A 288358-nucleotide genomic window follows, 5' to 3' on the forward strand; every position below is an offset into this window, starting at 1 on the left:
GCCAATATTCTGTATTTCGAATCTTTCGTTATCACCCATGTCTCACATCTGTACAACATGCTCCTGAATACACGTTTTCAAGATGCCCAGCTTCATTCTTAAGCTAATTGCTTTGCTTTTCCGGATATTATCCATCGCCTTCAAACTCACTCTTGCTTTCGCTATTCTAGTCACCATTTCCTTCTTACAGTCTAGATCATGTTATGTTGCTCCCCAGATATGTGAACTTCTCTACATTTTCTAGTTCAATACCATCCACACTGATTTTCCTTCTTATTTCCTTATCTCCAAATACCATTGTTTTTGTTTTATCAATATTCATAATCAGTCCGTACCACTTCCCTTCTTCGTTTAACACCCGCACCATTTTCGCTAGCTTGTCCTCATCTTCCTCAATGATAACTATATCATCTGCGAACTTCAGATTGTTAATTCTTTTCCCGTGCACAGATATCCCTTCTACCTCTTCCTTGATCTTGTCCATCGCTCTGTCCAGATGTGCGATGAAGATACTTGGCAATATTGGATCTCCTTGTCTCGTACCTCTACTTGTTTTAAACCAGCTTCCCAGCTCCCCGCATGTTCTCACCACTGCCTCCGTATTATCATTGATATCTTTCAACAACTGTATTAGTCTGCTATCCACACCGTATGACTCCAACACGGCCCAAGTCACTTTCTGATCTATGCTGACAAATGCCTTTTGAAAATCGATGAAGCAAGTGTATACGTTTTTGTTCTTTTGTCAAGCTTTCTCCGCTATCAGTCTTAGTGCCAATATCTGCTGTATGGTACTTCTATCTTTTCTGAACCTTGCTTGCTCATCTGCTATATGTTCTTCTATCTGCAATCTTAGTCTCTCAGTCAGTATCATCATCAGCACCTTACCTAGATGACTCGTTAGGGCAATCGTTCTGTAGTTCTTGCACTCCAATGTACTTCCTTTCTTGGGTATTGTCACTAGCACAGATCTTGTCCATTCCTTAGGTGCCTTCCCTTCTTTCCATTCTCTGTTACATAGTCGGTGTATTTCCTGAATCATGCTTTCTCTGCCATATTTGATCATCTCTCCGGTGATCTTATCATTTCCAGGGCTCTAGTTGTTCTTTAGTTGTTTCATTGCTTTTTCTACTTCCTCCTTTGAAATATCGGTCTCACTCTTGGTGCTCGGGGGAGATATCTCTTTCAATTCTTCAATCAGTCTCTCTGAGACACCAGCTGTGCTTCGTATAGATCAGTGCAATATCTCGTCCATCACTGCTCAATCTTCTCCTGTTCATGAGCACTTCTTTCTTCTCATCTTTGATCGAGAGTCATGGGAAGGTTTGGATATGGAGAAAGAAATGAACAAGGTGAGAAACTGTTAGAGTTTGCTACAGAGCATGGGATGATGATTTGCAACATGAGATTCCAACAAAAGGACTGTAGGAAGTGGACTTGTCGATCAAATGACGGGAAGTCCAAGAACATGATAGGTATGATTTTCATAAGAAGATGGATAACATCTGTACAGCAGTGCAGAACTTTCCAAGGAGTGGCTATAGACTCACACCACTGTCTAGTGATCGCAAAGAGCCATTTTTTTTAAATTCAGTAAAAAACTCAATAATTCAAGAGCCACACAAAAGCATATGAATACAAGACAGTCCTTAATAAATAACATCAAACCATACTTTTTGTAACCCTATTTTAAGAAGAGCACACACAATGGTTTGTTTACTGCAGGATGTTCACAAACTTTTTACATATTCTCTCAAGGTTGCATTTTTTTGTTGTTGGCAAATTTGTCGTTGCAAAGGAGACATAAAGTGAGCCCAGACAAACTCAATCTAAATGTGAATTGAGTCCCTTCAGTTTTTGAAATTCTCTTTTCAGCTTTCAAAACAAAAAAGCAATCAAGTAGCACTTTAAAGACTAACAAATAATTTACTTGGTGAGCTTTTGTGGGACAGACCCACTTCTTCAGACCATAGCCATTCCAGAACAGACTCAATATTTAAGGCACAGAGAACCAAAAACAATAATCAAGGTGGACAAATCAGAAAAAAAAAAATCATCACGGTGAGCAAATCAGAGAGTAGGGGGCAGAAGGGTGGGGGGAGTCAAGAATTATATTAAAGCAAGTATGCAAATGATACTTGACTGCTTTTTTGTTTTGATAGTATATAGACTAGCACAGCTTTCTCTCTGTTACTTTTCAGCTTTGATTTCCTTCTCTTCTGAAGCCATTCCACCCCCACATTAATTATGCCAACTTTATTTCATGTTTAATTTCAGATTTCTTTCTTAAAATGCATGGTGCCCTTCACAGCAGGAACGCTGTGAGCATTCTTTTCCTTTTCAAAATCAAGACTTTATTAGCAACATGATCAAAACACAGATATATTATCATATCCCACAATGCATTGCACATATTAAAGGGGGATTTATCTAACATTTTGAGATCATATATTGTTTGCTATTTAGATATGAGTTGTTCATTTTTGGCTTATACAATTTCACTATTTATCAAAAATAATCAGAAGTTTTTTTTCTTTTTCACTTTGCAGTTATAGCACAGGGACCACGAAGAAGTCCTTAAAGAGACACATGTGGCTCCAGAGCCACAGGTTGCAGACCCCTGTCCTATAATGATAATTTAGTAAAATGATGGAGCAGCCTCATCTGAAACCCACCGCTGTTTATGACCACAAACTTCCATCTAAGGCTACATTTACACTATGATATAAATTAGACTTATAATAAATTCAATTTTTTAACCTTGTTTATGAATTTGAATTTGTGTCCTCAAACTTTCTGGAAATTTGACCCACTGTTTCTCTGTGTTGAGTTACTGCATCCTCATTGCCTTAGCCAAGTTTGACTGCTTGAGCAATGTATTGTGGGTACCTATCCCACAATGCCTTAGCCCTGTTGCTTTCTAGGGGTTTTTTATCAGCGAGTTGTGGAGGGAAAAAATTGCTGCACTTGCTTGTGGGTGTTTGATGTCACTATCCCAGAATGCAAAGCACTGTCCCAGAATTCAGAGCATTCACTAACCATATGAAAATGAATGGGAGATTGTGCCATTTTCTCTGGCACAGTGGTAACTCAAGCATGGATCCTCAAATGCTTCAAGTCATTGCACAGACTGTTATGACAATTTCCTGGACGGTTGCACACTTTTTCTTTCAACTACAAAGGGACATGATGGTTGAGGATGATGATGATGAAAATTTGGAAGAGGAAATCACTCAACTGCGGTCCAAGAACTCACAAATCCTGGCTACCCTGCATGCATTGCGGACAGCGGAGCAGCATTTTTGGACTCATGGGACCAGCACAGAGTGGTGGGACCACATCATTTTGGAGTCCTGAGATAACCAAGTTGGAGCTCTCTTGCAACCCTGAGAATTACTAGGCAGATCACTACCCTGAGTGCTCATGATTGCAAGAGAAGGCTACTCATGCAATGGCTACCAATGCAGTGCAATGGCTACCAATTAGGTGCAATGTGATAGGTTAAAGAAGTTTTAGCTTCTGTGAACACCTTATATTTCCAGGGGTTGCTGGTGATGAATTCAAATTTGTGGGTATCCTGTGACCTATTTCCTATGCACCTGGGGAGCAGTAGAGATGGAAGTGTCTGCACCTGGTGGGTCACCACGTATCTTTGTGGGATAGATATAGGACACTTCTGGAGGCTAATAAATTTGAATTTAAGACTTGGTGCTTCCACACTGGCCTTTATTTTTAAATTTGAACTTTTAAATTCAAACTTGACACTACACGCAGCCACTTTCAACAATGTTATGGTATTGACAGTGAAGACAGTCACTTGATACAATCGAGCTAACTGTCTTAAATTTGAAATTATCTCGTAGTGTAGATGTAGCCTTAAATGCACACTGCATTATGATCATGAAGTGATAGCTCCCGGGATCCTAAATGCTTCTGCGATCCTCAGTTCTTCTGATGTCCATTTCTATCTTTACAGTTATTCTAATTCTCTGTGTTCTAAGAACGTTAGTCTAGGATGAGTAAGTATCTTTTTCCAAAGAACATAAACAAATCTACACCTACTTTGCTCCACAGAATCCTTTTTTCTCCTGTGCCTTCAACATGTGCTCTTTTGCTTGTTTTAGTCTGTGTTTGTGGTATACATGACAATATTTTCCTCAGCGTTACTGTGCATTTGAGACCAGTGTCATCATCCCTAGGTCCTTCTTGTAGATTTTTTATCTCTAGTTACAATCACGTATTGTCTTTAGCATATTTTTCCTTAACCTTTAGAGATGATCATCTAGTGTCTCTAAACAAAATCCCCCAAAACCTGAGAGCTCCCCCTTGAACTGGTGACAGGGACTGAGAACATGCTGTTCTTTCTATTCTGTGATAATGGTCTTACACCCTTTCTGAAGGTCTCATCCTGAGTTGTTACTGTGGTAGTCACAGACTGCATTTTGTCTGAGAGTGGACAGTTTTTTTAATCAAATTGATATGTTCATTGTTTAACTCTGAACGTTGCCCTACTACCCTTTTGTCAGATATTTTTGAGCGTTTGTTTGCAGCCAACAAGTCTCTCCCAGGTTTGCATCAATTTTCAATCTTAAATTAGTAACTGAAAAAAATCTATATTCACAGAGAAGTGTTTGTCAAGTCCTTTGACAATAAGTGTTTTATGCAGTGGTCCATGGGCTGGACCTGGCCCACAGGATCATTCTGTTTGACTTCCATGGAAAGTGCCATTTTTGTTGGGAAAAAATGGTGTCCGCCCTGCAGCATGGTCATACTTCACAGAGAACAACATTTTGAACCACCAAAGATATTCAAGTGAATTGTTTCATGCCTTTTTAAAATTGTCCTGGCATGCCACTGGGCTTATGATTAGAGCACTGTCCGTGCTCCATAAGTTTCATTCTGAACTCAGTGACATGTGAACTGTGAAAATTTAAATAAATAAAAATAGAAAAAATCCTTAAAATAAACATTAATATTATCAGTCAATTTTTTAAAAACCAAACTGGAACTCTGCTGGATTATTTCAGCCTCTCTGCCTCCAATAAATAAATAATTAAATAAATAAAAATTGGTTTTTAAACCTGAAATGGGGAAGAAGCTCTTAGAATCTCCCTTTCCTTTTTGTACCTTCAGATTAAAAAGAAACTCCAATACATTTTCATTTTACCTGTGCAGTGGTACTCCTCATATCTTTATAATGAAGCTTCCTCTGCCTGAGTTAAATGAAAATTGTTTAACCATCTGTCTTTATGTTGGCACCCATCATTTGCATTATTTGCAATGAAGCGCTGTTTTAAATCTCTTCCAGTTATGTTTATTTTATTGCTGGAGAGTTTCAACTCTGAAGCTTTTACATGCTTCCTTCTTTCACTTTAGGTTTTTTTTCTTTAAATCCTGTTTACTCTTAATAGCATGTGGTGTTTAGTAATCACATGGTGATCAAGGTGCTTAAAAGAGAACCTCTGTATTGTTTGATGCAGTTTCCCAACTGCCTCTGCATTGCAGAATGCAGGCTTTTGTAATGCACTCCCGCAGACTTCCTGTCTGAGAAGCTAAACTATTTTCAGAAATAGTTCCCAATATCACAAGAGATTGAGGAGAAAAGTAAGAAACTGGGTGACAGCAAGAGGTAGGAGAGCTCAGATGATGAAAAGGGATGGGGTCATCTGCAGAACCCTGCATATCCACAGATATCCACAGGTATCTGCTGCTCATTTTTCCAGATATGGATGTGGATGCAGATAAAAATTTTGTATCCACCCAGGGCTCTAGGAAACAAATACTCGATAGGAATTCTCAGTCAGTGAAAGGGTAGAAGGAAGGGCATGTACTAAGAAAATAGGAGGGGGAAAAGTGAGGGTGGCAGTTATATTGGATTTTATTATTTTTTTCTAGATTAAATCATCAGGATCCTTTGCAGAAAGGGAGGAGGGAATACAATGTGGGTAGGGTTTGAGGGGAAAGTCAAACATGCAAAGAGGTGGCTGGGGCTGTAGGTGTGTGATTCTGTAAGGAAGATGTAGAACATTTTGCCTAAGGAGATGGCAGAATTAAGGGGTAATGAGTGTAATTTTAGTGGAGAAAGTTTCCCAGTTTGATTTTGGGGTCAAATGAACATATCAATATTTTTTGCAGAGTCCTTTTAATTCTATATATTGTTATTTCTCAGTAAGAACCTTTCCTTCTGTGTGGCTTTTGCACAAGCATTCACTCTTTGTGAAGTGTTTTTTCATTCTTACCCCAAGTGAGAATCATTCAGTCAAAAATATCAGGAATCCTGATTTTTATAGGCACTCAAGTTATTCATCAGGTGGGGTGACTGTGCTTATTGATAGTGCAGGGGGTGGAACAGAGGGAGGCCAGCTAGCTTCAGTAGTGTTACTGAGCATGCTCAGTATAAGCCAAGCAGCAAATCTGTCACCCTACTCCAACATCTCCCAACCCAATAGGTGTCACCTCTGAATTGGGTATGATTCACATTAGAGGAAACCCATTGCTGTTCTGGAAACTAGGAGGGCGATTTAGAAACAGATTCAAATGCAAATAAGAAGCCAATTGATACCTTAGAGTATGCAGAGATACCAAGTGTAATGCATCTTGCATGACACTCACCAATACATTACTTGGCTGCTTTTTTGTTTTGATACAATAAGTTACCATTCAGTTGCGCTGTTAGTATGTGGAAGGGGCAGGTCTGTAATTTATCCTAGCTGACACAGGGGTTCTTTGGTTCCTGAAGAGCCCACAGCCAGATGTATCTCTCTGTCTGTTCCCCACTTTTTCTGCTTGTTCATAAGATTCAATATGCTCATCCTATGCACAGATATCCCTTCCACCTCTTCCTTGATCTTGTCCATTGCTTTCTGTAGGTGCATGATGAAGATACTCAGTGATATCGGAACTCCTTGTCTCGTACCGCTACTCATTCTAAACCAGCTTCCTAACTCCCCTCATGTTCTCACCGCTGCCTTGGCATTGTCACTGATATCCTTCAACAACCGGATCAGTCTGCCGTCTACTCTGAATGACTCCAACACCGCTCAAGTCACTTTCTGATCTATACTGCCAAATGCCTTCTGCAAAACTGATGAAGCAATTGTAGATGTTCTTGCTCTTTCATCAGGCTTTCTCTGCTATCAATCTTAGTGCCAATATCTGCTGTATCCCACTGAACATTTCCTGAATCCTGCTTGCTCATCTACTAGATGTTATAGAATCATAGAATTATAGAATCACAGAGTTGGAAGGGACCTCAAGAGGTCAGCGAGTCCAGCCCCCTGCCCCAAGCAGGATCAGCCCCAACTAAGTCATCCCAGCCATGACTATGTCAAGCAGGGACTTAAAAACCTCTAGGGATGGAGATTCCACCACCTCCCTTGGCAATGCATTCCAGTGCTCCATCACCATCTTGGTGAAGTAATTTTTCCTAATATCCAACCTACTCATCTCCTTCTGTAACGTCAGACCATTACCCCTTGTTCTGCTGTCTATCACTACTGCGAACAGTTTCTCTCATTAAAAGTCTGTGGATCAGCGTGTTGTGGTCTGGATTCCCCGCTGACCCGCACAGCAGACCGTGCTGCTGCGACCAGGACCCCTGGGCTGGGATGTGGTGGAGCGGATGGGCCCACATAGCCCCTGTGACCCACTTGCTGGGTGGCAGTCTCCCCCCATCTTTGCCAGCACAGGCAGAGTGTCTGTGCCTCAGTTAGGGCCTGGGCCGCTGCGAGACTGTTGTGTTGGCCTGCCTTGAACCAGGGTCTCGGCCAGCCCCGCCTTGAACCAGGGCTTGGGCTCCTTTGTGTTTGTTTGCTGCCCTGCACTGAACTAGGACCTGGGCCACCGTGAGACTGTTGGTTTGTTGCCCTCCCTGAGCAGGGGTCTGGGCCTTCTAAGACTTGAGCTAATGTCCCCAGCTGAACTGTGTGTGTTGCCCCACCCTGAGCTAGGGCTTGGGCTGGTTGACTGGTGGTTTGCTGCACCGCCCTGAGCTAGGGCCTGGGCACATTGGGAGTGTTGGTGTGCTGCCCTGACTTGAGCTAATTTTCCCCAACACCTGCCTGAAGTAAGGCCGGAGGCTTTCAACTGTTGCCTCTCACCCACCTGAGGCAAGGTGAGAACCCCCCCGAACTGGTGACTTGGGGGTTGTTTGTTATTCGTGGCAGTGGGGCACAATGGCCACTCATTGTCCGGGTGGGGGAGGAGCCCTTCTGGGAGCCTGAACAGGCTACACTGAGGTACTAGATTGGTGTGAAGCTAGTCTACAGAAACTAAGCCACTCCGCCCTGGACAAGGGAAGATGGAAAGAAATTATGAGGGAGGCATCAGACACCAATGGGCGCTAAGCCCATGATTGTTGATGGTGAAAGTTACAAATGTTCAGCGCTCAGCAACTCTCTGCAGCACCCAGGACCAGGTTGTAAAAAAGCTAGGCCTTGGTTAGTTGCTTTGTTAGCATTTCAATATGCTCTAGGTCAGTCCCAGAAAAGGTTCTGTGATCACTGCATTAAAGGTCTGTAAGCTCTCACTCCCTGCCCCTATCTCTGCCTCGCTCCCTTTTATTGGACTACAGATGATACTGTTTTAAAATACCCAGTTTGTTAAAGAATTAAATATTTAGCTCCTTTTTAAAAAAGAACTAACAAAACCCAGAGAATCTCTGAAGGCAAACCTATGAAGAACTGGAATCTGCCCATGTACATTTGTGTACAATCAAAAATCAAACAAAATGTGCACATTCAGGATGCTGTCCTTGATGTAAAAGAACCACATGAGTGGATGTCTTGGGGTGAAATACACACTGAAGAGAACAGTTTTGCGCTAACCTTCTTCCTAATAAATATCCCTTGCATTTAGTTGTGAAATACCTTCAGAACATTTGTGCTAGTCATTTTTAAATCATTATAAGCAGATTTTTTCCCTCAGGATGCTGTATGAAAGATCCCGCCTGTGTTTGAAATGGAATCTTCCACTATTTAGCAAGCCTTTGTTGAATGAGTCATCCAAGCTGTTTCTTATTGGCTGGGATGGTTAGCACCCAAGGGATTGCCTGGCAGAGGCTGCAAGGCCTTGCTTCATTCACAGAAATGTTGGTATGCTAGCCAGTCCTTTCATTCACATACACAGAATTTCATTCACATTTTGCAGGTTTTCTTTTGATCTGCTTCTAATGACGAGAACCATTTGGGAGTGGCAGGGTTTTCTGTGCGTTAGAAAGCAGTAGAAATAATCTATGATGTGTATATTTGCTGTTGCTATGCTAGCAGGATGGAGAAAAAAATGAATGCTGTGTGGATACTGGAGCAGGTTTGCAGTGTGCTGATGAAAGGCTATTCCGTAGATCACTAGAAATCTGTTTTTACCTTGAATAGGACATTTCCATTATTCGTTACTGCTGGGATAAGAGGTGCTGACTTAACTTAATGTGTCATAAATTATACTAATTAGATACCTGTATTAATGCTGTTTTAATGTGATTGTACTTCATGTACTGTTGCCTTACTCATGAGTAAAGGGAGGGAATGACTCAAAATAATTTCTTCAAAAATCAGTTATAGACTCAGTCTTTTTAAGAGAGCTAGCACCATTAAACTTCTTTTGTCTGAATTCGCTGTCTTGCAGTGAAGTATAATGTCCAATATCCATAATTTGCAAAGCAGGGAAAAAGACAAAAAAGAGCCATATGGTTCATAATCTGCATTGTAATTTTATTATGCTGTGCTTTCATTGGACATTTTGTTTTTTCCAACAAAAGAGAAAATAGATGCAAATTTCAGTATTTCTACCTGTTCTCCTATTCCTCACAGGCATTTTTGATTGGCATTTATGCTTCGCAGGAGCTAGTGCATTTTATATTCTTTATGGAAGGGCATTAGTATGCTGTTATAAGGACTTTTGAATACTCCTCTGATATGCCTTAATTTTTCAGAGCTAAGTTAAATATTCAACTCTACTGAAGAACCATTTCACAGTTTTTTGCTTTAAAGTGAAGGAAGGCATATTTCTTAAGCCTGCTGTTGTGCATCAGAAAAATAGTTTTCTTCAAACATGGGTACTTCATGTATCTCTACATTGAAAAACAAAGAATATATAGCTTGCTCTTGAATAATACGGCAGAAGGATTTGTTCCTATACAAAAACTGATGTAACACTTTTTGTGAGAAAACGGTATTGGCACAGAGGCATTTGTTAAGGCTGTTAAGTTGCTTTTGTGAGAGAAAACGAGTGTATTCTTGAGTGTAGTATGTCCACCCAGTGTTTTGAATGCTGTTATATATTAAGGTTTTCTGAAAGCTTTCAGTACATACGAACTCTGTTTTTTTCTGTATGTTTAAGTGTTGTTATAATATCTGATGTCTAACTGACTTTTTAACAGATTGACAAATATGTGATATGAAGAACATTTCTAACAGACGAATAGAGTGGAGTATTTTTTTAAAAAAAGTACACATATTTAGAAATATCTGTGTTTGGTAACAAAAGGGGAAAAAATTAAAGATTGGAAGGAGCTATCTGTTTGAGAAGACAGGAAAAGGAAATTTGAGAATTGATTGGTGCTAGTGTGCTGTAAGTGGGTGGATTTTTTTTTTTTTTTTGCTACAGGAAGTGATTTGCAGTGCTCACTGAGCCTTTTGTTGAAAAGGGTCCTTCTCATTTGTGTGAGTCATGCTTTTGCTGTGAGCGACTTGGCAGCTCTAAGCAGGACTGGGATCTCTGTCATAGAAAACTATTACTTCACTGAACCTTAACGTGGAACCATATATATATATATTTTTTTGCGATTCCTTATCCTCTTTATTCTTTTTAAACCAAAATTTACTCTCTGTCCTCCTTATTATGAATCGCCTGTTATGTTAGCACAGGCATCTCCTGTATTGGCATCAGATTTGCCAGAACATATGCAGGAAACCAGATAGAAGGGCATGCTTCAGCGTACCAAGTATAACCGCTTCAGGAATGATTCAGTGACATCAGTTGATGATCTTATTCATAATTTGTCCATGAATAGCAAAGTCTCAGCAATTGCTACGACCTCAACAGCACCTTCATACCTGGTCTCGCCTGAAGTTCTCCACAAAGATCAAGAAGATGGACCCACCACCTTTTGTACCCTCATCCATAAGGTGTCCCACTTGAAACTCTCCAACACAGGCAGCCTTTTGGGCATTAAAAATCTCTCCTCTGCAGTGAAGGACCTTGCTGTCTCCAAATTACAGGGAAGCTCGAGTGCTTCTAGCTCAGCAGCAGGGACTTCAGACAACATATGTAACCTTGTCTCAGCCACTCCGTGTTCGCAGCCGGACATGAGTAAGATGAGTACAGGGAAAAGAACACGGTCAGAGGAAATGCACCTGGGAGGTGAAGACTGGAATCAAAGTAGCAGCTTTGTCAATAAACCCTCCCGAGGGTGGCTGCACTCAAATGAGAAGATCCTGGGACCTGGTGTGACGTACATTGTGAAGGTTGGTCGGCTTTCCTTCCATTCTCCTTTTTTTATCAATGAAAATTTCTCTGCAGGTTTTGATGGCAGACTGGTGAAGCTGAAAGGAGCTGTATTTGTATGTTCTTATTTATGTGGAATGCATGGAATGTAAATTTAGAAAGGCAGGGTTAGAATAGCAGTGTTAATTTGTTATATTGGAGAAGAAAAAACAGGAGCTTGGAGTCTATCGGCGTGTTTAACAGGTATGTTAGAAGATTTTTTTTTCCTCAAGGTTAAAAAAAGCTGTTTTTCTTACATTCTGTGTTTTTCTTAATTCGGGTTTTTGGTTTTAGCTGGCATATTATGTATATCTCCAATACATAGATTTTCAATATGTCTGGTGCAATCTGTAATACAGGAGGAAAGAGGAACACCTTTACGTGAGAAGACTTTATTATGCACCATATTTCAAACTCCAATTACTTCAAAGAAAAGTGTGCATTTTTAGGTGCACTTGTATTTGCAATCTCATGGTGAGAAAACAATAGATACCTGTTTTGTCTCATTCCATAAATAGAAATATTGTTTATCTCAGAAGTGCAGGCAAAATGCAGACTTGTTTTACATAGAGGGAATTGGCTACCTTAAATATTATTTTCTTTCCATTTCATTGGTGCTTTGTGTCCAGAGCAGTGAACCTTAAATTTCCACGCTAATACTGTTTTATTTTAAATGTACTGTAAAAAGAGGGTGCATGCAGTTTGTCTTGAAAGATTCCAGTTGATGTTTTCAAATATATAGCAGGTATAAAATGAGTGTACTGTTCACAATTTCCTCTTAAATCATAAATTTGTACATATGGAAAAGCCCTGATGCTTGACAGTTAAATTAGTATGTAACAAAGTGCTAAGCAGCATGTAGACCTATTTTTATCTCAGTTTATTCAGTATGTAAAATTACAGCATTAAGTGTAACCCACAAAGTTTTAAATGAGTTAAAGCCACGCTGAATTTAGAGAGATTGATGTGAAATAAGCAATGTTAAAAATAGAACATATTTTTAACAACTGGAGTTTTTGAGAAGTAGGTTTTAGTTGATGGAATTTAACAAGAGGTACAATTCAAAACTCCTTTTAAAAAGTACTGTCATTCTTTGTCAGTCTCAAACTTACATCAGACATACAGGAAAATGACTTATTATCACCTTTCTGAATGTACACTGTTTTTCTTATACTCTGCAAGTCTCTCAGTAGAATTGATATCTTGATGTTGGATGTTAAAATAGTTAGTCTCTATTCTCTTGCATTACAGTATTCTGGTTAATAAAAGGTCATATACTATTCTCACTTTAGCTCATAAAATTCAATTCATTTTTTTTCTGCTTAAGACACGATCATAAACGTAGTTACTGGCTTTTGAAATTCACTGTAACGTGCAATCAAAAGTAATAATTGTGAAGCAGCACAAATATAGATCTCATTTCCTTGAACTAATGTGTTGATTGACCACAAGCATGCTAGGAGAAGCTGAAAAGTTTGAGTGAAAAGAAGTAACAGAAATTTTTTTAAATGAAAGGGAACTCTCAAAACCTAACCAATATTTAATGTTAGAACAGTACAAAGATTTCTCTCTATGCATCTAAACAATGTGTTGAGACTTTTAAAAACAATAAGCGTTAGCATTAAACATCCTATATTTCAGCTGAGTTTTACATGTAATCCAAATGTACAGAAGTATGATATTTAGCATTTCTATTAATATTGGATGATGATATCTTTACCTTTTTGCTATTTGTAATACTCAAAGATAAAAATGTAATGAAATGTCAAAGCAGATATTAAAAATAGTTTTAAAACCAAAGGATAATATATGAATGACATTAAAACCCATCATAGTTAGTTAATAATTTGCCTGTTTATTAAGTCTCTGTCTGAATTTTTTTCTCGGCAATTGCAGCTTTCAGATAGATAAGAACAGAAGTGCAGTTCCCACATCATTAAACACTGGTAGTTCCCAGGGCTTTTGTGCATTCAAAACATCAAATCAATACATAGATAATGTACATTGATGGGAAGCAGTCCTTGGATACCTCTTGGCTATATTGAATATCTGGGGGACTTGTACAGAGTTTAATTAGTACCATATGCCTTGCTGAGCATTCCATATGTCATTAGTTAAATGAAACAAATTAGATTTGTTGTTAACCAGCAAAGCTTTTATTATTTTATGTGTTTACTGGCTAAGGGGTTAGTATTTTTCATTAACTCATATCAGAAATGTGGAAGTTATTCAAGGAGGAGGACAAAATGTCACCAGTGGACAGTTTGATGTAAACCATCTTGGAACATAGTCAAGGAGGGGTAGCCGTGTTAGTCTGTATCTTTACAAAACAAAAAATCAGTCATGTAGCACGTCAAAGACTAACAAAATAATTTATTAGGTGATGAGCTTATGTGGGACAGACCCACTTCTTCAGATCTGGAAATAGTGCTGAAAATGAACATTTTGCATGAAATGTTCATTTTCAGCACTATTTCCAGATCTGAAGAAGTGGGTCTGTCCCACATAAGCTCATCACCTAATAAATTATTTTGTTAGTCTTTGACGTGCTACACGACTGATTTTTTTATCTTGGCACGTCTCCAAGTAGTAGTAGTAATATGCCTATATTGAGTTAAACTACGTGTACACTATATACAAATATATATATATTATATATATATAATATATATATATATATACCCTTTCTTAAATTTCCTTTTTTTCCCAAGTCCACAATTATTAACAATATATAATTTGCAAAAGAAAAATGGGTAGTTTTTTTGCAGTGATGAATGGCCAAGTTTTTTTGCTGAACTTTATTTCTAGCCCAGGTTTTTAAGCTTGTGCATATTGTTCATTTTTACATGGAAAATATAAATTAAATATTTAAAAATGGGTAGAATTTATATTGCTTAGGAGCCACGATACAGTCCTTTGTTGTGGTGGAATTTGTTTAGAAATAAAACTACAGGTATCTTTTTCCTGTGTATTTCATGCAAATGATGGATTTGTATGGTAAAATTTCGTCACAAACATGGTGAAAAGGTTGTATAGCAGATTATAGTTGTTCTAAGTATATTTGACATTTTAGGTCATTTTCTTGGCATCAGACGTATGGAGACAAAATACTGAAGGGTGCTCGTATTCTACTTACATCTTTGGTGATCAATTTGACAACTTGTGGATTAATAAAAAAAAATTACACGGAAAATGTCTCGTAGTAGTGGATGTCCTTGAAGAGCTCTGTGGTTTCAGTTATTGACCCCACATTTAATACAGAGTGATTATAAATATTCATGTTGTTAGAAAAATAATTCTATGTAATAAAACAGTGTAAAACTATGTAATCTAACAACTAACAGCAAAGTGTTTCAATGTAACTCATTTGTTTCTAATTATAGAAGCCTACTGATTATCTTAACTATTATAATAGCGTAAATGTTTTGTTTATTTCTTAATTTAACTGACAGCACAGTCAACAATCATGGTAGAAAGAAAATAGACTTTGGCCTTCAGATAACCTGTGGCTTAGTCTTGTGATAAGTACCGATGAGATTAAAACAGAGGCCTTTGGTAGTTCTAGAGTAAAACAAAACAAAAATAATATAATATAATATTGCAATGTAGTCCATTCTGGTATTCAAACAATTCATGCTGGACATCCAATAGTGTTTTACTAAGCATAAAAAACAAGCCAGTTACTGTGGCTACACCGCAGAAGGAACATATGTAAACTAGGTCTTTAAAAAACAAATATACGATCAGTCTTTCCGATCAAATAATGGACAAAATTTCCAGATATAAGGAGCCTGATACCAGAAACAAAAATATGAATGATAAATTGTTTTAAAATATATAACAATCATATTGCAAAATATGTAAGTGCAATGGCTAATTGACAATAAAGTCTAATAAATGGGGCTGCTGCACTCACACTTCAGTCTTGAGTAGGAGGGTATTTTTAAATCTGACAAGGAAGCAGGTGGATGCCTTTTGTATAGCCATTTGAGAGTGTAACTAAATTTATGTCTCAGTCCTATAAACACAATTGTATATATGCTTATTCTACTTACAGGAGTGGACTCGGTGAAATCAATGTGATTACTCTCATTGTCAAAGCTATGTGCATGTGTTTACGGGAGAGGCATTGCATATGCATCATCATCTATTTAGATTTTTTGGAGCATCCATGTCTATGTGCAAACTGGTTAAATGAGATTTTAACAGCATTTTGCAGGCAACTGTGTAATTTAGGGACTTTTTTCCATTTTGCGGACTAAATTGTACCTTTAAGAACAGCTCTGAAAAGGGAATGATGTGTAAGCTGCACCACCCATTGCATTTCCCTGGTGGTGTAGTATATAAGGGCTACGCTTCAGAGGCACTATTCCCTTTTTTCTTCCCCAGTGCTATAGTGGGCAGCAGAGGTGGAAGAAGTACCACAAAAGTTACTTGAGTAAAACTACAGCTGCCTTTGGGGGTAAGGAGGAGAATGCATGTAAATATAAGTTGCCACTGTTCCGCTGGAAAACTACTTGAGTAAAAGTACACATGTCACATCTTGATTGTACTCATGTATCCAGACATGAAAGCAGCTGCAGTTTTACTCAAGTAACTGCATGGGTACCTTTTCCATCTATGATGGGCAGTAATTTGCTGCCATTCCATCCCAGCAGCAGTAGATCCTAACAGCCTCTGTACTCGTTTAGTTGTTCTGGTGAGTTTGTGTCCATCTTTTCTTAAGAAGCTCAAGGAACAAGGGAAAAGGTATTCTTACTCTCCCTTACTGCCTTGCAGGGGTGTATAACCCCTGTTAAAGTGCAGCCCTGAGTTTTTATTAGTGGAGTAGTAAGATTAAATTGAGACTTTTGGCTTTGCTTTCTTTTGTCATAGCCCACTGTATTTGCTTCATAGTAAATATGTTTTCTGCCTTTATAATAGTATTGTGCTGAGCGTTTTCCTTTATCAGCTTTGCATTACTTACACACATTAAGATACACCTATACTAACTGCACAACAGGTGATAGTAAACATGTTAAACATAGATCAATTTTTCAGTGACATCCTCTAAAGTATCACAAACCAGATTTGTGTATTTGTGTGTGCAAAGGGTATTTGTTCACTTAATTCACGTGTGAACAATTTTCAAATATCCAATTTGCAATCCCAAATGTGAGGTTTGTGTGCGTGATTACAGGCCAAGTTTTAAATTTGGCCTTATGATAATAACAGACATGTATGTGATTTCTTATGTTTAAACTGTGCTATTGATGCCCTGTAAACGTTCAGAAAGTTGAGTCAGGACTCAAAAAATCATGTGATTGGCATTAAAATCATGACATTAAAACATATTTTGGGTACTGTATGTCTTCAGGTTTGTATTTAGGACTCATTTTCAAGTTTTTCCTCTGCAACCATGAGAACTATAAACTTAGTTGACAATCTCAGCTTTGATTTAAAGGAAAGCATAATCACATGACTGAGCTTTACGAAAAACATCAGATGGTTGGCAACTTCGTTTATTTTTTGAGTTAAAAACTTGGATAGGGGATAGAGCAGAAATAATGAAGAACTACTTGGATCTCAGAGCTTAATTCTTTTAATATTCTATAACCCTTCTGTGGTCAGTCTGTAGCCTTCACTTTTGCTTGAATGTTAAGACTGCCCATAGTTGAGTAACCTCTGTGTTTCTTGCTCAGTCGAAATTCCCATTGAGTTTATTGGCTCTGATCTAGTGACCTGATATAAAGACTACTAAAGTCAATAGAAAGATTGCCTCTGAGGTTGGAGTGGGCCTATGGGAAGGAATAAGAGATGACAGCCCATAGTGGTAATGTAGTTTTACTTCCTCAGTCAGATATTATTATACGCTAGGGACCTTTGATAGCAGTCATTTAGCTCAAAAGCAAAGCATGGATAGATTTCAGGTATGAAGGATCAGGCCCTCAGTGAGAACTTTTGATCTTCTGTAGAGTCAAAAAATGCTGTAAAAGGTTCAGCATATTTCTTCTTGTTTGTATGATTCTTTTGTACAGGTGCTGTTAAAATACATTTGATTAGTGAACTCTCAATTGCATATGTTTAAAGAAAGTATAGCATGAAGTCTTGCCAATTATTTACAGTATAAACTTCCTAAGTAAAACTGGCTAAGTAGTTCAGGTGGCAAATCTGCACTCAGAATTAGATTTGCAGCAGAAAATGACCTGGGGATTACAGTGAATGAGAGGCTGGATATGAGTCAACAATGTGCCCTTATATCCAAGAAGATGAACTGCATAGTGGGGTGCATTAGGAAGAGCATTTTCAGCAGATCTAGAGAAGTTGTTATTCCCCTCTACTCAGCACTGGTGAGGCCACATCTGGAGGACTGTGTCCAGTTCTGGGCTCCACAGTTTAAAAAGGATGTGGATGCATTGAAGCAGGTTCAGCAGAGGGAAACAAAAATGATTAAGAGGCTGGAGCACATGACCTAAGAGGAGAGGCTGAGAGATCTGGGCTTGTTTAGTTTGCAGAAGAGAAAACTGAAGGGTGATTTGATAGCAGCCTTCAACTTCCTGAAAGGGGACTCTAAAGAGAATGGGGAGAGACTGTTCTTAATGGTGGCAGATGACAGAAAAAGGAGCAATGGTTTGAAGCTACAGAGGGAGAGGTGTAGGTTGGATATTAGGAAAAACTATTTCAGCAAGAGGGTGGTGAAGGACTGGAATTTGTTACCAAGAGAGGTGGTGGCACCTCCATCCCTAGAGGTTTTAAAATCCATGCTTGACGTAATCATGGCTGGAACGATTTAGTTGGAGTTATCAGAGAGGTAGCCGTGTTAGTTTGTAGCTTCGAGAACAACAAGAAGTCTGATGGCACCTTATAGACTAACAGATATTTTGGAGCATAAGCTTTTGCGGGCAAAGACCCGCTTCATCAGATGCATGGGTGGGGGGGCGATTTCAGAGGGGTATTTAAAGACTGGAGTCCCAGAAAAAGGGAGGGCCAGAGCTGACAAGGTCTATTCATCAAGATGGAAATGGCCCATTATCAATAGTAGGTATCAAAAGAATTAAAAACAAGTAAGATTAGATTGGGGGATACTGCTTTGGGTGAAGGGGGGCTGGAGGGGGCTGGACTAGATGACCTCCTAAGGTCCCTTCCATCCCTAGAATTCTATGATTCTATGATTTTTTTATTACTTTTACTGTATTCAGATGATATCATAGTCAAAATAGCAATTGTGTGCAGGTTATTTAATTATCTCATCTAAAGATGAAAAGAGGCACAGCTTTCCACTTATGTGGATGAATCAAGATCTTTAGGGGTATGTAACTTGGAGCTTTCATGCAAAATCCCTTCCTTTTCTCAGTAGTGCTGAAGGACTCATGCTCTTGTCCCTAGACAACATCACCCACTGAGGAAGCCACTTTGAGTAGCAAACTACCTCTACCTTATTCTCCATCTAAAGGCATAGAGCAGAAGTTTGAAAATGGCAGTGTTGAACCCTGCTGACGTTTCCAGTGGAAACACCTACATAATGTAGTATCATACAGGGCAAATATCTCCCCAACTCTTTCTTTCTCCCAAACTTGACATGAGAATCAACTTCATGATGTTACCAGGGAATGAATTCCACTAGTTTGAAGGAGAGTAGGTTGGCACTGCTCCTACCCAGAGCCATTGCAGCCAGATCTACTATAGATTCCATTCATTCTCTGATGTGGAAGGTCTGATCTGGCCCAGTATAACCACATGCTGACTGATCATCCTAATTTACAAGGGATAGAAATGTTTCTTTGAAATAATTTTCTTACATCTATATACCCACCTTTTTATTTCCACTCTATTCCATCAGAAGCAGTGGGTGTTACCCACAGAAAGTGTATGCCCTAATAAATCCATTAATCTCTAAAGGGCCACAGGACTCCTTCTGTTTTTTACAGATGCAGCCTAACATGGCTATCCCGCTGAGACTTTTCACATTGCCCTTGTCATTTGCTGTGGTTTAATATCTGACCACACTATTTGAAAAGTTTGCTTTATAAGAGACCTAAAGGAGTTAGGTCCCCAAATCCCACAAAAAGTCAGTGGGAGTTAGACCCCTAACTTCATCAGCCCACTGAAATGTGCACAGTGAAATCAATGTAAAGATTTAAAGATTTTGTTACATACACAACAAACAAGATACATTAAGATAAGGGATAGAAAAAGATAAGGAGTAGCTCCAAAGATGGTAATGTAAAAGATGATAAGAAAATCATTTAAAATCTTTTCCCTTAGACACTATAACATTCATTTTGCTTTTCATTTCAAATCAAATCTGGAAAATACATTAAAGTATACAAATCTAGGAAGTAAGAAAAGCAAGAACAAAAGAGAAAAGAAATCATATCTGTTCCCTGAAGGACTTCTAAATGCCATGCTCTATATAGTATGCATGTTGTATGCATCTCAGTGCTTATCTGGTTTGATTTTCCTTTTCTGTGCTAGCACAGAATATTATACCAAGAAATGTCTTTATTGTTTGTAAAGTTTAATGTCTTCACTAGCTCTAAAACCATCTCCAAGCTCTTTTTGTTGATTTGCACAGGAACCTTTTAAGCTGCACAGTCATTGCAGTCCGAGAATTTTAAATAGATCCTTTTCTCTTCACCTATTCAGTAACCTGAATGATTCACAAACACCTGTTATGATACTAAGAGCAGGTGCCATCTTTTGGAGTAAAAGAAGATGTAAGCCATTTTAATGTAATACTATCTAAAATCTAGGCTTCAGTCAAGAGAAAAGATCAAATAATTAAACTGCATGTCTGCGAGCCTCCTTCTAAAAATATGTCAAATGAGGAGTTGTATTGCAAGCACTGTACAATGTAGTTATAAAAACAGCCATACCTTGGTGTTGTATTCAGTACCAGAACCCAGGTTTCCTGGCATTTAATTCAGTGGGCTAGCTATTAGGCCACATTGCTCTCTAAAGTTGCTTGTGCTGCCAGAGCCATCTAGAATGGTCTCATTGTAAACAAGACAGGCTCAAGGATATTTTCATAGCAGACAAGGCAAAGCTAAATATTTCTAGAGTCTGAAATCTGAATTAGATTTTCATAGAATCATAGAACACTAGGACTGGAAGGGAGCTCGAGAGGCCATCGAGTCCAGCCCCCTGCCCCAATGGCAGGACCAAGTACTATCTAAACCATCCCTGACAGACATCTATCTAACCTGTTCTTAAATATCTCCAGCGATGGAGATTCCACAACCTCCCTTGGCAATTTATTTCACTGTTTGACCGCCCTGACAGTTAGGAACTTTTTCCTAATGTCCAACCTAAACCTCCCTTGCTGCAGTTTAAGCCCGTTGCCTCTTGTTCTATCCTCAGAGGCCAAGAAGAACAAATTTTCTCCGTCCTCCTTATGACTCCCTTTTAGATACCGCTATCATGTCTCCCCTCAATCTTCTCTTTTCCAAACTAAACAAGCCCAATTCTTTCAACCTTTTTTCATAGGTCACATTCTGTAGACCTTTAATCATTCTTGTTGCTGTTCTCTGGGCCCTCTCTAGTTTCTCCACATCTTTTTTGAACTGCGGTGCCCAGAACTGGACACAATACTCCAGCTGAGGCCTAACCAGTGCAGAGTAGAGTGGAAGAATGACTTCTCGTGTCTTGTTCACAACACACCTATTAATGCATCCCAGAATCATGTTTGCTTTTTTTGCAACAGCATCACACTGTTGACTCATATTTAGCTTGTGGTCCACTATAATCCCTAGATCCCTTTCTGCTGTAGTCGTTCCTAGACAGTCTCTCCCCATTCTGTATGTGTGAAACTGATTGTTCCTTCCTATGTGGAGCACTTTGCATTTGTCCTTATTAAACTTCATCCTGTTTACCTCAGACCATTTCTCCAATTTATCCCAGGATAAATATTTGGCCCAGGATAGATAATGTCTCCTAAATGTTACTTATTTCATTTATTTAATTCATGTTAAAATCAGTTTAATTTATATCTGTATGTGCATGCTCATGTATGTACTGAAAGCACTTGATTGTGAGCATAACATACTTACGTTAGCCCAGGAGCAGGTGACTGATTCTAAAACATTGAAAAGACAAGGAGGCAAGTTCACCTTAGCATAAACTGATTTTATGCCTTTGAATTTAATAGGGTATCAGTAGCCTACACTAACGGAGAATTTGACACAACTTGTTGTGATGTGGCACCACAATTTTGACTAGCCTACAGGAATAATGTATTAAAAAGGGGTGTGCTCTAACAAGTTTTGGTTTTTGCCAAATTAAGAGAAGAGCCTAAATCCAAGCTTCTAATTCTGAACATCAGCAGCTAATACAGTGGCAAAAAATGTGAGTCCTGTCTGTGCTACCGCCTTTCCCACTTTTACATTCAGTGTAGTTTCAGAGGTCATAATGAATTTTGGATCCTGAAAGTGCCAGTACAGATGCAGCTCAAATATAGATATGTAAATCTGACCTCTACTGATATTTCAGATGATTTGCAAAATTGCTGTCTGTGCTCATGAAGGTGAAAAGACAGCGTAAGGGCCACTGATGGCCTAATGTAGTATTCAAAACCTTTTGATAGGCAAAATTGAAAAAAAAATTCCAGCTTCACTCTAAAATTCCAGGCTGAGTTAGCGTAGGGGGCAAATAGGAAAAAAACTAACAAACCTTTTACATGTACTCTGGGCAGATTGACCATGGAAGTTGAAACAGAACATATAGCCCCTTGTGTGCATAAATAATGCACACTAGTAGCATAGATAAATATATTTTGAAATACACCTATTTTTCATACCCTAATGGTGTAATAAAATCTCTCAAATTTTGCTCCTGCTTTAATTTGCTGTCAGTATTCTTTCAGTCTGGTAGGACAACATGGGGCTCCTTTAGGTAAGCCAAACAATTTCATCCTGGGACAAAACAAAAAAGCACTCATGTAGCACTTTAAAGACTAACAAAATAAAAGTTAAAGTGCTACATGACTGCTTTTTTGTTTTGATAGAAAACAGACTGACATGGCTATCTCTCTGTCACTATTCAACATCCTGGGACAGAATGGGAGACTCTTAACTCCTGTGGTGATGGGTATTATAGGAAAATCATGATCACTCTGTTTTTAATGATCAGACTCTTGCAAATTGATAGTGATTTCATATAACTGTACAACAAAATGATGCCAATAAATGTTTTAAATATTTGAATTTATTGTTGATTGTGTCCCTCTTAAAGCATGTATTCAAATGTATGTTACCAGCGTATATGCTCTGGTATAGCACTCTAGGTTGCTAATGTAGACTTGCATTCTGGTTGGTTGAAGACAAACGATCACCCATTAGACCAAATACCATTTTTGTGTTTTGTCTTTGTATAATGCTGACCATGATGGAGTCCAGGTCCATGAAGAGGTGTCCCCACTATTATGGCAATAGTAATACTACATATATCTAGATACACTGTACAATATTTCTGATTTAATGTATGTCATTAAATTTTTCTATTGTAGCAAAATGTTCTGGTTGCAGAAACTTTTGCATGTTCATATTAAAGGAATTCAGATGCATAACCCAAGCTGCTAGAACTAATCTGCACAGAGCTTTTAAGAAAATGTATCTTGTTGGAGATGGTTGGTCAGCAACAAAATGCTCTGGCGACAGTGGCAGAGTAGTTAATCTTATTTAAGTATGCATTAGTGAAAAATAAACAATGCATTATGGACACAGTATTACATAATGCAAATATTTACATTCACTCCTGTTAATGATCAGAGTGATTTGAAAACTGCATCAGAAATTTGGTACACTAAAGTTTTTTTTCATGTGGGCTGTGTCTACACGGGCACAAATCTTTGAAATAGCCATCAGTGATCGGGATAAGGAGATTTCAAAAGTTGTGGGGTCCTTTCGAAAAGGACCCCCTTGTAGCCATGCTGAGCTGCGCTTTCGAAAGCGGGACTTTCGAAGCGCCACGGCCAGAAGCTTCCTAATGCTAATGAGGTTCTGAATATTCAATTCAGCGCCTCATTAGTAATCTTGGAAATGGCCATTAGCATAGCTATTTTGAAGATTTGTGCCCGTGTAGACACACCCATGCAGTTTTCCACAGGTAATATTTGTGTGTAGAAAAGCTTGACTGCATGGTGCAAAATGCATTTGCTTACACACAACAAAATAGGAAGATGTATTGCTATCCAATCTGTGTGTCTAAATCTACGTTAAGTTTTTATATGCAAACATGGGTGAAAAATGTACAAAAGCTTGCACGTGCCAAATTGTGAATGCAGTTATGGAGGCAGCTGGTGAAATTTTGACCTATTGACTTTTTTGTACTGCATGAGGTATAGGGCTAGTGATATTAATTCATTACAGATGCATACAAAATAGAAAAAAGATTAGAGTTGGGCTCTGAAGTGCTCATGCCAAATTTATTTTGAACATGTATTTATCCACACTAATGAATATTAGAAATTTTTCAGAACTATGAGTTGAAATTTGCTTCTCAGTGCTACTTCATCTCAAACACGCCAGAAATGAAACCTTAGTGTGACATAACGGAATTGCCCTTTAGGGATAAGACAAAGGCTGCATCTACATGGGCAGCCTCTGTTGACGGAGGTCATTGTTGACAGAGAAACCTTGGGAATACCTCTGCTGACACACAAAAAAGCAGATCAAAAAAGCAAGATGGTCGGTCGACAGAGCGCAGTCAGGCTGCCCTGCCCTCTCTTGATAGCATGGCTGACTGGAACCTCTGCAAACAGGGCTTCCTGGGGAACAGACGCTGTACCTGTCAATGTAAGTGTCTACAGGGGCACTCTGTCAACAAAATACTGTCAACAGAGGCATTATAGCTAATTGGGAACAGGGATAATGCCGCCGACTGAACAGCTGAGTTTAGTTGACAAACTCTTGACAGAGTGCGGATATGTAATACTTAAAGACTAGCAATGATTTTTTTCAGTGATGAGCTTTCTTGGCTCAGACCCACTTCTTCAGATCAATTTCATTTCCAATTCAGACTGACATTTATAAGTAGAGAGGACCAAAAAGAAAAAAAATTGCAATAAAAACTAACAAATCAAATAGGATGGAAGGAAGGGGGTGAGAGTTGGGGGGATGTTAATTATCCTGTCTGAGATAATTACGAGCATCAAAGGAAGGGAAGCAGTCCTTGTAATGCATGAGGCAGTTGATGTCTCTGTTCATACCACATGTTAATATGTTGAATTTGAATATGTACTCTACTTCAGAAATTTCACGCTCTAATTTGTTGTTAAATTCTCTGTGTTGCAGGCCACAAATTCTCAGGTCTTTAACAGGATGGCCCACTCCATTGAAATGTTCGCTGACAGGCTTATGTGTATTGAGGTTCTTGATGTCTGCTCTGTGTCCATTTATTCTTTGGCAAAGGTTTTGCCCAGTCTGTCCAATGTACATAGTGTCAGGACATTGTTGGCACATAATAGCATATATAACGTTGCTGGAAGTGCACGAGAACGTGCCTTTGATCTTGTAACTAACATGATTAGGTCCAGTGATGGTATTCCCAGAATAAATATGTGGACAAAGTTGGCAGCAGGGTTTGTTGCAAGGAAAAGTTCCAGGATTCATATTACTGTGATGTAGCCTGTGATTGCTTCTGAGAATCTTTCTCAGGCTAGGAGATTGTCTATAGGACCTGACCGAGTGTTTTAGCTGTGTAGACGCTTGGTGAGTTTTGCTGACAAAAGCCCAGTTTTGTCAACAGAAGCTTCCTGTGTAGATGCAGCCAGAAAGTATTCCCTATCCATCAACTGTCTCCATGGCCTCTTTTTTTTTAAGTGGTACTACATTATCATTATATGTGTTGTTTTTAAGATGGTGCTTGAACTTTCACTGGGACAACACTAAAGCTACTAACCCGTCATCTTAAAGACCTGAGGTTTCAGTTAGAGCTGCCAGTTGGTAAAGGGGCTCTGCTGTTCTCATTGAGGTTTACTGGGTAGCCTTTTTGTTCCTTTTTCACGTTGGTATGATGCCTTGGCCTCAGCTCCTGTGCTATGTAGTGACTTTGCTCATCAGTCTATTATCCTCTGCATCTGCGGACACAAGAGATGAAGGACAGAATTTAAACTCCAGCAGTTAAGAGCGCAGCCAGGTACAGAAGAAATAGGTAAAAGACTGACAACACGGGGGAAAATTAATTCAAATTATGGTGAAAATATTCTACATACCTGCATAACAATTCTTCTGGGACTTCTTTGCCCAGTAAATGAAAAGGCTGTACTGCTGATTATTCATGAACCATGTTATTAGACATGAAAATTAGAATTTATCAAGCCTCCAAAACTTCCACTGGCACCTCCTGTTGACATCGTACTATGTGCTGTGCCTACTCCTTTACTATTCAGGGCTCAGTTCTGTGAGGTGTGATCTGTTTCCTTTTACGGGCTGTACACTCGTTTTTCCCAGTGAAGTCAGTGAGAGCTGGAGTCACACAGTACCAGTATGTGTTCACTTTTTCCATTGTATGCAATTTTGCATGAATTACTGCCTACAGCAGAGGGACTGTACAGATTAATAAATTCCATGAAAAAACAGAGCAATTTTGTTTGTTTTAAACTTGCTGTCTGTTAATTTCATTTGGTGACCCCTGGTTCTTGTGTCATGAGGAGTATATAGTATTTCTTTACTTACTTTCTCCACACAAGTATTAGTTCTGCCATATTGCTGTTTAGTCATCTCTTTTCCAAGCCGATGTGTCCCAGTCTTATTAATCTCTCCTTATATGGAAGCTGTTCAATACCCCCAAATTGTTTTTGCTGGCTTTTTCTGAATCTTTTCCAATTCCAGTATATGTTTTTTGAGATGGGTCAACCAGCTCAGCATACAATATTCAAGATGTAGGCATAGCATGGATTTACATAGAGGCAATATGATATTGTCAGTCTTACTTATTCCTTTCCAGATGATTCCCAACATTGTTAGATTTTTTGGCTGCCACTTCCCATTGAGTGAATGTTTTCAGACAACAATACACAATAATTCCAAAATCTTTCTCTTGAGTGGTATCAGCTAATTTAGAACCCCCATCATTTTATATGCATAGCTGGAATTAAGTTTTCCAACATTTATTACTTTGCATTTATCAACATTGAATTTCATCTGCTGTTTTGTTGCCCGCTCACCCAGTTTTGTGAGATCCCTTTGTAACTCTTTGCCGTCTGCTTTGGACGTAAATCTCTTTGAGTAGTTTGGTATCATCTGCAAGTTTTGCCACTCACTGCTTCCCCATTTTTCCAGATTATTCATGAATATGTTGAACCATACTGTTCCCTGGACATATCCTTGGGGACATCATTATTTACCTTGCTCCATTCAGAAAATTGACCATTTATTCTTATCCTTTGTTTCCTATCTTTTAGTCAGTTACAGATCCATGAGAGGACCTTCCTTCTTAGCTCATGGCAGTTTACTTGGATTATTTTAATTCTCTTTAGGGTTTTAGTAAATCTTGATTTCTTCTTCTTAGTAAGTGGATATGTCACTTATTGGTACCAAGACTGAGTTATCTGGTAAACTATAAGATAGCTATATATCTATATCTATCTATCTATCTATATATCTATATCTATATCTATATCTGTATCTATATATATATATATTCATGCCTATATTTTAGAAGAAGAAAAATAGTTCTGTTATTCACCAAATTGTTCTGAATAAGCTTTTTGTAAGGTTCTTGCCCCCATACATTTTTGGTGTGTCTCTGAAAAGTCCATATATTACTTAATGGAACATATGGTTTTTTATAACAGCTTTTTGCATTTTCATTGGAGGCTGAATCCTTTTTGTCATTTAAACAACTGAATGTATGAGTTTTGTGTGTAATATAGTATAAAAATGGTTATCATTCTTTGATCAGAAGCTAATGCAGTAGACTAGCCATAAGGTAGATTTAGCTAGAAAAAACATTGTGTAATTACTTACCATCTATTATTATTGATGTTATTCTTATTGAATATTATATTCAATAAGAATATTATATTGAATATTATAGGTAAAGCCCTGAGATCCAAGTCAGGATCAGAACCCTGTGGTACGTGGTGCTGAACAAATGCATATGAAGACAAGATTCCTCTCCAAACAGTTCACAGGAAATTAATTGTAAAAGCTTTTAAGCTATTTAAAGCACAGCCTCAAATAATATGCAGTGACTCATAGTCATGCAGTGAAAATTTTAAAGCTGTCCCTGAATTTATTTTAACTTTAGGAATTTGCACACTGGGTATTAAAAATACTAAAGTTCCTGTTGCTGCTACCTATATTCACTGTTTTATGAAGTAAGTTTAAAAAAATCTTGGACTGATTCATTGAAAAATCTGGAATCTCTCATTTTCCCTATTATGAAGAAGTTGTATATTTCTACATCCAAATTAAATCAACATCTTATGAAGGATACCTCTTTCAATAATGATTTTAATAATATAATTTTAGCAATGTTGCCACTATCAGAAAACCAACCACCTGGTTCAGAAAACAGACTAGAGAAAGTGCTGAAATGTGGACTCCACAAAATGCTCAAATGAAAGTAATAAGGAACCTGGAAAAAATAAAAATAAAAATTAAAATAAAAAATGCATACGTATACTGTGGAATGTTTCAGCAATTGATTTTTTAAAATTGATTTCTGTGAGGTATTGAACTCATCCACAGAAAATGTGTCTTTGTCCCCTAAATCCATTTGCTATTACAAAGCTACCCTGGCATTCAAATGGAATGTGACAGTCAAACAGTAGACTCATATTCATTAATTAAGGATTAATAAAGCATGTTCAGATAGATTATGTTCTTTCTATGTGCAAATAGTAAAAGCTAGTAATAATTGTATTACATACAACATAAAGCAAGTTAATAGTCAAAAACTAATTAACTAGTTCCCTTTTCCCAGAGATGCGTTATCTGTTTACTGACTGCATTTGTGATTGTTTTCTCAATGTACGAGGAATGAAAAAGTATTCACCATAAAATTTAATGGTAGTTTTAAGTAGTGTGGAAGTAGTGTACATGTTGCATCTCTCAAACACTCTTGTCCAGAAACATCCATGGTCCTGCTGGATCATGCATATTCTAAGACCAGAGAATCTGAGGGCTGGGGCCAAGAGTGGCATCCATGCGCTGGTAGTCTGGCTGGAGCCAGTGTCTGTGGGGCTGGGCTGAGGGTAGAGCAGCAGCCAGAAACCTAGCCATGGCTGGATCCTCTTTGCCTACCCTCTGCAAGCATGAGGGATGGTGCTGGAGTCTCCCACTCACCCCATGACAGCATTGGGGTCAGAGCTGGAGCCCTCGCTTGCCCCATGGTAATGTGGAGGCTGGATCCGGATTCTCCTGCGGCAGTGTGGGATGGGCCAGAGCCCGTTGGCAGCAAATGGTAGCCCCAGGGAGCCCAGGCTTGGGCCAGAGTCCCCAGGAGTGTGAAGCTGGGGCTATGGGAGTCCTCAGGAGCCTCGCGGTGGTAGAAGCCCAGGATCTCCGCTGGTTTGGCAAATTCATCAGGTACAGCCCAGGCCAGGGAGGTACAAACTCTATTGCAATATTGCATTATTTGTTTGGACTATATACAGGTCAAGTCTTATTTGTTGTTGAGTTCTAAAGAAAAATTGCTTTCAGATTTTCAGTTCCATTTCAGTTCATTCAATCTTTACTTAGAGTTCTCTGTCTGGGCTAGAACATACTTCCTGTAGAGCCCATAATAAGAAAAAAGAAAATCAGAAAGTGACTGACTATAAAGTGTTGTGTATGATTACATATTGATGTAAAATTTATTAGTACTATTGATTAACTAACACAATTAATTCAGTATAAATTATTACTCGAGTAAGGATAGCAGACCTGGCCATGTAAGAACTCAAAGCAATTGCACTTCAGCCTGGAGAGTAACAGAAATGTAGCTGTGTTAGTCTGTAGCCTAGCAATAAAAAAAGCAGTCATGTAGCACTTTAAAGGCTAACAAAATAGTTTATTAGGTGTGGAGCTTCTCCAGATCTGAAGTAGTGGGTCAGCCCCATGAAAGCTCATCACCTAATAAATTATTTTATTAGTTTTTAAAGTGCTACATGACTGCTTTTTTGATTCATCCTGGAGACAATGGTATACTCCCAAAGCTCTTTCAATCTACAGTAAAGGAGGTATTTATTTTTGCAAGTAGGGCAGAATACCCTGCAGGGAACAACAAAACAGGTAATCTCTTTGCCAATTATTTCAAATCCTAGAAGTCCATTCCCAATATTATTGCCATCAAAACTGTCAAAGGATCTATTATTACTGACTTTTAGACAAACACAGCTTAGTGACTTGTTTCCATGTCTTTGAAAGTTCAGTCTTCTGAGGTCCACAACAAACTGTCACCCACAGCGTTCCCTGTATGCTGTTCATTTATGTGTCCGCTCAGGGGAGATTCAGCTGCTGCCCATCTGATTATCAGAGCTGCACAGGTATTTTTGTTTCTATTGGTGGCGTACACTCGCATGTCTCAGTGCACATAAAAAGTTTATTCTGCACATGGATGGAAAAGATCATAGGGAACATTGGTCACCAGGTCTAGGACTAACGTGCATTGGCATAGATTGTATAATCCAAAGATTGTTTCAAAATGCAAAAATCAGTGGTTTCCCCTTAATTCTCCATAAGAGTTTAATAACAATTGCTTTCGATGGGTTATGTTATTAAGCCCTCATTAGTTTTACAAATATATTGAAGGTTTACTAGAAAGTTATACTATGAAGTATCACAAACATTTGAAACTAAACTTGTGCCGTAAATGACAAAATGTATTTTGTGATGCATTACCTCTACTTTTTTATGATCTGTTCTTATTAATTGGCCAGACTCAGTCACATGCAATGGCTTTTCCCAGTACTATCAGTACAAATTAGTGAAATAATACATGTTCAGTTAAAACAACAATTTACAAACATTAAGTACCAAAATAGCTTTGTGGCTGGAGTACTAAAATGGTAGCAACAAACCTGTTGATTATTCTTCCAGAGTGGTGGAGTGAGTGCAGTTACACTGTGGAAAGAGATTATAATACTGGAATTACAATGCACTAGGCTTATTGTTTCTCAGTGACATCAGGTATAATATGCTCAGTCATTATATAAAATGTTTGTAAGGGCCAACTCTGTAAACTAAGCCTGGGGCCTGAGAATCAGTCTGTGTACTTTTATTCTGAGGCATCAACACCATGTGTGGTTGTAGCATATCTATAGCCCAAATTAGGCTCATAATTTCACTTGATCAACCCTTAAATTATACCCTGAGTCACATGTGTGTAATCCTGTTGTTGTCAGATTATGCACTGCTCCTTGGTGACATTTTCTCAACCCCATTGGTTTTTAGTTGTTAATGATGGTCACTGCTGCTAGAATGTAGTGAATTTGCTTGTTGATACACAAAAAGGAACTGAATCCTTTTCATTGACTGTTAGTCATTTCGGCTGTTTAGGGCTAATAAGAGGCAAAGGCAGCAGAAGCTCCATTTGGTAATGAAAGTAAAGTGATATCACTTTGACTACACACAGGGAACAGATGTGGTGAGTAAGTATGTGCCATTTTTACATAGTTACTTTCCAAAATAGAAATATACTTTAAGCCTGAGCATCAAGAACTTGTGCTTCTAATGTACTGATTACAGAATGTATTCCAATATATTTTAAAACACCTTCTTTAAATAGTTAGATTTATTTCAACAAGAACCCAGGAACAGTGAAGCTACTTCTTGTCACTTCAGAACTTTCATCAATAGTTACACAAAACCTACAGGATAGTCACCTTTACATGTGCTAGATTCTAAAGGCACCAGGTATTTAAAGACTATATGTAGCAGTTGTACGTCTTATCACTGACACAATCGTGCTAGACTTGACAGAGTTTGTACATAGCTCTGTGTACTCTTGGTACAAACTGTAATGTCAGTAGGTGTGGCACTTCACTGATGATGCTCCTCATGTTAAGTAAATGTTGCTAGTCGATCTGAGCTCATTAGGAAGACGTGTGCAATGCTGATGAGTGAGGTATTTATGTCCCAGTAGTTCAGCAGCAGAGATTGGAAGTTCTCATCCTCTTTTGGACTGGTAGAAGGGGTTGTTTAACTGACTGGACTATTGCGACCCTCTCTATGTGGAGCTACGTCTTTGTGTACTTTTATTAACAATGTTGATATTTTGAATGCCAGATTCTGACTCATCAGTAACATATGCATATTTCTTCCAGTAATGTAGTGTAATGAATATGCCTATTATGAAACACTGAACAAGCATTTTTTTTACATTCACTTTGTGGAAAAATTGGCTGATAGTACTTGCACTCTTTGACTCTTCTCTTCACTCCAAACACTTGATCACACTGAACATTCATTCCATGGAACCATTTATTCCCCTCAAACGCAGTGAAGACTCTAGCATGCGTAACAATGTCTTGACTGAACTTTTGCATTTATTTAAAAAAAAAGTTGATGTAAAAAAGGGATACATCAGATGGCCTGAAAGTAATTCTCAGCGACATATGGCCGCTGTCTAAAATGTTGTCAGAAATGGCTTCCTTAGAGGTCAGCAGTTTACTTGCTAATGGATACATCTTTCCAGAAACATGAGATGCCCTGTTTTGGCATTGGTACTGGCTACCTTCTAGGTGCTGAGTAGAATTTAAGGTGTTAATCTGATTTACAAAATCTAAGTGGGCTGGGACTAAGGATATAAAATCCCATTTAATTAGGTAACCAGATTAAAAATATCTCTCAGAATCTGGTTCTAAATAATTGTAGACCCACCTTAATATACTGCACCAAATACACTGCATTGCATTCAGTTGGTTACATGAATGGGCTCTAGGTTTTTGATCTCTAGGAAAATCAAGTAATCCCCAGAGGAACCTAAATATATATTTAGCATCTTCACTTTGAAGTCTAAAGTCTGAAAATGTTGTTGTAGGTGCCAGAATTGTACATGCAAAATATGTGGACACACACAGGTACTGGCATCTGCAGAAATGCACGGTTGGTCTCTCATATATTCTGCATTTGTAATTGTAAGTGCTTAGACCAGATCCTCAGTTTGTATAAATCAGTGTAACTCCACTGGCTTTGGTAGTGCCGTGCTCATTTAAAATAGTAGAGATTCTGACTTTTTAAAGTTTGGCTTCATCTGTGCTGATGTTTGTTGCATCAAGATTTTTCAAACTTCAAAAACCGGAAGGTGAGAGATGGGGAGGCCGCGTCTACACTACAGTGTGCTTTCGGAAGGTAAGCTTCTGGAAGACACCTTTCGAAAGACTGGTCTTTGAAAGAACACGTATGCACCCCAAAGTGGATCGATCCACCGATCTGGTCTTTCAAAAGGGTGAGGCACTCTTTTGAAAGGAAGCATCCACACAGCCACGGGAATCCTTTTGAAAGAACAAGCCAGGAAATGCCACAGACAGGGTTGCATGGTGGAGAAGCCCTTCCGGGCCCTGCAGCCAGTTGCTCCCTTAAAGAGGCCCTCCCAAACACCCCTGGCCTGCACATGCTGAGGGCTGCTTTGGCAGACACAGCCTCTTGGACCTTGTGCCCGGAGCTATGCCAGGATCCCACCGGCACCCATGGATCTCATCCAGCTCCCCAACGTGGATGCCATTGATGATGTGGTCAGGCTGCTGACCATGATCATCCTCGCAGCCCTCCACCTTGTCTGGAGGCCAACCTGCCCCCCACCCCAGTCCTGCAGGCCTCACCAAGGGGCACCACCTGCGCCCCATCCCCCGTGCCATCTGACGCTTGTGGGGCTACCCAACCAGCATTGAGTAGGTGGGACCAGGTAGTGATGCAGGAGTGGGACAATGAGCAATGGCTCCAGAACCTCCACATGAGGAAGGAGATCTTCCTGGAGCTGTGCCACTGGCTGGCCCCTCCCTTTGGCACCAGGATACGCAGGTGATGCCCGCGCTTCTTCAGGAGAAACAAGTGGTGATCACCATATGGAAGCTGGCCATCCCAGACAGCCACTGCTCAGTTGGTCACCAGTTTAGGGTGGGCAAGGCCACCGTTGGGGTCATCCTACTGGAGGTAAGTGATGCTTGGGTCACACACTCACCTGGTGGGGGTGGGGGTCCTGGGCAAGGGGGACTGTAAGGGATGGGAGAGGAGCAGGGAAGGGGCCTGGAGAGGGAACAGAGGATGGGCCCAGGAGGGTGTGGGCTGGGGATCAGGGGCTCTGAGGCACCCCAACACACACTCACAGTGCACATGCCCTCCACCCCATGCAAGTCATCCAAGTAATCAGTGCCATCCTCCTGTGGAGGGTCATCCATGTCAGGTACCTCGACACCGCCATGGAGGGATTCTTTGGCCTGGGCTTTCCCAACTGCTTCGGGGCCCTGGATGGGACCCATATTCCCATCCAGACTCTGGACCACAGTTTGAGGCGTTACCTTAATAGAAAGGGGTACCACTCGATGGTCCTCTAGGACCTGGTGGATACCCAGGCCCACTTCCTGGACATCTGTGTGGGATGGTCCGGGCAGGCCCATGTTGCCCAAATAGTCCGTAATTCCTGGCTGGGTCACAGACTGCAGGAGGGGACCTATGTGTCCCTGCAGGACCTCCCTGTTGGGGACACGACCATGCCCCCATGCATTGTGTCCGATGCTGCATCGCATGGCTCATGCGTCCCTACTTGGGACAAACCGACCCCACTCAGGAGCATTTTAACAAGCACCTGAACCAGGCCCAGGACATGGTGGAGTGGGCCTTTGGGCAGCTGAAGGGGCACTTCTGCTGCCTCCTCACAAGCTGGAGGTCAGCCTGAGGAACATGCCCACGATGGTGGGTGTGTGCTGAGGTCTCCACAATATTGTGGAGAGCAAGGAGGGGTGGTTTCTATGGGGGTGGGTTGCTGAGGCTGTGGCTGTGTATGAGCAGCCACCCCATGCCCCATGCCGCCAGGCGAACCGGGATGGGGTGAGGGTGAGGGAGGCCCTCAGTGGGGCCTTTGCTGAGGGGCCCCAATGACCCTCCCCCAAGCACACTCCACCACACAACCCCTAAATGTCCCTTCACTACACCCTATATGCGTGCACCTCACCACTGCCCCCCACATGCACGCATCCTCCCTCCTCCACCTACCACATGGTGGTGTATGCAAATAAACTTGTTGAAACTTAAAACAATCTGTCTTGAAACAATAATACAGACTGGGGGGCTATATACAGGGTGAATGGGAGAAACTATCTATAGAGTGTGGGAGGGGGGTGGGCCTTAGTCTTCTGTGGGGGCGAGGGGCTGTGACCTACGACAGCTGTGGGGGAACCCTACCACCCTGGGTCGGGGGGCTCTGGCAGGGCTGGGACGGAGCTGGGATCACAGGGAGGTTGGGGCATGGCAGGGGTGCGGTGGCCACAGCTTTGGTGCCCGGGGTGGGAGGAGTGAGGAAGCCGTTGTGACATGGCCGGCCCTGACCAGGAGCAGCTGCGCCAGCTCTAGCAGGGCAGCTGGAGAGGCATCAGGTGGGAGCAGGGTGGCAAGGCAGAGGGTGGCAAGGGTGCTGGCACAGGAGGCAGCACGAGAGGCAGCATGGGAGGTGCCAGGGGGGTGGCGAGGGAGGCGGCAGGTGTTAGGGATGGGCGCAGGGTGACAGCTCGGCTGATGGCCTGTAGGGCCCTGGAGACTTCACCCCAGGCCTCACGCCACCACCCCATGTGCGCCTCCTCACGCTCCATCCACCGCCGGAGCATAGCAGTCTGCTCCGGGATGGCTGCTGTCTGGGAGGCAGCCTCCTCCTCATCCTTCCCATGGTGGTGGTGTGACCTCTGGGCACAGGTCCACATGGTTGGTGGGCGTCCTGACAACCTGGCCCCCATGGCACTCGGGCTTTCCTGGCCCTGCAGAGGGCACACCTCGCCCTTGGACGGTGGTACTGTGGAAGTAAAAGGGGAGAGGGGGCAACCCACCAGCCCTGTGCTCTGGCCCCGGGAGTCATACCGCCCCCCGGCCAGCCCTCCTGATGGTCAGTGAGCCCTGGGGGATCCTGGGCACTCGGGGGACCCTTGCATGGGTGGGCTGTACACTGGGTGGGGTCTGTCCCCCTCCCAGTCCCCCTCCTCGGCTTGTGGGTTCTGATGCTGTCCACAGCAGAGGGTGTTGAGTGCTGTGCATGAGCTGCTCTGTGGCTTGGGGGCCATGGCTGGCTGGATTGTGTAAGGACTGGCCTGGTGGCTGTGTGGCCAGCCCACTGCTGGCAGTGTCACGTGGCCCCCAACTAGCCCAGGGTATCTGAATTCTGGTCACCTATCTAACGGTCCCTCAAGGGTTTTGGGGGTGGGCCAGGTGGAGGGGGTCCTGCTGGAGGAGCTAGAGGAGATCTTGATCACCAATGCCCTCTCCTCGTCTGTTGATGACTCCGACTCCTGGCCATGGACCTTGGTCATAGGTCCCACCTGCTTGCCCAGCCCAAGCTGGGCCTCCACCTTGGACACTGCTGTGTCCACCATAGCCTCTGGCTTGGCAGCGTTCCTCAGCCCCAGCAGCTGGTCCAATGCCTTGTAATGGGAGCAGCTGGTGGGTGCTGCCCCCAGGTGGCCAGCCACATCCTGGGCCCAGGTGTATGCCTGGCACAGCTCTTTATCTTTTGATCTGACCTGGTTGGCTGAGCAGGGGCGGGAAGGTGGCCTCAGGTCTTCAGCCCTGCAGACAGCTGGACAAAGGCTGCAGTGTTCTGGCACCAGTTGGTGGTGTGGAGGAGCAGCTCATACTTCCCTCTACCCCAGCCCCAACAAGTCCTTGACCTCCCCCTTGCTCCAGGAGGGGCACCTCTTTTTTGGCCCCTGGCTGCCCTTCTGGGATCCCTCTGTTGGTTCGGAGGGAGATTCCAGGGGTGAGGGGGGCATGGAGATGTTGGGAGGTGGCCATGGGGCTGGTGGGGTGCCTTGCTCTGCTCTCACATTGTTGGGAGGGCTTGTTGCTGCAGGATTGTGCAGTTCCTGCCGCCGACATGCTCTCAGCTTTCTGCACAGGGCTTCTGAGTCGCTGGGTCTTTCAATGCAGCCGGACACGCCGACCACAGAACCCTGCATGTACTGAGAGGAGCATCTCCATATGCCAGCTGGCTGGCGCCATGGAGGACTGCTCTTTTGAAAGAGCAGCCTGAGGAGCATCTCCATTTGCCCTTTTCCAAAAGAGGATTTCAAAAGGAGAGGCTCTTCCTGACATGGGAAGGGAAGAGTGATTTTGGCACGCTGCAGTCTTTCAAAATTATTTTCGAAAGAGCACTTTTTGTGTGTGAACGTTCCACGGGATATTTTGAAAGAGGCCCTCCTTTTGATTTCTAGTTTGCAGCCAGAAAATATAAAGATGCAAGAAATAAATACTGAACAAATCTATCTCCAAAACTGTAATGTTGAATACTGCAACAATAGAAAATTAACTAACTCACAGTAGCCACTCAATCTTTTATTTTACTCCAAGCTATGATGACTTCAATAATATTTATAGAGAAAAATTAAAAGACATTCTGTGGTGGACATATGAAAACAAACAAGACACTTTTATAAAGCTATGCACCTTTGTATGATATATTCTTGCTAATGTAAATAGGCACAGAACATTTACTGATAAGACTTTGGGATGATCACCTGTATGTGATCCCAAAGAAAGTGGATCTGATTCTCTACTTTGTTATGCCACTTTACCATCTGCAGACCTCAACTGGTCTCAATGGAATAACACTGCCGTAAAAACTCTCTTTAACGATGTATTCTATGTGACTTTATTTTCTGAAAGTTTTGTTGATAATTAGCACTTTAAAGACTAACAAAATAATTTATTAGGTGATGAGCTTTCGTGGGACAGACCCACTTTTTCAGACCATAGCCAGACCAGAACAGACTCAATATTTAAGGGACAGAGAACCAAAAACAGTAGTAAAGGAGGACAAATCAGAAAAAAATGATCAAGGTGAGCAAATCAGAGAGTAGAGGGTTATAAGCCAGGGGGAGGAAGGTCAAGTATTAGATTAAGCCAAGTATGCAAACGAGCCCCTACAGTGACTCAGAACATTCCCATCCCAGTTCAAACCACGTGTTAATGTGCCGAATTTGAATATAAAAGACAGCTCAGCTGTCTCCCTTTGAATAGTGGTGTGAAAATTTTTCTTCAGTAACACGCAAACTTTTAAGTCATTAACAGAATGGCCTACTCCATTAAAATGTTGACTAACCGGTTTGTGGATCTGGAGTGCTTTTATGTCTGTTTTGTGCCCATTAACTCTTTGTCTAAGGGAGTTAGAAGTCTGTCCGATGTACAAAGCATCTTGGCATTGTTAGCACATGATGGCATATATGTTGTTAATTGAGGAACATGAGAATGTGCCCTCAGCTAACATCATATATGTCATCATGTGCCAACAATGCCCAGATGCTTTGTACATTGGACAGACTTCTAACTCCCTTAGACAAAGAGTTAATGGGCACAAAAGAGACATAAAAACAGATCCACAAACCGGTTAGTCAACATTTTAATGGAGTAGGCCATTCTGTTAATGACTTAAGAGTCTGCGTGTTACTGAAGAAAAATTTTCACACCACTATTCAAAGGGAGACAGCTGAGCTGTCTTTTATATTCAAATTCGGCACATTAACACGTGGTTTGAACTGGGATGGGAATGTTCTGAGTCACTGTAGGGGCTCGTTTGCATACTTGGCTTAATCTAATTCTTGACCTCCCCTCCTCCATACTCCTCTACTCTCTGATTTGCTACCTTGATAATTTTTTTCTGATTTATCAACTTTGATTACTGTTTTTGGTTCTCTATGCCTTAAATATTGAGTCTCTTCTGGTATGGCTATGGTCTGAAGAAGTGGGCCTGTCCCACGAAAGCTCATCATCTAATAAATTATTTTGTTTGTCTTTAAAGTGCTACTTGACTGCTTTTTTGTTTTGATCGTATATAGACTAGCACGGCTCCCTCTCTGTTACTGTAGATAATTGTGCATGTAATGTCTTTGTGCTGATCAGGTGTTTGCTCACCTGCACTGGGGGGATTTTTAGCCACCTTCCACCCTTGCTCCCTTTGCACTCCTACCATAAAAGTAGAGGTAGAAAGTAACTGAGTAGAAATACTTAGTTACACTACTCAAGTATTTTCAATATCTGTACTTTACTCAGTTAAATTTTTTGGTGCTTCAACTTTTACTTAAGTTGTTTTAAAAGAAAATATTGTCCTTTTTACACCACTACTGTCCCCAGAAGTGCTTAGTTACTTGCTACTTTCATCATGCCACTGACACTTGCACAAGCCAGCTTTCTGATTGGCTATAGAACAGCTGCATAAGCAAAGCATCCAATCATCATGCAGTGAGACTTTTTTTTTTAGAAAATAACCAATCACCAAGCACAATGGCCCTGCCAATGATATAGCTTTCTTTCAAAACCAGTATCTACGAACGGGTGAGGGGCTGGATCCAGCGTGCAGGGGAGAAAAGCATGGCCCTGCGCACTGACGCTAACCATCCTGCTGGCCGGGGGAATGTGGTGCTGGAAACTGCTCATGGGAGGATTTCCCCACTCCTCCTATTGGACAGACTTTGACCAGTGGGAGCAGCAGAGGGTGGTACCTGGAAGTGTCAGGGAGCCTGGAGCCAGGGTAAGCACCAGCTCCTGCATCCCTATCCCTCTCCCGCTCCCGCAACTCCCCTAACCCCAGTCAGCTCCTGCCTTCCCCTCCCACCCAGCTCTCCCACTCCAAGTCTTCTGCCGAACTCTCCCTTGCTTCTATGCCTTTCCACTGGCCAGATGCCCCTCCCCTAGCTCACTCTTGCACCCCCCCAGACACCCCACTCCCATCTGGCTCCAGCACCCTGCCTCCCTCCTGGACCAGGGATGGAAAATCCTATTCACTGGGCCAATGTGTTAAATGTTAAGTTTAACCAGTTAACTGATTAAATGGGTGCTGGGGGTGCAGCTGTGGTGCCCCTACTCATGGCATGCTGAGGACCAGGACTGCTCTGGTCTGGCTGGAGCATCCTTGCTCAGAGCACTGCTGTGGGTGGAGGGCACTCCAATGCAGCCAGAGGAACCCTTATCCACAGCAGCCCGGCCTGGGAGTGCTCCCACCTGGCTGGAGCAGCGCACATCCACAGTGGCCAGGTTGTGCCATGGGGTGGGGCATTCCAGCTGGGCCAGAGCAGTCCCTGTCCTTGGTGACCCTGGGCACACTGTGAATAGGGATGTTCTAGCCAGGCTGAAGCAGCCTTGGTTCCAGCACATTCCCCGGTAATTTGAAATTTCTGTAATTGGACGCCTGTTTGGTCATTCTTAAGCTTTATAAATGAACACCGTGACTATATTTAAATTCCAGATTTGAAATGTAAATGTATAGTGTATGAGTGTGTATATGGTATATAATACACACATGTCTGTGGGTGCATAACTGGTTGGATAACTGTTCACAGAGAGCAGTTATTAATGGGTCATAATCATGCTGGAAAGGCGTAAGTGGGGATCCACAGGGGTCAGTTTTGGGGCCTGCTCTGTTCAATATTTTCATCAGTGATTTAGATAATGGCACAGAGAGGGCCCTTATCAAGTTTGCAGATGATACAAAGTTGGGTGGGGTTGCAAGTACTTTTGAGGTTAGAGCCAGAATTCAAAATGATCTGGGCAAACTGGGGAAATCATCTGAGGCAAATAGTTCAATAAGGACAAAAGCAAAGTGCTCCACTTAGGAAGGAACAATCAGTTTCACACATATAAATTGGAAGGGAATCCCTAGGATGGAGAAAGGGATTTAGAGGTCACAGTGGACCACAAGCTAAGTAAGAGTCAACAGTGTGACACTCTTCCAAAAAAACCAAACATGATTCTTGGATGCATTAGCAGGAGTGTTGTGGGCAAAGCACTAGAAGTCATTCTTCTTATCTATTCTTGACTGATAAAGCCTCAGTTGGAGTCCTGTGTCCACTTCTGGGCCCCACATTTTAGGAAGGATGTGGAGAAATTGGAAAGGATCCAGAGACAAGCAACTAAAACAATTAAAGGTGTAGAAAATATGACCTATGAGGGAAGATTAAACACATTAGGTCTGTTTAGTTTAGAAACTAAAAAGGGTGTCACAAGGAAGAAGGAGATAATTTTTTTCTCCTTAGACTCTGAAGTTAGGACAAGAAGCAATGGGCTTAAATTACAGCAAGGGAGTTTTAGGTTGGACATTAGGAAAAATTTCCTACCTGTCAGGGCGATTAAGAATTAGAATAAATTGCCTGTGGCGGTTGCAGAATCTCCATCATTGGAGATATTTAAGCAGAGGTTGGATAAATATCCAACAGGGATGATAAAAATGGTGCTTGGTCCTACTGTGAGGGCAGGGGATGGAATGACCTCTTGAGGTCCCTTCCAGGTCTTGTGTTCTATGATTCTGCGACACACACACACACACACACACACACACACACACACACACATATATGTACATTTTATAAATGAGTATACACATATATTTATGTCTATATGTGTATGTGTGTGTGTGTGATATATATATATGTGAAAAATAATGGTTCCCTATGATAACTCAGGTGATTAACTACAGATTATCATAGGACACCTAGTTTTTACCTCTGGATACTGGAGTACGGTTAAGCTGCAACATGTTTGTACTTTTATTCAAGTAGTTTTCCAGAAGGATACTTTTGCTTTTACTTAGTTACATTTTTTTCAAAGTAGCAGTACTTTTACTCAAGTGAGTTTCTGGGGTACGTTTTCCACCACTGGAAAAAAGGGAGGAAGAAGCATCATGAGGGGGAGCAAAGTGGAACTGTGGTAGAACTGAGTTATGTTATGCTCTGTCTTCCACTGATGAGATATAGGTTGGAGCTAATGGATAATCAGAGCATATGTGTCGGACTGGATACTTGCACGTGGAAATACTGATAATTTAGAGAGCTTACATGCACAGTTAAATGCTGTGCTTTCAGTCACTTCCATAATATTTTTTTGCATTTGTGTGAAAGGGATCTACTGAGCATGACCATTTCCTGGAACATTTTTGAGTTCCAACCTTTTTATTAAAAACAACAAGAAGTCCTTGTTGTTTTCGAAGATACAGACCAACACAGCTACCTCTCTGATCCTTTTTATTTTCAGTTAGATTTTTTCTAACATGACAACAAGGCAGATTGTATTCAGGCAGCCATGTGGTAGAATCTGCTTGAGTAAGACATTTCTAATTTTGGAGGATTATCTTTAGAACAATGAAGAGATGGCCGTCCACATGTCTTTTCAGGGCTTTTCTGAATTAAATTTGAAAGCAGGTAATTAAAGAATAACATGTTGCTTTTCACATCATTTGTTTTATGAAGAACCCCATATCTGTGACCATAAAATAGGTAGGAGTTTAATGTGCACATCCCCTGATTGCTGTTGCATGTTCAGATCAAATCTTTATACATGCAAATTCTCAATTATTTTTCTCACTGACCGTTTACTCTTGCAAATACCTGCTTTGGTGTGAGGTTACATGCAACCTTTTTCATGTGCTACTTTTGTTTGACGTTTTTGATAATCTGGCCCGTAATATATGGCTTTATTTATAACAGGTTGATGAAAGACATGACAATATCATGGCATATTTTTCAACTTACGCCCTTATATTGATTTTATTTGTACTTCTTAGAATAGCTTCAAGCCAAGTGAAGAATATGAATGTGAATGAAGTACTACACAGTACATTATGTACTGTGTGTTATGATGAGATTAGGCATAAAAAGATATGTGGTCATACACCTACATTATAAATGAAATGCAGTGTTTCTAGATCAGCCCTGTGACCCACAGAACCTAGTGATGCAAAATTAGTTCACAAACAAGGTAAATAAGATGTAAATCAAGGTTGTACTATAACTTTTATTGATTGATTGTATTTGCTCTTAGAGCTCGACAGTGCATATAGTAGATACGTAGTAGATATTTTTTCTTTCTTCCTGCAGTACTTGGGGTGCATAGAGGTTTTACGCTCAATGAGATCTCTTGACTTCAATACAAGAACACAGATTACGAGGTAAGTCTTTTTTCAAATAAATTTACATAGTTAACTCTTGTATTGTCTCCAAACAGTCAACATGTGACTGGAGAAGAGCCCATATGCAACCAAATATTTAAACTCTGTGGCTCATTGTTATGTTTTCCAAGTACAGTCAGGCATCTTACATTAACTTGGCTCCAGAGTGACTTAAAGCGTATTTTCTGTTCCTCCTGTTCGTCTGCCCAATTCAGCAAAGTATAATTTAAGCATGTGCTTAAGTACATTCTTTTTCAGAAAAGCACTTGTTTAGGTATACGTTTAAACCCACTGAAATCAGTGAAACTTAGCATGTGCTTACCATTAAACAAACACTTCACTGAATGGGGATGGAGTGCTTAATTTGGGCTCTCAATGCTTGAAATGCTAAAAAAAAGCCTTGAGGATTTTTCTGTGTATATATATTTTACTTGTTCTTTGTGAAACCATACAAAAGAAGGGTTAATATTTCTAAATATTCTAAATCAGTGCAGAAAATATAAATGGAAGGAAACGAGTAGACTGGTAATAGAAATAAATACAAGCCTATTATTCTTTTCAGAATTCTTTTCAGACAATGCATAATAAAGAGTAAGCATATATTGTATAGCTAATAGAATTTCTAAGCACAGCATTTTTTAAACCCATCACTAAAACAGTCCATAAAGATTATAGTGCTTTTAAAACATTATCCATGAATAATTTTATTTATAAAGAGATTCTTTAGGGAGAAATAGAGCACACATTTGTTTGTACATATTCTAATTCACTTTGAATGCTAGCATCTTCTAGCATTTGGACTGTAAAATGTCAAAAAAAAAAAGCCAAATTAGGTGTCACAGGTCCACAGCAATAAAGCATTCTATTTGAAAAGCAAAATACAAAAAGAAATCAGTGGAGAAGACTGTTGCCTTTTGAATTCAGGGAGGTGGCTCGTGAATGGTGATTCTGGAAAATACCTTCTTCAAGTGATTGCTCATGTTGATTCTGATAGGTATGTGCAAGTGCTGCATACACAATCATCAGAAAGTTTTCTTTAGCAGTAACTGTTGGGTCAGCCGTTGAGCTCCTGAGTGTGGTGACAGTATGGTAGTGCGCATATGTAACTGCTGACGCACTGCCTGCCCAGTTCGATCTGCGGATTACAGTAAACAAGAGGCTGGATATGAGTCAACTGTGTGCCCTTGTAGCCAAGAAGGCTAATGGCATGTTGGGGTACATTAAGAGAAGCATTTCCAGCAGATCTAGAGACGTTATTATTCCCCTCTATTTGGCACTGGTGAGGCTGCATCTGGAGTGTTGCGCCTGGTTCTGGACCCCCATTATAGAAAGGATGTGTATGCATTGGAGCGGGTTCAGTGGAGGGCAAGGAAAATGATGAGGGGGCTGGAGCATGTGACTTATGAGGAGATGCTGAGGGATTTGAGGTTATTTATGTTGCAGAAGAGAAGACTGAGAGACAATTTGATAGCAGCCTTCAACTTCCTGAAAAGGGGCTCTAAAGAGGATGGAGAGAGGATGTTCTCGGTAGTGACAGATGGCAGAACAAGGAGCAGTGCTCTGAAATTACGGAAGGAGAAGTATAGGTTGGATATTAGAAAAAACTGTTTCATCGGGGGGATGATGGAGCACTGGAATGCGTTAGCTAGAGAGGTGGTGAAATCTCCATCCCTAGAGGTTTGTAAGTTCCAGCTTGACAAAGTCCTGGCTGGGGTGATTTAGTTGGGGTTGAACCTACTTCAGGCAGGGGGCTGGACTAGATGACCTTCTGAATTCTTCCAGGCCTGGAATTCTATGATTCTATTATTCTTACTGCCAGTGACAGTCATTGGAGCTAGCTGCTCTTGCCTTGCAAGTGTGTTTCTTCTATTCCTTAGTTCGAGTTATTGTTACTATAATTCTTTGTAGTTAGCATCAGTTATTACAGATAATAGTTGGTAGTTAAGTTTTTTCTGGTGGGTGGGATTTACTCCCCTATTACTTTGCCCCCATACCACATGCCACAATCACAGGGATTTAAAGCCTGTAGTGTGTGTAGGAAGCCTTTATCTTAGAGCAACCCCTATGAGGCCTTTTTGAAGTGTCTTGGAGAAGTACACCAGACAGACACATGCCCCATTTGCCACAGTGTCCCCTTGCACAAAGAAAGGGAAAGAGTACCATCTCAAACTCTTGTTATTGGAGGCAGCACCAGTCTCCTCCAGAGCAACGGCATCAGTGCGCAAGACTTCAGCACCAAGGAAGGACTCCTTTAAAGGCCACTGCCACCACTCCCTGGTGTACACATACGGTACAAGCACTCAGCACCGTTCCCATTCCCCGCTGCCACATAAACAGAAAAAGATGAACTGAGGAAGGTCCCCAGCCAGACCTGTGTACTGCAGTACAGTAGAGTTATGGCCACCACAACATGTTCCAGCACTGTTAAGACTGGATCTCAGGAGGAGTTCATCAAGTCTGGTGCTAGTCAACTTGCTGGTCAGAGAGGCTTTGGAAGAGGAAGTGGATCTCCCTTCCACTCCTGACAAGCTTGAAGCTTCACGTGACCTCAGAGAGTTGACAGCCAACATAACTCCTCCACTTGCACTGCAAGCAACCTCCACTCTGGTACCACTAGCAGTACTGGTGACAGTACTGCCCCGGCACTGTTTGCAGTCTCAGTGCCAGTGATGTCTATGGCACCAATGAGTGCACAGCTGACACATACCTTACTGACCTTCATGGTATTCATTGCAGCACCAGTCATACAGCATCGGGGGAAAGCTTTGCTATGCAGCAGCTGTCATCTCCAGGAGCTAGCTACCTGGCACTGGCAGTATCAGCACCACCCTGGTCAGCATCTGAGTATTCTTCAGGCTCCTGGAAGTTGTCTGCATTGGGACACAGCAGTTACCAGTTGTGCTCACCATCTCTCCCAGCACCATTCCTGGCACTGTGCAGAGCTCCCACCAGTTTGGCCAGCTCATGCCATTTAATGGTCATTTTTGGTGCTTAGGTCTGTCATCAGGCTTTGGGCTCCAGGGTGGCTTCAGTGGCATTGTTTGTTCAAAGCCCACCTTTCTCAATCTTGGCTCCACACACAGTTGTGGTGCTGTCACCAGACCAGACCAGACCCTCCAGTCCATTACAGCTTAGCCAGACACAAGATGAAAAGACAGTACTTCAGAATCCATAGCTTTTACATGAATATGAGGGTCAGGAGGACCTGGGGCCTACAGCATCATCATCTTCCTCACCCAATGAGCTTGTAGTGGGAACCTCAGTGACATCATTGCCTGCCATGGATCTGAAGGGCCATCAGGACCTCCTCCATGGGATGGCCAAGTGATCAGATATTGCCATGTCAATTTTCCAGAATTGGGGTCTTTCCCACTTGGACCTTTTTGCATCATGAATCAGTTGTAAATGTCAGAGAGTTTCCTCATGCATGAACCACCCTCCAGAATACCAGCATCTGAAGACGTGAGTTAACTCATGAAAGCTCATGCTCTAAACTTTTCTGTTAGTCTATAAGGTGCCACAGGACCCTTCGTTGCTGCTACAGATCCAGACTAACACGGCTACCCCTCTGACACCCTCCAGAATACCGTATTCCAAAATAATTCTACGTAGACTCAGTATTTTGAATTAGAGCCTCTGGAAGCAGTGCTTAATCTGAAATAGTCTCTATTGTGTGTAGACACACTATTTTGGAATAAGTTTTGCTTATTCCAAGACTTCTTTGTAGTGTAGACACATTAGTCTGTAATATCTTATTTTGGAATAAAAACTCCAGAACAAGTTATTCTGGAATAACTTTGCTGTGTAGACATACCCTAAGAAAGCCTCCACCTGGCCACATATTTGGCTAAATGGAAACAGTTTTCCATTTAGTCCCAGCAGCAAGAATCCCCTCCTCCCACAGCAGGTACCCATATACAACATTTTGGAGTATTTACTGTCCCTTAAGGACCAATGACTAGAAATTTCATCAGTCCAGATACACCTTGTAGCTATCTTGACCTTTCCCGCGGGAGCGGATCATATTTGCTAATTCGGTAGTTAGTCACTTGGACTATACCCACAATACTAACCCAGTAGCATGGCTTAACTCTGGCACCTCAACCTGGAATCCTTCCATCTGATGGTATGGAAGCGCCATAAGTGTGACCACTGGTACCCCAATGGAGCCTTAATTTGGTCCTGAACAAACATCTGCCCTCTTTTCTGCCTTCCATGAAAAACAGTTCTGCAAGCAGTGGCCAGTTAAAATCCAGCCCATCTTCCAAGAGCACTGCTTGGAAGTCACCTATTGGAATCAACATGAGCAATCACTTGAAGAAAGAGACAGTTACCCACCTTTCATAACTGTTGTTCTTCGAGGTGTTGCTAATGTCCATTCCGAATCCCACCCGTCCTCCCTCTGTCAGAATGACCCGGCAGGTGGCAGGTGCACAACTTCATATGTGCCTCACAGCTGACTCGATGGGTACTACTAGGGAGAACATTGCCAATGATCATGCCTGCAGCATGCACATACACTTATCGGAATGAACATGAGCAATACCTCTCAAAGAACAGTTACAAAAGGTAGTAACCGTCTTTTCCAGTTTCTAGAAATCTATCTCAAATCAAAGAAAACATGATCTATTATATATATGCATAATTATATATATAAAACTAATACCTCTTGTGTTTGGATGTCAGTCTCATAGACTCCATGGGTGGGATTCAGAAATGTCGTACATGGGTGTAATTTCACTGATTAAAGAGAGTTGCACCTGCAAAACCAACTTTGAGTTCACCCCCAGTGGTACATCTACACTGCATTTGGAAGCCCATTAAAAGTAGCTTTATGGATGTTGAAACTCAAGCTTCAGCCCAGGCTCTCAAGACCACCTAATTGCCTGGGTCTGAGCTCAGGTGACTAGCTGGAGTTTTTGCCAGGGCCACAACTTCTGCACTGCTATTTTTAGCAGGCTGGCTTAAGGTGAACTAGCAGGAGTCTATCTACCCGCACAGGGAGACTTTCTCACCGCTGCAGTATAGGAATACTCTATGAGCTCGTCTACACTAGCCCCCTCCCTCAAAGGGGACATATAAATGAGCCCAATTGGCGAATAGCGATGAGGTGATACTCTGCATATGCAGCACCTCATTAGCATAATTCCTGCTGGGTGAATTTCAAAGTTGCTAACTTTGAAGCAGCAGCAACAGCGTAGCCATGGGCGCTTTGAAGTACACGTGCTACTTTGAAGCTCCCTTACTCCCAGGTTCCGTAAATGTTTTGGCTATGTCTACACTTCCCTGTATTTTGAAGGAAGCATGGTAATCAGGTGATGGGAGATTACTAATGAAGTGCTGCTATGAATATGCAGAACTTCATTAGGCTAATTCTCCCCCACGGCAACTTAGAAGTATCAAACTTCAAAGTTCCAGCATGTGTTCAGCCACAAATACTTCAAAGTGCCCATGCTACTTCAAAGTGCCTTTACTCCCCAAAGTTTGACACTTTGAAGTTGCTGCAGGGGAGAAATAGCCTAATGAAGTGCTGCATATTCACCACAGCACTTCATTACTAATCTCCCATCAGCCTGATTACCAGGCCCCCTTCAAAGTACGAAGCAAGTGTAGACATAGCCTTTGGGAGTAAGGAAACTTCAAAGTAGCACAGGTACTTTGAAGTGCCCATGACTACACTGCTTGCTGCTGCTTCTAAGTTAGCAACGTCAAAGTTCACATAGTGGGAATTATTCTAATGAGGTGCTGCATCTGCAGCTCAGCACCTCATTGCTATTCTCTGATCAGGCTCATTTACATGCCCCCTTTGAAGGAGGGGGCTTGTGTAGACAAGCCATATGTGTCCTACAACTGAGTGTTCGGACTGTATGATGATGAGGTGAGTAGCAATAGATAGATGGGTGACAGAAAGTTCCTGTCAAACAATACAGGCCTTAGAAGACAGTCGTGAGTTTTTCTTGTATGCTGTCCCTATGGTCTCTCTCTGTGCATTTCTACAGTATTCACAATAATGGCTATTTTAAGTAACTTCCTGCCAGGCAGATTTTTAGCTCTGGCACAAGTGTCACATTTGTACTTGTCTCTTGGAAAGTTAAGTGATAACATCTTTATAAAACAATTTGTAATAGTTGCTTGCTTTGCGATTTTATATCTGAATATGACCACTGTCTTGCTGGTTTAGCATTACTTTTTTTCTCCAGTAACAAGTTTTAAGATACAGTCTGTCAGTAAAAAACAACCATATTTGACAACTGGAGAGCGGTATAATCTGCAGTCATTTTATTTGCAAAATGTTACTATTCCAGTGTTCTCTGAGCACTTGGCTATTTTTGGCTTTAACTGGCTATGTCTACATGTGCCCCAAACTTCGAAATGGCCATGCAAATGGCCATTTCGAAGTTTACTAATGAAGCGCTGAAATGCATATTCAGCGCTTCATTAGCATGCGGGCGGCAGCGGCGCTTCGAAAGTGATGCGCCTTGCAGCCGCGCGGCGCGTCCAGACGGGGCTTCTTTTCGAAAGGACCCCGCCTACTTCGAAGTCCCCTTATTCCCATGAGCTCATGGGAATAAGGGGACTTCGAAGTAGGTGGCGTCCTTTCGAAAAGGAGCCCCGTCTGGACGTGCCGCGCGGCGGCAAGGCGCCTCAATTTCGAAGTGCCGCTGCCGCCCGCATGCTAATGAAGCGCTGAATATGCATTTCAGCGCTTCATTAGTAAACTTCGAAATGGCCATTTGCATGGCCATTTCGAAGTTTGGGGCACATGTAGACACGGCCACTGTGAAACATACTTTTGAAAACTTACATATTTTTGTCAAAGTTGTAGCATAGCTGATCACATGCTGGGAATTTTCTTGGCTAATATCTTTTTGACCATATGTAAAACATAAGAAAAATTGCAGGCAGGAAACTTAAGTTGCTCAGTATTTCTCATTTTCTTAAACAAATAATGCCACCTAGATTCACTCCTCATTCATTTGTAGCACTTGATCTAGATAGGACTGATATCACTGAGAGTCTTTGGATGAGCTTGTAATCAGATGCTGTAACCTCAATTTACATTTCACAGTAGAAGTGCCTCTGGCTCATGTTATAGTTAAAGGAAAACCGCAAGTAGTCTCAGTTTCATGTTGTAATTTCATATTTCACATATAAGCTTATTTTTAATTAGGAAGTACCCAAAACTCATGGTGAAATGTCACATATGTATCAAATAGTTCGTGATAACCTCAGTTACAAATGACAAACAGATGTTTCTAGTAAGTAACATTTATTCTAGGACTGAAGTAATTCTATAGTTTATCCAGAATCTGTGCCAAACACCATGTGTCTTAGTTCTTGATTCTCATATAAACATTGTGTACCTACTGTGCTATTGGTCTTGCCAAATGAAGCATCATCATTATTAGCTGACTTCTCTGTGGCTCCTTTAACCAATGAGGATAATTTAAAGTTTGAAAACCCTTGTGTAGTAGGTCATTGGCAATGGGGGTTGAAGCTGGGGTCTGTGGTGTCTTTACTGCCTGAGCTAAAAAGCCCAGGTTCCATAAATTGTTCCATAACTAGGAAGGGGATGGAGAAGCAGTGGGCAACTTAGGCTAGTGAGTGGCTCTACCTCATCTCAGTGGGCTGCAAGATGATTGTAAACGGGACAATCTGCTGGGACTGGGCAGTGTTGCTAACCTTTGTGTACCTAGAATTTGCAGGGTATGCTCAGGCCCATGAATGTTGGGAGAAAGGAGGCAGTTCCTCCTACATTTCAAAGAGATCTGGAGCTCCAGCTGCTGTCACAGTACCAGTAGCGGTGTCTGGAGCTATGGGTCCTTTGAAATGCTGCAGAGGGCTATGCTGCTGCTCTGCATGCAGTGTGAGCAGGTCAGGGCTGCCTGCTCTAAACCCCACCTCTGCTGTCCTTGGCCCCACTTCTTCTGGGATCCCTCCCACCCACCCAGGGGCCCACAATGGCTGTCGTCACTAGTGGATGTGCTGATTGAACCACAGTAGGGCTTTTATCGGATGCAGAGAAACCACACTGGTCTTACAGTCAATATTGTATGCAGTCAGTACTCACCTTACATCATGTTCCCTTGCTTTATGTGCATGTCACTTTAGTAATATTGGAAAGAAAAAAATTCCACAGATGGAAACCCTGTACATATGGGTTGCCCACCGCTAAGATAAAGGTCTAAGCCTTGCTACACCAATCCTCTTGGCTGGAGAAGGTACCCTAAGCTTCAGATATTTAAGCAATTCAAATCCGTGTTTGGGCCTCCAGTGAAAAGGTAACCTTCATGGTAAGCATATTAAGGGCCCAAAAGCAAGCTATCCTGCTGCATAGGAAAGACAGAAAATATGGCAAAAGACCACCTTGGCTTAACCAGGAGATCTTGCATGATCTCAAAATAAAAAAAGAATCGTATAAAAAATGGAAACAAGGACAAATTACAAAGGATGAATGTTGGCAAACAACACAGGCATGCAGGAACAAGATTAGAAAGGCTAAGGCAAAAAATGAGCTCAAACTAGCTGCAGGCATAAAGGGAAACAAGAAAGCTTTTTATAAATACATTAGAAACAAGAGGAAGACCAGGGACAGTGTAGGGCCATTGGTCAGTGAGGAGGGAGAAAGAGTAACACGGAACTTGGAAATGGCAGAGATGCTTAATGACTTCTTTGTTTCGGTGTTCACTGAGAAGACTGATGAAGGAATGCCCAACATAGTGAATGCTAGTGGGAAAGAGGTAGGATCAGAAGTTGAAATAAAAAAAGAATAAGTTAAAAATTACTTAGAAAAATTACATGTCTGCAAGTCACCAGGGTCTGATGAAATGCATCCTAGAATACTCAAGGAGCTGAAAGAGGAGGCATCTGAGCCTTTATCTATCATCTTTGGAAAATTATGGGAGACAGGAGAGATTCCAGAAGACTGGAAAAGGGCAAATATAGTGCCCATCTATAAAAAGGGGAATAAAAATAACCCACGAAACTACAGGCCAGTCAGCTTAACTTCAGTGCCAGGAAAGATAATGGAGCAGGTAATTAAAGAAATCATCTGCAAGCACTTGGAAGGTGGTAAGATGATAGGGAACAGCCAGCATGGATTCGTAAAGAACAAATCAGGTCAAACCAATCTGATAGCTTTCTTTGATAGGATAATGAGCCTTGTGGATAGGGGAGAAGCAGTAGGTGTGGTATACCTAGACTTTAGTAAAGCATTTAATATGGTCTCACATGATATTCATATAAAAAAACTAGGCAAGTACAATTTAGATGAGGCTACTATAAGGTGGGTGCATAACTGGCTGAATAACTGTACTCAGAGAGTAGTTTGTAATGGTTCTCAATCCTGCTGGAAAAGTATAACAAGTGGGGTTCCTCAGGGGTCTCTTTTAGGACCAGTTCTGTTCAATATCTCCATCAATGATTTAGATATTGGCATAGAAAGTATGCTGCTTATGTTTGCAGATGATACCAAGCTAGGAGGGGTTGCAACTACTTTGGAGGATAGGGTGATAATTCAAAATGATCTGGATAAACTGGAGAAATGGGCTGAGGTAAACAGGAAGAAGTTTAATAAGGACAAATGCAAAGTGCTACACTTGGGAAGGAACAATCAGTTTCACACATACAGAATGGGGAGAGACTGTCTAGGAATGACTACAGCAGAAAGGGATCTAGGGATTATAGTGGGCCACAAGCTAAATATGAGTCAACAGTGTGATGCTGTTTCAAAAAAAGCAAACATGATTCTGGGATGCATTAACAGGTGTGTTGTGAACAAGACACGAGAAGTCATTCTTCCATTCTACTCTGTGCTGGTTAGGCCTCAGCTGGAGTATTGTGTCCAGTTCTGGGCACCGCAGTTCAAGAAAGATGTGGAGAAATTAGAGAGGGTCCAGAAAAGAGAGACAAGAATGATCAAAGGTCTAGAGAACATGACCTATGAAGAAAGGCTGAAAGAATTGGGCTTGTTTAGTTTGGAAAAGAGAAGACTGAGGGGGGACATGATAGCAGTTTTCAGGTATCTAAAAGGCTACGTCTACACGTGCAGCCAACATCGAAATAGTCTATTTCGATGAATAACGTCTACACGTCCTCCAGGGCCGGCAACGTCGATGTTCAACTTCGACGTTGCTCAGCCCAACATCGAAATAGGCACAGCGAGGGAACGTCTACACGTCAAAGTAGCACACATCGAAATAGGGATGCCAGGCACAGCTGCAGACAGGGTCACAGGGCGGACTCAACAGCCAGCCGCTCCCTTAAAGGGCCCCTCCCAGACACAATTGCACTAAACAACACAAGATACACAGAGCTGACAACTGGTTGCAGACCCTGTGCCTGCAGCATAGATCCCCAGCTGCCGCAGAAGCAGCCAGAAGCCCTGGGCTAAGAGCTGCTGCCCACGGTGACCATAGAGCCCCGCAGGGGCTGGAGAGAGAGCATCTCTCAACCCCCCAGCTGATGGCCGCCATGGAGGACCCAGCAATTTCGACGTTGCGGGACGCGGATCGTCTACACGGTCCCTACTTCGACGTTGAACGTCGAAGTAGGGCGCTATTCCTATCTCCTCATGAGGTTAGCGACTTCGACGTCTCGCCGCCTAACGTCGAAGTTGGTGCCGCTACTTCGAAGTAGCGTGCATGTGTAGACGCAGCTAAAGGGTGTCACAAGGCAGAGGGAGGGAACTTGTTCTTCCTTGCCTCTGAGGATAGAACAAGAGGCAATGCACTTAAATTGCAGCAGGGGAGGTTCAGGTTGGACATTAGGGAAAAGTTCCTAACTGTCAGGGTGATCAAACACTGGAACGAATTGCCAAGGGAGGTGGTAGAATCTCCATCACTGGAGATATTTAAGAAGACGTTAGATAGATGTCAGTCAGGGATGGTTTAGACAGTACTTGGTCCTGCCATTGGGGCAGGGGGCTGGACTCGATGGCCTCTTGAGGTCCCTTCCAGTCCTAATATTCTATGATTCTATGAAGCATGGATTGTTCTTGTTTTCATAACTGCTACTTTGCTTGTAAATTTTCAGAGGTGGAAGGACCAATGGCTGTCCTATGGCCTGATATAACTTGTGACATCAGGTAATGTTTAGCAAGCATTCTTCAGTTCAGTTTGAGAATATGAGCCTAGTCAGAATCTGTGAGGATTCTGGAAACATCTATTTCACAGTGGACATGGGGGGAGAAATAACTCTGTGGTTTGAGCATTGGCCTGCTAAGCCCAGGGTTGTGAGCTTACTCCTTGAGGAGGCCATTTAGGACTCTGGGGCAAATAGATTAATAATAATAAAAAAAAATATCCACCTGTTAAGGATGGTGCTTGCTCCTGCCAAGAGGACAGGGGACTGGACTTGACTCAGTGACCTCCCAAGGTCCCTTCCAGCTCTATGAGAAGTGTGAGGCTTGTCACATGAATGCATTTATTGACAACAGCATAGGCAATGTCCACACTACAAGATAATGTCAGTTAGCCTGATTTTACGAAGTGCCTGTCTTCACAGTAAATACCATTAGCTTGATTTATGGTGCACTGAAATCAACATAATATCGATATCATAATATTGTCGTAACCTGATGGGTGTAGCGTTCAGTTCAAATTTAAATTTCCAAATGAAGGGTAGTGAGGAAGTGCCATGTCTTTAAATCAAATTAATTAGCCTCCAGACATGTCCCATGTGTGCCCCCCAATGCCCAGCAGTTCTCCACTCTGGTCTCTTCCGTCTCCACTGCTCTCAGGTGCGGAGGAGTTAGGCAACAAGACTGTTTCAATTCAGCACCTGGAAGCCTGTGGCTGTAGGGTCATGAGAGGCTGAAAAATCTTCTCTCTTTTTCTTTGCTAGTTGCATGGCTGTGGGGTCTGTGGTTCCGTGTCTACCTCTGCTAGCTGCCTTAATTTTCTGCGCTGCCTGGTGCCAGCCACTGCCCCTCTGCCCCATGTGGCAGCTAGGCTGTGGGTGGGGACTGTGCTTGTCTGATTGGACAAGAAACTTCTTTTCAGCTGTTTACATGTTGTCCTTCCCCCCACATCCCCTCTCTTCCCTCTCTGAGAGGTGCCACACATTCTGGAACGTTCTCTCGCATGCATCACGTGGCAGCTAGTCCTTGGGTAGGGGTTGTGCTTGGATGAGGAACTTTTTTTCAGATGTTTACATTTTGTCCTGCTCCCCACATCCCCCCCTTTCCCTCCGCCCAGCGGCACTATGCAGTCTGTAACTTTCCCACACCCAGCCGCATCACATAGCTTGACCCTGAACTAATAAAAGGACGTGCTGTGCAAGGTGCCAGGCAACTTGTGCACAGTGAGGTCCTGTAGCTGGCCAGGGGAAGTGTCCCTGGTCAGTCACGATTTTTGGGCAACAGAAAAAAATACTTTATTACTAGTGTGACTGTCTTGTGAGAGGAAATTTTTGGATGGGCTTTAGCGAAAGGCCAAGGGGCTGGCTGTAGCCAGGGGTCTTTCAGCCACCTGGTGGATATCTCCCTCAGCAGTCATGATTTTCAGGTGCTGGCTGTAGCTGAGGGTCTTTTAACTGCCCTGAGTCGTAACTATTTCAATGAAGGCAATGCAGTAGCTGTACAATTACCTCAATTCTTGAAGTAAGGCTTGTTAACAAGGATTATTCTTGTTCTGAGGGTCTTTTTTGGCAGGTCCAAACTTGGCTGTAGTCTGGGGTCTTTTAGCTGCCCAGGGAAGTTTCTCTCGGCAGACACAATTTTCGGGGTTGGCTATAGTCTGGAGTCTTTTATCCTCCCTGAGCCATAACTGTTTCAATGATTCATTGCAGTTTCAAGGTGGCACCCATGTCTACTTAAAACATATTCTTCTTCTAAGGGTCTTCTTTTCCAGGAGGCCTAAATCCAGATTCAGATCCAAACCTAGACCCAAGTCTAGGCATGCTGTTAAGAGGGGCATATGAGGGGGTCTCCCTGGGTTGTCACAAATTTCGGGGCTGGCTGTAGCAGGGGGTTTTTTAGCCTCCCCAAGCCATAACTTTTTCAATGTTTCATTGCAGTTTCAAAAAAAAAAAGCAGTCATGTAGCACTTTAAAGACTAACAAAACAATTAATTAGGTGATGAGCTTTCAGGGGACAGATCCACTTCTTCAGATCATACTTTCACCACAACAAACTCAATATATAAAGCACAGAGGTCCAAAAATTGTTATCAAGGTGACAAATCAGGAAAATTGTTATCAAAGGTGGCAAATCAGAAGAGGAGAGGGATGGGGGGAGAGGGTGTGTGTGGGGGAAGTTAAGAGTTAGATAAAACATCATAACCCATTATAAGGACTCTTTTACATACTTTGATGTTTTATCTAACTCTTAGCTTCCCACCCCACATTCCCCACACCCATCCCTCTGCTCTTCTGATTTGCCAACCTTGCTAACAATTTTTGGACTTCTGTGCTTTATATATTGAGTCTGTTCTGGTAAGGCTATGATCTGAAGAAGTGGGTCTGTCCTACAAAAGCTCATCACCTAATAAATTATTTTGTTAGTCTTTAAAGTGCTACGTGGCTGCTTTTTTGTTTTGATAGAATACAGACTAACACAGCTATCTGTTTGTCACTATTGCAGTTTCAGTGTAGCACCCATGTCTATTTAAACATATTCTTCTTTTTAGGGTCCTTTTTTTCAGGAGGTCTAAATCCAGATTCAGGTACCAAGCTAGATCCAAGCATACACGTGCTGTTAATAGGGGCTGGTGGTGGATCTCTGTGGGTGGTCACAATTTTGGAGGCTGGCCATAGTCTGGGGTCTTTTAACAACCCCAAGCTATAATTGTTTCAATGATTCATTGCTGTTCAGTCCAGCACCCATGTCTACTTTAAAATATTCTTCTTCTGAGGGTCTTCTTTTCCAGGAGCTCTAAATCTAGATCCAAGCCTGCAAAGACTGAGTGGTTTTGTATCCTGTTTTCAAAAACCTGTCTGTGGGGACAGGTTTACTACCCCTTTTCTCCCTGCATTCATAAAGAGCACATCTCTTATAAAGGCAAGCTAGACCCCCATCTGGAAAAAGTGACATTTGTTTAACATGGCAGGGGAAAGAGGGGAATGAAATGTGGGAAGGTATTGTCAGATACCACATCTACTCAAGGTGCATTTTTTCCCGTGGTTCACCAGTAAAAATAGCCAGAACGCTATGGGGCTCAGGGAACTGTGGGATAGGTTCCCACAATACACTGATGTAGCACTTGATTTAAAGCTACTTGTGTGTGACAGCAGTAAGTTGATTTTGTGGGGAGTATGTGGGAAGGTGAGGATGCTCAAAATCGAATGGATAAAACCCAGCATTAAGAAATTAATTTTAATAAATTCAATTTTAGTTCATAGTGTAGACCCAGCCTCAGTCTCTCTCATTCTAACATTACATTAACAGTTGCTCCCATGTAATTTCTATGCTGTCTGTTATTGCATACTCCTCTGTGGGGCAGATATTCAAAAGATTTCAACTCTCACAATTGGGGATAGATTTCTGAAGAGCTCATTTTCTATTTAGGCATCACCATAAGAGGCCACATTTTCAAAATTCCTTCCTCCAACTTTTGCCAAGATCGGTAATGAATAAGGAGAGGTAAGAGATGACTGAGGACATGATCACAGGTAAAGTGGTCAAGAAGTAACTTTATCTGAGGCACAAAATCCAAGTGCTGAGGAAATTTAAAATCAATAGATGACAGAGTTATTGCTAAGTAGGTAGTCTGTCCTGTCCGACGATGACGTCTTGAGCTTGCACAGGCTCATCAGTTGTGGACTTGCATGTGGCTGAGGAGTCCAAGCTTTGAATGGCATGGGTGTTCACAGTGGGGGCAAGGGAATTGTCCTGGCTCTGTTGGTGCGGCTGCTGCTGTTGCTTTCTTCCTCTCACGAGCATCAATGAGGCGTACACGTGGCTGCTCTTCAAAGTTGTCGTACGCGTGTTGTACGAGAGCACGCCAGCCTGTTTGGTCTTTTGCATGCTGCTCTAGCTGATCTGGTTTTAAACCAGCATGAGCAATGTTGGCCTTCACGCAGTCTTTATACCTCTTGTGAGGCCTACCTTGATTCCTTTTGCCCTGGAAGAGTTCACCGTACAGCAGTTGCTTAGGGATCTTTGACTCCTCCATTCGTATGACGTGCCCTGTCCAGCGAAGCTGGGCTTTCAGAATCATGGCTTCGATGCTCATGGTTCCTGCTCTGTCCACGACTTCCAGGTTCATAACTTTGTTCTGCCATCGAATGTGCAGTATTGACCTCAGGCTGCGTGTATGGAAGTGCTTCAGCAGTTTTATATGTTTTCTGTACAAGGTCCAGGTTTCACAGCCATAGAATCATAGAATCATAGAAGAGTAGGACTGGAAGAGACCTCGAGAGGCCATCGAGTCCAGTCCCCTGCCCTCATGGCAGGACCAAGCACTTTCTAGACCATCCCTGAAAGCCATCTATCTAACCTCTTCTTAAATATCTCCAGTGATGGAGATTCTACCACCTCCCTTGGCAATTCGTTCCAGTGTTTGATCACCCTGACAGTTAGGAACTTTTTCCTAATGTCCAACCTGAGCCTTCCCTGCTGCAACTTAAGTCCATCGCCTCTTGTTCTATCCTCAGAGGCAAGGAAGAACAAGTTCCCTCCCTCTGCCTTATGACACCCTTTTAGATACCTGAAAACTGCTATCATGTCCCCCCTCAATCTTCTCTTTTCCAAACTAAACAAGCCCAATTCTTTCAGCCTTTCTTCATAGGTCATGTTCTCTAGACCTTTGATCATTCTCGTTGCTCTCCTCTGGACCCTCTCCAATTTCTCCACATCCTTCCTGAACTGCGGTGCCCAGAACTGGACACAATATTCCAGCTGAGGCCTAACCAGCGCAGAGTAGAGCGGGAGAATGACTTCTCGTGTTTTGTTCACAACACACCTGTTAATGCATCCCAGAATCATGTTTGCTTTTTTTGAAACAGCATCACACTGTTGACTCATATTTAGCTTGTGGTCAACTATAACCCCTAGATCCCTTTCTGCTGTACTCATTCCTAGGCAGTCCTTTCCCATTCTGTACGTGTGACACTGATTGTTCCTTCCTAAGTGGAGCACTTTGCATTTGTCCTTATTAAACTTCATCCTGTTTACCTCAGCCCATTTCTCCAGTTTATCCAGATCCTATTGAATTATGACCCTATCCTTCAGAGAAGTTGCAACCTCTCCCAGCTTGGTGTCATCTGCAAACTTAATAAGTGTACTTCCTATGTCAATATCTAAATCGTTAATGAAGATATTGAACAGAACCGGTCCTAAAACAGACCCCTGCGGAACCCCACCAGTTATACTTTTCCAGCAGGATTGAAAACCATTAATAACTACTCTCTGGGTACGGTTATCCAGCCAGTTGTTCACCCACCTTATAGTAGCCCCATCTAAGTTGTATTTGAGTAGTTTATTGATAAGTATATTATGTGAGACCGTGTCAAATGCTTTACTGAAGTCTGGTATATCACATCCACCGCTTCTCCCTTACCCACAAAGCTCGTTATTCTATCAAAGAAAGCTATTTGATTGGTTTGACGTGATCTGTTTTTAACAAAACCATGCTGGCTGTTCCCTATCACCTTACCACCTTCCAAATGCTTGCAGATGATTTCTTTAATGACCTGCTCCATTATCTTTCCTGGCACAGAAGTTAAGCTGACTGGCCTGTAGTTTCCTGGGTTATTCTTGTTCCCCTTTTTATAAATGGGTACTACATTTGCCCTTTTCCAGTCTTCTGGAATCTCTTCCGTCTCCCATGATTTTCCAAAAATGATTGCTAAAGGCTCAGATACCTCTTCTATCAGCTCCTTGAGGATTCTAGGATGCATTTCATCAGGCTCTGGTGATTTGCAGACATCCAATTTTTCTAAATAAATTTTAATTTGTTCTTTTTGTATTTCAGCTTCTAAACCTACCCCTTTTTCACTATCATTCTCTATGTCAGGCATTCCTTCAGATTTCTCAGTGAAGACCGAAGCAAAGAAATCACTAAACATCTCTGCGATTTCCAAATTCCCTGTTACTGTTTCTCCCTCATCACTGACCAATGGCCCTACCCTCTCCTTGGTCTTCCTCTTGTTACCAATGTATTTGTAAAAAGCCTTCTTGTTTCTCTTTATGCTTGTAGCTAGCTTGAGCTCATTTCGTGCCTTAGCCTTTCTAAGCTCCTGCATGCTCGTGTTATTTGCCTATATTCATCCTTTGTAATTTGTCCTAGTTTCCATTTCTTATATGATTCCTTTTTTAGTTTGAGATCATGCAAGATCTCCTGGTTAAGCCAAGGCAGTCTTTTGCCATGTTTTCTATCTTTCCTACGCAGCGGGATAGCTTGCTTTTGGGCCCTTAATAATGTCCCTTTGAAAAACTGCCAACTCTCCTCAGCCGTTTTTCCCCTCAGTTAAGCTTCCCATGGGACCTTACCTACCAGCTGTCTGAGTTTACCAAAATCTGCCTTCCTGAAATCCATTATCTCTATTGTACTGTTGTCCCTTCAACCCTTCCTTAGAATTGTGAACTCTATGATTTCATGATCACTTTCACCCAAGCATCCTTCCACTTTCAAATTCTCAATAATTTCCTCCCTATTTGTTAAAATTAAATCTAGAACAGCTTCCCCCCGGTAGCTTTTTCAACCTTTTGGAATAAAAAGTTGTCTGCAATGCAATCCAAGAATTTATTGGACAGTCTGTCCCCTGCTGTATTAGTTTCGCAACATATACCTGGGTAGTTGAAGTCCCCCATCACCACCAAATTCTGGGCCCTGGATGATTTTGTTAGCTGTTTAAAGAAAGCCTCATCCACCTCTTCCACCTGGCTAGGGGGCCTGTAGCAGACGCCTAGTAGGACCTCATCCTTGTTTTTCACTCCTCTGAGTCTAACCCAGAGACTTTCAACCCGTCCATCTCCTATGTCCATCTCCACCTCTATCCAAGTGTGTACATTTTTAATATACAAGGCAACACCTCCTCCCTTCTTTCCCTGTCTGTCCTTCCTAAGCAGGCTGTACCCTTCAATACCAACATTCCAATCACGAGTATTATCCCACCAAGTTTCTGTGATGCCAACGATATCATACTTGTATTCATTTATCAGTACTTCCAATTCATCTTGTTTATTTCCCATACTTCTTGCATTTGTATATAGGCATCTCAGACATTGATTTGGTCTTGCCTCCCAGTTTTGCCCTGGCCCTCTTTTTACTCTCCCAGCGTAGCCCATACTCCCTCCCATTTCAAGTTCATCTCCCAGGTATCCATGCTCTCCACTTACCTGCAGGCTTTGCTCCCCTGCCCCTGTCGAACCTAGTTTAAAGCCCTCCTCACTAGGTTAGCCAGCCTGTGTCAGAATATGGTCTTCCCCCTCCTCAAAAGGTGAACGCCATCTATGCCTAGCAGTCCTTCCCAGAAAAGGATCCCGTGGTCAAAGAAACCAAAGCCTTCCTGGCGACACCATCTACACAACCAAGCATTCACCTCCAGGATACACCTGTCTCTGCCTGGGCCCCTACCTCTGACAGGCAGGATTGAAGAGAATACCACCTGCGCCCCAAACTCCCTGACCCGTGCCCCCAGAGCCCTGAAGTCACTCTTGACCTGCTCAGCGTCACACCTCACAGTATCATTAGTGCCCACATGGATGAGAAGCATGGGATAGTAGTCAGAGGGCCGGATAATCCTCGACAATGCCTGCGTAACGTCTTGGATACAGGCCCCCGGCAGGCAGCACACCTCCCGAGAGGAAATGTCAGTGCGACAGATGGGCGCCTCCATCCCCCTCAGAAGAGAGTCTCCAACCACCACTACTCTACGTTTCCTTCTTGCAGGGGTGGCAGTAGACTTCCCAGCCTTGGGGGTACGAGGCTTCTCCTCTTCTGTATAGGGTAATTCTTGGTCTCCTGTATCGAGTACAGCATAACGGTTTTCCAGTACCACGGTGGGAGGGTTCTGAGCAGGGGTGGGACACTGCCCGCTGCGAGAAGTAACCAGCTGCCAGTGTCCACCCTGGTCCACCTCCTCCAGTGGTTTATCAGGTGTCCTGTGCACTGGGACAGTTACCTCCGCAGTCTCCACCTGAATACTATCCAGGAACTGCTCATGGACTTGGATACTCCTCAACCTGGCCACCTCCTCCTGTAGCTCCCCCACTTGCTGCCTGAGAGATTCCACCAGCAGGCACCTTTCACACTGAATATTCCCCTCAGCCTGGGTATCAGTAAGTGGGAACGGCAAGCCACAGTCCTTGCAGAACCACACCAGGATCTGGGTAGACACATCCATGGTCAGGCAGTCTGTCTGGCTACAGGCACAAGTGGAGGAGACAGCAGTAGTGCTGGCACAGGAGTTGCGGGTCTTCCTAACCATTATAGTCCTCTGTCACATTCCCTCCCAAACTCCCTCTTAAACTCCCTGGTCTGCAGCTCCCTGTCCGCTTCGCTCCCCTGGTCGCTCCTGCCTCTGGCTTTTAAGCCTCCTGGCCTCTCTCAGGCCCTCCCCCTATGAGTCACACAGGGGACTCATACAGGACTCATACAGCCATACAGGAAACTGGTCAGGACTACAGCCTTGTACACTTTCAATTTAGTGGACTGTCGGATATTGTGCTGATTCAACACTCGCACTCTCAGACATCCTAGTGCCCGGCTGGCCTGGCAGATTCTGGCATTAATTTCTTTGTCAAGGGAGCCATCATTGGCTATCACACTGCCAAGGTACTTGAACTCCTCTAGTGTTTTTAACTCTGTTCCTTCAATATTGAATACTGAATATTCAAGATAGAAGTGGGAAGAACAGCAGATCCTGGAGCAGGTTGAAACAGTACCTCAGTCTTTCTTAGGCTGATGGTCAAACCAAAGAGGCGAGTGGCATCAGCAAACTTGTTGACGATGAGCTGGAGATCAGATTCCTTGTGTGCCATAAGTGCACAGTCGTCAGCAAAAAGGGCTACAAGGATGAGTCTCTCAGGCATCTTTGGTTTCAGCATTCAGACGACGAAGGTTGAAAAGTGACCCATAGAGTCTGTATCTTATGTAGACTCCATGGTCCAGGTCCCTAACTGTGTGGCTGAGGACGCATGTGAAAAAGAGGTTGAATAACACTGGGGCCAGCACGCACCCTTGCTTCACACCATTGGATATCTCAAATGGATCTGAGGACTCACCATTTGAAATGTCCAGGGAGGGGTAGCACCTCTGGTGTGGGGACTTGTGTCTTTTCAGGGGCAGTTTGTGCACCTTTGGTCCCCACCTGGCACCCAGCTCTCACTTGTGGCTCCAAGAAGCTGTAGCATGCAGCGGCCACACCCTGATAAACCACTTCAACAGGCAGGCTAAACCAGGTGAGGGTAGCCAACAGGTCTGAAACCTGCGGTGAGATGGGGACAGAGTTATTGCACATTTAAAATAACACCAAAAGGTGGAATAGAAGCCAGATAAAATTCCTGAAGAGGGGTCATGTTAAAAGGTTATCTAAATGTCAGCTATTTGAGAATATAAATTGTTCAGTTGTACAGAATTTGTTTTTAGGAAAGATTCTCATCCCTTCTACTGTCAAACTTTTACTAACATGAATAGTTCTGTTGAAGTCTGTGGCTTGTGTGAATAAGTGCTCAATATGGGTGGAAAGTCTCCACAGTCTTGCCCATAATGGAAGCAGAATAAAGTTTTAATTCCCTGGAAGATTCTGTTGATCTCAATGAGCAAAATTTCGAAAGGAGCTTTTAAAACTGTGCCCACAAGGTATCACATCTAAGCTTTTGCATATGGAATATCGTGCCTGCGTGGTACATTGATGCATTCTTGTGGAGAGGAAGGAAGGATTTTTTAGCCAAATTGCAGAACTGAGAGTCAGAGTACTTGGTTGTATAAGTTCTGGCTTCTTGTATCTTCTTGGACAGCCACTTAATCTCTTTTGACCTCACAGGGCTGTGAGACTAAATAAGTTAATGCTTGTAAAGTGCAATGAAGTCTTCGGATGGAAAACACTGTAGAAGTGCAAACAATTAATAATACTTGCTGAGATTTTCAAAGCAGCCTAATGGATTTAGGTGCCCAGATCTCATTAAAAATTAATATGAGTTAGGTGTTCAAATTCCCTAGAAGGTATTGAAAATCCCACCCATTATTAATGTTGTATTTAGATAACTAAATCCAATATATGCTTGAATAAAACAACAACAAAAAAAAGAATAGGGACATTTTTGTCTTAAGGTGACTTGTGAAAAATATAAGCTATTGCCACTGTGTTTCACTTGGTGCTTTATATGTCAACCTTTTAACTTGAACTATCATTTTAAAAAATTAAAATGTTTAGTATTTAATAGTATGCTTTTTTCCTTGAGCGAAATCATTCAACAGATGCTTCCATTTATTGTGCTATTAGTAGAAAGTTTTCAATTCAGTGCTGTCTGAAAAGGTATTATTATATCAGTTTGTGGGTATTGTCTATGGAGATATGAACAGGTAAGTTTGAGTTGTATGAGAATTTTCCTTGATTGTTGTGAAATTTGAGGCTTTTACCACAGACCAAATATGAAAATTTAAGTGTTATTTATTGTCACTTGTATTGTATTTGTTCTTTTGTGATCTCTATGTGAATCTTTGAACAATTAAATGGATGTGCACAAAAAAAGTAGGGATAATGTTAAAATAAAGCCGAGTCCATAGATTGCATAATTAGCTAACCATTGGCAATTGTTGGCACACATGAAGTAATGCTAACTTGGTTGGGCAGCATGATGAACAGAACTGTTTCATTTTCAACGTAAAGGAGGAGCAGCAGGCCAGACAACTGAACTAACTGCAGCTGGCAACTGATCCTAAATTCACCATGACTCCTTCTACCATCACCACTGAAAGGAGCCATCTTTAAAGTGTTTTGGCCAGGCCATTTGTATCCTCAAACTTTTCTTTAAAAAACATTCAGGTAAAATATTTTTGCAACACATACAATGTTCACAGTTCATCTAATACACAAGTGTCTACATCTATGTGCTTACAGTTGAATTTGCTATATTATTATGAGCTTTCACTACCATGTTGCATGCACAAATGTAGTTATACATTGATCTGAATTATAATTATATTGCATGTACAGTTTGTCATATTACAGGTATCTGGATTACCAGGCTGCACGCTTGATGTTGTTGTTGCTAGTTAATTGAGTGCAATTAGTTTAGTGCATGTAGCATTTGAAAGCCATCTCATCATACCAAGTGAAACATCATGTTGCATGTTCTGTTGATAAGTAGATCATGTGAGTGGAATAACTTACATTAGTGATGAGCCTGAATAAAAACCCAGATCTTAGTCCTTCTAGAACATTTTGTGGATGGGGTACTAAAAGCCTGCTCGCAGTCTAGTTCCAGATCTTGTGATTGGACCTTACCTCTATAAAGGGCTGAACCAAAACCACAAATACACTTTTCCATTAACTCACCCCTTCCCCCACCTTTTGAAGAGGAGGTATTCAGAATCCAAATCCAAGGTAAAGAACTAGGCTCAGGCCCACCACTAATTTATATTGATGACATCTCAGTCTATAGGGGATTTCTTTACCTGTTTTGTATTCTTTACAGAAACTCATTGCCAGCAAAGTTCACCCGAAAGGAAGGAAGACATTGGAAGGGGAAAATGGCTCACTATAGCTTATGAAGAAACTTAGGTAACATGTATTTTAAATAATAAGTCTTATACAGTCACTGAATTTCTCTCTGACATCTCCTTACTCCTCAGCTACCTGAAAATATTACTTTTGCTAGGAAATTACCAGAGCCCTGTAGTACAGCTATACTTAACGGACCATGGATTTTACAATCTTGATGGTACTCTCAGGGATAAGTCATACATAGACTCAGATTGCAAGTAACCACAATGCATCTGTGTGTTGATAGAGGGGTGAACGAGGAGCTTTTTGCCCTTTTCACAGCTACACTGGGCTGAGCTTTGGGGAGCACAGTGACAGCTTGCTCTTGATCCTTTCCTTAGGGCAGGGAGGAGAAAGGGGCATATTCATGATCCCTAACAGCATGCTGTAGAAAGAGAGCAACCTCCAACATCTTTGGGCAAGGAAGAGCTTTGTTCCTTCTCTTGGGGCAGTGCAGCTCCAGATCAGCTGCTGTGCATCTGAGAAAGTGGTTTTTTTTTTACCCACGAAAACTTATGCCCAAATAAATCTGTTAGTCTATAACAATGGGACTACTTGTTGTTTCTACTCTGGACTGTGACTCTAAAATTTCTGTGTAGCCCATGTTGTTCTTTACACACTCACAGAATTACAATCACAGGGCTGGAAGGGACCTCTGGAGGTCATCTAGTTCAACCCCCTGCTTCAAGCAGGTTCAACCCCCACTAAGTCATCCCAGACAGAACCTTGTCAAGTTGGACTTAAAGATCTCAGAGATCCTTTAGCGGAAGGCAGATTAGTGGTAGAACTGGAGCAGAGGGAATTGGCAGATGCCATTGCAGAGCCTTTTGCTATTGTCTTTGAAAACTTGCAGAGATCAGGAGAGGTCCCAGGTGAATGGAAAATGACAAATGTAGTGCCCATCTTTTAAAAAGGAACAAAGACAATCCAAGGAACTACAGGCCAGTCAGTCTTATCTCAGTCCCTGGAAAAATCATGGAGGTGATCCTCAAGGAATCCATTTTGGAGCACTTGGAAGAGGGAAAAGTGACCAAGAGCAGACAACATGGATTCACCAAGGGCAAGTCACGCCTGACCAATCTGATTAGCTTCTGTGATGAGGTTACTGGCTCTGTGAACATGGGGAAGTCAATGAATTTGACATACCTTGACTTTAGCAAAGTTTTTGACACAGTCTCCCCACCACATTCTTGTCCATAAGATAAGGAAGTATGGACTGGATACGTAGACTGTAAGGTAGATAGAAAGCTGGCTAGACGGTTGGGCCCAACGAGTAGTGATCAATAGCTCAGTATCTGGTTGGTGGTCAGTTTTAAGTGGAGTGCCCCAAGAATTGGTTCTAGGGCCAGTATTGTTCAATATCTTTATTAATGGCCTGGATGCGGGGATGGATTGCGCCCTTAGCAAATTTGTGGCTGATGCTAAACTAGGGGCAGAGGTAGATACATTGGAAGGTAGAGAGGCCAGAGTGACCTAGATAAATTGGAGGATTGGGCCAAAAGAAATCTGAGTTTCATTAAGGACAAGTGAAGAGTCCTGCACTTGGGATGGAAGAATCCCAAGCATTGTTACAGGCTGGGTGCTGACTGGCTAAGTAGCAGTACAGCAGAAAAGGACCTAGGGATTACAGTGGATGAGAGGCTGGATATGAGTCAACAGGATGCCCTTGTAGCCAAGAAGGCTAACAGCATATTGGGATATATGCGGAGAAGCATTTCCAGCAGATCTGAAGAAGTTGCTATTCCCCTCTATTTGACACTGGTGAGGCCTCGTGGAGTATTGTGTCCAGTTCTGCCCCCCTGCCCCCTGCAGTATAGAAATGATGTGGATGCATTGGAGCAGGTCCAGTGGAGGGCAACGAAAATGCTTAGGGGGATGGAGCACATGATCTGTGAGGTGAGGCTGAGGGACTTGAGCTTATTTAGTTTGCAGAAGAGAAGAGTGAGGCGTGATTTGATAGCAGCCTCCAACTTCCTGAAGGGGGTCTCTACAGAGAATGGAGAGAAGCTGTTCTCAGTAGTGGTGGAGGGCAGAGCAAGGAGCAATGGTCTGACATTACAGAGAGAGAAGTATTGGTTGGATATTATGAAAACCTGTTTCACCAGGAGGGTGGTGAAGCACTGGAATGCATTACCAAGAGTGTTGATGGAATCTTCATCCCTAGAGGTTTTTAAGTCCTGGCTTGACAAAATCCTGGCTGGGATGATTTAGTCAGTGTTGATCCTGCTTCAGGCAGGGGGATGGACTAGATGACCTCCTAAGGTCCCTTCCAGCCCTAGGATTCTATGATTCTATAAGTACTGATTTATTATTAATTAGTTTCATGCCTGGAAATGTGACCAGCAGGGGCATAACTATGACTTTTATGCACCAGGATCATGAATAATACCTCGGTAACTAATAATTTATAATACTTGATATTCTTGCTCAACAGAGGAACAAATATCAATGGGGAATAATTTACATCTGCCCACTGTGTTCCCATAAAATTGCATGCAAATGTATTAGAACAAACAAGCTCTTTAATTTGCTTTTCCTTGGAAGCAACTTTAGTTAAATTTTTTTATTAATGGAAATATTTTCAGTTGGATGGGAATAATTTGATTGACCTCTGGTAGTTCAATAGTAATGAACAAAAGTGATTCATAATGATAATTTTATTATGCCTGGGCAGCCCTTGCTGTCTTTTTCTGCTAGCTTCTTTGAGTAACAAGGAGAGAGAGGTCAGGATTCAGGGAGTTGAAGATAAAATTCCAAGAAATGGACTTGGCAGCTCATCTATGGATGTAGCTGAACAAACTGTTGATGAACCTGAGCAATTCTCTTGGCTTTTCTTGGCAGATATAAATAAATTCATCTCAAGAATAACCATTTTTGTATTGAGGCATAAAATGTAAAACATTTCCTGTCCCTGTAATGTAATCTGTGTGCATGATGTTTGGCGTCCGTGGCAACTGGGAGTTTAGACAGAGGGAGACGAAAAGAGGTGAGACTGTCAAGTCTACATTTTGGACATGAAACATTTTACTGGAGGAAGAAAATGAGAGAAAACGTGGGGACTCATTCCAGTAGTTAGTGTGAAGCAGAGTGTGTTTTTCCTGCTTTTAAAGGCAACTCTCAATGCAAAGTTAACTGTGGAGACATTACTTGTCAAGCGGGAAACTGTCAAATTTTTAACACCAGATGGGCCAGGTGACCTCAAACACATGGGGAAAACTAAGGTGTTGAGGTGTTGGGTGACTTTAAAATCATTCATAATTAGAATGTCACAAGTTGTTTCAGCAAATATCATTCTCCGGATGACTCGTAACATTGTGGATAATATTCAACCAAATGAGGTGTGGTGGTGGCCCAAAAGCAGACCCCCTTTTCCATGGGTTCATCAAGTCTGTTCTGATATTTGATTCTCAGGTCATCAAGCCCTTGTGGCCACACAGGAATAGAGCAAATGGTGAACAATCACTACAGCTGAACTTTCATCTGCGTGTTAAAGAAGAGAAGAAGATAATTAGACTGTTAAACTCATTGCCATAAGCAGTTGTTCAGGCCAAGTTCTGGTCAGGCAACAAAGAAGGGATTGGACTTTTACATGAATAATGAGATGAGACAGTTTTGTAATTGTTATGCAAAAACAAGAGATGTTGCAAGAGTTATGAAAGCTCATGTTTCAGGGTTTAAGACAATCTCTATTAGAGATTAGCAGGAGAGTCACCTGTGGAAATTATCTCATAGCTGCTTACCATGGGCTCTGAAGTAACGTGTTGGCTGTTCATAGAGACAGGATACTAGACAAACCTTGGGTCTGATTTACTATGACATTTCCTGTGCACCAGTAGCTGAGCTAGGAGTAAAACCTAAATCTTCCATAATCTCAGTCCACAGCCTTGCCCACTGGTCTGCACTTCCAGAAGCTAGCCTGGAACAGGGAATGCCAGTTTACCATGGAGGTTAGATAATTATGGCTTCTTAGTTCCATTGATCTAGACTTTTTAATATAGGTTCTTCCTTTAATTTTTGGCATTACTGAATTTACCTTCCAAAACCTTAGCACTATGAAAAAGAGAATCCCTCTTAAAGTGTGCATGCAAATACAAGGTTTTGCAGGCACACTATGTGCAAAAAGGGGAACGTACCATTTCAGAAGATTGTTTTGAAAATGTACCCTTGTGCTGGATGGGCTTTTGGAGTCTGTATGATGCATAAAGATAAAGGATTTTGTTTACACAAGGATGTGCACAGAAACAGAGTTCTGTATCTAATTGGCATGCCCAGAGCTGTGCACAAAAATCAGATGTGTGTGCTCCTTTGATGTCGGGTAGTGTAAAACTGACCCAGTGTGCTTGCAAATTGGGTGCTCACAAAAACAAGTCACGTGGGTAACTGCATTCAGAATTCTGCAAGCACACTTCTGACTTTTTAACTAGCTTATTAGAGGTAGGTTTCAACTCTATGTAATTCTCTGTACTGTTGGTGTACAAAAAGTAGTTTTTTTCCAGAACTCATATTATTTTAAAGACATTGGTTTTATATAACTGCATTTTATTCACATTTTGTGTAGAATTTAGTATGCTGGTGAATAGATTCCCACAAAGAAGTAGCTGTGTTAGTCTGTATTCTTGTTTTGTTAGATTCCTACAAAGGCTCAATGTTCATGAAAACTACTGGTTATGGTAAGAAATTTTGCCTAGTATATCTCTTAATAAGTATACATCCAGGAAGTTTGAGAACAACCAAACATCACTAAAAACCAAATCAATGGGTAACAAGTATATTTGTTAGTGAAGACATTAAAAAACACCTATGAATTGTTGATGCAGGGTGCTGTGAAATAGTCTAAGGCTTGGACATATGGATTTCTGTCATTAATTTAGAAAACAATTTCTGGATACATACAGAAAACTCTGAGTGTGAGGCTAAGGCTACACTATGGTTTCTATAGCAAGACGTATTTGTATCCTGAAATAGAAACCCCACAGCCAGACACAGCACTCGAAATAGCAGGGCTGTTTCAAGCACAGTATTTTGTTCTTGCTACTCTTCGTACTCCTCGTAGCAGGAAGTTTGAAATAGGCATTTATTTTGAACTCCAGTGCAGTGTAGCCAGCACTGGGTTTGAAATGTTCCCTTGAAACAACTTAATCTGTGCAACACAAAAAGTTTAAGTTGTTTTGAGATAGGGCTACACTATAGTCTTAGCTCAAAAGTATTAATTGTTCTAATCCACTTGAATTATTATTGTGTAGTTCAAAATCTGTCTAGCCATAAATTATGCTCTATAGCTAATCATTGCTTAACTGGTATTCTTCTTTTTTTTTTTATAATTGATTATACAGTCCTCACAGTGTATACAATTTATAAAATGTGTCAGAATGGAATGGCCAGCTTGTTTTTGTTTCCTCCTTGCAGATCTATCACACATACAGAGAATCCCCCATTGCAGGAAACAACTGAGACTCTGAAGAAAAGAAAAAGAGGAGCAGCTTTAGACCTTGCTGCATAAGTTTACCAACAACTTGTCTGCCACATTCATCACCACCAGCTGATTTTATCAGTCCTTTCCTCTCGTCCATATTTTCCATGATCTGGAACAAGCAGGCCATGCCACATTCCTCCTCTGTGAGTTCACTGTAACCATTTTACTTCATTATCTCCTTTTACACAGATACAAGCAGCTCTGCTCCGGGATTATTCACTGCACCTTTGCGTCACAAGACCTGTCCACCAGCCTTTCATAATTTTTTTCTATACTCTTAGTTCTATGAGTATATATCATTAGCTACTTCTTCATCCTTACCTCTATCAGACCCCATCAGGATGCCTCTTTGCCTTTAAAGCACCACTAACTGTAATACTTGAGCATGTAATGGAACATTAAAGTATCTTACTTCTTTCTTAATCACTTCAAACACTACAAATTTACTGTGCCTGTTTTATAAAGGAACAAACACTATTCTGATTATTAAATATATTTCTGAAAGTTTACTTATGGCCTCTGTGGGGTTATTTTCAGAATTAACGTGTTAATTTTAATTTTAAGATAGGCCTTGTTTTCTCCTCAGCAGGTGGTAGCTACTGTAATTGGTTTATTGAAAGGATTGGCAAAGAAATAAATAAGGGCAGACTGCAGAATTTCTCCAGAAATGTATAGTTCTTCTTCTAAATAAACTCACTGAGTGGGTCTCCCTGTTTCTTTTTTTCACCTGTTGAGCCCCACTGTGTGTGAGTCAGGCTGCTAAAGATATAGCTGGAAACATGGGATAATGGGGATAGACAAGGGATAAAAAACCAGCAAGTTTTATGGCTGTGGCATGCAAGCCATTTTGTGTGTTCAATGTGGTCAGTTTCTAGTCTCAAAATTGACATCAGTTTTTTCTCAAAATTTAGTTTAAAAGTCAATGCCGCTTTTATGTGTCAATCTTCCCCCCCCAAAACAGTAGCTTCAGTACTCTCTTTTCATGAAAAATAATCAATTAAATTAGTTAAATAACCATATAAGCAAAAGGGGATTTTGAAGAGTGCAGGGTCCTTGCGGAAAGGACCCAATGTAGACGAGCCATGCACATTCGAAAGTGGCACTTCTGAAGTGCTGTGGCCACCATTATGCTAATGAGGCACTGCATATTCATAGCAGCACCTCATTAGCATCTTTCGATTAGGTTCATTACCGTTCCCGTTTTGAAGTTCTGGGGCTAGTGTAGACATAGCCAAAAATGTTTAATAAAGAAAGAGATTTCAGCTTTTTTAAGGTTAGATGTAAGCATGATGTTTAAGATCATAAAAAACAAACAACAGGATTATGGCCTTTTAAATGGAAGGTGAGGCCAGTATGAAAGGCATGCTTTTTCTTCTCACAGAAATGTCAGAGAGGAGAAATGCAATACCGCATACAGACAATGGTTACACTTGCCTGCTGGAATCTATACTGCAAATATATAAGCTGTGGCTACACTAGCATGGTCTTTTGAAAGGAAAATTGAAAATGGGACATTTTCGAAAGAGCGTGCAGAGCGTCTGCAAACAAAGCAGGCCCTTTCGAAAGGGAATCAAAAGAGCACAGTGCTCCTTCTGAAAGCGCTCCTCCAGTCCCGGGGCAGGAACAGCAAAACAGTCTTTTGAAAGAACACGTGTAGATGCTCCATGGGCCACTGTTTTGAAAGAGGAGTACTCCATCATGCCACCCTGGCCTGCAGGGCTTTATGTTCCCTTCGTCCAGCTGTGTTTAAAGATGCAGGGACCCAGAAACTCCATGGCAGGAAGCTGAGAGTGTGCTGGCAGCAAAGGCACTAGCTGCAGCGAGCACGCCCTCACGGAACCCCTCAGCTTCGAAAGAGTGCCACGGGCAGCAGCTAGCCCCAGTAGGCTCACAGGGGTCAACAAAAAAAGCAGACCCCCTCCTGGATGGAGCCAGAACTCGGGGATCTCCTGGGCCTCTGGGTGGAGGAGGAGGCCCTCCAGGACATGGGGGCAAGTGCCATAATGTGTCCACTTTCTCCCAGCTTGCCACTGGACTGGCCACTCGGGGACATCCTGCCTGCAACCCTGACCAAGTCAGAATCAAGGTCAAGGGGTTGCAGCAGGGCTATGTCCAGGCCCATGACTCTGCTGGCTGCCTCAGGGGCAGGACCCATGTTCTGCATCTTCTGCCAGGAGCTCCAAACCCTCCTGGGGCCCAGGGACAGCTCCTCCTGCATGCCATCGTGCACACTGCGGCAGATGAGCCACAGCCCAGGGACGTGGAAGATGCTGGACACGCCCCCCCGCCCCCAAGCAGCACCACTCAGCCTGACACTGAGCTGTCCACGGAGTGGTCCAGTGAGGAGGGGGACCTGCTACTTGACCTCCCCTCACAGTCACCAGCCAGGTGACAGCCAGCTGGGCATCAACAGACCTTGGCGAGAAACCCTCTGGTAAGTACCAGGGGGAGTGCATACCCCAGCTCACCGGGTGAAGGCACCACAGCTGCCAGTGGGCCACCTGCACATCCAGCAGACCTGGGCCAGACACAGCCCAGCTGGCCGTGGCCCCCAGTGTGCTGCAATGGCTGCCAGCGACGCTCAGCACCCACTCCCATGGACAGCACTGTAAGCCGCTTGCATGGGGAGGAAGTGAGCAGGGCCAGACCTCACACAGCACTGGTCCCATGGGGGTGGGGACTCCATGGCTACGTCTACACGTGCCCCAAACTTCGAAATGGCCATGCAAATGGCCATTTCGAAGTTTACTAATGAAGCGCTGAAATGCATATTCAGCGCTTCATTAGCATGTGGGCGGCAGCGGCGCTTCGAAATTGACGCGCCTTGCCGCCGCGCGGCGCGTCCAGACGGGGCTCCTTTTCGAAAAGGCCCCTGCCTACTTCGAAGTCCCCTTATTCCCATGAGCTCATGGGAATAAGGGGACTTCGAAGAAGGTGGCGTCCTTTCGAAAAGGAGCCCCATCTGGACGCGCCGCGCGGCGGCAAGACGCGTCAATTTCGAAGCGCCGCTGCCGCCCACATGCTAATGAAGCGCTGAATATGCATTTCAGCGCTTCATTAGTAAACTTTGAAATGGAAGTTTGGGGCACGTGTAGACATGGCCCATCAGTGCCTGTGATTCCCCCATGGCTGCCCTGCCATTGGCTGGGGGGAATGGGGGGCTGCTGCCCATGGGGAGTGAGGGGCGCAACCCCAGAACACTAGTGCAGGACTGATGTGCTGTCCATCTCTCCCTTTCCATCTCTACAGCTGCACCATGAGAGGGCCAGGAGAGTCCTGCCCCTCAGTTGTGCTGGACAGCCTATCAGAGGTGGAGGACGGGGACCAGGCACCTTCCCCACCAGCACAGGGGCAGACCTGCACCAGGAGGGCCCCAAGGCGATCCACAGATGACACCCTCCATGCTGCTGTCATCCGATGCCAGGCAGAGGTGGCCAAGCGGTGTCTCCAGCTGGAGGAGGAGGACCTGGTCTGGTGGCAGTTGGCCTGGGAGGAACTGATGAGCACCCTGAGGGACATGGAGGCCACCCTCTGGGAGCTTCTGGCCCAGCTTTCCCCCTAGCCAAGCCCATCCCCACCAAGGCCCTCCCATGGCCCTAACTCCCCATCCTCCCTGCCCCATCCCAGCCCTGCTGGGCACCCTGAAACGGGTGGGATGGGATCCCAGCGCCAAGAGGGCTCCAGGCCCTTCACCCCTGCCCTGGGCTAATGTCTCCCACAGTTGAGGTGCCCTCCTGCACCTTCCCCAGTTGAGGTACTCCATGTCCCGATGTAAATAGTAAGCCCCCTGTTCCCATTGTAAATAGTTGTTAGAATGTTCTGCAAAAACCCACATATTCTTTCATGCAGTAAAAGAGTTTATTTTTCCCCATCCCTATGTGCTGTGTGCTTGAGGGGGAACGGTATGGGGTGACTGTGTGGGAGGTGTGATGGTGGGGGCTGCAGGGAGTGGCTGGGGGTTGGTTAGGTAGGCTCATGAGCAAAGTGCTTATTGAAAGCCTCCCGGCCATGGACCCCTCCTGGTGGGTCTGGCGGCTAGGGGCAGTGTCTGGCTGTTCATATCCTGGGCCTGACTTGGCTGCCCACCTTGATGGAACGCCTTGCCCTTGCTCTCCGCGATATTGTGGAGGGTGCCGCAGGTGCCCACCACTTGGGAGATGTTCCTGAGACCCACCTTGAGATACATTAACAGGCAGTACAGCCAGCCTTTCAAGTGCCCAAAAGCCCGCTCTACCATGTTGCAGGTGTGGTTGAAGACCTCCTGGGTGGGGGTGGGGTGGCCAGTATAGGGCTGCATAAACCAGGGCTGGAGGGGGTAGGCAGCATCTGCCACAATGCACAGAGACATGGTAGCACCCCTGAGTGGGAGCTCTCACTGGGCAATGAAGGTCCCCACCTCCATGCGCCAGCAGAAGCCCAAGTTTCAGCACATGTGGGCATAGTGCATGCAGCCTGCCCAGTCCATATATACATCCATAAACCAGCCCCTGCTGTCCACCAAGGCTTGCAGCACCATGGAGTGGTAGTCCTTTCTGTTAATCTAGCGGCCCGTGCTGTATTCTGGGGCACAGATTGGGGTATGGGTCCCATCCAGGGCCCCAAAGCAGTTTGGGAACCCAAGCATTGTGAAATCAGTGATGGCCACATTCAGGTCACCCACATGGATGACCCTCTGCAGAATCATTGCATTAATGGCCTGGACAGAGTGCATGGGATGGAGGGCATGTGCGGATGTGAGGGCATGACAGGATGTGCCTGTCCCCCTGCCCCCCATGCCCCCAACCAGACTTGCTTGGTTCTCCCAAAGTGTCAGAGGGGAGCAAAATGGACATCTCTACACTCCAATTTGGGGGAAAAACAAAAAATAAAAATGTTAAACATTCTTTCAAACAGTGTTTAATAAGTAAGAGCTGCATTATTTTAAGACCTGTTACCTCACTATGATAAAAAAAAGAACAAGAACGGTGCAGCATACACCAGCTGGCCAATGGTGTAAAGAATTGATTTTTATCCTTGATGGTTTTTAAGTTATGGCACCTTGAACCAAAATTGAGTATTCCCCATCTTCTACCTCAGAACAGAGGAGTCTAAATTTGGAGAAAAGTCCACATTTGGGCAGGAAAGTAGGAGAGAAATGTTTTGGCAGTTTGTATTTTTTAAAAATCAATTGAGTTAGTTTTAAAGCTCATCAGAGATGATATCTTTACTGGTGAGAAATGAACTGACTCTGGTCAGCCACTAGTTATTGGGTCTTCACTGGTGACTGACTCATGCCATAAAGAACTAAGTTATCAGATATTCCCCTTTAGTGCAATTTGAACACCGAATGAAGAAATAAATGCATACATTTGCTATAACGCTTACTTTCTGTCTCCTCAGGGAAGCAATCAGCCGTGTTTGTGAAGCAGTACCTGGAACCAAAGGAGCCTTCAAAAAAAGAAAGGTATTTTTCTTTCTTCTGTGTCCATAGGCCATATTTCCTTAGGTCAGCATAGTGGAAAGCAGCTACAGTGGGCAGGTGAGTTTAAGTCAGCCTGAGAATCATAGGTGCAAAATCCTTCAGTGTTGTCTGTTTGTAGCCACAAATTGCACCAACTGCACTTCTGCTCAGCATCACTCATTGGAGCTCAAAATACCCCTTCCTCATGTGCATGGGATATCCGTATCATGGCTGGTAATATCGCTGGGTGGGCAAATGATAGGAGAGTGAGTGAAGTCTTAGCTCTGGCCCCACACTACTGGCCACAACAAAGGGGGAATAAACACAAACTGTTACCCTCCTGGAGCAAGGAAAGAACAAGCCAACTACCATATTGTGACAAACCTCTGGAGCAGCACAGCTATGAACTGCTCCTCACTTAGGGGCTTGTGACACAGCCACAATTTAGCTTTTATGAAGTCCAGTTTGCAGAGATGTGAGCTTATAAGGGTATGTCTACATGAGGAACTAACTTCAAACTTAGGCACTGCATCAAAGTAGCCAACACAGAGTCTACACACATTTTTTTTCCTTTACTTCAAAATTAACTTCAAAGTAGGGGGCCCAACTTCGAAGTCCTTACTCCATTACCAGTAATGGAGTAGTGCCCTACTTCAAAGTTTAATTTCGAAGTAGGGTGTGTGTAGAGGCTCATCTTTGAAGTTGCTCAAGGTTGTACTTTGAAGTAAGCAACTTCGAAGTTATTTTTGTAGTGTAGACGCAGCTTAAGTGAAATAGATAACAGTTGTGCTATCGACATAAATAGAATGTTTGAGGGAGGGTTCAGAAGGAGAACCCCTGTGCCATCCTTACTGAATTTGGCATTTTCTCATATATATTTTTACCTGTTAGGGTCACAAGGGGTCTTGTATTTGACTCCAAGTCAAACGCACACAAACACTAAAACAATAAATAGCACTGTGACAATGGAATGCTTCGGAACTGTTTTTTCAAAGGATATCTTCCATATTCAGCCTTTAAATGGGGGCTGTTAAAGCTAGGAATCTCTTAAAAAGGAAAAAAAAAAGGCAAAATGCCATAAAAGAACACTGGAAAAATGGGTGAAAGGGAGTTCCCAATGCCTGGTCAGCCATCTTGCTGAATCAGTGTGTCGAAGAGCAGTATCTCTTGTCAGTCACAAGGAAGAAATACTACTGTTAAAACAAACCAATCTTTTGGAAAGTGAAATGGTGCTGGTGGCAGCACTTTAACTACATCTTAATAGCAACAAAAAACCATGAACTTCTTCTGGTCGGTGACCCTCCTGTCTTCATGGTGACTGCCATATTTTTGTCAGTTTCAGATCATGTATTTTAGTGTATGTGACTAAGGCAAGTTCTCCTCTCTTGTCTATAATACATATTTATTATCCACTGTGCCGATCATACCCTGCATATGATCTATTGTGGATCTCCCTTTGATATCATTTGGGGGAGATGGGTCCACTCCACACAGGGAGAGGTGGTAGGATGTTCGACCAAGATTCATGGTGCAAACTGGAAAGGAGACTTTTTTGTCGATAGTGAAGTTGTTACATAGAAAATAAACTGCTATGTGAAATACAATGGCTTAGTGTGTGCGCAGTTATATCACTTCCAGCAGCTGTCCCTAATGAGAATAAGACTCTGCTACTTATTTATAGCCAATGTCATTCCTTCACCTCAAGTATTTGGCATGTGCTTTTGGTGTTGTAAGTACAAGTCAAGCCCATTGACTATTATATACTAGGAATGCTTTGTAACCAATGGTTTGTTGCTATGTTCCACACTTATGCTTCAACCATTTTGTTAAATGTATGATGAGAAATGATCTAGAGAGAAAAGTAGCTACCCATATAAAGTGATCACTACTGGTACAGATTAAAAGTTGTCATTCTCGAATAGAAGCCCTGAAGATGTCAACTGATCCTACCAGAAATGTACACTGTACATTGGAGTCTGGAGGGTTCCTGTACTGGCTGTAGACTGGCTACAGGGCTTCCTTCTCAGAGGTAAATCGGATGTGAGCCTTCCATAAAAGCCTTTAATAAACTCTCTGGAGTGGCTGAGGTTCGCATAAATGAGGTTCATTGCACACAATGTCCCCCTGTGGCTGAACAGTACTAACAGTCTAGCTTTCCATTACGGTGAACGGTCGTCATGAGTTAACAGAGAACTAAAATGTGCTACTTTACTTCACAGCCACCAAGCAAAGTTCTCTCTAGCATCTTGGGAAAGAGCAATCTTCAGTTTGCGGGAATGAACATAACTCTGAATATATCCACCACCAGCTTAAATCTAATGACTCCTGATTCAAAACAGGTTTGTATATGAAAATTCCTAATCAGTCCATTGATGCAGAGCATACGACATAATGTGCTACTTGATAACATGCTACTGTGCTTCAAGTATTACTTCTTTTCCAAATAAAAAAAGGAATGAAAATATAAAATGCAATAAATTAATAAGTTTGTTTACATATTTAATATAGAGCGGTGAAAATAATGTTCTCACAGTAATTCTGTCACTACCTCTGAAAAGGTCCACTTTACAATGTGAAATATCTTTTCCTGGCAGAAAAGGGTCCAGCTGTGTTTGGGAGGGATATTCTAGTTCTGACCCTTCTAGAAAGAGGAATGCATATCCTGAGTGGGGTGGGTTTTTTCCTTTTCCTTTATGTTGTTTTAGAGGACATTCTATTCATAAAGTGGAGTTACAAATCCTGCTTTGGGGGCTTTACACTGCAGTAGAGTATCTGCCTTTCAGAAGAAGGAAGCCTGTCACAACCAACCTCTTTATTCTTCTCCTTTGTGCTGAAGGTATATACTGACTTTGGGGAATCACTGCACTGGGTTTCAAATGATGTATGAAAGAACAAAAAAATCTTGCTCGCTATATATGGAGAGAGCCAATAACGTTGCATTATCACTGCTGTGCTATTTGCTGTGAGCTAACGTACTGGGTAAGGCAGTTCATGTTCTGCCTAGATACAGCTGGGGAAAAAACCTGCAGCGCCACAGGATAAAAAATAAACTAGAAACACACACACAAACCTGAAGGCTTTCTTATTTTCTATTTGTCTCGCCCTCACCATCAGCCTGATATGCAAGATGCAGTAATCTTCTACAAGATGAGCTTAGACACTCTAACAGCTGCACTACTGGGTATTGGAGTGTTTTGAGCCATTATTAATGAATCTGACAGTACTTTTTGTAAGGCTAGTTGTCCCCAGCTTTTACTACTGGCACAGGGAGCCATCCATTAGTATGACCCATCTGAAACACAAACAATTGAAAGCATTTTAAAAATAAGAAATGATCTTACATAAAGAGTCAGAGCCTCAGCTCTGTGCAAATCAGCAGAGTTTTGTTGCTGTCAATGGAGCAATGCTGATTCACACCAGTGGGAGAACAGCCCTAAAGGTTTTGCCTTCTGTCTACAAGAGAGGGGAGATTAAAAGAGTTGTCCCACCCATCGGAAGGTTCAGGGTGTCTGCCCCAAGCCCTGAACAATGGGGTGCCCAGCGATGGCCACCTCAGCCTCTATGGCTGGGCCCCATGGGATTACCTGGTGTGAGATGGCAGAGCTCCACTCTGCCCCACCCCTCTCTCCTTCACCATGGCAACAGGAAGTGCCTTGGCCCGAGCCCCAAGTGCTCTGCTTCCCGCTATCGTGGTGAAACAAAGTGCAGCGGGTTGTGGGGGTGGGTGTGGCAGGACAGAGCAGAGCAGGCTGCCAGGTCACTCAGGCTCCTGATGCTGTGGTGAGTGTGGGGAGGCAATGCCTGCTGCCACCCCACACCAGCCCCCCAGCAATCTCCTGGCTCCTATTGCTCAGGGAAGGGGGCTTTGGGCAAGAGGGCAGAGCAGGGGCAGGAAGTGGTGGGGTTTGGGAAAAGGGTGAAGTAGGGTGGGGTGGCCAAGCAGGGCCGGCAGAGAGTTGGGGTCGCCCTGGTCCCTGTGCCTGGGACACTGGCTTGGTGGGGCATTGCACCAGGCTCCATGCTCCTCTAGGGACAGCATAGTGCAGTGGTTCCCAAGCTTTTCCAGGTGGGGACCCATTCTGAGAATTCAGGACAACTTGGTGTCCCACAGCAATTCAAAACTGAGGGGGGAGAGCAGAGCTGTAACTAGCTAATTTTGCACCTGAGGCAAGAGTATAAAATTGTACCCCCTTATATTTATATATTCATAGTAGTTATTTCATAGACAAGGGGAAATATTAGTAAAATTGTAATACTGCATTTACTGTAGTTAGTCAGGGCTGTGTTGGTGGAAAGACACTCATCTCCAAACTGCTCCCATCAGCTTAAACCCCACAATCAGAGGCCTTGGGAGTCACACTCAGGGGTGGAGGAGTCACACTCATGGTCTAGGAGTCACTTGGGGGCTGGAGGGGACGAGGGAAGTCACACTTGGGGGCTAGGGGAGTTACACCCAGGGCCTGGAGGGGGCTAGAGTAGTCACACTTGGGACAGAGAGGGCTAGGGAGTAACACAGCGCTGGAGGAGGCTTGGGGAGGCACAGGCACAGATGGAAGTTGGTTAGGGCTTGGAGCCCTGGCTGGCAGTGCCAGCTGCAAGAACCCTGGCTGGGTTCAGGGGGAACCCTGACTCCTGCAGCTGGAAGCCAGCTGGGGCAGAGCCCTGGCCAGCACAGCCAGCTGCAGGAACCCTAGGCAGGGCTGGCGGGGGGACCCCAACCCCCATGGCTGGAAGCCAGCTGAGGCAGAGCCTGCCTGGCAGTACCAGCCATGGGAGCCAGGGCCAGGGGGAGGGACCCCAACCCCCCCACAATTGGAAGCCAGCTGTGCCCCATCCGGCAGTGCCAGCTGCAGGAACCCTGCTGGTGGTTGGGGGAACCCCACCCCCTGCAGAGGCTGAAAGCCAGGGAGCTGATCAGCTGTGCCCTCCCTCCCAACCTCAGACTCAGGCCCCCACCTCACCTGAGCTGGGCACTGCTCCACAGGTATGCAGTTTTCTGCCCTGCAGCTGAAATGGTTTTCAATTTAATTGATTGGTTTAACTGCCTGATGGCTGTTAATCCAGTTAAGAAGTTGAGTATCCACTTCAGTGTAAAATGGCTTCTTAATAGCCACCTGTGGAGCTGCCCAGCCCAGCCCAGCCCAGCCAGGGACCCTTTTCAAATGTGATCACGACCCATGTTTGGGTCCCGACCCATAGGTTGGGAAACCCTGGCCTAGTGAGTGAAAGTCTTGAGAAATGGAAACCGAGAAGATGGCTAATACTGTGTATCTATTTTCCCTACATTGTGGTTTGGTGAGTCAGGTGTTGCTATGATGATAGAGGACTGGGAAATAAAGGGGTCTTTGACAAGCCAGAAAACTGGTGGGGGTCTCCTTTGTTTCTGGTTTCTGGTAGTAAGGATGGATTACCTCAGAGAGTGTTCCTGGAACATATAAAAATGTGATTTGTTTATTGTGGCATACCTTTCATTATACTGACAACAAGGCAGGTGAAGAGGTCTTTTGATTAGTTCTCTAGGATACCATTCAAGATTTCTTCAAAACAAAACAGCAGAAATGTAGCACTTTAAAGACTAACAAAATGATTTATTCGATGATGAGCTTTCATAGGTAACATTTCTTGTTACTGGTCTCTTGTTCCTGCATCACCTGGGGCTGGAAACAATGCAAAAACACAATTTTTAGCCTCTGGAGTAGTTAGGTTTACACAGCAAAGGTGTTTTGAAATAACAGCCATTATTATGAAATAACTGCTTAGCACATTATTTCTCAACCAAGGGTATGTGTGCCCTTAAAGTGGTACACCAAGGTCTACACTGATTCATCTGGACAGTTGCCTTGTTTTACATCAGGCTACTTAAAAAGCGCTAGTAAAATCAGTACAATCTAAAAGTTCATTCAGACAATGACTTGTTTCTACTGATTCATATGCCTTATGTTGAAATGTAAGTATAATATTTCTATTCCAATTCATTTATTTGATAATAAAATGGCAGAAAGTCAGCAAGTTTTCAGCAGTAGTCTCCTATGAAATGTTTGCACTGTTTTTGTAAAGCCTTTTTTAAGTGAGGTGTAGCAATGGTATGCAAAACAAATCTGACTCCTGAAAAGGATACAATAATCTGGAAAGGTTGAATGGCACTTCTTTCAAGACCTCAGATTATTTTAGGACCTTGTCTTTCAACAGGCAGTATGTATACATAAGGTTAGGGGTATGCAAGAGAAGTCCGGGGGTACTTTTATTTTTTTTTCAAATGGGGTTGAGAAACACTGTCCTGGCATATACATGATGCAACCATAACAGAGATAGCCGTGTTAGTCTGTATACTATCAAAACAAAGACGTAGTCCAGTGGCACTTCCAATCTGGAGACAATTTGTACCTCCAAATTAGTGGAACTGCTATGGGCACCCGCATGGGCCCACAATATGCTAATGTATTTATGGCTGACCTGGAAAAATGATTCCTCAGCTCTCATCCCCTATTACTCCTCCATTACTTACAATATATCGATGACATCTTTATGATTTGGACCCATGGTACAGAGACTCTAGAAGAATTCCACAGAGAGTTTAACAATCTGCACCCCACCATCAACTGATGCCTCAACCACTCCATGTGAGAGATACATTTCCTGGACACTTGTAGCCAGACAGAACCCCCCCTTTTGCTCTACTCCATCTTGCCTTCCCTAGGTGCTTCAGAGCACGAAAGGGTTAAAAGGAATAGCTCAGCCCTGGAGTGCCCGAGAGCAGATGGGCTTATCTTAGCCACGGCCTTTGAAGCTCCGAAGCAAAGCTAAGAACAATGGGCTAATTAACAGCTGGGCCTTGGGCTGCCCGGGGCTAATTACCATCAGTTGATTTGCCAGGACACTAGTCCCAGACACGAGGAAAAATCTCCGGCCCGTTAAGACACAAATGCCCCTAATTGTCTCTACCTCACGGGTGTGAACTACACCCTTGAACTCCCTGTGAGAACCAGTATCAGACAGTTTAATTCAATTAAACCATGGAAGAAGCCTACCTGACCCAATGGGTATAAAAGAGGGGTCTGGCAGACACCCTATTTGAGCTCCAATCATCTTTCCTGACAGACAGGAGGGTGGGGGTCTCCCCAGGTCCCCGGGAACGCTTGACTCCTGGAAAAAAAGGACAAAGGACTTCTTCCCAAGGGATTGAGAGAGAAAAACTGGCCAAGCCATGTTGGTAATGCAGGGCTAAGAATAAGACCTGCTAGGTATTTTACTTTTCATTTCTTTTTGCGCGCATTTAACAAGTATAGATCTATGAATTAGAGTGTATGCTAGCTATTTGTAATCAAAGTATAAATCTTGTGACAATTGTAACCACAAGAGCTTAACTCGCTAGGTAAACAAATAAAGCAACATTGTAACAGTAGGAGATTAACTGGTTAGGTAAATAAACAAAGTAATTGACTAAGTGGTAACCTGACTCCTCCTGTTACTGTACAAAACCGAACACAAAACAAAGAACCTAGCTGCTTTTCAGCGGCTCTCAGCCTGGTCACTAGTGAGCTCTGCCCTGGCAGTTGAAATATCATATTAATACAAGAGCATAGTGGCTTCTCACCGGACCATCGGCTAACAATAGTACAGTACAAATCAAGGATGGCCTGATCAGTACCACACTCTACCGGAAACCCACTGACCACTATACTTACCTACATGCTTCTAGCTTCCATCCTACACACACAACAAGATCCATTGTTTACTGTCACGTCCTTAGGTACAATCGCATTTGCTCTGATCCTACTGACAGAGACCAAAAACTGCAAGATCTCTAACAAGTATTCATAAACCTGAATTACCCACCAGGAGAAATAAAAAAAACAAATTGACAGGGCCAGACGCATACCCTGAAACCAGCTACTTCAAGATAGGCCCATAAAAGCCAAGAACAGAACACCACTGGTTATTACCTATGTCCCCCAACTCAAACCACTACAACGCATCATTAAAGACCTACAACCCATCCTTAATCAGGCTGCAACATTCCAGAAGGCCCTAGATGACAGGCCTATTCTCTCCTGCGGACAACGCCCCAACCTTATGAGGATTCTCACCAGCAACCACAGACTATACCACAGTAATACCAATCCTGGAACTTTTCCTTGCAACAAGCCCTGTTGCCAGCTTTGTCCACGTATCTATTCTGGAGATACCATCACTGGGCCTAACCAGGTTATTCACAGAATCATGGACACATTCTCATGTTCCTCTGCTAACATCATATACGCCATCATGCCAACAACGCCCACATACTTTGTATATAGGACAAATGGTTAACATGCTTCAGCAATGAATGGACACAAAACAGACATCAAAAAGCTCTTAACTCACAAGGCTGTCAGACAACACTTTAATGGAGTGGGCCCTTCTGTTAATGACCTGAAAGTCTGTGTTTTACTGAGAAAGAACTTTAAGAATCACCTACAAAGAGAGAGTGCTGAGCTCTCTTTTATATTCAAATTCAACACATTAACATGTGGTTTGAACCGGGATGCCAACTACCTGGGTCATTATATGGACCTTTTACATACTTTGCTTTATCTGACTCTTGACTTCACCCCTCCTCCCACCTCTCTTCTCTTCTGATTTGCCCACCTTGATTACAATTTTTCTGATTTGTCAACCTTGATAACTATTTTTGGTTCTCTATGCTTTATATATTGAGTCTGTTCTGGTATGGCTATGGTCTGAAGAAGTGGGTCTATCCCACAAAAGCTCACCACCTAATAAATTATTTTGTTAGCCTTCAAAGTGCTACTGGACTGATTTTTTGTTATGATGTAGCCGCTAGTTCAAAATAAATTCAGCATAGCAGTTGACATTTCAAAATTGGTAAACCTCATTTTACAAGGAAGATATAGGTGCTGTTAAGACAGGGAATAGTGTCTGTTATAAAATAAGCCTTAGTTTGTCCAATTGTGTCTGTTATTAAATAAGCCTTAGTATGTCTATTTTGAAAGAGGCCCTAGGCTGTGTCCACACTAGCTCCCCTCTTTCTGTAATGAGATAATGAGGGATTGGTAGTGATAATGAGGGATTTTGGCAGATGCTAATGAGGTGCTCCATGAATGTGCACCACATCATTAGCATAATGACAGTCATGTGTGATTCAAAAGAGCTGCTTTTGGAACGCACGCCGCCCGTGTAGATGGGGACCTTTCCAAAGGACCTCCTGATTTTGAAAGGCCCTTCTTCCCAAAACCATTAGCATCTTCCAAAATCCCTCATTAACATGCCCCCTCCGAAAAGAGGGGGCTAGTGTAGACACGGCCTATGTGTTTAGACAATGTATTTTGAAATAGCAAAGTGCTGTTTCAAAATGCATTTTTGTGTGTAGCAGTATGCTTTCAGAATAAGCTATTTCTGAATAGCTAGTCCAGAACAGCTTATTTCAGAATAAGGCTGCTGTTAGACAGACCCTATGTTAAGTTAGGAGGCACTGAGGCGTGGAGAGAATTACTGGTCAGTCCGCCTTGTACAAAGACCAAGGTGATATAGCTCTTTGCGGGACAGTGGGGAGGGAAACGCTCCTGTGGGGATAAAGAGGAATGGAGTCAGCCCCTGAGAATAATCATAGTAAAAAGGGTCTGTTGAAAGGTTACAGATGAGTGAGCAGCAGGGCTGGGAGTATTCTGAAGGCAGTACGCGTTACCTGGAGGAAGTTCTTCACATTATGCTCTAGTGACCCTTTCTGGCTCAGCAAACAAACGCCAAGAGACTGTCTTCTCGATCGTGCAGGGTCTTTCAGGTGGAGGAAGAAAAGGGGAAAGGAAAATGAGTCAGCTCAGGGAATGCATCTCTGTATTACCCTACTCCCACAGTAAAGAATAGTTTATATATACTACGCTCTAAGCTCAATTTTCCGTATTGGATAATTAAGGCCTAGATTACTTCTTCATAAGAAGCTAATCCTGTGCCAGTGAACTCAGTGACACACCTCCTATTGAGGGCATTGGAGCAGGATCAAGGTATTAAATTAACTTTCCTTTCTTGGTTATTCACTGTCTTCAGTATTTCAATAGATTGAAATCTGAGTTGCAGCACAGTAAGGTTACGTCTACACGACAGTGCGAATTCAAAAGGTGAACTTTCGCAAACCACCATTCAAGAGCTCACCGTTCAAAATAGTGCGTCTGCACACAAAAAACAGATTGAAAATGCAGTCTGCTCTTTCAAAAGAGTGGACCACCCCTTCAAAAGGGAGCGTCCACACATCCTTGGGTGCCCTTTTGAAATGACATGGATGGGGTCACGTGGCAAACAAGCCCTTTTGGGGGCTGCAGCCTGCCGCATCCTTAAAGGACCCCTCCCAAGAACCCCCACCCTGCACACACTGAGGGCTACTGAGCTTCCCCAAGGCACAGCGGACCTTGAGCACAGAGCGGAGCCACTGAGGAGATCCCTAAGGATCCCAAGTAGCTCCCCAATAGGGAGCTCTGTGAGGTCCTGGCCAGCCTTCTGGCTATGTTGCTTGTGGCCATTCTCCAGTGGCTCCAGGGGGCCACTCACATACTGTCTTCCTCCAGGCCACCCGCCAAAGGTCAACTCCCTTTTCCTGTCCCTCGGGTGACCCAGCACCTCTGGGGCTATCTCACCAGCTGTGAATGGTGAGACTGGTTGGTGCTGGGGGACTGGGACGATGACCAGTGGCTCCAAAACTTCCACATAACCAAGCAGACAATTCTGGAGCTATGTCACTGGCTTGCCCCAGCCCTCCAGCACCACAATACTTGAATGTGGCCTGCATTCCCGCTGAAGAAGAGGGTCGCCATTACTCTGTGGAAGCTGGCCACTCCGGACAGCCACTGCTCGGTCAGCCATCATTTTGGGGTGAGCAAGGCCACCGTCAGGGCTGTCCTCCTGGAGGTAAGCCATATTTGGGTAACACATCCACGCAGTGGGGGAAAGGAGAATCCCAGACTTGGGGGCCCTGCAGGGAAGAGGGGAGGGGGTTGTTGCTGAGGTGGAGGGGGCCTGGCAGGGTGACCTGGATGTGATGGTGATCACAAGGGCCCCATTGCTGGATCCCTCATCATCACTGGTGGCCTCAGTCTCCTGGCCCAACCACCAGGTCTCCCGGCTCCATCTTGGTCTCTGGCCCGGTGGTGTCCGGGACCATGGCTGGTGGGGGGGCTGCCTCCATTGCCCCAAGGAGGTGGTCCATCTCATCAAAGTTAGGGTAGCTGGTGGGCCTGCCACAGCTCCTTCACCTTTGAGCGGACCTGATCTGGGGTGCAGGTGGGGTGGCCCCAGGAGGTGAGTCTGGTGGAGAGGTGGCTGAATGCTTCTTCATTCCACCACTGGCCAGTGGTATGGAGGAGGACCTCCTCCTTCCCCCCAAGTCCTAGCAGGTCCCTCTCTTTGGCCTTGCTCCAGGAGGGGTCCCTCTTCTTTGGCCATTGACTGTGGTCCTGGGAGCCCTCCGATGCCTGGGAGGGAGATCCCTGAGGGGCACGGGCTCCTGGGCACTGGCCATGGTGCCAGTAGGGTGTCTGCTCTTGCTGTGACATTACTGGGAGTGTGTGCTGCTGGAGGTTTGTGATTTTCCTGCAGCCAGCATGCTCTCAACTTCCTGCCATGGGATTTCTGGGTGCCTGTGTTTGTAAACGCGGCTGGAGGTGGAGACCACAGAGCTCTGCTTGTGCTGGCAGGGGCATCTCCACACTCCAGCCACCTGGCTTCATGCAGGACCCTCTCTTTCAAAAGAGCGGCCTGTGGAGCATCTACACATGCTCTTTCGAAAGAGCCTTTCTAAAACGGGCACTGTTCCTGACATGGGAAGGGAAGAGCGATTTTGAAATTCTTTTCAAAAGAACGTGTTTTGTGTGTAGATGTGCCGTGTGATCTTTCGAAAGAGGCTCTCCTTTCACATTTTTTTAAAGGACCTGCTTATGTAGATGCAGCCTAACATAGTAGAATTGTCTTCTTCTGACTGAGAATTCACATCAATTTGTGTTTCTTTCTTGTCACCTTCCAGAGAAATACTATGTAAGTTAGATCCAGGGCAAATAGAATTCAAATTGAAACTGAAGTGTATTCGGTCACTTCAAATACATTAGAATTCACTTGGGAATAGTATTTAAATTTAATTTAATTTGCGGGCATCTCCTAGGGTAGCTCTGAAACCTTTAAGTACATGGTGCATATAATATGTAGCATAAGGATGTTATGTGTAGCAAGCATGTTCAGTATATATCACATACAGGGAACCAGTGAGGCTAAATTCTAAACTGGTGTGATGCCATATAAATGCTTGTAATAATAGATTATAATCCTCCCTGTACAAATAATATAAGATATTATAATAATAGCTACAGTAATTTCATGAGAAATGACTGTCTCGACCTTTGGTGTATAACATGTAAGTAGAGTTAAGCCTGTTTCTCAATTATGCTAAGACTTGGCCTACATTAGAAAATAAGGTCAGATTAATGACATCAGTCAGAGGTGTCAAAAATCTATGTGCCTGCTGGCCTAAATCCCAATGTGAACTGACCTAAATCCCAGTGTGAACAGCGCAAGGTATTCTGGTATTGATGGAGGTATTCTTCCTTTAAGGTAGGAACTTCTCCTTGGAGATGTGGGTTGCGTATGCCGATGGGAAAACCCCTCTTATTGGCAGGAGACGTGTCTATGTTGAAGTACTAGAATGGCCACTGTAGTGTTGAGAGCACAGACAAGCACTAAGGCTCCTTTACACTGCTCTGCTAGATAGGCTTTCTGGCCAAAAATTCAAAAAACGATAGTAAAATGTTTTTTAAATACATTAGAAGCAGGAAGCCCGCTAAAAAAGCAGTGGGGCCCTTGGACGATAAAGATATAAAAGGAGCGATCAAGGAAGACAGTGCCATTGCGGAGCGATTAAATGATTTCTTTGCTTCAGTCTTCACGGCTGAGGATGTTACAGAGGTTCCTAAATCTGAGCCAGCCTTTTTAGGTGACAAATCTGAGGAACTCTCCCAGATTGAAGTGACATTAGAGGAGGTCTTGGAGTTAATTGATAAGCTGAATAGTAACAAGTCTCCAGGACCAGACGGCATTCACCCAAGGGTTCTGAAAGAACTCAAATGTGAAATTGCGGAGTTATTAACAGTGGTTTGTAACCTATCCTTTAAATCCACTTTGGTACCAAATGACTGGAAGACGGCCAATATAACGCCAATATTTAAAAAAGGCTCTAGAGGAGACCCTGGCAATTATAGACCGATAAGTTTAACATCAGTACCAGGCAAATTAGTAGAAACACTAGTACAGAATAAAATTGCAAGGCACGTAGAAGAGCACAAATTGTTGGGCAAAAGTCAGCATGGTTTCTGCAGAGGGAAGTCGTGTCTAACTAATCTATTATAATTCTTTGAAGGGGTTAATAAACATGCGGACAAGGGGCACCCAGTGGACATAATATACCTAGATTTCCAGAAAGCCTTTGACACGATCCCACACCAAAGGCTTTTATGTAAATTAGGTGGTCATGGGATAGGAGGAAAGATCCTTTCATGGATCGGGAACTGGTTAAAAGACAGAAAACAAAGGGTGGGAATAAATGGTAAATTTTCACAATGGAGGAGGGTAACTAGTGGTGTTCCCCAGGGGTCAGTCCTGGGACCGATCCTGTTCAACTTGTTCATCAATGATCTAGAAAATAAGGTAAGCAGTGAGGTGGCAAAGTTTGCAGATGACACCAAGTTGTTCAGGACAGTCAAAACCAAAAGGGATTGTGAAGAACTACAAAAAGATCTCAGCAAACTGAGTGATTGGGCAGCAAAATGGCAAATGAAATTTAATGTGGGTGAGTGTAAGGTAATGCATGTTGGAAAAAATAACCCAAATTACACATACTACATGATGGGGTCAAATTTAGCTACGACAGATCAGAAAAGGGATCTTGGAGTTATAGTGGATAGTTCTCTGAAGACATCCACGCAGTGTGCAGCGGCAGTTAGTAAGGCAAATAGGATGTTAGGAATTATTAAAAAAGGGATCGATAATAAGACAAAAGATATCATACTTCCCCTATATAAAACTATGGTACGCCCACATCTTGAGTAGTGCGTGCAGATGTGGTCTCCTCACCTCAAAAAAGATATATTGGCATTAGAAAAGGTTCAGAAAAGGGCGACTAAGATGATTAGGGGCTTGGAACGGGTCCCATATGGGGAGAGGCTAGAGAGACTGGGACTTTTCAGTTTGGAAAAGAGGCGATTGAGGGGCGATATGATAGAGGTATATAAAATCATGAATGGTGTGGAGAAAGTGAATATAGAAAAATTATTTACCTTTTCCCATAGTACAAGAACTAGGGGACACCAAATGAAATTGATGGGTAGTAGGTTCAAAACTAATAAAAGGAAATTTTTCTTCACACAGCGCACAGTCAACCTGTGGAACTCCTTGCCCGAGGAGGCTGTGAAGGCCAGGACTCTATTAGGGTTTAAAAAAGAGCTTGATAAATTTTTGCAGGTTAGGTCCATAAATGGCTATTAGCCAGGGATAAAGTATGGTGCCCTAGCCTTCAGAACAAGGGCAGGAGATGGATGGCAGGAGATAAAGCACTTGATCATTGTCTTCTGTTCTCCTTCTCTGGGGCACCTGGCATTGGCCACCATCGGCAGATGGGATGCTGGGCTGGATGGACCTTTGGTCTGACCCAGTATGGCCATTCTTATGTTCTTATGTTCTTACATGGAGTTCAAATCCACAGGAGGTTTTGGAAGTCCCATGTTTGCCCTTTATAGCCATGCAGGACATGGATACTATGTATTTTAGGTGAAGTGTTCCCTTTCACTACTTTCATTATTAACTGTGACAAAACCTCACTTCACCAGATTAAAGTTCCTGCAAAATGTCTTCCTGAAACTATCTGTTCAAATAATATACTGTATGGCAGAGCTATATCATTTATGTGAATTATTGTGATATTCATTCACTGCTATTATAAAATATCATTGCCCTTCAACTTAATGAAAACTTGAAATAGGAATCTCCAATATTCTTAAGCTTCTTTACAACAGCAGCATATTCTCGATGACTAGCTCCTCATAGATGAAATGCAAATATTTATTTTGATCTTACTTTTGGACTTTACTTCACTGTCACAAACCGCATAAAATAAAATAAAAAAGTAGCAATCTGCATAAGAGAAGCTACTGACTCATACTTATTTTTTTTCCTCCTGATCCAAACAGATTATAGCCAATCATCATATGCAGTCTATTTCATTTGCGTCTGGAGGTGATCCGGTAAGCATTTATTTAGTCTTTCTCTTCCATACTTATTGTTATAGCTCATCCAGGAGGACCTTAAGCCAGGATTTACTTCATGTCTTACTCAAAGGAAAATATAAGCATGATAGCTCCTGTTTCTTTTTTCATAAGCTTTCTTGACTATTGCCTTCAAATTCTTTTCGGGGGAAACTACTGACAGGCAGTCACAAATCCTTCTCTTTTAGTGACTGACAGGCAGTGTCAAAGAGCCTGGAGCACTTCATACAAATTTTAGAAATTCTGTAAGTAGAGCCTTGTGGTTTTCAAAGTAAGCACAGTATTTTCATATGGATTTCTTTTTACTTGACATCTTGATTATTATCCATTTTGCCCTTCCTGAAGTAAGAATCTGAGCATGTAGCTGTAGTTTTAGCAAGCTGGCTTCAGGTAATTTTTCTTTCCTTTATTTTTCCTCAAATCTTATAAAAACTGATGGCCAAATATCACCCCTGATATGTCTATTCCGTTTACGCATGGGGAGGATTTGGCTTTTAGGAGAAGTCCAGATCTGCATTTTTAAATTTGCCTTGCTTAGTTTTGTTCTCAGATTTTTCTTTGCAACTCACATTCAATTCATGCATAATGGAGGGCAGACCTGGGCTTATTACTTATCTACATATTTGTATAAGCTGTCCTCCCAATTTAAGAAATTCATAATTCCAGAATTATGTCCCAGCCACGAAAAACTGAGAGAATCTCAAACCAGTAAAAGTCCCTCCTAGTCTTGAGAGCTTTTTAATGTAGATTGCTCAACCCGTACCTCTTGCAGGGGATATGTCCCTGCCTACACTGTGATATGCCAGCAAGCCAGACTACCTCAACAGGTCAAAGTCTGTTCTTTGCTTTCTCTGCCAGACTATGAACAGATGTAATTACCGGCAGTCACAAGTTATCACACAGCCTGTTCTAAGCAAACACATTTATTCTTTAGGTGGAAGTGTTACAGAGAATGCATATATTAAAATGACAAAAGAACTCACACACATACCAGTAAGCTTACTAGAGCTCATCCCCGCTAACTCCTCAGGGTTCTCTCTGCAAGGAATCAGTCCTTCAAACCTCACCTTTTCTGCCATTGCAATTTCATAACAGCTAGAGCTCTGAACTACCACCTCCAGGAACAAGTTAGTCTTTACTGCATGCAGCCTGATCTTGAGACTCCACAAACCGGGAATAAGGAGCTAATGTCCTTTCCCCAGACTGGAACTTCAAAAGGCTGGTTTTGTGTAATTGGAGGTGGGAATTAGCATTCATTTTCTCCTAGAGATTCCTTGGGTAAATCATTTGACAGTGTTTGTCCCCAAAACCCACTTTTGTCTGGCACATTGCTCAGTAAAGTTCTTTGAAGTTCATAACATTTCCCAGGTTTCACATCATATACACCCCCTAGAGAGGTTACATACAGTCCCATGATAATACATAACTTTGCATTTAATAAAATGGACTCAAAAGACACTTAAAGTTAATTCACTAAGACTTTTTTCAAGGATATTGTAGATAATTGTCAGATCTGTGAAAGTCACTAAGATCTGCTACTTGTGGTTTGTTCTTGCTCTTACCCTTTCCCCAGGAGAAGAACTGTGCATACAATATAATGTTTTATTTTGGTAGGGTTTTCGTTAGTGTTGTGTGTAAATACAAACAGACTCATCAGGGTTTAAATTAAAGAAGGCCAGTTTGAAGGATTTTGACATGCATTTGGAGTGGAAGATGTTGACGTCTATGATGTCCTTACTTCTGTGGGATTCTGTCCCACAGCCTTGGACTGGCCCTCAAAAAGATTCTGACTTTCATACAAACAAGCTTCACCCTTGTGGTAGAAAGTTCCATTGTGCCTCAGGTCTGTACTTGTCAACCATATTCTTCATGCCAGAGATTTAGGCAATAATTTAGTTACTCTGAGCCTAACCCATTGAGTATCTTGAAGAGAATCTCTCAGAGACCCTGATTCTTCTCTCAGTTAGGGCCTGATCCAAAGCCCGCTTGTGTCAATATGAAATCAATGTGTAATGCGAAACCATGCTGGAAGCCTGGTACAGACTAGTTTATCTATGTATGGATGTCAATGTGTAATTGATTTCAGAGGACTTTGGAAGAGGTCCTCAGACTGGTGTGAATGAAGGATGTTGCTTTGGAAGTCAGTGGAGTCACATTTGTGTGAAAACAGAGTGAGTGGATCAGAACCAGTCCTGTAAATATTCTTGAAATACAATAAGAATTGGTTTTGCACACGCTTGTCAGGTGTCAGAGCTGCAGGTGCTGGAACAGGACACAGTTAGGTCTGGCCAAATCAAAACTGAACAGATGCCAGCATTAGCTGTACTTTAAGGCTGAGATGGAAGAGCTTTTTAAAAAAGGAATTTGCTTACCTGTCTAGTATTCCCAGGCCTTATTTATAAGTAAAATGTAGTCACAAAATATATAAAAAATAGCCTGGAAGACATGTAAAATAAAAGATGTTCCCCCCTTGTTTCCACTTTATTTGCATATGTGTTAGGTTTACTTGGAAGTTAGTCTGTAGCATGGTTTTATGCCATGCTACAACTCACATGTGAGAAAGGACTGCAAAAAAATATTTTCTCAGTGGTCAGCGAAACCATGCTGGAAGCCTGGTACAGACTAGTTTATCTATGTATGGATATCGATGGCCTTGTGCTAACTATATTATGAGCGTGGCTCTTCAAGTGCTTCCATACAAAGGATGTACTCACACTGCTGTGTGCAAAATGGTGGCTTATTGATCTATTCCACCCTCATTACCTTGGTATCTGAGCCCAGACTACCACTTCATGGGAAATACTGATGTAATATGCTATGCTCTTTTTGTTATGGTGCAATGCAAAAGCAAATTCTTATAGTCTCCATATATTTGTCCATTTTTATAGGATACAACAGACTATGTTGCATATGTAGCTAAGGACCCTGTTAATCGCAGAGGTAAGCTATTTTTTAATATTTGATGCTCTTCATTTAAAAGCGTATATCCATATTTTCATTGTATTGTATTTTTTCCAGAAAACGTAAATGAAGCACAATAAAAGAGTTTACGTTAAGGATGCTCACTAGAAAAATTAGCATTGCAGCAATCAGCAGCCACACACCTTTGTCCAACAGATTTTTTATATGATTAATTCATTTCAAGTAATTTAAATACTTCTCATGCATAGACCAGACCTTCCTAAACTGCTTGCTGAATGTCACAAGGAAGGAGATCATAATCCTTTTTATTTGTGACCTTGCCTTGAGACTGTTACCTAGTTTTTCTTCTACTTTCCTTGAGGTCAGATATTGGTCTGTCACTAAGCCACCTGGAAGCAAGTGCCTCCAACAAACAGGATTTATGATCCAGTTCTGGTTCTCATAAATAAAAGCAAATTATGGAAAGAAAAAGAAGAAATCATAACCTTGATGGATAGGTACAACTTTTGGGATGGTTCTGTTCAATATCTTCTTTAATGATTTATGTAGTGGCAGAGAGAGTACACTTTTAAAGTTTGAAGATAATACCAAACTGGGATGGATTGCTAGTGCTGTGGAGAACAGAGTTATAATTCAAAGTGGAGAAATTGTCTGAGATAAACAGTATGAAAGTCAGTAAGGACAAGCAAAGTACTCCACTTAGGAAAGAGCAATCAGATGCACACATACAAAACTGGAAATGACTGACTAAGAATGAGAAACAAGGAAAAGGAATGCGGGGGTGGCTATAATGGACCACAAACTAAATGAGTCAATAGTGTTACTCAGTTGCAAAAAAGCAAACATCATTCTGGGATACATTAGCTGGAGTGTTGTAAGCAAGACTCGAGAAGTAATACTTCTACTTTCATTTGGAGTATTGTGTCCAGTTCTGGGCACCACCTTTCAGGAAAGAAGTGGACAAATTGGAGAAGGTCCAGGGGAGAGCAACAAAAATGATTGTCTAGAAAACATGACCTACAAAGGAAGATTGAAAGAATTGGGTTTATTTAGCCTGGAAGAGAGAAGATTGAGAGGGAATATGATAACCAGAGGAATGAGGAAGGAGAAAAGTTATTCTCCTTACCCTCTGAGGATAGGACAAGAAGCAATGGCCTAAAACTGCAGCAAGAGAGGTTTAGGTTGGTCATTAGGAAAAGCTTCCTACCTGTCTAGGTGGTTCAGCTGTGGAATAGATTGCTTAGGGAGGTTGTGGGATCTCCATCACTAGAGATTTTAAAAAGCAGTTTAGACACAAGCCTGCCAGGGATGGTCAAAATGGTACTTTATCCTGCCATGAGTGTAGGGGTCTGGAATGGATGATCCCTCAAGTTTTCTTTCAGTTCTGTGATTCCATGTTTCTGTGAAAAGGCACCCATCTATGGCCATTTCTACACATGCCACTTTATCCAAAAGTGGCATGCTAATAAATGGCCCGAAATATGTTAATAAGGTGTGGGTGTAAATTTCCCATGCCTCATTAGCATATGGTCACATGATTTGGAGCCCAGAAGATGCTGTTCCAGACCCCAAACAGCGTGTGGAAGCATGGCCCCTGGCTCAGGGTGTGGGGGGGGCGGTCTTCTGGAAGGAAGTCCTACTTCCGGAGGCTTCTTCTTCATGAAAATTTTCTTCCCAAAAGTTTTCATGAAGAAGCAGCCTCCGGAAGTAGGAGTTCCTTTTGGAAGACCCACCGCAGGGGCCGCACTTCTACACACTGTTTTGGAGTCCGGAAGAGCGTCTTCCGGACTCCAAATCATGTGACTTTATGCCAATGAGGCATGGGGAATTTACATCTGCACCTCATTAGCATATTTTGGGCCTTTTATTAGCATGCCACTTTTGGAGAACGTGGCATGTGTAGAAACAGCCTATGTGTATTACAAAAAGCTTTGTGAGGCCATAAGTTTAAGTTAAAAATATTGTATAATTATATACTAATAATAAATAGTTTCTGGGGTAGAATTTAAGGCCAGAAGAACCATTAGATCATCTAATTTGATTTCCCGAATATCACAGGTCACTGAGCTTCCTTCAGTTGCCCCTGTATTAGTACAGTAACTTGTGTTTGGCTATAGCATATCTTTTAAAAAAGCATCCAGCCTAAATTCGAAGACATCAGGAGATGGCGAACCCTCTGCTTCCCAGGTTCATCTGTTCCAGTACTTAATCACCCTGTTGTTAAAAATATATGGCAAATTTCTAGTTTGAATGGCCCTTTCTTCAGTTTCCAATCAGTGGTCCTTGTTCTGCCTTTCTTCATAAGACTAAAGAGCCCTTTGCAACATTTTATCCCCATGAAGGTACTTCAGCTCTGTAATCCAATCACCTTTCAATCGTCTTTTTGATAAATGAAACAAATTGAGATCCTCAAGCCTCTCACTTTCATGCATTTTCTCCTGCTCTCAAGTAATTGTGTGGCTCTTCACTGCATGCTCTGCATTTTTTCAATAATCTTATTAAAATGTAGACATTGCAACCTGAGACAGAATTCCAGTATTGGCCTCACTAACATGATGTACAGGTGTAAAACCACCTCTGACATCTCTTTTGTTTATACATCTGTAGCAGTGAGTTCTTGTTTCGAGAGTGTCCCCTTACATCCGGGCACAATATGGCAAATATTTTCACATCTAGTGTCCCTTTCAGGAGGTCTGTTTTTGCACACTGCCCAGCTTGCTGGGTGAGGAGCACCTAGTCCTTTCCCTCTTCTGTGGTAACAAAATATCCAAGAGGAGTCCACAGGATCTACCCATCTTCTGGGCCCTGTGTTCTCGCGGTGCCACTGCCTTTCCCCAGCTCTGGTGTCAAGCTCTGTCCTAAGCCTTCCTGAGGCCTCAGGCTTCCAACAACCTCTGGCAGATAGAGCGAATGTGTCTAACTGGCCATTAATCTTTTCTTACATGATGGGGTTCACCTCATCACAATATCCAATTGTCACACCATTGCTTTAGGAGCTCCTGTTTATCCACTGTGACCCTTAAATCCTTTTTCGAATCACTTCTTTCCAGTATACAGTCTCCATTCTGTTGTCTGATCTGCATTTCTTGTTCCTAGACGTAGAGCTTTGCATTTGGCTGTAGTGAAACAAATTTTGTATGCACAGACCCAGTTTACCAGCCCCGCTACTATCCTGGTCAGCAGTGATTTTATATGTACTTCTGTATCACTGGTGAAAAAGCTGTTGTTATTATTTAAATTAACATGCTTAGCATGCTCAACATTAAACACACTTAGAAGAAGAATCATTCTTTCCCTAAAGAGATTACAGTGGGACTTTCTCTCACAGTCTAATGCTCTCCCTCTTGTCCTACCCTGTCTGTCTTCCAATTGCCCAGCCCGTAACAAACATTAAAAAAACCTTTATGGGAGCCATATCTCTCCTTTCTTTTACAGGAAACCTCAGGGTGTGATCAAGGAAGTAAGTTCCAGAGTTAGGCGCCTGTATGTCCAAGCACCGTAATTTATTAAACTCCTGCTTGGGTGCCACCAACAAGGCCTAAACTCGCTCATCACCAAACTTTGTGTTGTGAAAATTCCCCTAAACTCCCAAGCACTAGACTCAGGGGCACCTACATTGCTGCTTCGCTTTAGGTGCCCAGGTGTCTATACATTGTGTAATCCCCAGAATGATTCATGAGTTAGTAGAAGAGAGGCATTCAGCTGCCTAAGTCATACTCAGATCTGGCTCTGGGTCCAGTAATTATTCCACTGTGGATAAATACTCAAATAGTCACTGGACCAGAATGAAAGAGAGACCTCAATACTTAGGGTACTCATGTAAGAGGGGGTGGACTCTACGTCCAGTACCTCTGCTCCAATAACTAACTTTTTATCCACAGTAGAAGAGCTTCAACAAAAGACATTGTTAGCAGGACACACTATTCAACACTTAAAGGTGAGCATTTTAAAACAAAGAGATTTTAACATCAGATTACAAAGGGAGACACCTGAACTGGAATTTATTTTCAAGTTTGATACCTATCACCTCAGACTCAACACATATCAATTATCTTACTCATTACGAGGACAATTTCCCCACCTTTGATATTCTCAGGCATCCCACTTAACTTAACAGGCCTTGCAGAGGCTTTTTTTCTCCTCCCATCCTTCCACCCTATCTAGCTGATTTGTTGGGTTTTTTTCATTTTTTCTTATCTTTTTTTAATTCACTTGCTCTCAGTTATCTGTATCCCCCAGATCTGAAGAAGTAGGTCTGTCCCAACAAAGCTCATCACCTAATGAATAATATTGTTAGTCTTTAAGGTGCTACAGGACTGTTTTTTTGTTTTGAGGAGAGACTGAGGGAACCTATCCACCTGAGAATATCCCATAGTTAATTGGCTAGAGCTCCTTTCTGGAAGGTGGCAGACTCCTGTTCCAATCCTTTTCGTGCCTTCTAGCAGAAAGCAGTGACTTGAACCTGGATTGCCCAAGTGGTTACATGTTATAAGGTGAGACCCACTACCCTCTTTTCCAGCCATTTGTATGGAGCAAGGCAGGCACCTAACTCATTTACACAATTAACATCCAACTCACCTAACTCCAGGTGTGGGGTTCCTGTTTGTGGAGCACTAGTGGAGATAGCCACTTACTACTGAGAGACGGGTGAGGCTTAGCGCACATCCCGTGTTGTTAGCATCTCCCATTGGCTGAACTAGGTGGCTTCCTACTTAGCATACTAGGTCAGAAGCTGCCTATGCCCATTTGTAGATCCCTTTCTTAGGTTCCTATTTCTCCTCATTCACTGTAGGGCCTAACAAGGCTTTGTGGATTGCGGTGTTTTTTCTGTGGTTTTCTAGACACCTAAAAGTTAAGCACCGCAATACTGATCATTGCAACCTTTCAGTTCTTTGTGGATCCTGCCTCTTCTGCTTACCTGCACAGAAACCATCCTTGTATCCAAGGAGGCAGTATGTCCATTAAGTTATTTTTAATATGATTTAGGTTTCTTTTCAGCTACCAACAGATTTAGCAGCAGGCAACATATTCTCTTTAAATAACCACTCCTGTGGTTGCATGCATACATACCAGAATTTTCCAGATTTGAAGAAGTGGGTCTCTCTCATGAAGGCTCATCACCTAATAAATTATTTTGTTAGTCTTTAAAGTGCTACAGAACTTCTGTTTTGTTTTCTTATAGTCCTTTGTTCATCTTAACTTCTTTCAGTTTAAGCTTCTTTGGAGCTTCCGGCACATTATCTAGGGAATCCCTTGGTGCTGAATGCCTAACACAGCAAGGGCACAGTAAGGCAAATTTGCTTCATAAGCCAGTAGCATCAGTCTCATTCTCTATGCAGGTGGAGTGTGCTGGGCTGGAGGGAAAATCCCTCTGCAAACCACAACCAGGAACATTTGCCCTGCATCAAGGCATCACACAACTCTGTGGGTGGGAATAGCACAATTCAGCCACTGTATCTGCATAGTTGCAGATCCCATGCCCCAGTCTATGCACAAATCCTTTCTGGATGGCAGTTTGCATGGGGCCTCTCCACAGATGCTCTCCAAATGCTGTATGACTGTTACTAACAAAATTATACCACCCAGCGCAAATGTCATCATAATTTCTAATTTGTATTGCATTAGGCCCTAGCAGTGCCAAACCCATTCTGCTAGGCACTGGACACACATGCCTGTCTACATTACCATCAGGAGGGAGGATTGTGGCATGCTGTAGACATATTCAAGCCAGGTTTGCCCCAGCTATATTGCAGGCAGTTTCTTGTTGCTCCGTTAATGGAAAGGAAGTGGGCTTCTCAGCCTCCAGCTCATGTAGAGGTGATGTAGCAAGCCTCCCTCTACACAGCTCTAGCATATCAGCCAGGAAGAGTGTGTGGAGGGCAGTTGTAGGGCTCCTGTGCTGGCTGTAAGCCATACACAGATTTCTTTAGATAGCTAGAAGTCCTATGACACTCCATAGACTAACAGATTTTTGGAGCATAAGCTTCCGTGGCAAAGACCCACTTCATCAGATATATGATAGTGCCCACAAGATCTTATGCTCCCAAAAATCTGTTAGTCTATAAGGTGCCACAGGACTTCTCATTGTTTTTGCAGACACTGACTAACACAGCTACTGCTTTGGTGCTAGACAGCTAGTTAGACCTTTTCATCGTGGGAGCCATAGCAGAGCCAAAGATTTGTCTGGTACCCCCTATATAAATAACTCCCTCATGCCTCATTTTGGGGAAGTTCAGAACTGCTTGTAAACTTTGCTGCACAGGAAAAGGTCGAAATAAGTAGATCAGAAAACCACCTATGGTGGCAATAACATTATGGAAAAAGAGATGAAAGAGAAATAAAGGTAAGTTTAATTTGGAACGATCTAAAAGTCTTTTTCAAGTGTTTATCTCTTTATTTTAATAGAAAGCTCAGAATTCTCCTATAACGTTGCATGCAGTTGAAGTCAGGTGATGATGAATTCATTCAGGCTTCACTTCTTGAAGGAGCTTTCCAAATTTGGAGCCTAATTCTCATCTTATGTATGACAGTTTTACACCATCGTAGGACAATTTTGTTGGGTTGGAGGGGAATCACTCCTGATTTCAGATGATAGGAGTGAGAGCAGAATTAAGCTAATGTCTTAAGTTATCTGTAGCTAATTGCTATCTTGGTTCATTCAGATTTTAATAAAATATTTGCATCATGAAAAGAACAACTGTCCTTGTCTTTGAGGCCCGTGTACCATTAATTACTGCATCACAGCTAAGACTGTGCAAATAATGGTGTGTAAATGTTGGTCTCTTTTCTTCTTTCCTCCAGCGTGCCATATACTGGAATGCTGTGATGACTTGGCCCAGGATGTTATCAGCACTATAGGGCAAGCATTTGAACTTCGATTCAAGCAATATCTACGGTGTCCCTCTAAGATACCTGCTCTCCATGATAGGTGAATAATGTTGCAATAGAATCTTTCCTAGTTCCGAAGTTTTGATCGCCAGCTGATAAAGTAAGGGGTGAATCTGTAGCTGTGCTGTGAATGAAACTGTTGTAGCAGAATTGGATTTTAAGCACACTTAAAAACAGGTTCCTGAAAAATGAGTGAAACATGGCTTACCTCAGCAATGTGGATTGACTATAATCATTTTAAAATAATGCTTACGTGTAGCCTCTAGGCCAGTGGTTTCCAAAAGTAATTCTAAGATTGCCACACTTGTGGTTGTTGTCCTTCCATATTTGCTGCAGGCCCCCCCTCAAATAAATGCCCTTCCCCAGAGCCAGGCACCCCCAGCCCTCCCATTCTAACTGAATGCCCTCCCCATCCTCCAAAGCCAGGAATGCCCAACCTCCACCCCCAACTGAATACCGGTGACTCACCAGGGCCACCACTGCTGCTGGGGTCACAAGGGGCACTGTAGCTGCTGGGACTGCACTGGAGCTGGAGGAGTTGTGCCAGGGCCAGAGGAGCTGCAGGTGCTGCCATTGCTGCTACAAGCTTGTCCCACCAAGCAGAGGGGCGTGTGCATGGAGCGGGCAGAGGGCACCCCACATAAGGAGCCACAGTTAAAGGTCCAAGAGCCGCATGCGGCTCCAGATCCTGGAATCGCTGCACCGCAGAGTCCTGTTCACCACATGAGGCAAGTGTGGAATGTATTGGACACCACAGCTCTAGGTTACATTGTTTCACAATTATAATGTCCTGTCCACACTGGCTAGTCAAATCCTGGTTAGAAATAAGAGACAGGTGGCCAGTTTCAGAGGTGATGTGTGCTAAAGGAGGTACGGGTTGCACCTTCCCTGTCCAGCACCCTCAGGACCTCAGTTCCAAACAAGGGGATTTGCTGGACAAGGGGAGGTTCTGTGCCTCTGGCCACCCAGCTTGCTGCTCCTCCCTGCTGCTGGCTGTGCTTAACCCCACTGGTTCCTACTTCCTCCAGCCCTGGGGCTACCATATCTCCTGACAGGCCATGGCCCCTTCTGGACTGACACGGGCCGCAGCCACACCCAGGCTGCTGGCTGCAGCTGCAGACACCAGTCTTGACTGCAGCCACTGGCTCCAGGCCAAGGCTGCCAGCCCCCCTGCCCAAGTCCCACTCATCCCCCTATCACTGGACTCCTCCTGGTCCTCCCCATTAGCCTCCCAGCCTGGGGCTGTCTAGTTCAGTAACATCTGGATGTTGCTGGACCAGAGAACGCTGGTTTTGGGAAGTACAAACTGTATACTGCATATTACTAAGTGAGCCTAGTGGAGAATAAATTGGTGCAATTTACATAGTGTGTGGCCAGAATAAATTATAAATTACACCAGCTAAGTGTCATCTCTTTATGTGACACCAGGTCAAAGCACTATTTTAAGTGTGGTTTTTCAATGTCTATGCCCTGGCCCATATCTACACAGAGTGTCTTTAAGCCATGTTAGCCTGTATCTTTTCAAATATATTTTTAAATCCAGCTTTATAGTAAGTGTGAATGGACCCAGAAGTAATGCAAGTGGAGGAAATTCCCAGGAAAGTTGCCTTGTGCAGTTCTGTATGTTCATGACACATTTTGGTCTGCTCATTTTAGACATTTGTCTTTTTGCTGCAAGTCAGAGGCTATGTCTAGATTACAATGATTTGTTGACATCAGTTTTTGTCAGAAGACATCTTCCAACAAAACTTCTGTCGCCAGATTGTGACCAAACTGCCAAGTGAGTCAAAGAGCGATCCGCTCTGTCGACAGAGAGCAGCCAAACTGCTTGGCCACCATCCTGACAAAATGGCCAACCAGAAGCACAGGGCTGCCTGGTGTCCTGGCTTTCTGCCAACAGAGGCCTTATGCCTCGTGGGTGGGGGGTGGGATGAGACTGTCAGCAAAAGTGCCGTGTTCTGTGAATTTACTGTTGACAGAATGCCCAGGGAATCTGGACTCTTCCTGGCTTTTGTTGACAAAACCCTCTAGTGTAGACATAACCACAGAGATCATCATAAACCTTATTTAAAGTCAAAGAAACAGGCTTTCTAAAAACATAGACAGAGGTGAGACCTCTCTTCCCATTAAAAAAGTGCACATGGCAGGGCAGAGTGGGAAGAAACCCTACGTGAGATTGCCCTAAAAGGAGAATTGTGTTTATCCCTCTACCAAATTAGCCCATGGTTCAGCCTTCACACAGATTTTCACATCCTTATCCTCCACCTCAGCCTCCATCTACAGTACAGGTTGAACCTCTTGAGTCCAGCAGTCTCTAGTGCAATATCTGTGGTTTGGTGTGATTTTAGATACACAGACGACCCCTTATCATGTATGTGGCCAAGTTTCGTATGCTCTCATAAAGTTTGTTTCCAGCCACCAGTTCTGGATCTCAGTGTTCTGTGGTGTTATTTAGTTGTAATTTACTTCAAAATGTCTTGTACGAGCCCATTAAGCAGTAGAAGTATTGGTAACACTGCTACATAATAATGACTTCCCAGGGTTCAGCAAACACTGTGGTTTAGCACTGGTCAGGTCCGAAGTGTGCGGGGCTAGAGAGGTTCAACCTGTAACATGTTTGGAAACTTTCCCACCAACATTAACACCATATCATCTGCACTGGTGTGAGCAACATTAGAAGTCCCAGGGTTGCTCTGATTGGGTTTATATGACAGCATTAAAACCACCTGCAGCAGCTGGCAAACTAACTATATTTGGGCTCCCGATATTGCTAACTCTGTTTCAGTGCCACCCGTATAAGTAACGGTAGGGCATTCGTAGACATTTCCCCAAAAGTACACAGGATCCAAGTGCATTGCTCTTCAGAAATTGCAAAACCTGTCTCTTTATGGCTACGTCTACACGTGCACGCTACATCGAAGTAGCTAATTTCGAACTAGTGACATCGAAATAGCCTATTTCGATGAATAACGTCCACACGTCCTCCAGGGCTGGCAACGTCGATGTTCAACTTCGACGTTGCGCAGCCCAACATCGAAATAGGCGCAGCGAGGGAACGTCTACACGCCAAAGTAGCACACATCGAAATAGGGATGCCAGGCACAGCTGCAGACAGGGTCACAGGGCGGACTAGCGCTTCCGGGACAACAGCTAGCCGCTCCCTTAAAGGGCCCCTCCCAGACACACTCAGCCTGCACAGCACGCAGTCTGAGGAGCCATAGGCACACAGACCCCGGGCGCTGCAGTCATGGACCCCCAGCAGCAGCAGCAGCAGCAGCAGCAGCAGCAGCAGCAGCAGCAGCAGCAGCCAGAGGTCCACCCAGCCCTCCCGGCAGGAGCAGGGCTTGCCCTGCTCCGTGCCATGCGGAAGGCAGCTGAGCACCTCCTTGCCCCAGAGGAGAAGATGCCCCCAGGGCAGCAGGGCTCAACCCCTACCCCTGCAGCACCCCGCCCCCCCCCCCCGCCTCACACGCCAGCGGCTGTGGAGCTACCCCACCAGCACCGACTGGTGGGAGCGGCTGGTGCTTGGGGAGTGGGACGACGACCGCTGGCTCAGGAACTTCAGGATGAGCCGGCAGACATTTATGGAGCTGTGCCAGTGGCTCAGCCCCGCACTCAGGCACCAGGACACCGCCATGCGGCGTGCCCTCACAGTGGAGAAACGGGTCGGCATCGCTGTCTGGAAGCTGGCCACTCCAGACAGCTACCGATCCATGGGCCAGCAGTTTGGTGTTGGCAAGGCCACCGTCGGGGCTGTCTTCATGGAGGTAAGAGAACCCACGGGGGGAGGGCAGGGCAGGGGGAGGGGGGCCTAGGCACAGGAGGGCAGGACAGGGCAGGGGAGGGCAGGGCAGGGCAGGGCCACGCACACCCTGCTCACCCCTCATTGGTGCTGTCCCATGTGCTTTCTCTGCAGGTTGTGCGTGCCATCAACGCCATGCTCCTGCACAGGCTCGTGAGGCTGGGGGACCCAGATGCCACCATCGCGGCCTTTGCCACCCTGGGCTTCCCCAGCTGCTTCGGGGCTCTGGATGGGACTCACATCCCCATCCGTGCCCCACATCATAGTGGAGGACGATACCTGAATCGCAAGGGCTACCATTCTGTGGTCCTCCAGGCCTTGGTGGACAGCCGGGGCCGTTTCCAGGACATTTATGTGGGCTGGCCTGGCAGCACCCATGACGCCCGGGTTTTCCAGAACTCGGGCCTGTGCCGCCGGCTGGAGGCGAGGACCTACATCCCCCAGTGGGAGATCCCTCTGGGGGACACCACCATGCCCTTCTGCGTCATCGCAGATGCGGCGTACCCCCTCCGGCCGTGGCTCATGCACCCCTACACGGGCCATCTCTCCGCTAGCCAGGAGCACTTCAACCAGCGCCTGAACCATGCGCGCCAGGTGGTGGAGCGCTCATTTGGCCGCCTATAGGGATGCTGGAGATGTCTCCTGACCCGCCTGGATGCAGGCCCCAACAACATCCCGCAGATTGTGGGTGCCTGCTGCGCCCTGCACAATTTGGTAGAGAGCAAGGGGGACGCCTTTTTCCAGGGCTGGGCTGCGGAGGCCGGCAGGGCAGACGTCCAGCCACCTGCTGCCCCCAGTCGGCAGGTGGACCCCGAGGGGACCCGGGTCCGGGAGGCCCTGCGGGCCCACTTTGATGAAGAGGCCGCGGAGTGAACTCTGTCCAGGCCCCCTACTGCCCGCCCCTTCCTCCACCACACTCCTGCCCCAACACCTGCACCATGGAGCACCCCACCGCACCCCGCTCCCACCTGTCCTGGACAAATGACAGCACGCACTTGTGGCTGAACTTAAACTTTTTTTTTTGTTTCCGAACCTTTTTTTTTAACTATAAATATTAGAACCAAAAGCAAAGTACGTAAAAACATGTTAAACAAAACCAATATGTACAAAAATAAAACAATACAAAGAAACAACTGTCCTCAATAATAAAAAGAAAACCAGGGAGGATAAAGGGGAGAACTATTTACATGGGGGGGACGGGGCAAACTGGGGGCAGAAAATAACAGGGTCCAACTATATACAAGGGGGGGGGCCACATCCCGGGCCCCTCACCCCTATAGCCTGGCACCGGGCGTTGGCGGCCGGGAGCCCCACCGTGGTCGCAGCCCTGTCCGTGGCTGGGTGGGGGCGGGCTGGACCGGAATGTACGGTGGCCAGCGAGTGTCAGGTGGCTCCAGGGGTCCCTCGGCACGCCGACCCTCGCCGGTGGGTGGCGGGGCGACAGCGGACAGGACGGCGATGGGCGGAGCAGCTGGTGGTGGGGCTGCAGGAGCAGGCAGGGCGGGCGATGCGGCGGCCAGCGTGGCATGGGGGGCCAGGTAGTCCACCAAGCGGTTAAATGTCTCCATGTAGGCCCCCCATGCCTCCTGGCGCCAGGCCAGCGCCCGCTCCTGCAGCTGGAGGTGCTGCTCCGCGACCTCCAGCTGCCGATGGTGGATGGCCAGCAGCTGGGGGGTCCATCGCCGTCGGCTGTTGGTGGCTCGGGGTCCGCCGTCTAGCCCGCCGTGGGGCCGGTCGGTCCTCGGCCGAGGGGCTGCCCTGGAGCGATGGTCCTGGAGGGCTCTCCGGGACGACTGAGGCCTCGCCGGCGCTCTCTTCCGGTCCTTCTGATGGTGCAGGTGCAGGAAACAGGAGAGGAAGAGGGGGAGAAGAATGGAGACAGGCGTTAGTGTGGGCCCCGAGCCATGGCCTTTGTCCCCCCAGCCCTGTGCTGCAGGTTTCCCATCCCCATCCCCGGGAGATGCTGCTGTGATGGATGGGGTTCAGGGGTCCCCCTGCCCTGCACCCCGTCCCCTGGTGGGAGCGACTCTCACTTCACCCCCCAGGGTCTGAGAGCAGGAGAGGTTTCTTAGGCCACAGATGCCCAGTTTCTGCCAGGAGTGACAGCACCAGCTGTCGGAAGAGAAAGTCCTTCCAACCCATCCTGGGGAGAAGACCCCAAGGGGTGCCTCTCTGGGATGCAGCTTTCCCCCTCCTCAGGCTGGCTGCCTTCCAGCTCTCCCTTCCCCTAGCCTCTACCTGTGGACCCCGCCCTTGCCCCCCAAGTCCAAGCCAGCTCGGCTCCTCCCTCCTGTTTGTTCAGAGCAGAGGTGTCACCTGCCAGCTGTAGCCCCAGGATCCTCCTTTGGCCCTGGGAGCTCCTCGGCTCGGGTGGCTCATATGTAGCCTGAGTATCCCTTTGGCACTCCCCCCACTCCATCACATGCTGCTGCTGCGGGGTGTCCCACCCCCTCCTCCCGGGGGCCCCTCAAGGTTCCGCTCCCCCCTGGCCCGGGGATGGGGCATGGCACTGTCATGTGGGGTTGGGGGGGCAGGGGCTGATGCAGTGCTGTGAGGGCCATGGCCCTGGTGTCCTTGGGGCCATGGCCATGTGAGCATGTGGGGGGCCCTGGACACATATCTCTTACCCCCGCCCCTCAAGCCCAGGGGTGTCCACCAGAGGGGGGTACCTACCTGTCGGTCCGCTCTCACGGTCCGGAGACCCCCGGGGGGCGGAGGCCCTGCTGTTGCTCCGGGATGTCAGGAGGAGGATCTGCAGCCCGGATTCTGCGGAGGAGGAGCCCCCCTCCTCCTCCTCCTCCTCCTCCTGCTGCGATGTCCCGGGGGTGGCCTCCGGGGCGGAATCTGTCTGCAGGGCCTTCTGGGGCTCGTCGGCTGAGGTGTCAAGGGTGGCCGGAGGGGAGGAGGTGTGCCGGGGGCCCAGGATGTCCCTGAGCTCTCTGTAAAAGGGGCAAGTAATGGGGGTGGCCCAGATCGGCCGGCCGCATCCCGGGCCCGGGAGTAACCCTGCCGCAGCTCCTTGACCTTACTCCTGACGTGGTCAGGAGTGCGGGCAGGGTGACCTCGGGCAGCCAGGCCCTCGGCCAGCCGAGCGAATGCATTCGCGTTCCGCCTCTTGCTCCCCATTATCTGGAGCAACTCCTCCTCGCTCCAGAGCCCCAGCAGGTCCCGCAGCTCGGCCTCCGTCCAGGAGGGGCTCCGCTGCCGCTTCCCAGCCTGGCTGCCCTGACTCCCCTTGGGGGGGGTCCCCTGGGGGCACTGGGGGGCTGCCGGCCAGCCATCGCAGCTGTGTGGGGGGCTGAGGGAGGTGCAGGCTGGCCGCGTGTGCAGGCTGCAGCCTGCACGTTCCCTCAGCTTCCTGCACAGGAAGGGAGGGGGAGGGGACATTTAAAGGGCCGCTCCACGTGGCCACCATTGAGCTGAGGGGCTGGAGAGAGTGTCTCTCAACCCCCCAGCTGATGGCTGCCATGGAGAAGCCGGCAATTTCGACGTTGTGGGACGCGCAACGACTACACGGTCCCTACTTCGACGTTGAACGTCGAAGTAGGGCGCTATTCCGATCCCCTCATGAGGTTAGCGACTTCGACGTCTCGCCGCCTAACGTCGAAGGTAACTTCGAAATAGCGCCCGACGCGTGTAGCTGCGATGGGCGCTATTTCGAAGTTAGTGCCGCTACTTCGAAGTAGCGTGCATGTGTAGACGCGGCTTATGTGTGTTGAAGTGATGGGAGAGTGTTGAGTTACTCTTTGGGGCATGTCTTCCTTTCTGTGGGCTAGTAAAACTTGTGCTGATTAATTTTGGTATATGCACACTGAAAGTTTAATTTTTATTTCACTTGCTCTAGTGTAAATCCAATGGATCTGATTCTCTATTAGTCTGCACCTTGTGTAGTCTCTTACGCCAGTACCAAGTGACTGCGCAGTTAGGCTTGCCAAGTTTGATCGTCTGTATTCCTGAAGGATTCGTCTTTAGTCTTTAATTTAAAGTTTAATCTTTAATCCCTGGAGAACCCAGGACAATCCTGATGTTCTGGCAACCCTACATATAATCAATGCTGCTATTTTAAGACGGAAGAATTTTACCTTCCCTTTGCATTGGTGTAGATGACAGCTTGGCGGGCAGTGAAATAGAGAATCAGGCCTATTGAATTCACCAAAGTCAGTTCTGATTTACAGCAGTGTTATTTAGCTCAGAATCAGGTCCCAAGACATTATGAAGGATACTTTTTTAACCATCAGTCAACTGATCATGCAAAGAATACTACAAATAACATAGTAAATGTAACTAGGAAACCTATTGTAAAGAAGTTATTAATGGTTGTCATTAATAGGGATGTATAGGGCCTGATCAAAGCTTGCTGAAGCTGATGAGAGAGCTCTCTTCAACTGGAAGTACTGCTTGGATGATCTTATTTTAATTTGTAAATGTAAATTAGCTGTCAAAAGGACAGGGGACTATTTGTCACTTGTTCATAGTACTATAGTATTTTGAGTGCTGCAAAGATGAGTAACGTAATCCCTTTCTACAGGATGCAGAGTTTTGATGAACCTTGGATGGAGGAAAATGGAGAGCCAGTGGAACATCCCTATTACAACAGCATGCCCAATAAAATGCCTCCTACTGGTGGTTTTATTGATGCTAGATTCAAAACCAAGACCCCAAGTGCAGCGGATACTGTTCAGGTCAGTGAAACACTATATGCTTAAACTTTCCTGTTCAGTGCAATAGATCAAAAATGTGAAAGCAGCATTTATTTTCATATAAAACATTGACAGGCTAAGTCTACACAAGAAGCATCTCTCAGTTGTAACGTATGTCAACAGAGTGCATCTACACACAAAGGCAGACCGACAGAGCATTCCGCTCTGTCGACAGAGAGCAGCAAGACTGCCCTGCCCTCTCTTGACAGAATGGCTGACCAGAAGCTCTGCAGACAGGGCTGCCTGGTGAACCTGAAGCTTTCTCTGTCAACAGATGTATCTACACTGCACTTCTGTCAACAGCACTCTGTTGACAGGCATTATTCCTCACACTTTGGGGGGATATCACTGGCAAGACAAATGCAGGGTTCCCTCAAGGCTCTGTTGACAGAACACTTTATCTATGTAGACATTCCCTGAGTTATGTTGACAGAAGAGGCCTTCTGTCGACAAAACTTACCAGTGTAGATACAACCTCAGTGTTAGATAAGAAGAAGATTATTTTGTGCGGCTGAATTGTTTTCTTGCATCTTATTTATTGTTGTATCATAGTCATTCATGAACTCAAATAGGAAATGCAACATGGTTCCATATTGTTTATTATTAAATTCTGGCTTCTCCTGCAATGCATGTGCTGGGGGAGAAGAGGCTGAAAATGACCTCTTACTTGTTATCATGCCTAGCACACATCACAGGCAAGATCATACACATCCAGGTCAGAGATTGCTAGGTAGGAGTGGTGACTAGCTAACATTAGTTGTCCTCCATAAAGTATGTCTGAATAATCAGGAAGGACTTGTAAGGTTCCCACTCCCTGTTAACACATACAAAGAAAGATAGTGTACACAGTTCCTTTTTGGAAGCTTTCTGAAAGTCCTAACTACAGCACTGTAGAGCCATTTTCCCACTTTCTCTGGCCCAATTAACTATTAATTATTCATGTATATACTTTTAGTGGAACAACTTCAATAAGAGCTCCTCATAAGCATAGCCCACTACTGACAGGTCCCTTCTTGGCATTGTCCCAAGAAGTGGCAATTCCCTGTTCAAATCCCTTCTCCTTGTCAGGAAGAGATAATTTGAACCCCTTATCCTTGGCTCCATACCAAAGACTGCATTCCCACTTGGAGCCCTTTCCCCATCCTTCACTCCAACCTCACTGCCTGAGCTGCAGCTTCCACTCACACTCTGAATCCCTGGGCTGCACAGTTCCCTCCTGCACCCAAATCCCGTCAGTTCCATCCCATCCCAGAGCCCTGACCCTTCCTGCACTTCCACCCACCTGCCTCAGTCCAGTGAAAGTGAGTGAGGGTGGGGGACAGCCAGCCACTGAGGGAGGGGAAGTGTTGTGAGCAGAGGGTGGGACCTTGGAGAAAGGGCTGAAGAAGGGGCCTGGCCATGGGGAAGAGGCTGGGCTAGGGTGTTTCGGTTTTGTGCAAGTAGAAAGTTGGCAACCCAACAGGGTCTTCTACATGCCGTGCGAGCACCCTAACTAATGGGCTATAAGAGAGGCCCTCCTCCCCCAGGTCACCTGTCCCATTGTTTTGTGTCGATTTAAGAGGCGTCTGAGCATTCCTGGTGGATTGGGCCCTCCACATCAGTTAGGTGGAGTAGGGCCTATCTTCCCCTGGCCTTTCTCTAGCAAAGTTAGGTACCTCCCTGCAGCCTAGGATGAGTGGGAAGGAGGGTCTTAAGACCCATCCATTTTATCAGCATCTCCTATTGGTTAGATTGAATGGCCTTGTGGATTGCATTTCAAGGTGCCTATTTCTCCCCATTCATTAATCAGTAGCTGAGGTGCCTAACTTGGCTTTGTGGGTCACAGTGGTTTTCCTGTGCTTTTTTCCTGGTTCCTAAGTTATGAGTTGTGGTGTTCAGTGTAACAATGAGTAGGCCGCTTGTGGCTCTGGGCCAAGAGCCTATATACAGATGCAGAGCTAGCCTCTTGGCTCACTAAGGCAACTGTGTCAGGGGGTGGTGTCCTGTTAGCTCCAAACCATGACATAAGAAAGGCTGAGCCTCTGTAGTTTTTTTAATTGACTAATGCGATGGTTCTCAAGCTTGTTTTCATGGGCCATTTGGAAGTTGCTGAGGGTCTCAGCAGATCACTTAATAATCTTTCCAAATGTTGTTTGTACTATTAACAGTTGTAAAGAGCTTTGTATAAAAGCCTTATATATGTAAATAAAACCTTTATGTTTTTGTTCTACAAATAAAAGCACACAACTCATATTTTAATATCAATAGTCTTACCTTTTTAATGCAATGGATGCACCTGTTTTTGTGAGCAAAGTTCAGGGATGTTGGGCATAACATTTATCAACTTTAATCTTAAATCAGGTTCAGGATTCATCCTGGTTCTGTATTTGGACTTAAAGTTAGCTAGTGATGAAAATCCTGTGTTGCACAGGTGTGTAGTAGCAAATGGCATCAGAAACTGCACTGCTTTGTCTGAATGTTCTGGGTCCTCTTCAGCGGTTTGAATCCAAAACTCAGGGAATATCTTTTATATTCTGACCATAATATTTTGGTACAAGAAAGCTCCAACAAGCACTCTTATGCCCTAGTGGACAAACCAGAGGGCAGATCACTGATTTCAATTCTGAAAGGATTATGTGTCCAGTTGTTTGGTTGCTGAAGGTGAGACCATGTGGTCCAATGACATTTTTTCCCAAAAACCAGTTCATTTTCATACAGAGAACCTTCCGATGTTGGAACTGTAGAGGGAACTATCTGTGGAGCACATGAATGGAGCCTATGTACCACCTGTGGTCTGCAGACCACAGTTTGAGAACCTCTGGGCTACTTTTTCCAGCTGGTGGCATCCGTTTTAGTTAACAGTAAAGGAAACACCAGGAAAGGGTAGTTTGGATCCCATCCAGTTGTTTGAATCCTAGGTTAAGATCAGGGCACTTCCTTGCACATCCAGTCCAACTGTTCTGATTCAGGCAAAAATACAAGGATTGGTCTCAAAGGCAAGTTGAACCTGGACCTATGTGGAATCCCATTGACTTCACTGGGCTGAGCAGCTGTAAGAGGCTGCCCATACTACGCGTTCTACTGAAAACAGCAGTGCTCTGCTGGTCTGAACAAAACAGAATTCATGAGCAGTCTGAGCCAAAGAGTGTAATGTTGGCCGCACATCTCTGTTTAATTCCCAGAGATGTCTTGTCTGATGAGAATCCCTCCCAACTTGCAGTCATTAGGTACCAGCGAGTGAACCTTTCTGTTAATCCTTTAAAAGATACTTGCACATACTTGTATGCCAGCATATGCTTTCTGCAGAGCATCCTCAATAGGTTGTCAGGGTTTACCAAATACAGAAGGCTAAACTGGAGGAGCATATTTTATAAGCATACCTGATGTTGTCACTGAGCATAACAAAGGTTAATAAAAACAGAAAGGACAGAGGTTTTCATGCAGGTCACTTGCACTGTCTTTCCCCTACTCAAACCTATTCAAGGCTGTTGAGTCGTAGCCTCATGCATAAGGAATGAAAAGAACAGTAGATGCAAACAAAGCTTCAAAGATGCACACAGCATCACAGCATTTCAAAGGATGGAGTGTTTGAAGAATAGTTGTTGTATGTCCATTCTAGCTTGCAACAGCAGCAGGACGAGAACAAACGTACTACCAGAGTCACCACTTAGGAGATAAATTCAGTGAAGACTGGCAGCAAGCTCCTGTTAAACAAGGTGAGTTACACTTTAAAGTAATTGTACGAATGGGAATGTCTGCACTGCTGCTGCGGGGTTTGGTTTGAGGTTTATTTACAAGTCTCACAATTTGGATCAACTGACTCAAGCTCATGAGTTTGCACTATGGGGCTATAAGGGCCAGAGTATACGTTGCAGTCAGGGTTGGAGCCCAGGCTCTTAAAACTGGCAAGTGAAGAGGGTTTTCAGAGACACAGTTCCATCCTGATCAGGAGTTGTCCATATTACTATTTTTGGTCCCCAAGTCCGTTGACCAAGGCTCAGAACTCGCTGCTATGTTTTCTCTTTCTTTTCTTTCTTTTTTGTGGTATAGACATTATACAGGCCCCAATCATAGAACTGCACCTCATTAGGATTGGGGCCATAAGGCAAAAGTGTTGTACATGGAAATCTTGCAGCAAGACACAATAGTTAATTGATTGTTTCTCTCCTTCCTTAAAGTGAATTTTGACATCAGTGTTTCTGAAAGGTATTAAACAAACGGCTCTGAGAAAAAAATCCAGTATATATCCTGAATTCACATACACATACCCCTACATTTTCAACAATATTTAGTTATTTTGGGTTCCTCAATCTTTGCCTGCCCAAGCTAACACTGATTTTCAGGATATGCATGCTCAGTACTTGAAAATCTGACCCCTTGGAGGTGTCTCCAGTTGGGTCCTACAAATCAAATCAGGCAACCAAAGTCAGTACTTTCATCTGACAGTGTAGGTCGCTGTGTGTGCACATGTGCTTGAGAGAGACCCGGGGTATGTTCTGGCCTGAGGAATAGCCGTGTCATTCCTGTTCTGTAATCTTTACACTGCTTTGCTGTTGCATCCATTCCTGGACTGCTCACATATAGCTTCTAGAACGTAGGTCATTCCTAGCTATGTCTATATGCACTTGCAATCTGCCAGTTCGCACTCAGGCTTTTACTAACCTGATTTATACTTCAGGGTGACCTCAGCACAGCCCCAGACTCAGAGTTTTCCACCATTCCTTCCTGGACAATATAAACTCATATAAACTTTATAATTTTATTAGTAGAAATGATCTACACAAATCCTCAACTGGAGTTTCCTAAACACTTCTGTTCAAACACACTGGTCTAGATAAAACAATCAAACATGTTTATTAACTACACAGAGATAGGATTTTACGTGAACAAACATAGCAAGTGCTAAACTTAATAAACTATGTTAAATTCAAAGCAAAGCTTCTCTCACCACATGCTCTCAATAGTCTTGAGACTTCTAGATCAGGCCCCTGACTTCTAGACCAAACTTCTAGATCAGGACCCTGTCTTCTGTGATAATGGCTGCTTCCTTTGTTCTTTCTGGTGAAGTCAATCGATGGACAGAGAATAAGAGAGGTGGAGGAGGAGGGTTTCATGGGTTGCTTTTTCCCCCTTTTAGAAAACATTTTTAGCTGAGATTCAGAAAACAAAAAGTCTAAGGGGTGGGTATCTCCTGCTGGCTTTCCCACACTTTGGACTTCTTTTGGTACTTGGTGACTGCTTTCTGCTTAAATCCAAATTAAGCAGAGCACACATTCCTTTGTTTGAGGTGGTCTTGTTTGCCACTTTCAGTCTGGGCAGAGCAGGGCTGTGGTTTGGAACATACAATAGCTTTGTAAAGTGGAATCTTAACAGCTTTTTACACAATGTTGTTCAGGACGATAATGACCAGAAAACTGAGTTTTTAAATGATACGCTACAAGGGACACTTTGTACAAATACTATCACAGTAACATGCTAATGGTGAATACAAGATACAGATCATCCCAGGCTGCGCCTACATGAGCAAGTTCTTTCAAAAGATTTTTCAAAAGAAAGGGGCTCTTCTGATAGATCCTGTGAAGCGTCTACACACAAAAGTGTTCTTTCGAAAATAAATGGAAAGAATGTGGTGCTCCTTTCAAAATGGTGTTTTCTTCCTTGTTTCAGGAAGAGCGCCCCCTTTTGAAATCGTCTTTCGAATGAAAATGTGTAGATGCTCTGCAGGCCCTTTTTTCCAAAAGAGCAGTCCTCCTGGGGCCTGATTTTTTGATCCCTGGCCTATTCTTTCAAAGAAGTGGGGGCTGCGTGGATGCTCTCTTTCAAAAGAGCAGATCACTCTTTTGATCTGCTTTCTTGTGTGTGGACACGCTCTTTCAAAATAAGTTCTTTTGGAAGAGATCTTCTGGAATGGCTTCTTTAGAAAGATCTCTGTGACTTAGCCCCAGTGTCTGTGCATGCAGGTGTGTGCATGTATGAGCTGAGCTGAGAAAATCTGTGACAATTGATTTTCTAAGCTTTTCCTTTTTGCTTCTTGTGAATGTCATAAGCAAACCATAACATTCAGATGTATGACATTTTCCTTCATGTTGTTGTAGATGTATTCAGATTTCAAAACGAACACTGTGTTAGTTGGTTAAGTAAGTCGGATTGGCTTAGTTCAGTTCTCTGATCACGTGACATAGATAACTAACTAATGCTACTCCAGTTTTGAAGATTCCATCAAATGCAGACAATACTGAAGCTTAAAATTCACTTTTCTCCTGTATTCATGCTACCGAAGAATAGGCAGAAAGTAAAGACAAAAGGGCCACAAACACAGTCAAATCAAAACTCCGTTTTGAATTTGAATGACTATTCAAGGATGCATTTTCCACTGTGCCAAATTCTACTAGACAGGCTTGTTGTGTGCCTTTTTTAACTCACATTCCTCTGCCCTTTGGTTAGTAACACTCCAATGCTGTTTTATTTTTCCTTAAAGAGAGGTGGGGAAAATAAGCATTTTGAATTTTCCAGGGTCCTTGGAAATTTACAGTGTGCCAGAAGGGAAGCCTCAGGTAATTCCAATGGGACAGGTGCCTGCTTATGTGAACACCCAACATATAAATATGGAAGCTCTGCTCCCACTTCAGGCAGAGGCTGAAAGTGCATTCAGTGGAGCAAAAGACTGTACCAGAGACAGCAGCCCAAGGAAAGATCTTTTCGACATGAGTGAGTTCCCTTGTATCTCTCACCTCTAATGACAGATCCTACATAATTAGTCTTTTATTTTGGGCCAGTAGAAGTACTATTTATTCATACATAAAATGGTTTGAATTAATGAAGTTTCTTTTGGTGGACTTTCAAACTCTCTTTCTGAAATCAAGGCTGCTTATAGTATTGAAGTTGAGTCAATATAAAAAAGGTGCGAACCTGCACCTACATTAGGAAGTAGATTGGGATAAGGTAACACGTGTTAGCTCACTTTGCTCTAATTGCTCTTTTCCTAATTTAGGCTGTAGACTCATGAGCTCATTATTGTATGTAATTCAACATCAGGGATCTTTGTTAAATGTATACCGTGCTCTGAAAAGAGAGCAAATATCTTTGTAATACTTGAGTACATAGATTATGCAGTTTATTTAAAATGAAGTTCATCTAACTAACTGATCAGACAATGAGAGCGTTGAGCCTGTATAGAACACCAATTACCTGTTGCCTACAAATATGTGACTGTTAGTAATTACTTAAAAAATAAAAAGTCAAAGTTGGCTTTGATTTTCAATGTTTGTTTACAAACAATGTTCACTCTAATTTTCATATATGGTATAAATTATTGGGATTAGTAAAACTTGCACCATGGGTTTTTTTGTAAGGATAAATAAACCAGGGTTAAAATGAGTAGAGTTGTCTTTTGTTTTGTTTTGTTTTGTAATGCAGTTTACCTGTTCATGATCTTAAACTTGTTTCTGTACCAGAACCTTTTGAAGATGCTCTCAAAACCCAAACCAGTAGGCCTGTGCTGAATAAGGCTACGTCGGTCGAATGTACCAGTCCTCCGTTACCCAGAGCAGCTAACTGCACTATAATGGACAATCTGAATACAGAGCCTTGGTATCAAGGAGAGATGAGTAGGAAAGAAGCAGAGCAGCTGTTAAAGAAATGTGGAGACTTCCTGGTCAGGAAAAGCACCACAAATCCAGGCTCTTATGTACTGACTGGTATGCACAATAGACAAGCCAAACATCTTCTTTTGGTGGACCCAGAAGGAACTGTAAGTGTTGACTCCTGGATGAGAGTAGAAAAGGGGCTGTCCCTATACATGTTCAGTATTTTCAGAAAATGAACACTATTTGTAACAATTATATGTTACTACAGGCATTTGTAAGGTGCCCATCACCTAACCTGAAATCTCAGCTCACAATGCTTAGCTGAAGAATGTTGCAGCATTTCTACATGTAATGGGAGCTATGAGGCCACCCTCTCTGCTATGGTCAAGTTCTGTTCAGTGCCATAAACGGACAGTCAAAGTGTTTAGTTACTTTTGTGACCTCAGATCCTGTGGCTGTCTGTGGAGCAGTCTGGACTCTTGCCTGCTTTTATTTGTGCCCAGCTGCTTAAGGCACCAAAGAGTTGATCTCCAGATCATAGGGGCATGACTTCCTTTTCTGGAAAAAGGCTCTCACTCATGCCTGGGAGGGAAATGGTATGTTCTGTCTCTTTGCCACCTGAGGAGTATGTTTAAACTGGCTTCCTAGTAGCAGAGCAACATAAAGTGGCCAGAATTGGGCAAGAAAACTGGTCCTTGGTATTTTTGTAGCTGCCTATCATTGATCAAATAGGCAGATGACACAAAAACAGAGATTGGAAAATAATGAAGAGGGCAGATCATTGATTCAGAGTGATCTGGGTTACTTGGTAAACTGGGTGCAAGGTGTTTTATTAGGCTAAGTATAAATCTATACATTTAGGAACAAAGCATGCGGGTCATCCTTACAGGAGGAGAGACTCTATCCTGGACAGTAGAGACTCTGAAAAAGATATTAACCACTTTACCGAGGGTCATGGTGGATTCTCTATCACTGACAACTTTAAAATCAAGATAGGATTTTTTTCTAAAAGATCTGTTCTTGGAATTATTTTGGGAAGTTCTCTGGCCTGTATTACACCGGAACACAGACTAAGTGATCACAATAACAGAGAGGGAGCCGTGCTAGTCTATACACTATCAAAACAAAAAGCAGTCAAGTAGCACTTTAAAGACTATCAAAATGGTTTATTAGGTGAGCTTTCGTGGGACAGACCCACTTCTTCAGACCATAGCCAGGCCAGAACAGACTCAATATTTAAGACACAGAGAACCAAAAACAGTAAGCAAGGAGGACAAATCAGAAAAAGATAATCAAGGTGAGCAAATGAGAGAGTGGAGGGGTAGGCGGGGAGATCAAGAATTAGATTGAGTTAAGTATGCAGACGAGCCTCTATAGTGACTCAGAAAGTTCCCATCACGATTTAAACCATGTGTTAATGTTCCGAATTTGAATATAAATGTCAATTCGTCCACTTCCCTTTCTACAAAGGAGCGATAATTTCTTGTGAGTAACCTGGTTAGGTCCAGTGATGGTATTTCCAGAGAAGATACGTGGACAAAGCTGGCAGTGGGCTTTGTTGCAGGGAAAGGTTCCAGGACTGGTGTTCCTGGGGTATAGACTGTGGCTGTTACTCACAGAATCACGGGCACTTTCTCATGCTCCTCTACTAACATCATATATGCCATCATGTGCCAACAATGCCCAGATGCTTTGTGTATTGGATAGACTTCTAACTCCCTTAGACAAAGGGTCAACGGGCACAAAACAGACATCAAAACACTCCAGATCCACAAACCAGTTAGTCAACATTTTAATGGAATGGGCCATTCTGTCAATGACTTCAAGGTATGTGTGTTACTGAAAAGAAATTATCGCTCCTTTGTAGAAAGGGAAGTGGACGAACTGACTTTTATATTCAAATTCGGCACATTAACACATGGTTTAAATCGTGATGGGAACTTTCTGAGTCACTATAGGGGCTCGTCTGCATACTTGTCTCAATCTAATTCTTGATCTTCCCCCCCACCCCTCCACTCTCTGATTTGCTCACCTTGATTATCTTTTTCTGATTTGTCCTCCTTGCTTCCTGTTTTTGGTTCTCTGTGTCTTAAATATTGAGTCTGTTCTGGTCTGGCTATGGTCTGAAGAAGTGGGTCTGTCCCACGAAAGCTCACCTAATAAACTATTTTGCTAGTCTTTAAAGTGCTACTTGACTGCTTTTTGTTTTTAAATGATCACAGTGCTCCTTTCTCACTTTGGACTGTATTTGTGAAGGCACTCCACCTGGTGTGAGAACATGGAAAGCAACATGAGAACATGGAAGCAATTTCAGTGCCCTGTGGCTAGTGGCTAACCAGTCTGACATGCAGTTCAAGCTTTTATAATGTAAAATATAGAATGTAAAATGTTAGTTTAAATAATCGGAACTGGCACAACTGGTTCCTGACAAAATGTGGCATATGGTATGTGTACATAGGGACCAACTGTACTGGGCTTGACACCTACTGACTTCAACAGAGAAACTTGCATGAGGCCAGCAGGGTTTGATTCATGCGGTCATTGTATTGGCTGGAGGAGGTCAGTCAAGGGATATTGTTAAGAGGTTCTCCACTATAACTGGATTAATCTGTATCAGAGGAGTAGCTGTGTTACTCGGTACCTTCAAAATCAACAAGAAGTCCTATGGCACCTTATAGACTAACAGATATTTTGGAGCATAAACTTTCGTGGGCAAAGACCCCCTTCATCAGATGCATGAGTGAGGCACTCATGCATCTGACAAAGCGGGTCTTTGCCCACGAAAGCTTATGCTCCAAAATATCTATTAGTCTATAAGGTGCCACAGGACTTCTTGTTGGATTAATCTGGTGGTTATATGTGCTATATATGTTACATGTGCTCAACAAGCCAGCAGAAATGAGTGCTGAACCCCTGACATATGGGCTTCTTTGGCTCACTGACTTAAAGTTTACCAGTGCTTTATGACTTGTACAGAGGGGCTTTTGGGTTTATCTGCAGTACACATACAAATAGCTACATTTTGAGAGTGAAGCCATGACGATTAAATAGTTGTATCCTATTATACCTTTAAGGCACAGGCCGACAATATGGCTGGTGCAGAGATACAGTGTCCCATGTGGAACTCTGGTAAGGCAAGGAGTGTGGGACCATTGCTACACAGGGGAGCACCACAGTCTCTTCTGTGCCCTTCCAGTATGTTGGCCGCATAGCCCACCCTCTCTCCCCTTTGTGGCAGCCTGAGCCTGCTCTACTCCTTGCATAAGGATCTGCTTGCATCAACTCTCCACACTTGAATCCATTTGTAATGCAACTCTGAGTCAGACCATCTTACCCTCTTCCCTCCATGCTCTGGGGGAGCAGTAATTTGCTGCCAGTCTGTACTAATACTTCACAAATTACAGCTTTTATCCCCAATCCCACCCCTTGCTCTTGTTGAGTAGCAAGAAGTGAGGGAAGAGCCAAGCGTCCTGTCTTTGTCTTTCCAACATACCCCCTGCATGTGAGACATAGTTGAGATGTCTTGCCTGGTGTCTCCTCCCATCTGGGTTCAAGATCCAAGTAACCTGTGCAGAGATGGAAAGAGGTAGCCTAGCTGCTTAAGAGCCAGGAGGGCTTGGGTTCACCAGCTCTGTTCAGTTAGCCCCACTACATTAAACCTATGTTGAATTCAGAGTTTAAAAATAGGAAAGTCCGTGGCTGCAGGCTGGGTAGGGAAGGGATTCTCTGAGCCAAAGATAGGCTTTCCCAAACATGACACTTCAGGTGGGAGGCCCTGGGCATTAATGCTTGATTGAAAGTGAGAGGCACCTGCAGAGTTACACACGGCAAGACAGTGACAATGACCAGGAAGTTCCTGCAGAGCTATGGGGAGACCTCAAGCATGGAAGCCAGAGGGCTGAGGCAGATTGAGGACCAGGGGATCTGATCAGTAGAGGACTTTACTTGGTGACGTCCCAGAGCTGGAGAACAGAGAGCACTGAGAGAGCTGGAACCCTCTCCAAGGGAAGACAGGACTTCAGGTAGAAAGACCAGACGTTTCTTCTGAGAAGAGCAGAGAGAGAAACTCTACCTAGAAAATAGGTAACAGGAGCTGCTTGATCAATAAAAGGCTGGGTCCAAAGAGGGGGTTTTGGGGCTTGCAGAGCAGAATAGGTGTGTTACTAGACTGTATTTTTGGATTGTGACGGCTGTTGAAATTGTTTATGTTAGTGAACTCTGAGAAGGCGTATTATTGCCCATAATAATGCTGCTAGGGTGCGTCTATACTAGGAACTTACTTTGAAGTTAATTTCGAAGTTAGGGGCTACTTCAAAGTAGCCTGTGGAGAGTCTACACATGTTTTCTGTTACTTTGAAGTTAACTTTGAAATAAGGGAGCCCAACTTCAAAGCTCTTACTCCATTCCCAGGAACGGAATAGCGCCCTATTTCAAAGTTTAACTTACAAGTAGGGGGTGTGTAGACGCTCTGCACCCACTACTTTGAAATAGTGGGTCTGCCATGGCTGGAGATGCTTTGGCCAGCCCAGGCAGGGTTCTATGCCAGCTGCATGAGAGGGAGCAGCTACCCAGCAACCCCAGGCAGGAAGCTCAGAGTGTTGCAGAAGCAGGAGGACTACGAGCTCCCTGCTGCATGGCCCCTGTCAACATCACAGCTGTCACCCACGCCCCCAGCTGGCTACGGCCTCCTCCCAGGACCCCCCTGACTCCCCAAAGCCCACAAGCAAGTCCCCCGAGGGCTCACAGCAGCCAGCCAAGTGGCGGCAGAAGAGGGGCTCCTCGTGAACCGAGGCAGAGGTGCAGGACCTCCTCGGACTGTGGGAGGATGAGGAGGTCCTGCTCCAGACAGGGTGTGGCAGCAAAATGCTGACACTTTTGAGCACCTGGCAAGAGGTCTCACTGCTCGGGGGCAACCCATTTGGACCAGGGAGAGTGCCTGGATACAAGTGAAAGAGCTCTGGCAGCTGTACTGCTTGGAAGGGGATGCCAGCAGCCATCCAGCTGCATGACCACCCAGTGCCGCCACTATGAAGAGCCCCACCTCTTCCTGGGGCCCAAGGAGGTCCAGCCCCCTGAATATGTGGTAGACACCACTGCACCCCGACCAAGATAGAGGAGGAGCCAGAGCTGGAGGTAGTGATCATGGAGGAGCCGAGACCCTCAGGAGATGCTATCCCCTGCCCAAAGGACCAGTGGACTGACCTGGGGAAAGAGGATGAGGGTTCCAGTGATGGGACCCTCGTCCTCACTCTCCCTTCCAAGTCATCCAGTTGGGACCCCTCCAGCCAGGCTTCTCCCAGTGCATGGAGGTACCAGCAGGTAGGCACCAGGCGTTTGAGATGCCCCAGGGCCTGGGGAGGGAGACCCTGCCCGTGGCACAGTCAGCAGGGGGCCACTTGCCTAGCTGATGCACATCACCTGCAGCCCTGCCTAGCTCCACAGGGCATTTGCCTGGGAAGGGTGTGGGGGTGTGCAGCAAATCCAGCACCAGCCACATGGTGCAAGGATCTTCCTACACCCGGTATCCCACAGGGCTCCTGGGTCACCAGAAAATGGGAAGGTGGGGAGGAACAGGGCCCCTGAGCCACAGGGTCAGGACACACAACTGATGGGCTGTCCCCGTCCCCTTCTGTCTCCACAGGCCTGCCATCCGGGAGCCACCCCAGGGCTGCCCGTGACCAGCACTCAGCTGGTGAGGGCCAGGAGGCTGGCACCCCACCTCGGGCCACCTTCCCCTAGAGTCACTGCTGGCCTGGACACTGCTGTTGCAGGGGGTAGGAGGAGGCTGCCGCACACACAGCTTCTCCATGGGAGATAATGGCTGTGCCGTGAGACTGGCTGGCAAGGGAGCAGGAGCTTTGGGTGTGGGTGGCCAATTGCCTGGAGACCCTTATCTGGGTTGTTGTCATCTGCCTCACTCAACCTCCCCCGCCGCCAGCCCAGCCGGTGCCCCCCTCCCACCCACAGCAGCTCCAGCAGGCGGTGACTTTCAGGCCCTGCTGCCCGCCACCCACCTGGCACAGGCAGAGTGGCTGGTGGCCAGTGTGATAGAGGGTGAGCAGGCCCCTCCCACCCCACCATAGTCCCTGCCAGCCCTGACATCACTGCACACCTCCACAGCCCTACCCCCCTGTAGTCCCAGCCCCATCCCTGCCCCAATGGGGTCCCTGGACCTGGGGTGGCAGAGGCTCCCACGGCCATTGCAGCTCCCAGCCCACCACCCCAGTGCACAAGCGAGCCCCCCCCCATCCCAACACCCTCTCCCCAGTTCAGTCCCTCCCCACATGCCACCCCAGGGTGCCTGTTGTATGTAGTTCCCCTTTGTAAATAGTTTCAAACATGCTGGCAAGTTTATATGTTTCAAAAGATTATTTTCAACAAAGTAAATGTCTTCTATTGCACCCCAACCCGTGTCCCTCTTGTGTGGTGGGAGGGGGTCATTGCGGCCACCAGTAGAAGGCCTCCCGCAAGGCCTCCCTGACCATCACCCTATCCCTATGTGCCTCATGGTATGGAACACAGGGTGGCTGCTCATACCCAGTGCCAGTTTTGGCAGCCCAGGCCTGGACAAAGACTCTTGTTTGCTCTCACCAGCGCATTTCTGAGGTGAACTCCAGCCTCATTATGAGGCATCTAAACTACCCCTTCAACTGCCTGAATACCCATTTCACAGCACTCCTCAAGTGGTTCAGGTGCACGTTGAACTGGTCCTGGAATGGGTCAGTGCCTCTGGTGTAGGGCCTCATGAACCACAGGTGCAAGGGGTATGCAGTGTTGGCCAAGAAGCAGGGGGCTTAGTGATTTCTCCCACCGGGAGCTCCTGAATGGGGAGGTAGGTCCCCTCCTGCATTCTGTGGCTGAAGCATGAGTTCCTGAACACCCAGGCATCATGGGCCTTGCCGGACTATCCCACATAGATGTCTGTGAACCGGCCATTAGCATCCATGAGGGTCTGGAGGACCACAAAGTGGTAGCCCTTTGTGTTTATGAAGGCCCCCGTGCTATGGCCTAGGGCATGAATCACAATGTGCTTTGAAACAGTTGAGGAACCCCAGGTCCGTGAAGCCAGCCAGGGCAATGTCCAGGTCCAGGTCCCCGACAGTGACCAGCCGGCAGAGAAGGGTATTGACTGCCCAGACAACTGCACGAGGTGCAAGACAGATGCATCCATGAACGTGTGGCCCAGTGGCTGGCTGTGAGCCTGGAAGATCTTGTTGGCCATGTGACCCCTGTCCACATCATTTGCTGGCCTCTTACTTTGAAGTAGGGGCTATTGGTGCGTACACACTTCCTTTCAAAATACCGGGCCCCTACTTCAAAATAAGGGTGGGTGGCTTTTTGTGTGTAGATGCACAACTTCGAAGTCTGTTACTTCACAGTTGTACTTCAAAGTAAGCAACTTCAAAGTTAACTGTAGTGTAGACATGGCCCTAGTGGCATTATTGATTGAGAGGCCTTGACTCAGGGAAACTGAGACTTGGCTCCCCGCCACCTCAAACTCCTTGAAGCATAAAGAGGTACTCAGGAGGGAGGGTGTTGTGGTTCACATCATCTTTATTCCATTGCATGGGCTTGCAGTCCAAGTCACAATCTAGCCCCAAAGTTTTCAACAAAATGGAAGCATATCCCCCACCACTACTTCCCTCATTGGAAAGCATCATTTGCACATTTCATACTTCGCATAACAAAACACTGATACTTCAAGAATGGGATGCTGAGTAGCTAATGTTTGGCTGTGTGCACTTATCGTTATCACTGCCTACAATACCCCTCGTGTACCAAACAACCTCCATGGCTGTAGCACTTTCTCAGAATGTCTCTCACACATTTAACAATTCCGCCTCACACAAATAAATATTATTGGGCTTGATTCACTCCTGCATTTCAGTCGGGGGCTCCTGCACATCAGTGGGGGTTCACTGAGCAGTGTTTCAGTGTCCAATGCTCATTAGACAGCTTTAAAATGCAGCTTAGGCAACACACAAATGAATCAGGTCAGCTTGGGAGAGATCTGGCCACATCCTCTCACCAGGCATCACCTCCCATTGTTGAGGTCACATTCGCTAAAGCAGGACAGATGAGTTATGTGTATCTTGCACAGCTGCAGTTCTGCTCTAAGTGGATTTTTTTTTCTCTTGCACACCAGTCCAAGAGCCAGCAGAAACTTCCAGGCAAGAGTAACATCTCTCAGGGAGATGCCAACTGTAAGTTACATAACACTTGAGAAATTTGCTCCCATAGGAGCAGCTTGGCTATTTAGACTTCACTGTGAAGGCTTCATGATGTGTGAACCACAAGCTCAGCCCTTTGGCAGTTTGATTTGGGGCTCATCATGAGTGTAGCTAACGAAATACAAACCTATTTTAAGTTGAAGGAGCCAAGGTGCCGCTGTTTGCATTTCTTAGATGCACTGAAGTCCAGATTATCAGAATGATTAGCAATTACTGTACATACAAACAGCATTCAACAGGTCATTTATGCACAGACATTATTCAAGGGCCTTTTTTTAGGGATTATCTTCATACAGTGTGATCTTACGGTTTAATTTGAATGGTACCTCAAACCTGTCTCCTTTGGCTCAAGTTTAGCGGTGTTTTACATTAGAGCTAACTGGCCATTGAGGATGTGGATCCAAGTGTGGATGCCGCTGTTCAGTGTTCCCACTAATTTTTTCCATCCATGGGCAGAATACATTTTGTTATGTGACCCAAGGCATGTGTGGATGTTCACCACCAATAGAAACACCTGATGACCCCTTAGAGTGGCTGTGGGCACTCTGCTAGTCAGCTGGGTGGCATCTGAATCTCTCCTGAGTGGCTGTCCAAGTGGTCAGCTTACAGGGAACACTGCTGCTGATGCTGGAGCATGTTGTTTCACAATGTGGCTGCTCTCAGTTAAAAACAATGAAAACTCCTGTGGCACCTCATAGACTAACAGATTTTTTGGAGCATAAGCTTTCAAAGACCTCAAGTCCTCTAACCTTCTCTTCCAAATTGGCAACCAGCTTGCCCTTGGGACATACAAAATTCTTTCTATCATCTGGGAGGAAGGTAAACATGGGACATGCCATGCAGGTCACAACAGCAAACTTCTCCGTAGACATGGCACCATCCATTTTTCCCCTTTCTTCAGAGAGTTCCCCTAGATGTTTCTAGTGCCACCTTGAAGGGCACAAGAGAAACAAACCTATAAGAAAGGGACAACAGGTATGGGGCTCCACCCAAAGGTGAACTCCCTGCTCACAGTTCACAGTGTTCACTGTGGCTGCCTTCTTATAAGGCTGCTGGCTGGAGGATTTAGTTCACCGAAGCCTCAGTTTGTGCCTCTGATCATCAAATCTGCACCATATGCTGAGACTGAACCATCTCTCCACTTGCTTGTTGGGAATCCTCACCTGAAGTCCAGGCAGCCTCTTCCTCTGCTGTGGGTCACTGCTAGGCAGCCAGCTCACTGATTAAACCAGTCAGTTAACTCACAAGTGAACAGGCTTAAAGAAACCCTATTACAAGAAAATGCCAAAAAAAAAAGAACCCTGAGAATGGAAGAGTAGAAAGGACTCTCTCCCCATTACCACATTTATAGAGAAGCTGAAGAATCATACTCAGAAAAGTAACTAAAACAGTTTGGTTAAAATCAACACAGCATTTAAAGCAAACAACAGAAAAGAAGGTGTTTTTCCTCCCAGGTTCTCCATGCGCAAAGTAGCATTGCCCATGATCCCAGGTAGAGGGTTAACAACCTGCTGCAAAGTGCTGCAGAGTGAGGAACAACAGTCTGCTCTCTGCTCCTGGCTCATCTTCTCCCAGCTCACACAGGTCTTAGAGAAGCATCTGCCCTGCCTGCTTGCTCATGGAATCTGACCTCAGACCACTGGATCCAATTCCAGAAACTTCTGGGTGGAGTGGTAACTCTGTCCAGCAACAGTAACACTCAACTCACTCTTACCATCCCCACATGGGGCCTGTTGAAGAGATATCTCCACATTAGGTATAGGGGTTACATAGACACTCCACAAACCATTTTTTTTCAAAAGAGCCGTCCTCCTGGGGTTTGATTTTTTGACCCCTGGCCTGTTTTTTTTTTTTTTTTGAAGGGGGGCGGGCTGTGTAGATGCTCCCTTTGGAAAGAGCAGATCAGTCTTTTGGTCCACTTTTTTGTGTGTGGACATATATATTAAAACACACACACACATACATATATATATATATCACCTGTATATTTTCTTGAGGTTTAAAAAGCCCCATCCCATACAGGACCACTTGAAATTTCTGATTGCTTTACGCAGGCATGAAATCTGTGTAGACACACTCTTTCGAAAGAAGTTTTTTTGGAAGAGATCTTCCTGAAGAGCTTCTTTTGAAATATCGCTGTAGTGTACACATAGCTTTACTGGTCTTGGGGGACTTCTTAGGTATTAACTTAATTGAAATCATGTGGTAATAGACTATTTGCGGCTACAGAGGATGTGGCTGGTCAGAAATTTTTTTTAGACAAAATATTTCATTAATTTCAAAATATTTTCAGCAGAAATGCTCTACATTTTGTTGAAAAGCTAAAAGCCAAATATTTATGGGATTTTGGCAACAAAAAATGAAATTTCAGGCCAAAAGCTTCCTCTCCCCAGCAAGTTTGGATTCTGTATGAAACGTTTAGGGTTTTCAGTTTTTCAACAAAAAAATTCTGCTCTCCTCAAACACACTCCAAAATGTCTAATTTGATCAGGAGGTTGAAACAAATTGTGTTGGAAAATTTTCAACCAGGCCTACTCAGTGTGAGTAAAGATGGCCAGGAACTGAGCACACAAAATAGAAGTTTTGAGAGAATTGAGGAGGTCATCGGTCAAACAACTAATTTGGAGATGACATATTGACTCTAAAGGGAAGATGAGCAGACCCTTAAAACAAGTGTGTATGCATACAGTTACAGATACACAAGTAAAATATTTTGTCTTATATTCAGTAAACTTTAATGTTAAAGGAAAGATTGGTCTGTATTTAACCTTTACTTTTCCATGCTCTTCTTTTAAGGTTCGTACAAAGGATCGTGTATTTGACAGCATAAGCCATCTCATCAACCATCATCTTGAGAACAATTTGCCAATAGTTTCAGCTGGAAGTGAACTCTGCCTCCAGCAGCCAGTTGAGAGGAAACAGTGACCCCCTGGTGACACATTCAGCATTTGTAAGCTATAACCACTTCAGCAGACACTGCAAACTTGGAAACATATATATTAACACACACACACACACACACACACACACACACACACACACTTATCACCAGTATGTTTTCTTGAGCTTTAAAAGGCCCCATCCTATACAGGATCACTTGAAATTTCTTACTGCTCTATGCAGGCATGAAGTCTGATTAAAAACACCTACGAATTTCTTAAAATTTAATTTCAATAAAATTATTTGTTTCTTTAATATGTATATTGACAGTGTACATACACACATATATAAGTAATATATTTATATTTTTCAAGTCAGTCTTTTGAAGATATGGAACTCATGTTCTGTGCCATGTGTTTTTAACTGAGAAAAGATGCCCATTGTGAATGTTCAGATTAAAATAGAATTCAACAGTCTCATTTCCTTGAGAATACAATATTAGAAGTCTTATCTGTACTTGTATCTATAAGCACAATTATGGGGAGAAACAGATGGATAACATTGGTTAAATACCAGTCAAGAGAACTAAATTGAGCAACTGATATTCTAATATGGAAATTTAGTTTGGAATGATTTTGGAAAGCATTATTCATTGTCACTAATTTCAAAAGCATTTTCTCTTTCTGATGTCCAGTTTTAATTCTTATATGATGCTATTCAAGATATTTGTAACTTGCTTTGACAAGAACTTGGTGTAATCTCTTGGTGTACAATGTGTATGCATTTGATTTTTCTAACAATAATATAATTGAATTAATATTCTGAAGCTTTGATTTATTAAATTCAACTAAGGTTATTACACATAGTTCACTTCTTATACTAAGGAATTGTTTTTGACTGCCAGTCATCAGTGAGACATCATACATTGAATAAGAGGGTTCAGACTGCTTTGTTTTTTTAATATATTTGGTGCAAGATGCTTGTGGTTGGTCAAAGACACAGTTGAAAAAACATTTTTCCCCATAGAACACTGACAAATATGACCACCTAGAATATCACTGCATTTAAATGCCCTAACTTCAATTGACTTGCGTTTTACATGCATCTCCCCAGGTGCAACTTCAAGTTGGCCTCAGTAAGTGCTAGTTTTTATAAATGCATTGGTTGTCTCTAATGAACAATTTTTAAAAATATACATACATATTACAATTGTTTTTTTGGAAGATATTTCACTAACATTTGGTATTGGGAAGTGCCCATTGAAAAGTGCATTCTGTCCAACACACACACACACACACACACACACGTGTGCACTCACACTTTCTCTCTCTCTCCATTAATTTGCCTTCATTGTGGAATGGGCTTTGTGTTTCAGTTATCTGAGTTACCCAAATTCAGCTCACTGTTTAATGATTGCAAATCCCATAGACTTCAGTGAAGGTTGCATTGCAGCTCCCATAGACTTCACTGAAGGTTGCACCATTGTATTGGAGAGCATAATTTAAACTTCCGTATTTATAAGTCAGAAACTTAAACCAAGTTTCAGGATTTGAATAAGAATGGCCCTGTTTAGGAAAGGCACTTAAACTTATGTCCACCTTCAAGTCTACTAGTACCATCGAAGTCTATAGGAAAGTGGTGTGCAATAAACGGCCCACAGACTGGACTTGTTTCCCCAACGTTAGCCTCTGGCAGGCTGCCACTACTATATTTACCTGAACCTCTGCATGTATGGCCACTTGCAACTCCCACTGGCCATACCTCACCATTCCCAGCCAATAGGATCTGTGGCAAATGGTGTCCCAGTCTGTGTTGCTTCCCACAGTGCCAATTGGCTAGAAACTTCAAGCTCCCATACCTGTAAAGGTATAGGTAAATACAGCACTGGCGACTTGCCAGAGGCTAACTCTGGCAAACTATATGCATACTATAGCCCATCTGTGTTACAGGGCCTCTAATGTCTTTAAAGTTAGACATGTGTCTAAGTGTTTTGCTGAAATGGGACCAAGATGACTTCAGGATTTGCTTCAGAACCCGTTCCCAGGATGGCTGGTTTAAAACTCCCAAATAACATGCTCCTTGGACTTTGCGCAGGTCACTACTTGGAAGGTTTTAGGATTAATCTCTAATTCAAAAAGGAATCCCACCACCGGTTTAGAGCTCACCCCTTAAAGAGAACTGGTCGACGAAGAATTGACTTTCAAATGTTTTGAAGATCTTAAAATTGCATTTTCAACCCTAATCTGCCCATCTGAGCATGTTTCACTTCCCCATGTAGCCACAGCTAGCTCCTAGCTCCTGTTACACCTTGTCACGTGAAACTTCCCAGCCTGTGCTGATCGCCTTCTGGAATTCCTCCGGCCATTCAAGGCTCTCTCTCTAGCTGGCATCTGACACTAAATCACTCCTCTGGCTTCTCTCTGGGATCCTCACTAACTACTTCCTGACACATCTTTACATGTCAGCCAAAGAGGCTGATTATTACCAGCACTTCTCCATGTCGCAGCTGGACCTTCTCCTCCAGATCAGAGCACACCCAAATGTCCCCCTCCCACCTTCCCTGGGAGATATGTGGGGATGCAGAAGGGGAAAGCAGTTCTTCCTTATGCTTTTTCTCTAGTATTATGGCTACATCCTTTCCTTCTCTTTGCTGTGACGATACAGCTGTTTGCTTCAGTCCCCATCTCCTCTGCACAGAATACTTGGTTTGGGTAGGAGCTAAGAGCACAGGAAAGGAGTCAGCTGCATCTCAACAGTCATCATCTCCTCTCTGCCCCCCGCATGGATGGAGTTTTCATATTAGGGTTGCCCTATTCCTTGCTGATATATAGAAGACTAAAATATGGAGGTACTTCAATACTGGAGTAGCACCAGTCTGGTAGCTATGAGCAAGATTTTAGGAAAGGAAAGTCTTGTTTTGATTTTTCTTTAATTATACTGTGCAAAATGGCTATGTAAAACAGCCATCTGGTGGTTAGGGCTAAATTAAGGCAATCCAGGACCAGAGGCATTGCAATGGGTGGGGCAGCAGCAAAGTGTCAGAGTGAAGAGGAATGGGACAAGTCACACTTCTGTTTCAGACCCTGTACAGACTCCGACAGGCCCTGGCTCCCCTTTAGTCACAATTTCAGGCTTTTTGGGGCATTCATGAGGGCTACTTTTAGAAATCAAATGATACCTGAGATGCTGATTTCACTGTGTCACCATAGGAGCTGGTACATGAGACACGGCTCTATAGTGCCCACGCTTTAATCTATCACAGTCTGTGGTTCAATTTTTATTGTCTTTCAGTAATTCTATATCATGTTTGTGAAATTTATTAGTAAAGCAGTGTTGTCTCTAATTTGTGGCCCTGTTCTACTTGAGATTGAAAGAAAATGGGATTCTTTCTGGTATGTGCATCACCACTGGTCAGGGATGTGGGAGCAATTGGGTATCAGGGGTACTGAGAGCCTTTAAGCCAATCTGTACCCCACTTGCCCCTGTACATAAAGGAAACCACATCAAGGCGGGTTGATGCAGCATCCCAGGCACCTCTAGTTCCAGCACATGTGCCACTGGTAGGAAAGATTGAACAGAGAGAATAGTTGAAACTTTCTAAATGAAATTTTTCCTATAAGAAGATGATTTTTGTTTTCTAACTTTCTGCAGAAAAATGTAGATTTAGACAAAGTTTCTTTTGAATTTCCAAGTGGGAAACTCAAAGGGAAAAATATTTCGCCTTCAGTTGAGATGTCTAAATAAAATGACATTTTTCAGTTTGAAATGTTGGTTTGAAACCAAAAATGCCATTTCAAATGTTGAGTTGTGTCATTTAAATTGGAAGTGTCAAAATTCTGTGTCAACACTTCTGCTTCAAACTTCGTCAGAATTTTTTTGTTCTGAAAAATAACACAGAACAGAAACTTATTGTGAAATGCCCAAATTTCCTGAGAGATTTAGGTAGGGTTAAGCTAGCAATTCCATTTGGCTTCTCTTTTTATAACAGAGTGTAACTAATTTTAAAAAGTTCTGTTGTTTGTAAACAATTTAAAAGCAAAAACACAGAGTCCAATCCTATAAAATTTTAGGGCATGTCTACACTACCTAAATTGCTCTAACTCATTTCTCAGGGGTGTGAGAAAGTCCCTCTGCCCCCAAACAATGGCAGTTTGTCACTCTCCATACCAGTTCTATGTCAACAGGAGATGCTCTCCTGCCAACATAGCTTTGTATTCTCACTTCGGTGGTGATGGGAGAGCACTCTTCTCTCAACACAGTGCATCTTCACTTGAAGTGCTATGGGGCACAGCGGCATGGGTGCAGCTCTGCTGATATAGCATTGTGGTGTAGACTTGCCTTTAATTATGTCCGTAGCACACAAGGCACGAAGACTACTTGCAGAATAAGTAATGCACATAGTACCTGTTTGAAGTTCGGTTTATTTGTCTTTTTTTTTTAAGTCTTTCCCTCCAAACAACTGAATCGCAACCCTTTTTCACATTTGTTTATTTTTGCTACAACTGGGACACTAAAACATTTTTGCATGTTTATTTCACTTTATTGGAAATGCACCTGTGCCTCAATGCTTCGTTAGGTCTTAACTACATTGTGCGAAACCACACCACTTTGCATTTGGTGCTTTGCCAAGCATGAGAGGATTGCAAAAGGTGTGAGGCTGTGGAGAATGAGAACTTTCTTCCCTCCAGCCATCCCTCCCACCCGAGGCTTTTAACAGGGTACAACACAAGGAGAAGAATGGCTCTGTGGGGCTTGAAACAGACAGGATTTCAGAGTCAGGCACCTGCTCTGATGCTTTGTGAAGATCTCAGGAGATGTCTGTCTGCATCCTTAGTTGCATCCTTTGGGCATTTGGCCCATATGATAAAGTGGTGGGAGATGGTGCAAAAAGAAAAGCATTTTAAATGCATTAAAATATACTTGTAAAAGTGTTTTCCATTGTTCCATCGGTAGCCTTAATTAACTGGCAATCAAGCAGCTGTATGTAACAGACTTTTTTTCTTCTAACTTATCTTTTCTTAGCTCACGTAATATGGGTATAGTGAAAATGAAAGAGATTTTCAGGAAGATTGAAACTGTAACAGTAGTTGCACACAAACACAGTCTTTACTTTTTGTTTTGAAATTGTAAGTGAAAGCTTTAGCACATGCTCTGGAAATCAGCCTTCTATTGGGTGGCTAGGAGACATAGGTGGCTAGGAGACACTGAAAGGTGAGATGTTCTGGCTGAATTCTCAAGAATACATCTCAAGGGCTACATCTTCCACTATAATGAAGCTACTCTGAGCACTTCCAGGAGCATGAAAAAGCTGGAAATGTGACAAATCTGCCCAGCTCATAATTTCCCTTGATGAGGCACTGCTGGGGTAGGGGACAGTGCCTGAAGAAGGTGTGTGTGGGGGTCAGCTCCGGTGTCCCCATGCAATGGTGATTTCTAGTTGCTGAAATGGATCCTTGTGTGATCCATCCCCTGCTCTTAATACTGCTCGCTAGGTTTGGTCCTGTTTGTGAAAATGATAGAATAAGGAAACAAATATGTGAACACGGGGCCCAATCCTGCTCTTGTTAAAATCAGTGAGCAACATGGTAATGACTTTTCTCAGAGAGCCATGATTAACCCCTTCAGGATGGAGAATTCAATCTTGCGAGTGTTACCAACCCCAAACATTCAAAAATTGGGAGTCAGACCCCAAAAAATCAGGGAATGGGTTTAAAATTATTAGATTTTTTAATTTTCCTTCTGGAGTCTAGGGCTTTAGGTTTCATATTTTCAAGTTTGTTTTACCCCTACAACAACAAGGGCTATTTTTTAATAATGAAAACTGAGATTAGCACATCATCCCATGACTCCAGAAGCTGAGGTTTTATAAAAACAAACCCAACAGGCAAACAAAAGAGAGTCAAATTTGTGAGACATGATAAAATTATTAGCATTGCAACACTAGTTGCCTCAGTTTCTTCCAAGAGGGTAGCTGAGGCTATTCAGAGCTCCTGCTCTCTTGCAGTATCAGGCCTGTTGTCTATACGCATTCCAAATTAGGTGTGGTGATGCCTAGAATACACCCATAAGGCTGGCTTGCATTTATGTTTCAATTGTATGATCTTTTGCAATATTTAGCCTGACGGCCATGTTACTATACTTAAGTAAACCAAATTTTCGTATTAATTTTACTGGAGGTGTGCAAGAGCTGTGTGGTTGAGATTCCTGCAAATTTTTCAATGAAGTGGGATGCCTTAGTTCTGGCAGCTGAATTTCAGCCTGTCTTCCAAAGTTTCAGTCAGATGTTCTGGCTGCTGCAGAAATTTTAAGCATGTGGGTGGCACAAAGAAAACAAAAAAGATGAGTTACTCCTGATTTCATGTGAGTGCTGTCCAGGAAAGCACTGCCATGCTCATCTTCACTAGAGTGAGCATGGGAGAGCTGGCCAGGGCTCGGTGGTGAGCCCAGAAGGAGAGCAAGCTTCCATGTCATTTTGCCTTCTTGCTTGGAGAAGACCCTCAGCAAAACTAAGACTTTATAGGTCAGCTGCTGGGGTGTGGCACAGAAGAGGGCAGAGACAGTGAGCAATAGCTCTCCCCAATATGCTGTCCTACAGAGCACACAGCTGTCACCAGCCAGAGTTAATGTTGCCTCAAGCAGCACTAACTGTTGCAGCATCTCTCCTAGAGTTCGTGTTAAGGACCAGCATGGGACCAATGGTGCCACTGGTCCTGGGGTGGCTGAGTCATTAAATACATCAATGGGGTCAGCCTGTGGGTTTGGATCCTCACACACACTTCCCTGCTGAAGAAAGTTTTAGAAGGAACCCCCATTAGTGTTCCATCATGGGGCTCCAAGGCTATCTCCTATAGGCTTTCTATGAGAGACTGCAACTTAAGACTGAGTAAGGCATATAAGGTAAGAGTAGAAAACTAAACAGTGCATGAAGGCTATGCAGATACTTACTAGAAATCTGGCAGGTATCACCTGCCACTTTTATGTGTTTTGTGCCTGGGATTTATTAACTGTTCCCCTTACGGAATGGCATTCTCTTATTTCTTAGCATGACAGTCTCCAGGGTCCTTGCTGTGCAGTTAGGAAAGGAGAATTAATAAATATTTATACCCTTGTACAATTATTGCTGGCAGACCAAATGCCAGCTACCATTTATTCATAATGGAATGTATACATATTTATATATTTGTAAGTAATAAATGCCCCCATTTTAAAGATGGCACATTTGTGCAGCATCCAAGAAATTTGCAGCTTTCTACCAGCACTTTGCAACTTGTGACTATTTAATAACATTTAGCTACAAATCCATGTCCATGGCTTGGAGGCCTGGATCCTTAGCTGTCCAACTCCAACTGATCTATTGATTTCAATAGGGGTTACACCGTAAATACCTTTAAGGATCTGGACTCCACTGTCTACTTGAAGCATCTAATAGAGCCAAATATGTACAACAAATGGAAATATAACTAAACAATTCTATTAGTAAGGTAGAATTTTCTGACATGCACAGTCTTCACCTGACCCTGTGGTCAATAAAATCAGACTCACATTTATTTTACTGGGAACAGAGTTAGGCCAATGCTCACTACTTTTGACAATCTCACACGGGACATAAAAAATAAGAAAGCTCACCTCAAAAGCTTACCAACAATACTGACTTTTTATTTCACATACTTTTCCAGTTAGAGTTTCGTGAAGGTTATTTACCCTGGCTGCTAATCAAAATAGGAGAGAGTTGTTCACTGTCTCATACATTTCATATGCATAATTGTGGTGTCCTCAAAGTTAAGAAATACAGTGGCTAAATTTGAAATGTGTTCATACCTAAGATGAAGATCTATGGAAACTTTCTCCACCAGTTCCTCTAACATCAGTGAAGTAGGAAAAAGACCCAGAAAATACTAATTATAAAACAATGAAAGTACATTATCAACTAGCAAAAAATAACCAATATAGTTGGAATGGAAAATAAATGTTTGTACTCTGTGATGAGTATTGTGTACTAATGGCTTATGTTCCAAGTGAAATTTTCTAATTCAAACATAACCTAAATCCTGGAACAAGCTGTGTTTCTTTTTAAGAGGAATGTTTCAGTCACAAATTTAAAACAAAAAAACAAAAAAAACAAAAAATTACTGTAAAAATTGTTAAAAATACATTCAGTATTTATTACTTTTTAAAAAACTTTTGATAGAGAATTGTACAGACAGAACTCTCTGTAAAGAGGGGTGGAGCGTGGAAATACCGTGGTAGCTTATTGTCTCTGGAACTTCTGAGAGTTCAAAATGAAATCTATTGTAAAATGTTCTATGATGTCCCAAGTTTCTAAGTCTCTTACTAGTGGCCACTTTGATCTGAGAGCTGTACTGACTCTTAAGAAATCCTTCAGCAATGGAATTTAGTCACTTAGCCCATTTTTAATTTTCCAATTTGGACAGAAGTAATGAAATCACTGCTTGTATCAAATTGAAGGATTTGTCCACATGGCACAACAAAGCCCTCTAGAGAGCTGTGAATAGTGGAGTGCTGTAATATGTTGCCCTCTAACTTCCCCACGTAGCCTCTTCTGGCATGAACTAAAAGGTACCTGATTAACTAGGTACCTTTCAGTTTGTGCCAGCACAGTCTACCTGGGGCAGTAAGATCACAGAGCATTAGAGCACGCTACAGATCGCCCCCTTCTGGTGAGCTTGGCCACAAGCATACAGACAAACACTAAATAGTGGCAATGGTCCTGATTCTTATTCACACGGCCTCTCACCCCACCCCCTGGTCTTCTCTTGACTACATCAACTCATTTTTTACTTCAGTGGACTCATTCCCAATTTAGTGCAGAAATAGTGAGATCAGAATTAGGGCCAAACTCTACAGGTCTTCCTTCACTGAAGAGGCTGCCTGATGTCAGAGAAATGCTCACCTCAGCAGAGCAGGCGGAATTTGACTCTGACTATTTTACATTACACCATGATAGGGAAATAAAATGACATGCAGGTCAAATAATATGTAATGAATTGGTCTCTATTACACTGGCATACCTCCATTTGCGCCAACAGAAGGGCTGTTGAGTTACAAGAACCCACACGAGGACAGAAGCAAACCCCATTAGTGAGTTTAGCCAAATGCCATTTTTACAACACAAATAATTGCGGCTCGATGTCCTGATTCTGGGTCAGATAATGTCTTGATCTGTGTGCAGTTTTCTCCCTCTTGTGTGAATTATCTCCTCTTGAATAGTAACAGAGAGGTAGCTGTGTTAGTCTGTATTCTATCAAAACAAAACAGCAGTCATGTAGCACTTTAAAGTCAAACTAACATTCATATTCAAATTTAACACATTAACATGTGGTTTGAACAGGGACAGCAACTACCTGACCTATTATATGGACTCCTTTGACCTAACACTTACTCCCACCTTGCTTTGCTCTTCTATCTGATTTGCCAGTAATGATAACAATTTTTTTGATTTGTCAACCCTGCTGACAATTTTTGGACCTGTGTGCTTTGTATAGTGTCTCTGTTCTGGTATGGCTATAGATCTGAAGAAGTGGGTCTGTCCCATGAAAGCTTATCACCTAATACGCCATTTTGTTAGTCTTTAAAGTGCTAGATGACTGCCTTTTTTATCTCCTCTTGGTTGATTAATCCAGCTCCACAGTAGCATTGAATCCCTTCCTTGAACACTATGGTGAGCATGCTGAGGGTGGGCATTTGTGCAGGAAGAAGGATACTGGTTGGGTATGCTGTAGGGTGGGGGAGGCAGCCCCATGTTGGATGAGTGGGAGGCTGGACTGATGCACATCAGCCCAGCCTCCCTCTGGTCCCACAGATTACGTGATAAAGTGACCACCTTGTAATAGCTTTCCTGTAGAATTTCCTCCCCCACTTCCCACTAAGGACAGGTCAGAAGCAGCTATGATCAGGAGTGCTCATTTGGAGACAGGACATCCGGGAGTACAGATGGGGAACTAGAACTTTAGAGACAGTGTCTGCAACATTACTGCAGATGCTGAGTGATACTTAGGTTGAAGGGCGGGTCACACAGCTCAGCTCATTCTGTTCTGGGTAAACTGGCAAAGCAGAGACAACTCCATGAGTTTTCTTCCAATTTAGTCCCTTTCCTGGGTTTTACCATCAGAAAGGGCAGTCCAGGCCCCCGAGAGAGCCTACAACTTCCTGTGAAGTCACTAGACAAACTTGTGTTCTGGTTATATGTGTGTAAATTCCATGTAGTTCGTTAAATTAAATGGCTTTACACCAGGTTTACACTGGTGGAATTCAGCTCAAAGGGTATGGCCTAAGAAGATTTGACAAGCACCTTTCCATAGTTCCGTAGCTTTTACGCTAGCAGATGGAGTGTTGCACACACTCTTTGTGTTCATTTTCATTTTTATGGCAGATGAAAATAATGAACTTGTGGGCAATGCTGCACCTCTGATTAAAATTGGTTACTGAGAAATGTGCCTTTATTGTGAAACAGAATAATTCTGCTTATGTAGCAAATCCCTGGAATATTTAACTTAATTACTAAAGATCTGAACTTGTTCCCATTGAAATCAAATGTCAAACTCCCTTTGACTGTAACAGAGTCAGAGCCTATCATGTTTAGTTGACATTTTGTGCAGGTACTATGCTTTCAAGCATGATTTTTTAAATAATTTAACTACATTTTCTATACTAACACAAGTTCTTATTCCATTTCTTTGAAAGGATAACTTTGATTCAAAGGTTTGAGACTTAAAAAAAAGTTTCCTAAAATGTTTATGGTACTTCATGATTTTAAAATATTGTACTCTGTCGGACTGTTGGCAATAAAAAGACTTGTGAAAGTTCTTTTCCTTAGATGGTTTCTTTTGTAGCCTGGAACAAAAATAAAGGCTCCTATTCACAAACTAATCTCCAAGAGTGTAGTGTGTATTTCTTTTGTGACTTTTCCTCTGTGTACAACAAATCAGCTACAGACTGAATGTTTGATTCTGATCCCATATTAGTGCAACTCTTGGCCCAATGCAGACCCATCTATTTAGGCTGCATTCTAAAATGTTCTTTGGTGGTTCTGAGTGAAAGAATCAAGGGCAGATATCTTCCACAGCACCTGTAGTCCCATCATCACTCCCAACCCCTAGCTATCCCTGCCCCTAAATTCCCACTCTGTTTGCACTGCCAGATGGACTTCCTCAATGCCCATGAAAAACAGAGCTAGACGTATTAATTTGTGTATAACCACCTCATATATTGGAATCATGGCTGTTGCACAGCCATGCACAAGCCAAGCAACCAGTTTTAGAAGGAGCATAGTATGGAGCTGCAGGAAGTGTGAGTATGGGTGAGGAATTCTCCACTTTTCTGTGCATTTGGATCCACTGCCAGAATGACGGGGAGAGATTGGAGTTGAGTGGTTGCATGTCGATCCAGAATCGTGAAGCCCCAGGCACAGCTTACAAAGCTTGTAGACTGGGCTAACTCAAAGAGTTTCTTAGATTAGAATTGGGCTTTTAAGCTTGTGCTTACGGATGCAGATTTGGGCTTTTGCTATGACAGCAGATCCTTAGAGTTATGAACAATTGAGTTGTGAACTGACCAGTCAACTACACCTCATTTGGAAGTGGCAGTCAGGCAGCCACAGATCCAAAACAAAACAAAATGAAAACAAAAACAAACAAAACCCCCCCAAAATCAAAAACAAACAAACAAAAAACCAAACACAGTACAGAACTGAGTGAAACAAACTACCAAAAAAGCGCAACGTTTTTCTTCTGTCTAGTTAAGTTTCAAAGCTGTCAATTAAGTAATGTTCAGTTGTAAATCTTTAAAAGTCAGCCCATACTGGGTTTTTTCAGCATTTCTAACAATCTCATCTCTTGAGGTGTTTATAACTTTGTAACTGAGATTGTACTAAATGGATTGTCATTCTTATTTCAGATCTAAGTACGGAGACACAGACATAACATTCTTAACTTGAGGCATGGGGTGAGTTCAGCCACACTGCTTTTCCTAGCCCTAATGGGAGCTGAGGTGCTAAACCTTTTCACATTTAGAATAGCTCAGAATGTAGCCTCTGGCCTAGAGCTAGAGAAAGACTGGCCATTTAAACAAACCAAATATTTGGAGGAACAGAGAACAGAAGGACTTTAGCAAACATTTTCAGTTACACTCATTTCAAGAGAGCTGCCCAAGACTGGAAAGCATAACCACACGTCACGCCAAGGAGTAAAGAGGTAAACCATGAAACTACAAAACAGACAGTTCAGTTTTTAACATAAGTATGTATGCATACAATCCTTACATCTTTGATTCAGTTTGGAGTCACAGTTCGCTCATTACACTTGCTTTCTTGCCACTCTTTTCCAAGTGTTTTTTGAAGTGCCCAATAAATTGTAATGCATTACTCTGGGCAGTCTCTGTTTTATACAAGTCATTTCTTATTTATTAATCACTTTACATTTGTTGCAAACTCTGCCTTAGTTTCTTTCTTTTTACAGGTGTCAAAAGGCTACTACTCAGTTTGTACAGGTAGACTTTTACCTTGCCCTTGACAATGAAAAGGCAAAAGCATATACTTTGAAAGGCTTTTGTTCCATACATTACAGGATTTCGGCACTGGACGTAGTCTTTAAACACAGCTGCTTTAATTAAGATAAGAGAAAAAAATCTAAGTGCCAGTTTTTGTAAATTGTGCATTAAGACCAATTATGCTTGTTTGAGGGTTATGTGGGTCTACCTTGCTTTGTGATTTCCCTGCCATTGTGAGGGTGTCAGGTAGTAGTGCACCTCTTCTTTCCCTGTGGCACATAATAGTGTCAGCCCCTGTGAGCTGTAATACTTTGGTCTAATTTTGGCTGCTGGATTTGATGTCTGAGGGATGGTGGACTATGATTTACAGGTGCTCAAGCTAGACCATCTGATGGTCCCTTCTGGTCTTAAACACTCTGGCTGTGGCCACACTGGGCCAAAACTTCAAACTGGCTATGCAAATGAATATTGAATGAATTGAAAATGAATTGAATGTTCAGTGCCTCATTAGCATTAGGACGCTTCTGGATGTGGCACTTCGAAAGCACTGCTTTCGAATGCTCACAGCTCAGCGCAGCTATAAGGGGGGGTCCTTTTTGAAAGGACTCCGCACCTTTCAAAATCCCCTTATTCCCCTCCACTGAGAGGAATAAGGAGATTTCGAAAGGTGCGGGATCCTTTAGAAAAGGACCCCCGTGCAGCCACGCTGAGCCACGAGCATTCCAAAGCAGTGCTTTCAAAGCGCCGTGGCTGGAAGCGTCCTAATGCTAATGAGGCACTGAATATTCAGTTCAATGTCTCATTAGTAATCTTCGAAATGGCCATTTGCATGGCCCTTTCAAAGTTTTGGCCAAGTGTGGCTACAGCCTATGTCTCTATTGCTTGGTTTGATGCATTTAGGTTGGGATTTTCAAATGGGTTCAGGGGAGCTAGGTGCTCAACTACTATTGTAAGTCAATAGTAATATGAGCATCTAATTCACATAGGTCCCTTTGAATACAACCCCCCTCCTCCACCTTCAGCCTTAAAGAATAATTCATTTATACCTGTGCATAAATCAGTCATGCTGCTCTGGCAACAAGCAAGCTATGCTGATTCAGACTAGCCAAGGCTCTGGTCCCATATATTTATGCACAATCACTATCACACATAAGCCTACAGGGGAACACTCACATCCCTGGACATTCAGTAATGGATTTGACAGTAGCCATTCTTCTACAAAAGAATTTTACCACAAGATTACAGAGAGAGGTATCTGAATTGGAATTCATTCACAAATTTAACCCATTTAACCTAAGCCTGAACACAGATCTTAACTATCTTAGACATTACAAGGGCAATTTCCCCCACTTTGATATTCACAGCACATAGCCTACTTAACTTGCTTCATCAACTGGTCCTATTAAATGCAGGTAACTCCTCACCCCATGCTTTTTTCCTTTCCCCACTCCATCCCTGCTATATAAACTCTGGATTCTATTTTTCTACTCCATTCACCCAAGGAAGTAGGTTTTACCCACGAAAGCTCATGGCCTAATAAATTTGTTAGTTTTTAAAGTGCTACAGGACTGCTTGTTATTTGTGAAGCTACAGCCTAACACAACTACCCTTCTGAGACTATTCACAATGGACCAAATTACCTTCTCTTTGGAGAGGCAGGAAAAGTCCACAAAGTCACCAGAGGGTTTGGCGTGCCAAGGAATGTGCAGAGAAGTGCTCATCCTGCAGCCCAGGAACCTCACAAAGCTCATCACAGCAAGCCACTGGTGAGCTACCAGACAGATTGTTTAACTGGAATCCTCAGGTATGGTCTCCTGGAGCTCCCATTGGTTGTGGTTTGCCATTCCCAGTCAATGAAAGCTGCAGGAAGTGGTGGTCAGCAAGTCCTTGGCATCTCCACAGCTCCCAGTGCTGGGAACAGTGAACTACAGCCAATTGGAAGGTGAACAATCTGTTTGGTTGCCTACCAGCAACTTATTCTTATGAGCCACATGCAGTCCACAGGCCACAAGTTGCCCGTCACTAGTGTAGAGGGCAAAGTGAACTCACGGGGATTCAGTCCACACCTAGAGGAATAAACTGTGATATCCCTTCTCTTGTGCAGCACAACTCTAAATGAACAATTCTGTGGTAGCTGATCAGTCCCTAAAAGATGTTAATACAGCTCCATGCCTCCTGGATGGAATTCCAGAGGGCTGCCAGAATAGTGTCATGGTCCATTGTGTTTTTAAAGGAAACCTGCTTTAACTGTGGGAGCATGCCACTTTGTGCAGACTTTCACAGGTTTGACATTCCATGGCAGTACATTTAACAGTGTAAGTAAAAATACATTCACTGAAAAAGTACCTATATTTTATGTATGTGTGAATTGTTAGAACATACTTAGCTACCCTGAATAACAAACACATATAGTGTCACTGTGAGTGGTTATTTGCTACAGTTCGCTTAAAATAAACTGAAAAAAATTGGCCACAGTCAGAATGATCATGCTGATACTATGAAAACCCGAGTGATCTATTGTTACTTCTTTCAGGAAAAAGTATAAGTATTGGAAAGACACGGCATCTTTAAATCAAGATTACTACTTCATACATTTTCAAACTATGTATGAAACATCTACTTACTTATATAATCTGTATTATATTGTATTGTATTACATTGTACACTGTAATACTATGTGTAGCATACTTCAAACTTCTGCCATACAATTACTAAATTACAATTACTATTTAGTAAAGACATGTACAAATATACAGTTATTTATACCACATACATTTAAGGCCATTAACATAACTGCAAGATATGTACAGAGAAATATAATGTACTTTGTATATCCTTTCTCTGAATTAACAATTAATAGGGTAGTGGGACAAGTATAACAGTTGACTTTTTTTTTGTAGTTGATGTAAATACACTGTAAGATCAGACTTTAACAAATACACTGATGTCATACCCATCATTATGACACACAGGGATTTTGTGCAGATGGCGGGTTAGTAGAAAAAGCCTTCCTGAGTTGAATCTCTTGCAGAATTAAAACTCACACTAAAACAAGTCACGTGATAAACAGGTACTCAGTTAAATAAGTGGTTAGTATTTTCCCCTATGATTTAAGGACATGATATTTGAAAGTTTGTAATTGAATCCTAAAAAGTCCTTGACTTGCAGAGTTCTTCATTTGCACAAGTTTCCATTCTGAAATGATGATTTATTTTTTTCAGTTATACCTGAGGGAATGCTAATCTGTGGGAAATCATCTTTTGGTTTCTGTGCATTGCTGCTGCTAGACTTGCTTCGGCTTTGGTCTGGAGTGGGCTGAATGGGCAAAGATCTAGTCCCGTTGCTTTTCACTAGACAGCCACAAACAAGGCGAAAGAAAGCTCGACGCATTTCCTTACTGGCTAGAGTGTAGATGATGGGATTCATTGCAGAATTGAGGACAGCCAAAGCAATGAACCAGTCAGCCTTGTATAAAATGGCACATTCATTTACTCTGCAGGCTACATCTATAAGCAACAGAATAAACAATGGAGACCAACAGGCGATGAAAACACCCACTACAATAACAACTGTCCTAAGTAGTGCCATAGATCTCTCTGAGTTACTGTGATTAGTAACGTTACGGCTACTAGATTTAACCAATATGTAAATACGTGCGTAAAGGATGACAATTGCCACCAAAATGGCTATGAAGACACTTATGCAAAATACAACGTATTTCTTGGAATAAAGAGGCAAAATTGTCGAGCAGTCTGGTAAATTGTTGATACAATTCCAGCCAAGGATTGGTAAGGCACCCAGGGAAACTGAGATAAGCCAACACGTTCCAATAAGAAGGAAGACCCTGTACTTTTTATTTGCATCATAAGGCCTCATTTTAATCATAGTCAAATGTCTCTCAATAGCTATGGCTAATAAGCTTAACGTGGAAGCTCCAAGGGCAACAAACATACTGCCTTCCCTAATAAACCAGATTGTGTAGGACAGGCGCAAAGTTCTTTTTCCAGACATAAGAATGTTTATTTTGTAAACAATTCCAGCTAACAGATCACAGAGAGCTAGATTGCCAATAAAGAAGTACATACGGTTGTGAAATTTGTTATTTTTCCAGATGGCAATCAATACCATCAAGTTTTCCAGGACTATGAAACTACATATGATCAGAAATGAAATAGTTGTTATCCCTATTCGATCAGTTGCCTTTTCTCTTAGAATAAGTTTTCCTGTATAATTATAATGTAGCACAATTAGAGAATCAGACTCTTCATTTCGTTGAGGCGCGAATGTAGCAGCAAATGGCATGGGATCTGTTGCCATCATTTGTTTTGTTTTTTAAAAACCATGAAAATGTAGTTCCAATATCTTTCCACAAGAGGGAGCGCGAGTCACAGCCCTAAAGCACTTCTATGAGTCAGCTGAGGATGTCCCAGGTTTCAGGACCTGTCGCATGTCAACCTCCAGCAGTGGCAGTGAAACCAAGAACCTGGAAGAGAACGAAAGTCAGCAGAGTCAACAACTCTGTCTTTATATAAAGCAATTCCTATGCACATGCCCTGTAATAATACATACCAAATTTATAAGACCTTGTGAGGAACATTAAATATCTACCAAGGACTGATGTTCAGTAGGTTTGATAATTTGGGATCTGAAAGCTACTAATTAAAAGTTTAGTAATATTACTTTGATTATATGTCTACTGATGAAAAAAAAAAGAGGTAAATGGACGATATTGACTTCCTGTGTTGTTGTATCCCAAATAGCTATTGGTGTCTAAACAAAATACTATATGTTGTATGCCAAACTGAGGAATAGGAAGAAAGTTCAGCACAAACACCAATATTAGGGAGATTAGTAACTGCCTAATTTTGACTCTAAGCAGAAATAAGGAATAATGTTACTTGAAATCCTCCAAAGCCAACACAATTTTTAAGGTACTAAGTCAGATCCTTGGGTTCTGTTATGCTCACTGGGCATAGGTGGCTTGTGGCAGCAGTCCAGAGGTACGCCAACCTCCTATACCACTGTCAAAATTTTAATTGCTCAATGGGGTGCCTCTACATGCCCTGTGCCTCTCTGGGTAGTTTTCCCTGCACCCCTTTCCCAGCTGACACTAGTCCTCCCTGTCCCTGTGCCACTGGAGAGTTACAATGTGACTTTACACCATCTCTAAAGTGTTGATGAGCATGGGAGAATCCAACGGTGATGATAAGGCAGCTTGAGGCAGGATAGGAGTATTCTGGAGCAGACCAGGAATGTGGCAGGGCCTAGGCAGTGGTGCTGGAGTGGTGCTATGTGCTCTGCTGATGTTTAACCTGTGGAACATCCCTATGGCTGTTAAAAATTCTGGTCCCTGGCAAGCCCAGCAGGGCCAACAGCCACTGTGGATCCCAGGGCAAGGTTTGTGGAAAGCTTGGCTTTGGGCAGAAAGGACAGAACCAAGGGCAGTCAGCCCTTAGCACCACCCAGACTGTGGCGCCCCCACTGTGTAGCCCTCACAGCCGTGCAGAGTGGTGCTTCAGCAGCAATTCAAAGGGGCTGCAGTAGACACAGCACCCTGCAGGCCCATGTCTCTTTAAATTGTTAAGCCCCAGGGCAATTGCTCTTTTTGTCCCTTTCTTCCCCATATGTCAGCAGGCCAGGAGAGGCCTAGGATTAGAAAATGTAAAAAGGTAGATTATAGGTACTTGACAGGGGCCCAGGCCCCAGCTACGCTGGCGCCTGAAAAGCCATTGGCTCAATGGTTTCATTTAGGTAACTTTTCACTGCCATTACTCCATACACAAATTAAGTCCAACCTTTATTAACACCATCCAGTAAAAAGAAATCAAGAGCATGTAACTTCAGAACTACATTTAATTATATGTGAAAGATCACAGAATACTAGAACTGGCAGTGACCTCGACAGGTCATGCAGTAGTTAATTTGGAGATATGCATCTCATGGAATTGGAAGGGACCTTGGGAAGCTGTTAAGTCCAGTCCCCTGCCCTCTTGGCATGACCAAGCACTATCCCTGATGGATTTTTTTTTAATCTATTTGCCCCAGATCCCTAAATGGGGCTCTTAAGGAGTGAGCTCACAACCCTGAGCTCAGCAGACCCATGCTCAAACCACCGATCTCTTCCCCTTCCAAATCCCTGCTTTCATGGTAGGACCAACACCATCTATATCATCCCTGTTAGACATCTATCTAACCTGCTCTTAAATATCTCCAGCGATGGAGATTCTACAACCACCCAAGGTAATTTGGCTGTGTCTAGACTTGCCCCAAACTTCAAAGGGGGCATGGTAATTAGGGTGTTGGGAGATTCCTAATGAAGTGAAGCGGTGCATATGCAGCACTTCATTAGGCTAAATCTCCCCTGTGGCAACTTTGAAGTGTGAAACTTCAAAGAACTGGCTTGCATGTAGCCGCAGGTCAGTCACAGGTACTTCAAAGTGCCCATGTTTCTTCGAAGTCCCTTTACCCCTCAAAAAAAGGGACATCGAAGTAGCACAGGCACTTTGAAATACCCGCTGCTGACCCATGGCTATACACAAGCTGGGACTTTGAAGTTTCACACTTTGAAGTTGCTGCAGGGGAGATTTAGCCTAATGAAGTGCTGCATATGCACTGCTATTTCGAAGTTGCGGGACGCGCAACGACTACACGGTCCCTACTTCGACGTTGAACGTCAAAGTAGGGCGCTATTCCTATCCCCTCATGGGGTTAGCGACTTCGACGTCTCGCCGCCTAACGTCAAAGTTAACTTCGAAATAGCGCCTGGCGCGTGTAGCCATGACGGGCGCTATTTTGAAGTTAGTGCCACTACTTCGAAGTAGCGTGCATGTGTAGACACGGCTTCTGAATGGTTACCCAACCAGCTATGCACCCACCTGATAGTAGCCCCATCTAGGTTGCATTTCCCTAGTTTACTGATAAGAAGGTCATGTGGTACTGTATGAGTTGACTCAGACTTAATAGTTGCTCAATATTTTATAAAACAGCTTTGATTGATCATTCTTTGCCATGACTTTGAATCCTCGCTATTTTTTCCCATGGACTTTGAAGACTATGGAGTCTCCAAGGCTATTTTTTTTTAATTATGGCACGCACACAGTGAAAGGACTACAGGACTACAAAAAATAGTATGTGACGGTGTAAGTATGGAGGTACTTTAGCCCTGTAATGTTTCAGGAACTGTGAGAACTTTACTACCTCACGGTCAGACTGGTACCAGCACTTAGTTATTAGGTCAAGAGTACTACAGAAAATACATACACTGATCATTGCAACTTGGGCCTCATCCTTTTCCTGCTGAAGATGGAGGCAAAACTCACCCTCATGTCACTGGAATAGCACTGATCCATTAGGCTGCCAACAGTTTTTCTGAAGCCCTATAAAGCTGAACCTTTTAAATAAAACAACTTTATGCTATGCAGAATTTAACTGTAATTGTAGTTAATTTACAGTCTGCACATTGTATTGCATTAAAACTTTTTGGGTGTTTTCTCCTTCTCTATAAAGTGAATTTCACATTGTCCACATTCACTTCCTACTATAATACATTCTTATGAAGGACATAATAAATCAGATAGCCACAGTTATATCAAGCAAGAATGCTCACCACTGGTCACTTAATAAAATGATTAGTTGATGCATATATATGCTATGTATTCAGTAGAAGCTATATTGTGAGTAGACCCTCATTTTGTTATGTAGAAGGACAAGTATGTTGCTTTATGTCCTCCATGTGACCAACAAAATATTAAAATTTAACAATCAGAACCTCAGCTGACAAAAAACAGTACAGCTCTATTAAAAGCAGTGGTAACATCTCTGATTTACACCACACATGGACAAGGACTATGTATTTAAAGTAACAGCAAATACACAGGTATCTTCTGTTGTTCTTAACAATCTACCTTATTAAAATGATGATCATATGAAATATCACAAAGTAAATCTTTGCTTGCTTTGGACAGCTATTGGATAATTGACATAGTGTTGCCAGCTGAATGATGGCTTTCATCAACATGATCTAAACAAAGCAAATAATACCTGTTAAGAATTAGAGAAAATGAATCTCACCAATGACCCTTTTCAATGCTTATATTAACAAAGCAACAAATGAAAGAAAATGTTTGCAAATTCAATCTGGAATCAACATTTTAAAGTAACATTTTGGACAGTATTATACCATTGATTTTTTTCAGCAGGGCTCCCTGTTTTTCTGCTTAAAAATCAGTGGCATAATACAGCCAGTTAATTTTTTAATAGCTGGTTAAAGTAGTTGAATATTACTATAAGAAGACATTGTCATCCAGAACATTTTACAGGACATTTCTCTGTCAACATAGAACTACAGATGTAGATATTCTACAAAATGTCAGTCACATATAAATGATGGGACACTGCTTACAAACTATGGTCCTGATCCTGATATCTTTAAAATAGGGAACTTTCCTCTTTGTGTCAAGGGTTTTTTTTTTAATTAAATGGGGCCTAATGAAAACAGACAAAAAGCCAGATTCACTGCCATGTTCAGGTGCCTTATGCTGCAAAGGAACCATAAAAAATAGTGGGAGTGAAACAAAGAATCCACCCCAAAGAGCTTTAAAGTAGTTCAATTACAAATTCCTTCCTGACTGAGGGCAGGTCTACAATATGGGACAATGTCAACCTACGGTATGCTACTCCAGCTACGTGAATACTGTAGCTGGAGTTGACATACATTAGTTTAAATTGCAACAGGGCCGCCTCTCTCCCATAGACTTCCTTAAACTTCTTGTACCGGTGGAGTACAACACTTGATGAGAGAGCAATCAGTGTTTGATTTAGTGGGTCTTCACTAGACCCACTAAATTGATCCCCTGGGGGATTGATTGCTGCAGCACCAATCTCCCAGTGAGTATTGACATACACACAGTTGTTTAGGTTTCACTTCCCTGGCACACTTACAATGTCAAAATCCTTCTATTTTACCTGTTGTCCATAATGTTTTCCAAGTAAAATTGGATAGAGGAGACCAAGTTCTATGCAACAAAGAAGCAGAACCTTCTTACTCTAACCTCCTCTAAATAAAACAAAAAATACCCAGGTCTCCTTTGTACATCAAAAATCAAATAAACGAAACAAAACAAAAAACAAAAACAAAAACAAAGAAAACCAAAAAGAAAATCACAACCCCCTAATTTATTTTGGGTCTCCTTTAAATTGACCTACCAGAAAATTGTTCCCAGCTAACTAATAATTGCAAAAAAAGTGGTGAAAATTCTCATTCTCCCATCATATTCACAATGTGATATCCACTCACCTTGAAAATCTGCACCTAGAGAAGCATGTGACTGTCTCGTTAAGAATATTTAAACCTCAGACCTTCAGTCAGCTGTTCTCAGTGCAGACTTCAAGATGGGCTTAAAGTGAATGTATTCCACCTTTACAACTCACTTTCTCCCCCAAACCCAGTGCTGCTGGGGACCAGTTTGCTTTTCTATACAAAGTTTAACAGTCTCATTGCTGCTCCAACTCACACCAGCAGCAATGGCCTCCCAGCACACACTAACTTGGCCTGGGATCCCAAAGTGAACCAGCATGACTGTCATGCTTTCAGTGCTGAGAATGGAGTAGTATAGTAGTCAGTAATGTGACTGTGCTAGTGGGTGATTTTCCCATGGCAGGGAAATACCTAAATTAATATACTCCGTGCTTCTACAGTGGATCATAGAACTATATGGAAGCCAAAGAGCTGCCCCGTAACACTGTTTGCTCCAGTCTTGCACCACTAAAATCAATGGAGCAACAGCTGGTCTGTTACACATAAGTAATATATGGGTCTATCTTGCAAAGCCCTTTAAGACCCCCATTGCAAACTAAGAGCTCTCAACATTGCACAATAGACACTTGGCAGTAATAATGCTGAAGAAATGTAGTCATCTAGGAGTTATATTATTTGGAACAACAATGGGGCAACTTTGCTCTCCATTACACCCAGCCTGAAGGCAAAGAGGTTTTATGCATATAAAGGAGAAAGCAGCTTTGGCTCCCCACTTCTGTGTTCTCCCTCTTACGTTTGTCTACACAAAGACGTATGATATCACACCGTCACATTGATAGCTGAATTGTCGCACCACTGAAACTGACCTTTCCCTGCATTCTAAGCAGCAACAAAAACTCTTGAATAAGGGGACTAGAGAGACACTCCATACACTCCAGGTCTCCATCCTTCTCCATATGTAGCCATTTGTTTTACCCACAAATGGCAATTTTAGAAAAGGAGCAGGAACAGAAATGAATATGTGCAAAGCCAAATTTCTTCTATTTTATTTATTTGTAAAGCTTTTCCACATGATGAATGAATGTGTTTAGTTTGGCAGGCACACCCTGTTAGTGTTAAATAAAAGAACAGAAAAAGCTTTCTGACAACACAGGCAAATTTTAATTTACAGTCCCCATTTGAAATGGAAGAACTCTAGCTGCAAATGGGGTTTAGACAACAAACATCAGCTGCAGAACAATGTTTGAAAGCACAAAGAAAGAAAGAAAAATATAACAATTTTTAAGACGACTGTGCTGGCAGTTTTATGGCTTAGGCTAAAACGTTTAATAACCAGCTATTTTTCTTGGTTTCTAGTTTTCAGACAGCACCATTTCACTTTAATTATTCTTTCAATAAGAGCTCTTGAGTGCTTTGAATCTTGGCTTTAAGCACACAGCAGGAAGTTGTCTTCACCTTTCCTCCTCCTCACTCCCCGCAGAGGCTCTCCTCCCCTCCCCACTAGGAAAGCACCTACTGTTCAGCTTCCCGATTCTGCAACATTGCAGTGACCTCAACTTTCACTTTAGGTCAAAGATCTTTCCTTTTTAAACAAAGTGCTAGAGGTATGACAAGAGAGAGCTACAGTGCCAGTTCTGGGGTGTGGCTATTCTAAACAGGAAGTAATTTTCTAATCCAGAACAGCTTTCATGATTTTACCTGTTTAACCAATTTCCTGAAAATTCAATCAGTGTGACACTGACTTCACTTTACAAATCAAGCTAAGTTTTCTTCCAATATCTTTCCCAGTAATGTGGCACCAAATCTAAAAAGCAGCAAGCGGCACTAACATGTAAATTTACTTTAAATATAGGGCAAAACAGGTTGTAAAAGAAGACACACATTAACTTGAACAGGCTTTACAATAACGTCATGGGACCCGTACATAACTTCAGAAGCATCTCAAAGCCTGAGCGTGCTAGAAAGATGGATAAAAAGTGACTGTTGAGGAATAAAATGTGACTGTTACTAACACTGACAAGAATGAAAAGCTGAATGTGCTGACCAAAGCAATGCAGGATTTCACGGAATATAATTTTGCCTAGAGCATTATAACAACCACCTGTAGGTGGAGACCTCCAGTTGCAATAGACTCCAACACTGGACTGAGCTGGAACTCTGGTATTTGAACTTTCAAGGAACTTGATCACTAACGCTGATAGACGACTGGCCCCGCCCTAGTCGCTTCATTGTAACCGCCCTAGCGCAGAGCACACCCAAAGGGGGCTCTGGGAACAACGGGGGTGAGGCTGCCGGCTGGGCGGCAGTTCCCTTCCGGCGAATTCCCTCATCATTGGGGAACATGGCCACGGGGCACTAAGGCACAGGGCACGTGTAATGGCAGACTAGCCCCAGGGCTGGGCTCAGCCGAGTCCCGCTCCTCCGCCTCCAGGGGAAGAGTTTACATGAACGCGGCTCCCAACCCAGGCCCCGAGCGCGCCGCCCAGTCCGCCACCCCCCGGCTCTGCGCTCGGGCCCTGTGCACGGGCCCTGCCACAGGAGCGAGCTCTGGCATGGCCGGGCAGGTGGCTGAGAGGCCGAGACGGGCGCAGCGCCTCTGCTGGGACGGGACGGAGCAGCCCAGCCCTCACACCAGCGCGAGGGCGTGCACGGAGCGGTCTGGCCCCCGAGGCGCGAGGCGGCCCGTCAGTGCCTGAGGCGGACTCGGCGCACGCGCTCCGGGCGCCCCCTGCAGCCGACGCAGAAGCGGCACTGGCGGGATGAGGCGCGTGCCCCTGTGGCGGGCGGCTCGCCTGGGGAGGGGGGTGACGTGTTTGCTCCGCCACGCGGCGGCCACACGCGCGGCCCCTCCGCGCCTTCCCTGGCTGCCGCTCGCCGGGGTTCGCCGACCGAGCAGCCCGGGCGCGGGAGAGGGAGAGCCCGGCCCCTGGGCCGCTCAGCGGGGGAGGGACAGAGTCTCCTCGGGCTCTGATTTCTGGCAGTGGGAGGCTCAGTTCCCTCCCCAGCCGCTCCGCCGGGGCTCAGCCGGAGGTTCGAGCGCCGGGGACCGGGTGAACCCCACGCGGCAGCGAGGCACCCACTGCCCGGCGTGCGTCCCCGCCTGGCACTCCGCGAGCTCCCTGCTGGCCTGGCAAGCAGGGAGCGAGCAGGACCCGTCCTAGACCCGCCTCCCCCAGCCCCGCGGGGAACCGCCGGGATTCTCCTCGCCACCGCGCCCAGCCGCCCCGCAGCGGGGAGGTGGCTCGGGGAGGGATCCCCCGCGCATCGGCTTGTGCTCACCTCCCGCAGCCGGGCTCCCGCCCGCACCCGCCCGTCTCGGCCCCGCGTCTCGGGGGCCTGCGGCGAGCATCCTGGGGGCGCCTTCCTGAGCTCCCTGCCTGGGGCTGGCGGCTGCTGCGGAGCTGGAGCAGTGCCCCGGGCTGGCTCTCTCCGCTGCCCGAGCCGTGCGGGTCCCCCGCCAGTCTGCGCTCTGCGGGCGCAGGGATGCTCAGCGAGCGTCCCGGGCTGCCGGGGAGGAGCCGCAGCACCCCCCCGCGTCCAGCGCCTCCCCTTCCCGGCCCTCAGCGCCGTCCACTCCCGCTCGCACGCTCCAGCCCCCTCCCTGGCTGCCTCCACCTTCTCTGCCCAGCGGGGTTTTCTCCTCTTGCAGGTCGCCGGCCTCCCCGCCTGCCTTCCTCCAGCCCCTGGCCCTGCTCTGCTCCCTTGGCTCTTCATTGCCGGGCTGCTCTTTTCACCCTCATGTCCTCAGCCTCCCTGAAGCAAGGAGGAGTCCTGTGGCACCTCATAGGCTAATAGTTTGGAGCGTAAGCTTCCTGGGCAAAGATCAGCTTCCTCAGATGCATGGGGCGGGGGGGGGGGGGGGGGGGGGGGGGCGTTCAGAGGAGGTTTAATGAGGGGGTGCTCCCAAAACGGAGTTAATGGTCTTTATAGTGAAGACAGTTAGGTGGTAATATCCAGCTAACTGCCTTAAATTCGAATTTATCTGGTAGTGTAGATGCAGCCAAAGAGTGTGCTGTGTCTAGACAGGTTTGGAGTAACTATTGTTGGAGGGTTTTCAGAGCAGGTTAGACTAACATCTATAAGGGGTAGTGTAGATACTCCTTAGGCCTGCATAGTGCAGGAGAAGGGGCATGGCCCCTTCAATCTTGCATTTCTGTGATCCCAGATCCCCCTTCCCTCAGTCGGTATCCCTACCATTGGGAGTGTGGGCTCATCAAAGTCTAAGAACCTACTGTAGAGGGGAAGTGAGAGGCAAACAGTAGTGTACACTCATCCCTCACTAAACGAGTACTTTACTTATGGGTACTTGCTAAAACAAGGGATACGTATACTTACCCTTGTTCACCAGACGAGTGAACTCCCCCCGGCTAATATGAGCCTCACTCCCTCTCTGCAGCTCTAACCCACCGCAGCCTGAACCCCCGCCAGCCCCACAGACTCCAACCCACCACAGCCTGACCCCCCTCACCAGCCCTGCAGACCCCAAACTGCTGCAGCCTTAACCCCACTGCTGGCTCCACACTTAAATCACCGCAGTGTGACTCCCCCCCACACCAGCCCCACAGACCCAACCCGCTGCAGCCTTAACCCCCCGCAAACCCCAAACCGCCGCAGACTGACACCCCACTGGCCTGCACACTCCGAACTTCCACAGCCTTAACCTCCCCACCAGCTCCACACACCTAAACCGCCACAGCCTTAACCCCACCTGTCAGCCCCATACACCCAAACCGCTGCAGCCTTAACCCCCCACCTACCCCCCAGACCCAACCTGCAGCAGCCTGACACCCCGCCCCTGCCTCTCTGCCTGCCCCACTGACCCAACCTGCCACCAGGTTTTGACTCTCCCTCCCACGCATGTCCCCAAACTGCTCCCAGCCTTTTACCCTCCCCAACCCCAAGGTTCACTTACTTTTCAAAAGCAGTGCCATCTGCTGCCAGTCCTTTGCCAAGTTAGGAGCACCAGGAACCAATCAGAGATTTTTACATGTAATTTAATAGGAATTTAGTGTCCCTCTTTTGAGTCTTCGCCTACGAGCAGAAAGTTGGGAACCAATTGTGCTCATATATAGTGAGGGATGAGTGTACTTGGTGTGAGCCTCCATAGAGAAAAGCAGCTTCTCAAATTATGTTCAGCCCCAGCAGGAGCTGCTCTAGAGTACACAAGTTATTGCTATAGACAGGCTGAGCAAGGGGAGCAAAGAATGCAAGCAGCTCCAGAGCAGGAATGGTGAGCCAGTTCTTAAAGGAAAGCTATTAGCATTTCTGTTTGTTCAAAATGCAGTTCCCTGCTTCCAGGCACTCCTCTTTGAACTCCTCTCTCACCTCCCATACCTGCCTCTGTCTTGCCCTGACAGGCATCCAGGTCAGGGCCAGGCAGTGACAGCAGTAAAGTCTTTGGGACAGCAGCTAGCTAACCTCAGTTCCAACAACAGCAGCTCTGCACTGAGACAACTCTGTGAAAGGCCTAAAAATGGGGATGGGCGGGGGGAGCGGGAGGAGAAGAGAAGGGAAGGGAAACTGAGAGGGAGACAGGAGGCAGGGTGACAAGTATCAGAGAGGTAGCTGAGTTAGTCTGTATCTTCAAAAACAGCAAGAAGTCGTGTGGCACCTTATAAACTAACAGATATTTTGGCGCATAAGCTCTTGTGAGCAAAGACCCACTTTGTCATAAGCATGAATGGGGGGAGAGGGTGTTGAAAGGAGGGTTCAAAGAGGTGTGCCAGAATTAGGTAACAGGAAGATCTTGAATTTCAAAGCAGGAGCAGTAAGCCTGTGGCTGTGGGCTTATGTTTGTATGAGAGCCTGAGAAACGTTTTTCTTTCTTTCTTTGCTATTGGCACTATGAGAGCATCTACCCATTACAAATCTCCCCAGCAGGGAGTTTGTGCTTCTGTGGAGGTCATGCTTGCATAAGACACCAAGGAACTTCTCAGTGCTCAGCCACATAATGTGGGTAGCCTCCAACCCAATAAAAAGATGTGCCTGCTGTCCAGGGCTGACAATGCTGCCAGGCAGCACCAAGCACCATGTCTTGGCTTGTGCACATTTAGGGCTCAAAGAATGGGAAAGAATTTGGGGGGCTTGATAGTTGGGGGGATCACTTCAATTGGCCTCCTGCCGAGCCCTCCCCCCACACCCCTAACAAGGGGACCAGTGGTGCTTGCAGCTGCCAGGAGGAAGTCTCCCCTGGCAGCTAAGGTAGTCATGGGAACTACTTCAGCTACTCCAACATTGCAAGTGACTCTGTAGCCACAGACCACAGCACCCCCAACACACACCCCGCCAAAAATATTTTCAGGAGCTTGCTGTCCATTGCAGACACCTGCTGGTTTGATACTTCTGTTATAAAGTCATTTTGCTAACATCTCCTATGTGTCTTCATGCATTGACCCCTTCAGATACATGGGGGGGGGGTGCTAACTGAGATTCTTGTTTCCATCATAAGTTCAGTGTATGATATTTCACTGCCATCACCCATGTTGGCAATGTCTGTATGACAAAGAGGAAATTAAAAAAAAAAACTCCTAAATTTTTCTATCCTCTTTCCTCTAACTTTGAGAATACAGTTCAGGTCCCTGTATTATTTTCAGGGATCGCATGCAATGATGGGTGGGGGGACACTCAGTGGATGGCCAGCTGAAAACACAGCTGTTGCGCAGAAGCCTTATAATACACTGGAAAGCCAAAGACTCTCCCCTTAGAAACTCTCTTTTTTGAAAAACTTCCCTATCTTCTCTTTCTTCAAGCTTTTCAGAGATTTTTCACTGCCTCGCCCATGTTCACAATGTCTATATAATGAAGAAGGAAGTAAAAAATCTTTTTCCCTAGACTTTTCTATCCTCTTTCTTCTAACTTTGAGATTACAGTTTGGGTCCCTGTATTATTTTCAGGAATCAGATGCAGTCCTGGGAGGGGGGACAGTCAGTAGATGGCCAGTGGAGAACAGAACAGCTACAGAATCCTTATCGTGCACCAGAAAGCCAAAGACTCTTCCCTCAGCATCTCTCTTCAAAAAAATTTTTCTATCTTCTCTTCCTTCAAACTTTTCAGGGTCCCTATATTATTTTCAGGGATTGGATGCAATCATGGGAGTGGGGACATTGAGAATTCAGCTGCAGAAGAAAGACATTTCTGTAACCTTTTTTGCCATCTATAGACGCCTACTTTTCCTTCCTTATAATGGGAAAAATGGACATTTGCTTAACACGGGAGGGAATGAGGAAAACGCAATGTGGGAAGATGATGTCAAAGACCAGTGAGCATACCCAGAATGATACGGGGATGAGGGAACTGTGGGATATGTTCCCACAATGCACTACTGCAACAGTCAATGTTTGCTGATTGAGTGTGGCAGCAATAAGGCAACTTTGTGAGGGGCACGTGAGGAGATAAGAACATAAGAACATAAGAACGGCCATACTGGGTCAGACCAAAGGTCCATCCAGCCCAGTATCCTGTCTGCCGACAGTGGCTAGTGCCAGGTGCCCCAGAGAAGGTGAACCGCAGACAATGATCAAGTGATTTGTCTCCTGCCATCTGTCTCCAGCCTTTGACTAAAGGCTAGGGGCACCATACTTTACCCTTGGCTAATAGCCATTTATGGACCTAACCTCCAAAAATTTATCAAGCTCTATTTTAAACTCCGTTAGAGTGCTGGCCTTCACAGCCTCCTCCGGCAAGGAGTTCCACAGGCTGACTGTGCGCTGTGTGAAGAAAAATTTTCTTTTATTAGTTTTGAACCTACTACCCATTAATTTCATTTGGTGTCCTCTAGTTCTTATACTATGGGAACAAGTAAATAACTTTTCAATATTCACTTTCTCCACACCATTCATGATTTTATATACCTCTATCATATCGTCCCTCAGTCTCCTCTTTTCTAGACTGAAAAGTCCCAATCTCTCTAGCCTCTCCTCATATGGGACCCTTTCCAAACCCTTAATCATTTTAGTTGCCCTTTTCTGAACTTTTTCTAACGCCAGTATATCTTTTTTGAGGTGAGGAGACCACATCTGCATGTAGTATTCAAGATGTGGGCGTACCGTAGTTTTATATAGGGGAAGTATGATATTCTTCATCTTATTTTCTATCCCTTTTTTAATTATTCCTAACATCTTATTTGCTTTACTGACTGCTGCTGCACACTGTGTGGATGTTTTCAGAGAACTATCCACAATAATTCCAAGATCCCTTTCCTGACCTGTTGTATCTAAATTTACCCCCATCACATTGTATGTATAACTGGGGTTATTTTTCCCAATGTGCATCACCTTACACTTACCCACATTAAATTTCATTTGCCATTTTGCTGCCCAATCACTCAGTTTGCTGAGATCTTTTTGAAGTTCTTCACAATCTACTTTGGTTTTGACTATCCTGAACAGCTTGGTATCATCTGCAAACTTTGCCACCTCACTGCTTACCCCTTTCTCTAGATCATTGATGAACAAGTTGAACAGCATTGGTCCCAGGACTGACCCTTGGGGAACACCACTAGTTACCCCCCTCCATTGTGAAAATTTAACATTTATTCCAACCCTTTGTTTCCTGTCTTTTAACCAGTTTCCAATCCATGAAAGGATCTTTCCTCCTATCCCATGACCACCTAATTTACATAAGAGCCTTTGGTGAGGGACCTTGTCAAAGGCTTTCTGGAAATCTAAGTATATTATGTCCACTGGATCCCCCCTGTCTGCATGTTTGTTAACACCTTCAAACGACTCTAATAGATTAGTAAGACACGACTTCCCTCTACAGAAACCATGCTGACTTTTGCCCAACAAATTATGTTCTTCTACGTGTCTGACAATTTTATTCTTTACTATTGTTTCTACTAATTTCCCCTGTACTGACGTTAGACTTACCGGTCTGTAATTGCCAGGGTCTCCGCTAGAGCCCTTTTTAAATATTGGCATCATATTAGCTGTCTTCCAGTCATTGGGTACCGAAGCTGATTTAAAAGATAGGTTACAAACCACCATTAATAGCTCTGCAATTTCACATTTGAGTTTTTTCAGAACCCTTGGGTGAATGCCATCTGGTCCTGGAGACTTGTTACTGTTTAGCTTATCAATTAGTTCCAAAACCTCTTCTACTGACACTTCAATAGGGGACAGTTCCTCAGATTTGTCACCCACAAAGGACGGCTCAGATTTGGGAACCTCTGTAATATCCTCAGCTGTGAAGACTGAAGCAAAGAAATCATTTAGTTTCTCTGCTAAGGAGGGTCAAATTCTTACAAACTTATAAATTCTTATAAACTTATAAATTATATAATTACAAAATCAACATTAATAAATTTCAATTTATCTCTTAGTTTAGATGCAGCCTTTGATATCCAGCATCCACAGGACCAGGAAGTTGCTGGATAATCAAATATTCTGGATAATAGAGAGTATTCATGCTGGGTGGGAGAAGCAGAGGAGCCTGCTGGCTGCACTCACACGCAGCATGGAGGGATGCTGGGCAGCGCTGAGGTGGCTTCCCACCCCACCGAGGGGCGGGACATTGTTTGTGCTCAGTACATAAAGCCCAGCTCCAGCTCCCTGTACTTTTCCTCCTGGCTCTGTGTTCAGTTCTGTGCTGAGGCACTGCACAAGGATGTAGGCCAGCCATGGGCCAGAGCAGGAGGAGGCAGGTTTGCAGCTGCCATTTCTCACCCCCAGGGGTTTGCAAAGTGCTCCAAAGTGGAGTCCCACAGTGGGGGAAAGGGGTGGCACCACAGCAGGGAGCTGTGGTCGGCTCTGGAGTGCCTCCCCTCCACCATCTATCAATTTTCCCCTGTAAGAGCAGATGGCTCACTGCAGAGCCCATGCCAGAAGCAGACAGGCACTGGGTTCAGTCCTGCCTGAGCAGTTGCTCCGCCACTGGGGGATGGTGACGGAGAGAGCAGAGGAGCCTGATGCATGTGAGTGCAGTCAGCAGGCTCCTCTACTGTCTCCACACTCCTGCCCAGTGTCCCCTGACCAGAGCTACTCGACTCTGAGTTATGCCGGTTATTTAAGATCAAATACCGGTTAAACACGTGTTTACTGTAATTTGATCCAGCACTTAGCTACACTTACAGCTTGGAACTTTTTCCTAACGTCCAATTCAATTCTCTCTTGCTGTAATTTAGGACTATTACTTCTTATCCTATATTCAACGGTTAAGGGGAACAATTTATAGCTGTATAACTCATAGGTAGCTCTTTTGAAACAGGTAGAAGCAGCTGTTTTTGAAAATATTCAAACATCTGATCAAGAGGTGCTGAGTAGTAATGGTCAGTGTATCTGAGGTTCCAAAAGGCACTAGTACTAACATGCTTGTAAGAAGTCTGTGAATACATCGAAACTATTCTCCCAGAGAGAGCATTGTTAGGTAGATATACTGAACTTTTAAGACTGAGTGATGCCACAAACCACTTCAATCAAGTTCCTTGTAACAGTTCCTTTGCTAAGTGCAGACAGTCCTGTAAGGTTGCCAGCTCAATTCAGCTTTGGTAACGTAAGTATTTTTCTTGAGAGTCTCCTCCCTGGTGTTGAACAAAGCCACGCTGGAACTTGTGCCACATGCTCAGCCATGGAATACTTAGGTCTGTCATGTCTCCTGCAGTTTTATTACCAAGAAAACAGAAAAGCAAATCCCTGAAGAAAATAGAATAATTTTCAAGCATTGAGGAAGGTAGAAGCACAAACAAGGGTGGAGTGGCAGAAAAAATGGCCTTTTCAAAGGCTGATTTTTATTTTCTAGATTGATAAGAAAGTATGACAGATATAACTCTTCTCTGGCACTAGGCAAAGTAACCCTTTGGGGGCAATGGAACTATGCAGCTGTACTTTTATCTGGGCTCATTTTTTTTCATGTTGCATAAAACTGATTGAAAAGATATTGGTGCCTCATATGATAGCCTGTTACTTAATCATTCTTTCTTTAAGACTTACCCTGATTCCACACAGAACATTGCCATCCTAGGCTCTGATCCAGCACCTGATTTCATGTGGGGAAAACCTTATACCTTATGTGTAGCCTCATTTACTTAATGGGGTTCTCTGGAGGTGCACAGTCTGCTACACAGAATCAGTTGTTAGACTGAGGCTTTAGTTGATGAAGTGAAAATCCTAACTATCCTTCCCCTCTGTCAACTAACCCTTTGTTCCTTTTTTGGGGGCCAATGGTAGTTCATTCTGATGTTTGTCTTTTTCCTATTTCCACAATGACAGCTGCAGTGAGTTACTGACCACTCAGTATCCCTTCGTATATTCACTCAAGGCTGAGTCCAAAGTTCTTATTGGTTATGGTGGACTTTGGATCAGGCTCTCAGTCTCCTAGTAGTGAATGATGAGGCCAGGGGATGTGGAAATAACCATTTAAGGCTATAATTTTTCACATTTCTTTCGTCCATCAGCAGCATGTCTATAGTTTTGTACAGACTTCACAAGCAAACATCCTTTTGGTTTTAATGTAAAACTACTCACAGTGCACATATTCAGTTCCTCTAAATTAATTAGGACTTTAGACTTGTTAATGTTATGATGATATATACACACTTCCATAGGGAACGTCCATTTCTGAGTAAAATATCTTAATCTCATGGAGGCATACATTGTGCACTGGAGTGTGAGCTAGAGGAACTGGATCTGTCATTGCACATTTGAAATTAAAAGAAGGAATGCTAATTTCTTGCCTTAACATCAGAACACTTTTTCTAAATTTCTTGATTGATAGATGAGTGGGAGATTGATGAAAGTTCTTGCATCTTTCAGCTTTCTGGGGCAAAATTCTATTTGGTTACAACAAATTACAACACTGACTTTTAAATTCCAGTATTTCAACACTGGATCCCTAGCCAATGCCTGAAAGATTGAACAGATAAGTTACTGGCTAAAAGTTGAAGTTTCCAATATTTAACTTGTAAATTAGAAGAGTCCAGACAAATGAAAGGGGAAGAGCAACATTTTCAAAACTGTGCATTTAAAGATCTTTCCCCTGCAGATGCTAGATCTTGTACTGAAAATGGGAAAATATATTAAATTGTCCCTTGGAGAGTTATTGTGCCAAATTTGGGGACTGGGTGAATTCATTAAAGTATAATCAGAAGAATTTTAGTTTTGATTGAAGTGGAAATTTCAGTGTAAATGTAATTCTGAAGTTATAGCTGATGCCTCTATAATATATTACACAGGTGGAAGAGACAAATGAGTTTATCACACATCTTGGATTGCCTTTTGCCCACTAACCCATCTCTCTAGCAATTAATTTAACATTCCAAATTCCTCAATCATGTCCCACACTCCCCATGAAAAAAAAATCAACTTGCTAAAGAAATCTTCTCTCTCTCCTGGTTTACATGTAGTCTCAGTTCTCAGAGTTATACTGGTCATTTGCCTGGGAAAGGCAAAATACTGACTGACACCAACAGAAGGTTTGCAATATGAATAGACTACATCACATCATGGAAGGAGAAACAGGTGCTGTTTCCCATTTAGAAGGGGTCATTCCCAACTTCCCAGCAGGAGCCAGCATACACTTTTAGCTCTAGAAATTCCTGAGATTTTGGACCTTACATTTGGGACATTTGTATACTCAGAAAAGTTTACTTAGGCTATTCTTAGAAGGTTCTACTGCATTCCCCTTCCTGTAAGCCCTGAAAACTTAAGACTCAAAGGCTACGTCTATACGTGCACGCTACATCGAAATAGCTTATTTCGATGAATAGCATATACACGTCCTCCAGGGCTGGCAACATCAACATTCAACGTCGATGTTGGGCAGCACCACATCAAAATAGGTGCTGTGAGGGAATGTCTACACGCCAAAGTAGCACACATCGAAATAAGGGTGCCAGGAACAGCTGCAGACAGGGTCACAGGGCGGACTCAACAGCAAGCCGCTCCCTTAAAGGGCCCCTCCCAGACAGTTGCACTAAACAGCACAAGATACACAGAGCCGACAACTAGTTGCAGACCCTGTGCATGCAGAATGGATCCCCAGCTGCAGCAGCAGCAGCCAGAAGCCCTGGGCTAAGGGCTGCTGCACACGGTGACCATAGAGCCCCACAGGGGCTGGAGAGAGAGCGTCTCTCAACCCCTCAGCTGATGGCCGCCATGGAGGACCCTGCTATTTCGATGTTGCGGGACGCGGATCGTCTACACATTCCCTACTTTGACGTTGAACATTGACGTAGGGTGCTATTCCCATCCCCTCATGGGGTTAGCGACTTTGACGTCTCACCACCTAACGTCGAAGTTAACTTCAAAATAGCGCCCAACACGTGTAGCCGTGACGGGCGCTATTTCGAAGTTGGCGCCGCTACTTTGAAGTAGCATGCACGTGTAGACGCGGCTAAAGTGGCTTATGATCATGACTTTATATGGCATGGGTATAAAAATAGTCCCAATGCATTTAAAAAAATTGTTTAAAGCATTCCTTGTCTTCCTAATTATATGGATTACATACCATATACATGAGGGCAAAACTTCCATTGACTTCAGTGAGATGAGTGTATGGAGATTGATCCAATGGCCACAGGAGACAGCAGAACTACTGCACTGATCACAGTTGTCACTGGGTCTTTTTAAAATTCACCTCATTCATGGCAAGCTTCCAGAGGGCATGAAGATCATCTATAGAATGAATGGAAAGCTTTTCAGTCTCAGGAGACTGAAGGCTAAAAGCAAGACCTCCACAACCTCGATCATGGAGCTCCAGTACGTGGATGACAACATGGCTATTGCTCTTTTTCCTACAGCCCGTCAGACCATGTTATGTGCCTTCGATGAAGCATACGAGAATCTTGGCCTCACACTGAACATCAAAAAGACCAACGCTTGCTGACAGGACATTCTCATGTACTTTCTGTTCAAGTAATTGGAGAACTGCTGGAAAATGTGGTGAGCTTCCCACACCTGGGAAGTCATCTTTCTGCTAAAGTCAACATTGATGCAAAAGGCCAGCATTGTCTCAGCTGTGCAAGCTCTGCTTCACCCGCCTGAGACAAAGGGTCTTTGAGAACCGGGACAAAGTTCCTTGTATAGCGTGCAGTGGTTGTTTCAACACTACTGTTCGCATGTGTAACCAGGCCAACATCCAAGCATCGTTTGAAGGCACTTGAACAATATCATCAATGCTGCCTCAGGAGAATTCTAAATATCTCTTGGGAGGATGGGTGCACCAACACTAGCATCCTGGAAAAGTCAAACATGACCAGCATTAAAGCCATTGTCATTCACCAACAACTTTGTTGGACTGGTCATGTGGTCAGAATGTCTAATCAGTGTCTCCCAAAACAGATTTTGTTTTCTGAATTGGAGGAAGGCCAGAGGAGTGTTGGGGGCCAGCGGAAGTGATATAGGGACATGCTAAAGGCACACAAGAAAGAGTGCATCATCAGTGATGACACCGACGGAAGACCCTCACCCTAGACCATCCCCAGTGGAGAACAGTAATCTGTGAGGGGGTGGCGAAATTTGAGAGTTCCCACCACAGAGCAGACGAGGAGAGGTAGAAAAGAATAAAGGAGAATAAAAAACTGCCCTGAGCCCCTCCAACTATTATTAAGGACGACCTTTCCAGTGATAAGATCTGTGGCTCCAGAATCAGGCTGATCAGCCATCAACAGACTCATAATAGGAGGGTGACATGAAGGCATCCTACTTGTTATCAAGTGACACCAAGAAGGGTCTTTTTGGCTCCCATTTATACTCCTGGGGAAAATTTTGCACAAAATATTACAAATTCTGAACACAATATTTAAAAATTCTGCAAATGTTATTTGTCATAACAACACTATATAAACATGTCAGTTTCAATTATTTTGGTAATTTGTTTCAAAATACCTGTCTGCAAGTATGTTTGTTACAATAGAGATACACGTTTCCTCTAGGAGTTTAAGAAACCTCTATGACAACCCAGTCCCTTTTCTCTGCCCTGCCCAAATGCATTAAAAAATTAGCAACCATGGGTAAAAATTACCAGGTGCTCAGCACCCATCAACAAAGATATCTCCTCTCCCTCAGTGCCCCACTGACCAACTCCTTCCTCTCCCTCCCAGTGCGTCTCCACCACTATGAACAGCTGTTTTGTGGTGTTCTGGGCTCTCTGAGGGTGGGGGGATGGAGAAGGGATGAGGCATGCTCGGGGAGGAGGTGGGGAAGAGGCAAGGTTGGGGCTTGTGGGAAGAGATGAAGTGGGGGCAGGGCTTGAAGCAGAAGGGGAGGGTGAGCACCCTCTGGCTCGAAGGGAAGCCAGCACCTGTTAGCCAGGGGCTAGACACTGACAGCTTCTCCCTCCCCAGATCTGGGCCCTCCTCTTGCACAAATACCTGAGTCTACTCATCCACAGAGCTCAGCTGCAGCCCTGCCGCCCACCTAGCCCAGGTACCCTTCTGTAGAGCTCAGTCACCACAACCCAACTCTTCCTGTGGATTAACAAAATTTTGAGGAGTGAAGGGACTTTGAAGTACCCCGGGCACTTCGAAGTACCGGCGGGTGAGCCGCAGCTAGACGCGAGCCGGCACTTTGAAGTTTAAAACTTTGAAGTTGCCGCGGAGGGAGTGGGGGGATTTGCTTAATGACGTGCTGCATATGCAGTGCAGCACTTCATTAATAAACTCCCAACACCCTACTTACCATCCTCCCTTCGAAGTACGGAGCTACTGTAGACACAGCCTTAGTGACTTTAAAAAGTATCTCCAGCACTTAGACTGTACATACAGGTCAAAAGGTCAAATTTTGGCACTCTGCCACCAAAAGGTTTTCAAAAAATAGATTAGCCCTATCTGTGTCAGGGAGCAGGTTGTAGGTGGTCAGGCCCACTGGTCACCGTCCAAATTCCAAAGCCACAGATCAAGAGAGGAATCAAAGCCAAAGGTCAGAACCAGATTACCAGAAGTCAGGGGAAGGCAGGACTAATGCTGGGACAGGACTGGAGCACCAGTGCATCCAGCCAGCAGTTAGGCTGGAAGCGGAGCAGCAGAGTAGCAGGACTTGTCAAGCAAAACAACCAGAGTAGAGAATAGATGCACTGAGCAAGCCAGAAGTTACTCTTGCAGCTGGGCATAAAACCCCAACTGATTAGCTTCCTCAGCCAGTCAGGAAGTGTGGTCTCTCAGGCAGCCTAGCTAGTTTATTAGGGTGTCGGGGTACCTAACAGGCACAGCTTCAGGGCTCTACTCTTGACTTTCTAACACCAAAACAGTGATAATATCAATACTTTTTTTCTAGAAAATCAGGTGATGGAACTCAAGCCCCAAACCGCGCCCCCCATCTCCAGGCTTACCCCCGCCCCACAGCCCCAAACAGCCCCCAGGCTTCACCCCCTCCACAGCCCTAGCCCCTCCCCACTCTAAATGAATGTCCTCTGCCTTCCCTAGAGCCAGGCACCCCTAGATCTAAATAAATACCCTCCTCCAGAACCAGGCACCCCAGCCCTCCTCCCAGCTCTAAATGAATGCCCTTCCTCTGCCCCTGTACCATGCACCACCAGCCCCCTCCCAGCTCTAATGTCAGTGCTTTTTTTCCCTAGAAAACAAGAGCTGGAACTCAAGCCCCAAACTTCGCCCCCACCTCCAGGCTTACGCCCCCAGCAGCCCAAACTGCCCACAGGCTTCACCCCCTTGCAGCCCTAGACCCCTGCCATGCTCTCAATGAATGTCCTCCCCCTCCCCCAGTGCCAGACACCCCCAACCCCACTTCCTGCTCTGTATGAATGCCCCCACTCCCCCAGAACCAGGCACCTCCAGAACCAGGCAACCGCAGCCAACCCCACCCCCATAATTTAACCTGACTCACTGGCACTGCTGATGGAGCTGGGGATGAAGGAGTCGTGCCAGGCCTCTGGGACTGCATCAGGCCTCCCAGGCCAGGCTGAGCCGCAGGTGCCTGCTGGACCCCAAGGCTGTGCCCTGCCAAAGGCGCTGAGGCTGAGGCAGCACGGGTTATGCCAGGCCACAGCTGCCGGGGCAGCATCGGGTGGCTCCCAGCTCTAGCCACGCATGCATGGAGCAGAGAGAGGAGCTCTACTGAGTCGCATTTTGCCACTTCCCCACTGCCCTGAATGGCAGCTCTGGGGAAAAAAGGTGCTGGAACTCCATGCTGTGGTGTTCTGGCAGGAAAAAAACCCTGAATAATATAATATTAAAATTATAATTCAAAATAGAATGAAGTCAACCAAACTATATTAAACGGTGTTTTAGTGCTCTAGTACTTTCCATTGCTAATGATTTTAGACTTTTAAATCTTAACTATAAATAATATGCATTGTTTTGTTTAAATACCAAATTATTATGGCATACCTGATTTTCTAACGTCTCCTGTACATATTGTCTAAAATTTGGTTTTAGTGTTAAACTGTCTGCAACATGGTTTAATTCAGAAAGCTTCGATGGGCCCTAAAGTAAGACAACCAAAATAAATGTTATTAATATAGTGAGGAAATGGGGCCCCAAATGCGTTTTATCATGGTTACATTTAAGAAAGGAAGGTTTGCAAACTGCAGAAATTTCTAGTCCTTAAAATGTGTCATCTGCATCCAATTACTTCGCACTTGTACAACTTTATAGTCTTCTGACCTTCCTTCATTTGTTTTAAAACTTGGTGTTATGTTTTTTCATGCACAAAGCAATTAGTGTTTATTGTTAAGTAGCAGGAGCTCCCAAACTACATTCTTGAATACCCAAATTCCCATTAAATTTACCTGCGTTTTTTGACTATGCAAAGAATGTAGGCTTGCAGCCTAGGTGCACAAAAATCCTAGATATTTATTTTTAAAATTGCTAACAGTAGTAGTAACAGCTCACACTCTGGCCATGCATTTTCAGTGAATATATTTATTTAGTTATCTCTAGAGAAATAATATATTTTGATTGAAGAACTTTAAAAATATTAATGTTGCTTTAGTGGTTTGAGTTTTGATATTACTCTTGGAACAATCAGTATAAAAAGCATTCAATGATAATTACATCTTTTGCCATTACTGGCGCTTATGATTATTATTTAAGATGTCCAAGCCAGGCTGCTATTATCTTAAAAGTAAATACAAGGTCATATGACTTTTGTGACTTCTATTTTACCATTTTCATCATTCTTCTGTGTGAATGTACTGACATTTCAGGGATCTGCATAACATGCGTATGTGCCTAATAGTTATCTGTGCTCAATAATAGCTGCTTCTGCAGAGTTGCACTGGGGAGGGGCGTCACGTGGTGGGCAGCAATGCTCTCAAAGAAGACGGTTTTGTGTTTATTATTACCAATAACACTCACAGGCCACATCTAAACTACAGCGTTCCTCTGAAAGATCACATCTACAGCTAAAACATGGTCCAAAATCGCTATTCGTCCCTTTGGAAGACCGCGTCCACAGAGCCATGCAGCCGCTTCTGAAAGAACGGGGCAGGAAACAACCTGGATGGGGTTGCATGGCTGGTAAGCACTTCTGGGTGCGCCAGCCACATGGGGTCTTAAAGGGCCCCACCCAAACACCCCCTCCCTGCACATGCTGCTGAGGCCTGCTGAGCTGTTTGCAGTGAAGCTAAGCCTGTGCCCGGGTCTGACCCTTGCTTGCGAGAGACATGGGCCCACAGCAGCCACGGATCCACAGGATCACCCAGGCACACCTTCTGGCTACCATCCTGGAAGTCCTCCTCCACCATCCCTGGGTCCCCAACCCCCACTTCCCCTGCTGAGGCCTCCCAGCACTGCCTGTTGGGACTGGGTGGTCCTGACCAAGTGGGACGATGAGTGTGGGATGCAGAACTTCCACATGAGGAGGGACACGTTCATGGAGCTCTGCACCTGGCTTGCCCCCATCCTCATGCCAGGACACCCTCATGTGGCCTTCCCTCTCATGGAGAAACATGTGGCTATCGCCCTGTGGAAGTTCACCACCCTGCTACTGCTACTGCTCCATCAGGCAGCAGTTTGGGGTTGGCAAGGTGACTGTCAGAGTCACTGGCCTACAGATAAGGCATGCTTCACGCCCCAGCCTGGCCTGGGGAGCAGACAGGGGGCTGCAGGGCAAGAGGGACCCTCAGGAGTGAGGGCTGTGAGGGGGTGGGCTGGAAGGAGGGGAGGTCCAGCCCCAGGGGACCCAGGAGGGCTCATCCAACCTTGTGATGCGGTGCCCAGAGCTCTCAGGGCAGAGAGGGCCTGGGGAGGAGGTATGGGGAGAGGGCAGGGAAAGGAGACCTGGGGAGGGAGCCCAGGGCATACTGGGGGGCTCTGGAGAGGGCAGTGGGTGGGGCCTGGGGAGGGGGGCCTGGAGTGGGCCTGGAGGTGGCCTGGGGAGGAGGCAGGGGCATTTTCAGTCACACCCACAAGCCTGCCTGCTCTCCATTGCCTGCAGGTCATCTTAGGCATCAACGGCATGCTCCTCTGGAGACTGGTGTGCAGCAGGGACCTGGAGGTAGACGTTGCAGGGTTCTCTACCCTTGGCCTCCCCCACTGCTTTGGGGTGATCGATGGCACACACATTGCCATTCATGCCCCGGAGCACAGTGGTGGCCTATTCATTAACAGGAAGGGGAACCGCTCCTTCATGTTCCAGGCCCTGGTGGATCACCAGGGCAGATTCATGCACATCTATGTGGGCTGGCCAGGGTGGGCACATGACAAGTGCATCTTCAGGAGCTCCACCCTTGCCCAGGGGAGGGAGTCCAGGACATACATCTCCCAGTGAAAGAACACCATTGGGGATTTTGCCACGTCACTGTACATTGTGGGCAACCAACCTTACCCCCTGCAGCCCTGACTCGTGAGGCCCAACATGGGCCACATCACCACCTCCCAGGAGGTCTTCAGTGCCCACCTAGCATGGGCACGCAAGCCGGTAAAATGTGCCTTCAGGCACTTGAAGGCAAGATTCAGATGCCTCCTCCTGCAACTCAACATGGGGATGGAGAATGTCCCCCAGATTGTGGCAGCCTGCTGCACCCTCCACAACCTGGTTGAGGCCAAGGAAGGGGCCATACCCCAATGCTGGATGGCTGAGATCAAACCCAGCTATGAGAAGACCACCTCATCCCCCAACCAATGGCTTGACTGAGATGGGCTGTGCATCTGGGAAGCCCTCCAGAAGGCCTTCCAGAGGATTGACCCTCACACAGGCACCCCCCACAGGCCTCTCCCCACCCCAAAAACTGGGTACCTGGAGGTGATCTCAAAAATTCACACTTGTATTAATAAACAACTGAACAGAACAATGTGGAACAGCAGAATCTTTCTCCATGGGTGCTGGGGGTACCCATAGGGGGCTGCAACCATAGGAGGGCCCTTCACACTGGGACAGGGGGACAGGGACAGGGATGTACTGGGGGGGCTGCAACCATGGGGCTCCTTCAAACTGGGCTGGGGATGGGGCAGGTGGGCACGATTCCAGGGAAGGAGTGGAGGGTCGGTAGGCCCTGGAACCTATTGGAGGCTGAGGAAGTGGGCAGGCATAAACCTACCCACAGCTACAAGATACCCTTGATAGCAGGGATCCACTAAAAGAACACAGTCCCCAAATGAATTCGGGGGACAACTAAAAAGAAAACAGGGACAGGTGTGGAGGTCATAGGGCTAAAAGGAAGGGGCTGGAAGGGGACACTGAGCAGAGAGCCCCAGAGAGCACCCACTGCTCCTCAAAGGTGTCAAGAGAGCCAGTGGATCCTGTCCAGAGGAACTCTGCTCAGATTCATGAATGGATCGAGGAATGGAAGTAGGCCCCACAGTCGCAGTCCCCCCTCCCAGCCAGCCTCATCTCCTTGGTCTTGTAGATAGCCACCTTAGCCATGGCCAGGAGGAGGCTGACAAGGAGGTCGCTAGGCCCTGGAAGACAGCTGCCATCATGTCACCCAGGAGATGGCCAGTGAGGGCCCCTAGGGCAGTGGGGAGGCTGGGAACAGGGGCAGCAGTGGGGGCTGGGCCGGGGAGCTGGTGCAGGAATGTGAGGGCAAGGGAGACGGGGGCATGGAGACAGCAAGGGAGCAGCAGTGGGGGGCAGGGGCAGCCAGAATGGGGCGTAGCAGGGGGGATGGGGCAAGAGGAACAGCAAGAGGCAGCAGGAGGAATGGGGCAGGGGAGTCAGCGGGGTGGCTGGTGTGGAAGCCAGCTGATTGAGAATGGACATGCACATTGTGTGCGGCAGTCCCAGCATCTCCATCCACATCTCCCACTGCCAGGCCAGGTCTGCCCTATCCAGAGTCAGCTGCCGCTCCACCCGGCTGTTCTGGGGGTGGATGGCATCTGTATAGGCCGTGGCCTCCTCATCCCAGGAGTGGCATCAGTGTCACTGGGTGCAACCTTGCCGAGTTGTGGGCAGTGATGCAGGTCTGGATTCCACTCAGAGCTCTGGAGCCCCTCTAGGTTGACTGGGGCTGGCCAGCCCAGGAGGTGTGCCAGGGCTTCCCCCACCCTCAGATGCTGCTGCTGTATCAGGGGTTGTGAAAGGGGGAGTCAATCACCTATGAGGCATTGCCACACGCCCACCATGCCCATGTGCCCCACCTGTGGCCTAAGAGATGTGCAGGGCCCTGGGGTGGGGGCAGGGTTTCCGTGTGCTGTGGTCTGTGCTGTTCATGGGCCAGGCCACGCCCTGGGGACAGTGGTGGCTGTAGAAGGTATCATCAGGCTCTTATCCAGAGCCATAGCTAGTGGGGAGGGGCAAACAGCCATGGGAGGTTTGATGGCTGGGTGGCGATGGACTGGGGCCATCCATGCTCCCTGGGTCCTGCAGCTCATGCACGTGGCTAGTGGTGCTGCTCAGCATGGTGGGGGTTAGGTGCCACCTGCAGGCACTTCCACTGGCAATGGGCACTGCCATCATCCATGGGTCTGGGGGTCACCTGGCCTATCAGGGATGTGACATGTGGAGCACCTACTGGAGGGTCCCTCAAACAGGCTGGGGGATGTTTTGTCTAAGGTGGCTCAGCTGGAGGAAGCGGAGGGAACCTCTATCACGAGGGACCTCATGGTTGATTCGTCCCTGTAGGGGACCTGAGACTCTGGGTGATGGCCTGGCCGGAGGGTCTGGGCTTCTCCTCGTGGGTCCCCATCTCCCGCTTCATGGCCAATGGGAACTCCTGGGCCGCAGTGTCCATGGGTCTGCTAGGTGGGGAGCTCTCCTTACCCATGAGGAGCTCTTGAAGCACCCTGTAGAAGGAGCAGGTGGGCTGGGACCCGCCCAATCTGCCGGGCACTGTCCTGGGTCCACGTGTACGCCTGACGCAGCTCTTTTACCTTGTACCAGACTTGTTTGGCAGTTCAGGCAGGATGGCCTTGGGTGGCTAGCCCATTGGCCAGGCAGGCAAAAGTGGGGCTGTTGCTGCAGTGGTCTGTGGTGTCCTGCGGGACCTCCTCATCTTGCCAGAGCCTTAGGAGGTCCTGGAGGTCTGGCTTGGTCCAGGAGGAGGCCCTGCACTTTGTGCCCTGGCCAGCCTCCTGGCTGCCCTCTGCTGGCTCCCTGGGGGTCACTTCTTGCCCTGGGGTGGCAGACTGCTAGCCTTGGGGCCTCTGCCTGCCTCTGGAGTGTCCGTGGAGCAGGTCCAGCAGAGCTGCACGTGCCCACAGCCTCCACCCTTTCAGCTTCCTGCCCCAGGATTTCTGGGTCATTGCAGCGGTGTCTACACGTGCACGCTACTTCGAAGTAGCGGCACTAACTTCGAAATAGCGCATGTCACGGCTACACGTGTTGGGCGCTATTTCGATGTTAACATTGACGTTAGGCGGCGAGACGTCGAAGCCGCTAACCCCATGAGGGGATGGGAATAGCGCCCTACTTCGACGTTCAACGTCGAAGTAGGGACCGTGTAGTCGTTGTGCGTCCCGCAATTTCAAAATAGCGGGGTCCTCCATGGCGGCCATCAGCTGAGGGGTTGAGAGACGCTCTCTCCAGCCCCTCAGCTCAATGGTGGCCACGTGGAGCAGCCCCTTAAAGGTCCCCACCCCCTCCCTTTCTGTGCAGGAAGCTGAGAGAGTGTGCAGGCAGCAGCAATAACACGCGGCTCGCCTGCATGCTCTTCTTCAGCCACCCACACCCACAACCACCTGATGGCCGCCCGGCAGCCCCCCCAGCCCCCTCAGGGAACCCCCCCGAAGGGGAGCCAGGGTTCCCAGGGCAGGAGCCAGGCCGGGAAGCGGCAGCAGGGCCACTCCTGGGTGGAGGCCGAGCTTCGGGACCTGCTGGGGCTCTGGAGCGAGGAGGAGGTGCTCCAGGTAATGGGGAGCAAGAGGCGGAATGCGGATGCATTCACTCGGCTGGCCGAGGGCCTGGCCGCCCAGGGTCACCCTGCCCGCACTCCGGACCATGTCCGGAGTAAAGTCAAGGAGTTGCGGCAGGGTTACGCCCGGGCCCGGGATGCGGCTGGCCGATCTGGGGCCGCCCCCGTCACTTGCCCCTTTTACAGGGAGCTCAGGGCCATCCTGGGCCCCCGGAACACCTCCTCCCCTCTGGCCACTCTTGATACCTCGGCTGAGGAGCCCCAGCAGCCCCGGAGCCGGAGTCCGCCCCGGAGGTAAGCCCCGCACCCCAGGGACCCCCCCCAGGAGCCCACCCCCGGGGCACCGGAGCAGGAGAAGGAGGAGGAGGGGGACTCCTCCTCCACCGACACCGGCCTCCAGATCCTCCTCCTGCCATCCCGGAGCAGCAGCCGGGCGTCCGCCCCCCGGGTGTCCCCCGACCGTGGGAGTGGACCATCAGGTATGTGCCCCCCCGGTGCACACCCCCGGGGTTGAGGGGTGGGGGTAATAGATATGGCCAGGGCCCTCCACATGCCCAGATGACCTTGGCCCCAAGGACAGCAGTGGCATGTCCCTCACAGGAGTGCATCAGCCCCTGCCCCCCCCAGCATGACAGTGCCATGCCCCATCCCCGGGACAGGGGGGAGCGGAACCTGTAGGGTCCCCCAGGGGGAGGGGGTGGGACACCCAGCAGCAGCAGCAGCAGCATGTGATAGAGTGGGGGGAGTGCAAATGCGAGACTCAGGCTAGACATGAGCAAGAAGGTGAACAGCTCCCAGTGGCTAAGGATGATCCTGGGGCTACGACTGGCAGGTTACACCTCTGCCCTGAACAAAGAGGAGGGAGGAGTCGAGCTGGGTTTGAATCGGGGGCCGCAGTTAGAGGCTAGGGGAAGGGAGAGCTGGAAGGCAGCCAGCCTGACGAGGGGGAAAGCTACACCCCAGAGGGGCACCACTTGGGGTCTTCTCCCCGGGACGGGTTGGAAGGACTGTCTCTGACTGCTGTACTGTCACTTCTGGGAGAAACTGGGCATCTGTTGCCTAAGAAACCTCTCCTGTCAGACCCTGCTGAGTGAAGTAAGAGTCATTCCTGCCGGGGGACGGGGTGCAGTGCAGGGGGACCCTTGAACCCCATCACAGCAGCATCTCCCGGGGACGGGGATGGGGAACCTGCAGCACAGGGGTGGGGGGACAAGGGCCACGGCTCGGGGCCCACACTAATGCCTGTCTCCACTCTTCTTCCCCGCCTCCTGTGTTCCGCAGCTGCACCATTGGAAGGACCGGAGAGTGCTGGCGAGGCGTCAGTGGTCCCGGAATCCCCTCCGGGGCCATCGCTCCAGGCCAGCCCCTCAGTGGAGGACCGACCGGCCCCACAGCGGGCAAGATGGCGCACCCAGCACCACCACCCGACGGCGAAGGACCCCCAGCTGCTGGCCCTCCACCGCTGGCAGGTGGAGGTCGCGGAGCAGCGGCTGTGGGTGGAGCGACGCCGCCTCCACCTCCAGGAGCGGGCGCTGTCCTGGCGCCAAGAGGCATGGGGGGCCTACATGGAGATCTTTAACCACATAGCGGACTACCTGGACCCCCATGCCGCGCCGGCCGCCACTGCACCCACCCTGACTGCTCCACCCACCGCGCCACCCGCTGCTCCTGTCATTGCCGCGCCGTCTGCCGTCTCCCCGCCACCCGCCACTGAGGGCCTTTCCTCCGAGGGAGACCTGGGGCCAGCTGACACTCGCCGGCCGTATCTGCCGGTCCGCCCGGCCCCCAGCCAGCCCCGGACGGGGCTGTGGCCAAGGCGGGGCCCCCGGCCGCCCACCCCCAGTGCTGGACTATAGGGGTGTGTGGCCCAGGACGTGCCCCCACCCCTTGTATATATTTCCCCCACTGTTTTGTTCTTTGCGTTGTATATAGTTTGTATTTATTTATTTATTTGTGCCCCCCGTTTGCCCAGTCTGATCCTTCCCCCCCCATGTAAATAGTTCTCCCCTTCCTTTTTAATCCTTTTTTTTTTTTGTTAATATAGACATACACTTTTCATATTTAAGTCAGTTAGAAGTTCCTGTATATAGTTAGTATTAGTTAGAACAGCGTTCAAAGTAAACAAGTTTGATTTCACAAACAAGTGTCTGCTTTTATTTGTCCAGGAAAAGTGTGTGGGGGGGTTCTGTTGGGTGCTCCGTGGTGTGGGCGTAGGGGCAGGGAGTGTTGTGGAGGATGGGGGGCAGAGCCAGTGGGGGGCCTGCCAGCGTTCACCCCGCGGCCTCATCGAAGTGGGCCTGCAAGGCCTCCCGGACCAGGGTCCCTTCGGGGTCCACCTGGCGACTGGGGGCAGCGGGTGGCTGCACATCGGTCCTGCCGGCCTCCACAGCCCAGCCCTGAAAGAAGGCCTCCCCCTTGCTCTCCACCAGATTGTGTAGGGCGCTACACGTACCCACAATCTGGGGGATGTTGGTGGGGCCCGCATCCAGGCGGGTGAGGAGACATCTCCAGCGCCCTTTGAGGTGGCCAAATGAGCGCTCCACCACCTGGTGTGCGTGGTTCAGGTGCTGGTTGAAGCGCTCCTGGCTGGCAGAGAGATGGCCCGTGTACGGGTGCATAAGCCAGGGCCGAAGGGGGTATCCCGCATCTGCGATGACGCAGAGGGGCATGGTAGTGTCCCCCACAGGGATCTCCCACTGGGGGATATAGGTCCCTGCCTCCAGCCGGCGGCACAGGCCCGAGTTTCGGAAAACCCGGGTGTCGTGGGTGCTGCCAGGCCAGCCCACATAAATGTCCTGGAAACGGCCCCGGCTGTCCACCAAGGCCTGGAGGATCACTGAGTGGTAGCCCTTCCGGTTTATGTAGTGTCCTCCATTGTGCACCGGGGTGCAGATGGGGATGTGAATCCCATCCAGAGCCCCGAAGCAACTGGGGAAGCCCAGGGTGGCAAAGGCCGCGATGGTGGCATCTGGGTCCCCCAGCCGCATGAGCCTGTGGAGGAACATGGCATTGATGGCGCGCACAACCTGCAGGGGAAGCACGTGGGAGAGCACCAATGAGGGGTGAGCAGGGTATGCGTGGCCCTCCCCTGCCAGGGCCCCCTTGCCCTCCCCTGCCCTGCCCTGACCAGGCCCCCCTGCCCTCCCCTGCCCTGCCCTGCCTGGGCCCCCCTGCCCTCCCCTCCCCTGCCAGGGCTGCCTCCCCACCCTCCCCCAGTGGTCCTCTTACCTCCATGAGGACAGCCCCGACGGTGGCCTTGCCGACGCCAAACTGCTGTCCCATGGATCGGTAGCTGTCTGGAGTGGCCAGCTTCCAGACAGCGATCCCGACCCGTTTCTCCACTCGGAGGGCACGCCACATGGCAGTGTCCTGGTGCCTGAGTGCGGGGGTGAGCCACTGGCACAGCTCCATAAATGTCTGCCTGCTCATTCTAAAGTTTCTGAGCCAGCGGTCATTGTCCCACTCCCCAAGCACCAGCCGCTCCCACCAGTCGGTGCTGGTGGGGTAGCTCCACAGCCGCTGGCGTGTGAGGCGGGGGGAGGGTCGGGGTGCTGCAGGGTTGGGGGTTGAGTCTTCCTCCCCTGCGGGCCGCTTCTCCTCCTGCGTGGCAAGGAGGTGCTCAGCTGCCTCCCTCATGGCATGGAGCAGGGCGAGCCCTGCTCCTGCAGGGGTGGCTGGGTGGACCTCTGGCTGCTGCTGCTGCTGCTGGGGGTCCATGACTGCGTCACCCAAGGTCTGCGTGCCTATGGCTCTGCAGACCGCGTGCTGTGCAGGCTGAGTGTGTCTGGGAGGGGCCCTTTAAGGGAGCGGCTAACTGTTGCCCTGGAAGCGCTAGCCCGCCCTGTGACCCTGTCTGCAGCTGTGCCTTGCACCCGTATTTCGATGTGTGCTACTTTGGCGTGTAGACGTTCCCTCGCTGCGCCTATTTCAATGTGGTGCTGCGCAACGTCGATGTTGAACATCGATATTGCCAGCCCTGGAGGACGTGTCGACGTTATTCATCGAAATAGGCTACTTCGATGTAGGCTTCACATGTAGACATAGCTTGCGACTTTTAAAGAAGCAGGGGATGGAGACCAGTGGGCCCTTCAGGTGCCAGCCAGAGCGTCTCTGCCCTCCCCCCAGACAGCACTGGGGTGGTGGCTGGCTGGCCACTGGTCATGTTTGGTGTGAGCAGCTGGCTGTTAGGGTATGGTGCAGAATGCCCCAGGGACCTGGGGTCACAGCAGTTATATGTGCACCTGGGGTCACATGGCTGCTGAGCCACTCCAGGGGATCATGCCATGTGCATTCGTACAGGGCTCCCCGGCATTTTCAGCCCCAGAACATGCCGAGGAGCCCCCAGGCTCATGAGGCCTTGAGGCTACGTGCACATCGCACTCCCTGTGCATTCCAAGGGAGGCCAGTGGAGCTGTCTGCCTGGTGCAGGGAAAGTAAGGCATTGCACACAGCTGAGCCCCAGGCCCCAGAGGCATAGACCCCCCACCCGCCTTCCTATGTCTGCCTGCATGCATTGATCTGCCTTCTGGCCTCCCTCCTGACCACTATCGTGTATGTGATCAGGGTGCCAGTGAATGTTCTGGTCCCCACTTGGGCCAGTACCCCAGCCCTTGGAGGCCCCCTTTCCCTGACAGCCATGCTCGCGGCCCCACTACCAGTCCCACCTGTTGGGACTGGGTGGTCCTCTGAAAGTGGGACGATGCGTGCTGACTTCAGGGTTTCCACATGAGGAAGGGCACCTTCATGGAACTCTGCAGGAGCCTCACCCCAAGCCTCTGTCACCAGGACACCCGCATGCAACCTGTGGTGACCATGCAGAAGGGGGGTCCCATCACCTTCTGGAGACTCGCCACCATGCACAGCTACCGGGCCGTGAGGCAGAAGTTTGGGGTGAGCAAGGATACAGTGGGCCCTGCCAGCCTCCTGGTAAGGCCTGCCCTGGTCACAGCCCTGTCACCAGGATGGGGAGGGGCGGTGAGGGCACCAGGATGAGGGGGGGCTGGGGGGGTGGACCCACTGCCAGAGGGGCTTCCCACTGGAGAGGTTCCCCATGGGGCCCATGGGTGGTGGAGCTCAGGGTGGGGGGGCTGGGGCAGCTGTGTGCTCAGCTCTGAGCATGCCCACACTCCATCCCTGGCAGATGATGCCAGCTGTCACCCAGATGCTCTCCTGAAGGCTGGTGCACATCAGGGACCTGGACGAGGTGGTCACGGGGTTTGCGAGTCTCAGTTTCCTGCACTGCTTCATTGCACTCCATGGAACACACATCGCCATCCGTGCCCCGGACTTGGGCCCACGGCTATGTGAACCGCATGGGCTATCACTCCATCATGCTGCAGGTGCTGGTGGACCACTGGGGCCACTTTATGGACATCTGTGTGCGCAGCCTAGGTCCAGCCCCTGAAGCGCACATGTTCCACAGCTCCAGTTTCTACTGCAGGATGGATGCCAGGAACTTCATCCCACAGCATGAACACTTGGTTGGAGATGTGAGGATGTCCCTGTGTGTGTAGTGGGTGACCCGGGCTGACCCTGCTGCTGTGGCTGATGTGACCCTGTGCCAGGCACCCCAAGCCCTCCCAGGGGCTATTTGATGGGTGCATGGCCCATGCACTCACCCCCGTGGAGTGTGCCTTTGCCCGCTTGAGGGTGCACTTTCGGAGCCTTCGGACATGCATGAACGTGGGGTGGAGGGTGTCCTGCATGTCGTGTTGGCCTGCTGTGTCCTGCAGAACCTCATTGAGGGCAGGGAGGGCCCCTGTCCCCAGGCCTGGCTGGAAGAGGACGTACCTGTCTATAAGGAGCCTGAGCTGGCCCCTGGACCCAAGAACGACCTCGCAGCACTCCACATTCGGGACACCTATTGGCAAAAGTTTGTCTGCAAGGCCCCGTGAGTGGTCCCTGGGTGGCTGTTGCTGGCTTCTTGTGGTTGCTGGGTGCTGCACTTCCTCAGCCCCACCAGGCCGTCCCACCTCTCTTCCCCTTGGCCCAGCCTGCCCTCCCCAGGAACTGGGGACATGGGAGTGCTGGCTGCTCAAGTGGGTTTACACATATTGCTGTGATGGCCCTTTCAGGGCACTGGGTACTGCAGCTGACTTAGATAGCTCTTTGTATGCAATAAACAATGTCTTTGATGCTGGTGCACTGTATCTGAGCTGTGCCATTCCCTCCCAAGTATGCAGAGGGGTGCCCCATCTATGGTGGGGGAGGCATGTAACAGGAATGGGGACACGGGTACGTGTGAGGGGTCCTGCACAGGGTGCAGCCCGGGCTTCCTTGGGGGTTGGGAGGGCAGCAATCCCTCTGGAGGTGGTGTGGATGGGTCCCCGTGGCCCTTGGGTGGTATGGCTGGCCAGGTAGGGGAAGACGTTTCATTGGTCAGTCATCTGGGCATGGAGGAGAGCTCCCCCTGACCAGAGACAGGGCTGGAGGGTGGGGGGTTTGTCTGGACACACGGGTCCCTGCATGGGTGGTGTGTGGGCTGTGCATGGTTGGTCCATTCCCGAGGCGTTCCCTGGGGCCGTGCAGCTTGCAGTGCTGTCTGTGGCTGTGGGTGCTGGCTGTCACTTGTGTGCATGCAGGTCCATGTGCTGGGGCTCCTGGGGTCAGGGTGTGGCTACATGGCCAGCCTGCAGGGGGCGGGGTTTGCTGTAGCCCGCGGCTGTCCCCCTGTATGACCCCTCCTTGTGTCAGGGTGGTGGTGTGCTGTTGATAGGGGTGTGGGTGTCTGCCCTGAAGGTGGGTGTGGGGAGGTGTGGGCACCCAGCCAATGTCCCTGCTCTCGCGGCACCATTGTCTTGGTGCATTGGGGTCTGTGGGACTAGCTGCGGCTTTAAGGGGGTCTGGAGCACTGGGCCATAGCGCTCTTCTGGGGCTGGCTAGACCATCTCCTAGCTTCCTACGGCCACACTCATGGCAGACTGTTCTTTTGGAAGAGGGGACTCATGGGCTACGTCTACACGTGAAGCCTACATCGAAATAGCTTATGTCAATGTTGTGACATCGAAATAGGCTATTTCGATGAATAACGTCTACACGTCCTCCAGGGCCGGCAACGTCGATGTTCAACTTCGACGTTGCTCAGCCCAACATCGAAATAGGCGCAGCAAGGGAACGTCTACACGTCAAAGTACCACACATCAAAATAGGGATGCCAGGCACAGCTGCAGACAGGGTCAACGGGCGGACTAGCGCTTCCGGGGCAACAGCTAGCCGCTCCCTTAAAGGGCCCCTCCCACATACACTCAGCCTGCACAGCACGCGGTCTGAGGAGCCATAGGCACACAGACCCCGGGCGCCGCAGTCATGGACCCCCAGCAGCAGCAGCAGCAGCAGCAGCAGCAGCAGCAGCAGCTAGAGGTCCACCCAGCCCTCCCGGCAGGAGCAGGGCTTGCCCTGGCCCATGCCATGTGGGAGGCAGCTGAGCACCTCCTTGCCCCAGGGGAGGAGATACCCCCAGGGCAGCAGGGCTCAACCCCTACCCCTGCAGCACCCCGCTCCACCCCCCGCCTCACACGCCGGCGGCTGTGGAGCTACCCCATCAGCACCGACTGGTGGGAGCGGCTGGTGCTTGGGGAGTGGGACGAAGACCACTGGCTCAGGAACTTCAGGATGAGCCGGCAGACATTCCTGGAGCTGTGCCAGTGGCTCACCCCCGCACTCAGGCACCGGGACACTGCCATGCGGCGTACCCTCCCTGTGGAGAAACGGGACGGCATCGTTGTCTGGAAGCTGCCCACTCCGGACAGCTACCGATCCGTGGGGCAGCAGTTTGGTGTCGGAAAGGCCACCGTCGGGGCTGTCTTCATAGAGGTAAGAGAACCCACAGGGGGAGGCCAGGCCAGGGCAGGGGGAGGCCAGGCCAGGCCAGGGGGGCCAGGGCAGAGCAGGGGGGCCAGGGCAAGGCAGGGCAGGCCAGGGCAGGGCAGGGCAGGGCAGGGCAGGGGGGCCAGGGCAGGGGGGCCAGGCCAGGCCAGGGGGGCCACGGCAGAGCAGGGGGGCCAGGGCAGGGCAGGGCAGGCCAGGGCAAGGGGGCCAGGGCAGGGCAGGGCCACGCACACCCTGCTCACCCCTCATTGGGGCTGTCCCATGTGCTTTCTCTGCAGGTCGTGCGTGCCATCAACGCCATGCTCCTGCACAGGCTCGTGAGGCTGGGGGACCCACATGCCACTGTCGCCGCCTTTGCCACCCTGGGCTTACCCAACTGCTTCGGGGCTCTGGATGGGACTCACATCCCCATCCGCGCCCCGCATCACAATGGAGGACGATACCTCAATCGGAAGGGCTATCATTCTGTCATCCTGCAGGCCTTGGTGGACAGCCGGGGACGTTTCCAGGACATTTACGTGGGCTGGCCTGGCAGCTCCCACGACGCCCGGGTTTTTCGGAACTCGGGCCTGTGCCGCCGGCTGGAGGCGGGGACCTACATCCCCCAGCGGGAGATCCCTCTGGGGGACACCACCATGCCCTTCTGCGTCATCGCAGATGCGGCATACCCCCTCCGGCCGTGGCTCATGCACCCCTACACGGGCCATCTCTCCGCTAGCCAGGAGCGCTTCAACGAGCTCCTGAACCGTGCGCGCCAGATGGTGGAGCGCTCATTTGGCTGCCTCAAGGGACACTGGCGATGTCTCCTGACCCGCCTGGATGCGGGCCCCAACAACATCCCCCAGATTGTGGGTGCCTGCTGCGCCCTGCACAACCTCGTGGAGAGCAAGGGGGAGACCTTTCTGCAGGGCTGGGCCGCGGAGGCCGGCAGGGCACACGTGCAGCCACCTGCTGCCCCCAGTCGGCAGGTGGACCCCGAGGGGACCCGGGTCCGGGAGGCCCTGCGGGCCCACTTCGACCAACAGGCTGCAGGGTGAACTCTGCCCAGGCCCCCTACTGCCCGCCCCTTCCTCCCCCACACTCCTGCCCCAACGCCCACACCATGGAGCACCCCACCGCCCCCCCACCACTTGTCCTGGAAAAATGACAGCACGAACTTGTGGCTGAACGTAAACTTTTTTTTTGTCTTTCAGAACCTTTTGTTTTTTGTATGTAAATAAATAAATATGTGAAACACAAACCAAAAAGTAGGGACAAACGTTCAACAAAAGCAAGATGTGCACAAATAAAACAATACAACAACAAAGCAAACAACTGTGCGCCATCAACAAAAAAGAAAACCAGGGAGGAGAACGGGGAGAACTATTTACATGGGGGGGGGACGGGGCAAACCGGGGCACCAAAAAAAACCAGTCCAACTATATACAACAAGGGGGGGGCCACGTCCCGGGCCCCTCGCCCCTAGAGCCCAGCACTGGGCATGCCTGGCCGGGAGCCCCGCCGTGCCTGCAGTCTGGTCCGCAGCTGGGTGGGAGCGGGCTGGACCGGAAGGTATCGGTGCCGGCGAGTCTCAGGTGTCTCCAGGGGTCCCTCGGCTCTCTGGCCCTCGCGGGTGGGTGGTGGGGCGACGGCGGACGGCCCGGCGACGGCCGGAGCAGCTGGTGGTGGGGCTGCAGGAGCGGGCACGGCGGGCGATGGCTCGGCCGGCGCAGCATGGGGGGCCAGGTACTCAACCAGCCTGTTAAATGTCTGCATATAGGCCCCCCATGCCTCCTGGAGCCAGGCCAGCACCCGCTTCTGCAGCTGGAGGTGCTGCTCCGAGACCTCCAGCTGCCGGCGGAGGATGACCAGCAGCTGGGGGTCCGTTGCCGCCGGCGGTAGTAGGCACGGGGTCCGCTGTCTAGCCCTCCGCGGGGCCGGTTGTTCCTCAGCCGAGGGGCTGCCCTGGAGCGATGGTCCCGGAGGGCTCTCCGGGACAACTGAGGCCTCGCTGGTGCTCTCTTCCGGTCCTTCGGATGGTGCAGGTGCAGGTGCAGGACACAGGAGAGGAGGGGGGAAAGAAGAATGGAGACAGGCGTTAGTGTGGGCCCCGAGCCGTGGCCTCTGTCCCCCCCGCCCTGTGCTGCAGGTTCCCCATCCCCGTCCCCGGGAGATGCTGCTGTGATGGATGGGGTTCAGGGGTCCCCCTGCCCTGCACCCCGTCCCCTGGTGGGAGCGACTCTCACTTCACCCCCCAGGGTCTGAGAGCAGGAGAGGTTTCTTAGGCCACAGATGCCCAGTTTCTGGCAGGAGTGACAGCACCAGCTGTCGGAAGAGACAGTCCTTCCAACCCGTCGTGGGGAGAAGACCCCAATGGGTGCCCCTCTGGGATGCAGCTTTCCCCCTCCTCTGGCTGGCTGCCTACCAGCTCTCCCTTCCCCTAGCCTCTACCTGTGGCCCCCACCCTCGCCCCCCAATTCCAAGCCAGCTCGGCTCCTCCCTCCTGTTTGTTCAGGGCAGAGGTGTCACCTGCCAGCTGTAGCGCCAGGATCCTCCTTTGGCCCTGGGAGCTCTTCGGCTCTTGTGGCTCATATGTAGCCTGAGTCTCCCTTTGGCACTCCCCCCACTCCATCACATGCTGCTGCTGCAGGGTGTCCCATCCCCTCTGCCCAGGGGCCCCTCGAGGTTCCGCTCCCCCCTGGCCCGGGGATGGGGCATGGCACTGTCATGCAGGGTGTGGGGGCAGGGGATGATGGCTGCAGTGCTGTGAGGGCCATGGCCCTGGTGTCCTTGGGGCTATGGCCATGTGAGCGTGTGGGGGGCCCTGGACACATCTCTGTTACCCCCGCCCCTCAAGCCCAGGGGTGTCCACCAGAGAGGGGTACCTACCTGTGGGTCCGCTCCCACGGTCCGGAGATCCCCGGGGGTCGGAGGCCCTGCTGGTGCTCCGGGATGGCAGGAGGAGGATCTGCAGGCTGGATTCTGCAGAGGAGGAGCCCCCCTCCTCCTCCTCCTCCTCCTCCTCCTCCTGCCGCGATGTCCCGGGGATGGCCTCCGGGGGGGGCCCCTGTGGTGCGGGGCTTGCCTCTGGTGCGGACTCCAGCTGCAGGGCCTGCTGGGCCTCGTTAGCCGAGGTGTCAAGGGTGGCCGGAGGGGAGGAGGTGTGCCGGGAGCCCAGGATGTCCCTGAGCTCCCTGTAAAAGGGGCAAGTGACGGGGGCGGCCCCAGATCGGCTGGCCGCATCCCGGGCCCGGGAGTAACCCTGCCGCAGCTCCTTCACCTTACTCCTCACATGATCCGGAGTGCGGGCAGGGTGACCCCGGGCAGCCAGGCCGTCGGCCACCTGAGCGAACGCATCCGCATTCCGCCTCTTGCTCCCCATTACCTGGAGCACCTCCTCCTCGCTCCAGAGCCCCAGCAGGTCCCGCAGCTCGGCCTCCGTCCAGGAGGGGCCCCGCTGCCGCTTCCCAGACTGGCTGGTCCTCTGGCTCGGCTGGCTGCCCTGGCTCCCCTTGGGGGGGGTCCCCTGGGGGCGCTGGGGGGGCTGCTGGCTCACTATTGCAGCTGTGTGGGGGGCTGAGGGCTGTGCAGGCTCGCCGCGTGTGCAGGCTCCAGCCTGCACGTTGCCTCAGCTTCCTGCAGAGTCAGGGCGGGGGAGGGGACCTTTAAGGGGCCGCTCCACGCGGCCACCAGTGAGCTGAGGGGCTGGAGAGAGCGTCTCTCAACCCCCCAGCTGATGGCCGCCATGGAGGACCCGGCAATTTCAACGTTGCGGGACGCGGATCGTCTACACTGTCCCTACTTCGACGTTGAATGTCGAAGTAGGGCGCTATTCCTATCTCCTCATGGGGTTAGCGACTTCGAAGTCTCGCCGCCTAACGTCGAAGTTAACTTCGAAATAGCGCCCGACGCGTGTAGCCGCGACGGGCGCTATTTCGAAGTTAGTGCCGCTACTTCGAAGTAGCGTGCATGTGTAGACACAGCTATGGAGCGTCTACACGTCCTTTGTTCTGCAGGAATCTTCCAGAAAAGGAAGAGCTTCCTGAAACAGGAGTGGAGTAGAGACTCCAGAAGAGTCACCATGTTCTTCTAGATTCCTTCCAGAAGAACAGCTTTTGTGTGTAGATGTTCCTGGGATCTTTCAGAAGAGGGATGCCTTTGTAGCCAGTGTAGACATGGCCACAGAGAAAACTTAGGGTAGATACCCTGTTGTCGTAGGTACCGTACAAGTACATTGTGACATTTTGGGGTTCACCCAGGCCAGTAAGGGATTTGGTCACTGTCTGCTTTGTAACCCTGGATACCTTGTGGCTGTGAAGGTTTAGTCCAGACCTTTGACTGCCAGCTACCAACCAGCAACCCACAAACTTCACCCTCACTTCACCCAGCCTGGTTATACCTTGCAGACTGACCTTGCTACCCTTCATGCCTCAAATTGTCCCCCCAAATCATCCTGCCACAGAGATCAGTCCCTCCCACGCGATCCTCACAGAAATGGCAATACACTTTGACCTGCCAGCATACTAGAAATACACTTGCCTGAATTTACACAGCACCAATGAGTCATAATGAAAGCAGAACAAATTTACTGACCAATGAAGAGAGATTAAGCAACACCAAGTAAAAGGGATAAAGGTAGAGACAATTATAGGCAGATGAAAGATGAAACACACTTCTTGTAGTCACAGTCTTTGTTCAAGATGGTTTTTCTCACTCGCAGTCTCCTTTCCAACTTTTACAGGACAGCCTGGCCAGGATCCATCAGATGCATTACAAGAGATAGTTGGTGTCATGAAGAACTTACAGCTGTCACAGCAGACATAAGGCAAAATGTAATGCAATGTACAAAGGGAAAGGAAAAGCAAGGAAATAGGAAGGAACATCACAAAGTTATTTAGGTTTCTCACATGTACATTCATGGTTGAATAATACGAATTCTATAATATATCATTTATTGAATGTTTAGCTTTTTCCTTTCACCACTATCTCATTTTCATTTCTATTCCACCAGCCCATTGCTACTGAAGTCTGGTCATTCCTCTTAATTCTGCCCCTGCGGATAAAGACTTTGTCCTGTTCCACGTGACTCTGAGATGGGGAGAGACCATGGCAAATGTCTCAGGAACTCTCACCTTGGGGTCTGCTGCTGGATGAAGTCATGATTTGTCTGTTTGCGTTTTCTGAGCACTGTGGAGATTTCTGAGCACTGTGGAGATCAGTGATGAACAGCAGAGAGGAGGGAGCTTGAAGATATATGGCCTCACTTCTGGCACACAACTTTTCAAAGGATGCAACAAGGGTCAAGAGTCAGTGGAACAGAATTTGTGGCATCATGCTTGCTGCTAGTCTCCTTGGGCATATTGCTTCTTCACTGATGAAGTGCTAGTTCCTCCCATGGAGCATCATGTACAGGAGCCTTGTTAGGGCCTTTTGAGTTTTGTGTCCCACTGTGGTCAACTTGCTGTAAGAAAGCTATATAATTAAATCGGATAGCATACAGTATGCTTGTTATTCTTATACCCAAAGAGTGCAGGGGCTCATCTCTGATGAGAGAGGTATGAAACTAGGAATTGTGTAGTGTTAACAGAAAATAATTAATATTGTAGCTGACTTTACTAAAGTATTTAAAGTAGTTTAGGGTTGTAATATTAAGCCTTAAGTTAGGTTATTAAACATATTGGAAGAAGACAACTATGTTTTAATTAGAGGAGCCATGTCTACAAGGACAGCTTCTGTCAACAGAAGTTACTGTTGACAGAGAAATCTCGACAGAAACTCTGTCGACAGTGCACCTACACACAACTTTCTCTTGTCAACCTCAACTTGTGTTGTGGACAGAGAACTGCCAGACTGCCCTGCCTTCTGGTGACAGAAATAATAATACAACTGCACTGCCTTCTGGTGACAGAAAGCGGAATGGCAGCTCTGCAAACAGGGCTGCCTAGCAACTGGAAGCCCTCTCTTTTGACAGAAGTATCTACAGTGCTCTTCTGTCGACAGAGTGTTAGTCCTCAAATTTTTGAGGGATAACACTGTCGAGGCAAATACAGAGTTCTGTTGCGACTCTGTCGACAGAGCTGTTTATGCGTGTAGACGTTCCTTGAGTTACATCAACGGAAAGCTCCTTCTGTTGACAAAACTTTCAAGTGTAGACACAGCCAGAGGTTATAAGTTAATTTGAGATACACAACTCCAGCAACGTAATTCACATAGCTGAAGTCAAAGTATCAGAAATTGATTCGTTGTGTCATCTCCAGAACAGTAGGTTGACAGGAGAGAGTCTTCCATTGACTTCCCTTCCTCCTTGTGACAGCAAGGAATACCAGGGTTGACACTGGAGCCTTTGGCTGTTTCTACACATGCCACTTTCAGAGAAAGTGGAATGCTAATAAACAGCCCCAAATATGCTAATGAGGTGTGTGTGTAAATTCCCGGCACCTCATTAGCATAAAGTCACATGATTTGGAGTCTGGAAGACGGTCTTCCAGATTCCAAAATAGTGTGTAGAAGCATGGCCCCTGGGGTGTCTTCCAGAAGGAAGTGCTTCTTCCAGAGACCCCTTCTTCCTGAAAATTTTTGGGAAGAAGAGGCCTCTGGAAGGAGGACTTCCTTCCAGAAGACCCCACGGGGGCTGTGCTTCTACACCCCATTTTGGAGTCTGGAAGACTGCCTTCCGGACTCCAAATCAAGTGACCTTATGCTAATGAGGCACCACAAATTCACAGATGCACCTCATTAGCATATTTTGGGCTGTTTATTAGCATGCCACTTTCTCTGAAAGTGGAGAAAGTGGCATGTGTAGAAACAGCCTTTATGTTTTAATTAACCATGGCCTCACTAGGCACACTAAATCGAACCCTGAAAGATCGATCACAACCACATCGATCTTCCAGTGAGTTTAGATGTACCCGTAGGTTGGATGTACAGATCAATTACACTCTGGGTAACCTTCAGCTGGGATAAAGTTACCATTATTCCGATTATCCTGAGCCTGAGCTTGACTTTCCAATTTTAAGTCAAGATTTTAGTGATAGCAGTCAGTCAGCGGGAAAATATCTTTGTTTGTAACTTGAGCAAATACGGTCCTCCGTCTTGTGAGGTGCTGAGCTCTCACTGAAGTCAGTTGAAATTGAGCATGCTCGGAATTTTCAATGGTTGACTTTGAGCCACAAATATGGAACCACTCTTTATTGGTTTTTTGGAATAAATCTTTATAGAACTCGTTAATCCTTTAGAGCAGAATGATTTACATCCACTGATGGACTATACTGTCAGGCACCCAGAAATTTCCCTTTGAGCTGGTCACTAGCATAGGCTGAATGACTTTTCGGTTACTGCTGATCCCTCAGCCTCTCCAAGAGACATATTGTGTGATGTGAAGGAAGAGAAACAGGAAGGAAAAACAAAATCAAGAAAGATTGTCAGAGCTCTTGGGCTTTTCTAAGTTTCACTGAAGTTACTGAGAGTTGTGGCTGCTTTGAAAACTAGATATATTTATTGATTTTTAAATACTGGTTCAAAATCATAACAAAGAAAAGAAACACAATCCAAGCACCTGCTGGGGTACCATTAAAACCAAATAAATATCAAGCTTCTAAAACTGAGACACTCCCTCAAACTGCATTCACAGGAAAATTTATAATGAATGTTTTTCTTTAGTGATTTATAAACAAAACTGGACATTGAATGAAAAACTCCTTGCTGATACCAAATAAGAAGTGTTGACGTTAAAGACTCACCACGGTTTTTGTAATTTTCCTTCCCCTTCTAAAAGATTAAAGAGTAAAACAGGATAACATATATTGAATTATAACATTGAAATATAAAACAAAGACTTGTTAATGATCAGATTCGGACGTTTGATGGCTATATTTTTAACGATTTGCAATTATGAGTAGTTAATGGCTACAGATGAGGTAACATTAGGACATAGCTTTGATAGCGTAAGTGTGGTTTTGCCAATTCTTCTTTCACAAAGGAGTTGCTAATCTGCTTGAAGTGATGTAATTGCACATAGAACAAAGATACTGGTTTCCTGGGGGATTTATCTGAAACAACAAGAAACCTTTTTACTGAGAAGACTCAGGGCAGGGTGGCAAAAAACCAACATAAAACTGAAGCTGAAAAACCAGCACAAAAAATGCAGAAGTTAGATGACTGATGCTTGCCCCTGTGCAATGTAGAGCTGAAAGAGATATCTCCATTGAGCATAGAGAGCGAGAGCAATATTTCAAAGGAGGAAGTAGAAAAAGCAGTGAAACGACTAAAGAACAACAAGAGCCCTGGAAATGATAAGATCATGGGAGGGATGATTAAATATGTCAGAGAAAGTATGATCGGAAATACAACAATTATGTAATACATCACGGAAAGAAGGGAAGGCACCTAAGGAATGGACAAGATTTGAGCTAGTGCCAATACACAAGAAAGGAAGTATACAGGAGTGCAAGAACTACAGAACAATTGCCCTAACGAGTTATCTAGACAAGGTGCTGATGATGATACAGATGAAGAGACTGAGACTGCAGATAGAAGAATGTCGAGTGGATGAGCAAGCGGGGTTCAGGAAAGATAGAAGTACCATACATCAGATATTGGCACTAACATTGATAGCAGAGAAAGGTCGATGGAAGAACCAGAACATCCACACTTGCTTTGTCAATTTTCAGAAGGCATTTGACAGGTGGATTTTTCTTTTCACTGTAAAATTTCTTGAGCAATTTACTTTAGTTTAATCTTTAGAAAAGAAAACTATGCTGACAATTCAATAGTAATCTATTAACTGATAATTCCATTACTATTGATGCTTCATCTTCTATTTTGGTGAAATAATACATATAATAAACAGGGATTCCTTATCACAGAGGTAAATGCATGGTGGTGTAGCAGGGAAGAATTTGGTTTCTTTGACCATGGGACTCTCTTTCGTGACCAGGAATTGCTGAGAAGTGATGGCATCCACCTGACAAAAAGAGGAAAGAGCATCTTTGCAGACAGGCTTGCCAACCTACTGAGGAGGGCTTGAAACTAGGTTTGTCAGGGAAAGGGGACACAAGCCCTGAGGTAAGTGGGGAAGAAGGATGGAACAATCGAGCAGATTTCCTGGGTGAAGAGGAGAAAGTGGGCCAATCAGCCCCTTCTCTAAGACGCTTGTACACTAATGCCAGAAGCCTAAGGAACAAACAGAAAGAATTAGAGGCCCTGGCACAGTCAAAGAAAAATGAGGGTTGGAATAACGGAGACTTGGTCGGCCAATTCACATGACTGGAGCACGGTCATGGAAGGTTATAAACGGTTTAGGAAGGACAGATAGAGGAGAAAAGGAGGAGGAGCTGCGCTCCATGTGAGGGGGCAGTATGATTGCTCAGAGCTCCAGAATAAGGAGGGAGAAAATCCAGTTGATTATCTTTGGGTTAAGCTTAGAGGTGGAAGTAACAGAGGTGATGTTGTAGTTGGTGTCTGCTATAGACCGCCAGATCAGAGAGATCAACAAGAAGTCCTGTGGCACCTTATAAACTAACAGATATTTTGGAGCATAAGCTTTTGTGGACAAAGACCCGCTTCATCAGATGCAAAAAAAAAGCTTATGCTCCAAAATATGTTAGTCTATAAGGTGCCACAGAACTTCTCGTTGTTCTCAACGATACAGACTAACATGGCTACCTCTCTGACACAGATCAGGGAGATGAGGTAGATGAGGCTTTGTTCAGGCAACTAAGTGTAGCTTCCATATCACAGGCCCTGGTTCTCATGGGAGACTTTAATCATCCAGACGTTTGTTGGGAGACCAATACAGCAGCACACAGACAATCCAGGAAGTTTTTGCAGAATGTTGGGGATAACTTCCTGGAACAAGTGTTGAAGGAACTGACCAGGGGCCATGCACAACTTGATCTGCTGCTCACAAACAGGGAAGAACTAGTAGGAGAAACAGAAGTGGGTGGAAACCTGGGCTGCAGCAACCATGAGATTGTAGATGTCACGATCCAGACAAAAGTAAGAAAGGTGAGTAGTAACATACAGACCCTTGATTTCAAAAGAGCAGGCTTTGATTCCCTGAGAGAATTGTTGAACAGGACCCCTTGGGAAATGAAGATAAAGGGGAAAAGAGTTCAAGAGAACTGGCAGTATTTTAAAGAAGTCTTACTGAAGGCACAGGAACAAACCATCATGCTGCATAGTAAGAAATGCAACCAACTTGGCTTTGCAGGGCTTCACAAGGCTTCACATTACTCATCTTAAAGTAAAAAAGGATGCATACAAGAAATGGAAACGTGGACAGTTGACGAAGGAGGAGTATAAACATACGGCTGGAGAATGCAGGGCAGTAATCAGGAAAGCAAAAGCACAATTGGAACTGCAGCTGGCAAGGGATGTGAAGAGTAACAAGAAGGGTTTCTACAGGCATGTGAACAATAAACGGGCTATCAGAGAAAGTGTGGAGCCCTTACTGGATGAAGGAGGTAACCTAGTGACAAATGATGCAGGAAAAGCTAAAGTACTCAATGCTTTTTTTGTCTCAGTCTTCTTGGACAAAGTCAACTTCCACATGACAGTCCTAGACAATGCAGTATGGGAAGGCGGAGGGCAGCCATCTGTGGGGAAGGAACAAGTTCTGAGCTATCTAGAAAAACTAGATGTACACAAATCCATGGGTCTGGATTTAATGCACCCGAGGGTACTGAGGGAACTGGCAGATGTCACTGATGAACCTTTGGCCATTATCTTTGAAGACTCTTGGAGACTGGGGGAGATACCAGAAGGCTGGAAAAAGGCAAACATAGTGCCCATATTTAAAAAAGGAAAGGAGGACAATCCAGGGAACTACAGACTGGTTAGCCTTACCTCAATCCCTGGGAAAATAATGGAGGGGCTCCTCAAGGAATCCATTTTGGAGCACTTGGAAGAGGGGAAAGTGATCAAAAATAGCCAACATGGAGTCACCAGGGGCAAGTCCTGCCTGACCAATCTGATTAGCTTCTATGACGAGGTAACAGGCTCTGTGGGCATGGGGAAGTCAGTGGATGTGATATACCTTGACTTCAGCAAAGCTTTTGATATGGTCTCCCACAACATTCTTGTCCATAAGTGAAGGAAATATATGTTAGATCCTTGGACTATAAGATACGTTATAAGTTATAGGCTGGGGACTGACTAGTTCAGCAGCAGTACGACGGAAAGGGACCTAGGGGTTATGGTGAATGAAAGGCTGGATATGAGTAAAGAGTGTGCCCTTGTAGCCAAGAAGGCTAACGGCATACCAGGGTGCATTAGGAGGAGCATTTTGAGCAGATCTAGAGAAGTAGTTATTCCCCTCTATTCGGCATGGTGAGGCCACATCTGGAATATTTTGTCCAGCTCTGGGCCCTCACCAGTATAAAAAGGAAGTAGATTTGCTGGAGCAGGTTCAGAGGAGGGCAATAAAAATGATTAAGGGGCTGGAGCACAAGACCTTTGAGGATAGGCTGAGGGATTTGGACTTGTTTAGTTTACAGAAGAGAAGACTTAGGGGTGATTTAATAGCGGCCTTCAACTTCCTGAAGGGGAACTCTAAAGAGGATGTTGAGAAACTATTCTCCATGGTGTCAGATAGCAGAACAAGGAGTAATGGTCTGAAGTTGAAGAGGGAGAGGTGTAGGTTAGATATCAGGAAAAACTACTTCACCAGGAGGGTGGTGAAGCATTGGAATACGATGCCTAGAGAGGTGGTGGATTCTCCATCCCTCAAGGTTTTTAAGTCCCAGCTTGACAAGGTCCTGGCTGGGATGACTTAGTGGGGGTTGATGCTGCTTGAAGCAGGGGGCTGGACTAGATGACCTCCTGAGGTCCCTTCCAGCTCCACGGTTCTGTGATTCTGTATAGATCAGAAAGTGACTTGGGAGGTGTTGGAGTCATAAGGAATGGATAGCAGACTGATACAGTTGTTGAAGGATATCAATGACAACACAGAGGCAGCAGTGAGAATGTGCGGAGAGTTGAGAAGTTGGTTTAGAAGGAGTAGAGGTATGAAACAAGGAGATCCGATATAGCCAAATATCTTCATCACACATCTGGAAAGAGTGATGGACAAGATCAAGGAAGAGGTAGAAGGGATATCTGTGCACAGGATAAGAATTAACAACTTGATATAGTTGATATAGTTATCACTGATATAGTTATCATTGAAGAAGATGAGGAGAAGCTAGCAAAAATGGTGCAGATGCTAAAAGAAGAAGGGAACAGCTATGGACTGATTATGAACATTGATAAAACAAAAACAATATTTGGAGATAAGGAAATAGGAAGGAAGATCAGTGTAGATGGGATTGAACTAGAGAACACAGAGAAGTTCACATATCCGGGGAGCAACATAGTGTATGATTCTAGACTATAAGAAGGAAATAGTGACTAGAATAGTGAAAGCAAGAGTGACTGAAGGCGATGGATAAGATCTGGAAAAGCAAAGCAATAAGCTTAGGAATGAAGTTGAGCAGCTTGAAAATGTGTATTCAACAGCATGTTGTATTGTTGTGAGACATGGGTGATAACGAAAGATTCGAAGAGAAGGTTATTAGCACTTGAGCGGATTTGTTACAGAAAGATTCTAAGAATAGGATGGATGCAGAACGTCATCAACAAGGAATTATATAGGAAGATACAGATGAAAGAGAACCCACTGTAGAAGGTTATACAATGGAAGTTATAGCTATTTGGGTATATTTGCAGAATGAATGACAAATAAAAATCAAGCCCCTGGTATTCATCAGAATGGATGGTTCAAATAGCACAAGCATCCTCCACAGAGAATGGGTAGATGATACAGTAGATTGGTGAGGAGCTAGTCTACAGAAACTAAGCCACTCCACACTGGACAGTAAAAGATGGCAGGAGGTAGTGAAAGAGGCATCATACACCTGTTAGTGTTGACCCCATGGTTCTTGATGATGATGATAATGATTTGTAATGTATGGGATTGATGTGTTACAAGCCAGGTGGATAAAAATTAAGTAATCTGTAATACTGTATAGAAATGTACAAAATGCCTTAATGAAAATGAACCCAAACTGGAGAAACACCACTCCAGAAACTGAAGGATGTGTCTGAATGATCAGACAAAGAGATCAGGAAAAACCACAGTGACTAAGAATTATAGGAGGACTTCCAGATACCATGAAACAGTCGTTAGGGCCCTTTACCAGTTCTGTTTTGTCTGCTATTATTTGTCTGGCAAAAACGTAGGTCAAGAGATTATAGCTGACAATAATACTACCTGAAATTTTACAAATAAAGACAAAAGCTTAAATTGTCTGGATTTGTGACTCAGTTTCTCAATTTTTAACCATCACAGTTTATAAAACATAGCCCCTGAGCTGCTACACCACTTCATTCACAGCAACTTCTAGATGAGCTCATGTCGAGATCCCTTGAACATTTGCTTTTTAATTTATGTAAGAGAGAAATTCTTCACATACTGCATGACATTCTTTATTGTCATTACACAGAAACAAGATGCTCATGAGAAGCAACTTCTGCTGATTCAGTGCATCAGTCTTTTCAAACATCTAATCACATTGGCTACGTCTACACTAGTACACTACATTGAAGTAGTCTATTTCGATGTAAGAACATTGAAATAGGCTACTTTGACGTGTATCGTCTACACATCCTCCAGGGCTGGTGCCATCAACGTTCAATGTCGAAGTAGCGACGGAGAACATCGAAAGGAGCCGCCCCGGAAGGAAATGCGGAGCATCCACACACGCAAGTGTTCCCCGTCGAAATTAGGGGCCAGCAAAGCCCCAAGCCGCTCCCTTAAAGGTCCCCTCCCAGACACACTCGCCCTGCACAGCACGAGATCCACAGGGCCAACAACCGGTTGCAGACCCCGTGCATGCAGCATGGACCCCCCAGCTTCAGCAGTAGCAGCAGCAGCAGCCAGAAGCCCTGGGCTAAGGGCTGCTGCACGCGGTGACCATAGAGCCTCGCAGGGGCTGTACAGAGCGTCTCTCAACCCCTCAGCTGATGGCCACCATGGAGAACCCCGCTATTTCAAAGTAGTGGGATGCAGATCGTCTATACATGCCCTACTTCAACACTGAACATCAAAGTAGGGCACTATTTCCACCTTCGGATAGGAATAGTGATTTTGATGTCTTGCCGCCTAACGTCGATTTCAACATCGAAATAGCTCACAGCACATGTAGATGTGACACGTACTATTTCGATGTTATGCCAGCTACTTCGAAGTAGCCAGCTAGTGTAGACGCACCCATTATGTTTATTATTTTATAGCAAAATTAATGGCAAAATATACTGATTAAAAGTACATGTAAGTAACATACTGCTTATAATATGGATCAGGTTCTGATTTCCTAAGTCAGATTCAGAAACAACTTACTCCCTAATTAGTGACATTGAAACCAATGAGATTGTTTTTGAGGAAGATACTAATCAAGGAAAACAAAGATATTATAATTTTCCCTATACATTTTATACAGAATTCCCTAGGACATAATGTGTACATTGTTATGAAAGATTTTAAATGTTTGTTTACAGTTTTGAAGAAGAAAAATGCCACACAATTACTTCTCATCCTTTCCTCCCTTTCTGCAGCACCCCTCAGGGGCTATAGCCATGCTGCCATCTCTCACTCTTTCTTGGCAACCTCATCTTCTGCCATTTTCAGCTAACCCCTAATGCAGCAGGGACCTGATCTAAAGCCCTTTCAAATCAGTCCAAAGATCCCATTGACTTGAATGCGTTTTCTAGGACATGCATGATTCTCAAATCTGCCTTCTTACCCACAAAGTCACTCTTTTCTCCAGCTGTTTCTCAAATGTCCCACCTTCCTCTGAAACTCAAAGTCTTGTCTTTGTTCCTGGGTCCTCTCCCACATCTCCCTTCGCTGTACATTGAAAGCTCCATGCCGTCTTCTGTCTCCTGCTCTTGCAGTTTCATGGTGATCTTTGATTCTTTTTTTCTCCTTCTCTCCCAATATTCAGTCATCACTTGCACACTAATTCACATAACAATGAAGGAAAGATTCCTATTGGTTTTAGCTCCCTGTCACCTCCTGTTCATTAATATTACAAAATCCTGTCCTTTTCTCACTATTCCTTCTGCACAAAGCACTTGTCAGCATCTGTCAATAAAACAGCTTATGACCAAGATGAGTCATCTAATTTGGTGCGCAGGTGGAAGCCTTAGCTTTCCTGGACTGGACATGGTACTGATGGGAAGCATTGATCTACTGACACCCAACCATATAGCTGAAGTCATCTCTGAACCAGTTTTGCACAGGATATGGCAACTGTGTGGTCAATCTTTTTAAATGGGGGTCTTTCTACTGACCCATGATGTAGCTGCAATGAACGTCAGACTATGTTGCATTCCCTTGACAAGCACTCACTGACTTATTTTCTCCCGGGCTATGGTTACACACCAGTGATCTGTTGACAGAAGTCACTGTTGGAAGAGATTTTCCAACAAAACTCCTGTTGACAGATTGCATGTACACACAAGCTCCCGCCTCTTGACAGAGGCAAAACTTCCCAGCTGCTCTCTTGACACAACAGGCACCTGGAAGCACAGCAGACAGGGCTGCCCATTGTTGTGAATGCTCTGTCTGTGCCACACAGCTCAGCGTTATGCCTTGTGGCTGAGCAAGTGCTGAGTTTTGTCAACAAACTGTTGACCAAATGCATTTTGTGTGTGGATGTGTCACCAGTTTTGTTGGCAAAACTTGCTAGTGTAACCGTAGCCCATCTGCCTAATGATGACACCATCAAATGGCTGGGTACAATATGCATATGCACAGATAGAGAAAGCACCTCTTGCCTTGACTGTTGTCAATTCCTGATCTCCTCCTGATCTTCTTCCCAGTTTGTCACCTCTTCTCAATATGGTATCTTTCCAGAATGGCTCATTTTACAATCCAGTGAGCATACTTGAATGTCTCTCTCCCTTCCCAGTGGTTGAGATTGTTTAAAGACATTCATTGCCCTGAGAATATCCACACATAGTAGTGATCTTAACTTCCAGTTCAGTTTCTTGTTTGTTTGTTATAATACTAAAGCTAAAAGGAATTGTTAAATCTCATTTGTACATTGGATTACATGCCCATGCAGGGCTATACGATCTCCACCCCTCGTGCCCTTGCACACATTACCTGCACCTTTGGTTCCGAGATGACACATAACTGTTGATAGTGGAGGGCCACAATTTAAAGGTTTGGCTGTCCAATGAGAAGCTCAAGTCAGGACCCTCTACTCCCTGGCAGCCTGCCCTCTTACGCTCAGCCTCTCTTCATGCCAAGCCCCTCCCCCGCAGCATCCAGCTGTTGTTCCTGCTGCTCCCTGAAGGGTGAAACTGCACAGCACAGTTTGGGGCTCGCTCAAGTTCACTGTATTGGCTCAACTCTGCGAGCTGCTATACAGCAAAGAGATCCAGCAGCACCACGTGACTGAATGCGGCTGGTTCTAAGGCAAGAGGAAACTCATGTGGGAGTGGGGCAGCTTGGCCCTGTCCTGAATCCCTGGGAGCTGGATGGTTCCTAGCCGTGACTTCCAAGGTCTCATAAAAGTTGGGTGCTCCTGCATATTAGCCAGCCTGTGGCCCTAGTTAAATCTCCCCAGATCCCTGTGCAGAACCCCAACAAACCCTGGGGGAGACTCCAGGCCCCATGGACCAACAGTGACCAGTCAGTGGCAGGTATGGAATTTGTCCCCTCATTCATGGCCCCATGGCAAGGCTCAGTGCTTCAGCTGGGTCAGGCTTCTAGGACTGAGCCCTGGCACCTGCAGGCATGCTAGCACACAGCACCCACACCTCTGAGCTTGCTGTATCAATTCTGAATGTCAAATGATTGCTTGAGCCCTGGCACCTCTTTCATCTGGCTGAATACACTTTCCATGTCACCAGGCCCACTCCTTCACAAGGCCCTGCCCCTACCCACCTCCTCTCTGAGGCCCCCATCTCCACTTCCTCAATACCCCCTCTGACCATCGCTCACCTCCCACCCGGCCAACTCACTCGCTCATTTTCACAGGGCTGGGGCAGAGGTAGGGGTGCCAGGAGGAGGACTGAGAGATCCTGCTGGGGGCGCAAGATCTGAAGTGGGACAGGGGAGGAGGGGTTGGAGTGCAGAAGGGGGCTCTGGGTTGCGGGGTGGGGCTGAGGGTTTGGAGTCTGGGAAAGGGCTCCAGGCTGAGGCAGAAGTTGGGGTGCAGGAGGAGGCAAGGGTTCAGGTTCGGGTGCAGCCTCTGGGGTTGGGCCAAGGATGAGGGGTTTGTGATGCAGGAGGACGTGTGGCCACGTCTACACCTAAGAGCCAGAGAGCCATGCTGCAAGCTTCTGGGAACTACATGGAGCCAGGTAGGGAGCCTGTGAGTTCTGCACCAACTAGACCTGTACTGGCTTGGTCAGCAGTGCTGACAAAAGCCCCAAGGTCTCTTTTCAACCAGGTGTGCCAGCTGAGAACCAGACACCTTGAAACTCTATATTGCTGGTACCTCTGTTCTGAAATAAACTACTGGGCTTTCATGGGTTTGGAACCTGCTACCTGCAAAAAAGGAAATAAAAATAAAAATCCAGCAGAAATCTAGGTATGCAGGGATGTGACCTTACGTGACCCGCTTGGGACTAGGCAGGGAAGGACAAGTAGGTGGGGACTGAGTGGGGAGAGAGTAGATGCAGTCACCAGTAGGAAGGATAGTTTTATAGGTGGCTGACATAGGCCACTAGCAAGTGAGTGCCTCTACCCTGAGCAAAAGAGAAGAAGGGAGGAAGTTGTATGTCTCTGAGTATAATGTCTTTTGGAGATGTGCAAGCTCTGTACCCAACTCCTTGCTCCAGGCTGTGTCTAAAAGGGACACTTTAAGCTGAACTGATCTTAAATGTAAATTTGGGCACAGAAAAACTGCACATTGGCCTCTTCTCTGAGAGTCATGTACCCCATGCAACCATAAAACTGGTACAGTTATGGGCTGCTTTCCTTAGGCTAGGTCTGCACTGGGGAGAAAACAAACCAGAAGTCAAGTAGCAGTTTAAAGACTAACAAAATAATTTATTAGGTGAGGAGCTTTTGTCGGGCAGATCCACTTCCTCAGATCTGGAGATCTGCCATTTCCAGTACAGCACTGACGGTTTTATAATACAAACATCCAAAAAAAATTGAAATAAAAACTGACAAATCAGATATATAGAACTGAAGGGGAAGGGTGAGGGGTGTGAAATACTAAGTGTCCTGCTTGAGATCATTACAAATACCACAGAAGGGAAACTGTAATGCATGAGGTAATTGCTATCACTATTAATGCCAAGATTCAATGTTTAGAATTTGAGCATGAACTCCAGTTCACGTCTCCCTTTGTAATCTGGTGTTAAAGTCTCTTTGTTGTAGGACGCACGTTTTCTTTAATGGAATGGCCCACTCCATTGAAATGCTCACTGACAGGTTTATATGTATTCGGATTCCTAACGTCTGCTCTGTTCCCATTCATTTTTTGTGAAGTGATTGTCCAGTTTGTCCGATATTCATAGCAGAGGGGCATTGCTGGCACATAATGGTACATATCACATTGGTTGAAATACAGGAGTCTGAGCCCCAATCCTGTAACTAATGTGGTTAGGTCCAGTGATGGTGTCTCCCGAATAAATATAAGGACAAATTTGGCAGTGGGGTTGTTGCAAGGAAATGTTCCAGGATTAGTATTACTGTGGTGTGGCCTGTGGCTGCTGGTGAGAAGGTTGGGTGATTGTCTATAGGAGAAAACAGGCTTTTAGACCCTAGGTGAGTTTAGATGAGCTCTCAGTTTCTTGTCCTCACTAGAAAGGGAAGGGTGGAGTGGGTAGACAGAAAGAGAAAAATATATTATTCATAGTAAAAAGATATTTATTATTCAGGTTTAACTACCACAAAATACTGTAAAACATACACAAACGTGTCTCATACTCCAGATATTGAATGTTTATCTCCTAGTTAGCTATACAAGAAAAAGCAAAAGGCACCTCACTGAAAATGTGTTGCCACCAGCGCTCCTGCTTTTATATCAGGAAAATAACGCTGTCTCAAGTAGCTCAGATGACCCCCATTGTTTTGGTTACCCATGACTACATACATAAACACAGGGGTAGTCTCTCAAATAGCTGAACCCTAAGCTCCCGCTCAGTTAGGCCATGTTTCACTGAATTCCTACAGTGGTGATGCTGGCATGAGTTTTAGGTGCAGGCTGCAATCCTAACAGTTGTATTTGGTGATCTTGCACATGGAACTTCTTTGTCCAAACATCTCATTTTTAGCATTTGCTTCCGGCATGGGTAGCAGGATCAAAAAGGATCAAAAAGCAGCAACAAAAGAAAACAACTATATAAGAAACAGAAACAGTAATAAAATCAATAATGCACCTCTTTGCAGTATATTCAATTTTGAATGCACCTACGTATTCTGATAAGAATTCCCCATACACATTGTGCTGGGGTAAATACACTAATCCAGTATTTCCCAAACTAATTTAGCCATGGAACAATTTTGGGCTCAGAATATACTGACAGAACACAGACATGCTGACTGGTGGGGCGGGCGGGGGCAGGGAGGGTGTCATACTGAAAACTTGCCGCACATAATGCTCAGAAGTTGATTTGAAAGAGCTAGTTTTTTTAGATATGTTTTATTGTATAAAGAACAAAAAAAAAAAACTAGAGAAAACAATTGGAATGAAGAACTAATGCCCATCTGAGAGGAGGACAGTTAGCAACCCTGTAATTAAGTATAAAAATTAAAAATGAAGTACAAATCCAAAACAAAATATCAATAGAACAGCTGAAAAAAGAATGTTTAGTGTTGGTCTATGGAACAAAAGAGAAAGAACAATATTGGTCAATAACTGTCCTTTCATTCTTCCTTCAAGTTTAAAACATATTTATGGAAAAGAAATGCAAAACAAATTAGGTTTGGAAAATACTTTTAATATAAATTTGTTATTTTTACAGAAAACTACTGAGAACTATTTGACCTTTTTTTTTTAATGGGAGAATGTTTTTGCATCTTTTGATCACAAATCCTCTTAACATTAGGAATGATGCTAGAGAGCTGGATCCTTATATCAAGTGCAGCATCATGTGATTGCTCTGAACTCATGCCAAAACAATCCGAATTAACTCAGATAGTTTCACCATGAGTTGCATAATAACTATACTGATTATGTTATAAATATTGGTATACCTACAATTTAAATACTATTGAAATACCTTGATACACACATGATTTCATACTTAGTATTTTAGATGGAAAAATGTCACTATCAACAGTTTTTCATGGAACATCAGTATTCCATGGAACAGTTTAGGAGACACCTCCCTACTCCTTCAGATGCAAACAAACAAACAAGTAACAAACAAACAAAAAAAAAACCCCTTTCTTCTGTTTCAGCATGTACATTATTGTATCATGTGGATCCCCAGACACAGTTCTCCTTGTCTTGCAAAGAAGCACAACCTGACACTGATCATGCTGGAAAATAATTTGTAGCAGATCTTTATATTTGGGTACTCTGGAATTTGTTTGATGTATTGTAATATCAATTTTGGACAGTGACATGAGTATGTGGTTTTTGTTTAATTTCCGAATTCTCTTTGACAAAACAGAACACAATGTGTTTTCCCTTTTCAACAAATGATTTGATTACAGTGTATAAATTATAGCCTTTATGCTTCCCCCTGTTTCATGACCTAGAAAAGACAAAAATTACAGACAATCCAGCATGCTTCCTTTTTCCTCCAGCCCCACAAATGTACTTTCATGTCTATTGGGAATCTAAAGATCTGGGTTCTACAGCTAACTCTGCTACTGACCTCAATCTCTGGGTTCATCAGTTTTCTCTACCTGTAAAATGGGGCTTAAATTCTTCTATCATCAAATGCTTTGAAAGCTGTAGATGAAAAATTTAATCTGGAAGCCAAGTATCAGTATCAGTGTCAGTAGTAGTTCTCTGCTTATTCAGGTCTGCATGGGTATTCGAGGGACAGACCTGGGATGGGAAAGTTTACAAAGCAGGAGCTAAGATGCTTTCTGTTGCATGCTCCCTTCTAATCTTGCGGAGTTCCAAGAAATCTGAGCAGATAGTATTGCTAAAACAGTATTTCCTCCCACATGTAGTCTCTTCAGTAGCTTCCAGTACGCAATTGCGTGTAGGGGAGCGTGTTATAAGATCCGTGTTGTTTGGCTCCCTTTTGGTGTTTCCAACGTTTAGTCAAGGGGGAATTCTGGCCATAGTTTTACAAATGTTATATTTTTTGATGAAATTCTATCACAATGTTGGGTTTTATTTGCATATCTATTCTCTGTTTCACCCTTCCTTGCATAGTAACAGAGAGGGAGCCATGCTAGTCTATACACTATCAAAACAAAAAGCAGTCAAGTAGCACTTTAAAGACTAGCAAAATAGTTTACTAGGTGAGCTTTCGTGGGACAGACCACTTCCTTGCATAGTGTCTGTTCCTGCTGGCTGATGGATGGGCTGGCATCAAAACAGTAGAGTTCTCATATTACTCCCAGGAGTAACAGGAACAGGAGCACAAAATGAAAGTGGCCAGGTATCAGTCTATTTTGAAGAGAAGAATATCATGTGGTCAGGGAGGAAGGGTGATTCAAATCCAGAACAATCTGCCTGCTTGGCATTATATCTGGGCTCTGTTGATGTTCATACTACGTACTTGAATTTTCAGGGGTTATATCTTTTTAATAAGAATTTGCTCTGAGCTGAAATTTGGATATGGATACATGGTCTTTTCAGCATAAATTATAAAAATATGAGTGAACTTGCGTTCTTCACATCAGTGTTAGATAACAAGCACTAACGGTTGAACCCCTCTAATCTAGCGTTCTCTGATCTGGAAACAGCTGTGGTCTGGCATGTTTTTAGTTAGCGGAAAGTGCTTCTTGTGGGTGTGGCCAAGTTTCCTGTGGTCCCTTAAAGTTTATTTACAGCCACCAGTCCTGGCTCTCTGTGTTCTGTGCTCTTATTTGGCTCTAAATGGTTTCTAAGAGACCAGTAAGCAGTGGAAGTGTTGGTAATGCAGCTAAGCATAAGCAAACCTTTTATGCTTTAACCAAAGGTGAAAGTAAGCGGGTGTGCTCCAGTTCACAGGTCTGCCAAGAGCAGACTGAGCTGTGGTAAAAGACAGCTGGGAGCTATTTAAAGCACTGACAAGGATCTGGGTTGCAAAAGCACAGTACCTGGAAGAAATTTTAAGTTAATTTCTGCCCTGGATTTAACCATTTATTTCCTAGGGCCAATACAGTAAAATTGTGTTACAACACTAACATTTTGTTATGAAGCAAGCTGATAAGTCTTGGGTTTATATAGGTATCAGTACAGTCACACATTATAAAGCTGCATTGCAAGTATAGCTGCATTTATTCACCTCGGTGAAATAAAAATAAAGAGATCCACTCACTACAATATTGACCTCCAGTGGTTCAGCAAATTCTCTGGTTCAGCACTGATCAGGTCCTGAGGGTGGTAGGTTAGAGAGGTACAACTTTGTTTCCTGACTTTCCTAGTTTCTGTCACACCTCTCAAGTTATTTCAAAGCAGCGAGACATGGTGCAAAATCTTCTTTGCTGCTTCTCCTTCATAATCATTTTCTGAAAAATCTCATAAAAATAAAGCTTTGTGCATGAAGGCTGACAAAGAAATTCTGACTTCTACATAATTCTTTGGAAGCTAAAATAGACTGAACTCCCAGGTATTTAGATTTTCCAGACAAAGAGTGGAGTGCAGCATCAGGCGTTTCTGGCTCCAAGCCCCTCCTGCTCTAATCGCTCTGCTCTGCTGCCTGTCTCAATCACAGGACTAAGAATGTAAGAGCATTGTTTTTATGCCACAGTAAAAGCAACACACTGTCTCAGCAGTGCACTAAGATTTTAGCAGCTGTGCATGCACTTGATAAAAAGTAGCTCTGTAAAAATATAAATCTGCGTAACCACATCCACTTCTGAAAAAATGATCCGTGGATACCCACTGTGGACGTGGATACCTGTGGATATCCATGGGATTTACACGAACTTAGCTAGATCCTCACTCTAGTCTCATTCATGTCAGTGGATTTACATCAGCTGAAGATCTGTACCACACAGTTTATTTTTTAAAAGAAAAAACACTGTTTTTCTTAGGCACTGTCACCCTCAGATCTTGTGACCTTTGCCCAGGAAAGCTACAGTGGATTCTTTTAGGCCTTACTTGATGTACATACCATATGAGAAGTAGTGGGAAGTGATGTATAATAATGAATGAGAGACATATATGAGATGGTACAACACAGTTCCCTAATATTATCTGCCCGAGTCCTTCATTATTTTAGGGTAGGTCTACAAAGCAAACAGCCGTTATTTCAGAATAATTATCGTAGAGTCTACACAACACAACCACTATTTCAAAATAATTTTGAAATATCATTTGGCTTATTTCAAAATAGGTAACCCTCATTCTATGAGGAATAGTGCCTATTTCAAAATAAGCCATAGTGCATCCAATGGCTCTATTTTGAATTAGGCTGTATGGCCGTTTCTACGCATGAACAATCTTCTGGAAGATGGTCCTCTATAAGACTGCGCCCACACATAAAACGTGGTCTGAAAGAGCCACTGCTTCTTCCAGAAGATCGTTTCTACACATGCACGGATGCTCTTCTGGAAGAACAGGGCAGGAAATGCCAAGGAGAGGGGTCGCATGGCCAGAGAGCTGTTCTGGGTCGCAGGCCATGCAGCCTGTTAAAGGGCCCCTCTCAAACAGCCCCTACCTGCACAAGCTGCTGAGTTGCTGGTCCTGACTGCCCCAACCAGCAGGCATGGACCTCCAGTAGCCACAGACCAGCAGGTTTGCCCTGACCTGGATGCTGGCAGTCCTCCTGGCCATGCTCCTCAGTCTCCAATGGAGACAGAGACCCAGGCCTGTGGGTCCTGACCCCACACCACCCCTGCCTGCCCTCTGCCTGCCAGGCTGTCCTGCTAGTCTGGACCTACGCCACCAGCACTGACTATTGGGACAGGGTATTCATGGGGGAGTGGGACAATGAGCACTGGTTACAGAATCTCTGGATGATGAAGTAGACCTTCAAGGGGATCTGCAGCTGGCTTGCCCCCGTGCTTTGATGGCAGGACTCATGGACAAGTGCATGGCCTTCACAATATGGAAACTGTTCACCCTGGACAGCTACCAGTCCATTGGACAGCAGTTTGGGGTGGGCACATCCGCCATCGGGGCCATCATCCTACAGGTAAGTCCTGCTCCAGGCCCCAGCCCAGCTGTGGGGGAGGGAGAGGGCTGGCAGGCATGGGGGACCCTCAAGAACTGGGGGTTGAGGGCCTGGACTTGGAGGATGGTAGGCCTAGCCCTGGGGGACCAATACACACCTGCTGCTGGAGAGGGTGCCCCAGTGGAGCTAGGGGGGGCAGAGAACCCTGGAGGGAGGATGGAGGCAGGGAAGGAGGCGGGGCACCCCTGTGCATGCCCATGAGTGTGCTCACTCTCTGTTCCCCGCAGGTCATGGGAGCCATCAACTATGTGCTGGTGTGGACTGGTGCACATCAGGGACATGGACATCAAGGGCTTCACCAACGTTGGGTTCCTCTAGTGCTTCAGGGTGACCAATGGGATGCACATCCCCATCAGGGCTCCGGACCACTGTGGCAGCCACTATGTGAACCCATTGTGCTTCAGACAGTGGTGGCAACGTCAGGGAGGTTCATGGACATATACATAGGCTAGCTGGGCAGGGCACAAGATTCATGCATCCTCTGCAGCTCTGTCTTGTTTCATTGGATGGAGGCTGGTACATACATCCCCCAATGGGGGCACACTGTCAGGGAGGTCACCGTGCCCCTCTGCCTCATGGGCAACTCAGCCAACCCCTGCAGCCCTGGCTCACGCACCCATACACAGGCCACCTCACTCCCTCTCAGGAGCTGTTCATTGCCCAGCTCACACAGACCTGGTAGCCCATGGAGTGTGCCTTTAGCCACTTGAAGATGAGGTTTAGATGCCACCTCCCACGCTTTGATGTGGGGGTGGAGAATATCCACCAGGTTGTGGCCGCCTGCTGTACCCTCCACAACCTCATCAAGACATATGAGGGGACACTCCTCCAGGGCTGGATGGCAGAGCTGGCCCCCAGTTACCAGCAGCCTGCTGCAGCCCCTGACCGGTGGCTCAGCCACGATGGGGGTCCACATCCGGGAGGTGCTCCAGGAGGCATTTACCCAAAGGGAGTACTGACGCCCACCCAAACCCTCCCCCACAGGCCTCCCACCCTCTACCTTTCCCCACAATAATCAGGGACACAGGAGGTACAAACTGTAAAACTGTGTATAAGCCAAAACTTAGAATGATAGGAAACAATAGTAAATAGTAGTTAGGAACTGATAAACATAGCTGTCAAAACCAGAACCTGTATACCTATGTACATGGGGATCAGGGTATAGGGGCCTAAGAACTTGGATGGGGACTAGGACAAGGATGGAAGGGGCCCTACTCAAGGGATGGGTTGGAGGGCCATGAGCCCTGGTGCCCACGGGTGCCCCTCCTCCCCAGGTGCATGGTCTCCATCAGAGGTGCTGCTCGGGTTGGGAGCGCCAGGAAGTAAGGGCAGTCAGCCATAGGCTTGGCCTCAGCAGGGGGGCAGGATGGGAAGGTTTGTGGGGTGGGGGGCTCTCCACAGGGCCCACCATGGCTATGAGCTAGGTACTGAGGATCCTCAGGGCAGCTGCAGACAGGCCCTGGGGTGGTAGGGTGGCTAGGGGCATCAGCTGGGGGGGGGGAGCCTGAGTGGCATTGGTTAGGGGGCAGAGGTGGCTGGGGGATGGTTGGCCAGGGCCCCGCATATAGTGCACGGCATTCCTATCACCTCTCCCCATGTGTCCTGCTGCCAGTTTAGTTTGGCCTTGTCCGGGGCCAGCCACCTCTACACCTGTGCACTCTGGTGCCAGAGGGTGGCTGTGTAGGCTGCAGGCTGGAGGTCGGGCCCTCCAGACCTGTGGCCACCATGCCACTGGTGCTGGGACTGGTCCTGGATGGGGCTGGTGGGCGCCAGGCTTAGTCCTGCTCTCTTTCCCCTTGGATGGTGCTGCTGTGAGACAGGGGTTGTGGGAGGGATAGAGGGAGCGTTTAGAGGTTCTGGAACTCTGGCTCTGTCCAGGTTGGGGCCCTCCATTTGGGAACACAGTCAGGTTCTGGGTGCCCTTGGCTGATTCCCTGAGGCTGCCCTGGGAGGTGTGGAGCACTGGCCTGCTGGCCATATATAGGGCTTGGGGCTTGCTGGGCAACGCAGGGTCTCGGGGGAGTGTGTCTGGAAGCCCTGCGCATGCTGCCTGCTTCTACACTCAGCTTCCTGCCACGGGCTCTTTGGTTCCTTGCAGCATTAAAAGTAGCTGGACCCAGAGACCATAGAGCCTCACTGGGGCTGCTTGGAGCGTCTCTGCACTCCGGCTGGCCACTGCCATGGCAGACTGCTTCTTCCAAAAGAAGAGGTCCACTACCATCTACACAATGCTATCTTCCAGAAGATTCTTCTGGAAGAAGGCCCTCTGCCTCATTTGGGAGCAGAGTAAGGACTCCAGCAGATGTGCCATGTTCTTCCAGATTTCTTCCAGAAGAGCACCATCCATGTGTAGAGTATCAGAGGGGCAGCCGTGTTAGTCTGGATCTGCAAAAGCAACAAGGGGTCCTGTGGCACCTTGCAGACTAACAGAAATGTATGAGCATAAGCTTTCATGGGCAAAGACCCACTTAGTCAGATGCAGGTAGCGGAAATTTGCAGAGGCAGGTATAAGTAGGTAGGCCAGAGCAAGGCTGGAGATAACAAGGTTAACTCAGTCAGGGAGGGTGAGGCCTACTACCAGCAGTTGATCTGGAGGTGAGAACACCAAGAGAGGAGAAACTGCTTTTGTATTTAGCTTGCCATTCACAGTCTTTGTTTAATCCTGAGCTGAGGGTGTCAAATTTGCAGATGAAATGCAGCTCAGCGGTTTCTCTTTGGAGTCTGGTTTTAAAATTTTTTTGCTGTAGGATAGCTACTTTTAAATCTGTTACTGTGGGTCCTGGGAGATTGAAGTGCTCTCCTACAGGCTTTTGTACATTGCCATGTCTGATATCCGACTTGTGTGCATTTTATTCTTTTCCGTAGGGACTGTCCAGTTTGTCCAATGTATATAGCAGAGGGGCACTGCTGGCACATGATGGCATATATTACGTTGGTAGATGTGCAGCTGAATGAATCTGTGATGGTGTGACTGACCTGGTTAAGTCCAGTGATGGTGTTGCTGGTGTAGATATGTGGGCAGAGCTGGCACCGAGGTTTGTTGCATGGGCAGATGTGTAGATGCTCCAAGAATGTTCCGGAAGAAGCTGCTGCTCTTCTGGAAGATTGTGCATGTGTAGAAGTGGCCTATGGCTGGGTCTACACTTGCATTCCTCTTCCGAAAGAGGCATACAAATGAGGGAAATTGAAAATGCAAATGAGGTGTAGATTTATACATCTGGTGCCTCATTTGCACATTCTTCTTTTGAAAGAAGAAAAGCAGTGTAGATGTGGCTCTTTCAAAAGCAGTCCTCATCTTCAAAATAAGACTTATTTTTTTTTTAGGAAGAAGAGTTCTTTTGAAGACTGGGATTATTTTCCAAAGAGCTGCGCCTATACTGCTTTTCTTATTTCAAAAGAAGCATATGCAAATGAGGTACCAAATATGTAAATATGTACCTCATTTGCATTTCTTTCCTTCATTTGCATGCCCCTTTTGAAAAATGAATGCTAGTGAAGCTGTAGCCCTCCAGAATAGTTCTTCTGGAATAGCATATTTTCTAATAACACTGCTGTGTAGACACACTGTTAGGCTGTGGCCACACTGCTATGGTAATGTGGCACTTCAAGATATGCTAATGAGGCACCTCCATGAATAGACAGTGCCTCATTTGCATAATGGTGGCCATGTGCACTTTGAAACTGCTGGGTTCCAAATGCAGCTGCCCATGTAGCAGCGGGGGGCGGGCAAAGGGGGGGGGTTCGAAATGGGCCCCTGATTTCAAAAGCACCTTACTTCCAAAACCAGATGGGAATAAGGGGCTTTGGAAATCAGGGGACCATTTTGAAATGCCCCCTGGCTACACTGGTGGCTGCATTTTGAAACCGGCAGTTTCGAAGCACACACGGCCGCCATTATGCTAATAAGGTGCTACACATTCATGGCAGCGCCTCATTAACATATCCCAAAGTGCCAAATTACCATAGCCCCTCCAAAAGGAGGGGACTAGTGTGGCCACAGCCTTAGTTTCAAATCTGAGGTGTAAGATCACAATTATTGTAGAATTACAGAATTCTAGGTCTGGAAGGGACCTCAGGAGGTCATCTAGTCCAGTCCCCTGCCGGAAGTAGGATCAACCTCAGCTAAATCATCCCAGACAGGACTATGTCTAGCCAGGACTTAAAAGCCTTTAGGGATGGAGATTCATAGAATCATAGAGTAATAGGGCTGGAAGGGACCTCAGGAGGTCATCTAGTCCAGCCCCTGCTTCAAGCAGGATCAACCCCCTTTAAGTCATCCCAGCCAGGACCTTGTCAAGCTGGGACTTAAAAACCTTGAGGGATGGAGAATCCACCACCTCTCTAGGCAACGCAGTCCAGTCCTTCACCACTCTCCTGGTGAAGCAGTTTTTCCTATATCCAACCTACACCTCTCCCTCTTTAACTTTAGACCATTGCTCCTTGTTCTGCCGTCTGACACCACTGAGAACAGTTTCTCACCATCCTTTTTAGACCTCCCCTTCAGGAAGTTGAAGGCTGCTATTAAATCACCCCTCAGTCTTCTCTTCTGTAAATTAAACAAGCAAAATTCCCTCAAGCTCTCCTCATTCGTCTTGTGCTCCAGCCCCTTAATCATTTTTGTTGCCCTCCGCTGAATCTGCTCCAGCATATCCACGTCCTTTTTATACTAGGGGGCCCAAAACTGGACACAATATTCCAGATGTGGCCTAACCAGTGCCGAATAGAGGGGAATAATAACTTCTCTAGATCTGCTCAAAATGCTCCTCCTAATTCACCCTAATATGCCGTTAGCCTTCTTGGTTATAAGGGCACACTGTTGACTCATATCCAGCCTCTCATCAACTGTAATCCCCAGGTCCTTTTCTGCTGCACTGCTATTTAGCCAGTCAGTCCCTAGCCTGTAATAATGCTTGGGATCATTCTGTCCCAAATGCAGGACACTTCTCCTTGTTGAACCTCATCAAATTTCTTTTGGCTCAATCCTCCAATTTATCTAGGTCACTCTGGATTCTATCTCTACCCTCCAACGTACCTACCTTTCCCCCTAGCTTTGTGTCATCCGCAAACTTGCTGAGGGTGCAATCCAGTCCCTCATCCAGGTCATTAATAAAGATGTTGAACACCAGCCCCAGAACTGAGCCTTGAGGCACTCCGCTTGAAACCAACCACCAACCAGATATTGAGCCACTGACCAGTACCCGTTGGGCCCTATTAATCTTACAGTCCATGCATCCAATCCATACTTCCTTAACTTATGGGCAAGAATGTTGTGGAAGACTGTATCAAAGGCTTTGCTAAAGTCAAGGTATATCACATCCATTTACTTCCCCATGTCCACAGAGTCACTTACTTCATCATAGAACCTAATCAGATTGGTCAGGCAGGACCTGCCCCGGTGATTCCATGTTGGCTATTTTTGATCACTTTCCCGTCTTTCAAGTGCTCCAAAATGGACTCCTTGAGGATCCTCTCCATGATTCTTCAAGGGACTGAGATAAGGCTGGCTGGTCTATAGTTCTGTGGATTGTCCTTTTCTTTTTTAAAGATGGGCATTACATTTGCATTCTTCCGATTATCTGGGACCTCTCCCAATCTCAACGAGTTTTCAAAGATAATAGCCAAAGGCTCTACAATGACATCTGCCAATTCCCTCAGTACCCTTGGATGCATTAAATCTGGACCCATGGATTTGTGTGCATCTAGCTTTTCTAAATAGCTCTTGGCCCATTCTTTCCCCACTGAGGGCTGCCCGCCTCCTTCCCATACTGCATTGCCTAGTGTCATAGTGAGGGAGCTGACCTTGTCTGTGAAGACTGAAGCAAAAAAAAGCTTTGAGTACTTCAGCCTTTCCTACATCATCTGTCACCAGGTTACCTAACTCATCCAGTAACAGCCCCACACCTGCCCTGATAACCTTCTTATTGTTAACATACCTGTAGAAAATCCTTCTTGTTGCCCTTCACATTCCTTGCTATCTGCAGTTCCAGTTGTGCTTTCACTTCTCTGATTATCCTCCAGCATTCTCCAGCCATATCTTTATACTCTTTTTTAGTCATCTGTCCAAGTTTCCACTTCTTAAATGCATCCTTTTTGAGTTTAAGCTTTCCAGGGATTTCCCTTGTAAGCCAAGCTGGTTGCCTATTGTATTTGCTTTTCTTACTGCACATCGGGATGATTTGTTCCTGTGCTTTCAATAAGACTTCTTTAGAATACTGCCAGTTCTCCTGAACTCCTTTCCCTTTCATATTAGCCTCCCAAGGGATCCCACCCATCAGTTCTCTCCGGGAGCTGAAGTCTGCTCTTCTGAAATCAAGGGTCTGTATTTTACTACTTACCTTTCTTCCTTTTATGAGAATGCTGAAATCTACTATCTCATGATCACTGCAGCCCAGGTTGCCACCTACTTCTATTTCTCCTACTATTTCTTACTTGTTTGTGAGCAGCAGGTCAAGCTGCACACAGCCCCTGGTTGGTTTCTTCAGCATTTGTAGCAGGAAGCTATCCCCAACATTCTCCAAAAACTTCCTGGATTGTCTGTACACTGCTGTATTGGTCTCCCAACAAATGTCTGGATGGTTAAAGTCTCCCATGAGAACCAGGGCTTGTGATTTGGAAGCTTCTCTTAAGCTGCGTCTACACGTGCACGCTACTTCGAAGTAGCGGCACCAACTTCGAAATAGCGCCCGTCGCGTCTACACGCGTCAGGCGCTATTTCGAAGTTAACTTCGACGTTAGGTGGCGACACGTCGAAGTCGCTAACCTCATGAGGAGATAGGAATAGCGCCCTACTTCGACGTTCAACGTCGAAGTAGGGACCGTGTAGACGATCCGCGTCCCGCAACGTCGAAATTGCTGGGTCCTCCATGGCGGCCATCAGCTGGGGGTTTGAGAGATGCTCTCTCTCCAGCCCCTGCGGGGCTCTATGGTCACCGTGGGCAGCAGCCCTTAGCCCAGGGCGTCTGGCTGCTTCTGCGGCAGCTGGGGATCTATGCTGCAGGCACAGGGTCTGCAACCAGTTGTCAGCTCTGTGTATCTTGTGTTGTTTAGTGCAACTGTGTCTGGGAGGGGCCCTTTAAGGGAGCGGCTTGCTGTTGAGTCCGCCCTGTGACCCTGTCTGCAGCTGTGCCTGGCATCCCTATTTCGATGTGTGCTACTTTGACGTGTAGATGTTCCCTCGCTGCGCCTATTTCGATGTTGGGCTGAGCAACGTCGAAGTTGAACATCGACGTTGCCGGCCCTGGAGGACGTGTAGACGTTATTCATCGAAATAGACTATTTCGATGTCGCAACATTGAAATAAGCTATTTCGATGTTGGCTGCACGTGTAGACGTAGCCTTAGATAACTGGAGAAATTCTCATATATTTCATCTACCTGATCTGGTGGCCTATATCAGGCACCAAATACAACATCATCTCTGTCGCGTCTGCTTCTAAGCTGATATATATATATATATATACATATATACACACACACATACATATATAGATATATATAGGTAGTCCTTCATGTCCGACGATGACGTCTTGAGCTTGCACAGGCTCATCAGTTGTGAACTCACATGTGGCTGAGGAGTCCAAACTTTGAATGGCATGGGGGTTCACAGGGGGGCAAGGGAATTGTCCTGGATCTGCTGCTGCGGCTGCTGCTGTTGCTTTCTTCCTCTCAGAAGCATCAGTGATGCGTACGCGTCACTGCTCTTCAAAGTTGTCATACGTGTGTCGTATGAGAGCATGCCAGCCAGTTCGGTCTTTTGTATGCTGCTCTAGCTGATCTGGTTTTAAACCAGCATGAGCAATGTTGGCCTTCAAGCAGTCTTTATATCTTTGCGAGGCCTACCTTGATTCCTTTTTCCCTGGGAGAGTTCACTGTAGAGGAGTTGCTTAGGGATTCTTGACTCCTCCATTCATATGATGTGCCCTGTCCAGCGAAGCTGGGCTTTCAGAAGCAGGGCTTCAATACTCTTGGTTCCTGTTCTGTCCAGGACTTCCAGGTTCATAATTCTGTCCTGCCATCGAATGTGCAGTATTGACTTCAGGCTGCATGTGTGCAAGCGCTCCAGCACTTTTATATGTTTTCTGTACAATGATTCTAAGCTTAACCCAATAGCTAATAATTCATTCAAACAGTGAAGCTATTTGCATTCTTCCAGCAATGAGAAGTTTATAAAGCTTTGTTTCTTGAACATTCTGTTGAACTTTTGACTTCATCACATCAGTGAAGCTCTGGAAAGTGTGATCAATGCTTCTCTAGTGTGTCTTAAAATAGGATCTCTTTGAATCATGTTCCTCATGGTATTTGAGTGAAAAGCCAAAAATGATCTGCTAGTGCAGAAGACAAGGAAATGATGCACTGATGTGAAAACTGCTGTTGAACATGGCATCACTCCAGAGAGATCCATTTAGCAGTTGTTTTTTAGAGAAAAATAGGCCTGATTTTTTTTAGGTGAATGTTGTACTGTAGTTGCTGTGAAGCTGCAGAAATATTATCCTTTTAGGCATGTTAATGAGCAGGTTCGAAAGATGCTAATGAGGAGCTCCGATGAATATGCAGTGCCTGATTAGCATAATGGTGGCCGCAGCGATTCGAAAGTGCGGCTTTTCAAATTGCATGCCACCCATGGAGACGGGACCTTCTGAAAAGACCCTCCAGTCTTTGAAAGCCCTTCTTCCTAACACCAGATAGGAAGAAGGGGATTTTGAAAACTGGAGGTCCTTTCAGAAGGTCCCCGTCTCCATGGGCGGTGCATGATTCCAAAAGCCACACTTTCGAATCACCACGACAGCCATTATGCTAATGAGGAGCTGCATATTCATGGCAGCTCCTCATTAGCATCTTTTGAACCCGCTCATTAACATGCCCCTTCCGAAAGGAAGGGGCTTGTGTTGACACAGGGTTATTCTTTGGCTTCATCTGCACTAGAGAGATTTTCTGAAAAAGCTGGGGCTCTTTTGAAAAATCCCATGGAGTATCTACACACAAAATGCATTCGTTCTACATTAAATCAAAAGAACACAGCACTTTTTTCCAGTGGCCCTCGTCCAGTCCTGAATGAGGAAAAGTACCTTTGTCTGAAAGACTCTTTCAGAGCAAAAGATGTGTAAAGGCTCCAGGGGCCCTTTTTTTGAAAGTGCAGTCCTCCATGGAGCCAGCCAGCTGGAGCTGGGAGATCCCTGGCCAGTGCAATTGGAGCTCTATGTTCTCTGTGTCTGGCCACTCTTAAAGGTGCAGGGAGCCACAGAAACCCTGTGGCAGCAGCAAGAAGATGAGGTGCTGAGACCCATGCCCTCACACACAGCCTCATGAGTGGACAATGACCAGATGGCAGACAGCCAGCAGCCCGTTGACCCCCAGGAATGCCCCTGCAGGCCACCAAATGTCAGGCCTCGTTCAGAACGAGGCCATCTTAAGGGAGACCTCCTGCAAGATGCGGAATGCCTCTGCCTATGCCCAGCTTGGCAGCCTGTGGACACCCTGTCCAGACACTGGAGCACGTCCACTTCAAAGTGAAGGAGCTGTTGCAAGGGTGTGCCAGGGCCAGGGACTCAGGCAGGAGGTGAGGTCCACCTGTCCCTTTTACAAAGAGCTCCACAGCATCGTTGGGGGTTAGGACAGTGCTCCCCTGCGCCCTCCTCAACACAGTGGTGTAGAAGCCTCCTCCCTTGCTGCAGCTGGACCCCCCAAGGTGGAAGAGGAGCAGCTGGGCCCATTGAGCCAGACCACCCTACTGGAATCAGAGCCACCCTCAGACCCAGAGTTGAACAATGGGATGCTTGTGATCGCCGTGGCCTTGGAATCTTCCAGCCAGGCCATGTTGAGCAGGCCACGTCTCAGACCTTTCAGAGGGCCCTCCAGTAAGTGGGAGGGGGTCTACTGCCCACAAGGTTTGGGAGGCACCACCCTTGGGGCTCTGGTGCAGGACTGACTTATCATCTCTCTCTTCCCTTCTATCCTTATAGCTGCACCATCTGAGGTCTGGGAAAGCCCCTCCACACCACTGGCCAGCCCCATCCGGGTCATTGATCTGGAAAGTCCAGGAAAGGCAGAGAAGAGGGCCAGGGCACAACCACCACTGGTGTCCGGGCTGGCCCATGCCATCGGCAGACCCAGGACATTGCTTCGGACTACACAGCCACCCTGAGGCACAGAATGAGCTGGTGGAGTGGTGTTTGTGTGTGGAGGAGGAGCACCTGGTGTGGTGGTTGGAGGGTGAGCTGAACTCATGCCCCACTTGGGGACAATCACCACCATCCTGAGGGAACAGTCAGCCCAGCCACCTCCTCACCCCTTCAGCCCCTGCTGCCCCTTTTACTCCCCCACTACACCTGCTGCTCTGCTCTTGCCCAAACTCCCTACCAGCCTTCATGATGGACTTCATCTGCTGGCTGATGGACTTCATGGGTGCTGCTGTGCCAGTCCCCCCTGCCCTCCACTCTCCTGTCACCCCATGCTCCCTTTTCCTCCTGAGCCCAAGCCCATTTCACCCATCCCAGAGCCATATCTCTCCATGATCCCAGCCTCATCCCAGCCCCAATAGGGACCCCAAACCTGGGGCAGGAGGGGATCTCGCATCCACCTTGGCTCACAGAACCCCCTACCTATGAGGTCTAAGGCCCTGCCAGTGCCCTGTCCCAAGCCCCCTTCAAGATCAGATGCGCCCACTCCTGTTCCAGCCTCCAATGTATATACTTACCCATCATTCCACAGTGTAAATAGATAGTCATCATCATCATCATCAATAACCATGAGCTTAGCGCCTATTGGAGTCTGATGCCTCTCTCACTATTTCCTTCCACCTTTCCCTGTCCAGTGCAGAGTGGCTTAGTTTCTATAGACTAGCTCCGCACTAATCTGCTATATTATCTACCCATTTTCTGTGGGGTCTACCTCTCCTATTCAAACCGTCCATTATACCAAATACCAGGGTCTTGATTTTTCATTCTTCGTTCATTCTGCAAATATGCCCAAATAGTTGTAGCTTCCGTTTTATAACCTTCTGCAGCAGGTTCTCTTTCAGCCGTAACTTCCTACATAAGTCCTCATTGGTGGCCTTCTGCATCAAGCCTATTCTCAGAATGTTTCTATAACAACTGCTTTCAAACACCAATATTCTTCTTTTCGAATCTTTCATTATCACCCATATCTCACATCCGTACAACATGCTGCCGAATGCACGTTTTCAAGATGCCCAGCTTCGTTCTTAAGCTAATTGCTTTATTTTTCCAGATCTTACCCATTGCCTTCAAACTCATTCTTGCTTTTGCTATTCTAGTTGCCATTTCCTTCTTACAGTCTAGATCATACATTGGCTATGTCTACACTAGCCCAAATCTTCAAAATGGCCATGCAAAGATTACTAATAAGGTGCTGAAATACATATTCAGTGCCTCATTAGCATGCTGATAGGAATAAGGGGATTCCAAAGTTCCCAGGGTCCTTTCGAAAAGGAGCCCCGTCTGGATAAGCCATGCAGCAGTGAAAAGCAGCAGTTTCGAAGTGCCGCGGCCACTGGCATGCTAATGAGGCACTAAATATGTATTTCAGCGCCTCATTAGTGATCTTTGAAATGGCCATTTGCATGGCCATTTTGAAGATTTGGGCTAGTGTAGACATGGAAATTATGTTGCTCCCCAGATATGTGAACTTCTCTACATTTTCTAGTTCAATACCATCAACACTGATCTTCCTTCCTATTTGCTTACCTTCAAATACCATTGCTTTTGTCTTATCTATGTTCATAATCAGTCCATACCACTTCCCTTCTTTGTTTAACATCTGCACAGTTTTTGCTATCTTCTCCTCATCTTCCTCAATGATAACAATATCATTCGTGAACCTCAAGTTGCTAATTCTTTTTCCATGCACAGATGTCCCTTCAACCTCTTCTCCGATTTTGTCCATCACTCTGGCTACATCTACACTAGCCCCAAACTTCGAAATGGCCAGGCAAATGGCCAGTCAAAGTTTACTAATGAAGCGCTGAAATGCATATTCAGCGTTTCATTAGTATGCGGGCGGCCGTGGCGCTTCAAAATTGACGTGGCTTGCCGCCACGTGGCTCGTCCAGACAGGGCTCCTTTTCGAAAGGACCCCGCCTACTTCGAAGTCCCCTTATTCCCATCTGCTCATGGGAATAAGGGGACTTCAAATTAGGCGGGGTCCTTTTGAAAAGGAGCCCTGTCTGGACAAGCTGCGGGGCGGCGAGCTGCGTCAATTTTGAAGTGCCACGGCCACCCGCATGCTAATGAAACGCTGAATATGCATTTCAGCGCTTCATTAGTAAACTTTGAAATGGCCATTTGGATGGCCATGTCAAAGTTTGGGGCTAGTGTAGACACGGCCTCTCTCCAAATGTGCAATGAAGATACTTGGTGATATTGGCTCTCTTTGTCTCGTACCTCTACTTGTTTTAAACCAATTTGCCAACTGCCCGCATGTTCTCACTGCTGCCTCTGCATTGCCATTGATATCCTTCAACAACCGTATCAGTCTGCTATCCACTCTGTATGACTCCAACACCACCCGTCACTTTCTGATCCTTACTGTCAAATGCCTTTTGAAAATTGATGAAGCAAGTGTATATGTTCTTATTTTTTCGTCGAGCTTTTTCTGCTATCAGTCTTAGTGCCAGTATCTGCTGTATGGTACTTCTATCTTTTCTGAACCCCGCTCGCTCGTGTGCTATATGTTCTTCTATCTGCAATCTTAGTCTCTCAGTCAGTACCATCATCAGCACCTTGCCGAGATGACTTAATAGGGCAATCATTCTATAGTTCTTGCACTCCAATGTACTTCCTTTCTTGGGTATTGTCACTAGTACAGATCTTGTCCATTCCTTTAGGCACCTTCCCTTCTTTCCATGTTGTATTACCTAGTTGGTGTATTTTCTGAATCATGCTTTCTCCGCTGTATTTGATCATCTCTCCCATGATCTTATCATTTCCAGGGCTCTTGTTGTTCTTTAGTCATTTCAGTGCTTTTTCTACTTCCTCCTTCGAAATATCGGTCTCACTGTCGATGCTTGGTGTAGATATTTCTTTCAGTTCTTCAATCAGTCTGAGACACTTGGGTACAACTGTGGTTTGTATAGGTTGGTGCAATATCTTGCCTATTGCTGCACAATCTTCTCCTTGTTCATGAGCACTTCTTTGTTCTCATCTTTGATCACCATCTGCTTTGGTTGCCATTTCCTATTAATATTCCTAATTTTCTTATACACCTTCCTGGTTTTACTTTTGCCATAATACCTCTCTATATCTTCACATTGCTCCTTTAACCATTCCTCCTTATCCTTTCTGGCTGCTTTCCTTACCTCATTGCATTTCACCATGTATTGCTGTTCTGCCATCTCAGAAACATCTCTTCTGATCTTCAATGCTCTCTTCTCATGAATCAGCTTCAGTGTCTCCTGGGTAATCCACTTCTAATTGATCTTTTCTTCTTCTGGAACAGGCTGCTCAATTGCCTCTTCCATAGCAATGGCTATCCCTGTGACTCTCTTATATAGGTCTTTCTCTGTGGTGATATTCTTAATCTCTTTGAGGGCTGCTCTGTATGCATTCCCTATTTCTTCCTCATATAGCCTCACCACATCTCTTCTTTTCTTAAATTGTGTGTTACATTTTCTTTTGAGTTTTTATCTTGATGTTTGCGACTGTGGTCTGTGTCTATATCTTCTCCTTGGAAAGTTCGGCACTGCTGTATGGATGTGATCCATCTTCTTATCAAAATCATATCTATAAACAGATATTACCACATTTTTTATTTTGCACAAGGCTTCCATGTTAAAGCAAACAGTTTATTGTTTCACCACCCCCGTGTCCCTCATTATTGGGGGGTGGGGGGATGGGTGGGAGGGGTTGTGGTGGGGACAGGGTGGGGCTGTGGTCCAGATGATACTTCAGGGGGTGCCCTGGGGAGAGTCACTGGTGTCTGTGGATGAAGATCTCCTGGAGGGCCTTCTGGATCAGCACTCCATCACAGTGGGCTTGGTGGTCAGGGGCCATTCCCAGCTGTTTGTACCAGGGGCTGGCCTCAGCTGTCTACCCCAGGAGGGAAGCCTCCTCCTTGCCCTCCACCATGTTGTGGAGGGTACAGTGTGCCCCCAAATCCTGGGGAACATTGTGCACCCCAACTTCCAGGCATGTGAGGAGACACCTGAATTGAGCCTTCAGGCAACCAAAGGCACACTCCACAGGATAGTGTGTCTGGCTGAAGTGGCTGTTGAACGGGTCCTGGTTGGGGTCCAGGTGGCCTGTATATGGACACATGAGCCAGGGCTGTAGTGGGTAGGCTGCATTTCCCCCACCATACACAATGGGATGGTGATGTCCCTGACCATGAGCTCCTGCTGGGGGATGTAGGTCCCCACCTTCATCCTCCAGCAGATGCTGGAGTTCCAGAAGACCTGTGTGTTGCACCCAGCCCAACCAGCCCACATAGATGTCCATGAACTGTCCCCTATGGTCCACCAGGGCCTGCAGCATGACTGAATGGTAGCCCTTCCAGTTAATATAGTAGGCCATGCTGTAGTCTGGGGCACAAATGGTGATGTGAGTGCCATTGATGGTGACAAAGGAGTGGGGGGAAGCCAAGTGCATAGAATCCAGCAATGGCTGTATCCAGGACCCCATGTGGATGACCCTCCGGAGCAGAATGGAGTTAATTGCCCTCACAGCCTGCATGTGACAGAGAGCAGACACACTCATGAGTGCATGAAGGGGTGTTCCTGGACCTGGAAGTCTCCCCTGCCCTCTCCCAGCTCCCTTCTCCCTCCCTGAGCCCTCCAGGCACACCCCCCTGCCCAACGAAGCCATCTCTCTGGCAGTGGCCCTGAGTGGAGGTGTGACTACATGGTCTCCCAGGGTTAGGCCACCCCCACCCCAACCCCTTGTGCCCTGAACCCTGGTACCCAAGGGTCGCCCTAGCCCAGGAGCCCCATCCTCCCTCCCCAAGCCAGGTCTGCAACCTGAGCATGCCTTACCTCCATGAAGACAGCCCTGATGGATTGCTCACCCTGACTTGCTGTCCCAAGGAGCATTATATGTCCAGGGTGTCCAGCTTCCACACCTGAGGGGAAAAGTGGGCCACATGCGTGTGAGTCAGCTGCAGAGCTCCAGAAACAGCTCCTTCTTCATGCACAAGTTATGGAGCCACTGCATGTCATCCCACTCACCCATCACCAGCCAGTCAGAGCTGGTAAGGTAGCTCCAAATGTGCCTGATCGCCTACAGGGGGCATGACTGGGGCCTCGGGGTTTTGGCTGCTAGACCCCTGCATGAGGTCTCTGCCACCAGAGGAAATGGAGGGCAGCTACAATCACCATGGCCAGCAGCCCGACCAGGGCATGAATGCAGTGCTGTCCCAGGAGCTGCTGTAGAACCATAGCTGTGAGCTACCAGCTTCTGGTCCCTGCATTGGCTCTGCTGTGCTTTGTGCAGCAAGGCAGGCCTCAGTGTGTGCAGGGAGGGGCATTTGGGAGGGACCCTTTAAGGGAGCACCTGGCTGGAGTTCCCGGAAGAGCTTGCCAGCCGTACAACCCCATCCACAGTATTTCCTAGCCCATTCTTTCAAAAGAGCAGCAGGGACTGCACGGGTGCTCTCTATCAAAAGAGCAAATCGATTTTTTGATCTGCTTTTGTGTGTGGCCACAATCTTTTGAAAGAAGTTTTCTTGGGAGAGATCTTCTGGGAGAACTTCTTTTGAAGGATTGCTGTAATGTAGCCATAAGCTATATATATATATATATATATATATATGTAAACATTTTTCTCTCCAGGAGATTTCAGAAAATGTACCCCTCCTACTCCCTTTCCTTTTAGCAGAGCATTCCTTTTCAAAAACATCGCAAGCGATGTCTCAATTTGCACAGTTGGGCTGTCACCATATGTGAAATGAAGAATGGATGTCCATCAAAAGGACAGAACCATTTTTTAGGGGGTGGGGGGATGAGTGATCAAGGCAAACAAAATTGTAACTTCAGCATGGAATAATTAGAGGGTGCACAAGCAAATATCTGTCAAATGACCATCACACAAAAGAATGATTTGAATAACAGTACTACAAAGGTGAGAGAACTGGATGGCTTAGGTGATTGCCAATGGAGAGAAAGAGATTATGCTGTACTGAGCTACCAGCAGGCATGTATATCAGGCTTTATATACAGATTTAGTGGACAGCAGAGTGCCCCCTGACACAGTACCTGAAGCAGTTCCTGTAGCCATTTTGTCTACATTTTCTGTCCCCTTCTCATAGTCTTTTACAGAAAAATCCCCTCAGATTTTGCTGGTGGTTTGATATTCTCTCCCTTTCAGATGGTTCACTGTCCCCTGCACTTCTTATTCTGGTTCTGTGGAACTGTATTGCTTTTCCAGAACATCTTTTTCACAGTCCTTAGACTTAACATCATAGACACCCATGATCCCATCACACAAAGAAAGAAACACAAACCAGAACCAAGCTCCCCAAACATAAAAAATGCCCCAAACAACATATCTGGAGATTTTCTGTGGAACAAAAACTATGTTAAATTAGCAATTCTGACAACTCATAAGTACTTTGCTGGGTTTTTTATTCTCCTTTTTAAGGTGCTAATGAGCTGTGATGACCCTTCCTCTCTGCTTTTATGAACAAAGAATCAGAGAGGTAGCCGAGTTAGTCTGTATCTTCAAAAACAACAAGAAGTCCTGTGGCACCTTATAGATTAACAGATACTGTATTTTGAAGCATAAGCTTTTGTGGGCAAAGATCCGCTTATGCTCCAAAATATCCGTTAGTCTATAAGGTGCCACAGGACTTCTTCTTGTTTTTTATGAGCAAAGGAATTATGACAACTCAGACAAATACACAGGGTTCAGGTGGAAACCAAAGGCTGGTTGCACCACGCTGTTGGCTCTGCACTTCTTACATAGCGTAGCATGAATTGTTGCAGCACGTTATGCTCACACAAAAACAGTTTCAAAATGGAAGAGGTGATTAAAACCCACATTTAAAATTCCAGTGTTGTCACTCCTGAATGCATCTAATAGTATTCAAAGGCCAGCCATGCTAGGTGCATACAAAGAGTAAGGCAATTCCTGCCCTGAAAAGTTTGTGGTGCTAATCCAATAGAAAAAACAATGCTGAATTAATAATATGATTAATAGGGTATAAAAGAGGTAGAGTGCACAGTTTCACTTATTATTGTTTATTGTTTATTAAAATACTTAGCAGCCAACCGTTACAAGACAGGCCTCGCAAGGAAAACAAGAGAACATCACTGACCATCGCATACAGCCCCCACCTAAGGTCTCTCCAGCGCATCATCAGTGATCTGGTGCCACAAGACTTCTTGTTGTTCTCAGTGCTAAGCTTCACAATAGGAGGTGTGAACTGAGCCCCAGCCAGTACATCAGGCTGAACAATAGGGTGGAAACCAGATGCTCAGACACCGAATCCACATGCCAAATGCTTGGGACTCATCGATGGGAGGTAGCCCAGTGGTCAAGTGACATGGGCTGAAACAAAGGAACAGGTCCAATTTGGAAATCTGAGACTGTCTCCGGGGATTCATCCCTGGCAGTTTGCCACAACAGCCCACTTGAGTCAGGTGGAGGCAGACCCTCAAGAGATTATGGGAAGAAGAGGTGGGTGTTTTGTCCCTGAAGAGAGAATACAAGAAACAACAACAAGGAGAGAGCCATGCTGTGGATTTAACAGTTTCCATCTTGGATCCTTTGTCTGTTGGTCTCCAAGAGTCCATGTGCCAGGATGTGGACCCCAGTGAGATGGATCTACAATGCTTTGACTACAGAATCCATGTAACTGGAAATCAACTGTCAGAGACTTTCAAGAATTAGCAAATAACATGGCTAGCTTGCATCAGTAGTTGTGACTGAGGCATTTAAAGTGTTGCTTTAAGTATTCTTCTCTCTAACTCTGTTCTTTATTCTTTTATTAATAAATCTTTTGATATTTACATGTAAAGAATTGATGAGTGTGTTGTTTGAGTAAGATCCAAGTATATGTTGACCAGGGTCTGGGGCTGTGCCCTTTGGGGTCTGGAAGAATCTGAGTGATGTTTGGTGAAACAGGCTTAAAAGCCTCTCACCTTAAGTTGGGGGTTGTTGGTCTGGGCTGGTAGAGTAGCTGAGAAGTCTGTGGGTTTGCTTATGTGGTTTCTGGCTGGCCAGTGGGGCTGGCAGAGGTGCTGTTGTGGCTAGTAGGATTTGCCTTAGCGAGAAGGAAATCCCAGCCTGGGGCTATAAGTAGCTTAGATTTTAAGCAAAGGTACCTTGGATTGATTTCTCTAGCTGTGCCCAGAAACCCCATCTTATTACACACTCCCAGGTTTAACCATTGCCACCCCAAATCACCCACCTCCCACTCCCAGGCTAAACTCCTCTCAGCCCCAATGCCATCCCCATCCCCAGGACTTACCTGCCTCAGACAACAGCTCTGTGCACTGACCACCTCCCCTGGTTCCTGAAGTATGAGGATGCGGCCAGAGCTGGTGCCCACCCTGCCCCCCTCACAGCTCAGGTGGATGATGTAGTCCAGACAGTAGCAGCGCTAGTGCCCGGTGCTGTATGTGGGCACTTCCAAGTGGGTGGTGGCTGCAGTGGTGGTGGCAGCAGGGGGCAGGGGAGGAAACAGTTGGAGGAACATCAGCAACTTCTCTTCCCCCTTTGGCTGCGGCACCCCACCATGGCTGGAGAGAAGCTGCCCGCTCTCCCCCAGCTGCTGCCCCAGAGCACAGCGCCCAGAGTGGGTTGCAACAGCTGGGCAGCACCAGCCAGGCTGGTGGAAGCAGGGTGACAGCCAGAGGAGGATGAGGCCCCCCTCAGGCTGGAAGCTGAGGAAGCAGCTCTGGCCATGGCCTGCGGTGAGCCAGATGCTTTCTTCCTCCATCTCCCTGGCATGGTCAGGGAGCTCCTGCCTGCAGCTCCTGATGGTGGCTGGTGGGCAGCACACAGCTGAGGGAGGGGCAGGGGTGATCTGGGTTCCTGCTCTGTTCCTCCATGGCCGTCTCCAACCACTGCTGCCCCACCTCCTCCTTCTCAGAGTAGCTCCAGCAGGGGCAGGCTTGGCCACCCCTCCCCACAGCTCTCCTGCAGGCTTAGACTTCCCCACCCCCCGATGTGGAGCACGCGGGCAGCTCCCTGCCCTGTTGGCTTCCTCTTCCATGGCTCCCTGCTGCAGCTGACTGCTCAGTGGCTCCAGAAGCTGCCACCACTTACACAAAAAACCTAAATTCAGTTTTAACAGTGGGCATTATTTAAGCAGCAACCGCCTCCAGAGCTGCAACTGGAGTCAGTGGTGGCAGCGCTCAGAGCCGCAAGTGGTTCCTTAAAGAGCTGCATGCAGCTCCGGAGCCGCAGGTTGCTGACCCCTGCACATGTGGCTTGGAGCTTTCACAAACGGTGTTGGAACATTGTTCTGGTCTGTTCTGCCAGAAAAAAAAACCCTGCTTTAAACTGTGAGTGTTTCCCTCATTTCAGCCCAGTTAAGCATCATCCTTTTTGTAGTCCTACAACGTTTTGAAACATTATAATTAGCATTAATGCAATTTGTGACCCAACTCTAGTCAGACTGATTACAATGAGCAAAATACTCCTCCATCAGCTGAATAGCTAACAAATTTAGCAAAGCAGGAACAAACTGTATTTCCACAGACACACCCAAGGTTTCTCTCCCCTCCTAGCTATCAGTAATGGAAAGATTCCTTCCAATCGTACTTACACAAGAAATCCAACAGAAATAACTGGAACTAGCCATATTGCAATTCCTGCACAGACCCAGTAAGTAGACCTAGGGTAAGTGCTGCACACTGCAATTTGTCCAGTTCTTGAATTTGGTTTACTAATCCCTAAACTGTAAAGGTAATTTGTTCAGCCTTTCCAGAGACAATGCATGATGCTACATGCAATGAACGACCTCAGTTAGGCCTCAGTTGGAGTACTATGTCCAGTTCTGGGCATCGCATTTCAAGGAAAGTGTGGAGAAATTGAAGAAGGTCCAGAGAAGAGCAACAGGAATGATTAAAGGTCTAGAGAACATGAGCTATGAGGGAAGACTGAAAGAACTGGGCTTATTTAGTTTAGAAAAGAGAAGACTTAGAGGGGACATAATAGTGGTTTTCAAGAACCTTAAAGAGGGTACAAGGGGGAGGGATAAAAATTGTTCTCCTTGGCCTCTGAGAATAGGACAAGGAGCAATGGGCTTAAACTGCAGCAAAGGGAGGTTTAGATTGGACATTAGGAAAAATTTCCTAACTGTCAGGGTAGTCAAATACTGGAATAAACTACCTAGGGATGTTGTAGAATCTTCATCACTGGAGATTTTTGAGAGCAGGTTATATGGATATCTTTTGGGGATGGTCCAGAAGGTGCTTGGTCCTGCAGGGAACTGAACTCAATGACCTCTCAAGGTCCCTTCCAGTTCTAGTGTTCTATGATTCTATGATTTTTCTGGCCAAAGCAGCAGTGGTCTACATTAACATGGCTATACCTTACAGCTCAGCCCTGCGGGATCAGGTAGGATGTGGAAATGGACTGAGGGTGCAAAGCTTTGTTCAAACATGAATATAGTTAGAAGTTAGCAAATAATGTGGCACCTTGTGTGAAAGTTACGTAATGTTAAGTATGAGTTATTTTAAAGTTTTCGTCAGCATCACAATTGCATTTCGATTCTGGGTAGCACATAACTTAGAATAGTGGAGATGCGTAAACAGGCACATGACACCGGTCTGTTTAATACAGACTGATCTGCACAGAACTCTGTCACAGGAGAGAGTCATGCCCTGGCAATTGTAATTTCTGACTTTTCATTTGCGGGACTTGGTGATCATTTTTATACAGATTCGCTATAAGGAGAAACAATAAAAATCATGAACCTTTGAACCTGATTTCATTTTAGTACAATAGAAAAGGCTGGTTTGAGTCAACAGTCAGTAACGTTTTCATGTCTTAAGCTCTCTTTGTTATCTGGGAGAAACATTTTGCCCTCTTGACGGGTGTGTGGAATATGGTTCAGAAGAATGCCTCTTCTCAGATGAACTTTGAACTCAAGCATTCAAGTCTCTACATAAATGCCAGTCTACAATAAATTTCAACCAGAATGCAAGTATGTCTGAGCCACTTTCTTCTGGGGACCGTGCTTATGCTAAATATTTATGGAATTCTATCTCTCAATGAATCACAGATGTTACAGATTTACCCTGTGCTATAGAATCAGTGCTGGATGGAAACTAACATGTTTGGATAACTCTTAAAAGATATTTCTGTGTTTGAGGAGGATGGTGGAATAAATGGCAAAGACTATAAAGCCCTTATATATTACAAATATTTGCTGCAATGTGCTTCATTACTAGCAAGCAAAAAATTAACTGGAAGCAATAGCAGCCTCTTCTAGGGAGTCCTGACAAGAATGCCCTTTCATGTTTTTGTAAGCTGACCTGGCTCTCACATAACTGAAAGCCACAGCAGGCTTTTTTCCTGGTCATTTGGGGATTCCATTTCGGAAAATTTAGAATTGATTTGATTTGAAACAAATACAGATGAGAGTGTTGCCTCTCAGTCTTAAGAGAGCCAAAGGGAAATGACTGCTGATTAGTGCCAGGTAAAACAATGCAACTGGAAAAGTTTCTTTTACACCTTTAATGTATTATAGAATGTTGAATGTGTTACAGCTTTAAACATGCACATTTCCACCAGCTCTCAGACATTTTTTGCAATTATGTTAAGCAGTCCAGGTCCTAAATAATTCGTATCTTGTGTTACTCATCAGACTCATACTACAGAACACATCAAGGGCAGGTTTTGACTGAAAATTGGTCATCTGTAAAATGTGCTGGTTAACTCATTTTAATTAACATGTTTTCACTAATAGCGCAGAGAATACATTTTTAAAACATGCCAGCTGATCATAGCTACCTTAGACTCCCACAGTTGTATGCTTTTGAACCCTCTCTACACTAGCATTTTAATTTAATTTAAGTGATTTAGCTAACATGTTTTTAAGGATGCCCTATTTTAGACAGGGCCCAACTGAACAGCAGCTGTCCCAGTAATCAGGTTTCTGGTTCACTTCTCTCAATGTGACTTATCTTCTTGTTTCCCCACTGAAGACAGCCTACTCTGTTCGTTCCTTCGAAAGCAGTGCTTCCCAAACTTTTCAAGATGGGGACCCATTTTGAAAATTCTGGAAAACTTGGTGACCCAAGGCAATTTAAAACTGAGCAGGGGAGGTTCTCCCCTGGGAAAAATGCACCCCCCTCCCCAACTTAAACCCCTCTCAGCCCCAAAACATCCCCCCTGCACCTGGCTTAAACCACTCTCAGCCCCAAAATGCTCCCAATTTTAAATCCCTCTCAGCTACCTGCCTGGCTTAAATCCATCTCAGATAGGGTTGCCAGATTTCTAGATAATATATGCAGGACAGGCAGCACCACCCATAAGATCCCCAGCCAGGGCTGCCTATCCCTTATAAGATTTCCAAACCCCAGCTGGGGGGTGGACACCCCACAACCCCACGGCTGCAACCTGGCTGGGGTGCGGTGCCCCAGCCAGCAGTGCCAGCCATGGGAACCCCAGCTGGGGGATGTGGGGGACCCTGCAGTCTGGCATCTGGAAGACGTCTGAGGTGCAGCGCCCTGGCCAGCAGCACCAGCCAAGGGAAGCCAGCTGGTGTATGGGGGGACCCCGCAGCCCTGTGGCTGGAAGCTGGCTGGGACATGGAGCCCTGGCCAGCAGCACCAGCTGTGGAAAACTTGGCCAGGGAATGTGGGGAACCCTCACAGCCCTGCGGCTGGAAGCCGGTTGGGGTGAGGAGCCCTGGCCAGCAATGCCAGCCATGGTATCCCAGGCGAGAGAGCAGGGAACCATGCAGCAGTGTGGTGGGAGCCGGCTCAGGCACAGAGCCCTGACTGGCTCTCAGCCCCCTCTGTCCTCAGGTTTAAATCTGTCTTAGCCACCCGGCCCCCACACCTACCTCACAGGGGAGTTCCAAACTGCCACTGCTGACCCCGCTGCTCCTTAGCTGGGCCTCCTCCTTCTCTGCCTGTCTTCCCACAGCCCTCTTATTCCCCTCCCTCACCTGCAGTGGGGCAGTCCCCTGCCCAGCAAGCTGAAGTCCTACTCAGTTTATTTGGTTTCAGGGTGGGATCCCTCCTGCCAGCTATTAAACCAATTAAACTGAGTTCAATTTCAGCATGGCAGGGCAGGGACTTGGAACCGAGGAGGGGTCAAGTAGCTGCAAATGGCTCCTTCAGAGCCCTGCAGGTGACCCTTAGAAAATCTAATCACCACCCAGAGGTTGGGAATCCCTATTTTAAAGCAAAAGTGTTCAACATCTCAACAGAGACACAACTATTTCATGTATCGGAGGGGTAGCCGTGTTAGTCTGGATCTGTAACGGCAACGAAGGGTCCTGTGGCACCTTATAGACTAACAGAAAAGTTTTGAGCATGAGCTTTCGTGAGCACAGACTCACTTCATCAGATGCTGGTCTTGGAAATCTGCAGGGCCAGGTATAAATAAGCCAGAGCAAGGGTGGGGATAACAAGGTTAGCTCAGTCAGCAAGGATGAGGCTTACTACCAGCAGTTGATCTGGAGGTGTGAACACCAAGGGAGGGGAAGCTGCTTTTGTATTTAGCCAGACATTCACAGCCATGTGTTTAGCCAACCATTCACTATTTCATGAATGTTCACATTACATTGCCTTAAAGAGGAATTCTGTGCTGCAGACACGCCAGACAATATAGTCTGGTAATTAGGAAGTGTATTTTTCTGTGGAAGAAATCTTGGAGCATTAAAAGTGTTTTCTGTGTAGTAACTCTGTCTTGAGATTTAGGCTCTGATTTACCAAAGCACTTAAGCATGTTTTGCTCTTTCAGGATGGAACTGATTTTTTGTTTAAAGTGCAAAAGTGATCACGGATGGAGTTAATAAGCTACAACAAGATATACGTGCTTGGTACAGTTTTTAAACATCTTTATGTAACCCTTCTGTTAACGCCAGATGCCTGCCAGAAGGGCCGGGTTCAACTCTTGGGGGGTTTTCCTATCAAAGATACAACCAACCGGCTCGAGCCCCCACCCAGTGGCCTGGGACAATTTCACCCCCGTGCTGGGTGCCTGTAAGGTGGTTCTCCCCCCCCTCGCAAGCACAGAGTCTGATATAGAAATGGCTTGTTTAATGACCGTAACCTACCCCAAGGTTACAGCGACAGATGCAGTATATCTCAGCACAGAAGACACAAAACCCCTTTTACCCAGATACCATCCCCATATGCAGTAGAACCCAGTCTCTTGCTGGGGCTCTTGGCCCTTTTCCACACACACACAGTTACAGGGTGTACCCTCTGCGGTGCAGTCCCAAACTCAAAGCCCACAGATACATCGCCAGGGCAATATTAGCTGTCCACTTGTCTGTAGCCTTCCCTTGCTGTCACCAGCCGTCTGCCAGTCGCCATTGTCTACCACCGCCACTCCTACCAGCCGCCCAGCAGTTGCCACCGCTCCTACCAGCCACCCACTGGTGCTGCTGTTGTCCACCGGTCCTAACCCCACTGTTTGGGACTGCCCTAAAGCAGAACCCAGTGATTTCAGCGCTGCATGGCCTCAGCTGCCACTCTGTGATTTCAGCTCTTGGTATCTCTAGTGTGGGGTTTCACAAACACCCTAGTATCCAGCTCTATCTTTCAACAGGTGGGGAGGGATAGTCAAGCCACGCTTATAGCTATATGGCCAAGGCACTCACCAAGCTGGCTCAACCAGTACCCCTCCCCTTCTCCCTCACAATGCTTTAAACCAGGGAGCCCTGTGTAATCAATGTCTTACACAGCTAAGGCGACTGCCCTGTCCCCCACAACAACCCAGAGCATTGGTGAGATCTCACAACTCCCACATAAAGTGTCAGCTTAAATTGTGATTTTACAACTACATGTTTACAATAGACCAAATCTCATGGCTTACTTGCTACCCATTAGGCTTTGCCTGAAAAGGTATCACACATGCACACCTTTTGCATTCTTATGCAGATGACCTTTGGGAGACTCATTTCTCCCAGCCTTCAGCAGCACTGCATTCCTTCTGCCACATTCCCTACATTTACAAATCTTGTTATGGTTTTAAAAGGAAAACAAAGAGGACCCAGGGAATTATTTACGAGACAACCTAACTCTGATACTTGAAAAGATGCTGGAACAAATTATTAACCAATCAGTTTGTAATCACCTAGGAAATAATTCAGTTATAAGTACGTGGATTAATCAAGGACAAATAATGCCAAACCAACCTGAGTCACACCAAGAAAGATGAGTGTCAGAGGACAACAAGAAGTCTTGTGGCATCTTATAGACTAACAGATATTTTGGAGCATAAGCTTTCGTCTAATGGGAAGTCTAATGTCAGAGTCTAATGGGAAGACTCTGACAAAGGCTCACAACCCCCTGTCTGATCTGACTTGTTTTTTCCTCTTTTGATAAGTACTGTTGATACTGGGCCATTTCCACCTTGCTGAATAGACCTTGTCAGCTCTGGCCCTCCCTCTTACTAGGACCCCACTCTTTAAATAGCCCTCTGAAACCACCACCCCCACTCATGCATCTGATGAAGCGGGTCTTTGCCCACAAAAGCTTATGCTCCAAAATATCTGTTAGTCTTTCAGGTGCCACAAGACTTCTTGTTCTCAAAGCTACAGACTAACACAGCTACCTCTCTGATGAGTATCAGAGGGGTAGCCGAGTTAGTCTGTATCTTCAAAAACCACAAGAGCTGTGTCTACACGTGCACGCTACTTCGAAGTAGTGGCACTAACTTCGAAATAGCGCCCGTCGCGGCTACACGCGTTGGGCGCTATTTCGAGGTTAACTTCGACGTTAGGCGGCGAGATGTCGAAGTCGCTAACCTCATGAGGGGATCGGAATAGCACCCTACTTCGACGTTCAACGTCGAAGTAGGGACCATGTAGACGATCCGCGTCCCGCAACGTCGAAATTGCCAGGTCCTCCATGGCGGCCATCAGCTGGGGGGTTGAGAGATGCTCTCTCTCCAGCCCCTGCGGGGCTCTATGGTCACCGTGGGCAGCAGCCCTTAGCCCAGGGCTTCTGGCTGCTGCTGCGGCAGCTGGGGATCCATGCTGCAGGCACAGGGTCTGCAACCAGTTGTCGGCTCTGTGTATCTTGCATTGTTTAGTGCAACTGTGTCTGGGAGGGGCCCTTTAAGGGAGCGGCTTGCTGTTGAGTCCGCCCTGTGACCCTGTCTGCAGCTGTGCCTGGCACCCTTATTTCGATGTGTGCTACTTTGGCGTGTAGACGTACCCTCGCAGCGCCTATTTCGATGTGGTGCCGCGCAACGTCGAAGTTGAACATCGACGTTGCCAGCCCTGGAGGACGTGTAGACGTTATTCATCGAAATAGCCTATTTCGATGTTGGCTTCACGTGTAGACGTAGCCAAGAAGTCCTGTGACACCTTATAGACTAACAGATATTATGGAGTATAGGCTTCGTGGGCAAAGACCTGCTTCATAAGATGCTAGAAAGACAGTAAATTCCACACTGTGATCTATATAATGTCTCAGTTTCTGCATTCTGGAAATGACTAGCTAGTAGTTGGACATTAGATGTAGTCCCTAAACAGTGATTTTAAGAGTCAAATTATTGCTACAACTCTTGGCTATATGTCTCTCTGGTCTTTTACAGCTCTCTGTTCCTGCCCATCTCCTTATAAAAAAGACTGGCTAAGAAGAGATCCACTTCTCTGGCAAATTCAGCCTCAATGGAGCATCATTCACGTGCAGCGCAATTACTTTGTTTTACAGCAGGTAATATCTGGAAATACGTATTTTTTTGATACATGAACATGATTTTGTTCTTTTGCTCTTAGAGCCACTCTTAACATCTGCCTTTTGGTATTTGATAATTGGCTCTAGCCAAACTACTTTGAAAGATTAACTTTAGTAACGTACAACTGTGTATAGCTCCCATACCTATCATGGGCTCACCTGAAAGCTGGAATATAAGGTGGGGGAAGGGAGTCGGAGGGCTGGGGGGAGCTGGGCAGAGAAGGAGGCAGCCCAACTAAGGACTAAATGTCCAGAATTAACCCACGATAAATCCATCAGAACTGAGTAAATTTCTGAGTTTCTTCTAAGACTTATATTAACAATTTCCAAAAACACAAAACAAAAACCACAGTGTTATTCCTCATCACAGAGAGGCTGGCAGTGGAAGTGCTTAATTTTATCGACAAAACACATTGTATGTAGACGCTGGAGGTTTTGTCGACAAAACTCCTCTCTAGCATAGATGAGGTGGTTAGGACTTTGGAGGGGATAGCCCATAGTCATTCATTGTTAAGGTTTTCTGCCTGAATCAGTGTTTCCCAAGCAATTTCACTGGGAGATTTTTTTTCCGGAAGGGAATGGATGGGTGGATGCCAAATTTATTTAATTATAAGCATTCTTCCACCCCACACAAAACAGCAAAATATTCATCTGATATTAAACATGAAGATTCCTTAACTCTTCATTGAAAAGGTTAAGCCTGTGATAAACATGCATCTGTAATGAAGTGTACTTCCCCTGGGTATTTCTTAAAAGGATGCAGACTGAGAGGTGATTACCACATCCTTTCTATAATTGTCCTTAGGTCCTCTGAGAGTTCTTTGTGACTCTTCATTGTACACGTATCTTCTCGAAATGCAACTCTTTCGTCTTCCTTGCTTTGCTTTCTGTTTACAAAAGTTACAGTTGTGCAACAATCAGGGAATTCATTTGTAAACCACGTATCTGCATTGAAACTGTGACAAAACCTTTAATAAAGTTCTTCAAGAGCAGGCACACTGGATAAGTATGCAGCCTGCTCAAGTTAGCTACACATGGTACACCACGTTTCACATTCATTCACACATTTTTCTCATTCTCTTTGTTTTAACTGTCACTATTTTCCTCTATAGTCTACCCAAACATTCATCATACTTAACCGCCTATGTACATTATGATGTACAGCAACATCTACTTTGCATTGTACTGCCCACCCCTCGCTAGCTTTCACTGTTAGTGGATTCACATATTTGTTTATAGTGTTGGATAATTTCTGTTAGTCATGTTCCAAGATGAGTTGCAGACCTTGAGGGTGCCAGTGGGGTAGGGTTGCCAGATGCCCCACAATGTGTGGGACAGTCCCATATTTCCATGGAAATCCCATGTCCCATATTTACCCAAAAATGTCCCACGGCGACATTTTTGCATAAATGCAGGACTGCAGGACTTGTCATGGAAATTCACAGCCCCAGCTGAGTTTCCTGTGGCTGCAGCTACTGGTGGAGCTCTGCGCTCCAGATGGCTCCCAGCTGCAGGAATACCAGTGGAGGGGAGAAGCCCTGCAGCTAGGAGCCCGCTGGGATGCAGGGTGCCCCAGCCCAGCAGTAGCCTCCCACCTGTGGCAGCCTCTCAGCCATGGGGCTGCTGGTTTCCCTCCTCTGCAGCCATCCAGAGATCCTGCTGCTGGGGTTGCCTGTCCCGCAAGCCCTTCTTAAAAATCTGGCAACAGTGGGGAAAGACTTGAAAATAGACAGGTCTGTAAACTGGTGGAATGACTCAGGAAACTAACAAAAACAGAAATAAAAAAACAAACAAAAAGGTTTTCAGTAAGATCTTTGCCCCTGAGGATTAATATTTCCAACAATAAAATAAAATATATATAACAATCAGAAAATAAATAGAAAAACACTTACGTTTATAGCACAAGCCATCTGATCCTGGGTGTGGACTGCTGTGAGAACTGGCAAGGTTTTTGGGATGTTACTTTTGTACAGTCACATTCAATGTATTCTGGGTTCAGAGTTGGGTTGCAAGGGATGTGAACTTTTTGTTGTTGTTGTATGTCAACTAACAAAAACTCTTCAACATTTATTCAACTCATATATAGACAAAGGAAAAAAGTATATGTTTAAAGCAGCTCAAAATCAAAAACTCAAGTAAATCAGAGTTTTAACCATTTCCCTTACTTCCTCGCTCTATCTTCCCATACCCTGTGTCTACACGTGCCCCTTCCTTTCAAAAGGGGCATGTTAATGAGCGGGTTTGAAAGATGCTAATGAGGCGCTGCAATGAGTATGTAGTGCCTCATTAGCATAATGGCAGCCGCAGTGATTCGAAAGTGCGGCTTTTCGAATCGCGCGCTGCTCGTGGAGATGAGACCTTCCGAAAGGCCCCCCCCAGTTTTTGAAAGCCCTTTTTCCAATCTGGTGATTGGAACCTGCTCATTAACATGCCCCTTTCGAAAGGAAGGGGCACATGTAGACCCATAGTGTCTCAGCTAGAACATCCTCTCCTGCCAGGCAGTCTTTCAGAGGCTATTAAATCTCCATCTTGGGAAAAAGGGAAGGTCCCTTTTGTGTGGTTGCTTTTGGCTTTCGGATTTTATTATTACTGTTTAATATTTATATTGAAGTGGTGCCTACAGCCCTGAAGCAAATTCAGGGGCTACTGTGCTAGGCACGGAACAAACATGAACAGAGGCACAGACTGAGCCCTTGGTGATTGAGGCTTTTGTTTGTTCTATTACATTTTCAAACAAAACAAGACCAACGCAGACAAAGAAGGCAAGAGTAGAGACTAGAAGGAAATGGAGCTTCTGTCTTTCATGCTTGCAGTTTGTTTGCTGGATGAACACAGACTCAGCTTACAGGAAAGGCCCAATTAATCTCTTTCAGAACCAGCCTGGAAAAATATTAGGCAAGGCTGTTCTTATTTTCCTGTGGTCAGTCCGTGGGAGGTAACATTTTATTTAAACCAAGCCTGGCTGCTTACAACAGCTTTTGGTTTGCCAAATAGGCCGCAGCAGAGCTGCAAATTGAATCCCTAATGAGCAGTTCAGAGAACCACTGCAGAGGATATTCTTGGACCCCATGCTGGGCCTTCTTTCAACAATTTCACGTCACTTACTTAGATGATGAAAAGACTTCCTGTCACCTTGCACCCAGAGAGGACAAGTGAAGATTTTAACTATGGTAGAGTTCAGCACAACAGAGCCACCCCCACCCCCACCTTCCAAAAGCATTCCGCCACCTTCTCCCATCTCTCCCAAGCAGCCATGCTTGTCGTCCTTCCCTTGAATAAGATGCAAAAGGAGCTTGAATCAACCCTTTGTTCACCAGGTTACTCCTTCATCCTGCCATGTGGTCCTGCTTGTAGCTCTGAACAGTCCAGTCATCCCGATTTCTGGGAGGAAGGGAATTCCATAGCCAAGCATCTTCTGTTAAGGAAGCCCCACCTTCTGCCTGAGAGCTTCATCCTGTCAGTTTCAGACTCCTTAGCAAATTGGCCTGTCAAGGTAGGTTGCAGCCGGAACACTGAGATAGCTAAGGGCCCTTTCCAAAGGCAGCTGCACAGGTTCAATTTCCTTCTGTTCACCTTCATGATGTTTCTTCTTCCTCCTCTCCCTGCTTTGGCGAGCCACCATCTCTACGATGCAGTTCTTGGGTCTGCCTCTGTAGTGTGTGGAAACAAAATAACTGAATAAAACCATTTGCACTTTGGCTGATTAGGCAGTAATTAAAAAGAGTCGCGTTCTCTTCCACGTGCTCTTCCAGTGCAGTAGCTCACCCTGCATTGCGAAATCTGCCTTTGCACTGGACCTGCAGCAGTTCAGAAGTAGACTTGAACGATGAACAATCCCACGGGATAATATAAGCTATGGGCAAGTAGCCTATTTGTCCTCATTTGTGGACTTGTGTGACCCTAAGCTTTCTAGAACAGCATGAAATATGTCAGCTAATGATTTCTTAAATATGTATGTCTTAAATATGTATGCACTAAGTCCTCAGTGATGAACGCGTTGTACATACCCACACACGTATAAATAGCAGGATGATAGGACTTAACAGCATGGTGCCAAACTCTCCTCTAAGTTGCACCAATGCAATACCAATAAAATTGGACTTTCATTTATCTTGACATGGAAGCCAATAGACTCACATTAGTGTAATGGATGGCAGAATCTAGTCACCAAGATGGAGAGAAAGACAAAGATAAATATTAATGAAGAGGAATGAGGAAAGGATCTGTAGGGATAATAAGTCTGAAAAATCACTGAAATTAAAATTGATTAAATGGAAATTGCTCCACAGAGAGTCTCCAATAATTATGTCTCTAAGGGTGGTTTTAAACAATTCCATTGCCATTGAAGCTGAATGACTAATTCCCAAGGCAATTTGTCAGGTGAATGCAGGCACTAGAAAGTTTTGCAAAAGCGACTATGTAATAGCACAGGGCTTGTGACTGGGAGATCAAAGCAGCACCAGAACTCATCAGGAACAGATAAGACATCATTCTGTGTGGACCAATCCTAAAATACAGGATATAATCCTAAATGCTACCACTGAATCTAGTAAGATATTATAAAGCTGGTGAAATCCCCACTGTGCGTGAATGCATGGTAATATTGACAGACATATCCAAGAGGGAACTTGGTTTATACCACATACAGGAACTAACAAGAGGTACAAAAAGAGAACATGTTATCTGTGTTATCTATGTTTTAATAGAATGCAGACTAACAAGGCTTTCTCTCTGTCACTATTCAATATGTTCCATGAAATGAGTCTTAAAAGTATAACTTGAACACAGCTACAGAAAGAATAAAAATTATGACATAATATTATTACATCTGCACTTTTTTTGTTTTTTGGCTTAAAATCTGCAATGATGAAATATTTTTCTAAATCAATAGAACTCATACTTTAAACACTTTCTGAAAAGGAGCTGAATTACATGTGATCGATAATTTGATTTTACATCAAAAATCATGTGAGTCCTCATTCAAAGCAGGTAAAAAGCAGACCTTAATCAGCACATCTGTGTATGGCCAAAAGAGGCAGAAAAATCTCTTCACTTGCTTTGCATTAGATGAAATCTATAGAAAACAAACTGTACTAAGATGCACTCAAGCACAATTTTATCACAAACTTTAATACTTACGTGTTGGATTCCTGACGCTAGGAGTTCTAATGGAAAAGAATTCTGAAGGATCACCAGTTGAGCTATTTGAGTGTAGAGACTACAGAAAAAAGAGGGAAAGGTTGGAAAGATAACAACAGATTTCTACTTTTAAATGAAAACAAAACACTTGTCCCACCAGGTTTGCTGTTCCCTATGTGCCTGGGAGACGTGAGTTGGATTGACTTCAGCTGCCAAAGCAGACCTCCATTTTGTTAAAGCACAAACAAACAGAATGTCAGTCATTTTATGACTGGTCAGGACACAGCAAACCCTTTAGCTCATTTCATTGTTACACAATTGATCAAATGTTATGTATAACATTTTCTTTGTGTCCAGACTTTGCCACTTGACTGGAAGCATGGTTTCTTGGTTCCAAACCTTCAGAAATTAGAAGCTGCTAAAACTCAGACTGAGCTAGGACTTACAAGCATACAGAATTTATTCATACTCCTTGAACTATTATTATTATTATTATTATTATTATTATTATAAACGGCCCAGGCTCATGCATCCTAAAAGATCCTGAAAGTCCTGGACCTATTTTAATATTAAATCAAAGAAGGAGAGAAGGAGTTCTTACATTTTAAATTTACTGCAACCTGCTAACATCTCAGGAAAAAAGAGGTCAGTGATATTTCTATGGCTGTTTTCTTGAAAATGAGAGAAGTTTGTCTTTACTCTGACCCTCCCTTATCATACTCCATAGAGGACTTAAGATAACAGACATCTTTACTGTTGCTAACTCTTGCAATTTTAATTGTGAGTTTTCCAGTATTTGGTGGGTTGGGTTTTTTGTTGTTGTTGATGTTTTTTTTGGGGGGTGGGCGTAGAAGAGGGTAAAGCCTTAGCTCCTGTGGACATGTAATCTCAGCTTTGATTTTTAGAGGATATTTTAGCCCTCATCATTCCAGGAGACAGTTTGAAAATGGCACTTAATTGTATAAACAATGAGAAGTTCCACGGCACCTTATAGACTAACAGATCTAAGGTGTTGACTAACCCAGCTACCCCTCTGTTATTTAATTGTATGTGAAAGGCTTAAACCCTCATAAGAAAAAGAACACTAAAGATATATGTGAAAAAATCTCATGATTTTTATTGATGATAGTCCTCCAGTCCTCTCCCACAAGCACCTGTGTGTTATTGTCACTCACCTTGTTCTGTCCCTCAGCTGGAAGTTGCTTACCTTCATGCACTTCTTCTCACAGTCCTTCATCCCACACTGTTTGCAAAACCTTCAGTTTTCAAAACAATGTGATGCAGAGTAATGCACATTGGAAAACATAATCCCAACTATACATATCAAATGGCAGGTCTAGATTATCTATTACCACACAAGAAAAAGATCTTGGAGTCACCATGGCTAGTTCTCCGAAAACATCTACTTAATGGGCAGCAGCAATGACATAAGCTAACAGGATGCTGGGAATCATCAAGAAATGGATAAATAATAAGACAAAAATATTACATTGCCATTATATAAACCCCATGATATGCCCATATCTTGAATTCTGCATGCAGATGCGGTTACTGCATCTCTGAGAAGTTATATGGGAACTGGAAAGCGTTCAGAAAAGGGCAACAACAATTATTAAGAGTATGAAAAAGCTGCCAAATGAGGACATGTTAACAAGATTGTGACTTTTCATCTTGGAAAAAATGATGAGGTCTATACAATCATGACTGGTGTGGAGAAAGTAAGTAGGGAAGTGTTATCTACTCCATCTCATAACACAAGAAAAGAAAGTTATTTCTTTATGCAACATGTAGTCAACCCACAGAACTCCTTGCCAGAAGATGTTGTGAAGTCCAGGACTTTAACAATGTTCAAAAAAGGACTAGATAAACACATGGACTATATCTACACTAACCCAAAACTTTGAAATGGCCATGCAAATGGCCATTTCAAAGTTTACTACATATTTGAAGTTTACTACATATTCAGCTACATATTCAAAGTTTACTACATATTCAGCACCTCATTAGAATGCCAGCAGCCACGCCACTTTGAAATTGCCATGGCTTACCACCGTAAGGCTCGTCCAGATGGGGGTCCTTTCGAAAGGACCCCACCAGCTTTGAAATCCCCTTATTCCTATCAGCAGACAAATATTTCTAACAAATATAAATCGAACATGTAAAAGCCTGACCCTCAGTACTTCAGCTAATGCTTACCATGAATGCTACAACCAGAATGATGCAATCTGGGGTTCTGTCACCAAGGATGGCAGCAAACGTCCTCATAGGTTTGCTTAGAAACTCCATTTCAATTAAGTGACTCTAACATGTCCTCTCCTACCCTCTCTGCCCACACATCCCAGGACAGTAGAATCTTAGATCTGATGTATATATAGGAGAGCTTGTAGTCAGCTGAGATGGTCCTGGAGTCAAATGGCCTTTGCCATGCTCCAGGGCTTTCATGTGGCATTGAATGACCACTACCTCTTCCTACCAGCCTGTCAATCAAGCACAGCCACTTCTTCTCTCCTATGAGGGTATTCTGGAAGTAGGGGTGCACCTGTCACTTCAATGTAGGTAAGCAGCAGCAAATAGTTCCTGAGGCAAAGACAAGAGAGGACTGATTACACAGGTGTCATATGATTACTAGTTCATTCGGTAAGAAACCCCAGGGATTCATTAACAACTTCCGGTGAGGATTATGGCCCATTTCTCGGTTTCAAATAGCCCATAATCATATCTGTGTCATTTTAGGGAGCAGACAGGGGTTCCCTACATACCAAGCTTGTGAAGCTCCATTGAATGCACAGGGTTGTCAAGTTTTATTCACAGCAAGTTTCCAAAAAGTAAGGCATGAGACTTTAAAAGCCTTATTGAAACGCAGCACAATCTTTCTTCACAAGAGGAGACCAGCAACCTTCACTAAATGACTGGCTAGCAATCAGTTCTGTGCCTTTTTTATTTCCTTATAATATATAATAAAGGCCTGAAAGGTTCCTCCCTTTCAACTCTGAGGTAGGAGCTGTATCTACCGAACTATGAAACTGAAGCTGAGAAGGTGGAGTCCAGCAATCCTTTCTTGTAAGCTCCCCACTCCCAGAAGATTATTTTAGGATAGTAGGAGCATGAATTTGTACCAACCCTCCTTCTAAAAATAGCATCATAGGAGAAGAAGACAACCACCTGGAATCCCTGAAGACATTAAAGATAAGAATGTAGGATGCTGGATGGAGCAGGAGCTGGAGGGAGGTCAGCTGTTGGTAGAGGGGTTGTGTGAATTTGAACTGCAGCCCACATTTATAAACTTTTTGAGAACATGAGCCAAGGTTTGCAAACACAGGAAGCCCTGAACTCCAGGCTTACACAGAGTCAGTCCTGGGATCTTTGTGAACTAATCACACAGTCTTAGCTGCAGCAAAGAAGAGAAAAGGAATACAGAGCATGTCGGTAAGCGGAAGAGAGTGAAAACACAGGAACTGACATACTGGATCAGACCAGCCGTGTATCCAGTGTAGCACCCTGTCCCTAGCTGTGGCCAGTATGTTATGTAACCAAAGTTTTCCAGCTGGGTTCAAGCTCAATCACATTTTCTAATCAAGACAAGCCAGGCAATAAGCTGTTAAGTATTTGGAGTGTGTGTGTGCAGAGGGGCGGGGAGGCGGCAGGGAGGGAGCAGGGATTTGTACAAGTGATTGCCACCAGTTTGACTCTTTGTCAAGGGTGACTTTATCTGGGACAGGGAGATATGCGGGGGAGAGGCAGCTCCTCCCAGCTCCACCAAGCCCTGGGGAGCCGGGAAGGAGGTGCTCTCTGAGGCCCAGGGAAGAGGCAGCCCCTTGCTCACCCTGGCAGCCTGGGGTAGCAGCAGCCCCCAGAACACCCCAGGAAAGCAGCAGCCATGCACCCTCCCCCTGCTTCCCTGAGGCTTGGAGAAGTGACCTACAGGCTTTCCAGCCAGCAGCTGCACCTGCACAGCTTCTGGTGGAAAATATCAGTGGGGAGAGGGTTCAAATATGGGACAATTAGTCCCTTTTAAAAAATAAGTAGGGATGCCTTTTGGGAATCTCAGATATGGGATCATCCCCCCTAATGCTGGATGGCTGGTCACCCTGCCTTTGTCTGATGTTGCCATGAAATATAAAAAGAAGCCACCTGTATATTTACAGCTCACTTTTTACTAGCTTTTGGAATGGGATTCCAGCCCCATTGAGCTGACTGATTACTGACCATACCCTGATCACTAAGTAATGCTTGGCACTGTGGTGGCTAACTCAATTGTTCACAGCTAAGTTCAAACACTATCGAGCTTTGAAGTCTTCACCAGGCCTGAGTGTCATCTTGCTGGTTTTTGACCAAGGCTACTGCGTAGGAGAATGGAATCACCACCAGTTTGATGGTATTTACTGATCTCTTGTTAAAAATTCAAAAACCTCTACTGTCAGAACAGACCTATCTTGGGCCCTAAGAGTGTATTTACCCCTCCAATCAATTAAGATATAAAACACGATATCCGAAATCAATCACTTTTGCTACTCCTGTAGAAAGTAGAATGCAAGGTCTTTGCCTTTTCTTAGATGAACTTTATGGCTATTCCAGGTTTTCTTTCCACTCTTCTACTTTTCTCTCCACTTCCAATCCCCATTACACAATTATCTGCAATTTTCATGTTAGTATTGTAACAGCTTCCAGAGCCTGCCTCTGTCATGCATCCTCACTTACAAGACTCACAGTGGAAAGATCTGTAGAAAGAGGGAAGTAACAACTCCTTCAAGAACCATTAGGACCTGTGTGTTCAAACTGAAAGTGTTTGAGATGAGCTGTGAAAAATTGTACCTAAATTTAGCTACAGCACAAGAAGGAGAAAAATAACATGAGACCTGGCAGTACTAACTGCATTCAATCGTATTAGAAGTCAGGTAAGAGAGACCAGGCACCAAAAGGTCAAAAGAATTTCAGAGACAAGGGCTGTGAAATGCTATCCTTCAAGCTCCTAAGCTTCTCTCTCTCACCAACAGGAGAGCCAACAGTCTCCACCAGCCCTGGGCAAGGTGTGTGTGTGGATGCGGGGGGGAAGAGCTTGCTCCACAGTCCTGTATGGGGTGGGGCCAAGAGGGCAGCCAGCTCTCAGGGCTGCCTGGAGTGCATCATGGTCCCCTACCTCCCAGCCCTTAGCACCAGCTCATCACGGTGCTGTGGCAGTCCACAAAGCTTCTTGCAATTCAACCCACCTTTTTTCTGTGTTGAATCTCTGTGTCCCCACTGCCCTGTGCAAGTCTGACAGTGTGAGCATGGTATTGTGGGTACCTATCCCACATTGCTTTAGCCCTGGTTGCTTGTGGGCGTTTCACGTTAGAATCCCAGAATTCCAAGCACTGTCCTAGAATTCACTGCATCACTAACCACGTGAAAAAAGAACAGGAGATCGCGCCATTTCCTGCTGCAACACTCCAGTGAAAGCATGGAGCCACAAATGCTCCAACTCATAGCACAGATCATTGCAGCAACCACAGCAGCTGTCATGCAATTTGTCCTTCAATTTCAAAGCTCAGTAATGCTTGGCCTATCCTATGGGTGGTGGTGGTGGTGCTGCTGCTGAGGATGACAAGGATGGTTTGGAAGAGCAAATCTCCCAGCTGTGGTCTAAGAACTCAGAGCTGCTGGCTGCCATGACTGCATTGCTGACAGGGGAGTGGTGGTTTTGGACTCATGAAACCAGCACACACTGGTGGGACCACATCATTTTGGAGTCCTGGGATGACCAGCAGTGAGTGCAGAACTTTTGCATGTGCAAGTCCACCTTTATGAAACTTTGTGGTGTACTGGCCCCTGGCCCTGAAGCACAGCAACACCAAAATGAGGCCGGCTTTAGCCATTCAGAAGCGAGTGGCAATTGCACTGTGGAAGTTTGCAACCCCTGACAGTTACCGGTCAGTGGGAAATCTGTTTGGGGTGGGCAGATCACAGAGGTAAATTCATGGTGATGGAGGTGGCCCATGCAACCTGTCAGTGTCTCCTCAGGAAGACTGTGACCCTGGGTGATGTACAGGCCATAGTGGATGGCTTTGCTGCCCAGGGCTTTCCTAACTGCAGTGGGGCAATAGATGGCATGAACATCCCTAACATGGCCCTGGCCCACCTGGCCTTGGCGTATATTAATCAAAAGGGGTACTTCTCCACAGTCATGCAGGGTTTGGTAGATCACAAAAGTTATTTTACTGACATTAACATTGGCTGGTCAGGGAAGATTCATGACGTGCGCATATTCTGAAATTCAGGAGTGTACCAAAAGTTTCTTAATGGGACTTTTTTCCCTGATCAGAAAATCAAGATTGGTGACATGGAGATGCCCATTGTTATATTGGGCGACCCTGCTCACCCTCTGCTTCTCTGCCTGACGAAACCCTATACAGGAGCCCTTGACTCCAGTTAGGAAAACTTTAATCACAGACTGAGCAGGTGCTGAACGATCGTGGAATGAGCCTTTGGATGTTTAAAGGTGAAGTTCAGATGTTTAATGACCTTTTTGGACGTTTCTGAAGCTAATGTTCCCACCGTTATTACAGTGTGCGCTATTTTGCACAATATATGTGAATCTAGGTGGGAGAATTGCCCATCTATCTGGAATTCTGAAGTGGAGACCATAGGCAGGGCTTACTTGCAGCTGTCTCCACTGCCATCCACGTGCTCAGGCTGCAGCAATAAAGGACACTTTAAAAAACAGCTTTATGACTGATCTGTAGTGCACATGTATTTCTCTGCCATAATGCCAATAAATCCTACCGTGATGTACTGACTGAATGCTCTTACTTGGTGGGAAGGGGTTAAGCTGCAGTGAATAGAATGCATGTGCCTTCAGTGTCCTCCCCACCCAACCCACTCGGTTCCCTCAGCCGTGTGACTGCTGTGCACCAGGGAGTATCACTGGCCAGCTGTGCCTTCAGCACCACTCACCATCCCCCCACACACCCGTTTTGATTTGTGTCCCCACCCTGTCCCAACTCCTGCAGGAAAGAAATCAGAAAGGAATGATTTTATTTTAGGAGGAGGAACGGTTTAAGTGGCCAGGAGAAGAAGCACTCTCTAGGGTGCCTGAAGAGCCTTTTGCAGTGGCCCTTGGGCCTGGAGCAGCAGCCTAGCCTTCCCCTCCCTCCCTGTGTGTGGGGACCGCCATGACAGGGGGTGGGTGACCTCTTCTCAGTGGACTCTGGACAGCAGGTATCAGCTGCTGCCCTGCTGGGTTGGGAGTTCCTCTGTAGCTGAAGCAGGGAGCCAGGACCTCCGTCTGCTCAGTAAGGGCTGAAATGAGCTTTGCTGAGACTTCAGTCTGCTTTGTCGCAGCCTCACTCACCATTGACAACTGCTGCTTCTGGAGGTCAAGCATTCTCTTGTTAACGTTTACTTGACTCTGATGCCACTCAGCTGTACTGTGATTCCACTGAGCAGTGTCCTTTGTCAGGTTCTTGTGCTCTGCCTCAGTGTTTTGCATGTGCTGTAGGATCAGATCTTGTTTGCATTTCTTGTTGTTTGGTTTTCTCTGGAACACTGGGCACTGGGTCTGGAAAATGAAGGTCAAAATTAAGATACAATTCACATAATGTGCTTTGAAGTGCAATGAATGGGCCTTTCTGTGCAGTATCACTGAAAGTACACTTTTGAAGGGTACATGGGTTATTAAGGATAGGGTGGTGAGTGTGTATTTCACAACACCTCACTTGCCATCACTTATTCAGCACATTGCTTTGTGGACATGGTGGCTACGTCTACACGTGCAGCCAACATCGAAATAGTCTATTTCGATGAATAACGTCTACACGTCCTCCAGGGCCGGCAACGTCGATGTTCAACTTCAACGTTGCTCAGCCCAACATCGAAATAGGTGCAGCGAGGGAACGTCTACACGTCAAAGTAGCACACATCGAAATAGGGATGCCAGGCACAGCTGCAGACAGAGTCACAGGGAGGACTCAACAGCAAGCCGCTCCCTTAAAAGGCCCCTCCCAGACACAGTTGCACTAAACAACACAAGATCCACAGAGCTGACAACTGGTTGCAGACCCTGTGCCTGCAGCATAGATCCCCAGCTGCCGCAGAAGCAGCCAGAAGCCCTGGGCTAAGGGCTGCTGCACACGGTGACCATAGAGCCCCGCAGGGGCTGGAGAGAGAGCATCTCTCAACCCCCCAGCTGATGGCCGCCATGGAGGACCCAGCAATTTCGACATTGCGGGACGCGGATCGTCTACACGGTCCCTACTTCGACGTTGAACGTCGAAGTAGGGCGCTATTCCTATCTCCTCATGAGGTTAGCGACTTCGACGTCTCGCCGCCTAACGTCGAAGTTAACTTTGAAATAGCGCCCGACGCGTGTAGACGCGACGGGCGCTATTTCGAAGTTGGTGCCGCTACTTCGAAGTAGCGTGCACGTGTAGATGCAGCTGGTAAGTTATAAGCAATTGCCCTCTTTTGGTGGGAATGGGAAGGTCTGGAAAGCAGGGGCAGCCACTAGGTGTCCTGGTCAGGTGTCCTGTGTCAGTGAAAAATGGATGGCTGCATATAGGGGTTTAAAGTACGATAAAAGTAATGTAAAGAAAAAAAAATAATCCAAACAAAGGCTGGATGTAAAATGACATGGGAAGGGGAAAGTACAGCAGAGAAATCCCCCATGGGGTGTAGGAGATTACTGAAAACTGAAAAGAAATGGTGATTGGAAAGGAACATGGAAGGGGAAATGCCTAGCAGAGCTCAGCAGCTGCATAACACCAGACAGTCTTGGAAATCGCAAAGAAATGGTGGAAAAGAAATGCTGGGGGAAAGGGACATGGGATGGGAAAAGCACAGCAGAGCCCAGCAGCAGGACAGTCCTGAAAAATGAAAATAAATGCTTGTTGGAAAGGAACATGGGTGGGGGAACCACCACAGAGCCCATAAACCACATTGTGGGTGGGGAATGGAGCACCCACCGTCTGCTGCAGGCAAATGTAAAGGGTCAGGAAGCATATTGAAAAAAAAAAGATGCAAATTCCTGTGCTTCGGCAGGTTGCCAAAGAAGATATCACCCTCCGAAAACTAACAGATATGGAGAAAGAACAGCTATGCCTGCTGTGTGACCAAAAGCCTGGAAAATTTGCTAAAATGCTGTGTGGTGCCACAACACCAGGTCCTTATCTGGTTGCCTGGCGTGGCAAGGTGTGCTACCGTGAAAGCTGCAACAAGTCAGACCTCCCCAAGAACGTCATGAGGAAAATACAAGAGTGTCTGGATGAGGCCTTCAAGGAGATCTCCAAAAAGGAGAAGCACTCTATCCCAAGAAACATTAACATGCTGTTCTGAGGGGCACAAAAACACAGCTAGCAAACCTGTACCTATACACAACCCTACAGCTATACCCACCCCCAACCTACTTCTAGCATGCAGAATAAATTCTCACCTGAAGTGCTTGCTCCAGGGGGTTCTGGGACCAGTGTGGAGGTGACCAGCTTGGATGGGACTACTGTGGAGAGTTGTGGTGTGGAGGGGCCCACCGTGGAGGGGACCAGTTAGAGATCGATGGTGAAGAGCTCTGGGCTGTCTGGAACAATTTCCTCCATCCTCTGCTCATTGCTCCTTTCTTCCACTCCATTGCCTTCTTCCTTCGGGCCACCCTGGTCCTCTGGGATTGCTCTGAACTCCATACGAGGGCCTCCACAAGTGTCGTAATTCAGTCCGGCTCCATGGTGGAGTCACTCCCCATAAGTGTGTGCAGCTGTTGATAATAGCAGCAGGTCCATGAAACTACCCCGACCGCTGGTTGGCTTCTCGGACTTTCTGATAGGCCTGCCTTAGTTCTTTAACCTTCAACCAGCATTGTATAGCGTCCTTGGAGTAACCTTGGGTGGCCATCTCGTGTGCCATCTGATCATAGATTGCCGCGTTTCTCTCGGCCACCCAAAGTCTCTTTGCCACTGACTGGTTTCCCCAAATGGCAATGAGAGCAAGAATCTCCTGGTGATTCCAAGCTGGGGCTCTCTTGAGAGCCTGAGAAGTTCTAGTCAGATCACTACCTTAAGTGCTCATGGTTGTGGTACAGGACTACAGAAAATTGCACCAATGTGGTGCGACGGCTGCCAGTGTGGTGCAATGCGGTATGATGGGCAAAGGGATTTTTTCATAATGGATACCCTTTTTTATTTGTCAATCGAAACTTCACGGGCTTACTTTGACCTTCTACCTGCTCACCTGACAGAAGTGCACAACGAAGCGGCCATACTTGGAGAGTCACCACATAGGTTCATGGGGTACACACAGGACACTTCTGGAGGCTAACAAATTCGAATTAAGGACATGGTGCTTCCACACTAGCCTTAATTCAAGATTTTAAGTTTGAAATTGACGCTATACCCATCCCGTAATGTTGACATTTTGTAATCGCTATTACGGCTCAATAACCTGAGTTAACAGTATTACGTGTGACGACAGCCACATTTTAATATCGAGCTAATGCCTTGAAATTCAAAATTACCTCACAGTGTGGATGCAGCCTGAGTAATGTGTACTAATACTGCATTTTTCTCCTGTCTCTGTGCAGGAAAGATGCACTCAGGCTATTGGATAGCTGAAGTTTTATGGCTTCAAAACGATCCCTGTTCCTGTAAAAAATATTACAATCCTTCTACCCTTAGGAAATTCATATTGTATTTTTTTTCTTTTTAAGAGAAAAATCAGCAAGAGATGTATTATATCAGGATGATAAATATGGACACCATCTACTCTAAGCTGGTGTCAGTTAAAATGAAAAAGCAAATTGATCTCCTTTCCGCTAAAATGGTTTATTCCACTACAATTCTCCATAGGTTTTCTTCTGTCACAGGCCTTTTTTGGGATCATTTATCATTCAGAGCAAATTGATTGGATGCATAATTTAGGAAATTACTTGCTGATGATATATGCTAGAAAGAATCACATAAAAGTTTAATGAAGCAAAAAGTAATGTGGATAAAGATAGTGAGCCACCACAGTTCCTCGCTTTGTGCTGTCTTTTGCCCCAGTGCAAAGTTACTTGTTACCACTCTCATATAGTAACATTTTATACACATTACATACTGGTGACTTTGCACAAAGTATCCTAAAATAATGCTGGTGGAGAACGCAGGTATTCGTAGCTTGGAAGTAAAGACAACAGTTTAACCTGGGCCTGGTGTCTAGACAGAAGCAATTAGTGGCTGCGTCTACTGTCTGTTGTCCCCTTAACAGTTCCCAATGCATGGAAATAAGGAAGTTCACTGGGTTTCACTTCTATAAACATACTTTTTACAGTAGACTGCTGTCCTGGATTTCTGTATTATAAGTGCCTGCCTTGCTTTGAGGTGCTGTTTTAAAGCAGTATAAGAAACTCAGCATTTCAGTCAATAAATAAATGCAATCAATTAACATTAACCATGTTAATATTGAAAAGAAACTTTTAGTCACTTATCTGATTCTTCTCACTAACAGAGAGTAAGCAGTGCTAGTCTATACACTATCAAAACAAAAAGCAGTCAAGTAGCACTTTAAAGACTAGCAAAATAGTTTATTAGGTGAGCTTTCGTGGGACAGACCCACTTCTTCAGACCATAGCCAGACCAGAACAGACTCAATATTTAAGACACAGAGAACCAAAATCAGCAAGCAAGGAGGACAAATCAGAAAAAGAAAAATTATCTTTTTCTGATTTGTCCTTCTTGCTTACTGTTTTTGGTTCTCTGTGCCTTAAATATTGAGTCTGTTCTGGTCTGGCTATGGTCTGAAGAAGTGGGTCTGTCCCACGAAAGCTCACCTAATAAACTATTTTGCTAATCTTTAAAGTGCTACTTGACTGCTTCTCACTAACAGTGACGTTCATATTGTGCCCTGGTTCAACTGGACAGAGTTCCACAGAATGTACTTCAAAAGAATGTCATTACATATGTGCTATATTACTGCCACTGATGGGGCTGTACCGGTAGAATTTAACCCCAAAATACAGCTCCATACAGCAGATGTTATGGACTGTGGCTCAAACGTGGCTGCATGCTGTATTGTCTGTCCTTTGTGGTAGAGAAGAGAGAAGACTGTTGCAAGGAAACTATAAAAGGTGCTCTTTATGGAAACCACTTGCTCAGAAAATCTCTAGCTTCCAAGCTAACTACAGACAGGTTATGATTTCAACTGTCATCACGTGGGCTCTTCTAAATCCTGGTCTGGACGAAGCAGTCATAGAAAGGACTATTTACTATGCTCCATGCATGGGAAATTGAAAGCACAATACATTTATATTATATATACATCCTTTTCAAATCTACTTTCAGATAAATATACAGACACATTTAAAAATCATGTGAACCATTTGCAGTGGCTTAAATACATTTAATAACCTCTTTGCAATATAGTTTTTCATAGTATCATTATTCACTTGCCCGATTAAAGGGACTTGTCATGGGTTTCAAGCCTGTCTCTGGTGTCACTTATAGCAAGCTGGCATCAGAGTAAGGGAGCTCATTTTGGCTTCCTGATACACTGCCCATCCCCTCCCTCTCTCCCACTCCAAGCAGCAGTCTAGATGGGGGTGAGCAAACTTTTTATGTTGGGTCCCACTTTTCATCCCTGCAATTAGCAGGGCCCCCACCCCAACCTGCCTAATGTAATCCAAACAAATGGAAATTTTGGTTATATAAAAAAAAACCCCACCTTTCAGCACATGTAAGGAACTAAGTATGTAGAATAGAAAAACCATTAATCACTACAGAAACATGAGTCTGCATGCACAAAACAGATGTTAACATTTCTAATGAGATGGATGAGCCTGAGACCCACAGCTGATCATAACATGTCCAACTTTTGAAATGTCCCACCCACCGTGGGGGGCCTGCCCCCCACTTTGCTCACCCCTAGTCTAAAGCAGGGGTAAGCAAACTTTTTACCTCACACCCCACTTTTTGTCCCTGTAATTAGCTGCTCTCTCCCTCCCTCCCCCAGATGGCCCTGGAAGCCAGCAGTGATCTCCTGGAAGAGACGCACTGTGCTCCCTCCGCACAGGCGGTGGCAGAGGCCCCGGGGTGAGGCAGCAGATAAATCAGCTTTCTGAATGCTACTTTCTCTTTTGAAAAACTTGGCTTTTATTTTTAGGTCGTTCAAAGAAGACAGACCAGCAAAAGCTTTTGTATATCTTCTTTATCAGTTGGACCCACAGGCTCATTTCTCTGACCTTTGTGTAACTGCCCACAAGCAGACTTGAAGCTCTGACCTCAGAAGTCTTATGTGGTGCAGGTACAGCATGAGCTAAAGGCCAGCCAGCCCTCAGCTGAGGCTGTAGAAGTCACATTCTTTCTCTGTGACATGGTCTGGGTACCGGTACATGAGACAGTTAACTGCACATGTGTGTGTGGGTTACACTTGCACTAAACATAAAGGCTACGTCTACACGTGAAGCCTACATCGAAGTAGCCTCTTTCGATGTGGCGACATCAAAATAGGCTATTTCGATGAATAACGTCTACACGTCCTCCAGGGCTGGCAACGTCGATGTTCAACATCGATGTTGCGCAGCACCACATCGAAATAGGCGCAGCGAGGGAACGTCTACACGCCACAGTAGCACACATCGAAATAAGGGTGCCAGGCACAGCTGCAGACAGGGTCACAGGGTGGACTCAACAGCCAGCCGCTCCCTTAAAGGGCCCCTCCCAGACACACTTGCACTAAACAGCACAAGATACACAGAGCCGACAACGAGTTGCAGACCCTGTGCATACAGCATGAATCCCCCACTGCAGCAGCAGCAGCCAGAAGCCCTGGGCTAAGGGCTGCTGCACACGGTGACCATAGAGCCCCGCACGGGCTGGAGAGACAGCGTCTCTCAACCCCCCAGCTGATGGCTGCCATGGAGGACCCCACAATTTCGAAGTTGCGGGAAGTGGATCATCTACACGGTCCCTACTTCGACGTTGAATGTCGAAGTAGGGCGCTATTCCGATCCCCTCATGAGGTTAGCGACTTCGACGTCTCGCCGCCTAACATCGAAGGTAACTTCAAAATAGCGCCCGACGTGTGTAGCCGCGACGGGCGCTATTTCGAAGTTAGTGCCGCTACTTCGAAGTAGCGTGCACGTGTAGACACAGCTAAAGAGGCTGATAGTAATTGTGCTAGTTTTGTAACTCACATTGCTTCTCACTGTAAGGGGTTCTCAGCAGCAATGAAACTTTAAACAAAAGAGGTTCCTCTCTCTTTATGTCAGACTCTCAGAAGCTTTGAAGCAAGTCCAGCCCAGGGTGCCTCAGGGACACAACTAATGAAATTGAATCAGCATTTGTAAAGCGAAGCCTCTGGTGAAGCTTGAGCCACAGCCAGTGCTGGGGAGACCTCAGTGTGTTGCTGAAGGCAGACTTACTTCTCCTGAGGGCCCTGTCTGGTGGGAGCAAGGAGTAAGTAACTGGCAGGTGCAGATCTGGTCTGGCATGGGACCTGAGCGGGCAGGTCTGTATAGAGTGCGAAGCCTTCCTGCTTCTGTAATGAGACTGTCCCCCAGCCTCTCCTGCTGGCAGCTGCAAGCAGAGCCTTTTGTAAGGCATGGGGCAGGCTGTGTGCTGTGGGAAGATCAGCCCCAGTTCCTCTGAACACAGCCATTGCTCATTTCCCTACAGGAGAGTCATTAATCAAGTTGCTCTCCTCCAGCAAGGCCACACCCTCCTCCCACGAGAGACACCCAGAGCAAGGGGCTGCCTCAGGAAAAAAAGAGAGCAGGAGACAGCTCCTGGCAGAGCTCAGCATAGCAAGAGCACAGTGGCTGTGGGGAAGGTAATGGAGGCTGTGGGAGAGAGGGAGGGGAAGCCCGAATGCACTGTGCCTCCCTTACACAATTTCAGGCATGCCCCCCCGCCCCCATACATTGCTGGTCCAGAGGATCGGGCAGACTGCATTTCTGTGGCACTCAGGAAGCTTAGTCCCAGATCCATAAAGGTATTCATAAAATCCAAGAAGTGGCTCTAGTGATCATTTAGTCTGACCTCCTGCATAACACAGACCAGGACTTCCCCAAAATAGTTGCTAGAGCATAGCTGTTAGATCTGCCCATTTGTTTGTCTCTTTGGCCACCTAAGTCACCTATTGAAGTGCCACTGACATTTTTTGAGGTCACTGCTCTCCTTATACCTCAATCTATGGATGCCTAAACGTCCATTGGCTGGCATTTGTAAACTCGTCTATTATCAACCTACAGTTAAATGAGCTGCTTGAAGTTTTTGCTCAAGCCAAAGCCCTAGAGCTCCTGCTTCCCACCATTACTGAGAGTGGGATTCTCAAGCTAAGTGTGAGGCTGTCCATCTAACTAGAATGACCTGGGTGTGTAAGTTGCTCTGAGCATATCGAAGACCTAATACCTGTCAGGCCCCACAGCAAGAAGCCAGACAGATGCCACTGGCTGGTGGAAGAGCAGCTTTAAACTCACAGAAAAGATGACAAGAACCATAAGTGAATGTACGTTGAGCATGAAAGAGAGAGATCAAACCTGAACAGGAGGCAGAGAGAGATGGTTTCAGCTGCTCGGTGATGGGGCTATATGTAAGTAGCTGACTTGACATAAGTGCCACTGTTGAGCAGGGGGTACATGACTCAGCATCCCAAGCAGAGAGAGCCACCTATCTCTTCCTCAGTGCAGCAGTGATGATGCTAAACTAGGGCTGTATCTATGCTAATGGCATAGCTTATTTCAAGTCAATTTTAAAATAGGCTATTTCAGCATGTGGCACTGTCTAAAAGATGCTACATGCCGAAATAAAGTGCTGTTTTGAGGCACTGCAGGGAGAGTACAAGGATGCTGGAATAGCATGCCTGTTATCTTGACAACTGTTTCGAGACAGCAGGGGCATTTCTTAGATGCAGGCTGCTGTTTCGGGATACTGCTGTATCCCAAAATAGTGCCCGCCGTGTAGACGTAGCTTAGGTGACCTCTTGCAGGTCATTCTAGCTTTACATGCCAAAGTCTCTGTGATTAGAATATTTTACGCAGTAAATTACAAAAATACTATGCATGGTTTCTGTATTGTACTTTAGAAACAAGGCTTGACAGAGCTGGTGAAAAAATGGCAATTGCTCACTATGGGAACTTTGAAAAATAATTTCCTTCTGAATTCCTTATGTAATTGGTTTGATTTATATGTTTTTTTAAAAAATGGTCAAAATATGATGTTCTAAAAGTAATCAAAAGTACCAAAAAGTCATTTTTTCTTGAAAACAAAAGGAGGTTAAAAAATCAGCTGTAGTTCTTGGCCCATGGTTACCAGCAGTCCAGAAACTCCTTTCACAGGTCTGCAAAATTATCATGCTGAGAACCACATGTTGAGGGACGGGGCTGTAATTGGGAGTATTTAATTAAAGGGGAATGTGTTCAACAGGAGCACCTGAAGGAGAATATCAGACTATCTCAAACCTTTTAGTAAGGCTGCTTACTAACTACATGTTGTTCTGACCTAGAGTCCTAATTCATAGGCTGGAGGCGAGGGGGGCAAAATTAATGGGTCAACATCCTTCTCCTGCTTGCCTTGCTGTGGGAGTCCTGGCCATCCATCACAGCACACTACAAATCCTAATCCCAACCCAGTGCAGAGGGAAAGCCTTGGGGAGAAAATTTAGAGATTGAGCCTGCCCCATCCTCACCCCACAGCAGTGACTCTTGGCTCCCTGCTCTGGGTCACTCTGCTATGATGGAGAGACAACTGGGACCAGGCCCATTGATGAGGGAGAAGGAAGAAAGGGCAAAGAAGCCAACTGCCCTGAAGCCCAGTGTTTCAAAAGGCCTGGGGCTCCTGGCCACCGCTATTGTGACAGCAGTGATGGCCATAGCACTGGGCCCTTTAAATTGTCACCAGAGCCTTGGGTGGCTCAAAGGTTTGGCTGGGGCAGGGAGGTGGGGACGTGGTGCAGCACATTCTGGGCGGTGCTAAAGACTGGCTGCTCCCAGTCCTGCTCCTTCTGCCCAATGCCCTGCACCTTCTCAAGGAGCCTGGCATTCTGTCTTCCCCTTCCTTCCCCTCATCCCTTGTTGGGATAAATTTGAGCAAGTGGAACTGCAAACCAGCACGCCACATTGCCACAACGGGAGTGAAGCACTGGGCCAAGCCTCACAGGACAGGAGCGCCATCACTGCAGGATATGAATGTGGGGTGACCAACATCTCCCTTGCAGGCTTCCTTCCCCTCTGCAGGAGGTGCACGAGTGAGCCGGTGGGTTACACATCATCTTTGGGACTGACATAGGGCCCTCACCTGAGAGTAGATGCATGAGTTCAATTCCTCTTTCTGCCTGATGAGAAGGGAACTGAATCCAAAACCTGGGATTTTCCACATTTCATGGAAATATCCTAAGCAATGGCCTCTTCCTTCTCCTCCCCACCTTTTGTGTGGAGTTAGCCCCTGAGCATGCATACTGGATTGGGCCCTGCCTATGGCATAGGTGGCTGAACTCCTAGCTGAGAAAAGGGTGGGGTTTAGTATACATCCCCCTTGTTGCCATCTCCCGTTGGCTGATTTAACTGTCTTCCTTCCTAGCAGGCTGGCTTTGTAGATCTCATTCTAGGACACCATTCACTGTATACAAACTTAAGCACTTAACTCAGGCTTTTGTGGATCACAGTATTAGTTCTGTGATTTCCTAGGTGCCTGAAAGTTAGCATTGCAACACCTACATCCTTTTGTGTATTTGGGCCTCGGTTCTTAAAAGGAATTTATGCTGATAAGCTTACCTGCACAGTGAAAATGCTGGAGATCATTGTGCGAGACATAACCTTAATTTTTTTAAGCAGTGTTGGATATTAAAAAAAATAAAATAAAAAAAAAAAGCAGAGAAAACAGGATGACATTTTTCTGAACATCAACGAAGAAGATCTGTTTTGCTTCAGTTTTGGTCAGCAGCTCCAACTGGCCTCCAGGGGAATGCATTCATCTGAAGCAGCTGTGGTCAGTTATATAAACATATGATTTTAATAGGAGAGCAGAGTCAAAGTTAATAGATCTGACCCAGGCTGGGCTCTGAGGACAATTTAGACACAAACTGCATTGTAGGATCCAGAGGCTCAAGAAGCAATAAATGATAATTTGATCAAATCTAGTTTAGTAACGGCTGTTTGCTAGTTTGTGGAAGATACAGACCAGCATGGCTACCTCTCTGTGACTGTGGATTTTTGTTCACGTTTAGGGTGAAATTCAGCCTGTCCAGAGAATCAGGTCAGGGATTACACAACACTTAATGAGGGAACCTCCACATGACACATGAACTTCAAGTTTTGAATTGCTTTAAGGGTCATCTTGTATAAAACACCCCACAGGAATCTACTATCGACGTGATAAGGCCTGGGTCATATGACATGGTCACAAATTTCTTGCCAGAGAGATGAAAAAAAAAATCATTCTGGGCTTTGCTGTTATGTGAATATCTAAGCAGCATAAATTAAAAGGGCCAAGTATAATCTTCACTAAATAGTGCTTTCATCCTTTGCATTAGTCCTGCGTTGTATGTTTAGAGCTCAAAGTGAAAAAAATGCTGAACACATAAGTTGTTCATAAGCCCTGTGCTGGCCCAGATAGAAGAGTTTTACAGAGTGACTGTTTCCAAGAAAGGTTACATGATGTAAAAGTTAAAACACAAAATTCAAGGGACTCGGGTGGTCAAGGAGATGGGGCAACCAAGGAAGCAAAAGTACATTAAAAACTGTAAGTGTAGCCCACCTTGCCCTGGATGAAGGTGGGTGGGCTTTTAAACCAGAGATTCCTGTCCTCAGAGGGGTGTGACCCATAAAAGGAAAAGAGTCTATGGTAAAGTACATAGTCCTATGGGTGGAGCATACCCTTCGATGCGGTGGGTTTTCTGTCCTCTTTGGACTGGCGGACTACCTGAAATAATAAACATAGTCCATCACAGAAGGAAGCAAATACTTCCCCTGACCTCGTCCCTTGTTGGTTGTTCGGATACATCTGTGTTGCCCATTATTGTCAATGCTGTCTTGCTTTGTGACAGAAATGTAGTCCCTCAGGGAAGGGACATATTCTTCCTCAGTCTGAGTCAGTTTTTGGTGGCCCTATTCATCAATCTTGGTCAGTCATTAGTATCCTTTGTCAATGGGCAGCTCTGGCACCTGCAGGAAGAAACAGAGCCTGTCTGTGAAAGAAGTAGGTGATGTACCCGGTGATGTCTCCCTTCAAGGTGTGTGACCTTGTGTGTCTCTTTCACAACAGAATCCATCGTCCAACAGAGTTCATAAGCCTTGTGTTGGCCCAGATTGTACGGTGAATTTCATCCCCATTGAGAACAATCTGTGGAATACATTTACTGTATTCAACAAGCCAGACAGGTATTAACTGTAGGTAAAAGGCACTTATGTAAATACAGACTCTTTTTGGAAAGTTTAAAGAAAGTGACTGCAACTGAGTACCAGTTAATACATCTTCAAGTTCTTTTTCAGGGCAACAAATACCACTAGAAAGCACTTGAGCAGAGCTGATAATTTGGCTTTTCTTTCAAAAAGCCATAGATGGTACGTTATGCATAAGCGTTAAAATAATACCAAGCTTGCACAACAAAAAAAAAATGTTTCTCAGGAGGCAAAGATGAGCAACCTCATTAAAATCAGAAATGGGAGGAAAACATTCAACAACATTTCATCAAACGCTTAGCTAACATGGGAAAAGGAAACTACCACAGACCACAAAGTGTAATGAGTTGGAGCACTCTTTATGGAAGATGGGATAGATGCTGTATGGGACACAGTAGAAGATGGGAAATGTCATTGCAACCCACAATCTTATTCCACCTGGAGATACAATATTTATTTTTGTCCTAATTCTATGACAACCATCTCCACAACACCCACTGAAAATAACAGGAGCTGAAAACTCTCAACTTGCAGGCTAGGGCCTTATTAGAGGCATTTCCTTCAAAGACAGTATTGGCAGCTTCACCAGCTATTCTTCGTTCAGATTTGTCAGATGTTAAATAACATGATCTAATACTTAATGCTGTGGTAAAGACTCAATGACATGAGACAAACTGGCATACTTCCAGGAGTATCAGAATTAACAGCACCTTTCACGAGGCGTTTTTAACACCTTCTTTCAGGCCTGTACAATTTATTAGGCAAGTGCTGATCTCATTTCTCATATTCTTTCAGCAAATGACCCCTATATACTGTACTTTTGCCCTTCAAATATAGGATACATGTTTCTTTATTTTTTGTTCTTTCTCACTCGGTTTTGCTCTTAATGATACTGCAACCATTTTGTATCTAGTTGCTCAGAACCCATGAGCCGCGTCTACATGTGCATGCTACTTCGAAGTAGCGGTGCCAACTTCGAAATAGCGCCCGTCATGGCTACACGTGTTGGGCGCTATTTCGAAGTGAACATCGACGTTAGGCGGCGAGACGTCGAAGTCGCTAACCCCATGAGGGGATGGGAATAGCGCCTTACTTCGACATTCAGTGTCGAAGTAGGCAACGTGTAGTCATTGTGCGTCCCGCAACATCGAAATTGCGGGGTCCTCCATGGCAGCCATCAGCTGAGGGGTTGAGAGACGCTCTCTCCAGCCCCTGAGCTCGATGGTGGCCGCGTGGAGCGGCCCCTTAAAGCTCCCCGCCCCCTCCCTTCCTGTGCAGGAAGCTGAGAGAATGTGCAGACATGCGGCCAGCCTGCACGTCTCTGAGCACCACAGACTGGCACCCCAGCTGCGATGGCTGCACGGCAGCCCCCCAAGCACCCCCAGGGGACCCCCCCCAAGGGGAGCCAGGGCTCACAGCCCAGCAGCCAGGCGGGGAAGCGGCAGCGGAGCCCCTCCTGGGCGGAGGCCAAGCTTCAGGACCTGCTGGGGCTCTGGAGCGAGGAGGAGGTGCTCCAGGTAATGGGGAGCAAGAGGCGGAACGCAGATGCGTTCGCTCAGCTGTCCGAGGCCCTGGCCGCCCGGGGTCACCCTGCCCACACTCCGGATCATGTCCGGAATAAAGTGAAGGAGCTGCAGCATGGTTACGCCTGGGCCCAGGATGCGGCCAGCCGATCTGGGGCCTCCCCCGTCACTTGCCCCTTTTACAGGGAGCTCAGGGACATCCTGAGCTGCCAGCACACGTCCTCCCCTCCGGCCACTCTTGATACCTCGGCCGCGGAGCCCCAGCAGGCCCCGGAGGTGGAGTCTGCCCCGGATGCAAGCCCTGCACCCCGGGTCCCCCCACAGGAGCCCACCCCCGGGGCACTGGAGGAGGAGGAGGAGGAGGAGGGGGAGTCCTCCTCCAGCGACACCGGCCTTCAGATCGTCCTGCCATCCAGGAGCTCCAGCCGGGCGTCTGCCCCACGGTTGTCCCCCGACCGTGGGAGTGGACCATCAGGTATGTACCCCCCCAGTGCACACCCCTGGGGTTGAGGGGCAGGGGTAATAGATATGACCAGGGCCCTCCACATGTCCAGATGACCATGGCCCCAAGGACAGCAGTGGCATGTCCCTCACAGAAGTGCATCAGCCCCTGCCCCCCGCAGCATGACAGTGCCACGCCCCATCCCCGGGGCTGGGGGAAGCGGAACCTCTAGGGTCCCCCGGGGGGAGGGGGTGGGACACCCAGCAGCAGCAGTAGCAGCAGCAGCATGTGATGGAGTGGGGGGAGTGCAAATGCGAGACTCAGGCTACATATGAGAAACAAGAAGCAGAATAGCTCCCAGTGGCTAAGGATGATCTTGGGGCTACAACTGGCAGGTTACACCTCTGCCCTGATCAAAGAGGAGGGAGGAGCCGAGCTGGGTTTGAATCGGGGGCGGCAGTTAGAGGCTAGGGGAAGGGAGAGCTAGAAGGCAGCCAGCTGAGGAGGGGGAAAGCTGCAGCCCAGAGGGGCACCCCTTGGGGTCTTCTCCCCAGGACGGGTTGGAAGGACCGTCTCTGACTGCTGTACTGTCGCTTCTGTGAAAAACTGGGCATCTGTTGCCTAATAAACCTCCTGTTGTACCTGCTGAGTAAGAGTCACTCCTGCCAGCGGATGGGGTGCAGTGCAGGGGGACCCCTGAACCCCATCACAGCAGCATCTCCCAGGGACAGGGATGGGGAACCTGCAGCAGAGGGGTGGGGGGACAAGGGCCACGGCTCGGGGCCCACACTAATGGCTGTCTCCACTCTTCTTCCCCGCCTCCTGTGTTCCGCAGCTGCACCATCGGAAGGACTGGAGAGCGCCGGCGAGGTGTCAGTGGTCCCAGACAGCCCTCTGGGGCCATCACTCCAGGCTAGCCCCTAGGCAGAGGACTGACCAGCCCCACAGCGGGGAAGATGTCAGACCCAGAACCAGCAGCCCACGGCGACGGACCCCCAGCTGCTGGCCCTCCACCGTCGGCAGCTGGAGGTCGCCGAGCAGCGGCTGCGGGTGGAGGAACGCCGCCTCCAGCCGCAGAAGCGGGCGCTGGCCTGGCGCCAAGAGGCATGGGGGGCCTACATGCGGACCCTCAACTGTATCGCAGACTCCCTGGCCCCCCATGCCGCACCAGCCACCGCAGCACCCACCCTGCCTGCTCCACCTGCTGCTCCACCTGCTGCTCCAGCCGCTGCGCCGTCTGCCATCGCACCACCACCCGCCACCAAGGACCATTCCGCCGAGGGGGACCTGGGGCCAGTTGACACTCGCCGGCCGTATCTCCCGGTCCCCAGCCAGCCCCAGCCAGGGCTGAGGCCGAGGTGGGGATCCCGGCCGCCCACTCCCAGCACTGGACTTTAGGGGGTGTGGGGCCCAGGACGTGGCCCCCCCCCCCCTTTGTATATATTCCCCCCAGTTTTAAGTTAGTTTGTTGTAAATAGTTTGTATATTTGACCCCTATTACAATGCTGATCCTTACCCCACATGTACATAGTTCTCCCCTTCCTTGTCTTCCCCTTTCATGTTATCCCTATTTTTATAATGTATATATATTTATAAGTTATTTTCCCTGTACATAGTTAGTTAGTCTTGTTGATAATAATAATAAGAGTTCTAAAGATATTTGAGTTGACAAACAACTGTCTGCTTTTATTTTTACAAGAAAAGGTGGGGGGGGGATCTTGGGTGCTCTGTGGTGTGTGCGTAGGGGCAGGGAGTGTTGTGGAGGGTGGGGGGCGTAGTGGGGGGGCCTGCCAGCATTCACCCCATGTCCTCATCGAACTGGGCCCGCAGGGCCTCCTGGACCCGGGTCCCTTCGGGGTCCACCTGGCGACTGGGGGCAGCGGGTGGCTGCACATAGGCCCTACCGGCCTCCACAGCCCAGCCCTGAAAGAAGGCCTCCCCCTTGCTCTCCACCAGGTTGTGGAGGGCGCTGCACGCACCCACAATCTGGGGGATGTTGGTGGGGCCCTCATCAAGGCGGGTGAGGAGACACCTCCAGCGCCCTTTGAGGCAGCCAAATGTGCGCTCCACCACCTGGTGCGCGTGGTTCAGGTGTTGGTTGAAGCGCTCCTGGCTAGCAGACAGATGGCCCATGTATGGGTGCATGAGCCAGGGCCAGAGGGGGTATGCCGCATCTGCGATGACACAGAGGGGCATGGTGGTGTCCCCCACAGGGATCTCCCACTGGGGGATGTAGGTCCCCGCCTCCAGCCGGCGGCACAGGCCCGAGTTCCAGAATACCCAGGTGTCGTGGGTGCTGCCAGGCCAGCCCACATAAATGTCCAGGAAACGGCCCCGGCTGTCCGCCAAGGCCTGGAGGACCACTGAGTGGTAGCCCTTCCTGTTTAGGTAGCGTCCTCCACTGTGCTCCGGGGCGCGGATGGGGATGTGAGTCCCATCCAGAGCCCCGAAGCAACTGGGGAAGCCCAGGGTGGCAAAGCCTGCAATGGTGGCATCCTGGTCCCCAAGCCTCACGAGCCTGTGGAGGAGCAGGGTGTTGATGGCGCGGACGACCTGCAGGGGAAGCACATGGGAGAGCACCAATGAGGGGTGTGCAGGGTGTGTGTGGCCCTCCCCTGCCAGGGCACCCCTCCCCTCCCCTCCCCTGCCAGGGCTGCCCCCCCTCCCCCCGTGGGTCCTCTTACCTCCATGAGGACAGCCCCGACGGTGGCCTTGCCGACGCCCAACTGCTGGCCCACGGATCGGTAGCTGTCTGGAGTGGCCAGCTTCCAGACAGCGATACCAACCCGTTTCTCGACGCTGAGGGCACGCCGCATGGCGGTGTCCTGGTGCCTGAGTGCAGGGGTGAGCCACTGGCATAGCTCCAGAAATGTCTACCGCCTCATCCAAAAGTTCTGGAGCCAGCGGTCATCGTCCCACTCTCTGAGCACCAGCCGCTCCCACCAGTCGGTGCTCGTGGGGTAGCTCCACAGCCGGCGGCGTGTGCGCTGGGGGTGGGGGTGGGGCGGGGTGCTGCAGGGTTGGGGGCTGCGTCCTCCTCCCCTGCGGGCAGCTCCTCCTCTGTGGGAAGGAGGTGCCCAGCTGCCTCCTGCATGGCATCGAGCAGGGCGAGCACTGCTCCTGCAGGGGCGGCTGTGTGGACCTCTGGCTGCTGCTGCTGCTGCTGCTGGGGGTCCATGACTGCGTCGCTCAAGGTGTGCGTTCCTATGGCTCTGCAGACCACGTGCTGTGCAGGCTGAGTGTGTCTGGGAGGGGCCCTTTAAGGGAGCGGCTAGCTGTTGCCCCGGAAGCGCTAGTCCGCCCTGTGACACTGTCTGCAGCTGTTCCTGGCACCCTTATTTTGATGTGTGCTACTTTGGCGTGTAGACGTTCCCTTGCAGCGCCTATTTCGATGTGGTGCTGCACAACGTCGATGTTGAATGTCGACGTTGCCAGCCCTGGAGGATGTGTAGACGTTATTCATCGAAATAGCCTATTTTGATGTAGCGTGCACGTGTAGACGTAGCCATGGTGTCCAACAGGCTAGTGACTAGCCACATGTGGCTGTTTGGCTGGTTGAGGGTGACTAGTTCAAAATAATGTGTCTAGTTCACTACAGTAGCAGCTAGTGCTTCAGAACTAATTGGACATCACGGCTCAGAACAGTCTTCATTTGCTGAATGTATCTGACCTACCTTATTCCTCAGCAGTAACTAGAACACATCCTTTGTAACTAGAACACATCCTTGGTTCTTGATTTTTGCATCTCTTCAGTCTGATACCTCTTCCCGCACCACCCACCCAATTTAATTTCTCCACAGTAAACTGAAACACTGTCCACTTCATTTTTTTAAAATGCAGTGCAGAATTTGCACTATGCAGTTCATCCAGGCGCTGAAAGCTACTGCACAGAATATAATCTTATCTTGATCTAAACAATGCACCCTATTTCATGGCCCTCATTTTGTCAAAACTTATGCATAGGACTCATATAAGTAGAGAATCCGTTGAAAAAACAATTACAGAATGGATGTAAAACCAGAAATCATTATTGGATATTGTTCACCAGTTTATTAAACCTTAATGTCCTGTGGGAAAAGATCCCTGCTTTTTCAGAAATAGACCCATTCTCACTGTGTGATATTTTAATTATTTAGTTTTATGAGACTGTTCTTTCTTGAGGGCTTTAAAACTATCATTCCATAAAAGAGCAATAACTGTTTTTACAGCCTATAAAAGTTAACATTGCAGTGAGTAGACACATTCACTGTTTGCAGTCTGTGGCAATTTATATTTCCCATGTGTGTCACTTCATTGCTTTAAGGCAGAGAGGAATGGTAAGTGGGGGAAGAATTATAAAGTTGTATTCATTTCTTAATAGGATACCACTTAGTGGACTGTAAAATATTCGTGCAGTAAATGTTGATTTTTGGTTTACGCTGACTCCTGCAATGCTAAGAGTATTTACTGACAGTCCCAAAGGCAGAAAGGGCTTTTTTTTTTTTTTCTGAAAAACTAGGATGAAAAATTGGTATGTGCACATTTCTCTGTGCCCTGACTCTTCCCCTCAAGATGGGAACAAAACAAGTAGTTTTGGGTTTGCTTGAGGTTTCATGATTGACATCTGCACATGATATTCCTAGTAAATGTCAGAAAATTTAATTGCTACATTTCATATTGCCTCAAAAAAAATCCAGTAGATGTGAGTTACGTGGAAATTGATTAGTTCATTAGCAAACACATCTGTGTCTAATGAGATGACGAGTCAGACTGCTTACCAACTGCATTTTCCTCTTGTGCCCTGACCTTACAATTGACTGTGCGTGTGCAGATTGCTGCACCCCATGGGAGACAATTGCAGAATTAGCTGCTTAGCTTAAATCATGGATTCTTGGTTTCATGTTTCAATAATTAAAAGGAAATGGACAAACACTGTGGTTATGGTTACACTACACTGCTCTGTTGACAGAAGTCACTGTTGGAAGAGATTTCCTGACAAAACTTTTATCAACAGAGTGCAGCCATATATAAAGCTAATTGGAAAAGTGCTACAGTGTCTACAGAGCGGCCAGACTGCCCCACTGCTTTCTTGACAAAACAGCCAACCAGAAGCACAGCAGACAGGGCTGCCCATTGTTCTGGATGCCCTGTCTGTCAAGAGAAGGCCCACCAGAGCATCCACACAGCTTTTTTGTCAACAGAATTTGTCAACAGCAGCATTGTGCCTCATGGCTGAGAGACCAAACGCTGCCTGCGTTAGTGCTGAGTTTTGTCAGCAGACACATTTTGTGTGTGGATGTTGCACCAGTTTTGTTGGCAAAACTTTCTAGTGTAACTATAGCCTAAAGCTGGGTCTACACAAGCCCCTTCCTTTTGGAAGGGGCATGATAATGAGCGGGTGTGAAAGATGCTAATGAGGCGCTACCATGAATATGCAGTGCCTCATTAGCATAATGGCAGCTGCAGTGATTCAAAAGTGCGGCTTTTGGAATCGTGCACCGCCTGTGGAGACGGGGACCTTCTGAAAGGATCCCCCAGTTTTCGAAAGCCCCTTCTTCCTAACACCAGAGGGGCTCATGTAGACACAGGGTAAGTGTTTAATGCTGATCTAATAAAAAGAAGAAAAACTCCTAACATTCACTCCCTTATTTGAAGCTGCTTTATTTTCTCTTTCTGCTTTGTGTTCACTCACACATCTCTCCCACTGACTCCTCCAAATCTGTGTGGTGTATAAGGAATGGGAAACAAGTTTGTGGGCTAACATTCTGCTGCTGTTGCACAACCTTGAACACAGTCCCTTCTGGGATTGTTACTCTTGTTAGGCCTATTATGCATGCTCTCTGGCATGTAGCTTAGGTCACTCATTGCATCATATAGTATATTGGGAGGCACAAGGTGACATAAAAGTCTTCTCTGAATTTGCAGCCTTGTCTAGATTTTTCTTTACAAAATTAACAGAAAAGTTAACCACTGACAAAGTAAATCACATTGCACATTGCTGGGTCTTTGCCTCTGATTCTGTTTACATGGGAGCATTACATCTTGATTTATTCCTTCTGAAGTATTTCTTTTCTGTTACTCTGTGCTCACCATCAATGAAAGAAAAATCTGTATGTCTACCTTTTAAGAGCAGTTTATGAATTAAAATACATTCCTATCTACTTTATCAATCCTAAATTCTCAGGCTCCCAGGATACATGTTTCTCAGTCCAATGAAACTTCCTTCCTGCAGATATCTTCAAGGAAATTAGTCTGCATGAAGAAGAATTTGAGAGAGTTGTTCAGAGTGATCAGAAAAAGGAACAATGACTTCTAGATTTGAATCCCTGCTCGTGGTACTTGAGAGCCAGTCCAGTGAAAAGCCTATGTATTGCTCCAGTCCTCCATAAATCACCCTGTGTGACTATCACTGTTTCTTTTGACTTTCTGTGCCTTGGTTTCACCCAAATATTTAAGTTATTTTTACTTAAAGCAGTACCTCATCTGGGTGAGGCTTAATAGCTCATAGAATCATAGGGTTGGAAAAGGCCTCAGGAGGTCATCAAGTCCAACGCCCTGCTCAAAGCAGGACTAACCTCAACTAAATCATCCCAGCCAGGGATTTGTCAAGCCAATACTTAAAAACCTCTAAGGATGGAGATTCTATCACCTCTTTAGGTAATGCATTTCAGTGCTTCTCCTTGGGCTTGTCTACACTTGCCCCAACTTTGAAGGGGTCATGATAATCAGGGTGATGGGAGATTACTAAAGAAGTGCCATGGTGAATATGCAGCACTTCATTAAACTTATTCTACCCTGCGGCAACTTCAAAGTGTCAAACTTCGAAGTGCCAGTATGGGCGTAGCAGGCACTTCGAAATGTCCGTGCTACTTTGAAGTGCTTTAACTCCTCAAAATTTTGGGGAATAAAGGCACTTCAAAGTAGCCCCTGCACTTCAAAGTGCCCATGGCTACACACATGCTGGCACTTCGAAGTTTGACACTTCGAAGTTGCCGCATGGTAGAATAAGCCTAATGAAGTGCTGCGTATTCACTGCAGCACTTTCTTCAGTAATCTCCCATCACCCTGATTACCATGTCCCCTTCGAAGCTGGGGGCAAGTGCAGACCCAGCCCTAGTGAAATAAAATGGAGACTTGTAAAGCACTCCCAACACGCCTGGGACGAAAAGAGTAGCAGAAATGGAAAGCTTCTGAAGTTGCAGCTTTTTTACGAAGCTGTTCAACTGTTTTAATGAAGCTGTTCAAATTTCCTATGTCATCCCAATTTCCCTAGCAATGCCCCCCCCACACATTGTGAATTAATTACATCACTGTGTTGCCCAACTGGTTGATTTTGGCTGGTGTTGGGTTGCAAATCACTTGAATGCAGGGAAATTTAAATGTTTTTATCCTCATAGCCTGAGTAAAGGGCTGCAGAATTCTACTTTGTCTGTCCTGATTGAGGGCATCTCCCTCAGTAGAAATGCACTGGCTAACCTGGGGTGCTGACGCCAGATCCCAGTGGAGACCCAGCGAGTGTACAGGTGTTTTGCTTGATGGGCTGCCTCAGAATCATAAGTACTATTTGACCTGTCCCTGTTTAAAGACGGAGCAGATTAGGTTCTGTAGAGAATCTTTTGTTTTGTTAAATGACCAAATCATGCTGAAATGCTTAGACCTGGCCTGGGACAGTGTTTCTGTGGAAGAGGCAGCCTGGCCTGCCCTAGCAGTGAGGTTACCTCATTAAGAGCCAAAATCACTGAGACCTGGAACCTCAAGAGACCAATTTGCAGAGATCACAGTGGATAGTAGTAACAGAAGATGACAGTGGATGGCCGTCAGTAAGAGGCTATGTCTACACTGCAGTTTTTTTTCTGGACATTATTTATTTCAGCATTCTAACCTCTGAATAAGTAAAGTTGGAAAATCACAGTCAAACAGCCACAGCATTGCAAAAGGAGCCTTCACGTGAGACAATAATAGCTGTGCTTTGTTCACACACATTCCTTTCCGAGCTTGGGTGGGGGTCGGCAAAAATTGTTCACAGCGCTGGAGTAATTATTTCAAGAGAAAAGTCCTCTTATCTCAAATTATCCTGCTTGGCCATACGAACACTTCTGGCGGTTTTATTTTCTCCAGAAAAAGGGGCTTTTCAGAATAAAAAATTCCGGTATAGATAAGCCCAGAGTGGTGGAACGAACTGGGGCACAAAAAACAACAGTGGCCAGAGCCAGTGGTGAGTGGTTGGAGAAACAAGTGAGGTGTCCCCTCCGCCCCACCTAAGTTCACCTCTTGTGTGAAAGTGCCTCTGAACTAAGGACAGCAGTCAGTGGAGTGTGGCGGAGGGAAAAGTGAGGGGCAGGTTGCAGGAACTATGGACTACATTTATTAGTCTGTGTTTAGTGACTTTGCTCCAGAACACTCGATTTGTGACTGAAAAACTAATATAAAGGTTTCCTAGTGGGCCAAAGTTTTTAAAATGCATTATTTGCAAAGGTCGTTGTCTCATTTTGTTGCTATCTTGAAAAGTCATTACCTCAGAGAGTTTCTGTACTAAACATTTGTATTATAATTAATTTTCACATAAGAATGGGCATACTGGGTCAGAGAAGTCCACCACTCTGGGCTTGTCTATACTTGTCAATGGGTCAGACCAATTGTCCCTCTAGCCCAGTGGCTGAGTTCCTGACTTCAAACAGTGACCAGTGCCAAGTACTTCAGAGGGAAAGGGAATGAACTGACCACGTAATCATCACATAATCTCTGTTGTCCCTCCTCAGCACTGCATAAATGCAGCCTAGGATACCTAGAGCATACATTTGCATCCCTGCCCATCCTGGCTAACAATGATTGATAGACCTATCCTCCCAGAACTTATCCAGGTGTTTTTTGAACCCTGTTATAGTTTTGACCTTCACAACATCCTCTGACAAAGAGTTCCACATGTTACTTGTACATAGCGAATAGGGCTACACTGAGCTGTGGAGATGGCAGCTTGATGCAAATGAGAGGTTTCGAAAATGCAAATGGCCACTGTCACGAGGCTGGATTTTGATATTGGGTCTGGAAGTCATTTTAATGCCCAGTGTGGCTATTAGCCTGAAATGTTGTGCTGGGAGCGGGGCTGGGGGTGTATGTAAGGTGGCTAAGGAAAGAGGATAATGCCCTGAATCTATGTGCATTACTTATATGACCTTATCATGTATGTAGGTAAAGTTACAGATTTTTAGCTATGTAGCTGTGTAGAAAATGTTTGAGTGCTAAGCTTCACAATAGCAGATGTGAACTCACCCCAGCCAGGGTATTGGACTGAACAATAGGGTGGAAACCAGGTGCTCAGACACCAAATCCACATTCCAGGTGCTTGGGACTTGTCAATAGGATGCAGCCCAGTGGTCAAGTGACCTGAACCGAAACAAAGAAACAGGTCCATTTCAGAAATATGAGACTGTCTCCTGGGGTTCATTCTGTGGCAGTTTGCCACAACAGCCCACCTGAGTCAAGTGGGGGCATACTCTCAGGGAACTATGGGAAGCAGAAAGGGCTTTATCCCAGAATATGAGAGACAAGAACAAGAAGAGAGAACAATGATGTGGACTTTGCAGTGTCCACCTTGGATCCTTTGTCTTTTCATCTCCGTGGGTCCATATGTCAGCATGTGGACCCCAGCGGGTCAGCTCTACAATGCTTTGAATCTATGTAACCTGAAATGAACTTTTAGAGACTTTCAAGAATCAGCAAAAGCATCGCTGGCCTGCATCCGTAGTTATGACTGATGTACGCAAAATATTGCTTTAATTATTCTTCTCTCTAACCCTGTTCTTTCTTTTTTATCAATAAATTTTTAGATATTTAGATGTAAAGAATTGGTGAGTGTTGTTTGGGTAACATTCAAGTATATATTGACTGGGGTCTGGGGCTGGGCCTTTGAGGTCTAGAAGAATCTGTGTGGTGTTGGGTGAAACAGGCTTAAGAACCTCTCACCTTAAGCTGGGCGTTGTTGGGCTGGGCTGGTAGAGCAGCTGAGAAGTTTGTGGGTTCGCTTGTGTTGCTTCTGGCTGGCCAGTGGGGCTGGCAGAGGTGCTGTGGTGGCTGGTTGGATGTGCCATAGTGAGAAGGAAATCCCAGACAGGGGCTGTAGGTGGCCTGGATTTTAAGTATAGGTATCCCGGATTGATTTCTATGGCTGTGCCCAGAAATCCTGCCCTATCACAGCCACTCATTTGCATATTCACATGTCTAATTTGTATATCCATGCAAGAGCACCCTGCTGGCACAAAACAAACAGTGTAGGTGTGGTTCTTCCAGCAAAACCCTCCATTATTGGCAGCACCTTATCCCTGATTTTTCCAGGCATAAGGGGCTGCCGACAAAAGGGGTTTTTGCCAGCAGAACCACATAAATGCTGCTTGTTTTCTGCTGGCAGGGAGCTTTCGCACAATATGCAAATCAGTCACATAAATATGCAAATGAGTATCCATTAACATTTTTGAGACCGCTCATTTGCATCAAGCTGCTGGCACTATGGCTCAGTGTAGCCCTAGCCCGTGTGAAGAAATACTTTCTTTTTTTTTCTTAAACCGTCTGCTTATTAATTTCTTTGTGTGACCCTAGTTCGTATGTAATATGGAGGATTAAATAATATTTCCTTAGTCACTTTCTTCACCCCAGTCAAGATTTTATAGACCTCTGTTGTATCCCACTTAGTCATCTCTTTCTCAAGCTGAACAGTCCCAGTCTGTTTAACCTTTCTTCCAGTTTCATATCCCTAGTCATTTTAGTGACTCTTAACATCCTGTTTACCGTTTTGGACTGCTGCTGCACATCAATGGGTGTTTTCAGAGAATAATCCACAATGACACCAAGACCTCTCTCTTCAGTGGGAACAGCTAATTTAGACCAGGTCATTTTATATATATAATTGAGATTGTTTTCCAATATGTATTACTTTGCATTTATCATACAGCCCACCTGCATCTGGTCCCTCACCGTCCCAATCCGTCATTGGCCCTGACACACACTGTAAAGTCAAACACCTCCCCACCTCCCAATTTCAGTTCTTGCTCAGATGAGTAGTTACTGAAACAAAGAATGATTTTAGAATAAATGAAAATGGCTGGTGCAATGGGTATTTTAATCAGATCCTAGCATTTTGCAGTGGAAGAGTGGTGCTATAAATCTCCAGATATTTATTATTTGGGGGGAAAAAAGACTGGAAGTTTCTTCGAATGTAAGATAAAATTTGTGAAAGCAGAAAGCAAGTAATTTAAAAACCACATCCAGAAAACTTCAAAGCAAATGCAAAGGTTACCACAGTGGTGAATGAGAGGAAGTCTTCTCTGCTCAGAGTTCAGCTACTGCTTCTTTTGAAGCCTCTATTTTGCTATTGTCATTACCGTACTAAGTATTTTCGTAGTCTAAATACAACAGTCTTGATTCTCATGTCACATATACTTGTGGGAAGGAGGCATAAAACCACTGCAGCCAATTGTTACAACAGCATAAAATATAAAATATTGGACTGTGGAGTGATGTGACATAGGAGTAGTGTGAGCTAGGAAGCTCACACTGCTTTCAGGCCCTGCCACTCCAGCAGGTGGGAGGATCACCTCCACACTCATCAGAAATGACATGGTGCTCATGTTGACTTCAGGGGGGAGACTGATCCTGGAGGGTGCATGTGGGCCCCTGTGTACTCCCATGTGTCACCTGTGAAAAGAAATGTTTAATTTTGCTACTTTAGGGCTACGTCTACACGTGAAGCCAACATCGAAATAGCTTATTTCGATGTAGCAACATTGAAATAGGCTATTTTGATGAATAACGTCTACACGCCCTCCAGGGCTGGCAACGTCGACGTTCAACTTCGACGTTGCGCGGCACCACATCGAAATAGGCGCTGCGAGGGTACGTCTACACGCCAAAGTAGCACACATCGAAATAAGGGTGCCAGGCACAGCTGCAGACAGGGTCACAGGGCGGACTCAACAGCAAGCCGCTCCCTTAAAGGGCCCCTCCCAGACACAGTTGCACTAAACAACGCAAGATACACAGAGCCGACAACTGGTTGCAGACCCTGTGCCTGCAGCATGGATCCCCAGCTGCCGCAGCAGCAGCCAGAAGCCCTGGGCTAAGGGCTGCTACCCACGGTGACCATAGAGCCCCGCAGGGGCTGGAGAGAGAGCATCTCTCAACCCCCCAGCTGATGGCCGCCATGGAGGACCCAGCAATTTCGACGTTGCGGGACGCGGATCGTCTACACGGTCCCTACTTCGACGTTGAACGTCGAAGTAGGGCGCTATTCCGATCCCCTCATGAGGTTAGCGACTTCGACGTCTCGCTGCCTAACGTCGAAGTTAACTTCGAAATAGCACCCGACGCGTGTAGCCGCGACGGGCGCTATTTCGAAGTTAGTGCCGCTACTTTGAAGTAGCGTGCACGTGTAGACACAGCTTAACAGTCCAGCCTTGCAGGAAGTGGAGTACTCTCAACATCCACTGAAGGTGCTGGGGCTTTATGGCAGTCCACTCAGCACCTTCCCAGAGCTGCTCAACCACTTCAGATATCAGGTCCTAAGTAGGAGGAAAAAAATGAAGTAAATGTTCAGGGCTGGTAATGTGTTGGCATGAATGAATCTGCTTAGCAATATCACCTCCTCCCTAAGCATCATCTCCCAGGCCAGCTGGCTCTTATCTTGTGTCTGAGAAAGGAGCACTCCAACAAACAATACAGCTTTTTAGGCCCTAAACCTTAAGCCTTTTTCAAACAAAGCTCCCCCTAGCCTCAGTGGGCTTGTGCCTTGGGGGATGAAGAATCTGAATACACCACTGGATTGTTTAGTGTCTCAGGGGGGTAAGCCATATTAGTCTGTAGCTCCACAAATAACAAGTGGTCCTGTAGCCCCTCAGAGAGTAACATTTATTAGGCCATGAGCTTTTGCGGGTAAGACCCACCTCCTCAGGGGGATTGTTTAGGCAAGTGGTAAGCAGATTACAGGAAGAATTTAAAAACACCCTCTAACTGAAACACTTTTCAGATTCCTCCTGTAACAATTCTTGGGGTGGCCAGGACTGTGAGTCATCTTGTTACTCCCTGGCTCCCAGGAGAGGGAGACTGAGAGCCATCTCCATCACGTCACTGCCTATTAGTCACCCAAACAAGCTTGTCCGGGTTTTACCAGTCCTTACGTCACCTTGAAGGCTAACAATAGGTGCACCCCAGTCCCCAAATCCTTTTCCAACATTCCCCTGTAATGTACAGTCCCTTCTCCAGAACACTCACAGAGATACCACGGCTGCTGCTTGCTAGAGAACGGTGTACATACCAGCTAGGACAGGTCAGCTCAGGATCAGCACCTAGCTTAATACCACAGCACTGAGATATTTATAGTGACCATGACAATACATTTACTATCAGAGATTGAAAAGATAGGAAGAGTATTGAATGCAAAAGGATCATATATGACATGAAGATATGCTATCAAGAGACTAAACCTACCTCCCATCTAAAGAAGTTTATTTCGGCTTAAAAGGACTCTGTAGTTGTCTGAATAAGACTGGTTGAGATTCCATTTTCATATGTATAAAGATATGGCCTGTTTACTTCTAGGTGCAGGATAAAGAGATTATTTTTGACTTCTTAAATCCACAGAATTCATTGTCTGTCCTCTCAGTCTGGATATCCCTGGTTTCTTTTCCTGTGTGCTACTGACCTGTTGATTTCACATCCCCCATCTGACTGCATATGTGGATGTACAGCCATTGTGTTGCCTTACTAGTCTTAATTTACATTGTTGACTGTGAGACAGGTGAATACGCATATGGGCTACGTCTACACTAGCACACTACATCCAAGTAACCTATTTCGACATAAGGACATTGAAATAGGCTACTTCAATGCATATGGTCTACACATCCTCCAGGGCTGGTGCCATTGACGTTCAACATCAAAGTAGCAACAGAGAAAGTTGAAAGGAGCCGCCCTAGAAGGCAATGTGGAGCGTCCACACACACAAGCGCTCCCTGTCGAAATAAGGGGCCAACAAAGCCCCAAGCTGCTCCCTTAAAGGGCCCCTCCCAGATACACTTGGCCTGCACAGCACAAGATCCACAGAGCTGACAATCTGTTGCGGACCCCATACACGCAGCATGGATCCCCAGCTGCAGCAGCAGCAGCAGCCAGAAGCCCTGGGTTAAGGGCTGCTGCAAGTGGTGACCATAGAGCCCCGCAGGGGCTGGAAAAGCGTCTCTCAACCTCTCAGCTGATGGCCGCCATGGAGGACCCCACTATTTTGAAGTAGCGGAACACGGATAATCTACACATGCCCTACTTTGACGTTGAACGTCGAAGTAGGGTGCTATTCCCATCTTCAGATGGGAATAGCGATTTTGATGTCTCGTTGCCTAACATCGATTTCAACATCGAAACAGCTCATGGCGTGTGTAGACGCGATGCATACTATTTTGACATTGTGCTGGCTACTTCGAAGTAGCTGGCTAGTGTAGACACACCCACTGTGTGCTGATTCTGTCTTTATGCCGGCTTAAAAATGCCTTTTAGTATGTATACCTAACTCCATACGTAATACCTATACACACATTTTGCAATTATATTAATGAACAGTGTGATCCTGCCTGCCTTTAAGACCCCAAGTGATCTTGGTTAGTGAACTTGAATGTACACACTATGACCAAGATATTCTCTTAATTCCCTTCCCACCTGCATGGAGTGGTTTTTAGGTCACACCTATCCTGTCACATCCCCTCTGTAATCAATATACGCAAATCGTCTTGTTTTCATATTACAGTAAACCCTTGATTTACTAGACCCTGATTTAACAGACCTCAGAAATAACTGTCTGCAAGTAGGACCCCTCCCAAATAAATGCTGGCAACTCACCAGAGCTTCTGCAGTAATTGGGAGAGGAAGATGGAGATGTGAGGGGAAGAACGGGGCAGGAGGGGTGAAGGGAAGGAGGGGCACAGGAAAGGGGTGAGCGATGAGCTGGGAAGGTCATTGCATCATCATACAGTATAACCATTTGGATTTAATGGCCTTTAGGCAGTAACAGACACCCCTCCCCTCCATTAGTCCATTAAATCAAGAATTTACTGTATTCAGTTGCTTCCATGTTTCCTGAACAGCAGCAGCAGCAGCAGCAGCAGCAGCAGCAAACAACCACAGGCTCAGCGCCTGTTGGTGTCAGATGCCTCCCTCACTATTTCGTTCCATCATTTCCTGTCCAGTGTGGAGTGGCTTAGTTTGTGTAGACTAGCTCCGCACGAATCTATTATATCATCCACTCATTCTCTGTGGGGGCTGCCTCTCCTATTCAAACCAACCATTATGTTGAATACCAGGTTCTTAATTTTTCGTTTCTCATTCATTCTGCAGATATGCCCGAATAGCTGTAACTTCCATTGTATAACCTTCATCAGTAGGTTCTCTTTTGTCTGTATCTTCCCATATAATTCCTTGTTGGTGAACTTTTGCATCTATCCTATTCTCAGGATCTTTCTATAACAACTTGTCTTCAATGCCAATATCCTTCTCTTTGAATCTTTCATTATCACCCATGTCTCACATCTGTACAACATGCTGCTGAATACACATTTTCAAGACACTCAGCTTCATTCCTAAACTAATTGCTTTGCTTTTGCAGATCTTATCCATAGCCTTCAAGCTTTCTCTTTCTTTCACTATTCTAGTCCTTCTTACAGATCATGCATTATGTTTTTCTCCATATATGTGAACTACTCTACATTCTCTAGATCGATCCCATCTAAACTGATCTTCCTTCATATTTCCTTATCTCCAAATACCATTGTTTTTGTTTTACTGATGTTCATAATCAGCCCATACAGCTTCCCTTCCTTGTTTAGCACCTGCACTGTTCTCACTAGCTTCTCTTCATCTTCTTCAATGATAACTATATCATCCGTAAACCAATCTCAAGTTGTTGATTCTCATCCTGTGCACAGATATCCCTTGATCTTGTCCATTGCTCTCTCTGGATGTGTGATGAAGATACTTGGCAATATCGGATCTCCTTTTCTTGTACCTCTACTCGTTCTAAACTGTTGTAAATTCCTCTTTTAAGAGAACATGTCCCTGGCCATGGGCTGTGAGGTTTGTGTGCCTTCCACTACCCTTTCCAGACAGCCTCGAGAAATTGAGCAATTTAAAAATAAAAAGTTTTTACTTTTATCCTTTTAACTTTATTCTCTATCAATCCGGGTTAAAGATAAAACAAAATAAAGAAAGAATCACTTTAAAATATACTACTAAAGTGTTTAGGTAGTTAGGTATAATGTAAAAGGTATAGGGCGGCCGTTAGAGAGGCCGGTTGAGATTAATATTCATGAGGTCTATGCATATTCATGAGCTGAGATTCAAAATTCTATGTTTTGATAGGCTAGGTTAGGATGCTCATGAATATGCAAATAGAGAATGCATCCTGGTTGTCGGGGCAACGCAGGTGCGGACCTGGCAGGTGGAGGTGTCCAACCAGGTCCGCCCTGGCTCTATAAATTCTGGAGCGCAGCCCGCAGCCAAGCAGTCCGTCGGAGGAGCCAGAAGACAGTGGACCAGAAGATCCAAAGACTGAGCTAAGAGCTGGACTCTCGCCTGTAGCCGAAGATTCCGAGCGGAGAAGGCAGAAGCTGAGCGGTGAGTCAATCATCGCTCCCCAGCCGTCGTGGGCCGTCGAAGCCTTTTCGAAGAGCTCCGGCTACGAAGCCTTTTTGAAGAGCTCCAGCCAGAAGAACTGAACTGTAATCACAGCCAAAGTCCCCAGCCTTTTGCCTGGGGCGGCTCACCTGGGAGACCGCGCCAGCAGGTGCCCTGCTCGGGTGAGCTGAGAGGGCAGCCCTGCTCTTTTGGCCGCCGACCCCTGCTGGCCGGCGGTGGAAACGTAGGCTGCTTTGTTTCCAAGGGGTTTTTGTCAACCAAGCTGGTTTTTCCCCTTGGCTTCTCTCCTCCCCTCTCGCTTTCCTGTCTGACCTGTTCGCGGCTGCCGTAAAAGCGCGCCGTGAGGGTCGTCCCTTCTCAGCATCCCGGAAGGAGACCCGCGGGCCCAGCGCCCAGACTAGCCAGAGCAGGATTGCGGAGGTATTTTAACATCATCACACCTCAAAGACACATGAATAGTTAGAAAAATTAGTTTGTTATTGTTAGTAATGGAAACAGGTTACTTGTTTTTCTTGTTATCATTGATAGTTTTAGTAGTTACACTGTTGCTTATAATTCCCTGCTGTTGCTACATGCGTGGCAGAGGTAGAAATATTGAAACAGTTTAAGACGCGTCATAGATTTTTGTTACCTTTACTTCCTTTTGCCATTTGTAAAGCACAGGAGGCCGGTCTTATTGACCTAGCCTTAAAATTATACATGCAAACAGAAGACTAGATAAGGAAAAATAGCCTATAGTCATTATTGATATTATTATTGTTATTTAATACAGAACTGTTAGCTCCCCCGCTATTCAGCAGGGGTAGAGCAGCTGTGGGCAAACCCATTAACTGGGATAACCCCAGCATTTTAACCCTTTAAGGGTAAAATTTGTTCTGCAATAAAAGGCTACCTGTAACTAGGTGTCAAAATAGGCAGTTCCATTATTGAATTGAGGGAATAACCTGTAAGTAGGATAACCCCACTTATATTATATTTTAGGGAAAAGTACCAGAAAGGGAAATCCCACATATTTATTGAGCTCTCCCCTGCCTGGCCAGCAGGGCAACTCATTTAACATAAAACCTATAGCATAGCTTAGGTAAATTTAATATAAATATTTATAACATCTGCTCCCCAAAGTAATTTGGCTTAGGGTTGAGCAACTTCAGCCACCTCAGGAAGAGCTGGAGATATAAAAATAATATATAAACAGGTCTGTTGTAATTTTTTCCATTTTCAGCACGCGCAGAAGAGCATTATGTGTACCTCTGGATCCCAAGTAAGTGACAGGAGGGATTAGAGTAGTGCTGGTTATTGTGATACCACATTATATTGAAGGCTATTAGTCTATAAGCATTTTAATCCTGTGCTAGGCTTAGGAAAGTAAGGGAGTTAAATAGTTGTATTTTTAGTATATAAAGACAAATAATTCATTTTAATATAAAAGAAATATCCAATTATAAAAAGAACCCTTTTTCCCTCAATAAAACGTTTAGTGGTTAAGTTGATCCCCTGTGTCTGTCATCCTTTCTGGGGAACGGAGGCAGCTCGTCACCACCCTGAAAACCTCATTGGACTAGGCCCCGGAGACATCGACACAGGTTGCGGGGTAAAACCTGGGGCAGATTGTTGCCACTGGTGGAACGCCTTGAATAACCTTAAGCCTTTTGGTTATTTCTTGAGCTGTCCACGCAGTTCCAGATCGTTATAAACCAAATTCCCAACTCTTTGCGTGTTCTCATTGCTGCCTCTGCATTGTAATTGACAGCCTTCAACAACTGTATCAGTTTGCTACCCACTCCGTACAACTCCAGCACCATCCAAGTCACTTTCTGATCTATACAGTCAAATGCCTTCTCAAAATTGACAAAGCAAGTGTAGATGTTCTTGTTCTTTTGTCGAGCTTTTTCCACTATCAGTCTTAGTGCCAATATCTGCTGCATGGCACTTCTATCATTCCTGAATCCTGCTTGCTCAGTCACTAGATGTGCTTCTATCTGCAATCTCAGTTTCTCCATCAGTATCATCATCAGCATGTTGCCTAGATGACACATGAGTGCAATTGTTCTGCAGTTCTTGCACTCCAATGCACTTCCTTTCTTGTGTATTGTCACTACCATGGATCTTGTCCATTCCTTATGTGCTTTCCCTTCTTTCCATGCTATATTATATTGTCAGTGTATTTACTGAATCATACTTTCTCAGCAGTATTTCATCAACTCTCCTGTGATCTTCTCATTTGTAGGACTCTTTTTCTTTAGTCATTTCACTGCTCTTCCTACTTCCTCCTTTGAAATATAGATCTTGCTCTCAATGCTCAGTGGAGATATCTTTTTCAGTTTGTCAAGCAGTCCCCTTGAGACACTTGGATCCGAATGTGCTTTGTACTGATCTGTGCAGTATCCTGTCCATTGCTACACAACCTTCTCCTTGCTCATGAGCACTTCATCATTCTCGTCTTTGATCGCCATCTGCTTCGACTGCCACTTCCTATTAATATTCCTAATCATCTGATACACCTCCCTGGTCTTACACTCACCATAATACCTCTCTATATCTCCACACTGCTCCTCTAACTATTTTGCCATTTTTTGCAAGGGGGATTGGGAAGTGACCTGCAATATGCATGAGAAACCATTTAAAACTGAACACTTTAAGGAAAGTAGGTAACACATCAAAATATTCAACACATAACCCAATGCAGCAATTACTATATAATAATAATTAAAATCAAATGTGCCGTGCATTCTGGAAAGGCATTAAACATTGTAAATATATTATTACATGTCTTGGCATTACTATTAATTAATAGCTTATTTCTACAGTGCAATCCTGATTATCAAAACTACAATAGTCTAAAACTTTCTATTATTGAAAACAGTTATGCTGTCTAGTGTCCATTATTGATATTGCACATTCTGATTATCAGTTATAAGAATGAATTCAGTGCCTCCTGCCCATTGATATTTAAAGAGCAAACATTAGTTATGTTGATGTAAAGAGAATAGATGGGAATTTAGAATATCAGACTACTATAATGAAATGGTTGTGTGTCTCAGTATTACCCACTTCAAACACACTGTGGCCAAATGTTTCTCACTTAACTGAGAATGTTTTCAGTGTGTTCTTTTCTCTCTGATGCTGTCTCAATCACAAGGGAGAAAAGGAAAGAGAACACATGGCAAGTAGTCACAGTTATAGATGTTAACAATTAAAATGACCCAAGGGCCATATTAGAAATGTTCTTTACAACTTATTCTCCAGTCTGTTTCCGTTCCAGGTTTGAATGACTCAGGCAATGATGCTCCAACTCCTTCCCTTGAGATTGGTTTTCACTATGGTCTAATAGTCCTTACTAATGGGTTTTCAGTGTAATATTTTCCTGTCTTTTTCATACTGTTTCTTGTAGAAATGCCCCATGCTAAACAATTCTTCTGGGTGTTTACACCCATCAGACATTATTCTTGTAGGCCGTTGCCATGTGCCTTCTGAACTGTCATTTAGCCAAGCTATCCAGACTGAGTTGTTTCAATCTTTTCTCATAGATTGACAATATATAACTTTTTCCAAAATGAACCAAACAGAAGCCTAAGTTATTATGCCTAGTCTAGAGCCCACACAGATGAATTGTTGCTGTTGTTGACCTTGAACATAGGAATGTCTATAGGCCAGACCAAAGGTCCATCTGGCCCAGTATCCTCTGTAACACTGGTCAGTGACAGGTACCCGAGAGGGGATGATCAGAACAGGTAATCACCAAGTGATCAGTCCTCTGTTGCCCATTTCCAGCTTCTGACAAACATAGGTGAGGGACACCATTTTTGTCCGCCCTGGCTCACAGTCATTGATGAAGCTACCCTCCGTGTATTTATCTAGCAATTTTTTTAAATTTCTTACCATCCTGGTCTTAACAACTTCTTCAGGCAAGTAGTTCTGCAGGCTGACCATGTGTGAAGAAATACTTCCTTTTGTTGTTTTTAAGCCTGCTATCTCTTAATTTCATTTGTTGGACACTAGTTCTTGTGTTATGCATACAAGAAAATAACTTTTCCTTATCTACTTTCTCAACACCAGTCCTGATTTTATAGACCTCTGTCATATCCCCCTTTAGTCTTCTCTTTTGTAAGATGAAAAGTCCCAGTTTTTAAAAATCTCACCTCAGATGGCAGCTGTTCCAAACCACAATCAGTTTTGTTTCCCTTTTCTGAACTTTTTCTGATACCAGTATATCTTTTCTGAGAGAAGGTGACCACATATGTGCACAGTATTCAAGATGTGGGCGTAACCATGGATTTATATGGAGGCAATAAGATATTCTCTCTTTTAGTCTCTATCCCTTTTAAAAGGATTCCTCCATTCCTTTTTTTTTTTCAGTTTTGGATTTTTTTTTACTTCTGTTGCACACTGAAGCTGTGTCTACACATGCTTTTAATTTTGAAAATACAGGCCCTCTTTCAAAAGAACACAGGGAGCATCTACATGTACAATGTGTTCTTTTGAAAGGAAATTGGAGGAACGCAGCTCAGACTTTGAAATCAGGACCCCAATCCCATATTAGGAAAAGCTTCCCCTTTCCAAATTCTCTTTCGAAAGAAGGTACGTGTAGGTGCTCCACAGCCTGCTCTTTCGAAAGAAGTCTGCCATGGCACTAGCCAGCTGGAGGGCGGAGATGCCCTGGCTCACAGCAGCAGGGCTCCATGATCTCTCTGTCCAGCCACTCTTAAAGCTGCATAGACCCAGAAACCCCATGGCAGGAAGCTTAGAGCATGTGAGCAGCAAAAGTACAATCTGGTCTCAGCATGCTCTCACAGGCACCCCTGAAAAAGGAAAACCAGGCATGTCCAGCACCTGTCCACTGTAGGAGCCTCAGGGTCCCCCCTCAGAGCCCTCACAGAGCTCCCAGGAGCTGCAGGGAGAAAAGAAAAACAAAAGGGAACCCTCCTGGACAGAGGTCAAATTAAGAGACCTGGGACTGTGGAAGAGGGAGGAGGTGTGGAGGGAGATGGGGTAAAGTGCTGCAATGCTGTGGCCTTCGTCTGCCTCACACATGGCCTCAGCACCCGGTGACACCCTAAGTGCACTCCGGACCAAGTCTGGAGCAAAGTCAAGGAGCTCTGGCAAGGCTACACATGGGCCCAGGATGAGGCCGGATGCTCTGGGGCAGGTCTCTCCACCTGCCCCTACTACCAGGAGCTCCACTCCATCCTGGGGCTGCAGGACAGCTCCCCACCACCCAGGGTCCTAGACACAGCTGAGGACGAGACCGAGGACAAAGCCCAGGAGAAGCCAGGACCAGGGAGCCAGAGCCAAGGGCTGGACACTGCCCTGGAGTGGTTGAACATGGAGGGGACCTTGTGATTAACATGCCCTCCTGGTCTTCCAGGTTAATTGAGTGAACCTCTGGTAAATCCACAGGGGGGCACACACCCTGGCTAGTGGGGCAGGGGCAACACAGCTGCCAATGGGCCACATACAGGCCTAGTGCTCAGACACATCTCGGCTGCCCATGGCCTCTGGCACACCATGACAGCCACCGCCCAGCCCCGGGGACAGCTCTGGGCACCACATGAGCAGTGAGACATGGGCGGACTGCACCTGGGGACTGCCCTACTTGTGCAGAGAACCCCTGTGTACCTCTGATACTGCATGGGCACCTTGCCTGTCTTGTACCTGGGGGAGGGGTGTTGTCCCCGGGGAGGCGGGTGTTCCTGATCAGGGACTGTAACACCATCCTTCTCTCCTTTCAGCTGTACCACCCAAAGGCCAACAGAGTCCTGTGCCCTCCATGGTCCTGAAGAGCACCCCCAGGGGCGGAGTAGTAGGCCAGGCACTTCCATCAGCACCACCACACTGGGCCTGAAGCCAGAGACCTCAGTGGCATTCAGGGGATTACACTGCCAGCCTCTGCCAGGCTGAGGTGGTGGAGCAATGCCTCTGGCTGGAGGAGGCTGACCCAGCCTGGTGGGGGAAGGCCTGGGACTGCCTACTCTGCCACCTGGAGGGCATAAACAGGACCCTCCAGGAGCATGTGGCCAACATGGCCCGTCTCCTGGCCCCCTGCTATGCCCCCTGCTGAGCCCCCCACCAAAGCACCCACATAGCTCTACCTGCCAGTGCTTCCCACCCCATCCCAGCCCTGCTGTGGATCCTGCACCTGAGGAGGGAAGGATCCTGGGGACTGATGGGGCGCTCAGCCTGCAAAAGCTGCCCCTGACTCACCCTCTGAGTTCAGGTCTCTCCCTGCTCCACCAATGTACATAGTTTGTGGTGAGGGGTGGATGCATGGGGGGGTGGCGAGGGCTGGCTGTAGGTTGAGTGGTCAGTGTGGGCCCCATTGTGGTTGGCCTGGTGACTGGCAGCAGCTGCCAGCTGCTCATACCTGGGCCTGGACTCAGCTGCCCACCCCTGGACAAAGTCATCCCCCTTTCCCTCCACAACATTGTGGAGGGCACAGCAGGTGCCCACCACCAGTGGGACATTGCACACCATGACCTCCAGGTGTGAGTGGAGGCATTGCCACTGCCCCTTCAGGGGCCCAAAGGCCCACTCCATGGCATTACGGGCCTGGTTGACTCCTGGATGGGGTCAAGGGCCACCATGCACAGTGCCATGTTAGTGTCCCCGACTGGGAGCTCCCACTGGGGGAGATAGGTTCCAGCCTCCATACACCAGCACAGCCCAGAATTCTGGACCATCTGAGTGTCATGTGTTCAGCCTGCCCAGCCCACATACATGTCCTTGAACCTGCCTTTGTGATCCACCAGGGCCTGAAGGGCTATTGAGAGGTAGCCCTGCGGTTAATATAGTGGTCGTTAGCATGTGGCTGAGCATGGATGAGAATGTGCATCCCAGCCAAGGCGCCAAAGCAGTTCAGGAACCCAAGTGCTGTGAATCCCCCAATGGCAGCATCCAGGTCCCCGGCATGGATGACTTGATGGCAGAGCATTTCATTTATTTCATGGATGGCGGACTTGTGCTGTCATGAGGGTATGGCGGTGAGTTTCCAGCCCCTGCACCCCTGCCCCCTCCCAGCCAGCAGCCCCTGCACCCCCACCCCCTCTCGGCCCCCTGCCACCGAGGGTCCCGGAGCCCCTCTCTATCCCCATGTTGAGAGTGTGACCCAGGCCTGGCTTACATCCATGAGGACAGCTCTGACGGTGGCCTTGCCCACCCTGAACTAACGCCACACAGAGTGGTAGCAGTCCAGGACGGCTAGTTTCCAAATAGCCATTGCGACCCGCTTCTTGATGGGGAGAGCAGGCCACACGGTGGTATTCTGGTGCTTCAGGGCAGGGGTGAGTCGGTGGCAGAGCTCCTGGAAGGTCTCCCTGCTCATGCGTAAGTTCCGCAGCCGTCTGGCATCATCCCACTGGCACAGCACCAGCCACTCCTACCAGTCCAAGCTGCTGGTGTGGCTCCACAGGCACCGGGGGTAGGATCCAAGTGGGAGGGGGCTCCAAACCCCTGGGGAAGGACTGATTGGTCTCCCAACAAGGAGGGGAGCAGCCGCGACAAGTGTGCACATTGCCCAGCATGTCAGCATTTAAAGCCAGGAACAGATGCTTGTCGTCCATGCTGCTGCGTGCCGGCCTCTGCTTGGCTTTTGGTAGTTCCTCAGGCCCTGGCTTGTGCAGGGTGGGGGTGTTTGGGAGGGGCCCTTTAAGGAAGCTGGCTGCAGGCCCCGGAAGGGCTTGGCAACCATGCAACCCAGTCCACAGCATCTCTGCCTCCGTTCTTTTGAAAGAGCACCCAGAGCTGTCTGGACTCTCCCTTTCAAAAGAGCAGAGCGGTCTTTCGAAAGTGGAGATCGAACCTTTTGCTGTGTAGTTGAGCGCTTTCGAAAGGCTGGATTTTGATTGCTGTCATTCGATTGTTAGGCTTTCGAAAGAGGGCTCCCATGTAGACCCAGCTTGAGCGGATGTTTTCAGAAAACTATCCAGTGACTCCAAGATCTCTGTCGTGAGTAGTAATAACTAATTTAGTTCCATAATTTTATGTTTAGTTGGAATTATGTTCTCTGAAGTGCATTACTTTGCATTTATCAACATTAAAATTCATCTGTCATTTTGTTGACAGTCACCTAGTTTTGGGAGATCCTTCTGAAGCTCTTCACAGTCAGCTTTAGACTTTACTGTCTTGAACAGTTTAGTATCATCTGCGAACTTTGCCACCTCACTCTTTACCTTATTCTCCAGATTCTTTATTACAGTCTAAAGAGCAGACACAGAAGGAAGCAGGTTAGCTGCCTAGCTTTGAATCTAAATGCCTGTAATATTGTCCGTACTTAGTCCTGGATTGTTTGTTATCAGTGGATGGAAAATTTACGTTCAGACCATTGGCTCTTTGTGAGATACGTCTCTCTTTCTCACTCGCCCCATGATTTCCCTGGTTCATAGCCAATGAATAGACAGACTAAATGTCAATAGTAACAACTGAAGACATTGGGAGCTACGAGATAATGAGAAGCAAAAATCTCTAGATCTACATCATTTCCATCACTGACAGATAGACAGGGCTAGACATTGGCCAAAAAGTCTATGAATTAATATATTATACAGTGCAATCACTGTGCATGCACATTGCAGCCTTTACGATCTCTAGATGTCATGATCAATAATATTACTGTAAGATGCACAAAGGACAACTTTCAGTGGGCCAGTGTGATCATAGCTTCTTTGGCTGGTCAGAAAAAGATTCACGTTTAACCAATTGAAATTGAACAAATTGAAAATACAGTCTTCACATGTGAGAGTTCTGGCCTGTGTTTCAGCCATAGTATTGCACACGTACCCAGCAAGACCATCCACTGATTAGAGTCCAGTTCTTCATAAAAACAAACAAAAAACAAAACAAAAAAAAAGAACAAAAAAAGGCTGGGAGTTAGACACCTAAATACCTTTTAGGATCCAGGTCTAGTGTCTCTGCTAAGCTTTTAGAGTCTGTTTCATGTGTGGCTACCAATGGGCTATCAGAACCAGTGACGGTCTGTGACTTTTTTGACAGGCGAGTCACAAATCAAAGGACAGTTGTCTCCTCCCCCAGTAGTATTTAGTCATTATTAAAAGCTTACCTCACTTATGGTGAAGAAACAGCAGGGGCACACAGGAGCTGGAGCGGTGGGCTGGTTCAGAGAGTGGAGCATTAAGTAGGCCTGAGACTCAGCAGTGGTTCCTCATGAACATACACAAAGGGCTTTCCCCATAAGCAGGAACTGGGGAGACACAGGGTGCAAGCCACATTTCTGTCTGCACAGTAAAGTTGCCAACATCTGGGATTCTCCAGGAGTCTTCAGAAATTAAAGATTATGTCACGTGATGAAACCTTCAGGACTACATCTAAGGAATATTGAAACAAAAAAGCAGTAAAGTAGCATTTTAAAGTTGTCTGGCTGCCTCCTGTTCATAGTCTGACTTATTCATGAAGGCAGCCAGACAACTCTCCAACACCACATTTTACAGACCTCTCTCCTCTGATCCCACTTAGGAATTCCAAAAGAAATTACAACTACTTAAGGAACTCCCTGCTGTTACTCAGGACCTTATTCACTCAGACACACCATCTGAGCCCCAATCTAGATTATTCTATTTACTTTTCAAAATCCACAAACCTGGGAACCCCGGACGACTTATCATTTCAGGTATTGGCACCCTTACCACCAGACTATCCTGTTATGTGGGCTGTCTCCTCAAACCCTATGCCACCAACACTCCCAGCTATCTTACAGACACCACGGACTTCCTGAGGAAATTACAAAACATCGGAAAAGTTCCTGACAACACCATCCTTGTCACCATGGATGCAAAGGCTCTGTACACTAATATTCCACATGAAGACAGACTACAAGCAATCAGGAACACCATCCCTGATGTCACCATAGCCAGTCTGGTGTCTGACCTCTCTAACTTTGTTCTCACCCACAATTATTTCCAATTTGGGGACAATTTATACCTCCAGATTAGTGGAAATGCTATGGGCACCAGCATGGCCCCACAATATGCTATTATATTTATGGCTGAGTGGGAACAACGATTCCTCTGCTCTCGTCCCCTATTGCCCCTCATCTACTTAAGATACATTGATGACATCTTTATGATTTGGACCCATGGCATAGAGGCTGTAGAAGAATTCCTCAGAGACTTTAACAAGCTGCACCCCACCATTAACTTATGCCTCGATTACTCCATGCGAGAGATACATTTCCTGGACACTATGGTACAAATCAAGGATGGCCTGATCGGTACCACACTCTACCGGAAACCCATTGATCACGGTATTTACCTACAAGCTTCTAGCTTCCATCCTACACACATAAGTAGATCCATTGTTTACAGTCAAGCCCTTAGGTACAATCGCATTTGCTCTGATCCTACTGACAGAGACAAAAAACTACAAGATCTTTACCACATATTCATAAACCTGAATTACCCACCATGAGAAATAAAAAAACAAATCAACAGGGCCAGACGAATACCCAGAGACCACCTACTCCAAGATAGGCCCAAAAAAGCCAAGACAGAACGCCACTGGTCATTAACTACGGCCCCCAACTCAAACCACTGCAACACATTATTAAAGACCTACAACCTACCCTTAATCAAGATGCCACACTCCAGAAGGCCCTAGGTGACAGGCCTGTTCTCTCCTATAGAACCTCCCAACCTTATAAGGATTCTCACCAACAGCCACAGTCTATACTACAGGAATACCAGTCCTGGGACTTCTCCTTGCAACAAAGCCTGCTGCCAGCTTTGTGCACATATCTATTCTGGGGATACCATCACTGGACCTAACCAGGTTAGTCACAGAATCATGGGCACATTCTAACGTTCCTCAACTAACATCATATATGACATCATGTGCCAACAATGCCCAGATGCTTTGTATATTGGACAGACTTCAAACTCTCTTAGACAAAGAGTTAATGGGCACAAAACAGACATAAAAACACTCCTGATCTACAATCCGGTCAGCCAGCATTTTAATGGAGTGGGCTATTCTGTTAATGGCTTGTGTCTTACTGAAGAGGAATTTTCACACTACTTTGGAAAGAGAGGCTGCTGAACTCTCTTTTATATTCATATTCGACACATTAACACATGGTTTGAACCTGGATGGGGATTTTCTGGGTCATTATAGGGGCTCTTTTGCATACTTGGCTTTATCTAATTCTTGACTCTCCCCCCCCCTCTTCTTCTGCCCCTTTACTGTCCGATTTGCTCACCTTGATAATGTTTTTTCCTGATTTGTCAACCTTGATTACTATTTTCGGTTCTCTATGCCTTAAATATTGAGTCTGTTCTGATATGGCTATGATCTGAAGAAGTGGGTCTATCCCACGAAAGTTCACCTAATAAACCATTTTGTTAGTCTTTAAAGTGCCACTTTACTGCTTTTTTGTTTTGTTAGTATATCGACTAGCACAGCTTTCTCTCTGTTACTAAGGAACACAGGTAACCCAAAGCCCCTGCAGCCTACCCCAAGCCTAAGCGGTTACAACCACACCCTAGCAGCTATAGCGAGTCTTTTAAATAGAGATTCCTGTGCACAGCTAATGTCACGGTAACAAGGCATCTCCTTGAGGCACTGTTAGCTATACCAACTTCAGAGTCTCAACATTGCATTTTTGGGTTCTGACCTTTAAGTCAACCCACAATTTGCTGCAAATCTGTACATTAAAGAAACAAAAATAATAGGCAACATGTATATCGTAGCTTTAGGGAAGTCTTGGCTAGGGTGTGCTTTGCTCAGATTGGCTGAGAAGCCTCTCTGATCAAAGCATTGATGTTAAATTGGCTATGGAGAAGGAAGATGGGCATCACTGTATCTGAGTAGAGAAAACAGAACCCAATGGTTGACGGAAAAATATCAATCCTGTGAAAGGTGATGTGTAGCACACATGGTTCTTTGGCTTATTTTTAAATGAAATCATACCTACTTGGGAGACTTTAGTCTGCATTTGGTTCTCTTCATTTCTTAAAGTCTTTATTTATAAAGTTGTAATGTCAAAACCCTCCCTGTTCTAACTCCAGCATTCCCATGCTTATGAAACTTTCTCAGAACAGCAAAACATTTTAGGGGCCCATGAAAAGTTGAAGAACTGCTTGTACTTTTACTGTCCTTAGCTATGTCTGTATATATTCCAGTGTCTTTGTTTAACACATACTTCATGTTGCTCAAGCAGTGCAAAAAATAAGTGAGATAAATTCATTCTGTTGCTCAAGGGCCATGTGTTTTAGATACATTTTAAAACCCATGGATGTACTTGTTCAACAATAAATCACATAGGGCTGTTATATAAATACTCCAAAAGTTCCTTCAGTGATTTCCTTATCAGATTTATTAAGATCTTTGGAAAAACAAATTCTAGCTGGCAAAGCAGCTTTTTCAACAAAGCAGCCTCATGATTTATTTTCCTATTGTTTCAAAGCCAGAAGACACTTTTATTGGCATTATCATCACCAAATGTTGACTGTAATTGCTGGGTGGTGCTACTATATAAGAAAGTCAAAGATCACAGGTTTTGCTGGGGTTTATACAGGTCATTGTTTGATGTTTGTGTTACCTTCTAGTTAACACTAATATATGAGAAGTGGAGAATCTCATAGTCAGAACCTGGTAGCTAGCTGTTTTGAAGTGCACCTTAATGTAATCCTCAACCTGAAATCAATTGTGAGGCTGAAGTTTTTATATTATTGTCTCCTGTTAGAGGTCCAAATGACCCAAAACTTTAGCATCATTGTGTTCCAGCTGCTGTCAATACTGAACCATCAGTTTCCAAACAGAAATGTGTTTCAATACATTAGGTTTCAAGACTGACTGGATGCACCCAACATCATGCTATTATCTGCCAACATTATTTTAACTGTCGGTGGCTGTGGGCACACTAGTCCCTCCTTTCAGAGGGGGTATGGTAATATGGCACTTTGAAAGATGCTAATGAGGTGCTGCTATGAATTTGCAGCACCTCATAAGCATAATGGCAGTTAAGAACATAACATAAGAACATAAGAATGGCCATACTGGGTCAGACCAAAGGTCCATCCAGCCCAGCATCCCATCTGCCGACGGTGGCCA

At 45.7% G+C, this 288358-nt stretch overlaps 2 protein-coding genes across 2 annotated transcripts; one reads left to right on the forward strand and one right to left on the reverse strand.

The window, feature by feature from the left end:
- Nucleotides 1-10779: 10779 nt before the first annotated feature.
- On the forward strand, nt 10780-128405 carry SHC3 (SHC adaptor protein 3). Its single transcript, XM_074994157.1, has 12 exons — nt 10780-11462; nt 42446-42516; nt 76019-76082; nt 78299-78418; nt 91298-91351; nt 94261-94312; nt 101096-101222; nt 109513-109670; nt 113296-113379; nt 116177-116371; nt 117118-117413; nt 128277-128405. Exons 1-12 carry the CDS (start codon nt 10923-10925, stop codon nt 128403-128405), a joined length of 1890 nt encoding a protein of 629 aa, XP_074850258.1. The 5' UTR covers nt 10780-10922.
- Nucleotides 128406-141622: 13217 nt separating this feature from the next.
- On the reverse strand, nt 141623-153601 carry S1PR3 (sphingosine-1-phosphate receptor 3). The gene is made up of 2 exons (XM_074994158.1): nt 153400-153601; nt 141623-145347 (listed from the first exon to the last, which is right to left on the reverse strand). The coding sequence occupies exon 2, from the start codon at nt 145182-145184 to the stop codon at nt 144039-144041; it is 1146 nt and encodes a 381-aa protein (XP_074850259.1). The 5' UTR covers nt 145185-145347; nt 153400-153601; the 3' UTR covers nt 141623-144038.
- Nucleotides 153602-288358: the final 134757 nt, after the last annotated feature.

This window comes from Carettochelys insculpta, chromosome 5, assembly GCF_033958435.1.
Source record: "Carettochelys insculpta isolate YL-2023 chromosome 5, ASM3395843v1, whole genome shotgun sequence".
In the NCBI taxonomy this organism is placed as follows: Eukaryota; Metazoa; Chordata; order Testudines; family Carettochelyidae; genus Carettochelys; species Carettochelys insculpta.

What these genes read in the sequence shown, in the direction of transcription:
- SHC3 (XM_074994157.1), top strand. Translation starts at nt 10,923, where the DNA reads ATGCTTCAGCGTACCAAGTATAACCGCTTCAGGAATGATTCAGTGACA. An exon ending in ACAAGAACACAGATTACGAG is followed by an intron (nt 42,517 to 76,018) that starts GTAAGTCTTTTT and finishes CTGTCTCCTCAG; the next exon opens with GGAAGCAATCAGCCGTGTTT. An exon ending in ATACCTGCTCTCCATGATAG is followed by an intron (nt 101,223 to 109,512) that starts GTGAATAATGTT and finishes CCCTTTCTACAG; the next exon opens with GATGCAGAGTTTTGATGAAC.
- S1PR3 (XM_074994158.1), bottom strand. Translation starts at nt 145,184, where the DNA reads ATGATGGCAACAGATCCCATGCCATTTGCTGCTACATTCGCGCCTCAA.